The sequence below is a fragment of the Sarcophilus harrisii genome, chromosome 4 (assembly GCF_902635505.1).
Source record: "Sarcophilus harrisii chromosome 4, mSarHar1.11, whole genome shotgun sequence".
In the NCBI taxonomy this organism is placed as follows: domain Eukaryota; kingdom Metazoa; phylum Chordata; class Mammalia; order Dasyuromorphia; family Dasyuridae; genus Sarcophilus; species Sarcophilus harrisii.
Window position 1 is genome coordinate 342,490,274 of NC_045429.1, and position 288,358 is coordinate 342,778,631.

The 288,358-nt window shown below is 33.3% G+C and overlaps 1 pseudogene; it reads left to right on the forward strand.

Annotated features, from left to right (window-relative positions):
• The first annotated feature begins 110,183 nt into the window (after window positions 1-110,183).
• Window positions 110,184-239,336, forward strand: LOC100926306 (annotated as a pseudogene).
• Window positions 239,337-288,358: the final 49,022 nt, after the last annotated feature.

Consider the following 288,358-nt stretch of genomic DNA (forward strand, 5'->3'; position numbering starts at 1 on the left):
TTTACACACTTACACATTTTAGATAAAACTCAAAGAATTATTGAAATGCAAATTATTATTATTATTATTATGATTACTACATTTTTTTTCCTGTGAGGGTAGGCATAATGGAAGGAGAGAGAAGAGGAGACCTGGGATTTCATTCAAATAAAGAACCACGAGTGAAAAAATTCTCTCTACAAAGTCAGATTAGGACTTGTTCTATAGGTCTACTAATCATAGAAAGTTTCTTGGGGTTAGCAAGATACTAAATGACTTAGTCAATATCACATTGTCAATACATGACTGAGACAAGGTATAATGTCTTTATGACATCAAGCATGGTTATCCATCCAATACTACATTTAGTCTTAATTTTGTTCTTTTTTTTCTATTATTAAAACTGCTATTCAATACTTCATCCAGATGTATGGAGACTCATTACTCAAAAATTCAGTCATATGGATCATCTGTGTGGGACCAAATCTACATACCAGATAGATTAAATGGAAGTATTGAAATCATAATAATGTAATCAATACACACACACACACATGCATAAATGCACACAATCGACAATCATAATCTGGATGAAAATAAGGATATCAGGATAGTTCTACTGAGGACTGCTTCAACAAGAAAAATAATCTGGTACCTTTCTTTTACTTTTAGTAAGAATCTTAGTAATACCCACTAAACCTATAGTTTCAGATGCATCGTATCCCACAGCAAACTATAAAAATTTAGGAACTTGTAAAAGATTAATAAGAATATAGTTTTATTTTCTTCACTGAAGGTTTTTAACTTAGTGGATTTTTCCTGCACAAGATACCTACACAGTAGGATATAAAGGCAGGAAGAAGAGACATAAGTAAATGACAAAATGGGCCTTCATAAAACTATATATCTTTGGCTATGTTAGAATGTGTAATTATCATAACTCACAAAAACAAATAGAGAAAAATAAAGAAAATGAAGCTCAGTCTCTCAGAACATATAACTTCTGGAATTTAAGAAATACCCTGATCATTTTAGAAAATTTTGAGATACCAGATAGGAGTTTAATGTTTTAGGCAAAAGACTATATTTTCTTATTCAGGAAGTTTTTAATCATCAAAATGTATTATGCTAACAACTTTTTAAATGTCAAATGTTGAGTATATAAATAGTTGAAGTTTCTAAAACACTGACTAATGCCCCATAACTTTTACCCAATATTACATTGTGCTCATATAGACAAATTTCTATATACCTTAAAATATTTGAATAGATACTGTAACCTTGATTCAATTGTATTCTTAGATTTTGCTCCATGAGATTACATTAGACATGATACTTATTTTTAATGGGATTTTTATTATTATAGTATCTCCAACACATGGTATCCAAGTAAGAATTATATAATATTGAATTCTATGATATAAAAAGCTCGTTATATGGCAGATACAAATGAGCATTTGCTCATAGAATGAAAATTTCTGCTTTATTCCCCTTCTCACTTAAAATTTTATTTTTTCCAGTTACATGTAAAGGCCACTTTCAAAATTCACTTTTATAAGATTTTGATTTTCAATCACCCCTCCTTTTCTCACTGCCTGCCTCCTTCCCAAGATAATGAATTATACATGTATAATCATATTAAACAGATTTCCACATTAGCCATATTGTGAAAGAATAATCAGAACAAAAGGAAAAAAAAATAAGAAAGAAAAATCAGCATTCAGACTCCATACTTTTTTCTCTGGATATAGATGAAATTTTATATCATGAGTTTTTTGGAATTATTTTCAATCACTGTATTGCTGAGAAGAGTTAGATCTATTAAAGTTGATCCTCATACAATGCTGCTATTATTGTTTTGTTGTGCTCATTTCACTCAGGATCAGTTGAAGTAAATCTTTCCAGGTTTTTCTGAGATCTGTCTAAACATCACTTCTTATACAACTATAGTATTTCAGTACATTTATATACCACATTTTATGTAGCCATTCCCCAAATGATGGGCATCCCTTAATTTCCAATTCTATGGCATCTCCCCCCCCCAAAAGAAGCTGCAATAAAATTTTTTGTACATTAGATATTTTTCCAATTTTAATTATCTCATTAATATATAGACTTGTTACTTCTGGTTCAAAGAGTATGCAGAGTTTTATAGCCCTTTGAGCACAGTTTGAAATTGCTCTTCCTAATGCTTGGATCATTTAAAAACTCAACCAACAATACAATTTCCCTATATCTTCATCATTTACATTTTCCTTTTGTTTTGTACTTCAAAGTTATTTTAATTTGCATTTCTATAATTAGGCATGATTTGGAACATCTTTTCATATGCCAATACAAAAATAGTTTAATTTCTTCATTTGAAAATTACCTGTTTATGATTATTAGACAAAAATTTCTGGGGAAAAGCAAAAAAAAAAAAGAAAAGAAAAGAAAGAAAGATTAGGAAAATATGTCAAATATTTACTTAGATAAACAAGACTCCTGGAAAAAAGATCTAGGAGAGATAACTTCAGGATCATTGGACTACCGAAAAACTATGATGAAAAAAAGGGCCTAGATACTATTTTACAGGAAATCATCAAAGAGAACTGCCCAGAAGTAATGGAACTGGAAGGTAAAATAGGCATTTAAAAAATCCATTGAAAACCTTCTGAAAAAGACCCTAAAACAAAGACTCTGGAGAATATTGTGGTCAAACTTCAGAATTTTCAGACTAAAGAAAAAAATTCTACAAGCAGCCAGGAAAAAACAGTTCAAATACCAAGGTGCCACAATAAGGGTCACACAAGATCTGGCTGCCTCAACATTAAAGGATCGAAGGGCCTGAAATCTGACATTTTGAAAAGCAAAAAAACTTGGAATGCAGCCAAGAATAAACTACCCAGCTAAGCTGAGCATTTTTTTTTCCATGGAAGAAGATGGACTTTTAATGAAACAGAGGAATTCCATTTGTTTCTAAGGAAAAAACCAGAACTAAACAAAAAAAATGATCTCCAACAACAGGACTCAAGAGAAGTAGAAAAATGTGAAAGGAACTTTTGAGAAGTGTATTTCTGTTGTGGACATACATAAAAACCACATGTATAATTTGATTTTACTTATATAACATAAAAAAGGGAAGTAGAAATGGAAAGGGGATAGTGTCAGAAAAAGGGAAAAAGGGAGATGAAAAGAGGGAAAGTTCATGCGACGATGAGGCAAAGGAAAGCAATCATATCTGAAGGAACTTAGAGATGGGGAGGAACATTGTTTAAATCCTACTCTCATCAGAGTTGGCTCAAACAGGAAATAATTGAGACATTTGTATAACAGAGAATCTTCTCTCACCTTGTTAAAAAGTGGGAGAGGAAAAGGGAAAAAGGCAGGGTACAAGAAAGGGGAAGGGATTCAAAGGGAGGAGAGAGGGATACTGAAGAGGGAGAGCTGCGTGACACAAGTGTGACCAATAAGTTTAATACTAGGGAAGGGGGGAAGGATGGCAAGAAAAAGAAAAACAATCTGGGGATATTAGGATGGCAGGAAATACAGAATTAGTAATTTTAACTGGAAATGGGAATGGGATGAACTCTCCCATAAAAAGGAGGCAGATAGCAGACTGGATCAAAAGTCAAAACACTACAATATGTTGTTTTCAGGAAACACATTTAAAACAGGGAGATACATACAGAATAAAGGTAAAAAGCTGAGCAGAATCTATTATGCTTCAGGTGAAGTCAAAAAAGCAGGGAAAGCCATCCTTATCTCACATCAAGCAAAAGCAAAAATTGATCTAATTAAAAGAGATAAGGAAGGAAACTATATCTTGCTAAAGGGTACTATAGACAATGAAGCAATATCAGTATTAAACATATACGCACCAAGTGGTATAGCATCTAACTTCCTAAAAGAGAAGTTAAGAGAGTTGCGAGAAGAAATAGACAGCAAAATTATAATAGTGGGAGATCTTAATCTTGCACTCTCAGATTTAGATAAATCAAATCACAAAACAAATAAGAAACAAATTAAAGAGGTAAATAGAATATTAGAAAAATTAGGTATGAGAGATCTCTGGAGAAAACTGAATGGTGACAGAAAGGAGTATTCTTTCTTCTCAGCAGTCCATGGAACCAACACAAAAATTGACCATATATTAAGACATAAAGACCTCAAAATTAAATGCAGGAAGGCAGAAATAGTAAATGTTTTCTTTGCAGATCACAATGCAATAAAAACTGCATTCAACAAAAAGGTAGGGGGACATAGGCCAAAAAGTAATTGGAAACTAAATAATCTCATCTTAAAGAATGATTGGGTGAAACAGCAAATAATAGATACAATTAATAATTTCACTCAAGATAATGACAATGCTGAGACATCATACCAAAATTTGTGGGATGCAGCCAAAGCGGTAATAAGGGGAAATTTTATATCCTTAGAGGCTTACTTGAATAAAATAGAGAAAGAAAAGATTAATGAATTGGGCTTGCAATGTAAAAAGCTAGAAAAAGACCAAATTAAAAGCCCCCAATCAATTACTAAACTTGAAATTCTAAAATTAGGAGAAACTAATAATATTGAAAGTAAAAAAAAAAAAAAAAAAAAAAAAAAAAAAAAAAAAAAAAAAAAAAAAAAACTATTGAACTAATAAATAAAACTAAGAGTTGGTTTTATGAAAAAACCAATAAAATTGATAAACATTTGATAAATCTGATTAGAAAAAGGAGAGAGGAAAATCAAATTAGTACTCTTAAAAATGAAAAGGGAGAACTTTCCAGCAATAAAGAGGAAATTAAAGAAATATTAAGGGGTTACTTTGCCCAACTTTGTGCCAATAAATTTGATAACCTAAGCAAAATGTTTGACTACCTCCAGAAATATAGGCTTCCCAGATTATCAAAGGAGGAAGTAAATTGCTTAAATAGTCCCATTTCAGAAAAAGAAATAGAACAAATTATTAATCAACTCCCTAAAAAAAAATCCCCAGGACCAGATGGATTTACATGTGAATTCTACCAAACAATCAAAGAACAATTAACCCCAATGCTTTATAAACTATTTGAAAAAATAGGGAATGAAGGAGTCCTACCAAATTCTTTTTATGATTACAGACATGGTACTGATACCTAAACCAGATAGGTTGAAAACAAAGAAAGAAAATTATAGACCAATCACCATAATGAATATTTATGCTGAAATCTTAAATAAGATATTAGCAAAAAGACTACAGAAAATCATCCCCAGGATAATATACCATGATCAAGTAGGATTTATACCAGGAATATAGGGCTGGTTCAATATTAGGAAAATTATCAATATAATTGGCCATATTAATAAACAAATGAACAAAAACCATATGATCATTTCAATAGATGCAGAAAAAGCATTTGATAAAATTCAACATCAATTCCTATTAAAAACACTTGAGAGTATAGGAATAAATGGACTTTTCCTTAAAATAATCAGTAGCACCTATTTAAAACCAGCAATAAGCATCATATGTAATGGGGATAAACTGCAACCATTCCCAGTAAGATCAGGAGTGAAACAAGGTTTCCCACTATCACCGTTACTATTTAATATTGTATTAGAAAGGCTAGCTTTAGCAATAAGAGTTGAGAAAGAGATTAAAGGAATAAGAATAGGCAATGAGAAAACCAAATTATCACTCTTTGCTGATGATATGATGGTATACTTAGAGAACCCCAGAGATTCTACTAAAAAGTTAGTAGAAACAATCCACACCTTTAGCAAAGTTGCAGGATACAAAATAAACCCACATAAGTCATAAGCACTCTTATATATCACTAAGAAAACCCAACAGTTAGAGTTACAAAGAGAAATCCCATTTAAAGTAACTACTGATTGTATAAAATATTTAGGAAGCTATCTGCCAAGGGAAAATCAGAAACTTTATGAGCAAAACTACAAAACACTTTCCACACAAATTAAATCTGATCTAACCAACTGGAAAATATTAAATGCTCTTAGATTGGGCAAACAAATATAATAAAGATGACAATACTATCTAAACTAATCTATTTATTTAGTGCTATACCAATCAAATTCCCAAAAAACTATTTTGATGACCTAGAAAAAATAACAACAAAGTTCATATGGAAAAACAAAAGGTCAAGAATTTCAAGGGAATTAGTGAAAAAAAAAAATGAAATGAAGGTGGCCTAGCTGTATCAGATCTAAAATTATATTATAAAGCAGCAGTTACTAAAACCATCTGGTATTGGCTAAGAAATAGACTAGTTGATCAATGGAATAGGTTAGGTTCAAAGGACAAAACAGCCAATAACTTTAATAATCTAGTGTTTGACAAACCCAGAGACCCCAGTTTTTGGGATAAGAATGCATTATTTGACAAAAATTGCTGGGAAAATTGGAAATTAATATGGCAGAAACTAGGCATTGACCCACACTTAACACTGTCACCAAGATAAGGTCAAAATGGATTCATGACCTAGGCATAAAGAAGGAGATTATAAATAAATTAGAAGAGCATAGGATAGTTTACCTCTCAGACCTGTGGAAGAGGAAGGAATTTATGACCAAAGAAGAACTAGAGATCATTATTGATCACAAAATAGAAAATTTTGATTATATCAAATTGAAAAGTTTTTGTACAAACAAAATTAATGCAGACAAGATTAGAAGGGAAACAATAAACTAGGAAAACATTTTTACAGTTAAAGGTTCTGATAAAGGCCTCATTTCTAAAATATACAGAGAATTGACTCTAATTTATAAGAAATCAAGCCATTCTCCAATTGATAAATTGTTAAAGGATATGAACAGAAAATTCTCAGATGAAGAAATTGAAACTATTTCTAGCCATATAAAAATATGCTCCATGTCATTATTAATCAAAGAAATGCAAATTAAGACAATTCTGAGAAACCACTACACATCTATTAGATTGGCTAGAATGACAGGGAAAGATAATATGGAATTTTGGAGTAGATGTGGGAAAACAGGGACACTGATACATTGTTGGTGGAATTGTGAACACATCCAGCCATTCTGGAGAGCAATTTGGAACTATGCTCAAAAAGTTATCAAACTGTGCATACCCTTTCATCCAGCAGTGTTTCTACTGGGCTTATACCTCAAAGAGATACTAAAGAAGGGAAAGGGACCTGTCTGTGCCAAAATGTTTGTGGCAGCCCTGTTTGTAGTGTCTAGAAGCTGGAAAATGAATGGATGTCCATCAAATGGAGAATGGTTGAATAAATTGTGGTACATGAATGTTATGGAATATTATTATTCTGTAAGAAATGACCAGCAGGATGAATACAGAGAGGATTGGTGAGACTTACATGAACTTATGCTAAGTGAAATGAGCAGGACCAGGAGGTCATTATATACCTCAACAACAATATTGTATGAGAATGTATTCTGATGGAAGTGGATTTCTTTGACAAAGAGAAGATCTAACTCAGTTTCAATTGATCATGGATGGACAGAAGCAGCTACACCCAAAGAAAGAACACTGGGAAATGAATGTAAACTGCTTGCATTTTTGTTTTTCTTCCCGGGTTATTTATCCCTTCTGAATCCAATTCTCCCTGAGCAACAAGAGAACTGTTTGGTTCTGCACACATATATTGTATCTAGGTTATACTGTAACCTATTTACCATGTATAGGACTGCTTGCCATCTGGGGGAGGGGGTGAAGGGAAGGAGGGGAAAAACCGGAACAGAAGTGAGTGCAAGGGATGATGTTGTAAAAAATTACCTTGGCATGAGTTCTGTCAATAAAAAGTTATTTAAAAAAATAATAAAATTAAAAGAAAAAAAAAAGAATACAGGGTATTCTTCAATTGATAAATGGTCAAAGGATATGAAGAGGCAATTAGAGGAAGAAATTAAAACCATTTCTAGTCATATGAAAAAATTATCTAATCTATTATTGATCAGAGAATTTCAAATTAAGACAATGCTGAGGCACCATTATACACCTCTTGAATTGGCTAAGATGATAGGAAAAAATAATGACAAATGGAATTTGGAGGGTATGTGGAAAAACTGGGGCATTAATACATTGTCGGTGGAGTTATCAAGTTATCCAACCATTCTGGAGAGTATCATGGAACTATGTCGAAAGGGCTATCAAAGTATCCATAACCTTTGCTCTATCAGTGTATCCCAAAGAAATTATTAAAACAAGGGAAAAGGATCCACCTGTGCAAAAATGATTGTGGCAGTCCTTTTTTAATGTCAAGGAACTGGAAACTGAATGGATGCCCAAAAGTTGGAAAATGGATGAATAAGTTATGGTATAGGAATGTTATAGAATATTATTGTTCTTTAAGAAATTATCAACAGGATGATTTCAAAAAGACCTGGAGACAGAAGAACTGATGCTAAGTGAATTAAGTAGAACCAAGAGAGAATTGTACACAGCAACAACAAGATTATATGACGATCACTACTGATGAATGCATTGTTTAATATCCACTTCTAAGTCATCGTTCTAGAGCACAGAGGAGCACTTGTCCGAATAGTACAAGTCCCAGAGAAATAGTATAGATAGTATAGATTTTTGTCCCATGGGATTGGAGACCTGACAAGCAATAGCACTTGTGAACTGAAGACAGCAGAAACCCTGAGAAGCAGTATCACTTACAACTTTAAAGATTCAGGGGCCCTTTCTGGGTAAGGACCAGAATTCAGATTAAAAGAGTAGTGACCAATTCTTTTCCCCAAATCACAATAATTTGGAAGCACTGAAACCATCTAAACTCCCAAGTTTGAAAATAGCAAAAAAAAAAAAAAAAAAAAAAAGCTCATATTTTAATTTTACATTCAATTTAAGAAAAGGATTAGAAACAGGAAAAAATGAAACTACAAAAAATCTACAATGTTAACAGGGAAGATCCAGACACCAAACTTAGAAGACAATAAAACAACGATGTCAAGACAGCTACAAGTAGAACAAAGCAAAATAAAATATTGTAATGATTGTTGAGATTAAATAATAGTCTTAGAGATAAAAAAGGAAAAACAATTGACAATGATGGAAGAAAATTATGAAAAGTTATTAACAACTTAATAAAAGAAGCACAAGGGAGAAGGAACTGGCAAACCACTCCAGTATCTTTGCCAACAAAAGCCCAAATGGGGTTATATAGTATTAGGCATGATTAAAAATGACTGAACAATAATAAAAAAGAAACACAAAAGGATTGAAAATAACATCTACAAACATAATGTATCAAATGGAAAATAATATGGAAAAGTTCACTAAGGAAAATAATACCTTAAAGATTAGAATTGGCCAAGTGGAAGGGCATGACTCCATGAGACATCAAGAAGCAATGAACGATGTCAAAAGATTGAAAAATTTGAAGAAAATATGAAAATTCTCATGGGAATAATCGACCTAAAATAGGTCAAGGTAAAGTAATTCTAGAACAATTGGACTTCCTGACCTTTGATTAAGTAAAGAACAAAGTTATCGCATTTTCAAAAATATTTTTAAAACATTAAAACAATATCTGAGAACCAGAGGATGGAATAAAATTTAAAAGAATTTACCAATAACTTCCTATAAGAGAGCTCATTTTTTTTTTTAGTTTCAGGAATATTATAGTCAAATTCCAGAGCTCTCAATTCAGAGAGAAAATACTTTAAATAGCTAGAAAGAAAGAATACAAATATTGTGTAGGCACAGTCAAAATCAGACAAGATTTAGCATCTACAATGTTAAAATGGAGAGTTTGGAATAGGACATTTCAGATGACAAAAAAATGGTAGTATTATTCACACAAAAACATTACTTACCTAGCCTAACTGAGCATATTCCTTTGAGTATTTTTCAGACATTTCTGATCAAAAGAATATAACTGAATAGAAAAAAATAATAGAAATAATAGAAAAATAGAAAAAATAAATTAAACAACAACAAAAATTGTCCATAGGGCAAAAAAACTTCACAAACAAATGAGTAAAAATAGATATAAGGGCACATTTTTTCAAATCCTAATGCAATAAAAAGATATATACAATAAAGGACCCCTGAAATGTATATTAAAAATTAATGCTAATGTAAAGATTGAGTTCATTAAGTAATAAATCATAGCAAAAATCAATAATTTATTTTAAGAGGTAGCAACAAGGAGAGCATTCTAAAATTTGTAAAATGCAATTAAAGTAGGAAAGGTTATATTTCTAAACCCTTGCATGTTTAAACATGGAAAAAGCAGATCATTGGGTTGAGCATGTTATTTAAAAAATAGTAAAAAAGCACATTTAAGATACCCTATTAAATACCAAAACAAAAATCCTGAAAGTCAAAGGAGAGATTAATAAATTTTTTTTAAATTTGAGTTAATAAAACTAGGAACTAGTTTATGGGAGAAAATTAAAGAGTCAAATAGATAAACCATTTGGCTAATTTGATTAAAAAAAAAAGAAATTGTAAAACTCAACTGCCAATATTTAAACTGAAAAGAGTGAGTTCATCACCAATGAAGATTAAATTAAAGTAACTATTTGGAGCTGCTTTGCCCAATTATGTGCAAGTAAAACTATCAAAGAGAAAGGGATGAATATTTACAAAAATAAAAAAATGCTTATATTAATTGACAAAGAAAAATAATACTTAAAATTATCTTTGAAAAATAATTGAACAGAAGGCAGAACCAAGACAGCAGAGTAAAGGCAGGACCTTTGTTAAACGCTTTCCTAAACTGCTCCATATTCCTTTAAATAATGACTCTGCACAAATTTTAGAACATCAGAACATCCAAAAAGTCCAAAAAGAATAGAACAATTTCCAGCAGAAGGCAACTTAGACACCAAGGTGGGAGTCCAGCATGCAGTCCCAGACCCAGATCTAGCTCCATCCAGGGCCTGACCTCTGAATCAATGGCAGTACTGGTGACTTCCAGAAATTTTAGCCCAGAGACATTAAAGAGAAGCTAGAAAGTCAGAAGAAAAGATATGTGAAACCAAAATAGGAATCCAACATGCAATCCCACTGCAGACGCAGACATGGCCCCTGCTCTTGCCCAACCCCACCTTTAGTGAGGTGGGACCTCGGAAGCAGCAGCAGTGCAGGAAGTTTCTGGACCTCTCAGCCCAGAGACACCAGATAGAACTCAGAAGATTTGTGGCAATAAGATGTGAATCTGGTGTGGAGTCTTAGCACAGCCCTGGTCAACTCACTAAATCTTACAGCTACAATGTAGTGGGAACATAAGTAACAGCTCTAGGGCAGAAAAGAGTGCTTGAAGTCTGAAAACAGTTACACAAAACCCCTGAAGCTTGGGACAATGGACTCTCTCTCTATCCTGGAAGCAGTACCCTACTTTAAAAAAAAAGAGTTAAAAACAGAGTAATAGAAAAGCAATAGAAAAAAAATGACCACTGAAAGTTATTATGATGACAAGGAGGATCAAATCATAAATTCAGAAGATGACAACAAAATCAAAGCTCCTACATCCAAATACTCCAAGAAAAATAAGGCCATGGCAGAACTTGAAGGGGACTTTGAAAACCAAGTAAGAGAGAGAAAGAGAAAATTAGAGAAAGAATTGTGAGAGGTATCAAAGGAAAAACAAAATGATAATTGGAGGGAAAAAAGCAAAATTGGCAAATTGGGAAAGGAGGCACAAAAACTCAGAGGAAAATAATTGAATTGACCAAATGGAAGCTAATAATTTTATGAGAAATCAAGATACAATAAACCAAAAACCAAAAAAAAAAATAAAAATAGAAAAAAAGGGAAATATCTCATTGGAAAACAACTGACCTAGAAAGTAGATCCAGAAGAAATAATTTAACAATTATTGGTCTAACTAAGTCATCATCAAAAAAGAACAAGGACATCCTCTTGCAAGAAATTTTCAATGAAAACTGAACAAAGGGTAAAATAGAAATTGAAAGGATCCCACAGATCACCTTTTTAAAGACATCTCAAAATAAAAACTCTCAGGAATATTATTACCTAATTCTGGAACTCTAACATTACAGAGAAAATATTGTAACCATGAAGAACGAAACAATTCTAATATAGTAGAGCCACAGTTAGGACAACACAAGATTTAGAAGCTACTACATTAAAAGACCAGAGGGCTTAGAATATGATGTTCTGGAGAGCAATAGAGCTATAATTACAACCAAGAATCATCTACCCTGAAAAACTGAGTATAATTCTTCAAAGGAAAAGGTGGTCATTCAATGAAACAGAGGGTTTTCAAACATTCATGATGAAAAGACCAAAGCTGAATGGAAAATTTGATTTTAAATGCAGGATTCTGGATAAAAATAAAAATGAGGAGGTAATCAGGAAAGTGATATAAGGGATTTAATAAGGTTTATCTATTTACATCCCTACATGGGAGGATGATACTTGCAATTCATTAGAATGTTATCATCATTATGGCAGAAAGAATATATATAGACAGAGGGCATAGATGTGAATTGAATATGAAGGGATAATATATTTTTTTAATTATGAAATTAAGGAGTAAGAGAGGAATATACTAGGAGAAAAGGAAAAGGAAAAGTGGAATAGCACAAATTATCTGCCATAAAAAAGAGGCAAGAAAAATTTTTACAGTGGAAGGGAAGAGGGGGGGAAAGATCTAAATAACAAAAAGATCAAAGAAAAGGGAAAAGAATGTATAACAATAATATTTATAACAGCTCTTTTAGTGGTGGCAAAGAATTGGGAGTTAAGAGAATGTTCATCAATTGGGAAATGATTGAATAATTTATGGAATAAAATTGTGCAATAAGAATTAGCTAGTGTGCTTTACCAGAATATGGTTGGATAAATTAGCTCAAAATAACTACTTTAATTTAATTTTCATTCATGATACAATCACTCTTTTCACTTGGAACATTAGTAATTTGGTTCTTTCTTTTGAAAGAATCTTTTTTTTTTTTCAGGAAAATAAAATGCTTACATGAAATGTTGCAAGTTGAATAAAGCATAACCAAAAGTTCATGATACACAGTAGCAACACTTTTTTTTCTTTTTTCTAAATTTTATTTATTTTCTTCAGGACTTAAGAAATAAAACATGGATTCCCTTAACATAGCAAAATAAGTGGAAAATATGATACTTGTGTATGAAACAGCAAATCTGTTTTGTACAATTTGCTATTCCATTTACATGTATGATAATGATATATAATTTCCTTTTGCTTTTTTTTTCTTTTTCTTCTCCCAGAAATAGTCACCATTACATATAATTATGTTTAGCTATGCCATTCATATCATGATTTTCCCTCTCACAGATCTGATATATCACTGTTCTACATTAAAAATTAAAACAGAATTTTGGGGAACTTTTCAGAAGTTGCAGATGATATGCAAAGTACAGAAAATTATGTAGAAAAGATTTAAAACTTAGAAAGGTATTCAATATATGTATAGTATTATTTAATATCAACATATTTTATCTTTTAATACTGCAAATATCCCATAAGGGGAAAAGGGAAAATTCAGACTTCATCTCCAGTATGAAGGGAAAAAAAAGATATTTGCCTAAATTTTCCAAATTTCAGAAGATAATGGAGAGCAGACAAGTGTCTGTGTGACCTTCACCAAGCTTCCCTCAAATCAATAGCATATTACACCTCTGGACTGGTTTTGGTGTGACAGAACCCATAAATATTTGGAGTACAACTCGTTTCCAGAAGAAGATACTTTGGAAGAACTTCAGAAAAGGTCTGTTTTAATTGGACAAGGGGAGGGGCTGCTGAGTCCAGACAGGGACTGCAGGGAGCCCAGGACAGGAAGTCATGTCATTCTGTGTCCATGTGCTGGGGAATCTATTGTGAGACTCTGGCTACTCTGTCCTGGTTCAAGCTTGTGGTTAAGCAGATTTTCTGTAAGACACCCAAAAGCAAATACAAAAGGCAAATTGTGAACCACTGAGTCCTGGAAGTATGGCTGCACTTACCCAAGGCCCTAAGTCAGTCAGCAGTACTTCCCCAGGGCAGACTAAACTTGGTGTCACCCTTTTGCCTTAAAAGCAGACTTCAGACTTTTAAAGAAATGAGCAAAAAAGGGACAGCTAGGTGGTGCAATAGATAGCAAATGAACCCTGAAGTCAGGAGGTCCTGAGTTCAAATCTGGCCTCAGACACTTAATGATTCCTAGCTGTAGAACCCTAGGTAATTCACTTAACCCTTATTGCCTTAGCATAAAAAAGGAAAAAAAAATGAGCAGAAAAGCAAAAAGAACTCTGACATAGACAGTTTTGTGGAGAAAAGGAAGAACAGACCTCAAATCCTGAGGATCCTAAAGGCAAATCAACACCAGATGAAGCCCCAAAGGGTGATGTGGGTTGGTCTCCATTTCATAAGGCTCTCCTGGAAGAATTCAAAAAGGATGCTAAAAAAAAGAATTGGAAGAAAATTGGATAAAGGAAATAAAATCTTTGCAAATGTGTATGGAAAAGGATGGAAAAGAAAAACCAGAAATTATCTGAAGAAAACTCCTCAAAAATACACTTCATGGAATAGAAAAAGCATATAAGTCCTTACAAAATAGATATGAAAAAGAACTGACCTAGAAAAAAGATATAAAAGAGACAATCTAAGAATTATTAGACTTCCTGAAAACCATGATGAAAGAAAAAAAGCGTAGACATCGCCTTTTAGGAAATTGTCAAGCAAAACTGCTCAGATGCCCTAGAACAGAGGGTAAATATCCATTGAAAGAATTCATCAATCACCTCCTGAAAGAAACCCTGAAAGGAAAACTCTAAGGGACATTATAGCTAAATTTCAGAATTATCAAATCAGGGGGGAAATATCACAAGCAGCCAGAAGGAAACATTTCAGATCTCAAGGGTCACCACCAGGATTATCTAGGACCTAGCACCTTCCACTTTAAAAGATCGAAGTGCATGGAATCTGATATTCTGAAAGGCAAAGCAACTTGGGATTGCAGCCAAGAATCAATTATCCAACAAAAGTGAGCATCACCTACAGGGGAAAAGATGGACATTCAGTGAAACAAGTGAATTTCATCTATTTCTGATGAAAAGATCAAAGCTAAATAGAAATTTTGATCTTCAAATACAAAACTCAAGAGAAGCATAAAAGGTAAAAAGGAAAGAAAGAATAACTTTCTTCTAAAAGTTAAAAAGATTTTATCCCTATATGGGAAGATGTTATGTTTAACTTTTTAGATCTGTGTCTCTGTTATAGATATATTATGGGGTGCAGTTATAATTTGACTTTATTGTGATGATTTAAAAAAGAAATTAAGGAGGAATTGTAGAGGGCTGCAGATAGTCAGGGAACTCAGTGGAAGGTATAAGACCCTTTAGCCCAGAGGAAACCTGCTAACAATATCTGGTTTGGCTCCCCCTTTCCCTTGTTGTTCACACCTTTTCCTAAGAAGTCAAGGAGAGCTTGACCACTTGTGTTTTACTTGAAGCAAGGATACTTACAGCAGGGTGTTAACTCAGTGTGATTGATGAGATGATGGTTCTCTAGTTTACATACACTTAGTACTTCCTATGGTGATATAACGGTTCTACAGTTGACACATGCTCAGTATGTTGTAATGATGTGATTATACTAAGGTATATTAGGGCTGAGAGAACTTGAAATAAGCAGACTCAAAAGAGACTCGAGTAAGTGTACTGGAGTTTGAGCTCAGACTCCAAACTCCAGAGAAAGCTAGCCCAGACATTACATTTTGGCACCCATCATGGGACACCAAAATGTAATGTCCAGGCTAGCTTTCTTTAGGCTCTGAAGACCAGTCAAAGTCTTAGTCTTAGTGGAAGAGTGAAGGAGGCAGGAGAGCCACAAAGGATGGTCAAAAATAGAGTCTCAAGTCTTCTCTTGTGTCTGTGGCTGAGAGGCTTTTTCCCAGTTCTCCCAGCCCTTAAATACTTCACCACAGAAATTGAGGATATTAGAACCATTACATCACCATCACATTAAGTATATATTTAAAGAACCATTAGCTCACACTGAGTAGGTGCTTAACTATAAGCACCATGCTGTCCTTGATTAAAGTATATGTTTTCAGAGTTCCAAACCTGTACAAGGAATGGTGATTCTAGTGAAAGAAGAGGAAAATGGAGTTAAAATGGGGTGAATTATATTTCATGAGGTAGCAAAAAGACCTATTTCAATTGGGGGCAAAAGGAGAGAGATGAGTATTGTGTGACTCTTACTCTCATCAGATTTGGCTCAAAAAGATAATATCAGACATATTTAGCTTCACAAAGAAGTTTATTTCCCCCTATAGAGAAGTAGGAATGGAAGGGGAAAAGGAAAGGGGAAGCTAATAGAAGTGGAAAGAGAAGTAGAAGGGAAAAGATATAAAAAGGATGGGCTGCAAAAGGGGAGGGCTGTTTGAGGGAGGGGGTGATCATTGACAAAATACTGGGGAGGAGGGAAAAGGGGGAAAAGGAAGAGAAAAATATAATTGGGGCAAACAAGATGGCAGGAAATACAGAGTTATAATAATTTTATCTATGAATGTGAATGGGATGAACTCTCTCATAAAATGAGTTACAACAGATTTGATTAAAATCCAGAATCATACAATTTGTTGTTTATAAGAAACTCATTTAAAGCAGAGTGGTACATTTGGATTAAAGTTAGAAGTCTGGAGTAAAATCTATTATGCTTCAGCTGAGGTTTAAAAAAATCAAGGGTAAAAATCCTATCTCAGATCAAAGACAAGCAAAAATAGATCTAATTAAAAGAGATAAGGCAGGACACAACATCTCACTAAAGGGTGCCATAGATAACCAAGTAATATCAATAGTAACCATATATCCACCAAGTGGTATAGCATCTAAATTCCTAGAGGAGAAGTTAAGGGAGCTACAAGAAGAATAATATAGCAAAACTATACTAGTGGGGGATCTCAACCTTGCTCTCTAAGAACAACATAAATTGAACCATAAAATAAGGAAGAAAGAAGTTAAAGAGTTAAATAGAATTTTAGAAAAGTCATTGATGATAGATCTTTGGAGAAAATTGAATGAAGACAAAAAGGAATATATTTTTTTCTTGGCGTTCATGGAACCTACCCATAAATTGACCATATATTAAGGCATAAAGACCTCAAAATCAAATGTAGAAAGACAGAATAGTAAATTCATTTTTTCCAGAGCATGATACAATAAAAATTGCATGCAATAAAAGGTCAGGGGAAAATTAACCAAAAATTCATTGGAAACTAAATAATCTAATCCTGAAAAATGAGTTGGTGAAACAACAAATCATAGACACAACCAATAATTCCATCCAAGAATATGAAAGCAATGAGACAACATACCAAAATTTGTGGGATGCAGCCAAAGCAGTCATTAGGGGAATTTCTGAATTCTTAATTGCACAAAATAGAGAAAGAGAAGAATTGGACTTCCAACTAGAAAACTAAAAAAAAAGCTAGAAAAAGACCCTACAACTAAATACCAAATTTGAAATTCTGAAAATAAAAGGGGAGATTAATAAAACTGAAAGTAAGAAAACTACAGAATTAATAAATAAAAATGAGTTAGTTTTATGAAAAAAATCAACAAAATAGATAAACCTTTAGTTAATTTGATTAGAAAAATGAAAGAAGAAAATAAAATTGTTAGTCTAAAAAATGAAAATAGAAAACTTTCTACCAATGAAGAGGAATTTAGAGCAATAATTAGAAGTTACTTTGCCCAACTTTATGTCAACAAATATGATAATGTAAGTGAAATGGAGAAATACCTACAAAATATAGATTGCCCAGGTTAACAGAAGATAAAATAACTTACTTAAACAAACATATTTTAGAAAAATAAATAGAACAAACTATTAATCAACTTGCTAAGAAAAAATCTCCAGGACCAGAAGGATTTACACCTGTGAATTCTCCCAGACATTTAAAGAACAATTAATTCCAATACTATGTAAACTATTTTTAAAAAATTAAAAAAGAAATCCAACCAAGTTTCTTTTATGACACACATATGGTGCGGTTCCTAAACCAGGTAGGGTGAAAACAGAGAAAGAAATTTATAGACCAATTTTCCTAATGAAGATAGATGCAAAAATCTTAAAATATTAGCAAAGAGATTACAAAAAGTCATCCTCAGGAAAATATAGCATAACCAAGTAGGATTTACACCAGGAATGCAGGTGGTTCAATAATAGGAAAACTATTAGCATACTTGACCATTTCAATAATCAAACTATCAAAAACCTTACGATTGTCGCAATAAATGCCCCCAAAGCATTTGATAATCTAAATTTTCCAGATTTCAGAGGTGCTTACCCATAAACCCCAGTTACATGAAGGGGATTAACCCTCCTCTCCACAATACACATATATACATGTATATGTTTGTATGTGGTATGTGTGTGTATGTGTGTGTGTGTGTAAAACCATTCTATACCTACTTCTCTTTATTTTTTCTCTGGATGTAGATAGTCTTCCTTCATGTGTAATTTGTAATTAATTTGCATATTTATAATATCCAGAATCACTTTGTTACCGGAAGTTGTTCTTTAAAACATTTTTTGTTGCTGTATACAACAGCTTTTTTGTTCTTCTCATTTCACTCTTCATTTTTTTTAATGTAATGATAATCAACTGTGAAAAACTTGGCTACTCTGACCATTATAATGATCTGAGAAAATTCCAAAGGAATTCTCCAGAGAGAAAAAAAAAATATTCCTGAAGAATTCTGAGTGCAGATTGAAGCTTATTTTTTCACATTTTTATGTATCTTGATCTTTATTTTGGGAGGGAATATGGCTGTTATAGAAATATATTTTGCTTCATGTATAATCATTATTTTATTGATTTATCTGATTTCAATTATTATCTTCATTATGTACTGCAAACCTATCATTTTATTTTATCGCAATTATACATCACAATTTTTTCAACCATTCCTCAACAACAAACAGGCATCCCTGCAATTTTCAGTTCATCAACCTGCCCAGTGCCTTTTATACTATCAGTCATGAGGTCTTGATCCTTTCAAGCCATTCTCCAATTGATAAACAGTTAAAGAATATGAATAGACAATTTTCAGAATGACAAAATTAAGACCATCTATAGTCATATAAAAATACTCTAAATCATAATTGATCAGAGAAATGCAAATTAAGACAACTTTTAGGTGCCACTACATACCTCTCAGATCATCTAAGATGGCAGGAAAAGATAATGACGAATGTTGGAAGGGATGTGGGAAAACTAGGACACTAATGCATTGTAGATGAGGTATGAACTGATTCGACCATTCTGGAGAGCAATTTGGAACTATGCCCAAAGGGCTATAAAACTGTGCAAACCCTTTGATTTGGTATGTCTCTTCTGGACCTGTATCCCAAGGAGATAATAGAAAAGGGAAAATGGATCTAAGTGTGCAAAGATGTTTGTAACATCCCTTTTTATAGTAGCAAGAAACTGGAAACTGAGTGGCTGCCTATCAGTTGGAGAATGGCCAAGTAAGTTATTTCATATGAATGTTATGGAATATTATTGTTCTATGAGAAATGATGAGCAGGATGATTTCAGAGAGGCCTGAGAGACTTATGTGAACTAATGCTAAGTGAAATGATCAAGACTAGGAGATCATTGTACACAGAAACGGCAAGATTATGTGATGACCAACTGTGATGGACTTGGCTCTTTTCAGCAATGAGGGAGTTCAGGTCAATTCCAATAGACTTGTTTTGGAGAGAGTTATCTGCACCCAATGAGAGGACTGTGAGGACTGAATGTGGATCACAAAATATGTTCACTTTTTGTTGTTGTTTTGTGCTTGCATTTTTTTCTTTCTCATTTTTTTTTGGATCTGATTTTTCTTGTGCAGCATGATAAATGGGGAAATATGTGCAGAAGAATTGCATATGTTTAACATATTGGATTACTTGCTGTCTAAGGGAGGAAGTGGGGGAAAGGAAGAAAAAAATATTGGAACACGGTGTTTTGCAAAGGATAATGTTGAAAATTGTCTATGCCTATGTTTTGAAAATAAATAGCTTTAAATAAAAAAAAAGAATCATGATACTTAATGTTGGATATGGACCTCTGTTCTGCTCCTGGCATTTCTTCTGAAGTTGTTGGAAAGTAAACACAAAGTTGGCTGTTCTTTGGCTCTTTCAGAAGCCACATTGGCTTTCAGTCATCTTGCTTATGAAGAATCAACAAATTAAGGAGGACTCTATCAAGAATCTTGTCAACAGTGACCAAGAGAAACACCTCTCCTGTGATCATAATTGGAAAAAAAAAAACGTTGTTTTTTTTTCTTTGTTGAGGTGGACAATAGAGTCATCTTTGATTTCCTGGGAGGGTAATCTCTTCTTGCCATATACCCCAGAAAATTTCACTCACTTTCTGCATGAGAAGTAAATTTCTTGACCTTTAGACTCTGCTATAATAGAATCAGTGTCAGGTACTTTGCAACTTAAGAAGAGTCTATTGGCATTAAACATTTGCAAAGCATTCAAACTCTATTGAAGAGAGTGCAACTCCGATGGAGTAGCCACATACCATGAATGCCAAATATATGTTCTAAAAGACTATTCTATGGAGAAACCCTATAAGGCTGATGAAGGTGAGAAGAAACAGATAAGATTTCTTTAAGCCTTTAAAGGTTTCACTGAAGGAATTTATTGATTATGAAATTATGAATATTAATTGGGAGACATGGGAGATGTTGGTACAGGACTCCAGAGAATCACAATAGTACAAAAGAAAGATCAGATGCACAAATATAGGGACATTTTCCCCCAAATATTTAAATGGACTTATTGTTCCCCACTGTGGTGGAGGTTTTGGAGATCATATTGGACTGATCAGTCATAACTGAAGATTTTGAACTTTGAATCCAATATCACGATATTGTTCCTTATTCAATATCAGGACATTGTTCCTTAACCAATATAAATGGCAATCAACAAGATGATTGTTATTTGATGAGTTATCAATTCACTGAAAGAAAACAGCCTAGATAAAGCAGTTAACTGAGCAAGTATCAATGCATTCTTCTCCTTCTTAACATTACTTCATATCATTTTCTATGAGTATTGTATTTATTTATCCATATATGTGATGCATCTTTCAAGTGCAACATAATCTCCTTGAGGGTAAGATTTTTGGGGGATTTTTTGTTTGTTTTTGTATCTCTAGTGCTTACCACAATGTATTAGAAAAATAACCACTTTATAAACACTTGAATTTAATCAAATTGAAAACCTACCTTACAAAATTTTGCTAATATAATTTTCCCAACAAAGAGAATCCAAGTATGTTTATTGCCAGAATAGTGTGTGGTTGAGACATTTTGCTGAGATCATTTAAAATAAAGACTGGAGTTCTTTATGTTTTCAAGATACTGAGAATTACTGCTAACATTCCTGAAGCAGGCATTGGTCAGTAAAACCTAGAGGTGAGTTCCCTTAAGTATGGAAACAGCTGATGCAACTTTAAAATGCTAACTTCTCAGCAGGGCCAACTATTTAATTGAATCTAAAATCAATTTTCAATTAGTGGTGGTTTAGCATTTCATATTAGCTGTTAAAATTGTAAATAAGGTAAAGAGGAAAGCATATGAGTTAGTAATTGCTTTTTTCCTAAATCAAAAGCACAATAGCAGCTGAGAATTAGAGACAAGGGCCCCTAAAATGATAGAAATGTCCTGCAAAAGCTACTTGGTCATGGGTAGGTTCAGTTTGAAAATGACAGGTGTTTTAGTTTCATGAAGAGTATGCACACATGGAGACATATACATATGCACATACACACATACATTCCAGTGTTATGGTGAGGCTATGGTCAATATAAAATAAAAATCTGAACCTGACAAATTTTCTAGGGAGGCAAGTACAAGGAATGCGAAAGGATATTACTTAACAACCACAATATGTGAAAGTGGGCTTTTCCTCATGGGATTTTTCTTTTGTTTAGTTAACCTTAGTCTTGACTAGCTGTTGTTAAGAGTACAAAAGGTTTCTATGTCTAGGTCTTTGTTTAGAAAGTTAACTACAATCTTTCAACCTTTTGCCATTACAGCATCCCTTTTTATTACTCCCACAAATCTGACATTTATAAAACAATTTGTGTTTTGCTGAACACTTTGTATACTTCAGCATATCATTTGAAGCACAGCAAATTTTTAAGATAAGGAATGCAAACTTTGTTACTCCTATTTTCAAATAAAGAAACTGAGGAACAGTTATATTAATTAATTTGCCCAAGATAAAAAAAATCATAAATGCCATAGTTGATATTTAAACCCATGATTTTTGACTCCACATCCAGAATTATATCTATTGATACATAGAAATATGATTACCTGTATGTGTTTGGAAATAAGCCACAACCCCATGTGTTATGGGCCAGAACTCTTGTACTTGAAACAAGGATTCTTACAAGGTATTAAATCAATGGAATTGATAATACAATGGTTATCTAGTTTAGCATGGTGATTAATAGTTCTCTAATTCAGTACATGTACTTAGTACTTAATATAGTTCTACAAGCTTCACACTTATGATGTGTAATTATAACAGAGCATATATGCTGCTACAGACTCAGAGACAGATTCATTAACTCCATCTCACACCACTGTGGTGGATGGCCTCCTGCACTTCTCTACTGAAATCAACACTCTGGAAGGCCTCAAAGAAAGCTGGCCAGGGCCCCAGGCAAGGAGACAATAAAGAATTTAACATCTGGCTATTCTTATGATGATTACTGAAATGAAGACTGGTCCAGAGACCTCCAGAAAACCAATTGGAACATTATACTCATGGCCCTGAAACATAATAAAATGCAGAATTTCCTTTTGAGAGATAAGAACATAAACAAAGTCATTATCTTTTTTCCCCCTTATTTTTCTGAACACTTTTTCTTATTCTTCTCTGTTATTTAATTGTCTATATCATGTGCCTTAAGTAACTGTAACCCAAAGCTCTATCTAGGGCTCTCCTTTCCTCTATAATATATTGTTTTATTTGGTGGATTCATTAATTTCCTTGGATTTAATAAGATGTGTTAGCACCTGTTTACTCTCTGTTGTTTTCAATTTTCTGGGAAAAAAATAATGTCTTTTAAGGTTATTCTGAATATTTAAGTTTATGCTGAATTATTAAACATTTTAATTTAATTTTAAATTTAATTTAATTTAATATTAAAGGTTATTCTGAATTATTAACATTTTCTTCATCATGTTCTTAAATATAGGCAATGAATAAAATACTTAATCAAGTCATAATTTTTAGCCTTTGCTTATTTCCAAGATATAAATATTAAGATGAAAACTTGGCAATGAGGTTTCAGGAGACAAAATACTTCTGCATAGTCCTATTTAATTATTATTTCTGTACAAATGACTCCAAGATCTATATATTCAACTATTTATATTTAAGCATTTTTCATGATCTCTCACATAAAGTAGTAGAAAGAACACTTTATGAAGTCAGAGAACTTAATCTTATCTCTAAATTATTACCATGTGACCTTAGGTAAGTCAAGTCAATTTCCTGAGGTTTAGTTTGTTCATCATCAAAAAGGAGTTCCACTAATCTTCCATCTCTCATCCTGTATCACCAACATCCTACTGAATATTTTGAACTAGACATTCTCTAGGAATTTCAAATGACTTGTGTCAAATAACGACTAATTAGCTGCTCCAATAAGTAAAGATCTATTTGTAATTATTTGTGTACTCATTGTTTCCTTCAGTAAAATGCAAATTTCTTGATATCAGGTGATGTTTTGCTTTTGTTTCCACAATATCTGGCACATAGCAGGTGCTTAATAAATGTGCTGATTGATTCCTAAGATAAGAATATAGAATTTAATTCTCTGTAGAAAATTAATAACTAGAACAATATATGTTGTACAATAAGTAGGCTCAACAAATATTTGTTGAATTAGTGAATGAATAAATGAATGAAAAATCTAGGTTTTTGTCTGGAAGAATTGTAATATATTATTATTTATTTATAAGATGGCTTAGGTAAAGCAAGTACATTGATGCAGAGTTTATTATTCTATAATTTGGGCTCTTTGAGTTATTGTGAAAAAGGAAAAAAAAACTAATAAAGAATAAAAAAAAGCATCATTTGATATCCAAATTTCTGGTCATTAGCCTGATAGGTTATAATGGCTTTCACATGATAGACACAATTAATTCCCTAATGTTTTTACAGATTAGTAAAATCTGACAGATTTTGTTATCCATGGACAAAGCTTTTGAGAATCTGTATTTATTTCATGTCACTATATGGCATTAGAGAAAGGTTTTAATAGAGAATTAGTATTTTAACAAAAATGTATAATATAAATATCAATTATGTATTTTGCCTTAGACAATGAAGTTTTTCAGTGTTCTTAGATTTCTTTAGTAAACATATTTAGCCATGTTTAATAACCACAGTCTCAAAAATACTCATTTATGGACTCATGTAGAGGAATCTCAAGAGAGAAGTCATTATATAAAGTGAAATTATAGCTTCTTCCTTGGTAGCATATGCAAATGTGATTATAAAGTAATGATACTTGTCCCACAAGCTATTCGAAAAAGCTTTTATAACTTCATAGTAACATCTATCATATATCCATAATAAGTATGACACATAAGATATGTTTCTAAGAAATGCAATGGATGTGTAAAGGAACTTTGCAGTTTTGTTTTTGTTTTTGTTTTTGTTTTTAGCAAAGTCACTTCTTTCCCTTTCTTCCTTCTGTTTAATTGCCTAACATATAAAAGTAATTCCCAACACATGAAATTTTCACCAACAACTCCTAAGTTTTTTTTTTTTTTTGGAAAACATTTCCAGCATTCTTGATCACTGAATCATTTAAAATAAATACTTTCATTTTCTAGTTAAAGACAATATGGATGAGAACCATAAAATAAAAACCCAGGGAGCACCCACAAACATTCCTTGTTTAGTATAATTCATTGTATTAAGGACAAACATCAAACTATTTCAATGCTTCCAGAAAAAAGGAGTGGAGAAACAAAATGACACAGTCATTAGGAAACATTAACAAATTATTTTGAATGTTAATAATATTATGGACTGCTTGTAGACAGGATTAAAGCTATTGTTCTTATTATTTTGTTTTTCATTTTTAATATTGATGCCTATACTTAAGCAAGTGAAGGATGTCTTTATGTATACACAATTTAGATTGTTTTGAAATCTATTTAGTGCTTCTCTACAGTCTTGAGCTCATCCGATGATGACTCAAGTATTCAGCTTAATTTTGCTATGCAGGCAAATTCTCTCTCTCTCTCTTAAATATTGTTGTGGGTTTTTTTTTGCAAATATATGCAAAGACAGTTTTCAACATTTACTTTTCACTAACCTTATGTTTCAATTTTTTCTCCCTCTCTCCCCTCCTTCCCTGCCCTTAGACAGCAAGCAATTTGATATAGTTTAAATATGTAAAACTTTTCTAAACATATTTCCATATAAGAAAAATCAGATCAAAAAGGAAAAAACTGAGAAAGAAAAAAGTTAAAAAAACACAAAAAAGATCAAAGTACTATGCTTTGACCCACATTCAGTCTCTATAGTTGTTGCTCTGGATACAGATGGCTCTTTCTTTCTTTTTTTTTTTTTTTAATTTAATAGCCTTTTATTTACAGGTTATATGTATGGGTAACTTTACAGCATTGACAATTGCCAAACCTCTTGTTCCAATTTTTCACTTCTTTCCCCCCACCCTCTCCCCCAGATGGCAGGATGACCAGTAGATGTTAAATATATTAAAATATAAATTAGATACACAATAAGTATACATGACCAAACCGTTATTTTGCTGTACAAAAAGAATCAGACTCTGAAATATTGTACAATTAACCTGTGAAGGAAATCAAAAATGCAGGTGGGCAAAAACATAGGGGTTGGAAATTCAATGTAATGGTTTTTAGTCATCTCCCAGAGTTCTTTCGCTAGACATAGTTGGTTCAGTTCATTACTGCTCCACTGGAAATGATTTGGTTGATCTCATTGCTGAGGATGGCCAAGTCCATCAGAATTGGTCATCATATAGTATTGTTGTTGAAGTATATAATGATCTCTTGGACCTGCCTATTTCACTTAGCATCAGTTCGTGTAAGTCTCTCCAGGCCTTTCTGAAATCATTCTGTTGGTCATTTCTTACAGAACAATAATATTCCATAATATTCATATACCACAATTTATTCAACCATTCTCCAACTGATGGGCATCCACTCAGTTTCCAGTTTCTAGCTACTACAAAGAGGGCTACCACAAACATTCGTGCACATACAGGTCCCTTTCCCTTCTTTATGATCTCTTTGGGATATAAGCCCAGTAGAAACACTGCTGGATTAAAGAATATGCAGTTTGATAACTTTTTGAGCATAGTTCCAAACTACTCTCCAGAATGGTTGGATTCGTTCACAACTCCACCAACAATGCATCAATGTCCCAGTTTTCCCGCATCCCCTCCAACAATCATCATTATTTTTTCCTGTCATCTTAGCCAATCTGACAGGTGTGTAGTGGTATCTCAGAGTTGTCTTAATTTGCATTTCTCTGATTAATAATGACTTGGAGCATCTTTTCATATGGCTAGAAATAGTTTCAATTTCTTCATCTGAGAATTGTCTGTTCATATCCTGTGACCATTTATCAATTGGAGAATGGCTTGATTTTTTATAAATTAGAGTCAATTCTCTATATATTTTGGAAATGAGGCCTTTATCAGAACCTTTGACTGTAAAAATATTTTCCCAGTTTATTGCTTCCCTTCTAATCTTGTCTGCATTGGTTTTGTTTGTACAAAAACTTTTCAGTTTGTTATAGTCGAAATTTTCTATTTTGTGATCAGTAATGATCTCTAGTTCTTCTTTGGTCATAAATTCCTTCCTCTTCCACAGCTCTGAGAGGTAAACTATCCTGTGTTTCTCTAATTTATTTATAATCTCATTCTTTATGCCTAGGTCATGTACCCATTTTGACCTTATCTTTGTGTATGGTGTTAAGTGTGGATCAATGCAATGCCTAGTTTCTGCCACATTAGTTTCCAATTTTCCCAGTACTTTTTGTCAAACAGTAAATTCTTATTCCAAAAGCTGGGGTGTTTGGGTTTGTCAAACACTAGGTTGCTATAATTGTTGACTGTTTTGTCCCTTGAACCTAACCTATTCCACTGATCAACTAATCTATTCCTTAGCCAATACCAAATGGTTTTGGTAACTGCTGCTCTATAATATAATTTTAGATCTGGTACAGCTAAGCCACCTTCATTTGATTTTTTTTTTCATTAATTCCCTTGAAATTCTTGACCTTTTGTTTTTCCATGTGAATTTTGTTGCTATTTTTTCTAGGTCATTAAAATAGTTTTTTGGGAGTCTGATTGGTATAGCGCTAAACAAATAGATTAGTTTAGGTAGCACTGTCATCTTTATTATATTTGCTCACCCAATCCAAGAGCATTTAATATTTTTACAATTGGTTAGATCAGACTTAATTTGTGTGAAAAGTGGTTTGTAATTTTGCTCATAAAGTTTCTTATTTTCCCTTGGTAGATAGATTCCTAAATATTTCGTACTATCAGTAGCTACTTTAAATGGAATTTCTCTTTGTAACTCTGACTGTTGGATTTTGTTAGTGATATATAAGAATGCTGATGACTTATGTGGGTTTATTTTATAACCAGCAATTTTGCTAAAGTTGTAGATTATTTCTAATAACTTTTTAGTAGAATCTCTGGGTTTTTCTAAGTATACCATCATATCATCGGCAAAAAGTGATAATTTGGTTTCCTCATTGCCTATTCTTATTCATTTAATCTCTTTCTCAGCTCTTATTGCCAAAGCTAGCATTTCTAATACAATATTAAATAGTAATGGTGATAGTGGGCAACCTTGTTTCACTCCTGATCTTATTGGGAATGATTGCAGTTTGTCCCCATTACATATGATGCTTACTGATGGTTTTAAATAGATGCTGCTGATTATTTTAAGGAAAATTCCATTTATTCCTATACTCTCAAGTGTTTTTAATAGGAATGGATGTTGGATTTTATCAAATGCTTTTTCTGCATCTATTGAGATGATCATATGGTTTTTGTTAAATTTGGTTATTAATATGGCCAATTATATTGATAGTTTTCCTAATATTGAACCAGCCCTGCATTCCTGGTATAAATCCTACTTGATCATAGTGTATTATCCTGGGGATGATTTGCAGATGGCTCTTTCAATCACAAGTCTATAGGAATTGTATTGAATCACCTTATTGTTGAAAGGAGCCAAATTGCAGGCCAAGTTTCAACTGAATATCAGTGGCATAAAAGTGTTATATATATATTGCTAGTCCTTAAACTTAACATTAAATATTTGATAAATACTTGAGAGGCAGCTAAATTTACTTTGCTGTTCAAAAACATATTTTTATGCCTTCCTTTCTCTGAATTTTTGACAAATTATATCCTACCTACAATCTCCTCTTTTTGCTCCTCAATTTATCTAATCCTTACCCAGTTCAAGCTCTTTCTTTTCTGTAATGCCTTTCCTAACCATGTTAGTCCTTTATGTTCTCCCTTTTTGGAAACCTTAGGACACATTACCAGTCAGTTGTTGTTTTTTAAAATATTTTTGTAATTTAAGTTGTCTTTATAAAAGATATATATATTATCTCTGCAGCAAATCTCCAAAGTTTCTATAATCAGAGATCAAGTCTATGTTCAAGCTCAGTGTCTTCTTTATACATCATTGGCATTGAAATACTTCTTGATCACTGAAAAGAACATTTATATATTTATTCAATATAATTATACTTTACATATAAAATAAACAATTAAATCTTATATTTTATAGGCATTCTAAAATCACCAGTACTTAAATATATTGAATGTAGTTTTCAATAAACACAAGGTTGTCAAGCTGTTAGCTTATGGACTCATCTTTTGGAAAAAATATTATTAAGAAAAGTGTACAGAAGACCTGCAAAAATTTTATTTAGACCAACAATTAACATTCTTACCAATATAATCTGCAAATGGATATATGGCCTGGACACAAAAGTTCAAACCATAAATAAATTAGATGAACTATGAAACAAAAAGAAATCACCTTTCCAAACTATAGATAGGAGAAGCATTGATAATCAAGACAGTTTTGATTATGTAACTAGAAATGTTATTTTTTTGTTTTCAAACAAAACCAATGCAATTAAGATTAGAACAAAAGGAGTTGACAGAACAAAGTAGCCAAAAACTCTTTGAAAAACATTCCATTTTTAAGATTTACAATGAAATTCATTTATTGAAATTAATGAAAATAAAAGTCATTTGCTAAAAGGCAAATGGTCAAATGATATGATAGGTATTTGTAAAAGGAAGCAACCCATGGTATACATAATCATATGAAAAGTGTTCTAAATTGTTAATAGAAAAATGCAAATTCAAACAACTCTGAGGTGTCATCTCACACAACATATTTCCAAATTTGAAAAAAAAAATTTAACTAATCAGCAGGTAATTATTTCATAGAAATTGGGAAGATTTTTATGAACTGATTCAGAATGATATGAAGAGAACTAGAAAAAGAATTACTATAATAACAATAACATTATAAAAACTACTAATTTTGACAAACCTAAGGATTTGGCAAACCAATTATCCACAAGGATTTCAGATAAGCATGGCATTGAATGATACCCACTTCCTGACAATCAGGTCAGAGATAATATGTAGCATAAATCATGGCCAAAATAAAATTTTCTTTTGTTTGACTTTGCTTATTCTTTACTAGGGTTTTGTTTTCTCATCATCAATTCCAACGACATGAGATGGAGGAACTCAGAGGGAAAAAAAGAATAGATATTTAAGAATTGAAAAAAATTTAAAAATAGCTGCTTACATGCAGCAACTGAGTTCTATTAAAATATTTACTTCCCTCCCATTTTTTAATCCACTGTAATCAAGAGAGACTGGAGTGCATGATTTATTTCTCTAAGATTTCAAGTCTCAATTCAGCTATCACCTCCTATGTGAAGACATTTTTTGATGTCACTGGTTTAAAACTTTATCCATCTTCAAATTATCTTATATTTATGTATCTATATTTTTATTAAGTAGTTGAATGAAAATTCCTTGACAGAAGTATCTATTTTTCTTTTTTGTCTTTGTAACTGTAATCCCCCCCCAAAAAATGTCTTTTGCATGGTAGCATCTTAATATATATTTGTTGAATTCAATTTTTGTTAATATTGGCCCAGATCTGATCACATTATATAGAATTCTCCATTTGAGCTTGTTTACTTGGTTCCACAGTGTTGTTAGAAGTGTGATGTCACATGATTATTTCCTTGTTTTCTTCTTGGATATTGTTCTGAAGGCACAAAATGCAGATGTGTGACTTTCTATTCAGAAATTAAAGTGAGGGCTTTTATATTATCTCTTCTGTCCCTGTCCTCAGTTCTCTATTGTATTCAATCTCATAGAAGCTCCCTTTCAAAGGCCAATTGTCAGATGCTTGAACTAGCCATAAACTTCATAAAAAATGTGATTTTGAGTGAGCAACAAGAACCCAGGACAGGATATTTTTACTTATTGCGAAGGTGACATCACTTATATTAGGAGAGATAAAGTAACAAAGATTCAGGACAAAGCAAATTCAGAGCATGTCAAGAAATGGACCTTGCAGAGAAAGGACAGAAGCATTCGATATATTCCCATAAACATATTCTGGAAGACAAAGCCATATGGCTCCAGCTGAAACTAAGAATTATCTGGGGACTTAAAGCAACAAACCTATCTCTGCTTGATTGCTTGGATGTTTTAGGTGAAAACAGACTTCCCCTGTGTAATTATGGTTGTGCAGCAATCTCAGACATCTCTACTCTCTGCTATATCAACAACTCACTGGATGACTGCCCAGGAAGAATAAGGAGATTCATTGAAAAATAACTGTTTCTCTTAAGAATGTGAGAGTGCTTTGTTTTTAAATAATAACAAAAAAGACAAGGACCCATCTGTCAAAAGACATTGAATTTTCTTTTCTTTTTTTCAAATAAGTGAGTATGAAGAACTTGCAAAATTCTGTTCTTCAAATTTAGCTCTATTGGCAAAAACAATCATATCTTTTTATATTTAGTTGAGGCAAATTTTTAATATTCCATATTATATTAATGTAGAACATATATTTTCTCCATAGGTACAGCATGGGGGGAAAACATTACAACATCAAAGCCTTATAGATTAGTTCCTGTTGATGACTGATTTTCTGGATCTTTAAGCTTCAGAAAAAAATGAGAGGAAATCTAGTTATAATTGATTAGTTTCAGAGAAATGTGATACAGACAATTTGTAAAATCTTTGATATGCAAAAGCACATATTTGAAGGTGATCTCAGAAACTATAATTAAAAGTACATTTTTAGTTTATAAACCTACAGAATTATACATTTCCCCCATGAATAGCCAGGCTGTCAGACTAAGGCATAATTAAAGGACATGTGTTGTCAGATAAAATATAGTTTAACAGCAACAAAAATATTAATATTATACCCATTTTACTTCCATGAAATGACACAAATCAATTGATTGTTATATTTTCTACTAGCTCAAAACTTTATAATTCTTCCCTTAGGAATTACCTAGTACAATACTTTAAAGTTTATTTTTATTTTGTTTTGTTTTAATAGTGTGGACTGATATACCCTCCCCATCTAAGTACATAATATATTTAATATACAAATAGAAAGACTGCACCTACAATTTCTTTTTTATAGCAAGTTCCCAGATGATGGCACTTAATCTACCAATTTTATTATGCAGCTACTTTTGAACTTATGTTCTTTGAAGAGTACCTAGAGAATTAAAAGACTAAATTACTTGTTCAACTTACAAATTATATATATATATATATATATATATATATATATATGATGAATTTGAACTTAATAAGTAACCATTGTTAGCTTTATATCAACTGTCACACTATATATAACATACACACATCCATACATATATGTATATATATATATATATATGTATATATATTACACACATATTAAATTCACAGTATGTGATATATCACATATATCTAATTTATAATGTTGATATGTAGTATATAATAATTAATATAGTACAGGTTATGTACTATATAATCACATGGGACATTATATGTATTATATTGATATAAAACATACTATTTGTGGTATTATATTATATATAAATATAATATAAATATACAAATTCTATCTCTATTGTATGAATAAAAAAGGTGATCAACAAATTGGGCATGCAATTAAAATATAGCAAAACAAATTAAAATCTCCAAATGGAACAATATTTAAATCCTGAAAATCAAAGCCAAGATTAACAAAATGAAAAATAAAATAATAGTAATAATAATAATAATAATAAATAACCCCAAAGCTGGTTTTATTAACAACAATCAAAATACATAAAGCATTGGTAAATTTGATTTTTAAAAAAAGGAAGAAGAAAACCAACTTAGCAGTGTTAAAGAAGCAAAGTCAATGCACCCCAATGAAGATTAAATTAAAATAACTATTAGATATTTTATCTTATTGTATATTATTTGAACAATCCATTAATTAGTTCCAAATTAGTTCTAACATCAATAAAATATTATTATACTCATTTTACTTCAATGAAAGCAATTAATTAATTCCAAGATTGAATGAATTACAAATAATACCAAACATTAAAAAGCTAAAAATCACACTGTATAAACTATTTGAAAAGAACAATAAAGAAATCCAATCAAATTCATTCCATAACACAATTATATTTTGGATATCTAAATCAGGGAAAGCAAAAACAAAGAAAGCTAAATATGAAACAATTTCTCTAAGAATATACTGAAACAACAGTTTTTTTTTTAAATATTACCCAGAAGACTAAAATCACAAAAAATCATACATTATAAACAATGGGATTCATACAAAAATACAGAGCTGGTTAAATATTTAAAACAAACAAATATAAAATTTAACCATAATTGCCTATATCAATAATAAAATCAACAACATCAACAATATCAAAAGATTATATCAATAGATACAAAAGCAGGTTTTTTCCTAAAATAGAATAATTGCTATTAAAAAAAACACCCTGGAAATTATAGAAACAAATGGAATTTTCCTTAAAATGATGAGTTTCTGTTGTTGAGTTGTTTTTATCTGCATCTGACTATGATCTCAAAGCTATTCAGTAAATGGTCATATTAACTTAATATTTGACAAACCCAAAGAGCCAAGCATGAGGCCAAGAAATCACTATTCAAGAAAAGTTTCTGGGAAATCTGGAGAGTAGTCTAGAAGAATTAGACATATATCCATATGTCATAATGTATGCTAAGATAAGGTTAAAATGTATATGTGTTTTAGAAACAAAAGGTAATTATAATAAGAAAATTAGGAAAACATGGGTATTCTGGGAAGATAGCAGAGTATACCAGAAAATTCCAAGCTCTTTAGATTTCCCCCACAAACAAAATGAAATTGTGCCTCAGGGTATACAGAGACTAGTGAAAAACAAATAAGACATAGGGAAGAACAGGGATCCTTCCGGACAACCTGAGAAGACCCTAATAAAGACCCAGGACCACATTTAACTGGTATAAAGTGTAAACACCTCTATGGTAAAACCACTGAAATAGCAAGTAGGGGATCTTAAGGGTTGGTTAGCTTCAGCCTGAACCACAGGAACTCTTACCTTTGAGACAGATAGGAAGTTGGAGTTCTAAGACCAGGAAAGCTAAGAGATTTTCAGCTGATGAGGAACATCAGACTAATCTGTACTCCAATGTTGTTGCCCAGCTAATTAGAAGTCAATATAGTAGTTAGTGCAGAAGCAAAGGGGCAGGGACACTATTGGCTGTGGCCACTTCAAAAGAGTAGAGATTTTGGATTTATGTTCCAGGTCAGAGAGGAGAGCTGAAGTGAAGCTACAGGCACCATTTCTCTTGTACTACCCCAGTATTGGAGGTAATTACACAAATAGTTCTCATTTTGAAAAAGAAACAAGCAAAGAAGAAAGAATCCAATCATAGAAACTTATTATGGCAATAAGGAAGACTGGGGCTCATCTTCAGAGGAAGTCGGAAAAAAAAATACATAGAAACTAACCAGAAAAAAATACATAGAACGCAAAAAAATACTTAAAAATCAAATGAGAGAGAATGAAGAAAAACAAAACAAAACAAAAACAAAAACAAAGAAAACAAACAAAGAGAACTATTCTGGCTCCTCAAAACAAACAAACAAACAAACAAACAACAACAACAACAACAACAAAAACAAAACAAGAAGACTTCTGCATTGCATAACTCCTGCACAAAAACTAACAATGTATTAGGGCTTAAAAACTCACAATCAAATGCAGAAATGATGAAATAGTAAATGTTTCCTTTTCAGATCATGATAATTTAAAAATTACATTAAAGAAAGGGCCAGGGATAGATAAAGACCAATGGAAAATTACATAATCAAATTCTAAAGAATGAGTGGGCAAAACAACAAATCGCACAAACAACTCAAATTTCATCCAAGAGAATGACAATATTGAGAAAACACATCAAAGCCTATGGGATGCAGCCAAAGCAGTTTTTAGGAGAAGTTTTATATTTGTAAGTAGCTACATGAATAAAATAGAGAAAGAAGACATCGATGAATTGATCATGCAATTAAAAAGCTATAAAGAAAAGAATAAATTAAAAACCCCTCATAAGATATGAAATTAGCAATTCCAAAACTGAAAAGAGAGATTAATAAGCTAGAAACAAATAATTACCAAGAGAAGATATCCTCAAAATTCACCTGAAAAGGTCTGTTTTTGCTGGAGGGTGGGGATGGTTAGATCAGGCACAGACTCACAGACATGGTACTGATACCTAAACCAGGTAGGCTGAAAACAGAGAAAGAAAATTATAGACCAATCTCCCTAAAGAATATTGATGCTAAAATCTTAAATAAGATATTAGCAAAAAGACTACAGAAAATCATCTCCAGGATAATACACTATGATCAAGTAGGATTTATACCAGGAATGCAGGGCTGGTTCAATATTAAGAAAACTATCAATATAATTGGCCATGTTAATAACCAAATTAACAAAAACCATATGATCATCTCAATAGATGCAGAAAAAGCATTTGATAAAATCCAACATCCATTCCTATTAAAAACACTTGAGAGTATAGGAATAAATGGACTTTCCTTAAAATAACAGCAGCACTATTTAAAACCCTTAACATCATATGAATGGAAAACCAACCATTCCCAATAAGATCTGGGTGAAAAATTTGCCCAAATCCTGTTATATTTAATATTTATTAAAAATGCTAGCTTTAGAAAAAATGAGAAAAGTTAGTCAAGAATTTAAGGAATTAATGAAAAAAAATCAAATGAAGGTGGCTTAGCTGGACCAGATCTAAAATTATATTATGACAGCAGTTACCAAAGCATTTGGATTTAAGGAATGATTAGCACGTGGTAGATTAGGTTCAAGGGGATAAAACAGGCCAAATATACAACCTGTCTTTGACAAACCCAAAGATCCCAGCTTTTGGGATAAGAACTTTGTTTGATAAAAATTGCTGGGAAAATTGGAAATAATATGGCAGAAACTAGGCATTGATCCATATTAACCCTACAAAGATAAGGTCAAAATGGGTTCATGACCTGGAAAAGAATGAAATTTTAATAAATTGAGGAACACAGGATAGTTTACCCCTCAGACCTTGGAAGGGAAGGAATTTATGACCAAAGAAGAACTAGAGATCATTACGTCACAAAATAGAAAATTTTCGTTATCAAACTGAAAAGTTTTTTGAAAAACAAAACTAATGCAGACAAGATTAGAAGGAAGAAAAACTGGGAAAATATTTTCAGTCAAAGGTTCTGATAAAAGGCCTATTTCCAAAAATATGGTTAACCTAATTTAAAAATAAGCTATTCTCAATTGAAAATGGTCAAAGGATTGAAAGACAATTCTGATGAAGAAATTGAAACTATTTCTGTCATATGAAAAGATGCTCCAAGTCATTATTAATCAAGAAATGCAAATTAAGACAACTCAAGAACCACTAACACCTGTCAGAGGCTAAGATGAAGGAAAAATAATTGATTGTTGGAGGATGGGGAAAACTGGGAATTGATGCTTTTGGTGGAGTTTGAACGAATAACCATTTTGGGAGTAGTTTGGAACTATGCTCAAAAAGTTATCAAACGGTAAACCCTTTGATCCAAAAGGTTACTAGTGGGATTATATCCCAAAGAGATTATGGAGGAAAGGGACCTGATCGAATGTTTTGGCAGCCCTTTTTTGAGTGGCTAGAAACTGGAAACAATGGATGTCCATCAGTTGGAGAATGTCTGAATAAATTGTGGTATATAATATTGGGTTTACTGTTCTGTGAAATGACCACAGGAAATTTCAGAAAGGCCGGAGCTTACACAACTGATGCCGAGTGGGAAAAGGAGGACCAGGAGATCATTATATACTTAAAACAATACTAGATGATGATAGTTCGATGGAAGGCCATCCTCACAACAAGATCAACCAAACTTTCCAATGGAGCAGTAATGAACAACCAGCTATCCCAGAAAAAGAACCTGGAGATGACAAAACCATTACATTAATTCCCAATCCCTATATTTATAACCTCATTTTGATTTTTCACAAGCTAATTGTCTTTTGAGTCTGATTCTTTTTGTACAGCAAAATAACGTTTTGATCATGTATACTTGTTGTGTATCTAATTTATATTTTAATATATTTAACATCTACTGGTCATCCTGCCATCTAGGGGAGGGGGTTGGGGGGGTAAGAGATGAAAAATTGGAACAAGAGGTTTGGCAGTTGTTAATGCTGTAAAGTTACCCATGCATATATCCTGTAAATAAAAGGCTATTAAATAAAAAAAAAAAAAAAAAAAAAAAAAAAGATCAGGCACAGACTGAAGGCAGGAAGTGACAGCACAGCAGACAGAATAAGGCAGGTAGCTCACAGCTGAGCAGACAGCTGGGGAGTGGGGCAAGATCTCAGCTGTTTCTGTGACGAAATCTTTAACATAGTGTTGGCTACTTTCCCCTGGCAGCAAGTCAGTAGACCAAGAAGCTAAAAACACAAGGGGTGAAGACTATAACCCGGAAAAACTAGAAGCCCTTGGGACCTGACCACACCCACCAACAGTGTCTTAGCATCCTCTCAGATTCTCAGAGCACAGACATAGTGTAGCCATGGCAGTCCTGTTAGTGTCTCGCTGCTGCCCCCTGCAGTTTGTAGAGGAATCTCGATAATACCATCCAGCACCACCAAAAAAGCAGACTGCATTTGGTTTTTTTGCTAGTTTGCTTCTTTGATTCTTCTCTGACAAAATGAGCAAAAAATTTAAATGGACCCTAACTATTGATAGCTTCTATATGGATAGAGAGCAGACTTTAAACCCTGAGGAGACTAAAAAGAGACTGTTTCCCCAAAAGGGGATAGGATCTGGTCCTCAATACATTAGACTCTCATAGAAGAAATTAAAAGGGCTCTCACAAGAGAGCTAAAAGAAAAATGGGAAAAGGAAAGGGAAGCTTGGCAAAAGAGTCTGGACTTAAAGATAGAATGGATAAAGAAATGATGTCCTTGAAAAACAGAATTTGTGAACTGGAAAAAGAAAATGGCTGTCTACAAAATAAAATTGGTGAAATAGAAAATAATTCCATAGAACAAAACAACTCATTTAAAAACTCAATTGGAAACAGAAAAAGATATTAAAAAGTGAATGAAGAAAATAATTCATTAAAAATCAGAATCAAACAAATGGAATTAAGTGACTTGAGAAGACACCAAGAGTCAGTCAAGCAAAACCAAAAAAAAAAGTCAAATACAGTCTTGGGAAAACAGCAGACCTGGAAAATAGATCTAGGAGAGACAACGTGAGAATTATTGGATTCCCAGAAAAATATGATGAAAAAAAGAGCCTGGACATGATTTTCCAGGAAATTGTCAAAGAGAACTGTCCAGAAGTTATAGAAACAGAGGGTAAAATAGAAATTGAAAGAATTCATTGATCACCTACTGAAAGGGACCCTAAAATCAAAACACCAAGAAATATTAGTGGCCAAATTCCAGAACTATCATATGAAGGAAAAAATGCTGCAAGCTGCTAGAAAAAATCAGTTCGAATATAGTGGAGCCACAATAAAGATTACCCAGGACCTAGCAGCATCCACATTAAAGGATTGAAGAGCCTGGAATCTGCTATTCTGAAAGGCTAAGGAACTTGGTATGCAGCCAAAACTAACACACCCAGCCAAAATGAGCATCTTTGTTTCAGGGAAGAAGATGGACATTCAACAAAATAAGTGAATTTCATCTAGTTTTGATGAAAAAAAAAAAACAGAACTAAATGAAAAGTTTGATCTACAAATATAGAACTCAAGACAAACCTAAAAAAGGTAAAAAGAAATCTTGGGAACTATATTTCTGCTATAAAGATATATAAAGAACACACGTATGCTTTGTTTTAGAAACTAGATGTAGAAAGCAAATTGTACCTGGAAAAGGGTAAAGTGGGGGTACTACATCTCACAAAGAGGCAAAGAAAACCTATTATATCTGAGAAAAAGAAGGGAGTGTGATGAACATAGTGTGTATTTTACCACCATCAGAATTGGTTTAAAGAGAAAAATATTAGACATATTCAATTTATGTTGAAACTTCTAAAAACAGAAGGAGTAAGCTAAGCGGAAGGGAATACAGAAATTGTGAGGAAAAGGCGTAAGATAGGGGGAGAAACTCTAAGGTGAGGGAGGGATACTAAAAGGGAGAGCTGTGAGAAGCAAGTGGTGCTCATAAGTTTAATACTGAGGAGGGGGATAAGGGGGAAGAAAAGGAGTAAAGTATAAGCAGGGGTTAACAAGATGGCATGTAATACAGAATTAGTTATTTTAACCATAAATGTGAATGGGGTAAACTCCCCCATACAGAGGAAGTAGTTAGCAGACTGGATTAAAAGCCAGAATCCTACAATATGTTGTTTACAGGAAACACACCTGAAACAGGGCAATACATACAGAATAAAGGTAAAAGGTTGGAGCAGAATCTACTATGCTTCAGATGAAGTAAAAAAAAAAAAAAAGCAAGGGTAGGCATACTCAGATCAAACAAAATCAAAAATTGATTTAATTAAAAGAGATAAGAAAGGACACTATATCTTGCTAAAGGTTAACATGCATAATGAAGCAATATCAATATTAAACATATATTCACCAAGTGGTGTAGCATTTAAATTCTTAAAAGAGAAATTAAGAGAGTGGCAAGAAGAAATAGACAGTAAAACTATAATAGTGGGAGATCTCAAACTTGCACTATCAGAATTAGATAAATCAAACCACAAAATAAATAAGAAAGAAGTTTAAAGGGTAAATAGAATACTAGAAAAGTTAGATATGATAGAACTTTGGAGAAAACTAAATGGAGATAGAAAGGAATACATTTTATTCTCAGCAGTTCATGGTACCTATACAAAAATTGACCATATATTAGGACATAAAAACCTCAAACTCAAATGCAATAAGGCAGAAATAGTAAATTTGTCCTTTTCAGACCACGTTGCAATGAAAATTACATTCAATAAAAAGCCAGGGGAAAATAGACCAAAAAATAATTGGAAACTAAATAATCTCATACTAAACAATGATTGGGTGAAACAACAAATCATTGACATAATTAATAACTTCACCCAAGAAAATGACAATAATGAGACATCATACCAAAATGTGTGGATGCAGTAAAGCAATAATAAAGGGAAATTTCATATCTCTAGAGACCTACTTGCATAAAACGGAGAAAGAGAAGTTTAGTGAATTGGGCTGGCAACTAAAAATGCTGGAAAAGGAACAAATTAAATCCCCCAGTCAAACATTAAACTTGAAATTCTAAAAATTAAAGGAGAGATCAATAAAATTGAAAGTAAAAAAAAAAAAACCTATTGAATTAATTAATAAAACTAAGAGCTGGTTCTATGAAAAAACCAACAAAATAGACAACCCCTTAGTGAATCTGATCAAAAAAAGGAAAGAGGAAAATCAAATTGTTAGTCTTAAAAATGAAAAGGGAGAACTCGCCACTAATGAAGAGGAATAATAAGGAGTTACTTTGCCCAAGTTTATGCCAATAAATTCGACAACTTAAATGAAATGGAAGAATACCTTCAAAAATATACGTTGCCCAGATTAACAGAGGAAGAGGTAAATAGTCTAAACAGTCCCATTTTAGAAAAAGAAATAAAACAAGCTATTAATCACCTCCCTAAGAAAAAAATCCCCAGAACCAGATGGATTTGCATGTGAATTCTACCAAAAATTTAAAGAACAGTTAGCCCCAATGCTATATAAACTATTTGAAAAAATAGGGAATGAAGGAGTCCTAACAAACTCCATTTACGATACACACATGGTACTGATACCTAAACCAGGTAGGCTGAAAACAGAGAAAGAATATTATAGACCGATTTCCCTAATGAATATTGATGCTAAAATCTTACAAGATATTAGCAAAAAGACTACAGAAAATCATTCCCAGGATAATAATACCATGACCAAGTAGGATTTATACTAGGAATGCAGGGCTGGTTCAATATTAAGAAAACTATTAGTATAATTGACTATATTAATAACCAAAATAACAAAAATCATATGATCATCTCAATAGATGTAGAAAAAGCATTTGATAAAATCTAACATTCATTCCTATTAAAGACATTTGAGAGTATAGTAATAAATGGTCTTTTCCTTAAAATAATCAGTAGTATCTATTTAAAACCATCAGTAAGCATTATATGTAATGGGGATAAATTGAAACCATTCCCAATAAGATCAAGAGTAAAACAAGGTTGCCCGTTATCACCATTACTATTCAATATTGTATTAGAAATGCTAGCTTTGGCAATAAGAGCTGAGAAAGAAATTAAAGGAATTAGAGTAGGTAATGAGAAAACCAAATTATCACTCTTTGCTAATGATATGATGGTATACTTAAAGAACACCAGAGATTCTACTAAAAAGCTATTAGAATAATCCACACCTTTAGCAAAGTTGCAGGATACAAAATAAACCCACATAAGTCATCAGAATTCTTATATATCACTAATAAAATCCAACAGTTAGTTACAAAGAGAAATTCCATTTAAAGAAACTCCTGACAGTGTCAAATATTTAGGAATCTCTCTGCCAAGGGAAAATCAGAAACTATATAAGCAAAACTGCAAAACTCAGCAAAACCATTTGTTATTGGCTAAGAAGCAGATTAATTGATTAGTGGCATAGGTTAGGGTCACAAGACAAAATAGTCAATAACTATATCAATGTACTGTTTGATAAACCCAAAGATCCCATTATTTGGGATAAGAATTCATTATTTGACAAAAACGGCTTGGAAAACTGGAAATGAGTATGGCAGAAATTAGGCATGGACCCACACTTAACACCATATACCAAGATAAGATCAAAATGGGTCCATGATTTAGGCATAAAGAACAAGATTATAGAAAATAGCATTTACTTCTATTCTCACAGAGTAACATTGACTTAGTTCCTTCTTGTAGAAATTTTTATCTCGGGGGGGCGGAGCCAAGATGGCGGAGAAGACACACGCGACTTTCTAAGCTCTTCTCTTACCCTCTTTATCAATATTATATCGAGCCTCAAAAATAGTCTTGACTGCTACAATTCGTAAAGATAAGAGAACAACTCACTGGCCGAAGAAAATCTGCAGTCTTGCCAAAAAGGTTGGTTCGGGGCCAGGGGAGATCGCCCAGACTGGAGAGAAATTAGGTCTGAGGAGAGTCTCAAACTGAGGGTGAAGGCACAGATCTCAGCACAGCAAGCAGCCCCAACCCGCAGTACGGGCTTTCCTTGGGGCAGTGTGATCCTGCACGGCAGAGGACGCAGCCGGTTAGCCTCCAATCTGCAAAGTGGGGAGCCTGGCTTGGCCATAGAGCTTTCCAGGGCCGATTTGCATGAGGCAGAGACACTGGGCAGAGTTTGTGGCTGTCTGCATCCTGTGGTCAGCTGTAAACTCACAGTCCCACAGAGGCTCTGGCCTGGGGCGGTGACACTCTCACCACTTAGTCTCAGCCTAGGGCAACTGATAATCCACTCAGCCCTACTAAGCAGTTTGATAGCTAGGCCAGTGCTGAATCCACTTCCTGTTGGGGAAGGAAAACTCTCACCAGAGCACTCCCATACCTGGGAGCCGGAAACCTGTTTACATCTTTCCCTGCTCTGCAGAGGAGCTGAACCCCCTTGCCTAGGAGACCTACCCTAAAGGCTTTAAAACATGAATAAAAGATGAAAAGAACAATCGACAGCTTCTATGCAGAAAAGAGCAGGTCAGCAAACCTGAAGAGACCTCAAACAGCAAAAATGCATCAGACTGTCCTCCTTTACATAATGCTCTTATAGAAGAGACCATTAAAAGTCTCCAAAAGAAGTTAGAAGATAAATGGGGAAAGGAAAGAAGCCTAAAGAGCAACAACTTCCTGAAATATGAATTGGAAAAGTTAAAAATTCCAGGAAGTGCAGGTAAACAAAATTGAATTGGAAAAATAAAAAATCTCAGGAAAGTAAGAATTGTGAATTGGAAAAATAAAGAATCTACTAGAAAGTAGGATTTGTGATTCTGGAAAAGACAAAGAACCTGCAAGAAAGTAGGATCCGTGAATTGCAAAAGACAAAGAACACGCAAGAAAGTAGGATCTGTGAATTGGAAAAGAAAATAATCTACTAAAAAAATTAGTGAAATGGAAAAAATTCACAGACCAAAACAATACATTCAAAACTCAATTGGACATATCAGAAAGAAGTAAAAAAGCTATTGAAGAAAATAATTCTTTAAAAATTAGAACTGAACAAATGAAACTAATGATTCATTGAGACAGCAAGAATCAGTCAGCAAAACAAAAAATGACAAACTGGAAAACCACGAATTTTCTACTTGCAAAAACGACACACTTGGAAAATAGATCTAGGAGAGATAATCTGAGGATTATGGACTTTCTGAAAACATGATGAAAAAAGCGCCTAGATACTTTCTACAAGAAATCATCAAAGAGAACTGCCAGATGTAATAGAATCAGAAGGTAAATAGGCATTGAAAGAATCTATCGAACACCTTCTGAAAGAAACCCTAAAATAAAAACCCAAGGAAATTGTGCAAAATTTCAGAACTATCAGATTAAGGAAAAATTTTACAAGCAGCCAAAAAAACCATTTAAATACCGAGGTGCCACAATAGGATCACCAAGATCTGGCTGCTCTACATTAAAGGAAAGAAGGGCCTGGAATATGATATCTCGAAGGCACAAGAACTGAGATGCAGCCAAGAATAAACTACCCACAAGCTGAGCATTTTCTTTCAGGGAAGAAGATGGACATTTAATGAAACAAATGAATTCCATTTGTTTCTGAAGAAAAACAGAACTAAACAAAAATTTGATCTCAAGAATAGAACTCAAGAGATGCAGAAAAGGCAAAAATAACTCTTGAGAATTGTATTTCAGTGTGGATATACAAAAGAATACATGTATAATTTGATTGTACTGATATAACATAGAAAAGGAAGTAGATATGGAAAGGGATGATGGCAGAATAAGGTGGGAAGGAGGGATAAAAAGAGGGAAACCACATCCCACAAAGAGGCCAGAAACTTATCATATCTGAGGGAATTTAGAGAGGTGAGGAACATTGTGTGAATCTTACTCTCATCAGAGTTGGCTCAAAGAAAAAATAATTGACATTCATTTTAGAAAATTCTCCTCGCCTCATTAAAATGGGAGAGGAAAAGGAAAAGAAAAAGAGTAATAAGGGAAGGAAGGGGAAAGACTCAAAGGGTGAGGGAGGGATTATAAAGAGGATAAGTATCGTGATACAAGAGGGGTACATAAGTTTAAAAGGGGAAAGAGGGTTGGGGAGGCAAGAATAAATAAAGCACAATCTGGGGGTTATTAGGATGGCAGGAAATACAGATTTAGTAATTCTAACCGTAAATGTAAATGGATGAACTCCCCATAAAGAGGAGGCAGATAGCAGACTGGATCAAAAGTCAGAACCCTACAACATGTTGTTTACAAGAAACACATTTAAAGCAGGAATGCATATAGAGTAAAAGCTAAAAGGCTGGAGCAAAATCTATATGCTTCAGTGAAGTCAAAAAGCAGGGGAGCCATCCTTATCTCAGATCAAGCAAAAGTAAAATTGATCTAATTAAAAGAGATATGAAGGTAACTACATCCTGCTAAAGGGTAGCATAAACAACGAAGCAATATCAATATTAAACATATATGCACCAAGTGGTATGGCACTCAACTTCCTAAAGGAGAAGTTAAGAGAGATGCAAGAAGAAATAGACAGTAAAACTGTAATAGTAGGAGATCTCAACCTTGCACTCTCAGAATCAGACAAATCAAACCACAAAACAAATAAGAAAGAAATTAAAGAAGTAAATAGAATATTAGAAAAATTAGGTATGTTGGATCTTTGGAGAAAATTGAATGGAGATAGAAGGGAATATACTTACTTCTCAGCAGTTCATGGGACCTATTCAAAAATTGACCATATATTAGGACATAAGGACCTCAAAATTAAATGCAAGAAAGCAGAAATAGTAAATGCTTTCTTTTCAGATCATGATGCAATAAAAACTACATTCAACAAAAAGTTAGGGGGAAATAGACCAAAAGTAATTGGAAACTAAACAATCTCATCTTAAAAAATGATTGGTGAAGTAGCAAATTATAGATACAATTAATAATTTCACTCAAGATAATGACAATGATGAGACATCATACCAAAATTTGTGGGATGCAGCCAAAGCGGTAATAAGAGGGAATTTTATATCCTTAGAGGCTTACTTGAATAAAACAGAGAAAGAAAAGATTAATGAATTGGGCTTGCAACTAAAAAACTAAAAAGACCAAATTAAAACCCCAATCAAATACTAAATTGGAAATTCTAAAATTAAAAGGAGAAATTAAAAATATTGAAAGTAAAAAACTATTGAACTAATTAATAAAACTAAGAGTTGGTTCTATGAAAAAGCCAATAAAATAGATAAGCCTTTTGGTAAATCTGATTAGAAAAGGAGGGAGGAAAATGAAATTAGTAGTCTTAAAAATGAAAGGGAGAACTTTCCACCAAATGAAGAGGAATTTAGAGAAATAATAGGAGTTATTTGCTCAACTTTATGCCAATAAATTTGATAACCTAAGTGAAATGGATGACTACCTCCAAAAAATACAGACTTCCCAGACTAACAGAGGAAGAAGTAAATTGTTTGAAGCCCATTTCAGAAAAGAAATGGAACAGGCAATTAAACAACTCCTAAGAAAAATCCCCAGGACCAGATTGATTTACATGTGAATTTTACCAAACATTTAAAGAACAATTGGCTAATGCTATATAAATTATTTGATAAAATAGGGAATGAAGGAGTCCTACCAAATTCCTTCTATGACACAGACATGGTACTGATACCTAAACCAGGTAGGCTGAAAACAGAGAAAGAAAATTATAGACCAATCTCCCTAATGAATATTGATGCTAAAATCTTAAATAAGATATTAGCAAAACTACAGAAAATCATCTCCAATATAATACACTATGATCAAGTAGGATTTATACCAGGAATGCAGGGCTGGTTCAATATTAGGAAAACTATCAATATAATTGGCCATGTTAACAACCAAATTTACAAAAACCATATGATCATCTCAATAGATGCAGAAAAAGCATTTGATAAAATCCAACATCCATTCCTATTAAAAACACTTGAGAGTATAGGAATAAATGGACTTTTCCTTAAAATAATCAGCAGCATCTATTTAAAACCATCAGTAAGCATCATATGTAATGGAGACAAACTTCAACCATTCCCAATAAGATCTGGAGTGAAACAAGGTTGCCCACTATCACCGTTACTATTTAATATTGTATTAGAAACGCTAGGTATAGCAATAAGAGCTGAGAAAGAGATTAAAGGAATAAGAATAGGCAATGAGGAAGCCAAATTATCACTCTTTGCCGATGACATGATGGTATACTTAGAGAATCCCAGAGATTCTGCTAAAAAGTTATTAGAAATAATCCACACCTTTAGCAAAGTTGCTGGTTATAAAATAAACCCACATAAGTCATCAGCATTCTTATATATCACTAACAAAATCCAACAGTCAGAGTTACAAAGAGAAATTCCATTTAAAGTAACTACTGATAATATAAAATATTTAGGAATCTATCTGCCAAGGGAAATTCAGAAACTTTATGAGCAAAATTACAGACCACTTTTCACACAAATTAAGTCTGATCTAACCAATTGGAAAAATATTAAATGCTCTTGGATAGGGCGAGCAAATATAATAAAGATGACAATATTACCTAAACTAATCTATTTATTTAGCCAATCATACTCCCAAAAAAACTATTTTAATGACCTAGAAAAAATAACAACAAAGTTCATATGGAAAAACAAAAGTTCAAGAATTTCAAGGGAATTAATGAAAAAAAAAATCAAATGATAGTGGCTTAGCTGTACCAGATCTAAAATTATATTATAGAGCAGCAGTTACCAAAACTATTTGGTATTGGCTAAGGAATAGATTAGTTGATCAGTGGAATAGATTGGGTCTCAAGGGATAAAACAGTCAACAAATATAGCAACTAGTCTTTGACAAACCCAAAGATCCCAGCTTTTGGGATAAGAACTTACTGTTTGATAAAATTGCTGGGAAAATTGAAACTTATATGGCAGAACTAGGCATTGATCCATACTTAACGCCAGTACACCAAGATAAGGTCAAAATGGGTTCATGACCTAGCATAAAGAATGAAATTATTAATAAATTAGAGGAACACAGGATAGTTTACCTCTCAGACCTGATGGAAGGGAAGGTCTTTATGACCAAAGAGAACTAGTGATCATTACTGATCACAAAATAGAAAAATTTCGATTATACCAAACTGAAAAGCTTTTTGTACAAACAAAACTAATGCAGACAAGATTAGAAGGGAAGCAATAAACTGGGAAAATATTTTTACAGTCAAAGGTTCTGATAAAGGCCTCATTTCCAAAATATATAGAGAATTAACTCTAATTTATAAAAATCAAGCCATTCTCCAATTGAAAAATGGTCAAGGATATGAACAGACAATTCTCAGATGAAGAAATTGAAACTATTTCTAGTCATATGAAAAGATGCTCCAAGTCATATTAATCAGAGAAATGCAAATTAAGACAACTCTAAGATAATTACTACACACCTGTCAGATTGGCTAAGATGACAGGAAAAATAATGATGATTGTTGGAGGGGATGTGGGAAAACTGGGACATTGATTCATTGTTGGTGGAGTTGTGAACGAATCAACCATTTTGGAGAGTAGTTTGGAACTATGCTCAAAGTTATCAAACTGTGCATACCCTTTGATCCAGCAGTGTTACTACTGGGATTATATCCCAAAGAGATTATAAAGAAGGAAAGGGACCTGTATGTGCACGAATGTTTGTGGCAGCCCTTTTGTAGTGGCTAGAAACTTGAAACTGAATGGATGTCCATCAGTTGAGAATGGCTGAATAAATTGTGATAGAAAATTATGGAATATTACTGTTCTGTAAGAAATGACCAACAGGATGATTTCAGAAAGGCCTGAGAGACTTACATGAACTGATGCTGAGTGAAATGAGCAGGACCAGGAGATCATTATATACTTCAACAACAATACTAGAATGATGACCAGTTCTGATGGATCAGGCCATCCCTCAGCAACGAGATCAACCAAATCATTTCTAATGGAGCAGTAATGAACTGAACTAGCTATGCCCAGAAAAAGAAATCTGGGAGATGACTAAAACCATTACATTGAATTCCCTAATCCTATACTTATGCACACCTGCATTTTTGATTTCCTTCACAAGCTAATTGTACAATAATTCAGAGTCTGATTCTTTTTGTACAGCAAAATAATGTTTTGGTCATGTATACTTATTGTGTATCTAAGTTATATTTTAATATATTTAACATCTAGTGGTCATCCTGCCATTTAGGGGAGGGGGTGTGGGGGGGTAAGAGGTGAAAAATTGGAACAAGAGGTTTGGCAATTGTTAATGCTGTAAAGTTACCCATGTATATATCCTGTAAATAAAAGGCTATTAAATAAAAAAAAATTAAAAAAAAAAAAAAAGAAATTTTATCTTGTATCAAATGCTAAGGCTGAATAGTATGTGACCCTGAAAGAATTATTCCAGAAATTGAGACTGTTTTGGGGCTGGACATTGTAGCTGTTTTAGGAGGGGATATGCAATTTCAATGATTTCATTCAGATATGAATTCATGGATGAAAATAGATAATGTTCATAGAATAACTCAGATTCATATTTTGTTATAAGCTTTTCAAAATATTTTATAAATATTCACTGATTATCTCCTAATCACAACCCTCCAAGGTAGATATTATTGTTATCATTATTTTATAACTAAAGAAATTTGAGACATGCACAAATGACTTGACTGGGACACACATCTAAAGCTGTGTTTAAATTCAGAACTTCCTGATTTCAGGCCCAGTACTCTATCCACAGCACGACTTTTGCTGGGCGATTTAAAGATGAATAAATGATAAATTATGGCCAAATGGAGTTTCCTAACTTAAAGCAGTGATAAACACTGCTAACAATGTAATAAACAGTATCACTATGTTAGTGAAAAATAATATCTCTAGCAATATTTGCCTCAGCAGAAAAAAAGCCCATTGCTTGTCAACTGATGATGCAGTATTAGATAGTGATGGACAGGTAGCTATTTACCAGCACAACTTTAAGATCTCTGACACTGATGGAATTTTCACCAGAATTTAATGCTTTACTGGATCAGTGCCATAGCTAGCTTCTCCTTGAGGTTTATTATCACTTTACAACCCTCAGCTGACCACACTACCTTTTTTGTTTTTTACTCACCTCCTTCAGAGCCTTTCAGAGTATAAGAAAATCATCTTATAATTATTTTACGTGTGTTTTTATTTCATTTCTCCACTGATATTGTGAACTTTCTGAGTGTAAATATCCTTTCTTTTCAGTGTAATATCCTGTTGCCTTATATTGTATTATATCATATCTTGTCAAATATTCTGTTTCATTGTTTATATCATGTTTTGTCATATTATATTATATCATATTTTACCATATTATTTTATTATATTTCATTAAAATATTCTGTACAATTTATATTATACTCTATTATATCATGTCATATTTTTTACATTGCATCATATCATTTCATGATCTGATATAACATTTTACCATGAGAACACCAAACAATTATTCACATCTTCTTCCCTTAAAAGAAATTACTTAAATTATTGCTTGTTTGTACTAGAAGCAAAACTTCAAAATTTATGTTAATTGGTGTATAGGAACTGTAGTAGATATCATCTTTTTCTGGTAGTGCAGGCTGATTAGTGGCCAATATGGCTTTATAGATACCTCCTTCAAGACAGCCCCAAATAAGTATTTTTAAAATTCGTTGATGATATATACAGTTTATTTAGAAACAAATTGTTGAACATTTATTAAACACCAAACTATATAACAGACACTGACATAGGTAGGAGGTATCATAGATAAAAATTTAAAAGTCCCTACCCTTCAGAATGTATAACCTATGGGAAAAATGCAGTTTATACAGATTAAATTAATTCAGAGTTATTGCAAGAGACTGACAACTTGACTGAGATCAAAAGAGAATCCATAAAGCATGTAGCAGTTAAGCTAAATCAAGTAAGATAAGCATTCTAATAGGCAAAGGTGAGAAATTGAGATCATTCTGGTCTTGTAAAGAGGTATAAAAATTAGAATTGAATTGTATCTTTCCAGGAACAGTAAGCCTAAGTGTTTGACTTGAACATAATATATGGTGAACAATGTGAAATAAGTCTGGAAATATAGACTGGAGGTATATCGTGAAAGTCCTTAAGTGGTCCAGATCAAATGGAATGAATGAAACCTGTCACAAGAATAACATGAATCCACTAAAATAGCTTCATTTAAACATTAGTAAGACACCTCTGGGGATGTGCCTTCTTATAAAGCAACCTTCAAAGTGAATCATATGGGACAGAGCTTAATAAAAGAAAAATCCCCCCAAAACTGATTGTATAAAAGTGATATATATTGTCTGATTTTTTTTCTAGTGCATTAACTTTCCTTTTTGCTATTGCTTTGAGAATGGCGAGTTCTTAAGTGCTTGCTGCCATAATTCTTCAATAGCAAAAAGGAATATCAATCAATTAATACTTAACAACTTCATAAATTATGTATGATGGAATGAGCTTACTGTTAGATGGAAAACATGGAGACTAATAGGTCTGAATAGGGAATGCCCTAAAAAATCCACACACCTTAAATCTTACCATACTGCCAGAGTTGGGAGGAGGGGGGAAATGGGTACAGCCATTCCCAACCATTTTAAGGTCTTTAAAAAATGTTGACTAGTCATATGTGTGGAAAGCCTATAATAGCAAATATAATTAAAATTTCTTTAAGTATTATTATTTTATGACTGACTCCTTAATCAGAATTTCTCTTTGGAGCTCAAGAAGGTTGTTAGATAAATTCCAGAACAGTCTTAAAGAGTTTCTACATCTTATTCAATTCTTGAATTATCTTTAATAACTTTTGCTGTTGAGATCTTTTTATAGTTTATTCATGCGTTTTTCACGTTTAGATTAAATTCACTCTACAAATTATTGCTAATTATTCCTCGAAACAGTCTAGAAGTAGTTGGATTGAAAAGCAAACATAATACACAGTAGGCAAAACTATAATTAGTAATAAAAAAAAAAAGCTTGAAAGGGCTTAGATCTGTAGTTTGATAAGGATACAGATCTAAAAGTTTGTATACAAATTCAAGTTTACATGTGTTTTGAATATTTACCTCAAATATGACAAACTAGTAGGTTTTTTTGGCTTTTTAAAATAAATGTTGGTTATTTCTGTTCCTCCTCTTAGTCAAAAAGGTTTTTAAATTATTTGGACATGATAGACTCTAATATAATTTAGAATCCAGAGGTAGGGTAAATACAAACAAGAAAAAATGCAAAGAAATAAATTGCCTTATAATTTACTTTTTTCTAGAATTCATCTTCAACAATTTAACCTTATTTGAAAAAAAATCTCTAAAACTATTCATCAATGGAAAGCGATATGAAATAACTAGATTGAGCATGAAACTTTAAAAAAGCAACATATCAAAAAAGCTCAAAGATCAAAATAGAAACTTAAAATAAAAGAGATAAACAAAATAGAAAACAAAAATTTAACTTAAAAACTAAAACTTGGAATTCTGAAAAAATATTAAATAAATCATTAGCTAGCTAATTGATTTTTTAAAAAAACAAAATCAAATCATCAATATAAAATGGAGAAATAAATAACAAATAAAATAAATCATTAGAAATTATTTTATTTTAAGTAATATATGCATATTGCTTAAATATATTAATATATACATACATATTCCCAACAAGTTGATGATGTTAAATAAATAAATAGGCATGTAAATATGAAGTATCTATACTAACAGAATAAGAAATATATCATGAAAATAACACAATGATAGAAAAGCTAATAGAATTCTCAAACAATAAACTCCAAGCCCAGACAACTTTTTAAGAGAAATGTATCAAATATTCAAAAAATTATCTCTGATATCACAGAATTTATTAGAAAATAGAAGCTAAAACTATTCTACTAAAATTCATTCATGAAATAAATATGGTCCTGATAATAGAGTAATACATAATAGAGTAATATTACTCATATTGTCACTATATATTAAAATAAATAGCAAAAATTCTAAAGCAATATCTCAAGGATTATACACTAAATTCAGGTTGGATTTTTTATATTGAATGTAATATTAAGAATAGTAAAGAATTTGAGGAAATTACAATAACATTAATAATAAAATCCTATTTGAGATGTTAAGCATCCTCCTTCTTTTCAGAATAATTCCCACTGTCATTAGTATTGTTAAGATCATTGTTGCCACTCACATGGAAAATAATCCTATCTTCTAATTTGGCATTTGAATTGCCGAATGCAGTCTACCTCTTCTCAAATTTGTATGTCACACCAATGCCACAATAACTTCTTAATGAACAAGCTTAGCGATATCATAGGATCCCAGTTGCATAAATTTAGAACTGGAAGAGATCTCAGTGGCAATATAGTACAGCAATTTAATTTACAGATAAAAAAAAATGAAGCTCAAAGAATTTAAATGAGTTTTCCAAAGCCACAAAGGTAGCAAGTAGCAGATCTATGATAAAGATAGTAGGCTATATAACTTACAATTCTTTCTTGGGGCTGTTAAGTAGTGCAATAGATAAAGTGCTGAGTCTAGAGTCAGGAAGATTCATTGTCTTGTATTAAATACTTATCATTTATCTGACCATGGATAATTCATTTAATCTTGTTTGTCTCAATTCTTCAACTATAAAATGAAGTGGAAAAGAAATGGCAAATTCCAGTATCTTTGCCAAGAAAACTTCAAATGGAATTATGAAGAGTCAGGCATAAATTAAAAATGACTGAATAACAATAGAAAACACAATCTCTTCCACTTCTACATTTTGATATTCAGATGCATTTATTATTGTATGTACCTAAACTTCTCCATCTTATCTACCATCACAACTATCTTCCTTTTTATCTCTCCTTTGGATACTGCTTTCCTCCATTAATTTTATTTATTTATTTGTTTTTTATTTGTGTGTGTGTATGTGTATGTATGTGTATATGTATATATATCCCTAGCACTTAGTAAAGTGACTGGTACAGAGTAAGAACTTAATAATCATCTATCTATCTATCCTAAGAGCAGAAGCTCAAGAATAGGTTGATTTTAGACTTTAATGGCTTATTCCATTTATATTTCTGAAAGGTGTGCTTTCCATAATTCCTTTGTTAGATAATAGATGTTATTGTTCCTCTTCAGAAGATTTATTTCTTCCTTGTGTTCAAAAATAAGTTTCTCTTTGGAAATTCTACAATCTTTACATTTATACATTCAGCTATCTCTGAAACTATAATACTTTGCAAATGTTTCTGAGGAATTATTTTAAATAGTCATTCTTCTACATGGACAACAGAAATGAAAAGAAGATTTCCACTAGAGGCCTTTCCATTGAAGAATCATGGGGTAAATATTAAGCTCAGTTTTAAAAAGCTTTGAAAGCTATGGAAGGTTTTGCTAAGATGTAAAAAAGCTAGAACCACAGGCCTAGTAATGAACAAAGCCTGTGTTCCCAATACCAACTTAGCTAAGTTCACATAAGATCATAAGGTTGCTTACAGGGCATTAGCTTATTTTTTACTTCAACAACTTGAAAATATCATCAGCTTTATAGACTTTTCCATTACCCCCTCCTCTTCCAACTCCCTATACTTCAGTTTCTTTTGATGTATTGCCTTCCACCATTAAAAATATAGGCTCATTCAAGCAAGGATTAAGTTTCTTTCTGCTTTAATTGGTATCCCTAGAGCTTAGTATATTATGTGGAAAAAAAATAAATACGTATCATTTGCTTACATGCCTAGTATAGTAATGCTTTATTATATTGATAAGAAAATAATAATTATTATGCTTAGTTATTATCATACTCTTTAAATCTAACTTTATGTTACGATAATGTATTTAAACCCAGAATGTTGCCCTGATCTCAGTAACTCTCCAGGAAGTACACTACAAGAAATGGGGTTCTCCCAGGTATCAAGATATTGTTGTGTTGGGTCCCCTTGCCCAGATTGGGGATCACCCAAGCTTATGTTTTGGGTTTCCTTGTATTTTGGCTTCAGTCATTGTTTGTTTATATTTCCTGATAACCATCTAGATCAAGTTGTTCTCTCAGCAAAACTGCTTAACTACATACTTGTGGTCCATGTGTGAATACTTTTGCCTAACTCCTATATAATGTAAATTTTCAAAGTCTGGATAATAGGGAACTACATATTTTTTCCAGCTCACTCTTCTCTATCAAGCCACCTTATAAATTTATTTCCCAAACGATTTTAGATTTTACGATTTGTTCTCATGAATGGCATGACTGCATTGAAAATAATTTGGGATATGCCTTGGTGGAGGGGAGATTTATGCTAATAAAATTATAGAATTTTGACAGCTTATAGCAGCAAAAGAAATGAAAGCACAAAGGGTCATATTATCTGTCTAACCTTAACAAAACTGTAGCAAAGCTCATTCTCTACCTCATGACTTTATGGTTAGAGTTTAAGCTAATTAACTATAATATTTTCTTCAATTTAACAATATCTATTTCATCATTCTTTTCTTTTGACTGTCTAGTAAGGGTAGTTATCAGAGATGTTCCTAAGAGACTTATATAACAAGGGCATTCAATAGAGCATGCTCAGGTTTAGCCTTACTAGTTTCAGTTGAATGCATGGGAAGATCAGAGTATGTTTCTAGCCATGCATGACTAATTACTGAGAGATTTGAAACTGTGATAAGATGAAGGATATTTTGAATAACTGCTGAGTTAGAGGAGCTGATAATTCAGTGAATACACAAAATGTACTGGTCCATCCTTCTGATCACCTCTTCTTTCTAGCTGCAAGATCCTAGGGCATCATTTTTCAGTTATATTGAAAAGATATGTAGGAGAGAGAAGGTTAGCCCCACCTGAAACCAACAAAACTGAGTTCAAATCCTTTCCCTAGCTGTGTGATCCTGGGCAAATTACTTTACTAGGTCTACCTTAGTTTCACCCAGTGTAAACTTGGATAATTAAAACAGCAGCTAACTCACAAAACTGCTATGAGGATCAAATCAAATAGGATTGGTAAAATGCTTAGCATTTAGAAATGCACATAGTTTAATAAACTGTTATTCTTTCCCCTCCCAATGACCACAGCCTGGCTTTCATGAGGCTGTGAGCACACAATAACTAAAGTACATTCTTTCCTGCCTTGGAGAGCTTGAGTCTGAGGGTCCTTCTTTGATTTTTCCTTTCCTGAGTAGCTGATGAAACAGCAAACTTGAAAAGGATGTATGCAGAAGGTGATCCTTTAAATTCAAAAAGATTCAGAGGACTCAACTGCAGCCACAGGGGTGTCCACTGAAGACCAGTTGGTTGCAGGAGCAGTAGATGCACGAATGATTAAATGTGGAAGTGGCTTAGTATGAAATTCAGAGGAAGGGCGAGTTTTGCACAAAGCTGAGATAAAATGGAAAATGCTTAATCAATAATCCGGCAAACTGCTTCATGATCTAATGAATGAAGACTTATCCTTCCAGCAGATTATGCCAGTATTTGGTTTACACTAAATTCTGTTTTGTTGAAAAACAGACACTTGTGCAATGCATATATTTAACTTTTCTTTTGTATAAAGGAATAAATTATCTGTCCTATAACTGATCCATTATTATGGTCTTACACCTCATATTGTTCATTAAAACACCAAAAAACTTTCCCTTGTTGCCCTTTCATAGAGGTTCTAGACATGAGGCATTAACAAAATTATTCTCTAGGTTAGTGGATTAGGGGACTTTTATCTAATAAATGTCAAAAAAAAAAAAAAAAGGGAAACTTCTCCTCCTAATTAAGGGTGAGACCTCAAGACTGAACCAGGTCAGGCATGATGCCGTATCCCAACATCTGTGGGCCTAAAAATGATTCGTGTTTGCTAGATCAATATTCATAAAAGAGACCACAACATAACATTTACACTCTTTCTATTATTGTTTGCTTGCATTTTTGTTTTTCTTCTCAAGTTATTTTTACCTTCTTTCTAAATCCGATTTTTCTTGTGTAGCAAGACAACTGTATAAATATGTATACATATATTGTATTTAACATATTTAGCATGTATGGGATTCCTGCCATCTATAGGAGGGAGTGGAGGGAAGGAGGAGAAAAGTTGGAACAGAGGATTTTGCAAAGGTCAGTGTTGAAAAATTACCCCTGCGTATCTTTTGTCAATAAAAAAAAAACTACAATAAGAAAAAAAAAAAATCACCTACCAAAGTAGGTAAGACTGAAAGCAAAAAAAAAAAAAATCATAAGAGTACTCTGACATTGATAAAGAAGTGCAAGTCAGTCTAGGCAAAGTGATCCACTCCCTGTAGAGGAAGGAAGAGTACCCATAGACAGAAATAGTTAAAGTGACTGATGGATCTATAAGAGTAACTTTTGAATAGCAGAAGACCTTTACTAACCCCTGTATACATTCTTATGGATTACACTTATTGTTATTATATTCAAGGGTGCTTGGAATCCATTGATCTTAAACACTCATGTGTGTTTACATGTATACATGTGTGTATATATGTACACATGTATGAATATATTTAGCCATGCTCATGTGTGCACATATGCACTATTGATGAGTATGTGTTGCATTTTCTGTGTATATGAATGCATTACACTGTGTTTGTATATATGGTGCATACATAATGTATGCATATATGTGTGTATCAGTATATACCTATTATGTATGTGTGTGCATGTGTGTATGCATGAGGAGGGTGTCTTCTTCATATTGATTATAGAAACAATGTAAACCTTAAGGTTTAGGTGCAATTCAAGTCAGCCTACAGAACCAGCAGATGTGAGCAGCTCCTGGACATATTATTTATGTAAAGGCATATTCCAAAACAGGATTAAAAAATGAGGATTTAAGTGACTGTGTCATAGACACACATGTTGTAGATGTATGATTTGTTTTAATATCATGATTCTAGAATAATAGATTTAGAGCTGAGAGGTATCTTAAAATTGAAATTCAATATCTTCATCTTATGAGAAAACAGAGGCTTGGAGAAGGTGGGTTACTTGTCTAAAGTCTCAAAGAAAGTCATAAATAGAACAATTTTCTTGTGAGTTAGGAAGTGGTTGTCTTTAAATCCAAAGTTACTGCTATAATTTGAAATCTGAGAGTAAAGAACAAAGCTTTACAGATTGAAAGCAGTGTATTGGTCAGAACTCCTGTAGGAAGACTTGTAGAATGAGAAAAATTGGGTTCAAATCCCAATTTTGCTAATGACTAGTTGAATGACCTTTGACAAGTGCCTGTGTATTTATTTTCTTCTCTGTATCGTTAGTTTCCACTTGTAGCTATAAGGAAGATCAAAGAGGGCAAAGTATGGAAGGATTATAGGTTTCTAGAAGATTTTCCTCCCATTAATTATGACTTTCTTAACATCACACAGATAGTAGAGGTAAGATGCAAATCCAGGTTTTTGCACATGATATCAAAAGCATAACTCTTTCTATTATGCCACAGTGAATCTTGGTAAATCTTAAATCACTATGTTAAATTAAGGTATTATTAGTCCTCATTCTTTCAGAAGGAGATCCATAGGTTTGCTGTGGGCAGATGAGATCAATAAAATATGATCTGAACTTCTTCCCCCTTTATGGCTTTCTGGCATTCAATAATCTCCACAGCTAAATTCTTTTCTTTTGCATACAATTTTCCAGGTCTGAAACCTTTGGGTGACTCTTAATTAAAAGTATTGAAAAAGACATTCGATATCAAGCCATATAATTTATTGTTAACCAAATTACAGTTAAATCCAACCCTGCCCTATTATTGATGAAATTCAAGGAAGAAATTACTACATGCTGGGGGTTGGAGGGAGGAGAGGAGGAGAGAAACATAGACAACAACAGCAACAAAAATAATGCCAGGAGAATCAATAGAAAAATTCTAAGCTATATATGCTCAAGAAATACAATATGATTTATGCAATAGCATGTAGGAAGCAAACATCTACTTAAAGTTGGCTTGTCACACTATAAATTATTTTCCTAAACAATGTTAGCAGTATTGACTATTTTCAACTTGAGCCTACTCTAGGAAAAAAATTAGGCTAAAGCACTGAGATTCCCCGAATATATTTCCTGCCTTTTATTCTTATCCAGCCTGCACTATGGATCTTCTCCACATTTTTTTCTCCCATTCCATAGAAAATTCACAGTACTGCAAAAGTACTCCACCCCCAGATTCCTTTTCACAATGGAAATACCCTTGACCCCTTTGGACTCTCTTTTTAATTAGCTAGCTCCTCTGGGAATCTCCATTTTAAGATACAGCTTCAAACCAACTATTTCTTCATTTTTCCACTACGAAGGCTGAATTGTTGAACCATCTCTACAGTCCCTTTCCTACCATCCTATTGCTCTGGACACTTTCACCCCTCACTCTTTTTTCTAGTATATTTTATTTTCTCCCATTAGAATGTAAATTACTTGAGGTCAGGAATCATCTTTCTACCTACCTGACTTTATGCATCCAGTGCTTACTTCAATGGCTGACATATAGTAAGTGTTTAAGTAATTCTTAATGACTGATTGACTTCACCAAATTCTTAACCAGAGAAGCCAAAAACTAGTAGTTTTATATTGCTATTGCAGTAGCCCTAAGGGAGATAGGGGCAGCTTTACTTACTAAAAATTAACTTTTGTAGAAGACTTAATTTTTGTCCTTTTATTTGATCATCACAACAACTCTGTGATGTAGATACAATAGAAACTAACATCATTTTACAGGTGAGAAAATGGACAATTAGAAAATTTACTAATCAGTCACATAATAACAAGTAAATATCAAATATAAATTTTGAAAGCAGTGTTTTTGAATCCAATGCATTTTGTATTATATTTCACTGCTTATCAGTTTATCAACTTTTTAAGTATCATTTGCACAATCGGAAGGAAAGGCCTCACAGGGAAAATCACAGGACCTTTGAAATACAAATGTATTCAGGGAGTATCTTTCCCTTACCTTGTTAATGAATACTAATGTCCTCGATGTAAATAAAGCATAAAATCACAAATTTAATGTAATCTAAATAAAATTTCATGTATTGTTGACTTGATATATGTTTTCATTCATTTTATGGGCAGTTATTAAGTACCATGCTAGTACTGAGGGACATGCACAGGTTAATAGGTTTCCAACTGAGGAACTTTCTGTCTAGTGGGAATGATCAAATACATCAATTTAGTTCAATTCAAATATGCAGCCAGGTGCTGGAGTGAATAGTCCTGAGGCTGTAGTTAGAAAATCTTAGTACAATCCTATATCAGGCCCTTACTGCATAGCCTTAGGTAAAATTATTTCATTTCTTCATGACTCAATTTATTAATCTGTAAAATGAGACAGTCAGACTTAATGGCCTGTAAGGATCTTTTTTGGAAATCTAAATCTATGATGTTATGAATTTGAATCAATAAATATTTTATAAATATTTTAATTGTGTATATATATATATATGTGTGTGTGTATATGTATACACACTTATACATATATATATATATATATATATATATATATATATATATACATTAGGTGATGCTAGGTATAAGGCAACAAGATTGATGATGATGATGATGATGATGATGGCAACGATGATGATGCTGTTTCTGGTCTCATGGAACTTCAGCCTAAGAAGTAGCTAATTTAAAATGAAATAGGGATGCTAAGCTTTCAAAAATATTAGTATTTCTGTTGTCACTGCCATCTAGGATCTAAGACTTTGAGCAAACACCTATATCAAATGAAATTCAGTAAGAATATAATACTGATTCCAAAAATGGTGCTATTAATATTTAGAGGAAGGAGAGATAATTAATTTCTCATGAAGAAGATCAAGAGTGGCTTCTTCGAAGAGATTCTATTTGAGCTTGTTCAAAAATGATGGGTAGGAATTTAGCATTTCAGGAATTATCTGGAGGAGAAGAGTGAGAGAATAAGACATATTGAGAATAGCAGAAACAATGTAGCTGGTGCTACAATGGATAGCACTCTGGCCCCTGGATTCAGAAGGAATTGCATTCCAATCTGGCCTCAGATACTTACTAGCTGTGTGAACCTGGGAAAGCTGAGAGACATTGAGAGATAGAGAGAGAGAGACAGACAGACAAAATATATTAGCTAGCTTGTATGCAGATGCCATTATATGTACTTATTTGTTCCATCCACATTCACTCCTTTGCTTAGTAAATAAGCTTGGTTGTTTAGTGAATATAATGCTGAACTTAGAATTAAGAAAATGTAAGGACAAATCCTGCTGCAGATACTTATTTTTCTATATGACCTTGAACATTTTATTCAATCTTTCTGGGGTTCAGTTTCCTCATTTATAAAATAAAGGAATTAAAATTTATGGCCTCTAAGATAACGTTGCAGTTTTTAAATTATAATCTTATAAACAAATGTTAGACTAACTTTGGTAAACAGTCTAACATCTCCATAGAAACTACTTGCCTTTTTATAGGATTCTGAGATTACTTCATAAACATCTCACTTGATTCTCAAGACCACCCACCCCATAATAGCTATTATTATATCCATTTTTACAGATTAAAAAAAAGTTAAAAAGAAGTTGAAAACTTGATGTGTTGCTCAGGATTATTCAATTAGTAAATATCTAATACAGAATTTAAAGTCTCTTATTTTCAAGTATACTAATCTGTCAAATAAACCATACTGGCTTTCACTTAGGCTTAGTCAAAAGTATAAGAAGTATGACCATTTTATAGATAAGCACACTGAGATATTAAGAACTTAAGTGAATTGTCCATGACCACATAGCTAACAGATGTCAGGAAAAACTTTTTCTTGATTTGAAAACATGTAGTCAATCCACTGCATCATCCTACTTGATTGGTGGGAAATTACCTTCATCATGAATATAATTATACTGCACACAATGAGGAAAATAGCCAAATATTCATAACCGTTTTTTTGGGGAAGATGATATAGGATTGAGTAACTCTGAAGAATATAGCATGCAGTTGCATCTACTAACCTCAATTTACAAGTTAGATCCCCAAGACACACACAAGGTTCACATTCCTCTAAGTGTGTATTCACCTTAGTGGTCAATCAGAGAACACTACTCATTCAAAAGAAATATATTTAATATTAATAAAAATAGCAAAATATCCTCCACATTCTAAAACTGGGATATATTCCCCAATAAATGCATATATCATATGACTGGGAAGAATAAACATAAGTAAGAAGCACTATATACAGAGTAGACAAGTGCAAGACTAGTTATGTTAAGAACACAGATTTGTTTAATGTTTAATGGTAGCTCTGGAGGGCCTCAAGATCAGTCAGAGTCAGGATCAGTCAAAGTCCTTGCTCTTTAGGAGAAGTAAAGGAGGCAGGCAAGCTGCCACATGGCTCATCAAAGATGGATTCTGGACTCTGGAGTCTAGAGCCTGAAATCTTCCCTGCTGAGCAAACTTTCGGCAAAGACTCTGACTCTCTCCCTCAGCCCTCCAATCCTCACCTATGATTACCTCATCACAACACATTCAGGAAGCACCAATCTTGAAGAGAGCCATCATATCACCCTATCATCTAAGTATATGTTTATAGAACCATTATCTCACATTGAGTAGGTATTTAGCCTTAAGTACTCTGCTGTCTTAGATTCAAGTACACCTTTTCGGAGTTCCATCCCTCTGCAGGGGTCCTCAATTTTTTTTAAATAGGGGACCAGTTCACTGTCCCTTGGAGGGCTGAACTATAGTAAAAACAAAAACTTTGTTTTGTGGGCCTTTAAATAAAGAAATTTTATAGCCCTGGGTGAGGGGGATAAACATCCTCAGCTGCTGCATCTGGCCCACAGGCCGTAGTTTGAGAACCCCTGGTCAGGTTTGGTGTATGCTGTGTGGTACCACATCTCTGTATATGGAACTAAAAAGCTACTGAAATCTTTTCATTTTGTGTTCATCTGCTCTCATCAGACCTGCTTCTTTCTGGTCCTCTAGAATCTCCCTGACTTGGGAGTTTCAGGGGAAGAGCCAAGATGACAGAGTGAAACTGCTTGAACTCTCTCAGTTTTCCTCAAAAAAAAAAACACATGAAGACAAGTCTCTGAACAGTGTCTAATAGAATGAAAATATTGGTTGGAAGGACCTCAATAAAGGCCAATCTCACTGAAGTGAAAGGGATGCTCAGCCCATCTGAGATGGTGTCCAGGAAAGTAAGAAGATGTTAATCACAGCAGATCTGCAACTGAGAGACTCAATTCTGGCTCAGTAGCAAAGCAGACCAGAGAGTCAGCCTACAGTCCCAAAACAAAAGGCAAGTTGCCAGCTTGGGAAATCAGGATGTTGCCTGGAAAGAGCATGCTGTGAGCAAGACACCAATTACAAGAGACCCTATGCTCAAAGCTAAGGATCAAAGTAGCACAAGAAGTTTGAGACAGTGTTCCCTGTACCCTAAGAGCATTCAAATTCTTAAAGAAGTTAAGACAGTTATAGGAAGAATTAGAAAGCAAAATTATACTAATGAGGGACTTCAACTTCCCCCTCTCCGGAATGGATAAGTCTAATCACAAAAAAAATGAAGAAACAAGGTAGGTTATTAAAATCTTAGAAAACTTTATGATTGAATAGGAGAAGAAAGGAATATATTTTTTTTCTTAGCAGTACCTGGTACCTACACAAAAAATGACAGCATATTAGGACATAAAAACCTTATATCAAATGCAGAAAGGCAGAAATAGTAAATACTTCCTTTTCATATTACAATGAAATAAAGATTACATTCAATAAAGGATGAGGAAAGATAACTAAAAATTAAGTGGAAATTAACCTAATTCTAAAGAATGAGTGGATAAAACAACAAATCATAGAAACAATCAATTTCATCCAAGAGAATGGCAATAATGACACAACATATCAAAACTTTTGGAATGCCATTAAATTGGTTCTTAGAAGAAATTTTATATCTCTAAATACTTACATAAATAAAATAAAGAAAAGAGAAAGGAACTAGGCATGCAACCACAAAAGATAGAAAAAGAACAAATTAAAAACCCTAAGTTAAATATCAAACTAGAAATTCTAAAAGATAAAGGAGAAAATTAAATTGAAAGTAAGAAAACGACTGAACTAATTAATAAAACTACTAGTTGGTTTTATGAAAAAAAATGTACATATGAGTCCTTTCTTCATGCCTTCAACTTGTGTTAGTTATATGGTTAGTAGTGGTATTGCTGGGACAAAGAGTGTTTGTGCCTTAGTGACTTTTGGGGTATATTTTCATATTACTTCCCACATTGATTGAACTAATTCACAGTTCTATCAATAGTCAGTCAACATTTTTTTTCAACAAACACTTTTTAAGGAGTTATTATATACCAGTGTGCCAAGCACTGGGGAATCAAAGAAAAGCAAAAGACTTTTTCCTTTGAAGGAATTCTCAATCTCATGGGGGAATCAGTGTGAAAATAATTATGTACAAATAAGAGAAAGACAGGATATATTAAAGTTAAGCAGAAGAAGCAAAACACTAACATTAAGGGAGATCCAGAAAGGCTTCTTCTAGAAGATGAGATTTTTGGCTGGGACTTTGATGGAACTGATGGAGGTCAGAAGGCAAGGATGATGAGGGATAGGATGCTATAAATGGTAGGTGAACAGCAAAATGAACATAGTGAGGAGAGGGAGTATCACATACATTGAAGAGCAAGAATGTTAATATTAGGTCACAGTGATGTGAAGCTTAGTAAGATATAAAAAGATTTGGAAAGGTAGGTAGGAGGAGGTGATGTGAGGAAAACTGAAAAAAAAATTTTAGTATAAACTTGGCAATAAAAATGCCAAATTAAAAACTAAATGATATGAAACTCGTTATAACCAGATTAACCACTAGGTAAATTTATTGTAACCCATAAAACAGAAATGCAATGTGGTTCAGATTTCTGAGCAGCTTCTTTATACAGTGACTGGAGGGTTGGAGGATAAAGGACATAATATATTTTTTCATCAATTGTATTTTAAGATAGGAGACAAATATGAAGCTATTCATTCACCTAGCCTGGTGCTTACAAAGAGATATGTATGGTGGCAAGGAATTGTAATCTGAGCAGATAAACAACACACATTTCTATTTTACTTTAAGATTTATAAAGTACTTTATATTATTTATTTTGTCTTCACAACCACACACACACACACACACACACACACACACATACACACATATATATATATATATATATATATATATATAGCTAAGTGTCACAGTAATGAAGCTTTGGACTTGGGATCAGGAAGAACTGAATTTAAGTCAGAACTCAGCTACTTACTAGCTGATTCTGAGTGAGTCACAATTGTTTCCTGGCTCAGTTTCCTCATGTGTAAAGTGGGGATAATAATAAAACCTACCTCAAAGTGATGTTCTGAAGATAGAATATTTATAAAGTGTTTTTCAAAATTCAAAGTACTACAGAAATGCTACCTACTACTACCACTCTGTAAGAAAAGTATTACTACTATCCATTTTATGTATGAGGAAACTGAACCTGAATGAGAATAAATAACTTGACCAGGATCACAGGGCTAATACATATCCCAAGTATGATTATAATGTGGGGAGGACACCACTGAAGTGTTGACGCCACAAAAGAAATTGCAATCACTGAACTAGTCATGACAGGAGAAGAGATTCTGGTTCTTTGTGATTAGAGAAGGAAAGTGGGTCAACAAGGAAAGTTAACCCTAATAAGGGAACTGGGTCACATGGTGATGTAGACAAATAGAGGAAAATATAGTAAGGCACAAGACTGTCTGTTACCATGAAGAATTAATACCTTTCTCCCTCAGATAGTATCTTGGAAAAAAAGCCCCTTTGCCCTATGTTTGTTATCTCCCTAGAAACGTCCCATATATGTACTGATTTGAATGACTTGGATCAAGTAACTTAATAAATGATTTGCAAGCTTTTAAAGCTCTAAAATTAACATTTACTTCAGTCTGGTCTGTCTTGGATTATCTAATTCTACAAATCCTTTTATGGAAAGCATAGCCCAATAATAAATATTAAATAGAAAAGTGAAGGTAGGCCATTTTCAAAGGGAGTAATACATTGAATAAGGTTCATGCCACAATCTAGAGACCATTCAAATATAAAAATAAGAAAAACTGCCTGTCATGATTGCATATAAAATTTGATGTCTCTAGCCAGAATCTTTTTACAAAGTTGAAATTTCTGGCTTCTGCCACTGCTGCTAAAAGGGAAGAATTGTGATGATGTAGCATTTCCTGCCATCTGTTCCTTCAAAGAGTTGAAATATCTTGAAAGAAAAAGTGCACATATATTTGTGTCTATAATTATGATTATGAATGGAATAGATTCTAGTTTTTCTGAAAAATGTCCATTTCCTCAAAGAGTAAATATTGTGGACACTTGACTCTATTTCCCTTGCAAATTAATTACGTATGTTCAATATTTCCTTCAAATTGCACAAACAGGTTAACACCCAATTATCTATCCTTGTAATTGAATGACTCTGATGGCAAACTTCAGATCTCTATTGATTTCCCATCTTATTTAAATAATAGCCCTTCTGGCCAATCTCAAGGAAATAGCTGCCTTCGGACCTATAGACCAATTTTAAAATAAGCTTATTTTGATAGAATTTTGGCATAAGCAAATTTTCCAGCATTTGCAGCCTCTTATGTTTTCCTATCAGGCCATACAGATACTTCATATTTTTCCTCTCTTCTTCTGATGAAAGAGAGTTAAGCTCATATCATCATACCATGTGGAAGGGACAGAGAAATACAATAGCATTTCTGCCATCAAATTGCTACTAGCAAAGGTATATAATAAGTTATCCAGCTATCCAGACTTGATAAAGTTTTAGAAATGATTATTGTGGTGATATAGTTGATATAAATTCCTTCCCTCCAATAACTTTGTTATTCTCTCCTTCCCTTCTTCCCCATCTCTCTCTCTTTCTTTCTCTCTGGCTATCTGTCACTCTCTTTGTTTTCTTATCTTCATCCAAATTCTTTCAACAATCTTAACATCCTATCCTTTTAAAATAACATCATTCCAGGGCACCCAGTGGTATTTAAGCAACTGAGATCCCTCTCAGTTGATCAAGGACGTTTTTTGCTGCTAGTCTAAAGACAATAACTGACGGATTCCATTAAGAAATATTCTCAATTGGTTAAGCTCTGTGGGCATAATATCTTGACACTTTAGATGATGCTGGCATGAATCTTTTGAATGATATGTAAAATAAACATGATTAATATTTTTGGAGGAAGGATGAATGCCATGAATAACTGTGAAAACAGCAAATATCTACTGAATGAGGTATCATTTGAACTGAACTTTGCAAAGGAATATTAGGAACATTATCTTCAAAGACACAAAGATGATATGTAAAAATTAGGACATAAACACTTTTAAGCAGAAATTGTTTCAGTTGGATCTTTGTATCCTTAGTTTCTAGCACAATGCCTAACAGATATTAGAACCTTAATAAATAATAACTGATGTACATGACAAGAAAGAACTTCACAAAGACAAGGAATTGAAAATCTCTTTATAACAATGTTACTGATGAAGTTTGCAAAATTCATTCATACTCGACACATGCTTGTTTTCTTGTTTTTGTCTAGTTTTGTTTTTTTCAAAGTTGGGGAGCATTTCACCAAAGTGGGAATCTAAATATCATTCTGTTAAAACTAATTGAAATACCAAGCTATATGATTCTGGAGAATTACTTAACCCTTTTATTGCCTCAAGGGAAAAAAGAATTGATTGGAATAAAGAAATAGTCCTTATCAAGTATAATATATATGGAGCAGAAACCAAAGGGCTCCAGTAGTTTCAGAAACTCAGATATTATAAAAAGCAATATAATAGAAAATATAGTTAAAATGAAATAAAGAGGACTTTCGGCCAAGATGGTGGAGAGGAGGCACAAAGCTGTGTAAGCTCTGCGTTTTCTCCCAGAATCCATCTCATTACAAGCCTCTGAATTAATGCCTGACTGAAAAAAAAGCCACAAATAGTTACCAAGAGAAGATATCCTTGAGATTGGACAGGAAAGGTCTGTTTTTGCTCAAGGGCAGGGACAGTTTTAGATGGGGCACAGGCTGAGGGCAGGTAGCAGTAGCAAGAGTTCGGCAGGTAGGCACCTCACAGCCGAGCAGGCTGGAGGGGGGTGGAGTGTGATCTCAGCCATCTCTGCTGGGAGAGCTTTGCTATAGGATTGGATATTTTGCCTTGGCAGCAAGTCAGTAGCCCAGCAGAGAAGCTAAAAACACCTGGGGTGAAGAATACAACCCCAATTGGCTGGAGTTTCTCCGGACCTGGCCACCCCTCTCCCACAGCATCAGAGTATTCTCAGAGTCTCGGAGCGCAGGTGCAGCACAGTCCTGCTAGTGCCTCGCTGCTGCCCCCGCAGTCTGTAGAGGAAGCTCCGTAACACCACCCAGCCCCTTCTCCAAAAAAAGCAGATTCCATTTGGGTTTTTTTTTCTTTTTTTCTTTGCTAGTTTGTCTCTGATTCTTCTCTGACAAAATTAGCAAAAAAATGAAAAAGACCTTAACGACTGACAGCTTTTATATGGACAGAAAGCAGACTCTAAACCCTGAGGAGACTAAAAACAGAGTGTCTCCAGGTGAATCCTCACAGGAGGAGATCATCTGTTCCTCAGCACAGATGAATCTCATAGAAGAAATTTTAAAAGCTCTCACAAGAGAGCTAGAAGAAAAATGGGAAAAGGAGAGGGAGGCTTGGCTTGGAGTCTGGAGAAGTCATCCAACTCACTTAAAGACAGAATGGATAAAAAAAATCAAATCCTTGAAAAATAGGATTAGTGAACTGGAAACAGAAAATAGCTCTCTAAAAAATAAAATTGGCAAAATGGAAAAAAATTCCATAGAACAAAACAACAGAATTGGACAATTAGAAAAAGATATAAAAAAAGTGAGTGAAGAAAACACTTCACTGAAAATCCGAATTGAACAAATGGATTGAATGACTCGAGGAGACAACAAGAATCAGTCAAGCAAAACCAAAAAAATCAAACAATGGAGAAAAATGTGAAATACCTTCTTGGGAAAACAACAGACCTGGAAAATAGGTCTAGGTGAGACAATCTGAGAATTATTGGACTTCCAGAAAAATATGATGAAAAAAGAGCCTGGACACTATCTGCCAGGAAGTTATCAAAGAGAACTGCCCAGAAGTCATAGAAACAGAGGGTAAAATAGACATTGAAAGAATTCATCGATCATCTAATGAAAGGGATCCTAAAATCAAAACACCAAGAAATATAGTAGCCAAATGCCAGAACCCTCAAATGAAGAAAAAAAATAATCCAAGTGGCTAGAAAAACCCAATTCAAATATAGAGTAGCCACAATAAGGATCACCCAGGATCTCATAGCATCCACATTAAAAGATCGAAGGGCCTGGAATATGATATTCTGAAGGCTAAGGAACTCGGTATGCAACCAAAAATAACTAAATGAGCATCTTTTTCCAGGGAAGAAGATGGTCATTCAACAAAATAAGCGGATTTTCACCTATTTTTGATGAAAAAACCAGAACTTAACAAAAAGTTTGATCTACAAATATAGAATTCAAGAGAAATCTAAAAAGGTAAAAAGAAATCTTGGGAACTATATTTGTGCTGTAAAGGTATATAAAGAATACATGTATAGCTTCTTCTAGAAACTAGAAGTGGAAAGGATATTGCACCCAAAAAAGGGTAAAGTGGGGGTACTACATCTCACGAAGAGGCAAAGGAAACCTATTAAATCTGAGAGAAAGAATGGAGGGGGATTAATATAGTGGGTATCTTACTGCCATCAGAATTGGCTTTAAGAGAAAAAATTGTAGACATATTCAATTTATGGTGAAACTTCTCCCACCTCATTGAAAAGTGAGAAGGGAAAAGTAAAAAGGAAAGGAATAAGCTAAGCAGAAGGGAATATGGAAACTGTGAGGGAAAGGAGTAAGATAGGGGGAGGAACTCTAAGGTGAGGTGGGAGGGATACTAAAAAGGGAGGGCTGTGAGAAACAAGTGGTGCTCACAAGTTTAATACTGGGAAGTTGGAAAAGGAGGAAAGAAGGGAGAAAAGCATAAACAGGGGTTAACAAGATGGCAAGTAATACAGAATTGGTAATTTTAACCATAAATGTGAATAGGGTAAACTCCCCCATAAAGAGGAAGGGTTAGCAGAATGGATTAAAAGCTAGAATCCTACAATATGTTGTTTACAGGAAACACACCTGAAACAGGGAGATACATGCAGAGTAAAGGTAAAAGGTTGGAGCAAAATCTACTTTGCTTCAGCTGAAGTCAAAAAAGCAGGGGTAGTCATCCTGATCTCAGATCAAGCAAAAGCAAAAATTAATCTAATTAAGAGAGATAAGGAAGGGCACTATATCTTGCTAAAGGGTAGCATAGATAATGAAGCATTATCAATATTAAACATATATGCACAAAATGATGTAGCATCTAAATTCTTAAAAGGGAAATTAAGAGAGCTGAAAGAAGAAATAGACAGCAAAACTATAATAGTGGGAGATCTCAACCTTGTACTCTCAGAATTAGATAAATCAAACCACAAAATAAATAAGAAAGAAGTAAAAGAGGTAAATAGAATACTAGAAAAGTTAGATATGATAGATCTCTGGAGAAAATGAAATGGAGATGGAAAGGAATATACTTTCTTTTCAGCAGTTCATGGAACCTATACAAAAATAGACCATATATTAGGACATAAAAACCTCAAACTCAAATGCAGTAAGGCAGAAATAGTAAATGCATTCTTTTTAGACCACGATGCAATAAAAATTACATTCAACAAAAAGCCAAGGGAAAGTAGACCAAAAAATAATTGGAAACTAAATAATCTCACACTAAAGAATGATTGGGTGAAACAGCAAATCATAGACATAATTAATAACTTAACCCAAGAAAATGACAACAATGAGACATCATACCAAAATGTGTGGGATGCAGCCGAAGCGGTAATAAAGGGAAATTTCATGTCTCTAGAGACCTACTTGCATAAAATAGAGAAAGAGAAGCTCAATGAATTGGGCTTGAAACTAAAAATGCTAGAAAAGGAAGAAATTAAAAACCCCCAGTCAAACAATAAACTTGAAATTCTAAAAATAAAAGGAGAGATCAATAAAATTGAAAGTAAAAAAACTATTGAATTGATTAATAAAACTAAGAGTTGGTTCTATGAAAAAACCAACAAAATAGACAAACCCTTAATAAATCTGATTAAAAAAAGGAAAGAGGAAAATCAAATCATTAGTCTTAAAAATGAAAAGGGAGAACTCACCACAAACGAAGAGAAAATTAGAGCAATAATTAAGAATTACTTTGCCCAAATTTATAGCAACAAATTTGAGAACTTAAATGAAATGGAAGAATACCTTGAAAAATATAGCTTGCCCAGATTAACAGAGGAAGAAGTAAATATCCTTAACAATCCCATCTTAGAAAAAGAAATGGAACAAGCTATTAACCAACTCCCTAAGAAAAAATCCCCAGGACCAGATGGATTTACATGTGAATTCTACCAAACATTTAAAGAACAATTAACTCCAATGCTATATAAACTATTTGAAAAAGCAGGGATTGAAGGAGTCCTACCAAACTCTTTTTACGACACAGACATGGTACTGATACCCAAACCAGGTAGCTGAAACAGAGAAAGAAAATTATAGACCAATCTCCCTAATGAATATTGATGCTAAAATCTTAAACAAAATATTATCAAAAAGATTACAGAAAATCATCTCCAGGGTAATACACCATGACCAAGTAGGATTTATACTAGGAATGCAGGGCTGGTTCAATGTTAGGAAAACTATTAGCATAATTGACTATATCAATAACCAAACTAACAAAAACCACATGATCATCTTAATAGATGTAGAAAAAACATTTGATAAAATCCAACATCCATTCCTAATAAAAAACACTTGAGAGTATAGGAATAAATGGACTTTTTCTTAAAATAGTCAGGAGCATATATTTAAAACCATCAGTAAGCATCATATGCAATGGGGAAAAATTGGAACCTTTCCCAGTAAGATCTGGAATGAAGCAAGGTTGCCCACTGTCACCATTATTATTCAATACTGTATTAGAAACACTAGCCTCCGCAATAAGAGTCGAGAAAGAGATTAAAGGTATTAAAGTAGGCAATGAGGAAATCAAACTATTACTCTTTGCAGATGATATGATGGTATACTTAGAGAACCCCAGAGATTCTACTAAAAAGCTATTAGAAATATTTCATAACTTTAGTAAAGTTGTAGGATATAAAATAAATCCCTATAAATCCTCAGCATTTTTATACATCACCAACAAAATCCAATAGCAAGAGATACAAAGAGAAATTCCATTCAAAATAACTGTTGACAGCAGAAAATATTTGGGAATCTATCTACCAAAGAAAAGTCAGGAATTATATGAGCAAAATTACAAAAAACTTTCCACACAAATAAAGTCAGACTTAAATAATTGGAAAAATATTAAGTGATTTTGGATAGGCCGAGCAAATATAGATAATACTCCCTAAACTAATCTATTTATTTAGTACTATACCAATCAGACTTCCAAGAAAATATTTTAATGATCTAGAAAAAATAACAACAAAGTTCATATGGAATAATAAAAGGTCGAGAATCTCAAGGGAATTAATGAAAAAAAAATCAAATGAAAGTGGTCTAGCTGTACCTGATCTAAAACTATATTATAAAGCAGCAGTCACCAAAACCATTTGGTATTGGCTAAGAAATAGATTAGTTGATCCGTAGAACAGGTTAGGTTCACAAGACAGAATAGTCAACCATAGCAATCTAGTGTTTGACAAACCCAAAGATTCTAACTTTTGGGATAAGAATTCATTATTTGACAAAAAATGCTGGGATAACTGGAAATTAATATGGCAGAAATTAGGCATGGACCCACACTTAACACTGTATACCAAGATAAGATCAAAATGAGTCCATGATTTAGGCATAAATAACAAGATTATAAATAAATTAGAGGAACATAGGATAGTTTATCTTTCAGACCTGTGGAGAAGGAAGAAATTTGTGACCAAAGATGAACTAGAGACGATTATTGATCACAAAATAGAAAATTTTGATTACATCAAATTAAAAAGCTTCTGTACAAACAAAACTAATGCAAACAAGATTAGAAGGGAAGCAACAAACTGGGAAAACATCTTCACAGTTAAAGGTTCTGATAAAGGCCTCATTTCCAAAATATATAGAGAAATGACTCTAATTTATAAGAAACCAAGACATTCTCCAATTGATAAATGGTCAAAGGATATGAACAGACAATTTTCAGGTGATGAAATTGAAACTATTACTACTCATATGAAAGAATGTTCCAAATCATTATTAATCAGAGAAATGCAAATTAAGACAACTCTGAGATACCACTACACACCTGTCAGATTGGCTAAGATGACAGGAAAAAATAATGATGATTGTTGGAGGGGATGTGAGAAAACTGGGACACTGATGCATTGTTGGGGGAGTTGTGAATGTATCCAACCATTCTGGAGAGTAATCTGGAATTATGCCCCAAAAGTTATCAAACTGTGCATACCCTTTGACCCAGCAGTGGTACTACTGGGCTTATACCCCAAGGAGATACCAAAGAAGGGAAAGGGATGTGTATGTGCCCAAATGTTTGTGGCAGCCCTTTTTGTAGTGGCTAGAAACTGGAAAATGAATGAATGCCCATCAATTAGAGAATGGTTGGGTAAATTGTGGTATATGAATGTTATGGAATATTATTGTTCTGTAAGAAATGACCAGCAGGATGAATACAGAGAGGCTTGGAGAGACTTACATGAACTGATGCTAAGTGAAATGAGCAGAAGCAGGAGATCATTATATACTTTAACAACGATACTGTATGAAGATGTATTCTGATGGAAGTGGATTTCTTCAACAAAGAGATCTGACTCAGTTTCAATTGATCAATGATGGACAGAAGCATCTACACCCAAAGAAAGAACACTGGGAAATGAATGTAAACTGTTTGCATTTTTGTTTTTCTTCCCAGGTTATTTTTATCTTCTGAATCCAATTCTCCCTGTGCTACAAGAGAACTATTTGGTTCTGCACACATATATTGTATCTAAGATGTACTATGACATATTCAACATATATAGGTCTGCTTGCCATCTAGGGGAGGGGGTGGAGGGACAGAAGGGAAAAATCAAAACAGAAATGAGTGCAAGGGATAATGTTGTAAAAAATTATCCTGGCATGGGTTCTGTCAATAAAATGTTATTATAATTAAAAAAGACATTAAAAAATGAAATAAAGAATGAAAAGGTGCTCCAAGTCATTATTAATCAGAGAAATGAAAATTAAGACAACTTTGAGATACCACTACACACCTGTCAGATTGACTAGAATAACAGGGAAAGATAATATGGAATGTTGGAGGGGATGTGGGAAAACTGGGACACTGAGTCTTTGTTTGGTGGAATTGTGAATATATCCAGCCATTCTGAAGAGCAGTTTTGAACTATGCTCAAAAAGTTATCAAACTGTGTATACCTTTTCATCCAGCAGTGTTACTACTGGATTTATATCCCAAAGAGATTTTAAAGAAGGGAAAGGGGCCTGTATGTGCAAGAATGTTTGTGGCAGCCCTGTTTGTAGTGGCCAGAAACTGGAAAATGAGTGGATGCCCATCAATTGGATAATGGCTGAATAAATTGTGGTATATGGATATTATGGAATATTATTGTTTGGTAAGAAATGACCAACAGGATGAATACAGAGAGGCTTGGAGAGACTTACATGAACTGATGCTGAGTGAAATGAGCAGGACCAGAAGATCATTATATACTTCAACAATACTTTATAATGATCAATTCTCATGGACCTGGCCATCTTCAACAATGGGACCAAATCACTTCCAATAGAGCAGTAATGAATTGAACCAGCTACACTCAGTGAAAGAACTCTGGGAGATGATTATGAACCACTACATAGAATTCCCAATCCCTCTATTTTTGTCCATCTGCATTTTTGATTTCCTTCACAGCTACTATTTCAAAGTCCAATTCTTTTTGTACAGCAAAATAACTATATGGATATGAATACATATATTGTATTTAACTTATGCTTTAACATATTTAACATGTGTTGGTCAACCTGCCATCTGAGGGAGGGTTTGGGGGGAAGGAGGGGAAAAATTGGAACAAAAGGCTTTGCAATTGTCAATGCTGAAAAATTACCCATGCATATATCTTGTAAATAAAAAGCTATAATAAGAAAAAGAAATATTTCCATTAAAAATGAAATAAAGAGAAATATCTTTTAATCATTCTTTGCTAATATGTAACTGTGATAGAATATTGCAAACAAATGGATTTCAGATTATTACAAATTGGAATTCCAGTTTAGTAACAGAATAATCTTAAAGATTAAAAAAGAGAACACTACTTCTTTGGGCTTTGATGTCCTCACCTGCAAAATGAAGAGTTTAGACTAGGTGATCTCTTAGGTCCCTTGAATCTTTGATATTTTATGAGTGCCATTAAAACTCTGCATTCTCACTTTGATCAAGGAAGAGAAGAGCTTTTTATGCCTCAGAGAGAACAGCTCCAGACAGTGGTTTCCCAGAATTGCTCTGGTCTGAGGACTGTTTATGGCAGTCACACCAAACCAATCATCCAGGGAGACAGTCAAAGTAATAACTCAATCGTGATCATGTGAAAAGTCTTGGGTTTTGAGTTAATAATGTCCTTTTAGCAAGGCCCTTAAATCTTTTTAAAGAGATGTTCCTGTTGACATCACTACAGAGATCAATCCATCATCTGTATCTGTACAGCCCAGAATCTGTTGGTTGAATGAATGATTCAAGTTTAGCAATACCATTAGTCACCTTTTTCACCAGGCCAGTTCACCATACTATTATTCACCTATAGAAACTGTTGGAGTCTTATTGGTCATTTGTAAACAACACAACTGCTATTAGTTAAATAATTCAGGACCCAAAAGCATACTGTTAAAAAGTGATCTTTTATTTCTTCTTGAATTATCTAGGTTGTTTGTTGACATAATGTGAATTCAATGAAATTCATTGTTCCTTCCACTGGCATCCAGTAAAGTCACTTATTTTTTTGGTGAGGTAGTTGGGATTAAATAACTTTCCTTGGGTCACACACACAACATGAAATGTCTGAGGCCAGATTTGAACCCAGGTCCTCCTGACTCCAATTTCAATGCTCTATCCCTTCAGTCATCTAGCTGTTACAAGTCCATCTTTTACCCATTTGTTGACATCTTAAAAAAACATCTTAGTCAATTCTAATGATGATGGCTATGGCATTTTAATTTTGGTGTGGGGTAAGGCAGAAATGTATGGAAGAATCTTGATTATCTCATGAAATCAGTGCTTACATTCATATTGACTAAAATCTGCATTAATTTCTAACTAGGAGGTTGGTTGAAGTCTAGCATTGGTTTTCAAAAGTTAGAAGATGGCATCCAATCAAATTCTAGTCATTTCAATGCAATACAATTCAATTTAACAAGAATTCATGAAGCACTTTTCGTGTACAAAATTATATGAGGGATACAAGAAAGCAAAAGACCTAACATTTACTTATTTGCCATATTCAAGTATTCCCTTTTCTAGGTTCAATGTCTGGGTTCCTTCAAAGTCAATGTCTGTGTTCAAATCTTCATATGACTTGATTTTAATTATCTTTATCTAGAATTTACCTGATGATCAAAGTTCTTCATTAAGATATTTAATTTGACATGTAGAAAATGAATTTGAGTGTAAGTATTTAAGATAAAAAGACTAGATAGTAGGTCTATTAATAACCCAAATAAAAATATAACAGTGACCTGTAACAGAATGGTAGCAGTAGGTAGGTAAATCTGTAGAAAACAAATGGAAAATCTATTTTCCATGTTTATACATATGTATGTGTATATATATATATATATATATATATATATATATATATGTATGTATATACACATTTATATATGAGGTAAAATGACTGAATGGATTTAGTAATTGAAAAAAGGGAAGAGTAATGATAAGTTTGATATTATTAGCATAAGTGAATATGCATATAATATTTCTTTTAACAGAATAGGGAAATCAAGAGGAGGTTTTGTAGAAAAAAAGTTATAATTTTATACCTGTGCAATATTGGATATTATTCAATATAAATACTTAGAGATACAGTCATATAAAACAGGAAATATGTAGTGAGTATTTAGTTGAAAATGAGGATCTGGAATTTAAAAGAGTTCAAGATAGAAGCTATATGCTTGGAAATCATCAGTGTGAGTAAAGAGGGTAGCTTCCAGGCAGTAAGTGATAAATGGGTAAGATTCATTGAGTACAGAATTTATTTAAAAAATTTGTCAGCAAAAGGGAAGTTATAGATGGGATGATAGCTTGATGGGATGCCAGGATTAAATAAATAATTTTTTCCTTTCTTCCCTTCCTTCTTTCCTTCCTTCCATCCTTTCTTCTTCCCCTCCTTCTTTCTTTTCTTCCTTTTGTCCTTCTCTTCCTTCTTTCACTAGAGTCCAGAGTATATTTGTAGATAATGAAGAAACCACAGAAGAAAAGACTGAAGATGCATACAAGAGGGAGAATAATTCATTCATGAAATTTGGCAGGTAGTAAGATATAAATGGGATCAAAGTTTCCAATGAAGGCGTATCCATTGGTCAAAAACAATTTACTTCATCCTTTGGGGAAAAGAATAGAGAAAAATATCTGTGAGGAAGTTGGAGAACAGTTATGAAATTTGGAGGACGGGGCACTGAGATAGTATATATGTCAAATAAAGTAGGAGGCTGTGTCATCAACACAGAGTGAGGGCTTGGAAATGGGACATTGAAGAGGAAAAAAAACAGAGTTTCCAGCTGTTTCTGAGAAGGCAATAGAGAACTGATAAAATATAAATAAAGGGACTGCTGAGCTGCAATGATAGCCCAGTAATCCTTTTATGTATGAATTTTTATTGGATCTAATCTCCATAGTTTGCTTTCTTTTTTAAGTTTCTTTTTATAATGTCTTTTATTTTTGTATCACATTCTTTCTAAATATACCTCTCCTCCCTCTCTCCTTTTCTGGGAGCCATCCATTCAAATAAAGGCTAAAATTTAAAAAAGAAAGAAATAATTCAGCAATATATACAATATATCATAGCATTTAAAATATAATATATGCAATATTCCACACCCATAAATTGACACCATTGCAAATTAAAAAGGCAGGTGGTTTTTTTCAAGTTCCTTTCTAGGATCAAGTTTGTTCATTATAACCACATTCCTGTCAGTTGTTTTTATTATTATTATGTTTTGTGTTTATTGTTGTACTATTTTAAATGATTTCATTCTGTTTCAGTTCATGTAAATCTTCCTGGGACACATACATACACATACACACACAAACACACACACACACACACACACACACACACACACACGTCTGTTTCTAAATCCAAGAAGTCTAAGGTGCTTACCCTCTTCTCTCCACTAACATAGATCCTTTACAGGAATAATGTTTGGTCTTATAAAAGTTTTGTTACCCTATGGGGCCTATTCATTGTCCCATTTTCTAGCTCTTTTCTGTGACACTTGAGCCCATGAATTTACTTAAAACTTAGGTTTCCTTAATGACTAAGATCTTTTCAAAATAGGAGAAAATTCAAAGCTTTAACTTCATTCTTATAAAATGTCAGTTACACAGAAACCATCAAAGTAGGTGATAGTGAATAAACCCATATATGCAAGCTGATAAGAAACAGAAATCAGAGCACTGATTTCACAGAGTGAATTACAATCAGAGTGATTACAATATTGCAGACAATATACAGGGTAAATGATTTCTCCTACTGAGAACAAAATATTTCATCTTAAAAAAGATGTAGTCTAGGTCTCACCTAAGAAGTAATTTTCTGAAATTTTCAGTGTAAAAAGGTGGAAATAGGAACGTGTTCAAGTTGCCTGCTTCTCCACATCATCTTCCTTTCAATGTATATTTCTTTCTCTAGGAATTTCTTTTTTGAAAGAGTCCAGAATCTAATGTATCCTCTTTTAAAGATGGAAGGCTGCAGAAGTATTCCTTATCTCTTATGTTCTCAGAAACTAACTGTCATGGAGATAAAAAATATGAAGTAATCATTCGCTTCACTTATGTAATACTTAAGCTTGAGCACAAAGTTACATTTATTAATTCATTTGATTACCCATCTTTCTATTATCTGCTTATCTAATATGAATAATAAAAATAGCTAGTATTTATATTGTTTTGTAACTTGCAAAATATTTTACAAATGTTATCTCATTTTATCCTCACAAAAATACTTATAAATTAAGTACTATTATTATCTTTATTTTATAGATATGGAAATTAAAATTGAAAGGTATTAAACTGTTCATGCTGGGTCACATAGCTATTAAGTGACCAAAGTATAATATGAGCTTATGACTTCCTGACTCCAAGTCTAACATGCTATCCATATTACTTATGAAGCCTATAGAGCTGCCTGTAGTATTAATGAATTAATTTTTAAGGTTAAAATAGAAATTTATTTTTACCTTTCTGAATTTTCAAGATAATTATCCCAAATCTCTACTTTGCATTAGACATGGAGATAGCCTTTTTTGTTGCTCTTGGTATATTTCCTGTATTCAATAAACTATGTAATAATAGGACAAAATGAATATGAATATGACTCAGAATGTTTAGTCATTTACTCCTTGAACTATATTGCTGTTATTGTACACAACATTCTCTTGATTCTGCTCATTTTACTCATTAAGATATGGTTTTAGCTCTTGAAAGAATTCCATGATGAGTAGAGTATTTAGAAATGGAAGGCTTGCTCAGCTACAACTGTATAAGATATCCCACTTATTACCTCCTCTCTCATGAGTGAGGCTGGAGGAAATGTTGGCTTTAACACACTCATGAAATCTTCTCAGTTAATTTTCAAGGATGAAAGATTGTAGATTTTTGTAAAGAGCTCTGTAGTCTCTTAAGCTATTAGTGCTAGATCTTCTACTAACTTTTAACTGCCCCTGGTAAGCAGCCCATTTCATGTTCCTTTTAATACTAATATAAAGGCAAATTTTGTTTGTTTTACTGATGCTGAAAAGCTTTTTAATGTCTTCAGAAAGTACCACAAAATGCATTATAATAGATGGCTTAAATTATAAAGAATTTCCCAGGAAGGGAGAATATTCACAAATCTCTGGCAGTGACAGGAGAACTGGGTTAATCATCACTTTGGATTAATTATTGTTATATGATAGTGGTAATCCAGAATTGCTATGACTTCTTTTTCTCCCTAAATTTTTCTTTCTAACTTCTGACATCAACTGAGCTGCCTTGTTTGTGTTAGAATATGCAATGATTGAAAAGGAAGGGGAGATTTCATGTATTTTAGGAGTTGAACTAAGAGATTTGACATAACATAATATTATAGAAATTCAGATAGGATGTTTTATAATCCAAATAGCTTCTTAATATTTTAAGATATAATTATAGGAATATGTTAAATGGGCAACCATAAAGCAAGAAAGAAATGAAAAAGAAAAACCTAATGAAGCACAGGATGGGAAGGGATATGGTGATATTTTTGTAAATGTAAGTTTACAATTTAGTTACTTTGTGTGGCCAACTTCTAAAAGACAGAGGTCATGTTTCCATGAGCCACTCCATATCACAGCATTCCAAGCGGGGCCTAAACAAATAATAGCTGAAGATGATGCTATTTGTGCAAGATACTTGTGCATTACCTGAAAAAAATATTCCTCAACCTTAACTTGACCACTTCACCTCTCTCAGCTTCAGTGTTCTCACTGGTAAAATAGGTGTGAGAATCACTTTCTTATCTGCCTTACAGGAATGCTATGAAAAGCAATGAGCAAATGAATTTGAAAGGACTAAAATTTTATTTAATATTTCATTTTCAAAATTACTTGTAAAATAATTTTAACATTTTTTCAAATTTTGAGTTCTAAATTCTCTCCTTTCCCCTTCCACCTTATTGAGAAGGCAAGCAATTTGACATAGTTTATACTAATGTGTATTTTTGAAAAATACATTTCCATGAAAGTTATTTTGTGAAAGAAAACAAAAACAACAACAAGAAGCAAAAAGAAATTAAGAAAGCAAAGAAAAATTATTTTTTACCTTCATTCATTCAGAGTCCATTGGAAATGAATAGTACCTTTCATCATAAGTTCTCCAGAACTGTCTTGCATCATTGTAATGCTGAGAATAGCTAAATTAGTTATAGTAGATCATCATATAATATTGCTCGTACTATGTACAATCTTCACCCAGTTCTGCTCATGTCACTTTGCATCAGTTCATACAAGCCTTTCCAGGTTTTTTGTTTGTTTGTTTCTTTTGTTTAGTTTTGTTTTCTGAGAGTATCTTGGTCATTATTTCTTAAAGGATAATTATATTGTCACATCATATAAAACTTATTTAGCCATTCTCCAGTTGATGCTTCCCCCCAATTTCCAAAACTTTGCCAATACTAAAAGAATTGCTATAAATATTTTTGTACACATAGATCCTTTTTTTGAAAAAAAAAAAAAAGTCTTTTGAATATAGAAATAGTAGTGGCATTATTTGATCAAAGGATATTCATGTTTTTATAACCCTTTGGGCATAATTCTAAATTGCTTTCCAATATGGTAGTCAGTATACAAATTATACTGTATCCACATTATATACAGAGTACAATTAATACAGTATACAGAATCAGTGTTCAACTTGACCAGAAGTACATTAGTGTTTTAATTGCCCCACATCTTTGACAACACTTGTCATTTTCCTTTTCTGTCATATTAGACAATTTTACATGTGTGAGGTAGTAGCTAAAACTTGTTCTAATTTACATTTCTCTCATCAATAGTGATTTAGAACATTGTTTTTCATTTAGCTTTGTCTGAAAACTGCCTTTTCGTATCTTTTGACCATTCATCAATTGAGGAATGACTCTTATTCCTATACATTTGATTCAGTTTTCTATATGTTTGGCAAGTGAAATCTTTATTAAAAACACTATAAATTTTTTCACAGTAATAATTATCAACTAAGTATTGTCAAAATCCTATTTCCCCCTTTATTCCCTTCCCATCTCTCGGTCTCTTTGATCTTCGTCTATCTGTGTGTATGTTTGTGTGTGTGTTTGTGTGTGTGTGTGTGAAAGAGAGAGAGAGAGAGAGAGAGAGAGAGAGAGAGAGAGAGGGAGGGAGGAAGGAGGAAGGAGGAAGGAAGAGAGAAAAGAGATCTTTAATCTGATCTATCTCAAAAGTGTTTTATTTCTGACTTTAAATTTCCCCCAATTCTGCCCTCTTTTATCAAATCTCACTCTGTACTTTTATCTTATTCCCTTCTCTTCCTACTTTACTGTATGGTAAAATAGATTTCTATACCCAGTTGAATGTGTCTATTATTCCCTCTTTGAATGAATTCCATTGAGAGTAAGGCTCATATGCTCCTCTTGCCAGTTCCGCTATTTTCCCTTTTTTGTAAAAATCTCTTTCAGTCCTGATGTCAGATAATTAGTCCTATTCTATATTTTCCTTATCCCTTTTTCCAATAAATTATCTTTTCTCATCCCTAAATTTAATATTATTTTTAGATAATCATACAATTACATTTAACATACACCTCTATTTTCTGTCTATGTACAATCATTCTGATTGCCCTTATGCAATGAAAAAGTTTTAGGGAGTTATAAATATCATTTTCCCCATGCATCAAAATAATTTGTTTAACCATATAAAATCTCTTATGATTTCTCTCTCCTGTTTATATTTTTATGCTTCTTTTACATTTTGTATTTGAAAATCAAATTTTCTATTCAGATCTCTTTGCCAAAAGTTCTTGAAAATCCTTTATTTCATCAAATAATCATTTTACCTTTAAAGAATTACACTCAGTTTTGCTGGGTGGGTGATTTTTAGTTGTAATCCTAGCTCTTCTGCCCTTTGGAATAACAATGTCAAGCCCATCTGATCCTTTAGAAGCAACCAAATCTTGTGTAATTCTGAGTGTGGCTCTATGATATTCTTGGAGTACTTTTTCTTTGACTTAGGAGATCTGGAATTTGGCTATAATATTCCTAAGAATTTTTCTTCTGGGATCTTAAGAGGTGATTGATAGAATCTTTCCATTTCAATTTTACCTTCTGATTATAGAATATCAGGGTAGTTTTCCTTCATAATTCTTTTTTAAATGATACCTAGGTGTTTTTTAGATTTTTTATCATGACTTTCAGGTATTCCAATAATTCTTTTTTTTTATTTTATTTTTTTTTATTTAATAGCCTTTTATTTACAGGATATATACATGGATAACTTTACAGCATTAACAATTGCCAAACCTCTTGTTCCAATTTTTCACCTCTTATCCCCCCACCCCCTCCCCTAGATGGCAGGATGACCAGTAGATGTTAAATACATTAAAATATAAATTAGATACACAATAAGTATACCTAACCAAAACGTTATTTTGCTGTAGAAAAAGAATCAGACTCTGAAATATTGTACAATTAGCTTGTGAAGGAAATCAAAAATGCAGGTGGGCATAAATATAGGGATTGAATTCAATGTAATGGTTTTAGTCATCTCCCAGAGTTCTTTCTGGGCATAGCTAGTTCAGTTCATTACTGCTCCATTGGAAATGATTTGGTTGATCTCGTTGCTGAGGATGGCCTGATCCATCAGAACTGGTCATCATATAATATTGTTGTTGAAGTATATAATGATCTCCTGGTCCTGCTCATTTCACTCAGCATTAGTTCATGTAAGTCTCTCCAGGCCTTTCTGAAAGTATCCTGTTGGTCATTTCTTACAGAACAGTAATATTCCATAATTTTCATATACCACAATTTATTCAGCCATTCTCAACTGATGGACATCCATTCAGTTTCAGTTTTTAGCCACTACAAAAGGGCTGCCACAAACATTCGTGCACATACAGGTCCCTTTCCCTTCTTTATAATCTCTTTGGGATATAGTCCCAGTAGTAACACTGCTGGATCAAAGGGTATGCACAGTTTGATAACTTTTTGAGCATAGTTCCAAACTACTCTCCAAAATGGTTAGATTCGTTCACAACTCCACCAACAATGCATCAATGTCCCAGTTTTCCACATCCCTCAACAATCATCATTATTTTTTCCTGTCATCTTAGAATCTGACAGGTGTGTAGTGTATCTTAGAGTTGTCTTAATTTGCACTTCTCTGATTAATAATGACTTGGAGCATCTTTTCATATGACTAGAAATAGTTTCAATTTCTTCATCTGAGAATTGTCTGTTCTTATCACTTTGACCATTTTCAATTGGAGAATGGCGATTTTTATAAATTAGAGTTAATTCTCTATATATTTTGGAAATGAGGCCTTTATCAGAACCTTGACTGCAAACTATTTTCCAGTTTATTACTTCCTTCTAATCTTGTCTGCATTAGTTTGTTTGTACAAAAACTTTTCAGTTTTATAATCGAATTTTCGATTTTGTGATCAGTAATGATCTCTAGTTCTGCTTGGTCATAAAGACCTTCCCTTCCACAGGTCTGAGAGGTAAACTATCCTATGTTCCTCTAATTTATTAATAATTTCATTCTTTATGCCTAGGTCATGAACCCATTTTGACCTTATCTTGGTGTACGGCGATTAAGTATGGATCAATGCCTAGTTTCTGCCATATTAGTTTCCAATTTTCCCAGCAATTTTTATCAAACAGTAAGTTCTTATCCCAAAAGCTGGGATCTTTGGGTTTGTCAAAGACTAGGTTGCTATATTTGTTGACTGTTTTATCCCTTGAACCTAATCTATTCCACTGATCAACTCATCTATTCCTTAGCCAATAACAAATAGTTTTGGTAACTGCTGCTCTATAATATAATTTTAGATCTGGTACAGCTAAGCCATTATCATCTGATTTTTTTTTTCATTAATTCCCTTGAAATTCTTGACCTTTTGTTTTTCCATATGAACTTTGTTGTTATTTTTTCTTGGTCATTAAAATAGTTTTTGGAGTCTGATTGGTATAGCGCTAAATAAATAGATTAGTTTAGGTAATATTGTCATCTTTATTATATTTGCTCGCCCTATCCAAGAGCATTTAATATTTTCAATTGGTTAGATCAGACTTAATTTGTGTGAAAAGTGGTCTGTAATTTTGCTCATAAAGTTTCTGATTTTCCCTTGGCAGATAGATTCCTAAATATTTTATATTATCAGTAGTTACTTTAAATGGAATTTCTCTTTTAACTCTGACTGTTGGATTTTGTTAGTGATATATAAGAATGCTGATGACTTATGTGGGTTTATTTTATAACCAGCAACTTTGCTAAAGTTGTGGATTATTTCTAATAATTTTTTAGCAGAATCTCTAGGGTTCTCTAAGTATACCATCATGTCATCGGCAAAGAGTGATAATTTGGTTTCCTCATTTGCCTATTCTTATTCCTTTAATCTCTTTCTCAGCTCTTATTGCTATAGCTAGCGTTTCTAATACAATATTAAATAGTAACGGTGATAGTGGGCAACCTTGTTTCCTCAGATCTTATTGGGAATGGTTGCAGTTTGTCTCATTACATATGATGCTTACTGATGGTTTTAAATAGATGCTGCTGATTATTTAAGGAATAGTCCTTTTATTCCTATACTCTCAAGTGTTTTAATAGGAATGGATGTTGGATTTTATCAAATGCTTTTTCTGCATCTATGAGATGATCATATGGTTTTATTAATTTGGTTATTAACATGGCCAATTATATTGATAGTTTTCCTAATATTAGACCAGCCCTGCATTCCTGGTATAAATCCTACTTGATCATAGTGTATTATCTTGGAGATGATTTTCTGTAGTCTTTTTGCTAATATCTTATTTAAGATTTTAGCATCAATATTCATTAGGAGATTGGTCTATAATTTTCTTTCTCTGTTTCAGCCTACCTGGTTTAGGTATCAGTACCATGTCTGTGTCATAGAAGGAATTTGGTGGACTCCTTCATTCCTATTTTATCAAATAATTTATATAGCATTGGGCCAATTGTTCTTTAAATGTTTGGTAAAATTCACATGTAAATCCATCTGGTCCTGGGATTTTTCTTAGGGAGTGTTTAATTGCCTGTTCTATTTCTTTTTCTGAAATGGGACTATTCAAGCAATTTACTTCCTCCTCTGTTAGTCTGGGAAGTCTGTATTTTTGGAGGTAGTCATCCATTTCACTTAGGTTATCAAATTTATTGGCATAAAGTTGAGCAAAATAACTCCTTATTATTTTTCTAATTTCCTCTTCATTGGTGGAAAGTTCTCCCTTTTCATTTTTAAGACTACTAATTTCATTTTCCTCCTCCTTTTCTAATCAGATTTAGCAGAGGCTTATCTATTTTATTGGCTTTTCATAGAACCAACTCTTAGTTTTATTAATTAGTTCAATAGTTTTTACTTTCAATATTTTAATTTCTCCTTTTAATTTTAGAATTTCCAATTTAGTATTTGATTGGGGGTTTTTAATTTGGTCTTTTTTAGTTTTTTTAGTTGCAAGCCCAATTCATTAAACTTTTCTTTCTCTGTTTTATTCAAGTAAGCCTCTAAGGGTATAAAATTCCCTCTTATTACCGCTTTGGCTGCATCCCACAAATTTTGGTATGATGTCTCATCATTGTCATTATCTTGAGTGAAATTATTAATTGTATCTATAATTTGCTGCTTCACCCAATCATTCTTTAAGATGAGATTGTTTAATTTCCAATTACTTTTTGGTCTATTTACCCCTAACTTTTTGTTGAATGTAGTTTTTATTGCATCATGATCGGAAAAGAAAGCATTTACTATTTCTGCTTTCTTGCATATAATTTTGAGGTCTTTATGTCCTAATATATGGTCAATTTTTGAACAGGTTCCATGAACTGCTGAAAAGAAAGTATATTCCCTTCTATCTCCTTCAATTTTCTCCAAGATCAACATACCTAATTTTTCTAATATTCTATTTACTTCTTTAATTTCTTTCTTATTTGTTTTGTGGTTTGGTTGTCTAATTCTAGATGCAAGGTTGAGATCTCCTACTATTACAGTTTTGTTGTCTATTTCTTCTTGGAACTCTCTTAACTTCTCCTTTAGGAAGTTGGATGCCATACCACTTGGTGCATATATGTTTAATATTGATATTGCTTCGTTGTTTATGCTACCCTTTAGCAGGATGTAGTTTCCTTCCTTATCTCTTTTAATTAGATCAATTTTTACTTTTGCTTGATCTGAGATAAGGATGGCTACCTCTTTTTGACTTCACCTGAAGCATAATAGATTTTACTCCAGCCTTTTACCTTTACTCTATATGTATCTCCCTGCTTTAAATGTGTTTCTTGTAAACAACATATTGTAGGGTTCTGACTTTTGATCCAGTTTGCTATCTGACTCCTCTTTAGGGGGGAGTTCATCCCATTCACATTTACGGTTAGAATTACTAAATCTGTGTTCCTCCATCTAATAACCCCAGATTGTGCTTTACTTATTCTTGCCTCCCCAACCCTCTTTCCCCTTTTCAAACTTATGTACCCCTCTTATATCACGATACTTATCCTCTTTATAATCCCTCCCTCCCCCTTTGAGTCTTTCCCCTTCTTTCCTTATTACTCTTTTTCTTTTCCCTTTTCCTCTCCCCCGTTTTTAATGAGGCAAGAGATTTTCTCTAAAACAAATGTCAATTATTTTCTTTGAGCCAACTCTGATGGGAGTAAGATTCACACAATGTTCCTCCCCTCTCTAAATTCCCTCAGATATGATAAGTTTCCTTAGCCTCTTTGTGGGATGTGGTTTCCCTCTTTTTATCCCTCCTTCCACCTTATTCTGCCATCATCCCTTTTCCATATCTACTTCCCTTTTTTATGTTATATCAGTACAATCAAATTATACATGTATTCTTTTGGTATATCCACAACAGAAATACAATTCTCAAGAGTTGTTTTTACCTTTTCTGCATCTCTTGATTTCTATGCTTGGAGATCAAATTTTTGTTTAGTTCTGGTTTTTCTTCAGAAACAAATGGAAATTCATTTGTTTCATTAAATGTCATCTTCTTCCCTGGAAGAAAATGCTCAAGCTTAGCTGGTAGTTTATTCTTAGCTGCATCTCAAGTTCTTGTGCCTTTCGGAATATCATATTCCAGGCCCTTCTTTCCTTTAATGTAAGAGACAGCCAGATCTTGGGTGATCCTTATTGTGGCACCTCGGTATTTAAATGGTTTTGGCTGCTTGTAAATTTTTCCTTAATCTGATAGTTTTGAAGTTTTGCCACAATATTCCTTGGGGTTTTATTTTAGGGTTTCTTTCAGAAGGTGTTCGATAGAATTCTTTCAATGCCTATTTACCTTCTGATTCTATTACATCTGGGCAATTCTCTTTGATGATTTCTTGTAAAATAGTATCTAGGCTCTTTTTTCATCATAGTTTTCAGAAAGTCCAATAATCCTCAGATTATCTCTCTAGATCTATTTTCAAGTCTGTCGTTTTGCAAGTAGATAATTCATGGTTTTCAGTTTGTCATTTTTGTTTTGGTTGACTGATTCTTGCTGTCTCAATGAATCATTAGTTTCTATTTGTTCAGTTCTAATTTTTAAAATTATTTTCTTCATTAGCTTTTTACTTCTTTCTGTATATGTCAATTGAGTTTTTGAATGTATTGTTTTGGTCTGTGGAATTTTTTCCATTTCACTAATTTTTTTTTAGTGATTATTTTCTTTTTCAATTCACAGATCCTACTTTCTTACGTGTTCTTTGTCTTTTCCAATTCATGGATCCTACTTTCTTGCAGGTTCTTTGTCTTTTCAATTCACAAATCCTACTTTCTAAGTAGATTCTTTATTTTTCAATTCACAATTCTTACTTTCCTGAGATTTTTTTTACTTTTTCAATTCATAATTTGTTTCCCTGCACTTCCTGGGAATTTTTAACTTTTCAATTCGTATTTCAGGAAGTTGTTGCTCTCTTGTAGCTTCTCTTTCCTTTCCCCATTTATCTTCTAACTCTCTTTTGAGACTTTTAATGGTCTCTTCTAGAGAGCATCATGTAAAGGAGGACAGTCTGATGCATTTTGCTGTTTGAGGTCTCTTCAGGTTTGCTGACCTGCTCTTTTCTGCATAGAAGCTGTCGAGTCGTTCTTTTCATCTTTTATTCATGTTTAAAGCCTTTAGGGTAGGTCTCCTAGGCAAAGGGGTTACCAGCTTCCTCTGCAGAGCAGGGAAGATGTAAACGGATTTCCGGCTCCGAGTATGGGAGTGCTCTGAGTGAGAGTTTTCCCTTCCCCCAACCGGAAGTGGGTTCAGCACTGGCCGAGCTATCAAACTGCTTAGTAGGGCTGAATGGGTTAGCGATTGCCCTCGGCTAGAGACTAAGGGGTGAAAGTGTCACTGCCCCAGGCCGGAGCCTCTCGTGGGACTGTGAGTATTAGCAGCTGACCACAGACCACAGACCGCAGACCGCAGACCGCCCGGAACTCTGCTCCAGTGTCTCTGCCCAATGCAAATTGGCCCTGGAAAAGCTCTATGGCCCCAAGCCGAGCTCCCCACTTTGCAGATTGGAGGCTAACCCGGGCTGCGTCCTCCTGCCGTGCAGGATCACAACTGCCCCAAGGAAAAGCCCCGTACTGCAGATTGGGGCTGTGCGCTTGTGCTGAGATCTGTGCCTTCACCCTCGGTTTGAGACTCTCCTCAGAACCTAAATTCTCTCCCAGTCTGCGCCGATCTCCCCCCTGGCCCCGGAACCAACCTTTTTTGGTGAGACTGCAGATTTTCTTCTGCCGGTGAGTTGTTCTACTTCTTATCTTTACGAATTGTAGCAGTCAAGACTATTTTTGAGGCTCGATATAATATTGATAAAGAGGGTAAGAGAAGAGCTTAGAAAGTCGCGTGTGTCTTCTCCGCCATCTTGGCTCTGCCCCTCTACTCCAATAATTCTTAAGTTATCTCTTCTGTATGTTTTCCAAGTCAATTATTTCTTTCAAAGAGGTATTTCACAGTCTTCAATATTGTTTCTTGTCTCTTGGTGTCTTGTAAAGTCATTAATTTTCACTTGCTCAATTCTAACTTTTAAGGAATATTTTCTTCATTGACAATTTTACCTTTTATTGATTTGTATAATTCTACTTTTTAAGAAGTTCTCTTCAATGAATTTTTGTATATCTTTTCCTATTTGGTTAAATTTGCTTTTCAAGTCACTTTATTATTCATTAACTTTTTGCACCTCTTTTATCATTTGCTCTATTCTGTTGTTGTTGCTTGTTTATTTAATTTAAAAAAACTATCTCTATATACTTACATACATCCACACACACACACACACACATCCATACACACACCCACACACATACACACATACACACACCACACACACACATATATATATATATATATATATATATATATATAGAGAGAGAGAGAGAGAGAGAGAGAGAGAGAGAGAAACATCTAAAACAATATTAAAGTGGCTGACATATAATGTAGATTTCTCTCTTGATTGAATCTTTTAAGTTTGACCTTGTCTAAGATCAGTGATTACTAGCCCTACATTTTTTGTAACAAATTCTACTCTTGGTCATTTTTATTTTGTTTGAGTACATCTTTTATTTCCTATATCTGCTAACTCTTCTACTTTAATTCTACTCTTTAACTTATCTTGCTAATATTTAAACTTCTCCTACTTATGCATCTCTCTCTTATCTTCTCCTTCTACCCTTTTCCTCCTCCTTTATCCCACTCCCAATATTCTAAACAGATTTCTATATCCCATCTTATCTCTATTCCCTTGCTCCTTATTTCTTTATAGATTTTGGAAGATGCCATATCTTGCATGGTACACACACACACACACACACACACACACCACATATATGAGTAGGCTTTCAGGGCTACTAGCTCTTCTCCTTCATCCATTGCCTCTGTGTAAGAAACTCTGCTCCTCATTCATATAGTATATTTACTAATTTAATCTTTTCCTAAATGGCTTTGCTTTTTAGCACTGTCCTAACCTTTCTTTTGAACTACTCAATTACTAATGTCAGTCTTAGATATATGGTTTACATTTCCACATATAAAACATAAAAAGTTTGTCCTTATTGAGTCCTTAGAAATTAGTCTTTGTTATTGGCCTTAATAAGTTAAATTTTCTCTGAAGTTCAAGTTTGTTTGAGACATTTTTTTTTAAATCTCAGAGTTTATTGAATGTCCATTTTTTTCCTGAAGTATTATACTTCATTTTGCTGGTTGTAATATTTTTGACTAGAGGCCTAGTTGTTTTGATTATCAATCTGTAATATTCTAGGGCTTGATTTTTTTATTATAGTTGCTGATAAATCCTAAGTCTAGTTCTAGCTCAAGAATACTTGAACTGTTTTTTTTGTTTCTTTGCTTTTTGCAAAAATTTTCTTTTTCATTCAGATTCAAAATTTAGCAGTGATGTTCCTATGTGTTTTCCTGGCAGGATCTCTTTGAGAGGAAAATCAGTAAATTGTTTCTATCTCTATGTTACCTTCTTGTTCTATCATTTTAGTACAATTTTTTATTTCTTTTATTATGTTATTAAGGTTCTTTTTTTAACATTCAGGTTGTCCAATAATTTTTATGTTTTCTCTTCTTGATCTGCTCTCCAGATCTCTTTCTTATATGATGTTTCACATTCTCTTCCATTTTTCATTCTTTATATTTTGTTTTGTTATTTCTTGATCTCTTATAGTTTCACTGGTTTCCCCTTACCATTTTCTAATTTTTAAAGGATCATGTTCTTCTTTAAGACTCTGGATCTCTTTTTATAATTGGTTGACTTTTCATAATCATTTTGTTGGATGGTTCTTATTTCTTTTTTCCCCTCAATTTCTCTCATTTGATTTTTAAAGTCTTTTTAAGTTCTTCTATCCATCCTTTTTAACGACAGGACCAAACAAGTTAAACCTAGGTCATGGAGTGTTTCTTCAAGGACTCTCTAATTGTCCAATCAATCCCCCTGTTTTGCCCCATCTCTTGTTTGTTTTCATTGGTCTACCAACAACCTAGAGGCACAATTTTGTTTTATTTGTGGGGGAAATCTGGTGAGTTTGGAATTTTCTGATCTGTTCTTCTATTTTTCCAGAATTCTCCCTTTTCTGTTTTTTTAAGGGTGTTATTACCTTTAGTATTTTTATGTGTTCCTCCTTTACCAAATTGTTAACTTATTTTTTCATGATTTTCTTTCATTACTCTTATTTCTCTTCCAAAATTTTCATCTAACTTGATAATGTAAAATACTCTTGGAATTATCCCATGGGTTGAGACCATCTTTTTCTGAAATGCAGGAATTTTGACTTTGTTTACTTTTTCTGAGTACATTTTTATCTTCCTAATGTCCTTCGTAATTTTCTGTTGTTAGAAGTGCTGTTGTTGCTATTGTTGTTTGCTCATTTCCCAGGCTCTTTCTTGATTTTTGACTCTATACTAGCGTGGGACTCTGCTTTCTAATGGAGGGTACACTGTCCCAAGCTTCAGTTTTTGTGCAGCTGGTTTCAAAGCCAATTCTGAGGACCTGTAAGTTTTTAGCTCTTCCAAAGTGGTATGATCTAGGGAGAGGTATCTTTACTCCTTTCCTGTCCTGTGCTCTGATTCGTGGGCAACCACAAGCACTCTTTTCAACCCTGGCACTGTGATCAGAGTCCTTGTTCTCCTGTAGCCACAAGTTCTGCTGTGCTAGTGTTCCTTCTTCCTCTGGTATTATGACCCAGGACTGTGACACAGATCTAAGTATAGACAATACTACGGAGTCCTGTCCCTCATGCCACAAAAGGATCCCTGTAAATTTCCTTTTGACCCATTGTCTGATCTCCTTACTACCTGTAGACTTAGAGGGCTGGAAACTACCATGTCATAGATTTAGCAGTCTAAAAGTCTGCTCTTGGTTTGCTGAGGTACTGGATAGACAAAGGTAGACTGTCTCTCCCCCTGGTGCAACAGACCTTTTTTGTTTCTAATTTGTCTTGCACTAGAAAATTGTTTCATTCCATCATTTGTGGGTTCTGGTGCTTTAGAATTTTTCAGAATCATTTTTCTAAAGTATTGGGAGAGTTTTGAAGGAGAGGAGTGTCCTGCCTTTAACATTTTTGCTCTGCCTCTTCTGAAAGGAGTTTTATAATTAAATAATTGTTTTATAAATGTGAAGCATAATTAATAATAGGCCTATTGATATTTAATTATAATATTTAATAATATGATATTTTAACTAAACACTTAGTCCTAATTATATTTAAACATTTAAGTACATTTTCCTTTGGGAGGATTGTTTGCTATGCTTAGTACATAAAGGACTATTCAGAATGTTCTTCTACGTCAAATAATAAACATAAGTCATTTATTATATAGAATTTTAAGAACAGAGTTAATAGATTCTAATATCTGCTGTTTTTCATCTCCCACAAACATGTAAAACTCTCACACATTTGACCTATAATAAAGTGAAAGGATTTTATTTTTTTCTTCCTCATTTAACTTGATTTATTTTGCTTTTAAATCACAGTTTTATTTAAAACTTCTTGCTTTGTGACCCTAGGCAAGTCACTTAACCCCAATTGCCTCAGTAAAAAAAAAAAAAAAAACAAATAAATAAATTAAATAAAAATAAAGTAAATAAAAATTATAGTTTGTTTTTCATTTTATACCCATTCCCTTTCCTATTCAATAAGTTTTTTTTTTTAGTAACAAGGATTGAATTTTTAAAAAAATAAGTAAAAGCAAACAATAAAACAAATACATTTGATAGGATATGTGCTATTCCATACCCCCAGGATTTAACTTCTGCAGTAAGTGGATAAGAAACTGTCCTCTGGCAAACTCTCCTCAGGCCCAAAGCTTGTTCATTATAAATAGAAAATTTTGGGGAGGGACAATTTTGTTCTTTTGTATTGTACTTTTGTGTATTATTGTCTTGGTTCTACTTACTTTATTCTGCACCAGCACATATAAACCTTTATATGCTTCTCTGAATTCTTTATATTGTTGTTATTTTTCATAGCGTGGCATAATGGATAGAGTACTCCTGAGTTCAAATATGGTCTCAGACATTTATGAGGTATGTGATCTTGTGCAAGTCACTTGTCCCTGTTTGCCCCAGTCTTCTCATCTGTCAAATGGTCTGGATACAGAAAAGACAAACCATTTCAGTATTTTTGTTAACAAAATTTAAAGGGTTCATGAAGAGTCAGACATGACTAAGAAACAACAAATATATTGCTTTCACAATTTTATGGAAAATAACAGATTTGCTTTAATTTTCATTATTTTCATGTAACTATTTATTTGGAACAATCTTTGATATAATTTTAACAGATTAAAATTTTCCTTTCAAGAAATGTTTGTTCATAGACTTCCAGCATTTATGCATTAAGGAATATGTTTTGTCACAGATATATTAATTCTTCATATATCTTAGGTAACAGATGCAAAGTGATATTTAAAGCTAAGATTTTTCTCCATTATATTTCTCTTTTTGTCTTAGCTTTTTCAGTTCCTTAAACTGAAATTATCTATTTTATCTTTTATTATTTCCTCTAATTTTGCCAAGTAAAATCAACAGTAATTTATTAAGCATTTACCAAAAGGCAGGCACTATGATGAGTTCTGGAGATCACAAATACAATAAAAAAGTGCCCTCACTGAACTTAATAGTAATGGAGAAAAATAATTGATAAAAGGGAACTGAAATGGAATGAGAAATGGTTATGATGGTGAACTTTGGAGAATGAAAAAATGGTTTCTCTGGATTATTCCTCAAAATGGACTTTCTGGAGGAAAATTTCCATACATAGAACAGGGCACCAAGTATATAAAGAGAAGTCTAAATGAATGAAAGCCTAGAGAATGAAAGAATATTAATCACTTGCTTAATTAAAAATTTCCCCCAAGTTCCCCTTCTCTCAAAATATAGATTTGAAATATATCTTCATTCATTTTTCTACATTTTAAATGACATTATCTTTTATAATTAAGTCCTGGAACCATTTGGAACTTATTGTAAGAGAGAGAGAGAGAGAGAGAGAGAGAGAGAAAATATATATATATATATATATATATATATATGTTGCTATGTTGCTTATTTCTTTGTATTATTGTATTATTTTCTTTAATTTTTTTGGAGGGGGGTAATGGAGGTAGGAGGTTGCCAAACTGATTTTCATATTTCTTGGGAGCTTTTAGAAGCAACGTTCTGCAATAGAAAGATTAGCTCCAGAGCTCAAGGTTTAAATCCTACTTCTGAAAATGACCACTTCTGTAGCTTGGGCAAATTATTATGTAACCTTGAGTCAGTTCATGATGAAAACATTAGAATTTATGTTGTTTTTGAGTGTTCTTCCAACTTAAAACTATGAACTTTTCATGTACAGAGAAAGAAACTGATATACTGAGCAGGAAAACAATTTGCCCAAGATCAAACACCTAAGTTCCATAGCCAGATAGCCCACACCTTTTTCCTTTTGGGCCCATGGTTCTTTCCACTATGATATGACACCTTTCTTAATATTTAAATCTATGAAAGCTAAATATAAGACTAGGGCAGTTCTAAGTTTTTCTGAAGTTAATTTTCTGCCAAGGCAAAGAGATTGGGGGATATAATCTCAGGAGGCTAATTAGAGTACCCCCAGAATTTTTATATACCTTCTTAGTCTTTGAAGCTGTCTTACCTGAAGATTGTACTTTGTGCAATTCTGTGGAGAGAAGATTATTCAAGCAAACCAAGCTAATTTCATGGTATCAATTTGGAAATTGCTGTAAAATTCCATTTTGATTTTTTTCTTCAGTAATAATCTAACAGGCCAGATCATGTGTTCCAACTGATTTCCACTAGCAGGTGTCTACTTTCCACTATGAAGACAATGTAAAAATGAGACTGGAAGGGGCACCCTACATAAATAGGATTTTAAAGCATTGCATTAAATACTGCCAAAGAAAATCACTTTTTGCATGTTCATAACAGTGTAAAGATAGAATAATAGCAGAAAGAATAAAGTGCAGAGAAAATAGCCAGTTATCTCACCTAGAACATTATTATTTGAATTCATAAAGAATAAAATTAACTTGATGATGAATTAACTGATAAATTCATTTTTGATTAATGCTTCAATATAGAATTAAAATGAAGGGACATTCCTATGAGAGAATCTATTTCTTGAGAAAATTTACTAGAATAGTGCAAATATATACTTGTTTGCTTTGACAAGACCTATTTTTTCTGTGTCACTACATAGGGAAGAATCATTGAGAGAACATGATCTTCTTAAAAAATAGTATTTTATTTGTCCAAATATATGCAAATATAGTTTATGTAAATTTATGTAAAACTTTGTATTCTAAATTTTTCTCCCTCCATCCCTTATCTCCCCTCTTCCTAAGACAGTGAGCAATCTGATATAAGTTAAATATATACAATCCTTTTAAACACATTTCCATAATTGTCAGGTTGTGCAAGAAAAATCATACAAGAAAGAAAGAAAAAAACACAATAAAGGGAAAAAAAGAAACAAAGAAAAAGGCGTAAATATTATGCTTCAATTCACATTCAGTCTCCATGCCTTTCTCTCTAGATATGATCTGGCATTTTCCATTCCATTCTATTGGAATTGCCTGGAATTGCGTTGCTGAGAAGAGCTAAGTCTATCACAGTTGATCATTGTAAAATCTTGTTGTTATTGTGTACAATGTTCTAATCAATGGGTATGCACAGTTTTATAGCCCTTTGGGAGTAATAACATGATGAAGCTGCAAAGAATTTTTGTTTGGGATTTTTAACCTTGTTTTTTGTTGTTGTTGTTGTTGTTGTTGTTGTTCAGTCAGTTTTAGTTATGCCCATCTCTTTATGATCTTATTTGGGGTTTTACTAAAGTGACTTTCCATTCCCTTCTCCAGATCATTTGATAGATCTGAAAAAAGAAATTGAGGCAAACAGATTGAGTGATTTTTGCAAGGTCACACAGCTCACTGTGCCATCTATCTACTATAAAAAAGGATAGAAACCACAAAAAAAAGTAAAATTTTGACAAATGAAGAAACTGAGGCACACAGAGTAAAAGGACTTGTTTAGAGTCACAGAGCCATTAAGTGCCTGAGGCAAAATTTGAACTTCAGTCTTCTTGATTTTAGGACCAGAATACTATCCACTGTGCCACCTACCTGCCTGTATACTTTGAGGTACTTAGCTATTTCAAAACTCTCATAGTTTGTAATTGGTACATGGAACAATATGGAGTTGAAAGGATTCCTTCTACCCATCTTTAATCACCACCTTGCAGTCATCATGTAACATGGTAAATGAATGGATAAAAAAAGAAATATTTTGATCATTGCCTTTAGACGTCTTCCTTATCTTTATGTTTGAAGTGACATCAGTTTTTGTCAGTGCTTGAAAATGTTGCCTTCATAACTATTCACAGTTTTTAGTTAAAACACATGCATATATTTGGGTTGTGGAAGCTGGCCAACTTGATCTAAGTCTGTATTTTATTCTTCTTCAGGTTTGGATATGGAAAAGGGGAATTCCTGTATAGTAAGTACGCTCTGGCCCCTGTTTCAGTATATAGAGTGCTGGCCCAGGAGACAAGAAGACCCAAGTTCAAACCTAACCTCAGATACTTTCTAGCTATGTGAACTTGGGCAAGTCACCCAACTTTAGTCTACATCAGTTTTCTCACCTTTAAAATGGGGATAATAGTAAATACTTCATAAAGTAGACCATAACACATTGATACTGATCAGAGTTTTCTTGGCAAAAAATACTGTAGTAGTTTGCTTTTTCTTTTTCAGAGGATTAATGCTAACCCAGGTTAAGTGACTTGCCTAGGGTCATTTACTAGTAAGTGTGTGAGACCCGTTTTGAATTCAGGTCTTCCTGACCTCAGACACAGTGTGATTATCACCTGAGTTTTCTAGCTTCTTCTATCCATCTCACACAGTAGACATTTAAGAAATGCTTATTACCTTCTCATTCTTTGCCCTCCTCATTACCCTAGACACAGGGTACTCTACATCTGTTCTTTAGGATACTTTCAGTACACTTGAGGAGTTTAGGATATTTCTTTTCTAATGCTTTCATCTCTATACCTGCCCAACTGTATTTTCCTCACTATTAGCCACCAGTGAGCAATTCACATCCTAGTTTCACTTAACATCAACTTGTATTTGCAGTAATAACTACTTAGAAAATTAGGGAAAAAATACAAATACCTCCTTTCATACCTCCTATTCTACCTAGTCATACACCTCCACCTAGCATATACTTCCTCTATCCCATTTTGGGGGAGTGGGTTTAGAATTATCATAATTTCTACATAGCATTGATCACACTAAGTATATATTCAAAAGTAGGGTCAATATTGCATGAGTTTTTTAGCAGCTACCGCTACTTGGGCTCTATTTCTCTTAGCATCAAGGTTGAGCTGACCACAAAACTTGATAGTAACTTAAATCTGGTTCTCTTGGACTCCTTAAGGCTAGTTTTCCTAATCTCTTGAAATTCATCAGGTCAGAGATTTCAGATTAATTTCATTTACTTAATAGAAAAGAACAAAAGTCAAAACCTAGATTTATAATCATGGGACCAAAATCAAACTAAGAGTGAGACCTAAAACCCTGGAAGAGGTCTGAGGCAAAGTATGACTTTTTGAATGTACTGCCACCCATTCTGATTCTGCTATTGCAGCCAAAGAGATGGGAAGCTACCAGAACATAAAACTAGTTAGAGACTGTCTACACGTTCCAAATTCTCTCTAAGTCACTTTCATGTTACAACATTGTGACTCTCCCTTAAGCAGGTTCCTTAGGTTCTTACATAGTAGTAAATGCACACAAGGAACTCTGCACATGTGACAATCCTCTGTTAACTGTTATAATGAATCCAAATGAAGCTATATCACTGCATTGGATTTAGCATTGGAAAATTAATATAATCCAGACTAGTTATCTAATCCAATTCTAATTTTACATAAGGGAATACAAAGTGACTATTTCACCCAAAATTCAAACATGAATCAATGGAAGAGCCAGAACTAAAATCAAAATATGCTAACTTCTGTTTTAGAATGCAACAAAAGACCCAACTGTCTTTAAATTAGCTTCACAACTGACCAGTTTCAATATAATCAGTATAATCTTCCAAATGCTTTAAATACATTTTGACTAGAATAGGGAACTGTTACCTGATAGTAGACACAATAAACTTCTTAAGTCATTTCCTTTATGAAACTATTATTTTCTTCCTGTCACAAATCAGAAAAGCAGGAATTAGAACTAGGTCATGGATCAAGTTAAGTTTTGATGAGATCAAGACAATTCTATTCCATACATGGATGATAGGCCTAAATTTCCAAGAGTCAGCATGAAGATGCTATGAGACTGAATACTTTGGAGTAATGCCAAAAGATTATAACTTGTTTCTGAAAGGAAGTGCTGGTGGTGGGGAGGGGGATAAAAACAAAAATATCAATGCCTCTTGTCACCACCTACACCATTTTCCTTTCATGTCATACTTCACTGAGTGTTTTGCCAATTCATTTCTCTTTCTGATTAGATCTTTATACACACATAAAAATCAAAACGTGTAAAAGGTTTTCTTTTTTTCAGAATGGAGAGAGACTTCAGAAGGGGACAGAGGAGACTTCTCTGATCATGACTTGGGGGCAAAACAGTAAAGATCTTCATTATAATGTATTTATTTATTTATAATATTCATACTGTTTCAAATGTTTCAATATACCGTCAGAAAAATTGATTGATAATTATTAAAATTGCATTTTCAAAGGAGCAGAAGGTTCATATGTGCTGGCTGTTTTTAGTTCATTATAATGAATGATAAATTTTTGGAATTTCAAGGTTTGAGATTTTGAATAATCAATCATGACGAATAGATGTCTTTCCATAAAGAAAAAAATTCCTTTAAATATTCTTGTGGAATTTTATTGCTTACTATTATACAATATGTAGCTTGCTGCTAAATATGATAGCTCAAAAACAATACAAATATGAAACTAATAAAGGAGAACCCTTTTGTATTTGATTAATTCCCAGCCAATTATCTTAATGAAATTATACGGGTTAATGATATAACCCTTAATGTAAATCAAGAGTTCCTTGATGTACACATCTGAAGTATATCAATGTTTTCCTATCTTGACATTTTGCTAATTGGTATCAGAGGTCAGAGCTATCTCCTCAGAAGGACAGATTTTTGCTGTCCCTTCTATAGTTTATGAGAGACAGTTATGAAATAGCTCGCCCTTTTCCAATTTCTTTTTTCATGATTTCTTCTCCTTGGTGTTTCAAACTAAAGGACATAAAAGGAGGCAAAAAAGAGGAGGTTTCTCCCTCTATTAATTCCACACAATATAAAACCGTGACGTTCAGGTAAGGATGAGTGTTGATTGAGTCATCTGATCAAATTACTCCCATTCCATTTACAGTAACTGTCCCCTGATACCTTTGTCACATCAAAACATATTTTGGTGAATCAATCAGAGGTGTGAACAAGAAAACCACAGTACTTCAACTGCTTGAATTGCTTGAGAGAATTTTCATGCCCTTCCAACTTTTTATTAAATCAGGAAGCCTGTTTAGAATAACAGATTCGAGTATCTAGAAATATAGTGATATAAATCTCTAACATGATCCTAAGAAGGATTTTTTAACAGAAGATAGCAAAAAAGTTCTCACCCTCTGATCAAAGAAGAATTTTTTTTTTTTGAAAATCAGAAGATTAAAGTATTTGGAACTATCATCACAATCCTAGCTATTTCCCAAGACAATATCATCTTTATCTTGACTGTGTAGAATAGATCAGAAGTAATAAGGAAAGGAAAATTCAAGACTTATAAATTTCCTAGCAACAAAGCTACTCCATACCTAAAGGAAATATGTTAATATTCCATAAAAGGGAGAAGAGCACTTCTAATAGCTTGAAGCTAGGAATTTCTCTTTTGTCAAATGTGATGATTAACCTTAAGCCTTTTTTTTTCCTTCTGGTGCATACTTATGGAAGAGTATATCAATGATTTTTGGTAGAATTTTTTGTACCAAATATTCTTATTATAATTTCTTAATAAAATATGCCTATTTAAAAGCTAATTAAATCTGGCTGACTGATTTATTACAACTGCTAATAAAGAGGGAAGCACACTGATAGGAACCTTGTGAATTACCTATAGAAAAAAAATGCACTCAGATACTTTTGATTATACTTAAAACCCAGAGAGGAGCTCAGGGAATCCAAATTACCACTGCTAGTAGGGATTGGAACAGTAAATTCAGAATCTTTGTTACACAAGTTAAGCCTGCTCCCTCTTCTAAGTCTTAAGAATAATCCTGATTTTGAGAATTGCTAAATTCTAGAATTCCAAAGACTTTGAAAGTTTCCAAACTTGGGTTTCTTTGTAAATACAAAGAAGTTTTATTTTTTTAAACAGCATATTTCTTTTTTTCTCCTCTTGTCCAATATATTATTTTCCCCGATTATATATTAACATTCTTTAAAAAAAACTTTGAACTCCAAATTATCGCCTTCATCCCCCCTCCATTTATTGAGATGGGAAACAATTTGACATAGGTTACACATGTTCAGTCATGCAAAACTTATTTCCATGTTAGTCATGTTGTGAAAGAAAACATATACACAGAAAACAAACAAGAAAACATTTAAAAGTAAGGAAAAATATACTTTGATTTGCATTAAGACTCCAACAGTTCTTTTACTGGAGATGGATAGCATTTTTCATTACAAGTCCTTCAGAATTGTATAGATTGTGTAGATCATTGTATTGCTGATAATAGCCATCATTCCCATTTAAATATCATATAATATGGCTGTTATGGCTTACAATATTCTCCTGGTTCTGCTCATTTCATTTTTCATCAGTTCATGTAAGTATTTCCAGATTTTTCTAAGAGCATTCTGTTTGTCATTTCTTATAGAAAAATAGTATTTCATAATAATCATATACAATTTCTTTAGTCATTCCCCAGTTGACATACAACCCCATTTTTCTCATTTTTACCACCACTAAAACAGCTGCTGTAAGTATTTTTGTATATATAGACCATCTTCCCTTTTGTTTTTTATATCTTTAGAATGCAGAATTATTGTTTCATTAACATAAACAAAATTATTGTTTCATATAACTATGTTATGCATAGTTATAGATCTTTGGGCATAAATTGCTCCATAGAGCAGTTGAATCAATATACTATTTCACCAACAATGCATTAATGTTTTAATTTTCCCAAATCTTCAAGATTTGTCTTATTCATTTTTTGTCATCTTAGACAATTTGATAGATGTGATATGATAGCTCAGCGTTGTTTTAATTTATATTTCTCTAAAGCAATAGTGGCTAAGAACATTCTTTTATATGACTATATATCTTTGATTTCTTCTTTGGGAAACTACCTTGTCATATCCATTGACTATCAATTGTGGAATGATTGTTTTTTGTATATTATGAAATATGATTATGAAATGAGTTCTTTGTGAGAGAAACTTACTATAATTTTTTCACATATATTATTTCTGAGTATTTTCCTTCATCCTTTTTCCCACCTGTTTATTGAATTCTCCTTTGACTCTCTCCCTCCTAAAAAGTGTCTCATTTTTACACCCCCCCCCCAAATCGGTCCTCTTTTCTGTCAGCTCTGTTCCTTTCCCTGACTCCCTTTCCCTCCTACTTTCTTTTATGGTAAAATAAATTTCTATATACACTGACTATGTATGTTTTTCCCTTTTGAAACAATTATGATAAGGGTAAGATTCTTGTTCTCCTCCTCAACTTCCCCATCTTCCCCTCCATTGTAAAATATTTTTCAGTGTTCCTTTATGTCAGATAATTTGGACAAAGCTACACCTTTTTCCCCCTTCCTCCAGTTCACTTTTCTTTCTCACCCCATAATTTTGTTTTTGCCAGATAATTACCTCTCAGATTCAATTCACATATGTGCTTTCTGTCTGGACTTTAAGCATAATCAAAAGTGTCTGAGTGCATCTTTTTCTACAGGTAATTCACAAGGTTCCTGTCAGTACACTTCCCTCTTTATTAGCAGTTATAATTAGTCAGCCAGATTTAATTAGCCTTTAAAAAGGCATATTTTATTAAAAAATTATAAGAAGAATATTTGGTACAAAAAATCCTACCAAAAACCATTGACATACTCTTCCATAAGTATGTACCAGAAGAAAAAAGGCTTAAAGTTAATCACCACATTTGACAAAAAAGAAATTCCTAGTTTCAAGCTATTGGAAGTGCTCTTCTCCCTTTTATGGAATATTAACATATTTCCTTTAGGTATGGAGTAGCTTTGTTGCTAGGAAATTTTTAAGTCTTGAATTTTCCTTTCCTCATTACTTCTGATCTATTCTCCACACTCAAGATAAAGATGATATTGTCTTGGAAAACAGCTAGCATTGTGATGATAATTCCAAATACTTTCATTTTCTGATTTTCAAAAAAAAAAAAAAAAATCCTTCTTTGATCAGAGGGTGAGAACATTTTTGCTATCCTCTGTTAAAAAAAAAATCCTTCTTAGGATCATGTTAGAGACTTCTATCACTAGGTTTCTAGATATTTGAATCTGTGTACAATGTTTTCATTGTTCTGTTCATTCCACATTGCATCAGTTCATACAAATCTTTGCCCGATTTGTTTTTTTCTGAAATCTGCCTTTTAGTTTTTTTTTTAATTGCACAATAGTATTCTACTACATTAATCACATACCACAACTTATACAGCCATCCTCCAATTGATGAACATCTCCTTAATTTCCAATATTTTGCCACTATAGAAAAGGACTACTATAAATATTTTTGCCCATGTATGTTCTTTCCCCCCTCTTATGATGTCTTTGGGATACAGACCTATTTCAGATTTTTTTGCAGTAAAATCCTAAAAGCCTGACAATACACTGAATGTTCATATTTATTTATCTCAGAATTATGTTTAACTTTGCTGAGTATGATGTTTTGGCTGCAGCTTCAGTTCTTATGCTCTGTGATATATGATCTTCCAAGATGTGTATTTTCTTAATGTAGCCACTGCTAGAGCTTGTATAATTCTATTTGTTGCCCTACCATATTTAAGTTGTATTTCCTGTTCATCCTTTTTTTCCTGCTGACTTGGGAATTTTTTAATTTGGCTATCATGTGCCAGAACATTTTCATCATAGGATCTCTTCCAGGTGTGATTATGAATTTTTTTTTCTATTTCTACTTTCCCTTTTTGTTCCCAATTTTGTTTAAATATTTCTTGTGTTATCATATTGAAATTCTTTTTTTTTTACTCTAGATTTTGGGTGATCCAATTAGTGTTATGTTTCCTCTTCTTGATCTCTTCTCCAGATCTGTTATTTTTTTTTCTTATGGGATATCTCACATTCTCTTCTATTTTTTCGTTCTTTATATTGTTCTATTATTTCTTTGCCTCTTATGATTTTGCTGGCTTTCCTTTACTCAATCCTAGTTTTTGAGAAGATCTCTTCCTTAATTTTCTCCACCTCCTTTTCCAGTTGTTTGACTTTCTTTTCACAAACTTCTTGTTTTTCTTGAATTGTTCTTATTTTTTAATTGTTCTTCAATTTTTTCATTTGATTTTTAGTCTTTTTGAGTTCTATTAATTATTTTTGGGCAGGTGACAATTTCATATTATTCCTTCTCTGAAAATGTACCCTGGTCTTCCCTATTCCTATAATAACTTTCTATGATAAGTTCTTTTTCCTTTCTTTGCTTATTAAAAAAAAATCACAGATTATTTGGTGTAATCATATATAATTCTGGGGTATGGGTACTGGTGCCTCTGATTTCAGGTTGTCTTTTAATTCTACCCCTCTGACCGAGAACCTGATACCAAAAAATCTACCCTCCTGTAAATGCCATGAGCATCAGTGTCCCACCTCACTGTTTCTGCATTCACCAGGACTATGAGGGTTCTTTCTTGCCCAGGGATGAATCTCAGCAGCACAGTGTAGCTTGGCAAACCTTATCAGCTATTGTTCCCTCAGTCTTCCCAGACTAAGAAATCTGACCCTTCACACTTTTTGGGAGGCGAAAGTTCTTGTGACTATTGTTGAGGCTACCTTTCAACTCAGCTAGCCCCAGTGCATGTCACTTGATGTTTTATTGGAGCTAGCCTAGAGGTATGTACACTTTATAAGGATCCAAATTCAGTCCTGATCCTGGTGTTTTTCTTTTAGACCTTCTCTAATTATCTCAGGAAGAACACTGTTCTATCTCAACTCTTGCTTATTTTTACAGTTCTATATTTACCATATTTTATCTTGTTTGTGGGAGAAATATGGAGAGCTTATAAATTTTCTGACCTACTGTGCCGTTTTCCCCATAATCATATCCCAGAAATAGTTGTTAAAGAATTAGTTTCTTCAGGGAACTTTTGTACTTCCTTTTCCATTTGATCAATTCTACTTTTCAAGGTATTTTCTTCATTGGATTTCCGTGTCCCTTTTACCATTTGGCTCATTCTTTTTTTTAAGGTGTTATTTTCTTCAATATTTTTATGCTTCCTTTTCCAAGCTGTTGACTGTTTTTTTTTTATGATATTCTTACATCATTCTCATTTATCTTCCTGATTTCCCCCTCTATCTCTCTTATTTGATTTTTGAAATCTTTTTTACGGTTTTCTATGGCCAGAGATAAGATTTTCTTTGAGGCTTTGGATGGAACAGCTTTTACTTCTTTGACTTCTGGGTTTGTGCTTTGATCTTTTGTGTCACCATAGTAATAATCTAAAGTCAGGATCTCTTTCTGATGTATGCTCATTTTTTCCAGCCTATTTCTTGACTTTTTTTGTTTTGCTAAAGTGGGATCCTAGAGTGGAGGCAGCACTGTTTTAGGTTTCAAGTTTTGTGTAGTTGTTTTAAAGATAATTCTGAGGACATATAAATTTTTGGTTCTTCCAAAGTAACATGATCTAGGGAGTAATGTGCCTGATTATCTGTGCTTTTGTCTATGAGTGACCAAAAGCACTCTTTTCCACCCTGAAACTATAATCAATATCCCAGCTCCCCTGTAGCCACAAGCTCAGATATGCTAGTGCTGGTTCTCATCCTGTGACTGAGACTTCAGACTGCAACCCAGATCCAATTATGGACAATACAATAGAGTCCTGTCCCTATTGCCAGCAAATGGATTCTTGTAATCTCCTTTTGACAAGTATCTGACTCTCTGACTCTCTTACTATCTACAGACTGAAAAATACTGAAACACCATTGCTCCTACTGAGTCAGTAGCTCCTGAGATTTACTGCTGGTTTGCTGGGATGCAGCCTGTACTGGACCAAACTTCACTCTCAACTCTATGCAATAGACTTTTCCTGCCAATTTTTTTTTTTTTGGCTGAACAAGTTTTCTTGGGCTGGAAAACTGTTTTACTCCATCCTTTTGTGGGTTCTGCTGCTTCAGAATGTGATTTCAGGCATTATTTAAAGGAGTTTCCCATACCCCAGTGGGGATTTGAGGAGAGTTAGATGAGTCTCAGCCTTTGCTGCAATCTTGGCTCTGTCCCAGTAGGTTTCTTATAAAGGAAAAGGATCCTCCACAGAGATTTCACATTTAACTTAAGGGCTAGACCTTAAATTTGGTCCTTGCCATGATACTACTAAGAGTAGGTAAATGACATACTGAATAATGTGCCAGGTCTGGAGTTAGGAAGACCTGAGTACAAATTCTCAAATACTTATAAACTGCATGATTATGAGCAAGTCAATTAGCCCTATTTGTCTCACTTTCCTCATCTGTAAAATGAACTGGAAAAGGAAATAGCAAATCACTCCAGCATCTCTCATAAGAAAATCTCCATTGGGGTCAACAACATGATACTATTAAGACTTTCTGTAATGTTTTAGTTGTGAGGCAAATGGAAAAGAGCTACTCACAATACCATAAAGTAATTTTACCTATTAGAATACAAACTTTTAACTTTGAGTCCATGGATCCCTTAAAGGAACTGCAGATAAATTTCAAGGGGCACTTGCACCTGGATAGGAAAAAAGCCTTAATAAATTGTTTTCCTTTGTAATACTAGGCATTTTATTTTATGGCTCTAAAAACATTATTCTAAGAAAAAGCCATAGACTATACCAGGCTGACAAAGGTTTCCATGACAAACCCCAAAATTTGAATCCCCTTTTTTAGGAAGAATGCAATTGGCTATTCAAATAATGTACATTCTATTTTAGTTTATCAATACATTCTTGGAAAACCAGAATTTTCTGTGGTGGAGGGGATTTTCAGATATCTGATATTATACCCTGAATGTAACATAATTTAGTATATGTGAGAATTAAAAATCCTGACCCCTTCTTTTGTCAGAGGAAAGATAAAAGCAATATATAAACTTTATTCAAATTTCAAAAAATTGTCCAAATTTTGTTAAAGGGTAAAAAGAACTGAAACAACAAATTGAAAAAACAACATTCTTTATTGTTGTCCTTATAATGCCAGTGGAATGGAAGCATATCCCCCGACACTTGAGCCATTATTGCTATGCTAATTCTATTTGAAAACATGGACTAAATATAGAAAAATTGTAATTTAATTTTGTTTGTTTGTTTTGCTGAGGCAATGGGAGTTAAGTGACTTGACCAGAGTCACACAGCTAGGAAGTGTTAAGTGTCTGAGATCAGATTTGAATTCAGGTGCTCCTGACTTCAAGGCTGGTGCTCTATATACTGCACCACCCGGCTGCCCCTCTAGTTTTTAAAATACTCACAATAGTGAGATGGAAGGTGTCCTTTCAATTGTTGTCTTTTCAATAAGAAAAAATAATGATTGCAGTCATCAATGTGGCTACATGGTTTTCCATGACCATCTTTTTAATACTGGTTCCACTGGAGAAGCTTAACCTTGAAAGCCTGTTTGATCAGAACCTTAAATCTCAGTTAGAGCAGCCCCTACATCAATTACTTTGTGGAGAGGCCTTGGACTCAAAGTGGATACATTTACTTTCCATCCTTGTGTTGAAGTCTTGGAAACTTCTAATACTTTAAAGTGAAACTAATTACTAGAAAACAGTGTTTAATCTCTCCTATTTGACTAGACCCTGCCACTCTCAAATTAAAGGGCTATTTAATTGATTACCCATTTAAGGACTGAAGTGGCTGGTTACAGCAATTCAAGTGGTGTGTTACCATTTATTGCTGCAGACCTTGGGGCTGTCTTACAATGTCCCATTTTACCCCAGATTTAGGGATTAGTATTGCTATAACACAAGAGTTGCCACCAACTTGGTGACATTGATTTTTTTCTTCCTTAGACTCCTACTATACCTGTGTCAGGTAGTTTTAGAGTTGTATTTATTGCTTATCTTCTTACTATATAAAGATTTCAGTAGACTTTCATCTGCCACTGACTATATTTTCTTTTGACCATTCACAATTACTGTTTTGAGAAAAAGCATAATGACAATATTGAAAAGAATGAACAGTAAGACTATCACTTGGTAGCTTCATCAAAACTAGAGGCATAGAAAGTAAGAAATGGTTTTGTCAGTGTAAGTTTCAGCACCTACCCACCAAACTGAATAACATATTTTGAAATATGTTGGTGAAAAGCCTGCCATGCAAAAAACCATTGTGCCTTGATCTAGTGTTGATACTAATCTAGGCTTTGGAGGATACATAATTAGAATTTTAATGCCTTAGGCAGAAGCATAAAAAGTACCACCAAATGACCCTTATAAAAGCCTCAGAACAAAACAAAGCTAGGAGGTCAACAATAAAGAAATGAATTGGGCAGGGCTAACTAGTAAGAAGCTTAACAGGACACAGATGCAAGGAAAGGAAGTACCATCTGGTCAGTTACTATTTTAACTAATTATTCTTGCTAATTAGATAAGCTTAGATTTTTATGCCTGCTATAGGAGTATGAGTGTCAGTGCCATATAAATTTTAGCACCACTGAGGCAGAGCCCTGATTTCCATATCTTTTGTAAAGCTCTTGTGACTTCCTCTTCCCAAGCTGTTATTTCCTTAATAAAGTGAGAATATTTATATCTTGTCATATTGGTGATGTAAAAGGGACTGGGAAAAGGCCATTTAGCCCACACCTAGAAGAGACCTTAGAGATGTTCTAGTCTTAGGACTCTTAACCTGTGGTCTATGAGCTTGTGATAGGTTTTGTTTGTTTGTATTTGCATAATTATTTTTCAGTATAATTATTGCACTGTGTAATACTACATTTTTTTTATTTTATGCATTTAAAAACAGTCTTCTGAGATGAGTTCTAAAGGCTTTTCTAGACCAAGAAAATGTTCTGTGAAATACAAAAAAGGAACTTTTATTCTAGTCCAACTACCTTTTTTTTTTACAGATGAAGAAAATGAAACTGAGAAATTAAGTAATTAAGAGAGATTGATTAAGATTAAGATCATAAAGAGAGTAAAGTGTTCCCAGCTTCCTGGACTTTAAATCAAATAAATGCCCTTTTACCTGTTCTGACACGTCCATAATATACCTTTTGCATATTCCATGGAGTGTGGAGATATAGGATATAGATATAAAAGATATAGATAGTCTTAAACCATTCTATTACTATTGCTCCTCTTCTTCCACCTTCAACAAATACCTATTAACTAAAGATTTCATTATTTACTCCAGTCCATGCAGTTTACTCAAATTGACATATCTCAATTTCAGTAAATAGCTTCCATAAGAGGTTCTCAACTCACACAGAAAAAAAAAAAAAAAAAAAAAAAAAAACCCAACAAACTCAAAAGAAAATTTTAAGAAAGAGAAACTCATCTAACTTAAATCAAGCACATTATATCCTGATGGGTAGATTAGGTTCTTCCCCACAACTCTTAAAGACCAAGCTTGGCCAGAATAAGAGAAAAAAAAAATTGAACATACACAAATCCCTCCCACCCAAAGAAACAAATAAAACCTAGGTATGGGTGACTCTATCCCCAGGTGATATTAGCAAAGATGACCAGTCTTCTTCTGTAAATTGGGACTAATAAAATAGAAAACCTGTTCTAAAGTTTAAAAACTTGAATTGATAAATGAAAAGAATATTAAATCTCAGCTAACAGAAGCCATTGAAATAATTGCTTCTCACAATAGTAATATATTTTTCCAAAGTGTTTTATGAATACTACCTCATTTGATCTTCACAATGACCCTTGGAATTAGATATTATTTTATGCCCCATTTACAGATAAAACAAATGAGGCAGTCAGAGATTAAGTGACTTGTATAGGATCACACATCTAACAAGTATTAAACACAGGATTTGACTTCAGGAGTAGCATGAAATTCATTTTTCTTCCTAGCCACCTTATTAAGAGCTAAATTAACAATAGCAGGTCTAATTTTGCCTCTTCTTCCAAGATATATTGACAAGATTGGTTATCTTTACTTGTAAAACTTTTTGTGAACATATCAATATCTATTTCACAGGCTCCCGTTTGAGATAAGGATCTATTCCTAGCATTAGTAGAAATCTGAAAATCCCATCAAGGGTTAAATATTAAGGACATAGTAAAAATGAAAGCCATTAAAATTTGTTTTGTCTTAGATCTTGCCTAACAGAAGAGAAAAGTTGAAGAGAAATGCCAGCCCATCCTTTGAATGGTAAAATTGCCATAACTGGTAATACAACTGGGAAGCCAGTGGAATTAGATGGCATTGCATTTTCATGGAGGTTTTAAAACAATTGAAATGGTAGCTTGTGCTACATTAAAGAAAAAAGGATGACATAAAAAAGGTGAACACAAAATTAAAGAATGTGTTTGGAGTGTTGGAGCTAAAAACTGAGAGCCAGAAGAGACTGCTCCTCTTCAGAAAGCATGTGATGACATTGCTGAGCTGCATGAAGAGACCGATTTTTTTTTTGTCCCTATCTTTCTAGCATTGTCCCTTCCTCCATCCCACAATCTCCCCTCCCCATTCCTTTCTGTTATTTTTCTCTTCCTAGTTCACTCCTTTTCAGGATCCAAACAGCCCCAAGCATAAACAAATTTATTTACTGGGTAAATGAAATAGAAGAACAGTTGAACTACATTTCTATAAGAGAAAGAAGAAGGTAGTTCCAAAGAGGGATATTTCTTACATACCCACCTCTGACTTCCCAATTCTAAATGACTTACCTGGAAGTGTCTTCTTCCACCTCATGTTTTAATAGATTTTTCTAACCTCTTTAATTACTTCAGCTCCTCAATATTAAAGAGTCAGCAGTAGAAGCTAGAAAGTTTTACTTCTCATAAGTATATCCATATAGAATAACCTTTCCCATCTTCACTGTTGTTCAAGAACCATTTGTTCAACCACTTTAGATTGTCAACAAGAGGACCATGATGGGTGTTTGGACTGATGCTACTAGGCTTTATGGGTATCTCCAAATGCCACCTGTTCCAGAATCCTTTCCAAAAGCAAGAACCATGAATGTTTTGGGAAGCCCGGACAGTGGACGCAGCTGCAAAGCTAGTGGGGACAGGTATTGCAGCCAAGACTAATAGCAATGACAATGTGAGGTCCTGATGCTAGAGATGGTTCCAATAGATGATGGCTGCTCCCTGCCTAATTCTTCATGTCCCATTGGGTGATATGGAAGCTGGCAATGTATATTGAAGTTCTAATCACTTGATATTATAATAACACCATGGTGTTAACTTCTGACATATGCCATATATTTGCTATTATTTTGTCTATTAGGTTGGACTAGCTGCCAAGCTAAGTTGGAAAATTCTTTCCAATATTTCCAACAAAGTGATTGTTTTCATCCTAATTCAATAAGATCCACTTACTGTGCCAGTGGTGACTTTGGACTTCAGGGTTTGGATTTATAAGACTCACCATTTTTAGAAAACAAGATCTGCTGGTAGACATGCTTACATTAGCAATTTAAAGGTTTATAAATTTGTCCTGGGTACTTGGAATTTATACTCATTATTATATGTTATCCTTGCCCTCAAGCCATCTTCAAATCTGAGGACAAAGGTAGGGACTGGAACTGTTATGTCACTGAAATTCTTAGGTGAAGAAATGTGTTCTATTTATGTAACAAGGTAATTTCTCTTTAATTTATACTCCTAAACAGTATAATATATATCACTTAGAAGTTATGCAGTATGCCCAGGGTCACACAGTTTGCAAGTTTTACAGTCAGGAATTGAATTCAGATCTTCATGGTAACAAGCCAATGTTTCTCTATCCACTACACTATAGCTACTTTTAATAGAAATTTTAAAAGAAATGATAATATGTTATCCATATATTTTATCTTTATGTATCTGTCTACATCTATATCTAACTAGGTATGTATATATATGGACAGACAGAGAGAGGAGAGAGAGAGAGAGAGAGAGAGAGAGAGAGAGAGAGAGAGATTTACTTCTAGCTGTAGACTATAGATGATTAGGTAGAATTGGGTTTGGATTATTTAAAATAATTTTTTACAAGAAATGTCTGAAGAGTATTATAAACAAAAACTAAATTCAAAAATCTTTTCCTTTTTAGAAAAAGCTTCCAAAAAAACCAATAAGAATTGGTTTGAATGTTATTTACATGGAGTCCTATGAATATAATATGTTTTAATATTTGATATCATTTCAACCTTACACAGCAAGGAAGGAAATGCAGCTCTTATCCCACTTTTGCAAACAGGGAAATTGTTTTAATGATGTTAAATGAATTCTTAAAGTTCATTAGCTACCCAAGATATCATTGTACAATACATTTGTTTTTGGTTTTTATATTTTAATTTTTTTTAATTTGCATTTTGAAAATATGTTTTATTTGCTTTAATCTGCCAATAGCTGCCCTTTCAGAATACTGAAATGTCGATCATCTCTATCGGGAACATCACCTCTCTACCCATTTTCAAGATTATCAAGACATAACAAAATGACTCTCAGGGCTTGTCTAATTGGACTCTGTATGATGCATAATAATGCTGCAGTTTAGAGAAGACACATATATCATCTCTGTATATCTTACATAAACAATTTATCCTTATTAAGTCCTTTATAATTATTTATTACACTTACCTTTTTATGGTTCTCTTCACTTTTGTGTTTGAACTTCAAATTTTCTGTGTCACTGGTCTTTCCATCAGAAAAGCTTGATAGCCATCTATATCATTGAAGACTTTTTTTTTTAACCATTGCTGGGTAAGTTATTCTTAGCTGTAACCCAATAAATATCTTTTGCTTCCTAGAATATCATATTCCATGTTTACCACTCCTTTATAGTTATGGCCACTAAATTATATATGATCTTTTTTGTGCCTCCTTAGTACTTGAAATATTTCTTTTTGACTGCAGTATTTTTTTTTTTTTGACTTGGGAACTTTGGATTTTGAATGTGATGTTTCAGGGTGTTTTCCTTTGGGAAATTTGCACAGTAATGACTAGCAAATTCTTTCTATTTCTACTTTACTGACTAGTTTTGAAAGTTTTGTACGATTTTCTTTTAAGAATTCTTAAAATTGGAGCAGCTAGGTGGCAGAGTGGATAGAGTACCAGCCCTGAAGTCAGAAGTTCAAATCTGATCTTAGACATTTAACGCTTCTTAGCTGTGTGAACCTGGGCAAATCATTTAACCCCAACTGCCTCAGCAAATATATATATATATATATATATATATATATATATATATATATATATATATATACATAAGCTTTTTTAAATGATATAATTTTTAGATAGTCCAATGAATCTTACATTTTCCCCCTTCTTGAGCTATCTCCTCATTCAATTTTTTCTTCAAAAATACTTTAGATTTTTTCTTTAATTTCTTCTTTTAATTTTATTTTAATGTTTTCTGTTGCCTCTTGGAGCATTTGTCTTCTTTTTGATTCCTTCTAATTTTCAGGGAATTTATTACTTAGGGAATCAAATGAAAAGCTTTCAAGATTCTTGAATTAAGCTATTAATTTGCTTTCCAATTCTTCCATATCTCATTTCTTTTCCAGTTTTTCATCAACTGTTCTAATTGTAAATACATACACATATGTGTATATATACATAAGTACATATATAGGTATATATTTGAAACTTTTAAACCCTTGCTTTCTGTCTTCTAGAAATTCTTGGTGACTTTGTGACCAAGTTGTTTTCTTCTCTGAGGCTTTGCTTGTAGATATTTGGAATTATTTTTCCTTTTAGGTTTGTTTCTTGAGCTTTCTTCCCCCTATAAATCTGTGAGTGGTTAAAGTCAAACAGAGCAAGTTAGAGGCAAAATAGTTTAAAAATCAAAAATATCTTTTCTGTTTTTCTTTTTTTCTAAATTCTTTCTGTTTAATTTCAAAGTGAGGGAAACAACTTTCAAACAAGGGCACATGTGCTAAGGCTCTGCCCCTAGTTGGAAGGGGAACCCACTGTACTATATAGCTAAGTATTTATGCCAATATTTATGACAGTGGCAACATAGTAAACTATAGTACTGACAATGAAAGACATCAGCAACAATTTGACAAGTTTAATTCATAGCAGGCCTTTAGGACTAGAAATGGGGTATAGGAGGTATACAGACAAGAGTATAAGCTCAGAGAACACCATATGCTAGTTAAAGAAATTCTGAGATTTTGCCATGACTGATAACACAAGAGGATGAGTCTAAAAGAGTGTTGTTCTGTCAAGCTTAGGGCATAGTCTGCTTGCAGGGTCTTAGCTCTAGAGAATAAGGGATTTTCTAATGTGGTGAGGTACTTCTTTTTGGTGATTCTTCCAGCCCATTCTTTACTGACATGATATGAGATTAGGTATGGGTTTTTTAGGCTGTCTTGGAGAAAGGTCTGGGATATACTTGTTACTTTCTTGGGAGTAATGCATATGTTTTGTTCTAGGATCTCAGTGACAGACTGAGAATATTTACAAGCTTCCAATGTTACCAAATAGTTTGAATCAGTCAAAGTCTGATTGCTCAACCCTTACTCTGAACTCGGCAAGTTTCTGACTGCTATTGACCTCTATCCCTATTGTCCAGATAGAAAGTTCTATTGGTTCTGAGAGGCAAAATTGCAGGGCCCCCTTGTGACTTCAATGCTTACCCTAGTTATTCCTTTGCAAGCTAGGCTAAATGCTAGACATGAAGCCCTGATATGCACTGAATATCTGAGCCACATCATTACTCCTACTGTTAGATCCTGAACTTTCTCTTTTCTCAGTATACTATCTTAGGTCTCCCTGCCTGGGAATGCCACCTCTATGTGAAAGTTCTCAGACTTCTCTATATTTGTGACCCAGAAGCAATTATTGAGTGGCAAAGCTGCTGTATATATACTTACCCATTTTGAATACCTTGGTATCATTCTGATGATGTCCCATAGTGGGTCTTACATTATTGTACAACCTCTTCCTTTGGAGTAGAGTTGATTCCCTTACAAGTCCTTAACCTGACCCATTTCAGAATGCGGCTACAGTCAACTCAACTTGAAACAATATGAAAACTCAAAGGAGATGTCAGAATCCTAGTGTTAACTCAATGGAATTGATACAATGCTTATTGGTTTGCACCTTAGAGCCAATCCTTACAAGGTGATAAGTTGCTAATACTGATAGACAATAAGGCTTGTGTTCACACCTTTGGAGAGCTCTTATAAACAAGAAGTATTTAAGTACTCATTGGAGTTCACACTTTTCCAAGATTTCAGGGTTTAATATGAGATATCTGAATTCACACCTCCCTTGAAGCTCTTAGGGCCAGAGAGCATGCGGGGAGATATCCCACAATCCCATTCTCGGAGAAGCAGCATAAATACAGCTCCAGTGAGCCACTCGAGAGTTTTTCCTTGGGAACATTTCCAGGGGTGGAGATTCAGCACTTTAGGAGATTAAGAGCCAGAAGCCCTCTCTGGGAGGCAAGAGAGATTCATTTCATCTTCCACCTTGGTGTTGGCTGGAGCCTGAAGAAAGCAGAGGCAGAAGCAAGGGACAAGCTGCAAGAGCTCTTGGAACTAAGCAGAGAGATAGGCCTTTGAGCTAACTAGGCTATATTGAAGGACACAATAAAAGATCTGAACTTTTATCAGCTGGCTGTGATTTGGGGTGATTATTTACTTGTAACTGAAAGTAAAGCTGCCTCCAGAAAACCTCCTTGAGAAATCTTCTCCCAGAGAAAACCATCTTATTATTATTTTAAAGAAGAAAAAACACAACACTTACCCATTTTGAATACCTTGATATCATTCTGATGATATCCCATAGTGGGTCTTACATTATTGTACAACCTCTACCTTTGGAGTAGAGTTGATTCCCTTATAAGTCCTTAGCCTGACCCATTTCCAGTTTCTACAGATCTTATCTATCTCCCAGTGATGACTGGGTGAGATAAATGAGTTATTATGACTGTTTTTCTGATTTCCCCATTAGGATTCAGTCTGTCACATTTTTAATATCTATTTAGAGTTTTTTTTTTTAATTTGGTTGGTTTTTGTTTCTTTTGTTTTGCTTTTTTTGGAAAATAACTTGCTGAACTGTTTTGTTTTTAAAACCACTCTATAATCTTTGTTCAACGACTTCCTCCCATACCTACCCCCTGCCAATGATTTTGAATGAGCCATTCAAATAATTAAATTCCGGCTTAGCTCATAGTGTTGCTTGTGTTCACACATGTATAGAATAGGAATGTAAATGTTTGGTCTCTAACTCTTGAGTGAAATCAATCAGTTAAAGCTATGTGAAAACAGCACCTGCAACAAACAAAACAAAACTACAACTTGCTGACTTTATATCTATGGAGCAGATCCAAATGAGCCATCCTATAAAAATAGAGAGTAGGTGCTTAGCATGTTTTTGCTCTACCAAATTGGATCTGGAATTAATTCTCATTTTCTTCCTAACATTTACAGATACTTCTAAATTTGAAATTATTTCTCCTATACAGGAATGAAAGCCATCACAGTTCTTGCTGCCTCAGCATTGTATTTTTTTTTTTCTATTTTTGAGAAGCTGTCTAGCTGTGTATAATATTAGATTTTCCACTTTCTGGGTGAAAGGATAGGAATGCAATACATAGGGAGAAAGGTACAAGAGTCCAAAGATTTAATAGAAACCCCTCTTAGGGAATCATGTGTCTGTATTTTAATGACAGATATTAGGTTATATATGTTAATGTAAAAGATTAGAGTTAAAGCAAGTGAGAATCCCGGACTCCACTCAGAGATTGAATTTCCACAGATCTGCTAATAAGCTTGCTGTCTCCTTTGAATGTATGCTCTCCACAATGTCCAATTTGAGTCTTTCTGTAAGTTCTGAATTGGGGGCTTACTCTCCTATGTTTCTAAGACTTTAAACTACTATAATTTTGACTGAGTTCCAATTCCCCAATGTTTATGGAGGAAAGCAAGGGTTGGAATTAGAGCTAGAAGAAATTTGAGATATCATGTAGTCCAGAATTTCATGACTTCTTAATAAGTAGTAGTTTCAGGCTTTTAACCTAGGTCTAAGATTCCAGATGCAATATCCTTTTTTCTATACTATTCCAACATATCAATAAATCCATCATCTCTCTGATAATATGAGGTCTAAGCTCCAGTGATGCAGCACATTATTCATGTATGCCTTTATATATATTTTCCCATAAAATTGTTACAGGAAGCCCAAATATTTTGTTGGGGAACCTTTTTTTAAAGTTTTCTTCAAATGACTAGGTTATACTGCCTATCTTTTTCTCTAACTACACAGGTGGGCCATTTTTCTACTTATACACTTTTTACAAAGGCATTCATTTGCTTTCATAGCATTTCTTTTTTTAAATTGAAGCCTTTTATTTGCAAAACATGCATGGATAATTTTTCCATGTTGATCTTGCATAGCCTTCTGTTCCAAATTTTCCCCTTCTTTCCCCTACCCGCTCCCTTAAAATGGCAAGTAGTATGTTAAAATATATGTTAAATCAAATATATGTAAACATATTTGTACAATTATCTTCCTGCAAAAAAGATCAGATTAAAAAGAAAAGAAAATGAGTAAAAAAACAAAATGGAAGTGAACAACAGAAAGAGTGAGAATGTTAGTATTCATACTCAGTTCCTGCAGGCCTTTCTGTGGGTGTAGATAGCTTTTTTTCATCAAAAGATCATTGAATTAGCCTTAATCATATTATTAATAATAACTGGTATTATACAACAATAATATTTCACAATATTCATGTACCACAATTTACCCAACCATTCTCCAATTGATAGACATCCATTCAATTTCCAGTTTCTAGCCACTACAAAAAAGGCTGCCACAAACATAGAGGTCCCTTTCCCTTCTTTAGTATTTCTTTAGGAGATAAGCCCAGTAATAACATTGCTGGATCAAAGGGTATGCACAGTTTGATAACTTTTGGGGCATAATTCCATATTGCTCTCCAGAATGATTGGATTCATTCACAACTCCACCAGCAATGCATCAGTGTCCCAGTTTTCCTGCATCCCTTCCAACGTTATTTTTTCCCTGTCTTTTTAACCAATCTGACAGGTATGTAATGGTATCTCAGAGTTGTCTTAATTTGCATTTCTCTGATCAATAGTGATTTGGAATACCCTTTCATATGAGTGGAAATAGTTTCATCATCTGAAAATTGTCTTTTCATATCCTTTGACCATTTATCAATTGGAAAATGGTTTGATTTCTTATAAATTAGAGTCAATTCTCTATATATTTTGGAAATGAGGCCTTTATCAGAACCCTTAACTGTAAAAATGTTTTTCCAGTTCATTGCTTCCCTTCTAATCTTGTTTGCATTAGTTTTGTTTGTAGAAAAGCTTTTTAACTTAATATAATTAAAATTTTCTATTTTGTGATCAATAGTGATCTTTAGTTCTTCTTTGGTCACAAATCCCTTCCTCCTCCATAAGGTGAGAAGTAAACTATCTTATGTTCCTCTAATTTATTCATAATTTCTTTCCTTATGCCTAAATCATGAACTAATTTTGATCTTATCTTGGTGTACAGTATTAAGTGTGAGTCCATGCCTACTTTCTGCCATAATAATTTCCAGTTTTCCCAGTAGCTTTTGTCAAATAGTGAATTTTTATCCCCAAAGTTGGGATCTTTGGGTTTCTCAAAAACTAGATTGCTATAGTCATTAACTATTTTGTCTTGTGAAGCTAACCTATTCCACTGATCAACTAGACTATTTCTTAGCCAATACTAAATGGTTTTGGTGACTACTGCTTTATAATATAGTTTTAGATCGGGTACAGCTAAATCACCTTCATTTGATTGTTTTTTTCATTAGTTCCCTTTAAATTCTTGACCTTTTGTTATTCCATATGAATTTTGTTGTTATTTTTTCTAAGTCATTAAAATAGTTTCTGGGGAGTCTGATTGGTATAGTACTAAATAAATAGATTAGTTTAGGTACTATTGTCAATTTTAGTATATTCACTCAGTCTATCACAGAGCCCTTAATATTTTTCCAAGTGTTTAAATCTAACTTTATTTGTGGGGAAAGTGTTTTGTAGTTTTGCTCATATAATTCCTGACTTTCCTTTGGCAGAAAGATTCCCAAATATTTTAGGCTATCAACAGTTATTTTAAATGGAATTTTTCTTTGTATCTCTTGCTGCTGGATTTTGTTAGTGATATGTAAAAATGTTGAGGATTTATGTGGGTTTATTTTGTATCCTGAAACTTTGATAAAGTTGTGGATTTTTTCTAATAGCTTTTTAGTAGAATCTCTGGGGTTCTCTAAGTATATCCTCATATCATCTGCAAAGAGGGATAATTTGGTTTCCTCATTACATACTCTAATTCCTTTAATCTGTTTCTCATCGCTTATTGCCAAAGTCAGCATTTCTAATACAATATTGAATAGTAATGGTGATAGTGGGCAACCTTGTTCCACTCCTGATTTTATTGGGAATGGATCCAATTTATCCCCATTACATATGCTTACTGATGGTTTTTAATAAATGCTCCTGATTATTTTAAGGAAAAAACCCATTTATTCCTAGTGTTTTTATTCTCAAGTGTTCTTATTAGAAATGGATGTTGGATTTTATCAAATGCTTTTTCTGCATATATTGAGATGATCATATTTTTTTAAATTTGGTTATTGATGTAGTCAATTATGCTAATAGTTTTCCTAATATTGAAATAGCCCTGCATTCCTGGGATAAATCCTACTTGATCATGGTGAATTATTCTGGGGATGGTTTTCCTGGGGAGGATACCCTGGGGGTAGTATTTTACTAATATTTTATTTAAGATTTTTGCATCAATGTTCATTAGGGACCAATTTGGTCTATCATTTTCTTTCTCTGTTTTCAACCTACCTGGTTTAGGTATATACCATGTCTATGTCATGAAAGAATTTGGTAGGACTCCTTAAATCTCAGTTTTTTCAAATAGTTTTCAAATAGTTTCAAATAGTTTCAAATAGTTTCAAATAGTTCAATAGTTCAAATAGTTTCAAATACTTCAAATAGAAGTAGTTTTCAAATAGTTTCAAATAGTAACTCCAACTCCAGCATTGGAGTTAATTGTTCTTTAAATGTTTGGTAGAATTCACATGTAAATCCATCTGGTCCTGGGGATTCTTTCTTAGGGAGTTTATCAATAGCTTGTTATATTTCTTTTTTTAAAAATGGGACTATTTAACCAATTTACTTTTTCCTCTGTTAATCTGGGCAAGCTATATTTTTGAAGGTATTCTTCCATTTCATTTAAGTTATAAAATTTATTGGCATAAAGCTGGGCAATGTAATTCCTAATTATTGCTCTAATTTCCTCTTCATTAGTGGTGAGTTCTCTCTTTTTCATTTTTAAGACTAACAATTTAATTTTCCTCTTTCCTTTTTTTAATTAAATTTACTAAGGGTTTGCCTATTTTGTTTTTATTTTTTTCATAAAACCAACTCTTAATTTTATTAATTAATTCAATAGTTTTTTTTTTACTTTCAATTTTATTGATCTCTCCTTTTATTTTTAGAATTTCAAATTTAGTGTTTGAATGGGGGTTTTTAATTTGTTCCTTTTTTAGCTTTTTTGTTCACAAGCCCAATTCATTGAACTTCTCTTTCTCTATTTTATGCAAGTAGGCCTATAGAAATATAAAATTTCTCATTATTACCACTTTGGCTGCATCCCACACATTTTGGTGTTACATCTCATTATTGTCATTTTCTTGAGTGAAAATATTAATTTTGTCTATGATTTGATGTTTCACCCAATCCATTCTTAGGATCAGATTATTTAGTTTCCAATTATTTTTGGTCTATTTTCCCCTGGATTTTTATTGAATTTTATAGAATGTAATTTTCATTGCATTGTGGTCTGAAATGGATGCATTTACTATTTCTGCCTTTCTGCATTTAGTTTGAGGTTTTTATGTCCTAATATATGGTCTGTTTTTGTATAGGTTCCATGAACTGCTGAGAAGAAAGTGTACTCCTTTCTGACTCCATTAAGTTTAGTTTTTGCTAAAGATCTATCATATCTAACTTTTCTAGTATTCTATTTCCTTCTACCTGTCCCCACCCATGAGCAAAAACTGACCTTTTTGGTGAATTTCAATGATACCTTCTGTTGGTAATGTATCTGTGGATTTTTTCAGTCAAGCACTAATTCCAAGGCCTTGTCATAAAAAAAAAAAGTATTCTGAGGGCAAGAAAGAACTTAGATAGATATCTGCGTCCTCTCTGCCATCTTGGCAGAAGTCCAAGTAGACCAATTTAGTCATAATTGACATTTTTTTTTTGGTATTAGCTCAGCCTACCCTTTAGCAAGTGGTATTTTTCCAATTGTTTAGATCTAAATTTTCATGAGAAATATTTTATAATTGTGTTGATAAAATTTGGGGGTTTATCTTGACAGGTAGATCTGCAAATGTTTTATTTTGTCTACAGAAATTTTAAATGATATTTCTTTTTCTATCTCTTGCTGATGAGTTTTGTTAGTAACATATAGAAACACTGGTGATTTCTGTGGAATTACTATATATCCTGAAACTTTGGTAAAGTTGTGAAATGTTTCCAATAGGTTTTTGAATGATTTTCTCCTATTCTCTAAGCACATAATCATATCTGGAAACAGTGATAGTTTTATTTCCTCATTGCCTTTTTAATTCCTTTAATTCTTTTTTTCTTTTCTAATTGCTAAAGCTAATATTTCTAATACAATATTGGATAATAGTAGTGATAATGGGCATCCTTGTTTCACTCCAATTTTATCAGGAATATGTATAGCTTCTCTCCATTACAAATAATGTTTGCTGTAGGTTTTAGATAGCTACTGCTTATTATAATAAGAAAAGTTCCCTTTATCCCTATACTCCTAATGTCTTTAATAGAAATGAGTGCTGTGTTTTGTCAAAGGGTTTTTCATTTTCTATTGAAATTATGACATGATTTCTATTGCTTTTTATTAATATGGTCAATTATGGTAAGAGTTTTCCTGATATTGAACCTGCCTTGCATTCTTGACATAAATCCCATTTGTGTCATAGAGTCCTATCTGCTGATAAGATGATGTAATCTCTTTGCTAATATTTTATTTAAAATTTTTGCATAAATATTTATTAGAGAGATTGGTTTATAATTTTCTTTCTCTGTTTTGAATCTTCCTGGTTTTGATATCATTACCATATTTGTGCCATAGAAGGAATTTGACAGTATCCATTTACCTATTTTTCCAAATAGTTTACATAGTATTAGAGTCACTTATTCTTCAAATCTTTTGTAGAATTCACTTGTAAATCCATCTGGCCCTGAAGATTTTTTCGTAGGAAGATCATTAATAATTTATTCAATTTCTTTTTCTGAAATTTGAATATTTAAGTAATTTATTTCTTCTTCTGTTAACCTGAGCAATTTATAATTTTGTAAATACCCATCCACTTCTATTAGATTATGAGACTTGCTACCATAGAGTTGGGGGAAATAGTTCCTAGTTGTTACTTTAATTTTTTGCCATTGGAGGTAAGTTCACTCTTTTCATTCTTGATGGTGCTTGATTTGGCTTTTTTCTTGCCTTTTTCTGATCAAATTAAACAAAAGTTTATTCATTTTGTTGTTTTGATTTTTTTTAAGAAAATCAACTCTTAATTTTATTTATTAATTCAATAGTTGTCTTAGTTTCTATTTTATTAATCTCTCCTTTGAGTTTCAGAATTTTTAATTTGATATTTAATTGGGGTTTTTTAATTTGTTTCATTCCCAGCTTTTTTATTTGCATGCCTAATTAACTGACCTCTTATTTCTCTATTTTATTCATGTAGCTATTTAGAAATATAAAATTTCCCCTAAAAACTGCTTTGTCTGCATCCCATAAGTTTTGGTATATTGGCTCATTATTGTCCTCTTGGATGAAATTGTGAGTTGTTTCTGTGATTTTTTTTTTGTTTGATTCATTCATTCTTTAGAATTAGATTATTTAATTTCCAATGGGTTTTTAGTCTATTTCCCTGGCCTTTTATTGAATATGATTTTTATTGCATTGTGCTCTGAAAAGGGAGCCTTTACTATTTCTTCTTTTTTACATTTGATTGCCAGGTTTTTATGCCCTAATATGTGGTCAATATTTGTGTTGTCGCCATGTCCTGCCCAGAAAAAAGTGTATTCCTTTCTATCCCTATTCATTTTTGTACAGAGGTCTATCATACCTAGGTTTTCTAGGATCCTATTAAGTTCCCTAGTTTCTTTCTTGTTTATTTTGTAGTTAGATTTTTCTGATTCTGAGAGGGGAAGGAAGAAGTTCCCCACTAGAATACTCTTTCTGTCTATTTCTTCCTATAACTGGCTTAAATTTTTCTCTAGGAGTTTGCCTGCTCTATCACCAGGTGCATACACATTTAGTATTATTACTATTTCATTATTATCAAGATGTACTTTCCTTCCTTATCTTTTTAATAAGATCTATTTTAACTTTTCCTTTATCTGAGATCACAATTGCTATTCCTGCTTTTTTTTTTACTTCACCTGAAGCATAATAAATTCTATACCAGCCTTTTACCTTAATTCTTTATGTGTCTCCCTGTGTCAAATGTGTTTCTTGTAAACAACATACTGTAGGATTCTGTTTTTTAATTCAGTCTACTATATGCTTTAATTTTCTGGGACACTTTATTTCATTCACATTCATAATTATAATTATCTATTCTGTATTTCTCTCCATCCTATTTTCTTCCCTGTCTCTACTTTTGTTCTCTTTCCACCCTGTCCTCAGTACTGTATTTTTTAACTCACTCTACCCACTACCTTATCGGCTTTCACCCCTCTCCCTTCTCTTATGTTTTTAGCCACTGCAACAATAACAACCTTACCTCCCATTATCCCTCTCCCTTCTCTTAGTAATATTTTTTTAATAATCCACTCCACCCAGTAATCTCTCTTCTATCACCCCTTTTCCCTTCTTTTACTTTTTCCCATTTCTGTATCTTTCTATCCTGCCTCTCCCTTTTCTTTTTATTCTCCTCCTACTTCTTTATAGCATTAAATAAATTTCTATAACTAATTTAATGGTTAAATTATTCCCTCTTAGAGCTAAAACAATGCTCATTCCCCTCCCTTCTTTATCTAAATTTTAGTAGATCTTTTGCACCTCTTCATATGAAATAATTTTCCTATTATACCTCCCCTTTCCTCTTTTTCCTACAGTAAAAGTACAAACTTTTTCCTACTCCTTAATGTCTTTTTCTTTGATGTCATCACATCAGTGTCCATTCATAACTTTACCCCTCCTTTGTCTAACCCAGTGACAGATACAACTCTCAAGGGCTATAAATATTGTCTTCCCATCTAGGGATGTAAGCGGTTTAATCTTTAAATAATATATATTTTCCCATATTTACTTTTCTATGCTTCTCTTTAGTACTGTGATTGTAGATTAAATTTTCTGTTTAGTTGTGTTTTTTTTTTCCCCAATAAAAAACGAAAGTCTCTTACTTCATTGAAGTCCTATTGCTTCCCCTGAAAGATGATGCTGAATCTTCCTGGGTAGTTAATTATTGGTTGTAATTCCAGCTCCTTTGCCTTCCAGAAAAATATATTCCAGGCCCTCTGATGCTTTATTGTAGAAGCTGCCAGATCCTGGGTGATCCTGACTGTTGCTCCTTGATTTTTGAATTGATTTGGTCTGGGAGCTTGCAGTATTTTTTCCTTGAGGTTGTAACATTGGAGTTCCACAACAATGTTCCTTGGGGTTCTCCTTGTGGGATCTCTTTCCAAAGTTGCTGGATGGATTCTTTCAGTCAGTATCCTCCCTTCTGTTTCTAGGATATTGGATATTTACCTTAATGATCTTTTGTAGAATGCTATCCAGGCTCTCCTTTTTGATCATGGCCTTCAGGGGAGGCCAATAATTTTTAAAATTGTCTCTTTTAGTTCTATTTTCCAGTTCAGCTATTTTTCCAATCAGGTATTTCACTTTTTCTTCCATTTTTTCATTCTGTTAATTTGTTTCACTGATTCTTACTGTCTCACAAAGTCATTAGCCTCCATTTGCCTGTTCTAGTTTTTAATGTGAGATTTTCTTCAGTTAGCTTTTGTAGCTCTTTTTTCATTTGGCTAATTCTACTGTTTAAGAATCTGTAATTGTAAGGAACTGAATAAAGTTAAATTGCTTATATTTCAGTAAGAGAGGCGAATACATGTTAATGCCTAAGAACTTATCACTAGTAAGGTAATTAGGAATCTCCATAGACAGAGGGCATAAATTTGAGTTGATTATATTGGAATAATCTCCCCCCCCAAAAAAAAAAGGATGAGGAAGAGAGATATACTAGGAGGAAGAAGAATATAGAATAAGGAAAATTTTCTCACATAAGAGAACACAAGGAAAAGATCTTTCATTCAGGAAGGGAAAATATACAGTAGGGTAGCAGGAAATTGTTGAACCTCTCATTAGAATTGATTCAAATATGGAAGACTTTCTATCTATCCATCCATTTATCTATCTAGCATCTACACATACACACACACACATACACACACACACACACACACACACACACACACACACATCTATCTTTCCCAATTGAGAAATTGGACGAGAAGGGAATAAAATATATGAGGGAGAGGGATTACAATGAGGGAAGCTGTGGTCAAAAGTAAAACAAACATTTGAAGCTGGATAGGATAAAAAGAAAGAAAGATAAACAGAAGAAAATAGTATGTAGGAAAATGAACATTTAATAAGCATAACTGTGAAATTGAATGAGACAAATTCACCTGTAAAATGAAGGCTAATGGCAGAATGGATTAGGAACCAGAATTCAACAATATGTTATTTATAAGAAACATATTTGATTCAGAAAGACATACACAGAGTTCAAATAAAGTATTGGAGCAGAATTTATTATTCTCCAGCTGAAGTTAAAAAAATCAGTGGTAATAATTATGATCTCAGCAAATGAAAAAAAAAAGAAAATATATATCATTAAAAGTGATAATTAGAGAAACTGTATTTTGCTTAAAGACACTATGAATAATGAAGTAGTATCAAAAAAAAAACTTTACAAGTTTCTCTGATAAAGCCCTCATTTCTCAAATATGTAAAAAACTGAGTAAAATTTATAAAAATGAAAATCATTCTCCAATTGATAAAGGGGTGAAAAATGCAATCTTTAGAAGAAGAAATAAAAGTTATCCTTAGTCATACTTTTACAAAGGAATTCCAAATCACTGTATATTAATGAAATGTAAATTAAAAGAATCTCAAGGCATCACCTCCTACCTATTAGAAATGACAAATGTTGGAAGGGATGAGGGTAATTAGTAATTAACTAATAAACTTTGGTGGAGTTATGAACTAGTTCAACCATTAAGAACAATATTAAACTATGCCTAAATGTTATAAAACTGTTCATGTTCTCTGATTCAACAATTCCACTACCCCAACAATTTGAGAGGGAAAGGAAAAACATTTATTTGGAAAACATATTTATGGCAACTGTTTTTGTGTTGGCAAAGACTTGAAAGTGAAGAGTTGCTTATCAAATGGGCAATGGGTAAAACAGTTGTGGCATATGTTTGTAATTTAATACTATTAAAAAATGACAAGGTGGTGATTTCAGGGGGAAAAAAACTCCCCCCAAAAAAACTTGAAAGAATTTTCAGGAGCCAAGATGGCAGACTAAGCATTAATTCACCATAATTCTTCCACTTTCACTACCAAACAACTATAAAATACCACCCCAAAACAAATTCTGGAGCAACAGAAAACCAGAAAAAAAAAATGGAGTAAAACACTCTCTTAGTGAAAAAAATTTGGAAAATTGGCAAGAAAGAGCTGGTTCACTTGGGTAAAAGGGGAACATAACCCAGAACTGGAAGTGTCCCAGCAAACCAGCAGCAAGCACCACCTTAGCAAACCTGCAAAAAATTCTAATTCCCAGTTCAGTGGATCAGGCAAACATTAACGCTAAGACCTTCCACATGACTCAGAATAGCCAGGGAAATGAGCAGACTCCATCCCAGAGAATTACCATGTGTTTTAGTATAGCCCAGGACAAACAGACTATATATTGGGACTAGATCAACATGTTCTTAAATGTAGTCCCAGGAAAAAGCAGGAAAAAAAAAATCACTCACCACAGAACATGCAAGACTTCAAAAGGAGGAGCTTGGTTCAGCTCCAGATGAACTTACAGATCCTTATGGCTTCCAGAAGCATCAAGAACTTTTACCCTGATCTCCTTAGTGCAACACCAGACATGAGAATTCCTTGTGGGACTTACGGGAAGATCAATGCAACACTAAGTAAACAGCCAGAGTCTACAACCTTTGGCAGAAGAAACCTGAGATAGTGCCACTTTCACTCCAGGATCAGAGATCAAATTAAAAAAAAAAAAAAAAAAAGAAAAGACCAAAAAATAGATGAGCTAACAACAACAAATAATCTCACCATAGAAAGTTATTATGATGACAGGGAATATCAAGACATAAACATAAAACATAAAAAGAGGACAAAAGTGTCAAAACATCTATTGGCAGAACCACAAAGAAAAGTGGGAAGGGATCTTAAGTCCAGAAAGAAATCATAAGGAGCTCAAAAAGGAGCTTAAAATCATATAAAAAAGAAGAAAAACTGGGAAAAGAAATAAAAAAATGATGCAAGAGAAGTAGGAAAAAAGTGTCAACAATTTAAAAAAGGAAAACAATTACTTAAAAAGTAGAAGTGGTCAAATAGAAAAGGAGATGTAAAATTCCAAGGAAGAAAACAATTCCTTAAAAAAGTACAGTATGTCAAATACAAAAGGAAGTACAAAAGCTAACTGAGAAAAATAACCATATAAAAGTTAGAACTGCCTGAGTGAAAGTTAGCTACTTTGGGCAACTAGGTGGCACAGTGCACCAGCCCTGAAGTCAGGAGGACTTGAGTTCAAATCTGGTCTCAGATGTGTGACTCTGGACAAGTCACTTAACCCCAATTGCCTCAGCAAAAAACAAAAGAAAGAAAGAAAGAAAGAAAAAGGAAAATTAGTTATTCTATGAAATATAAAGAATGAATCAAACAAATTGAAAAGAACAAAAAAAAGATTAAAAATATAAAATACTGCATTGGAAAAACAACAGACTTGGACAATAAATTTCAAAAAGACAATGTCCGAATCATTTGATTATCTGAAAGCCTTAATCAAAAGGAGAACCTGGACAATATCTTTCAAGAAATTATCAAGGAAGAACCAGCAGACAAAATATTCATTGAAAGAATTCACTGATCATCTCAAATAAGAAATCCCCAAATTAAAACACCAAGGAATTTTAAAGCCAAACTACAGAACTATCAGGTAAAAGGAAAAAAAAATATTTCATGCAGCCAGGATTATACAAGACTTAACAACTATAACATTAAGGGATCAGAGATCATGGGACATTATATTCCATAAAGCAAAGGATCTAAGAATATCACCAAGAATCACCTGCCCATGGAAATTAAACATAATAATTCAAGGAAAAAAAATAGTTAACTCACTGGAATAGAAAGATTTCAAGCTTCCATAAGGAGAATACCAGAATTGAATAAAAAATTTGATCTCTACTATTAAGACCTGAGAAAAGTCTAAAAAGGAACAAAGGAAAAAAGAAAACAAGTGACTAAATGGATCAGAAATACTTTCATTCTTGCATGGAAAAATGATACTTGTAATTCTTTTTGAAAAATGTATTACTAGCAAGGAACTTAAAATTGAATGGATGCCCATCATTTGGGAAATAGCTAAATAAGTTTTATGAATGTAATGTGAATAAGTATATGAATGTAATGGAATCTTATTGTTCTATAAGAAATGATAAGCAGGATGATTTCAGAAAAACCTGGAAAGACTTATATGAACTGATGCTGAATGAAGTGAGCAGAAGCAGGAGAACTCTATATACAGTAAAAGCAAGATGATCTGATGATCAACTGTGATGGGCTTGGCTTTTGTCAGGAATGTGATATTTCTAGAAATTCCAATCGACTTGGTATAAAAAATGCCATCTACATCCAGAGCTATAATTATGTAGACCGAATGTGGATCAAGCATAACATTTTCATTTTTTTGGCTTGATTTTGTTTCTTTGCTTTTTTCCTTTTCATGATTTTTTTTCTGATTTTGCTCTTCTTTTTCTTGCACAATATAAGAAATATGGAAATATATTTAAAAACATTGCACATATTTAACCTAAAAATATTTTACTAATATTACAGTTTGAGGGAAGACAAGCATATATACATATATATGTGTGTATATATACACACATTATATATATATATATATATATATATATATATATATAAAGAGAGAGAGAGAGAGAGTGTGTGTGTAGGGCCACATGGTGAATTTGACATAAACAAATTAAGGGATTAGAAAAAGTAGTACACTGCAGAAGAAACAGAGAGGTAGAATGAGATAAACTATTTCACAAGAAGAGGCAAGAAAAACCTAGGATAAAGAGGTCATAAAGAAGGGAAAGGGACTTGTATGTGCATGAATGTTTGTGGCAGCCCTCTTTGTAGTGGCTAGAAACTGGAAACTGAGTGGATGCCCATCAGTTGGAGAATGACTGAATAAATTGTGGTATATGAATATTATGGAATAGTATTGTTCTGTAAGAAATGACCAACAGGATGATTTCAGAAAGGCCTGGAGAGACTTACATGAACTGATGCTGAGTGAAATGAGCAGGACCAGGAGATCATTATATACTTCAACAACAATACTATATGATGACCAGTTCTGATGGACCAGGCCATCCTCAGCAACGAGATCAACCAAATCATTTCTAATGGAGCACTAATGAACTGAACTAGCTATGCCCAGAAAAAGAACTCTGGGAGATGACTAAAAACCATTACATTGAATTCCCAATCCCTATATTTATGCACACCTGCATTTTTGATTTCCTTCACAAGCTAATTGTACAATATTTCAGAGTCTGATTCTTTTTGTACAGCAAAATAATGGTTTGGTCATGTATACTTATTGTGTATCTAACTTATATTTTAATATATTTAACATCTACTGGTCATCCTGCCATCTGGGGGAGAGGGTGGGGATAAGAGGTGAAAAATTGGAACAAGAGGTTTGGCAATTGTTAATGCTGTAAAGTTACCCGTACATATAACCTGTAAATAAAAGGCTATAAAAAAAAAGAAAAGAAAAACCTATGATAGTGGAGGGAAAGATGAGGGGGTGGGTGAAAGGCATTGTTTGAATATTAGCACTGTCTCAAAGAGGGAATAATATACACAAACAGTTAAATAGAGAAATCTATCTTACCTAACAGAAGTAGGAAGGGAGGAAATTAAGTAAAGGGGAAGGGGTTGAAAGAAGAGAGGTCAGATTGGGGAGACAATAGAAAAAAGCAAAATACTGTCAACGAGGAAAGAGGTGAAAAGAGTTAGATGGAAAATAGGAGGTAGAAGGAAAAATAACATGGAAGGGTTTATACAATAAGCAATCATAACTGTAAATCTGAATAAGTTGAACTCTCCCATGAAACTGAAGTAACAGAGTGGATCAAAAACCAGAATCCCAAAATATATTGTTTACAAGAAATATGCTTGAAGTAGAGAGAAAAATACAAGTAAAGGTAAGGAGCTGGAACAGAATCTCTTATGTTTCACCTGAAGTTAAAAAAAAAATCAGAGGTAGGGGCAGCTAGTTGGCATAGTACATACAGTACCAGCCTTGAAGTCAGGAGGTCTTGAGTTCAAATGTGACCTCAGACACTTAACACCTCCTAGCTGTGTGACTCTAGGCAAGTCACTTAAGCTCAATTACCTCAGAGGGGGAAAAAAAACAAAAAACAAAAAAACAGGAGTAGCAATACTGATCTCAGATAAAGCAAAAGCAAAACCCAGACCTAATTAAAGGATTTAAGAAAGAAGTATGCCATAATCAAAGGTACCATAAATAATGAAGAAATATCAGTGCTAAGTATATATATATCAAGTGGTATATCATTCAAATTCTTAAAGGATAAATAAGTTACAGGTTCAGCAACAAGCAAGAGATAGAGAGCATCACAAAACATAAAATAGATAATTTGACTATAAAATTGAAAAGCTAGTATTTATGAGATTTTGATTTGTAAAACATTTCCTATATATTATCCATATAATTCATATGTTGATTCTCACAAAAAAAAAGCAAATAATGGAACTTACTGGCATATTCTTGACTGATGAATAATTGAATTGATGGATAACTGGATTTATCCTTGTAAACTAATTTGTAAAGGAGATTCTTGTATCAGATAAGGAATTAATCTAAATTATCTTTACAGGAATCCTAGCAGCTCCCACTTGGAAAAATAACTGCATAAACATGTTTTCCATTGATGTATGTAGACAATGAAAAAATTTGTGATTGAAAATGATGTTTATGCCATGAAGATATGTTGGGTCAAGAAAGATCTTAAGGTATATGTAAACTTTATTTTCTAGAATGACCTCACTATGGGGAGTTTTAGCTAAGTGAATGACCATGACTAGTACTCTATCAGAGTATGATGACATCACCTGTTAATTCTTTTTGTGAATGTTTCCTATCTGCTAATTTCCTGATTTTGTTCTAAGTAGAGGCTGCTCCTTGAATTTGGTCCTATTTCTCCTGAGTCACGTTATGTTTTCTCATTTTCCTATTTATCTCTATTATCTTCATGGATTTCCAACTTTGATTTGAGGACTGTTTAGAAGGTTACTATTTTGAATTGTAGAATGGGCATATGAACTGTTTTCTTTTCCCCTCTTCTTCTGAGATAGATTGATTCTTCTCCAATCTATTAATACACTGATTTCTAAATCTAACCTTTAATGTATATTGCAAACAAACTTCTCCTTCCCCAAGTGGATACAGGCATATCTCAGAAGGATTGAAATCTGTACAATTAACTTCTCCATATGTAATAGTGTCCTGGGGGAAAAAAAATAGCTCCTGAGGCATAAGTCTAAGTAACATTGATTTGCAAAATGTGGTCTTTGTCTCTCTGGTATCAAGCATAGTAATTTATGCACTTAAAGTAGATACTTAAAAATGTGTTGGCTATCCTCTTTTTAAAAAAAAAATAAGATCATGTTATGGAAATGCTTATTTTATTCCACTGATTAAAAATTAAATAAGTAAAAATTAAAAAGAAAATCATATGGATACAATTATCTATAGAGGAAGCAATGTGGAACCATGAGTCAGGAGACAAATTTTAGTTTTTCTGTGTCACTGTCTAATTGTGTATGAAACATGATCTCTTTACACCTCTAACTTTTTTTTGGTTAAAGTGAGAGGACTGGAGCAAATATTCTCCAAGATTTCTTTTAAATCTAGAATTCTCTGTCTCTGAAACTAATTTTTATCATGAAGGAATAACTCTTTTTACTATGGGAGTATACATGAGAATGAAAATTAAAACAGAAAGTTAGTGAATACATGGAATGAGAAGTAAAGCCAGGTGGTTCTGTCAGCTGGTTCAGGCTTTCTTTTATGCCAGACAATTTTGGAGACAAATGATTCTCTCTTACTGCATTTCTAACTGCCAACTATACAAAATCTTGCTGGCATCGCAAAATCAATATGAAAGGCATGTGGTATAATAAGAGAAAATACTGGCTTTGATACTAGGATATCTGAATTCTGTTTCTTTGTTTGAGGTTAACTAACTTTATCATCTCCAGGAAGTCACTCCAAGATTCCCTCCACCTCTGAAATTTTGTGATCCAAAACAAAACTTTTCATTTTCTTGCCTCATCTCCCTACCAACCATTTGTTAAAGATGTCACTCTTCTCTCAGGCAGGCACCCATCATAGAGACTCAAAAGTCATCTTTGTCAGCCTTCTCTTCCTTACCCCCCAAATCTAATCAATAAGCATTGTCTAGTGATTCCATTTTGCAGCATTTCTTAGCTCAACTATTCCATTCTTACTTTTTCTTTTCTATGATTGCTCATTAAACCTCTTTCTGTCTACTGCAATAGTCTCAACTTTTCTTTGGTCTTCAGTTTCTTAATTATTTTCATCTATTCAACATAAAATAAAATAAAAACTGTAAGAGTAATTTTCTTGAATAACTACTATAATTATATCATGTCCTATATCCAAAATCTTCATTGACTCTTAATCAGATAAAAATTTCTTAACTTAACATTCAAACTATTCCACAATATCGACTTAAGATACTTTTCTATAATAATTGTTCATTTACATATTTACTTACTTAATTTTTTTTAACATCCCAGAAATGTCTTAACCACAGATTTAATTTATTACTTCCCTACACAATGAATTCCAGTGTTTCAAACAGACAATTCTATTGTCTATAAGATTGAATATAATCTTTCTTAATCCCACCAGAAAGTACCTTTACATATTTACTTTACATTATTCTTTTACTGAATTCTCTGATCCAGCCTAACTGATTTTCTTTCTCTTCTTCATACATGACAGTCCATTTCTCATCTGTCTTTGGCCTGACTAAATTGTTTCCTAACCTCCAATACTTTCAATAACTTGTCTCTTTCAAAACTCATTTCCTGTGATATCTTCCACATGAAGCCTTTCCTGATTGCAACAGCGGCTAGGGTCTCCTCCCAATATCTTGCATTTATTTTGTATGTGTGTTTTGTTATAAGGATCAGGATTTGATTTATGTCACCACCACCACCCACCCCACTTATACACACAGACACACACACACAGTAAGGCCTCCAGAACATGACTGGCTATATATAGTTTTAAGGATTACAGCTGTGCTCCTACCAGGAATGGGGAACTTTTTTTTTTGTGCTGAGGGCTATTTAGACATATTTAATATCATTTGTGGGCCATACAAAAATGTCAACTTCTAGAATTCAAGTAGTGGAAAATTGTTGTACCTAGCTTTCAGCTATATGTGCAAAAGTTTTCATGTTCACTGATGGGATGTTCCTTACCCATGCAGAGGAAGTTGGATTTTTGTAATGCTTTTGATTGATTAGCCTTTTTACTATGCTTCTTTCAATACAAACTACTAGTAACTAAAATTAGTATAATTATATAGGATAGCATTCCTTCCTTTCCTAGTTTTATAATTTATATAATATTGCAAGTAATTGTTCTTTGAAGATTTAGTAGGATTGGATTGTAAATCCATCTGGTCCCTGGTTTCTCTTCCCATTGGAAAGTATGGCTTGTTCAATTTCTTTTTCTCTGAAAATGGATCATTTAACCTTTTTATTTCTTTTTCTGTGAGTCTGGAGAGTTTATATTTTTGTTAATATTTATCCATATCATTTAAGTTTCAACTTTATTGGCATATACTTGGCAAATTATTCTCTATTTCCTTCATTTCTTTCTCATATAATGTGAATTCTTTTCATTTTGTCTCAAAAAATAGCTAAGGAAAATATATATAGAATTGAGTAAAATTTATAAGAAACCAAGCCATTCTCCAACTGATAAACTGTCAAAGGATATGAATAGATAATTTTCAGATGACGAAATTAAAACCATTTCTAGTCATATGAAAAAATTCTCTAAATAATTATTGATCAGAGAAATGCAAATTAAGACAACTCTGAGGTACTATTATACATCTCTCAGATTGGTGAAGATGACTGGAAAAGATAATGATAAATATTGGAGGGGATGGGAAAATTGGGGCACTAAAACATTGTTGGTAAAGTTGTGAACTGATCTAATCATTCTTGAGAGCAATATAAAACTATGCCCAAAGGGCTATCAAACCAAAGGGCATATCCTTTGTTCCAGTAGTGTCTCTACTGGGTCTATATTCCAAAGAGATCATAAAAAAGGAAGAGGACACACATGTGGCAAAAAAGTTTGTAACAGCCCTTTTTGCAGTGGCAAAGAACTGGAAATTGAGTAGATACTCATCAGTTGGGGAATGGCTGAATAAGTTATGATATATGAATGTTATGAAATATGATTCTTCTATAAGAAATGATGAGCAGGAAAGGCCTGGAAAAGATTTACATGAACTGATGTTGAGTGAAATGAGTAGAGCAAAGAGAACATTGTACACAGCAACAAAAGATTATGCAATGATCAATTCTGATGGACCTGGCTCTTTTCAGCAATGAGGTGATTCAACCCAGTTTCAATAGACTTATGATAGAGAGAGTTGTCTGCATCCAGTTAGAAGACTGTGGGGACTGAATGTGGATCACAATACAGTGCTGTTTGCTTCATTTTTATTTTCTTTCTTGTTTTTTTTTTTCACTTTTTGATCAGATTTTTCTTGTGTGGCATTGATAATTATGGAAATATGCATAGAAGAATTGCACATGTTTAACATATATTGGATTACTTGATATTTGGGTAGGAAGTGATGGGAAGGGAGGAAGAAAAAATTGGAGACATAATGTTTTGCAAGATTGAATACTGAACTATGCATATATTTTGAAAATAAAAAAGGCTAAAAATGAATAAAAATAGCTAATTACCCTTATTCTTTTAAAAATTAATTTTATAATCTTTATTCTGATTAAACTCTTCTTTCACTTTCCTAATTTCCATTATGGTGTTTATTTAAAATTTTGGTTTATTATTTATCTTTGTTTACTTTTATTTTAACATGCATGCCCATTTCCTTGATTTCTAATTTCTTGGGTTAATGCAAGTGTGTAGAAATATAAGCTTTCTACTCAAATATGCCTTGTCTGCATCCCAAAAAATCTGGTAAGTTATCTCATTGTTGTCATTGTTTTTAAAGAAATTATCTACTGCATATATATATGTACTTTTCAACATTTATTTTTGTAATATTCTGATTTTCTTGTCTTCCTTTCCCTCCTCCCCAAAACAGCAGGCAGTCTGATAAGGATCATACATGTACAATCACATTAAGCATATTTCCACATTAGTCATGTTGTAAAAGAAGATTCAGAACACAAAAAAACTATGAGAAAGAAAAAAAAAAAGAAATGAAAATAGTATGAATCTATCTACATTAAGACTCCACAGTTTTTCCTCTGTATGTGGACAGAATTTTCCATTATGAATTCTTTGGATTTGTCTTGGATTATTTCATTGCTGGAAAGAGCTGCCTATTGTACACCATTGCACAATGTTGCTGTTACTGTGTACAATGTTCTGCTTCCACATAATTTACTCAATATCAGTTCATTTAAGTCTTTTCAGGATTTTCTGAAATCCGCCTTTTTTGGCTTTTTATATTTAAAAAACATGCATAGATAGTTTTTTTTTAATAATTATAACTTTTTATTGACAGTATATATGCCTGGGTAATTTTTCACAAAATTATCCCTTGCAGGCACTGCTATTCTGACTTTTCCCTTCTCTCCCTCCACCCCCTTCCCTAGAGGGCAAGCAGTTCTATACATGTTAAATATGTTATAGTATATTCTAGATACAGTATATGTGTGCAGAACCAAACAGTTCTCTTTTTGCATAGGAAGAATTGGAGTCAGAAGGTAAAAATAACCTGGGAAGAACAACAAAAATGCAAACAGTTTACACTCATTTCCCAGTGTTCCTTTTCTATATGTACCTAATTCTGTCCATCATTGATTAATTGGAACTCAATTAGTTCTTCTCTTTGTCGAAGATATCCAATTCCATCAGAATACGTCCTCATGCAATATTGTTATTGAAGTATATAATGATCTCATGGTTCTGCTCATTTCACTCAGAATCAGTTCATGTAAGTCTCTCCAAGCCTCTTTGTAATCATCCTGCTGGTCATTTCTTATAGAACAATAATATTCCATAACACTCATATACCACAATGTACCCAACCATTCCCCAATTGATGGGCATTCATTCATTTTCCAGTTTCTAGACACTACAAAAAGGGCTGCCACGAACATTTTGGCACATACAGGTCCTTTTCCCTTCCTTAGTATTTCTTTGGGATATAAACCCAGTAGTAGTACTGCTGGATCAAACGGTATGCACAGTTTGATAACTTTTTGGGCATAATTCCAGATTGCTCTTCGGAATGATTGGATTCATTCACAACTCCACCAACAATGCATCAATGTCCCAGTTTTCCCACATCCCCTCCAATATTCATCATTATTTTTTCCTGTCATCTTTGCCAATCTGAGACATGTGTAGTGGTATCTCAGAGTTGTCTTAATTTGCATTTCTCTGATCAATAGTGATTTGGAACACTCTTTCATGAGTGGAAATAGTATCAATTTCATCATCTGAAAATTGTCTGTTCATTTCCTTTGACCATTTATCAATTGGAGAATGGCTTGATTTCTTATAAATTAGAGTCAATTCTCTATATATTTTGGAAATGAGGACTTTAGCAGAAACTTTAACTGTGAAGATGTTTTCCCACTTTGTTGCTTCCCTTCTAATCTTGTTTGCATTAGTTTTGTTTGTACAAAGGCTTTTTAATTTGATGGAATCAAAATTTTCTATTTTGTGATCAAAAATGATCTCTAGCTCTTCTTTATTGACAAATCCTTTCCTTGTCCACAATTCTAAGAGGTAAACTATCCTATGTTCCTCTAATTTATTTATGATTTTGTTCTTTATGCCTAAATCATGGATCCATTGTGATCTTATCTTGGTATATGTTGTTAAGTGTGAGTCCATGCTTAATGACTGCCAAACTAATTTCCAGTTTTCACAACAATTTTTGTCAAATAATGAATTCTTATCCCCAAAGTTGGGATGTTTGGGTTTGTCAAACACTAGATTGCTATAGTTATTGACTATTTTGTCTTGTGAACCTAACCTATTCCACTGATCAGCCAATCTTTTTCTTAGTTAATACCAAATACTTTTGGTGACTGCTGCTTTATAATATAGTTTTAGATCAGGTACAGCTAGGCCATCTTCATTTGATTTTTTTTTCATTAATTCCCTTGAAATTCTCGACCTTTTGTTCTTCCATATGAATTTTGTTATTATTTTTTCTAGGTCATTAAAATAGTTTCTTGGAAGTCAGGTTATTATAGCACTAAACAAATACATTAGTTTAGGTAGTATTGTCATCTTTATTATATTTACTTGGTCTATCCAAGAGTACTTAATATTTTTACAATTATTTAAATCTGACTTTATTTGTGCGGAAAGTGTTTTGTAATTTTGCTCATATAATTCCTGACTTTCCTTTGGTAGATAGATTCCCAAATATTTTATGCTATGAATGGAATTTCTCTTTGTATCTCTTGCTGTTGGATTTTGTTAGTGATGTATAAAAATGCTGAGGATTTATGTGGATTTATTTTGTATCCTGAAACTTTGCTAAAGTTGTAGATTTTTTCTAATAGCTTTTTAGTAGAATCTCTGGGGTTCTCTAAGTATCTCATCATATCATCTGCAAAAAGTGATAATTTGGTTTCTTCATTATGTACTCTAATTCCTTTAATCTGTTTCTCAACTCTTATTGTCAAAGTCAGTATTTCTAATACATATTGAATAGTAATGGTGATAGTGGGCAACCTTGTTCCACTCCTGATTTTATTGGGAATGGTTCCAGTTTATCCTCATTACATATGCTTACTGATGGTTTTAAATAGATGGTCCTGACTATTTTAAGGGAAAGTCCATTTATTCCTATTCTCTCAAAATTTTTATTAGGAATGGATGTTGGATTTTATCAAATGCTTTTTCTGCATCTATTGAGATGATCATATGGTTTTTGTTAATCTGGTTATTGATATAGTCAATTATGTTAATAGTTTTCCTAACATTGAACCAGCCCTGCATTCCTGGTATAAATCCTACTTGGTTATGGTATATTATCCTAGGGATGATTTTCTGTAATATTTTTGCTAATATTTTTTTTAAGATTTTAGCATCAATATAAATTAGGGAGATTGGTCTATAATTTTCTTTCTCTGTTTTCAATCTATCTGGTTTAGGTATCAGTACATTGTCTGTGTCATTGAGAGAAAATACGCAGCTGTGTGCCTCCTCTCCGCCATCTTGGCCAGAAGTCCTCAGTACCAAATGGTTTTGATGACTGTTTCTCATAAGCATCAGCATCAGCATCAAAAGCAGTACTCCTCACTAAGGCCACCTTCACTTGTATTTTTTTTTTCATTAATTCCCTAGAAATTCTTGACCTTTTGTTCCACCAGTTGAACTTTGTTATTTCTTTTCTAACTTTATAAAATAATTTCTTGCAGTGTGATTGATATGGCACTGAATAAGTAGATTAATTTAGATAGAATTGTTACATTAGCTCAGACCTACTCATGAGCCCTTGATATTTTTCCTATTGATTAGATCTGACTTTATTTGTGTGGAAAATGTCTTGTAACCATGTTCATATAGTTCCTGACTTTGTCTTGGCAGATAGACCCCTAACATTTTATAATATCTATGGTAAATTTAAATGAAATTTTTCATTTTTCTTTGTATCTTTTGTTGCTGGTCTTTGTTGGTAACATATAGAAATGCTGATGATTTCTATGGATTTATTTTGTATATTGCCTTTTTTGTTTCAACTTAAGCATAATAGATTCTGCTCCAGTCTTTTACCTTTTCTCTGTATGTATCACTCTGCTTTAAATGTGTTGCCTGTAAACAAAATATTGTAGGATTCTGGCTTTTAATCCAGTCTGCTATCTGCTTCTCCTTTAAGGGAGAGTTTTTTTTACAGAACTAAATAAAATAATAATAAAGTTATCTGGAAGAACAAACTATCAAGAATTTCAAGGAATTAATGAAAAAAATGTAAATAAAGGTGACCTACCTATACCAGATATAAAACTATATTATAAAGCAGTGATCATAAAAACCATTTGGTACTGTCTAAGAAATAGAATAGTCAATCAGTGAAATACATTAGTTTCATAGGGCAAAATAGTCAATGACTATAATAATCTAGTTTTTGAGAAACCCAAAGACTTCAGCTTCTGGGAGAAGAACGCACTATTTGATAAAAACTGCTGGGAAAATTGGAAATTATTATGCCAGAAACTAGGAATTGACCCACATCTAACATCCTATAGCAAGTTAAGGACGAAATGGCTTCATGATTTAGACTTAAAAAGTGATACTATAAGCAAATTAGAATAATAAAATATATTCTACTTCTTAGATTTGTGAAGAAGGAAGGAATTTGTGGCCAAAGAAGAACTAGAGTACATTACAGAATGCAAAATGGATAATTTTGATTATATTAAGTTAAAAACATACAAACAAAACCAATTCAGACAAGATTAGTAAAGAGGAAATAAACTGAGTGGGGCGGGATTATGTTCAATGGTCTTGATAAAGGGCTCATTTCTAAAATGTATAGAAAATTATTTCAAATGTATAAGAATGTCAGACATTGGGGGTGGAGCCAAGATGGAGGAGAAGGCACATGCGACTTTCTAAGCTCTTCTCTTACCCTCTTTATCAATATGATATCGAGCCTTAAAAAGAGTCTTGACTGCTACAATTCATAAAGATAAGAAGTATAACAACTCACCAGCCCAAGAAAATCTGCAGTCTCGCCAAAAAAGGTTTGTACCAGGGCTAGGGGGGAGATCAGCATAGACTGGGAGAGAAATTAGGTTCCGAGGAGAGCCCCAAACCGAAAGTGAAAGTACAGATCTCAGCACAAGCTCACTGCCACAACCCACATTACGGGGCTTTTCCTTGGGGCAGTTGTGAACCTGCATGGCAGGAGGTCACAGCCCAGGTTGGCCTCTAATCTGCTCAGTGTGGGGCTCGGCTTGGGGCCATAGAGCCTGCACAGGGCTGATTTGTCGGGCAGAGAAGTTGGGGCAGAGACATTGGAGCAGAGACTCTCCAGCAGAATTCCTGTAGAATCTGTGGTTTGTGGTCAGCTGCTAATACCCACAGCCCAACAAGAGGCTCTGGCCTGGGGCAGTGACACTTTCACCCCTTAGCCTCTAATCTAGGGCAATCGCTAACCCACACAGCCCAACTGGGCACTTTGATAGCTTGGCCAATGCTGAATCCACCTCCTGTTTGGGGAAGGGAAAACTCTCACTCAGAGCACTCCCATACCTCGGAGCCAGAAACTGGTTTATATCTCCCCTATTCTGCAGAGGAAGCTGGTAACCCCCATGCATAGGAGGCAAACCCTAAAGGCTTGAAAACGTGAATAAAAAGATGAAAAGAACCATCCACAGCTTCTGTGCAGAAAAAGAGCAGGTCAGCAAACCTGAAGAGAAAGCAAATAGCAAACATGCACCAGACTGTCCTCTTTTACATGATGCTCTCATAAAAGAGACTATTAAAAATCTCAAAAGAGAGTTAGAAGATAAATGGGGAAAGGACTGAGAAGCCTTACAAGAGAGCAACAACTTCCTGAAATACGAATTGGAAAAAGTAAAAAAATCTCAGGAAAGTAAGAATTGTGAATTGGAAAAAATAAAGAATTTACTAGAAAGTAGGATTTGTGAATTGGAAAAGACAAATCACTCGCAAGAACGTAGAATCTGTGAATTGGAAAAAGAAAATAATTCACTAAAAAAAAATTAGTGAAATAGAAAATAATTCCACAGACCAAAAAAAATACATTTAAAAATTCAATTGGACATATACAGAAAGAAGTAAAAAAAAAGCTAATGAAGAACATAATTCTTTAAAAATTAGAACTGAACAAATAGAAACTAACGATTCATTGAGACACCAAGAATCAGTCAAGCAAAAACAAAAAAAAATGACAAACTGGAAAAAACCATGAATTATCTACTTGCAAAAATGACAGACTTGGAAAATAGATCTAGGAGAGATAATCTGAGGATTATTGGACTTACTGAAAACTATGATGAAAAAAAGAGCCTAGATACTATTTTACAAGAAATCATCAAAGAGAACTGCCCAGATGTAATAGAATCAGAAGGTAAAATAGGCATTGAAAGAATTCATCGAACACCTTCCGAAAGAAACCCTAAAATATAAACCCCAAGGAATATTGTGGCCAAATTTCAGAACTATCAGATTAAGGAAAAAATTTTACAAGCAGCCAAAAAAAAAAAAAAAAAACCAATTTAAAGACCAAGGTGCCACAATAAAGATCACCCAAGATCTGGCTGCCTCCACATTAAAGGACTGAAGGGCCTGGAATCTGATATTCTGAAAGGCAAAAGAACTTGGGATGCAGCCAAGAATAAACTACCCGGCTAAGCTGAGCATTTGCTTCCAGGGAAGATGGACATTTAATGAAACAAATGAATTCCATTTGTTTCTAAGGAAAAAACCAGAACTAAACAAAAAATTTGATCTCCAACCATAGAACTCAAGAGATACAGAAAAGGTAAAAATAACTCTTGAGAAATGTATTTCTGTTATGGATATACAAAAAGAACACATGTATAATTTGATTTTACTAATATAACATAAAAAAGGGAAGTAAATATGGAAAAGGGATGATGGCAGAATAAGGTGGGAAGGAGGGATAAAAAGAGGGAAACCATATCCCATGAAGAGGCAAAGGAAACTTATATCTGAGGGAATTTAGAGAGGGGGAGGAACACTGTGTGAATCTTACTCTCATCAGAGTTGGCTCAAAGAAAAAATAATTGACATTTGTTTTGGAGAAAATTCTTTCTCACCTCATTGAAAACGGGGGAGAGGTAAAGGGAAAATAAAAAGAGTAATAAGGGAAGGAAGGGGAAAACATTCAAAGGTGGGGAGGGAGAGATTCTAAAGAGGGTAATCATCATGATACAAGTGGGGTACATAAGTTCAAAAAGGAGAAAGAGGGTTGGGGGAGGCAAGAAAAAGTAAAGCATAATCTGGGGTTATTAGGATGGCAGCAAATACAGATTTAGTAATTCTAACCAGAAATGTGAATGGGATGAACTCCCTCATAAAGAGGAGACAGATAGCAGACTGGATCAAAAGTCAGAACCCTACAATATATTGTTTACAAGAAACACATTTAAAGCAGGGAGATACATATAGAGTAAAGGTAAAAGGCTGGAGCAAAATCTATTATATTTCAGGTGAAGTCAAAAAAGCAGGGGTAGCCATCCTTATCTCAGATCAAGCAAAAGCAAAAATTGATCTAATTAAAAGAGATAAGGAAGGAAATTACATCCTGCTAAAGGGTAGCATAAACAACGAAGCAATATCAATATTAAACATATATGCACCATTGGTATGGCATCCAACTTCCTAAAGGAGAAGCTAAGAGAGTTGCAAGAAGAAATAGACAACAAAACTGTAATAGTAGGAGATCTCAACCTTGCACTCTCAGAATTAGACAAATCAAACCACAAAACAAATAGAAAGAAATTAAAAGTAAATAGAATATTAGAAAAATTAGGTATTTAGATCGTTGGAGAAAATTGAATGGAGATAGAAAAGAATATACTTTCTTCTCAGCAGTTCATGGAACCTATTCAAAAATTGACCATATATTGGGACATAAAGACCTCAAAATTAAATGCAAGAAAGCAGAAATAGTAAATGCTTTCTTTTCAGATCATGATACAATAAAAACTACATTCCAACAAAAGTTAAGGGAAATAAACCAAAAGTAATTGGAAACTGAACAATCTCATCTTAAAAGAATGATTGGGTGAAGCAAATTATAGATACAATTAATAATTTCCTCAAGATAATGACAATGATGAGACGTCATACAAAATTTGGTGGGATGCAGCCAAAGCGGTAATAAGGGAATTTTATTCCTTAGAAACACTTGAATAAAACAGAGAAAGAAAAAGATTAATGAATTGGGCTTGCAACTAAAAAAACTAAAAAGACCAAATTAGAAACCCCCAATCAAATACTAAATTGGAAATTTAAAATTAAAAGGAGAAATTAAAAATATTGAAAGTAAAAAAACTATTGAACTAATTAATACAACTAAGAGTTGGTTCTATGAAAAAGCCAATAAAATAGATAAGACTTTGGTAAATCTGATTAGAAAAGGAGGGAGAAAAAGAAATTAGTAGTCTTAAAATGAAAAGGGAGAACTTTCCAACAATGAAGAAGAAATTAGAGAAATAATGAGTTATTTTGCTCAACTTTATGCCAATAAATTTGATAACCTAAGTGAAATGGATGACTACCTCCAAAAATATAGACTTCCCAGACTAACAGAGGAGGAATTAAATTGCTTGAATAGTTCCATTTCAAGAAAAGAAATGAACAGGCAATTAAACAACTCCTAAGAAAAATCCCAGGACCAGATGGATTTACATGAATTTTACCAAACATTTAAAGAACAATTGGCCCCAATGCTATATAAATTACTTGATAAAATAGGGAATGAAGGATCCTAAAATTCTTCTATGACCGAACATGGTCCTGATACCTAAACCAGGTAGGTTGAAAACGGGAAAGAAAATTATAGACCAATCTCCCTAATGAATATTGATGCTAAAATCTTAAATAAGATATTAGCAAAAGACTACACAAAATCATCCCAGGATAATACACTATGATCAAGTAGGTTTATACCAGGAATGGGACTGGTTCAATATTAGGAAAACTATCAATATAATTGGCCATATTAATAATCAAATTAGCAAATACCATATGATCATCTCATTAGAAGCAGAAATAGCATTTGACAAAATCAACATCCATTCCTATTAAAAACACTTAGAGTATAGGAATAAATGGACTTTTCCTTAAAATAATCAGCAGCATCTATTTAAAACCATCAGTAAGCATCATATGTAATGGGGACAAACTGCAACCAATTCCCAATAAGATCTGAGTGAACAAGGTTGCCCACTATCACCGTTACTATTTAATATTGGATTAGAAATGCTAGCTTTGGCAATAAGAGCTGAGAAGAGATTAAAGGAATAAGAATGAAATGAGGAAACCAAATTATACTCTTTGCCAACGATATGATGTTATCTAGAGAACCCCAGGAGATTCTACTCAAATGTTATTAGAAATAATCACAACTTTAGCAAAGTTGCTGGTTATAAAATAAACCACATAAGTCATCCACATTCTTATATATCACTAACAAAATCCAACAGTCAGAGTTACAAAGAGAAATTCCATTTAAAGTAACTACTGATAATATAAAATATTTAGGAATCTATCTGCCAAGGGAAAATCAGAAACTTTATGAGCAAAATTACAGAACACTTTTCATACAAATCAAGTCTGATCTATCCAATTGGAAAAATATTAAATGCTCTTGGATAGGTCGAGCAAATATAATAAAGATGACAATATTACCTAAACTAATCTATTTATTTAACGCTATACCAATCAGACTCCCAAAAAAGCATTTTAATGACCTAGAAAAAATAACAACAAAATTCATATGGTAAAACAAAAGGTCAAGAATTTCAAGGGAATTAATGAAAAAAAAAAAATCAAATGAAGGTGGCTTAGCTGTACCAGATCTAAAATTATATTATAGAGCAGCAGTTACCAAAACCATTTCGTATTGGCTAAGGAATAGATTAGTTGATCAGTGGAATAGGTTAGGTTCAAGGAGCAAAACAGTCAACAACTATAGCAACCTAGTCTTTGACAAACCCAAATACCCCAGCTTTTAGGATAAAAACTTACTGTTTGACAAAAATTGCTGGGAAAATTGGAAACTAATATGGCAGAAACTAGGCATTGATCCATACTTAACACCGTACACCAAGATAAGGTCAAAATGGGTTCATGACCTAGGCATAAAGAATGAAATTATTAGTAAATTATAGGAACACAGGATAGTTTACCTCTCAGACCTGTGGAAGGGGAAGGTCTTTATGACCAAAGCAGAAATAGAGATCATTACTGATCACAAAATAGAAAATTTCGATTATACCAAACTGAAAAGTTTTTGTACAAACAAAACTAATGCAGACAAGATTAGAAGGGAAGCAATAAACTGGGAAAATATTTTTACAGTCAAAGGTTCTGATAAAGGCCTCATTTCCAAAATATATAGAGAATTAACTCTAATTTATAAAAAATCAAGCCATTCTCCAATTGAAAAATGGTCAAAGGATATGAACAGACAATTCTCAGATGAAGAAATTGAAACTATTTCTAGTCATATGAAAAGATGCTCCAAGTCATTATTAATCAGAGAAATGCAAATTAAGACAACTCTAAGATACCACTACACACCTGTCAGATTGGCTAAGATGAAAGGAAAAAATAATGATGATTGTTGGAGGTGATGTGGGAAAACTGGGACATTGATGCATTGTTGGTGGAGTTGTGAACGAATCCAACCATTCTGGAGAGTAGTTTGGAACTATGCTCAAAAAGTTATCAAACTGTGCATACCCTTTGATACAGAAGTGTTACTGCTGGGCTTATATCCCAAAGAGATTATAAAGAAGGGAAAGGGACCTGAATGTGCACGAATGTTTGTGGCAGCCCTTTTTGTAGTGGCTAGAAACTGGAAACTGAGTGGATGATCATCAGTTGGAGAATGGCTGAATAAACTGTGGTATATGAATATTATGGAATATTATTGTTCTATAAAAAATGACCAACAGGATGATTTCAGAAAGGTCTGGAGAGACTTACACGAACTGATGCTGAGTGAAATGAGCAGGACCAGGAGATCATTATATACTTCAACAACAATATTATATGATGACCAGTTCTGATGGACCTGGCCATCCTCAGCAATGAGATCAACCAAATCATTTCCAATGGAGAAGTAATGAACTGAACCAGCTACGCCCAGAGAAAGAAATATGGGTGATGAGTAAAAACCATTACATTGAATTCCCAATCCCTATATTTATGCCCACCTGCATTTTTGATTTCCTTCACAAGCTAATTGTACAATATTTCAGAGTCTGATTCTTTTTGTACAGCAAAATAACGGTTTCGTCATGTATACTTATTGTGTATCTAATTTATATTTTAGTATATTTAACATCTACTGGTCATCCTGCCATCTGGGGGAGAGGGTGGGGGGTAAGAGGTGAAAAATTGGAACAAGAGGTTTGGCGATTGTTAATGCTGTTAAGTTACCCACGCATATAATCTGTAAATAAAAAGCTATTAAATAAAAAAAAAAGAATGTCAGATATTTTACAATTAACAAATGATCAAAATTGTGAAAAGAGAATTTTAGATGAATAAATTAAAACCATTTCTACTCATATGAAAAATTGTTTCAGATTACTATTCATAAAAGAAATGCAGATTAAGACAACTTCGAACTATCACTATATACTTCTCAAATTGGATAAGATAAATGGAAAAGATAGTGATGAATGTTGGAGGGGATGTGGGAAACTGGGACACCAATACAATATTGGTGGTGTGTGAAATGATCCAATCATTCTGGAAATCAATATGGAACTATCCCCAAAACTATTCATATGTTTTAATTCAGCTGTGTTTCTACTGGGCCTATATCCTAAAGAGATCATAAAAAAAGGGGAAAGCATCCACATGTGCAAAAATGTTGTAGCAGCCTTTCATGTAGTGAGAAGGAATTATAAGCTGAGTGGATGCCCTTCAGGTGGAGAATGGCTGAATAAGTCATGGTATATGAATATTGTGAAATATTATTGTCCTATAAGAAATGATCACCAGGAAGATTTCAGAAGGATTGGAGAGACTTAGATAAACAGATACTAAGTGAAATGAGTAGAATTAGAAGAACATTGTATACAGCAACAACAACATTAGATGATAAATTCTGATGGATTTATCTCTTTTCAACAGTAAGGTGATTCAGGCAAGTTCCAATGGTCTTTTGCTGGAAAGAGACATTTGCACTCAGAGAGAGAACTGTAGAAACTGACTGTCAAACACAACATAGAATTTTCACATTTTCTATTGTTGTTTGCTTGCATTTTTGTTTCTCATTTTTTCTCTTTTTGATTTGAATTTTCTTGTGCAGAATAATTGTGAAAAATGTATAGAAGAATTGCACATGTTTAATATTGGATTACTTGCTATCTAGGTGATGGGGTGGGGGAAAAAGAGGGAGAAAAAAATTGGAACACAAAGTTTTGCAAGACTGAATGTTGAAAATTATCTTTGCATATATTTTGAAAACAAAAAGCTTTACAAAATGAAGGAAAAAAAGAAAATCCTCTGTTTTATTAAATGTTAATTTTCCTGTGTAGTAATTTGCTTATTTTTGCTGGATAAATTATGCTTGATTGTAATCTTAATTTTCTGTTTTGTTTTGTTTTGCTTGATTGATTGGTTGGTTTTTTGCCTTCCAAAATATTGGATTCTAAGTCTTCTACTCCTTTATGTAATAGCTACGGAATCTTGTGTGGTCCTTAATGTAACTTTCAAGTATTTCTCCTAATAATTTTCATTGAAAAATATGCATTTTCAAGGCTTTGTTTGTATTTGTTTGTATTCAAGTAATATTCTTTGAAGTTGGTGTGTTTAGCTTTTTTACCACTACAGTAGTTTTTATGGTCAGATTCCTTATAATTATTTATGCATTTTTCCCACCTATTGTTCGACTTTGGACTTTATATTCTATTCATCTCGGGGGGTAAAATGGATTTTACTCAAACATTTTTTAATGTCTTTTGTTGCTTTCATAGCTTATTGTGGACTTGTAAGTTTTAGTTGCTTTCAATATAGTGTGATCTGGGGAGAGAGTTAATCACTGCCTTCCAAGTTTCTACTCCAATCCTTATCCAACTGGAATCCCACAGGAAGCTGTGATGAGACCCTGAGCCAGAAGTGATTAAAGAGAAGCAGAGCTGCTAAATTGTACCAGATCCATCTTTCATTGTTAGTACAGAAGTTTATTGAGAAATTTTTCTGAATTAGTGGAACTAGCCCCACTCCATGGGCATACACTGTTTCCTTTCTGCTGCTACCACAATCTAATATGTTTCTACTATGGCACTGTCCTAGCCAGCCTGCATCCCAATGTCCCTCTTTCTGTCTTCTTAAGCAGTTGTAGGCTGGAGAAATTATTCATTCTGACATTTAATTGGATTTTCCACTCAAAAATTAGGTTTGACACATTTAATTTTTTTATTTTTTTATCAATAGAATGTTGTGGAAGCTTAGCAAAAAAAAATATCTTCAATCTACCATTTTCATTCTCTTCAACATTTAACTTTTCTAAAATGATACTCAAATTAATAACTTATTTCCTCTTCACAGTTTCTTTAGATTTCTCTAATACTGAAGGAGTTATATTTATGTCCCTTATTTTTATAGTTTTACTATCTCTTTTTCCTTATAATTCATTTTGCTTTTTCCTTTAATTATTTTGATGCTGACATTCAATGCATATACATTAAGTATTTGAATGAATCTATTTATAGTTCATTTCAATATGTTTCTATTTATATGTTTTAGTGGAATTTATTTTATAATCACTACTTGATCATTTAGTTCAGCTAAAGCATAATAGACTTTACCCCATCCTCTTAATTATAACTCTTAAGAGTATTTTTATGTTACAATTGTATACCTTGTAAACACTCTGCTTTCTAATTGGTTATCTTCCTTTTAGCAATCAAAATTATTTTCATTAATTTGTTATATCATTCATCCTATAGTTATATATTTCTCTCTTGTTGTGTCCTGCCTCTTCTTTACAAAGAAGAGGCTAGTGAGAGATTAGAGTGCGCAACACCACTTTTCTATGTATGTTACAATCAGAATCAGTTCCCCATTTGTTTTTTTTTCCTTATCCATATTTCACTACAGACACTTATTGGATTGAGAGAATAGGCAAGATACTAAAATTCTAGATGCATTGTTCCTTCATTTCTAAAATTAAGGAGATGGATTTCATTTATTCTTAAGTACTTTCAATTTGTAAATCTTTGATTTTATGAACGTTTTATCTTTGAGGCATAAAGGAGTCATTTTGTTATTCTCAAACTTATTGTCCTCATGTAAAAGAAAAAATCTGTAGTGGATGACTTCTAATATCCTGTCCAGATTTAAACTATATCACTATGACCATGCTTTTTTATTATAAAAAGGGAGTGAAGTTTTCCTATAAACTTCATTGTCCCAGGAAACTAAGACTTGGATCATTGGTATGCCTTCCTTCTAACCTAAGAACCAAAGGATACATAGGATGAATCACTAATTCTTCTCTCTGGTTGGACACTTAGACAACAAGCATTTATTATTTGCTGAACACTGTGATAATTCTTTAAATATAATTACAAGCAGAACAAAAAAAAACACTACTTGCCTCCCTTAAGGAGTTTATATTCTAATTAAGAAATATAATACATAAAAGGAAGTTGGAAAGCAACTGAAAGAGAAGAAATACTCCTCCAAGAAATATTAGATAAATATCAGAAATCCAGTACAGAAAGAAATGAAGCCATTGCTAGCTAAGGTATCCTCCTAAAATGGAAATAGAGTCAGGGGATCCAGCCAATTAGATGAATACTACTGATTCTATCATATCCTAAATGAAGACAATGAAGCTGCAGCCTATCAAATCAGTGATGTAGTTTTGCTAAATGTAATTTTTATGCAGCTGTTAAGTGTATTTTTGGTTAAATTTTATGTAATCTATTTCATTCCAATCCCAAAACACTAGACTTGTTTGACTTAGGCTTAGTTTATAGCATCTGAGAAAAGTTGAATTGATTAGACAGAATCACTTCCTTTGGGAAAGAGAAATGTAGAGGTCATCATGATCCCTAGTACCAAAGTGCTAGACCATGAAGCCTTCTTGATTTGGGTCATGCTTCTGGAAGAATTGACTATATGTTTATCAACTCGATCTCTTATTCATCAACTAAGAGCAGAAAGAAAACTACTGGCCATTTCCCAATTAGAGATAAGCATGAATATACTCAGTGACTGTAAGAACTGTGGTCTGCTCACTTCTCAAACATAGAGGGAATTGAGTAAAACATTTAAAAAAAAAAAAAAGAACCATATCGATGACCAGTTCTGATGGGCCTGGCCATCTTCAGCAATGAGATCAACCAAATCATTTACAATGGAGCAGTAATGAACTGAACCAGCTATGCCCAGAGAAAGAACTCTGGGTTATGACTAAAAACCATTACATTGAATTCCCAATCCCTATATTTATGCCCACCTGCATTTTTGATTTCCTTCACAAGCTAATTGTACAATATTTCAGAGTCTGATTCTTTTTGTACAGCAAAATAACGGTTTGGTCATGTATACTTATTGTGTATCTAATTTATATTTTAATATATTTAACATCTATTGGTCATCCTGCCATCTGGGGGAGGGTGTGGGAGGTAAGAGATGAAAAATTGGAACAAGAGGTTTGGCAATTGTTAATGCTGTAAAGTTACCCATGCATATAACCTGTAAATAAAAGGCTATTAAATAAAAAAAAATAAAAAAGAACCATATCCCAATTGATAAATGATCAAAAGATACGATCTATGTCCAAAGAGCTATAAATTCATGCATTTTTTTGATCTTACAATACCATTACTAGGCATGAATTAAAAAGAGATATAAAGTAAAAGAAAAGAATAAAATAAAATAAAAATAAAATAAATAAATAAATTATTTTACAAAAGTATTTGTAGTAGTTCTCTTCTCAGGGCAAAAAATCAGAAATTGCAGAGATACCTATCGCTTGAGAAATGGCTGAATAAATTATGGTATGTGATTATGATGGAATGTTATTATTCTATGGGAAATGATGATCAAGATGTTCTTAGAAAAACATGGAAAATATTCTGTGAACTCAAGCAAAGTAAAATGTACTGTGTGCAAAGTACTGACAATGTTATGGGATGATAAGCTGTAAATGACTTTGCTATTCTCAGCAATACAATGATGCACAACTACTCTGAAGGATTTATGATGAAAAATCCTCACCATAACCAGAGAAGAAACTGATTGTGTCTGAGTACAGATTGAAGCACTTTGCTTCTATTCCTATTTTATATTTTCTTTTTTTTTTAACTTTATTTTTCTTGAGGGTTTTTTTTTTTTTTTAAGATGGGAGAGCTAAATTTCTTTCACAACAAGACTTTAATGGAAATGTTTTGCATAACTTTACATGTGGTTTCTTAATGGAGGTTTGAGATAAGGATAAGGAAAAGAATCTGGAACTCAGATTTTTTAAAACAATTAAAAAATATTTTAATGTAACCGGGAAAATGTTAAATAAGTTTTTAAAAAGAGAAAGAACTGTGGCCTGAAGATGATAAATGCTATAAAATATTTGTATAATTTTGTGTGAAAGCATACTTCAGACATTTTAGCCTTGCTAATGACTAAAACTTTGGGATTATCTAAGAACTCTACCTAATGAAATATTTGGGACTTCACCTGTGGCACTTAGCAGACTACTAGAAATTGTGAATGTGATTTTCCTTGAGACTCTGGCTTATGACACTGGTGCAAACACTTGAAAAAGTAATAATCCTTAGAATAAGTTACAGCTCAAACCCTGCCCAGCAGTAGTAGAGTTTGCAGTAACTGTGGGGCCCAGAGGAATGGAAACTACCAAAGTCAGAGATGTGGGAAGTCCCAGTGTAGTCCTTTCATCACAATAATCTGAAACTGAAAGATCTTTCCAAATTGGTGGCAGTACAAAATTCAGTAATCAATGGACAACGTATTCTCCAAAAAGGCTCTTGAGCTCTTAAGGGTTACCTTTATTTCTGATCGCAATCATTTATTGTCTTCAGAGAGGCAGAGGCCACCAAAGATGTAATTATATGGTTTCTCTAGGGTGGAAGGAGGACCAGGGAAAACTGAACATGGGTATGTTTCTGAACTGATCTTGGTACTGGAATAATGACCTTGGACTGAATAAAAGAGGGTAATGACCCTTTATCTATCTTACTATAGATGACCCTGACATAGAATAAGAATTAATGACTATGCTAGAAGTGTTGTAACTCCTGCTTTTTTCTTGATATTCAAGGTATAGTTTCTGTTGATTAAAATTGCTTTGTATTATGATGCCCACTTTGAACTAAAAAGCCTTTATATACTGAATAACATGGAAGAAATCATTAAGGTTTGAGACTTTTTGAAGGAAGAGAAGCCTGATATTTTGGTTCTTCACTCTTCTCCTTATTATACCATTCCTTTGGGATCTACATTGTTGCCTCTTTTAATTTTTTCTAACTTTCTAATTTTGTTTTTATTTTTCCTATTTTGTACTTTGTGTGGCATATTTCTTTTTGATGAAGCTTTATTCACTAATAAGCCTAAATCCATACAAGTGATAGAACTTCTTCTAGAATACAAGTGTCATATTTAAATCTGGGCCACAACAATCCTCTTTGTAGTGGCCAGAAACTGGAAACTGAGTGGAAGCCCATCAATTGGAGAATGGCTGAATAAATTTGTGATATATGAATATTATGGAATATTATTGTTCTGTAAGAAATGACCAGCAGGATGATTTCAGAAAGGCTTGGAGAGACTTACATGAACTGATGCTGAGTGAAATGAGCAGGACCAGAAGATCATTATGTACTTCAACAACAATACTCTATGATGATCAATTCTGATGGACGTGGCCCTCTTCAACAATGAAGATGAACCAAATCAGTTCCAATAGAGCAGTAATGAACTGAACCAGCTACGCCCAGCGAAAGAACTCTGGGAGATGACTATGAACCATTACATAGAATTCCCAATCCCTCTATTTTTGTCTGCCTGCATTTTTGATTTCCTTCACAGGCTAATTGTACACTATTTCAAAGTCCAACTCTTTTTATACAGCAAATTAACTGTTTGGACATGTATACATATATTGTATTTAACTTATACTTTAACATATTTAACATATATTGGTCAATGTGCCCTCTGGGATAAGGGGTGGGAAGGAGGGAAAAAGTTGGAACAAAAGGATTTGCAACCATCAATGTTAAAAAATTACCTATGTATATATCTTGTAAATAAAAAGCTATAATAAAAAAGAATATAATAAAAGAAAGAAAAGAAAAAAGCTTTAATAAAAAATAAAAATAAAATATCTGGGCCACAAGCAGCCCACAAAATTCTTGAGGTGGTTCCAAACAAGATGAAAATAAATTGGTAAATATTGAACAAATAAATAAAAATATAATACAACATAGCTAATGTTGATTTGTGATTTTCTAAGATAACATGATGTCATATGGATCTATATCTCTATGAGTTTGACCTTACTGCCTTAGGAGACCTTTAAGACCTTAACACCATGAGTTAGACTGTGGCAGGGGTACTATATTCAAAACTACTTCTCAGATAGAGCAGAATAGTTTTTTTTTTCCTTTAAAAATATAGTGAAAATGTTACTGAAATTAAATTGTCCTATGAGACTCAGTCTTGGGCCAGCACAGGAGTCACAGGCTTAACATATTTTAATTTTTACGCCAAAATAGCCAGCACATACAGAGGAGCTAAACCCAACTCTAATTCAATCAAAACTAAATTTTCTGGATTTACTTTCCATGTTATAACTAAATAAATTACCTTTTTCTCACCTATCTTGATTCATGGTAAATTTACTTTTTCTATAATATCCATATCCCATAGATTCATCCAATTGCTTATGAAGACTGATTGATTAGATCTTCACCTAATCAAAACCTTTGGCACCTTTTCCTTGTCCTAAGAGCAATGAAAAAAGCTTGTTAATGAATAAACTATCATATTCTGAAGCAAAACATCACAAATGTACTATCCATTTATCTATTGATTTTGACAAATATGAGTTGTTTGATGCAAAAGGCCAGATGAAAACTTGTCATATGCATAACATTTTGGTTGTATTCAACATCAATCTTTCCAACATATACTTTGAAAGAAAGTAATTATTAATTCAGATGCCAATGTGCCCTTGACACATAAACCAGAAGCCATTAAAACATAAACCAGGCACCACTAAAAATATTTCTAAGATATATAAACTTTGAAAATCTTGTCTTGATGACTTTGAGATGATATGCTTCCTGTGATTCAATGGCTGAGAGTCACAGAATACTGCAGTATCTGAATAATTAAAAGCTGAGGGTCAAGCAAAGGGCAATGGAGAGTTCCATGATGAGTGTGAGTGTCAGTAATACATTGCTGATGAAAAATTATGCAGAAGTGATGTAAAGAATGTCAGGAAAGAGATGAATGACCAGAAAAGACTAACAAAAAGATAGACCTCTCACAAAACCAGACTGAAGGATAAGTGATATGCAACTTTCATAAAATAATAAATGTAGCGTGGAAAGGAACCTTAGTAGTTACCAACTACAACTACATCATTTTACACAAATGGAGATTGAGGCTCAGAGTGAATGGTGACTTGCCCAGGATCTCATAGCTAATTAGTGTCTGAGGCAGGATTCAGATCCTGGGATTCCTAAAATTTTATACAAAATATGAATATGATTCTAAGACTCTTTCTGTGACATTATCCTACATTAATGACCCCACTGGTAATCATATGTTGTTGCCATGAAATCTTAAGAAAGCTTTCTAATATATTGGATGTATTGGGGGGGGGGGGGTTGCTGAAGTCAGTTTGTACCAATTTATGACAACAGATTTCAGTGTTTTCATTTTCAGTGTTAGAATTCCTCACCTCAGAAATCAACAAATGCTACAAATCAGGGCTTGATTTATGTTCCTGCTGATTTTTAGACTTCAGAAAATTATGGAGAAAGAGTCAATAATATAGATTAAACTTTAAAGTGTGATGTGTATGCAACGTTTCTCAGAGGTCTGGTTCTACTAGCACATCTTTGGATGAACCCCATATGGACAAATTGAAGGCAGGACATGAATATGACCCATATAAAATTAGAGATTTTAGGGTATTCTAACATTTACTGCTGAAAAAAAGCCTATGCCTTCTGAGGAGAAGATGTATCCTAAAGATATGGAAATTGAAGGCAGAGAAAGGCAACAGAATTCACCCTGTTTGGGTTTCTATTTCTGAACCTAATTTAGAAGTAAAAATATATCTTGAATGGCTTTAAATAATTCTAAGAATTTGAGTTGAAACCATCTGTAAACTGATCACTATAGCTATCTATAATGGGTATTATAATCCCTTAACACACACACACACATACACACACACACACACACACACACACACACACACATCTTGAATATCAAGGTTATTGCAGGCTCTGCTCATTTTAACTTTAGCTGCCAGCATTGCAAATGCTACCCAGATTAGAAAAAGCAAGCTGTGCTCTTTTTTCATTTCTTAGATCATAAATTTGAATTCAATTAACTTTTAATATAGAAGAAGAAATAAATTCTCTTTTTATGTCTTGTGTGTTTCCATGGACTCTTGATATTGTGAAAATAAGAAATAGATAAGTAGAAATATTTGCCTTGTGCATAGTAGGTACTTTAAAAATAGTTCTTGAACTGAGTGGGAGGAAATAAATGGGCAAACTAACAAAGTTAGATTAACTCTAGAAACAAATACTTGGATGTTTAACATATACCCTATCCAAGGTTAATGCCTTCCACACCCTCAATTTAGTTCCCCATTAGTCTATCAAAGATAATGTTAATTTGGTAATAATTGGGGAAAATAATTCTATGAAAGCCCTATCCACTATTACTAATTAAGGCATTCTAAATATATATATATATATATATATATATATATATATATATATATATATATATATCAAACTACTTGTTAGTTCCTGAACATTGAATTCTATCTCTCATTTCAGTAGTTTTGCACAAATGGAGCCCAGTGCTTGGAATAGACTCCCTTGTCACTTTCATCCTTTAGAATACCTATCTGTTTTTAATAGCCTATTTCTTAGGATATCTGTCATGTGGACTTTTTTCCCCCTGATCCTTTCAATTGTTAGGTTCTTAAATAATCTTGTATATTTACCTGTGGACATATTGGTTTCCTACATAAAATATAATCTTTTTGAGACAAAAGATGTCTTTCATTTTGTCTTTGAATTCAATGGTTTGTAAGTGGTATGGTAGGCACTGTTGAACTTGGAGTAAGAAAGACAAGTTTACAACATAGATAGACAGATAGATAGATATAAATCTGGAACAAAAGACAGACAGAAAGCAGAAAGAAAGAAAGATAGGAAGGAAAGAAGGAAGGAAGGGAGGAAGGAAGGAAGGAAGGAAGGAAGGGAGGGAGGGAGGAGGGAGGGAAGAAGGGAGGAGAAAGGAAGGAAGGAAGGAAGGAAGGAAGGAAGGAAGGAAGGAAGGAAGGAAGGAAAGGAAAAAGGAAAGAAGGAAGGAAGGAAGGAAGGAAGGAAGGAAGGAAGGAAGGAAGGAAGGAAGGAAGGAAAGGAAGGAAGGGAAGGAAGGAAGGAAGGAAGGAAGGAAGGAAGGAAGGAAGGAAGGAAGGAAAGAAAGAAAGAAAGAAAGAGAGGGAAAAAGAAGGAAGGAGGGGAAGGAGAAAGTGAGAGAGGAAGGGAGGGAAGGAGGAAGAAAAGAAAAGGAAAAGACATAATTATATATTATATATAACATATGTTAATATATAATGTATATATACTTATAGTACAACATACATAATTATATTTATATACAAAATTATATATATTATAGCTGTTGCATCAAGCAAATACTTAGGCAATATTTTCTGGATCTGGTTGGATGAAACTTACTTGCTGGCGAAATAAACAAAAGAAAAGCTTTCACATATCTGCAGCCAAGGGAAAAGATTGACTTCAGTCAAGATTATACATTGCAAGCCATGCTAGATGGATGATTCTGATGTCAGAATATTTTAAGTGACAAGAGTCAAGAAAAATCTCTCTTTGATGTGAATGTTTGTTGTTTTTGTTTGTTTATCTTTGGCTGGGAGCTATGAAGTCTGCTATCTCTAAAACTCCATATCTTGTATTAAGGAATCATCGTAATGCCATCAGAAATCAAAGAAGCTCATGAGGGCTCGGCTCAAACCTCCTGCTTTCAATTTCTCTAGAACCTATGCTGGAATCTAAGCTTCCCAGTTAATTAAAACTATTTTAATTGAAGTAGCATTGTTTGGTCAATAGGGGAAATCAGGACAGTCTTCTAAATGATCACACATGAGGAGTTTCTTAATAAAGAATAGATATTGCTGACTGACAAAATCCATAATGATCTGAGCAGAGATTGCCATTTTTTTGTCTCTTTCTTTTTTCAGAACTGGGAAACAGGTGCAAAATTCCCATCTAAGATCATTCCCACCTTCTCTGGCTCCTGCTCACTGTCTGTGTGGGAAAGTTTTCCAGTTTTTCATAAAGTGAAATATGCCTGGTGAACCCACCATCATCCATACGGGAGCACAATCACTGTCTTTGAAATGGAATAAGCAAAGAAAGCAGATTTCATTCTGTTAGGAAAATATCCCTATAATGTCTTATATAAGTGAAAACAAACCAAGGAGCTAAAATGATCACTACTATTGAGAAATGAGACATGAATGTATTTGGCTTATCAAACAAGAAATATCCTTGTATTATTAGCAACGAAGAAAATAAGCATTTATTAAACTCCTAGGGCAGTTAGGTGATATAGTGCAGATGTGTAACCCTGGACAAATCACTTGACCCTGTTTGCCTTAGTTACCTCATCTGTAAAAATGAACTAGAGTAAGAAATGGCAAAATCACTCTAGTATTTTTGCCAACAAAATCTGAAAAGAAGTCACAAAGAGTCAGATATGGCTGAAGTGACTGAACAGCAACAAAAGCATCTGCTATTGGCCAGATCCTTTATAAACATTATCTTCTTTAATATTAACATTTATATAATTCACATCCTTTGCCAGGCACTGTGCTACTGTTTTATAATTATCATGTCCTTTGATCCTTTCATCAACCTTAAGAAGTAGATGCTATTATTATTCCCATTTTACAGTTAAGGAAGCTGAGGCAGAAAGAGATCGAATAATTTGCTTAGGGTTACATACCTAAGAAATTTCTGAGCCTAGTTTTGAACTCAGGTCTTCCTGATTATAAGCTTAGGTATCTATCCATTGGCCATCTATCTGTCATAATCACTACAGATAAAAAAACTCATGATGATAGATCTACTCAGATCTGTCCTTGATATTGTTGCTATTATTACTGTTGTTATTGCCATTTATTTTATTACTAATATATTGTGTATACTTGCCCATTTCTTTCAATTTTGGGAAACAAGAAAAAATCATGGAAAGTTCACTGGAATGGGAATCAAAAGATTTGGATTTTCCAATCGATTTTACCAATCAATAAGAGATGGTATAGTATAACAGTAGATATAGGGAGCTGGGTGGTACAGTAAATAGAGTGCCGGCCTAGACTCAGGAAGATTCATCTTGCTGAATTCAAATCTGACCTCAGACACTTAGTAACTATGTGACTCTGAGCAAGTTATACACTATATTTGACTTGCCTTCCATATCTATAAAATGACTAGAAAAGAAAGTGGCAAACAACCCCAATATATTTGCCAAAAAAAATCCCCAAATGAGGGCTCACAAAGAATTGAAAACAGTTAAAATGACTGAACAAAAGCGTTAGATAAAGAACTGCTGTCAAAGTTATGAACAACATCTAGACACAGAGGTGCTAGATTCAAGATGGCAGAGAATAGATAGGTCTTTGTCTAAACTCTTCCTGGCTTCCCCCCACTAGATCAAGCCTCTGAACTGATTTTGGAGTGACAGAACCAACAAATATTTGGAGTGTAACCAATTTCCAGTAAAAGATATTTTGGAAGAACTTCAGGACAGGTCTGTTTCAATCAAGCAAGAGGAGGCAGGGAAAACTAGATCTTGCTAAAGAGTAACATAGATGATGAAGTAATATCAGTGCTAAAACACATATGTATCAACTGGTTATAGCATCCCAAGTTCCTAGAGAAGTTGAGAGCTGCAAAAAGAAATAGATGGCAAAACTATTCTATTCAGGGATCTCATCCTTGCTCTATCAGAAGTAGATAAATCAAACCAAAAAATAAACAAGAAAAAAGATAAAGAGCAAAGTAGAATCTTAGAAAAGTTAGGTTGATAGAGCTTTGAAGAAAACTGACCGACAGGAATATATTTTTTTTCTCAGTGGTATATGTAACCAACACAAAAAGTGACCAAGTATTAGGGCATAAAAACCACAAAATCAAATGCAGAAAGGCAAAAATAGTAAATGCATCTTTTTCAGATAAATATACAATAAAAATTACATTCAAGAAAGGGCCATGAAAAATAGTCAAAAATTAATTGAAAGCTAAATAATTTAAACCTAAAGAATGAGTGGACAAAAGAACAAATCATAGACAAAATTGATAATTTCATCCAAGAGAATGACAACGATGAGATAATATGCTAAATTTATGGGATATAGCCAAAGCAATTCTTAGAAGTTGATTTTTTTTTCATCTCTAGATGCTTATTTATATAAAATAGAAAAAGAGAAGCTCAATGAATTGGCATGCAACTAAAAAAGCTAGAAAAAGAAAAAAATATTAAAAGCACCCAATTAAATACCAAATTTGAAATTCTAAAAATAAAAGAGATTAATAAAATTGAAAGTAAGAAAACTATTGAATGGATAAAGAAAACTAAGAGTTTGTTTCATGAAAAAAAAAATAGATAAAGTTAACTTGACTAGAAAAAGGAAAGAAGAAAATCAAATGATTAGTATCAAAGATAAAAAGGGTGAATTTCCATGAAAGAAGAACAAATTAGAGCTATGATCTGCATGCCAATAAATCTGATAGACTTCCCAAATTAACAGAAAAGAAAATAAATTACTTAGATAGTCCCATTTTAGAAAAAGAAATTGAACAAACTATTTATCAGCCCTCTAAGAAATAATCTCCAGGACCAGATGAATTAACATGTGAATTCTACCAAATATTTATAGAATAATTAATTCCAATAATATACAAATTATTTGGGAAAATAGAAAAAGAAGGCATCCTATCAAACTATTTTTTCAATATTGTATTAGAAACATTAACTTTAGCAATAAGGAAAGAAAAAGAAACTAAAGGAATTAAAGTAGATAATGAGTAAACCAAATTATCACTCTTTGTAGATGATCTAATGGTATATTTAGAGAACCCCAGAGAATCAGGGAAAAACTACGAGAAACAATTCAGAACTTTAACAAAATTGCAGGAAACAAAATAAATCCATAGAAATCATCAGCAATTCTATATGGCACCAACAAAATTCAGCAGCAAAAGATACAAGGAGAAATTTCATTTAAAATTATTATAGATAATAGTAAAAAAAAAAAAAAATTGGGGAGCCTACATGCCAAGACAGTCAGAAACAGAATGAACACAATTACAAAACACTTTCCATTCAAATAAAGACAGATATTATTAATTGAAAGAAGTGTTCATGGGTAGGCTAAACTGTTGTAATAAAAATCATAATACTGCCTAAATTAATCTACTTATTCAGTGGCATACCAAATTCTCAAGAAATTATTTTGCAGAGCTAGAAAAAATAATAGCAAAGTTCATCTGGAAGAACAAAAGGTCAAGAATTTCAAGGGAATTAATGAAAAAAATGTAAATGAAGGTGGGCCTAGCTATACTAGGCCTAAAACTATATTGTAAAGCAGTGGTCATCAAAAAACCATTTGGTACTAGCTTAGAAATAGATAGTTGATCAAGGAATAGGTTAGAGTCACAAAACACAATAGTCAATTATTATAGTAATCCAGTGTTGATAAACCCAAAGATTACAGCTTCTTGGAGAAGAACTATTTGACAAAAATTGCTGGCAAAATTGGAAATTAGTAGGGTAGAAACTAGCCAATGACCCACACCTAATACCCTATACCAAGATAAGGTAGAAATGGGTTCATGATTTGACATAAAAAGTGATACTATAAGAAAATTAGCAGAACAAAGAATAGTCTATCTCTCAGATCTGTGGAGAAGGAAGAAAGAAATTTGTGGCCAGAGAAGAATTATTCTACATTATGAAATGCAAAATGAATAATTTTGGTTATATTAAGTTAAAAATTTTTGAACAAACAAAATCAATTCAGAGAAGATTAGAAGGAAAGCAATAAACTGGGGGGGAAATTATTTCCATGGTTTCTCATAAAGGCCTCATTTCTAAATTATATAGAGTATGGACTTAAATTTGTAAGAATACAAGCCATTCTCCAGTTGATAAATAGTCAGAGGAAACTATTTGCATCTGAACATGCAATTTTCAGATGAAAAACTTAAATACATTTCTAGTCATATGAAAAAATGTTCTAAATCACTATTGATCAGAAAAATGCAAATTAAGACAATGCTGAGGTACTACTACATAACTCTCAAATTGGCTAAAATGACAGAAAAAGATAAAAATACATGTTGGAAGAAATGTAGGAAACCTAGTAGATTAATACATTGTTGATGGAGTTTTGAACTGATCCAACCATGCTGAAGAGCAATATGGAATTCTGCCCAAAGGGTTATCAAATTATTCATACTCTATGATCCAGCAGTGTCTCTACTGAGTCTATATCCTAAAAAGATCTTAAAAAGGGAAAAAAGACCCACATGCGCAAACAATGTTTATAGCAGCTGTTTTTTTAGTGGCAAGGAACTGAAAACTGAGAGGATGTCCATCAGTTGAAGGATGGCTAAATATGTTATAGTATATAAATGTTATGGAATATTATGGTAATAAAAGAAACTATCAGCAGGATGATTTTTGAAAGGCCTGGAGAGACTTACATGAACTGACACTAAGTGAAGTACATAGAACCATGAGTACACAGCAACTGTACACAGCATTGTACACAGAAACAAGATTATGTGATATGTCCTGCCCCATCTCTCAGTAACTATCTTTCTGACCTTAGGCAATATCTTTCTTTCTCTTAGCCTCAGTATTTCCTTTTTAAAATGAAAGACCAGAACCTCAAGGGTTTTTAACCTAGATTCCATGAACTTTAAAATAACTTTGTTTTTAATAAAATCTTCTGTATTTTATTTTATGAACTTCAAAATATTCTGAGAAAGGGTTCATAGACTTTTACTAGATTGTCAGAGAAGTCCAAGACACAGAGAAGTTTGAAAAACCCTTGGTTGATGATCTCTAAGGAAGGCTTTTTCTAAGTTGACATTTTAGGATTCTCCCATGTAGCTTAACAGCTTATTCTATTTTAGGCCCATGCAGACTCACATTTGTAAGGGTTATATTGATCTGGACACTTTGATAGTGACATTGACAGTGAGTTTAAAAAAGAGATTTGGACAATCATCTTTGACACAACAAGGATAACATATACAAAAGTTCCCAAAGCTTTTAATCACTGGAACAAGGGTTTCCACTTTTCCTATTGACATTGTATGTTCAAATTGTACTTAAGAGGTGGAACTGACAGGTACATACAAAAGATCGATTAGCTCTTTTAAGAACTTGAAAATGCTGAGATTGAAAAATATTGAACTTTTACATAGGTCTGGGGGAAAAAAACAAAATCTCTTTATTATATGTCAATATCTCCCTATTTATGAACAAATAAGGTTGCTTAGTTAAATGGAATTCTTTTGAGCTATAATTATATTATCAGCAAAAATAAATAAGACATTTCTTTTTTAAATAGGGAAGCATGATTTAATTCTACTCATTTTCTCAAAGTCTATTTCACAGTTTCTCTCTGCCCTTCTTTGTGATAGCAGTTTGCAAAATTTTTCAAACTGAAACAAATATGAACTTTTTGTGTGACTAAGCAGAAATAATATCCTATCTTTATGTTCACTCCCTACCCTTATTTCCTATTCTTCCCCAACTTCACTTTATTTTATCTAATTCTTGATTATGATGGGATGACCCTAACTGTTAAAATTGTTTTCCTTGAATTAATTTCTTCTAGTCCAAAAATGGTATGTCTTAGATAACTTTTAACTATTTAATAGATTGAACAAGTTAGACCACAAAGCTTTGAAAAGGTTTATGATTAATTTTCTTGTAAGACAAAAAAAAAAGATTATAAATAAATCTCAGGAAATTCTAGCTTGCTTGCTTTGTTTTTGTATGTTTCCTCTGACTTATGCTCATCCCTGCCTAATAGCTCCCCAAATGATAGGGGCTCAAATTACAAAGTAATTATGTAATACTTTACTGAATCTGAAGATTCATAGAATACTCTTTGAACATGCAAACCACATGCTTCTGAGCTCTGTTTTCAGATAGTGTAATTAAGGAGAGAATACACAAATATAGATGAAAATAACATGGTGCTTGTTTAAAAAAATGTTCAAGGCTGTAAATCTTAGATTAGAGACTAGACAAAAATGAAGGATTATAAATAACAACATAGCTTGGGGAAGAAATGCTATTGTATTCATTTGATATCTTGCCCCAAATTTCTCTCCCCTAGCCCAATGTCTATATTGCCTTGGCTGCTGTGCTAATATTTTCATAAAAATACCATACATCTAAAATAAACTGACTTTAATTCCACTTCATAGTTAAATCATTTATATGGTTTAGTAATTTGTGCATGTCACATCTACATTTTTTCCATTATTCTTTCCACTCTAATGTTATACTGTTTCGATGTTGCATGCAATGTAGTATGCTAAGTACCAGGGCAAGAACAAGCTTCAAAATTGCAATTACCTCATTTATTCCCTATTAGGGAAGGTGAAACATATATTCAATTAAATATAATATAAATTAGAAAATTCCTAAAATATATAAGGAATACATTAAAGTGCCATGTGATCATACTAGGGAGAGAGCATCTTTAGTTTGGAGCCAAGAGGAAGTAGAACTTAAATTGTTGTTGTTTTTATTAATGACTGGGAACACACCCAGATGCTTTCCAAGAGTCCCTGTTCTCACCTCAGATCTGAATAACTTTATTAAAAAATCACTTCAAATTTCAATTTATATCCAAGGCACTTTTTTTCCCTCAAAAACAATGGTATTGTTTCTCTATCATATTAATAATATGATAAAGCCTTTCTGAGCTACTGAAATCATATAGGTCACTAGACAAGAAAGAACAAGAAAAAATCAATTGTTTATGTTTATGTTTTGCTAAACTAGCAACAATGAACTAGTTGGGTAGGGAAAGGATACAGTGGTACAGTGGATAGACTGTTGGGTCTGATTAGGAAGATTCATATCCTGGAGTTTAAATTTGGTCTCAAATACTTACTAGATATGTGATCCTGAGCAATTCAATTAAACTTGTTAGTGCTATGTAGGACATTGTGTGTGTGTGTGTGTGTGTGTGTGTGTGTGTTTCTGTTGTTTTGTTTCATTGCATAAAAGAGTGGTACACTTTGTCAAAGACATTTTTTGTCATCAATTGATATAATCAGATTGAATCCCTTATATAAATCCAATTCAACCATAGTGGCTTCTTAGTTATTCAGTAATCTTTTTAGTAGGGTTATATTTAATTTCTAAAAATTTTAATTTAATTTAGTTTAATTTAATTTGTTCTATATTTTCCCTAATCTTCCCTGGTTTAAATAAGTAGATCTATATTTTTCTTATAAAAAGAGGTTGTTAAAATGATTTGTTTTTCATTTTTTGAAATTCTTTTGTATATTATCAGTATTATTTCTTTAAAATTTGATAGACTTCTCTCATAAATCTCTCTGGAATAGAGTTTTTCAATAAGTGGTAGCTATTTTTTTGAAATGTAATTTCCTTTTCTGAAATTGGATTGTTCACTATCTTCACTAATATTCTATTGATTTGGCTCTGTTGTAATAATTCGTATACTCCTCTATTTTACATTATAAATTTTGATGGAACATAACATCATATAATAACTTCTGGTAATAATTTTTATTTATTTTTTCTTAGCATTTCAGGATTTTCATTTCTAAATTTGTTAATTTGACTTTCCAACCTATTATTTGTAATAACAGTGTCAAAAAAAGATGAAGGTCAAACTTTGCCTACAGCATAAACACTGATCTGGAAAGAGTGGGGAGGGCTATTTTATCTCATCCCTCTATTAGAATTCAATAAATGGGCTTCTGATTTTCTTTTGGTATGAACCATTTTTTTTCTTTTTAGTTCCATGCATAGGCAGTGAAAACACTGGACCAGAGCTGCTTTTGATCTTGGAAGTAAGATTCTAAGACTAATGTTACTGCCAGGCCACAATTAGAGGGCTGGGAAGCCAGATTGACTGGGACATGAACTTTGAACTTGTTGGGACTATGTTGTATAGGAAGGTGCATGGGTGGGGATAATTATGCCCCTAGGTATTAGGGGGATGTTTGTTTGTCATTTTCTCACATACTGAAAGCACTGGGGAATGTGTTTGCTATGTCAAATATCCATTATATTTTTAAAATGGTGGTAGGTGAAAAACCACATAACTGAAGAAGTGCAAATGTGGTGACTTTCAAAATGAGAAAGAGAATAGAGTTTGCAAACTCTAAAACCAGGGAGCTTGACTTTGATTCTGGGAAAAAAATTTAAAGTAGATTCTTAAATTGATAGCAAATCCCTAAGAAGAAAGTGACTACACAGAACTAGTATTACTTCATCAAATACAAATCATATTTCCTTAGTTTCACAAACACCTTAGTCTCATTTTTTAAACTAAATTTGTAGATCAAAAGAATTCTATAAAGTTTACTGGAATTTTAATACATTTGATGAAATACCTCTAATTTTTAGAGAAAAATGGAGAAATATGATCTAGGCAATAATGTAATTATATACATTTGGAATTGGTGAAAGACTGGATTCAAAGAGTAACAATTAAATTGTTCAATGTTAACTTAGCAGTAAGTCTTTAGTAGGATGCTCCAGCCATTTGTGCTTGACCCTATGCTATTTGACAGTCTTAATAATGACTTGTTTAAAGACATGTTTTTCATATTTTCAGATAACACAGAGCTCAGAGAAATAAATAATTATTGTTGTTATTATTATTATTAATTATAGAACAAAAATAGATAAAAGGAAGTTGACATCCAAGATAAGTAAAACATGGATAAGAGAGTACTTATTTGCTTTGATGAATTCAAGGGACTTAATTCATATGACTTATATATTAATAAGCTAGATAGGAAAGACAGCATCCAAAAAGACCGTGACAGGCTAGAGAATTGCATTGAATCTAATAAAAAAGATAGTTTGTAGTGATCATTACAAAATCTTAAACTTGGTTTGAATTTCACAAGTATAAGATATGGGAGGCTTGGCTATAGAGCAGTTTGTCTAGGGAATATCCAGAAATACTAGTAGAATACAAACTCAATATGAATCATCAGTGACAGAACATCATATGTATGTATGTGTATACACGTACACATGCATGTATAACATGTGGTATACACATATAATGCACATATGTTCTATTGTGTGCATGCATACACCTCCATATGTTGGTTGTATATCTATCTATATACATGTGTGTTTATATACCCACATATACATACACATATAGATGTGTGTATTATATGTGTATATACTTTTATTGTATACATATACACAAACACATAGCATAGCCGTGGTATGTAACATTATGACTATTAAAAACTATAAAATGAAAATAGCTAAAATAAAATTGATACCTAAGACTGTGACATATAAATACAAATGTATGTATGTGTGTGTATTTTGGTACCACCCTCAAAACAGAAATCAAGAGTGTGCTCAATATTGGGAAATAAGTAAATTAATTATATAGGAATGCAATGGAATATTATTATAGCAGAAGAAATTATAAAATTGATAGTTTCAAAGGAAATTGGGAAGACCTTTATGATCTGATGCTAAGAAGTGAATTGAACTTATGAAAGATTGTGGTGTTTTTCTTCTTTAAAATATAAAAGTTCTCTCTGGGAGAGCAGGTTTCTTGGGGAGGTTTTCTGGAGGCAGCCTTTTCTTCTTTAAAATAATGATGGTTCTCTCTGGGAGAGCGGGTTTCTTGGAGAGGTTTTCTGGAGGCAGCATTAGTTTCAGTTACAAGTAAATAATCACCTAAAATGCAGCCAGCTAATAAAATGCAAATATTTATTTTCTCCTTCCAATTCTTGTCTCTTTCCTTGGGCCCGGTTAGCTCAGAAGCCTACCTCCCTGCTTAGTTCCAAGAGCACTTGCAGATTGTCCCTTGCTTCTACCTCTGCTCTCTCTCCTTGGTTCTAAGAGCTCTTGCAGCTTTGTCCTTTGCCTCTGCTTTCTTCAGCCTCCAGATGGAATGAATCTCTCTTGCCTCCGAGAGAGGGCTTCTGGTTCTCAATCTCCCAGAGTGCTGAATCTGGTTGTGCCTCCAAGGGCTTCTCCTCAAATGAACTGACACTCCCTTCTCCAATTTATTCAGCTGAACTCTTCTCTCAGTGTTTTCAACTCAACTCCCTGAGAGAGCCTCTGTCTATTTCTTATATAGGATCTCTTCTGAGAAAGAGGGATTATGGGTTTCTCCCAGAGTGCTCTCTGGCCCTGAGAGTTTCAAGGGAGGTGTGAATTCGGATATCTCATACTAAACCCTGAAATCTCTCAAACATGTGAACTCCAGTGAGTACAGGTGTGAACACAAGCATTGTTTCTCAGTTCCACTTAGTACCTTGTTGCAAGTTGAGTTAACACTAGGATTCCAACAGAAGATAATATGTAATAACATTTGTAAAGAAAAACAAATTTAATAAAGTTTAAAACATTAGAAAAAATGTATAACTAAAGAAAACTTTAGAAACACATTTAATACAATGATACAGCAGAGAACTGAAGTTAAATTACATCACTTACCTCCTTCTAAAAAGGTGGTAGACTTAAAATTTAGAATGTGAAAAGGATATGTAGACATGGTGGCTTATATGAGAATAACTTGTTTTGTTTTGTTTTTCTCTCCCCACCCCATTCCCACTTGATGTATATTTTCTGTGAAATATTTTTGTTTGTTGATTTGTTTTGTTCTTCATTTTCAACTGGAAGAAAAAAAATGGAATGAAGAGAAATAGATTTTTTTCCCTGAGGTTTGTTTTGGCAAGAAATAATATTGTCTCACTAGCCATTAAAATAGACTCTAAAACAGTGGAATTTCAAGGAATTATTAAAGTTATCCCTTCCACATTGTAACTTTTCCTATTGCATTTTCAATATATCACAGGTCCACATAAGAAATTAAATGAAAATTTTTGAAACTTTGGAAAAGTTGCAGACAATACACAAAGACCAGGAAGCAACACAGAACCTTTGAAAAATTACTTAAATTAAAAAAAAAGGATGCTGTAAATACCCAATAAAAGAAAAAGAAAAACAAAACAAAACAAAACAAAACAAATAAGACTTCTCTGATGCAAAGGGAGAACTAAGAAATTTTACACAGTTTTTCAGATTGTGAAGGCACCACCTTAATGCTTGCAAAGTTGAAGGAACAGCGATATCACATAACAACTAAAGGACTGAACTTGCAATAATGAAGATCTGGATTCAAAATTTGTTCCTCACTTTTACAAGCTATTTGTCATTAACAAATATGAGCATGAGTTTCTCATCTTAGTTGAAATGCAACTAAGAATATCTGAAACATCTATCTGATAGGAATATTATGATGTTCAAATGATGTATCATTTAGTACTTGGAAATGTTTAAGGCTTGATATAAATATCATCTGTTGGTAAAAGGATAAAAGTGCTCATTGAGAAATTAAACAACTAACTTCACCATTAACTCCAGAAATGTTTTGTAGCCCTAAACACTTCACAAACAACTTACTTTTCATTTATAACATCTTAGTATAAAAATTATTATAGAAATACTGCTATGGTGATTTAGAGGTAGAAAAAAAAAGAGAAAATAAACAATTAAACCAATGTGACAAGGCTACTCAGTAGTGGAACTGGATGCTAAATGACTTCTGATCTACCTTATAGATTCATTATGTCCTGATGGATAGATAACTTGCTTAAGGAAAGATAACTTGGAGAAATGATTCCAGTTGTCCCTTTCAGTAGTAGGATTCATTAATTGGTAAAGATTTGTGAACAAACAGTGCACAAACTCCTTCACTTCAAGCAATGTAATTAATCTATTAATCAAAATATATTTTTAAGCATCTCCTCTGTACCAGACATTGTTCTGTATTCTGGAGATGGAAAAACCAAAATGTAATGATTCTTTTCCTCAGAAAGGTTACATTAATTGGAGGGAGACAACACAAAATCCTATGTATGCAAAATATAATCAAAATACATACAAAGTCATTTTTGGGAGAAGGGCAATATGAGCAGAAAGGGTCATGAAAATCTCATGAAAAGGTACTTGAGCTAAACTTTGACAGAAACTAAGGGTTGAAAGGAAAGGTGAGGAACACATTTTAAACTTAGGGGAATAACTTGCCTGTTTAAAAGTACAGAATTGGGTTTTGGGTGAGGGACAGAAAGGAGGACAGGCTTAATAAAAGGACAAGGAGTATGTGAAGGCAAATCATGTATACCATAATTAGAAAGGCAAATTTGTTAAAGACTTAAAATATCAAAAGTAGAAGTTTATACTTGATCCAAGATATTATCAGGAGGCTCCATAATTGTCTTATATCATTTACATGTTCCTCTACTATAAAAGAAATAATCTTTGGTTAGATGAGGAGTTTTTAATCCTAACTCAAACTTGAATGGAAAATAAAATTTCATCTTTATTTTTACAATCTTCTAACTGAAATTTAGCATTTCATTTGATTCAGTTTTTTTTAAACCATTACTCTAAGAAGACTTCATCAGACTGTGAAAGGGATTCATAGGACAAATAAAAGATCAATAATACTTGGATTAGATGATTTAGGTTTGGGTGAGCATATTCTTTGTTGTATATGTATGCTTATGAGTGTTGAGAGAGAGTGGGTAGAACAAGAGGAAAAAGAAGGAAGAGAAGAGAAGGAGGAAGGGGAGAAGGGAAATAGTATAACATCTACTTTATCTTATTCATATGTAAAAATTCAGTAAAGGATAAATCACTCCAAAGCCCATTACTGTGTACCTAAGTTTGATTTCTCCTTAAACAGGTACAGCAAAGGAGTACTAATAAGCCCTACATTCAATACATATTTTATGACATTTAGTTATAATGTATATTATTCATTGTGAAAAAAATTATTAAACTTTGATAGCTAATTTTATGCCATTTTTGCATGTTACAAATACATTAAATCACTAGCATGTACAGAACCTTTCTATCAACATTCATTTATTGTTAATGCTTTTCTAAACACTTAGAGAATAGCAGTAACCATGACAAACTGTAAATCATTTATGAGCTTTCCCACCATTGTCCATTTATCAAGTGCAACATTTATAGCAAAACACCATAAAACATTTTCTTAAAATCAAAGCTATATCTACTGCAAGAGTCCACTCTACTACTTGAAAAACAGAGGATTTTGTTTGCATGTGTTTACGTTATTATAGCCAGCTCTCATTAATTTAAAAGCTAAGCTATTTGAGTATGGATTATTTAGGCCCTTAGTGTCATTATTTCCCATTTCTTTTTTTTTTTTTAACAGATGATTGTCATCATGATAAGTGATCATAAGAATAGCAATTTAGAGCTGAAAGGAGTCTTCAAGGTCATTGACTTCAAACTTCTCATTATATAGAAGAGGAAATAGGCTTAGGAAGATTAAATAATCTGCTCTTTTCCACTCAAATCAAAAATGTTTGTTTTCTTACATCACAGATTTAAAGTTGGAAGGGCTAACATCTAAAAGACAAAAGGCTTTCCAGGAAGCTCCACTGACTTTGCCCATTATCACTCAAGAATAAATTATCATTGAACTACCTCCACATATCTACCAGATTGGCTAATATGATAGAAAAGGGAAATGGCAAATGTTGGAGGGGATATGGGAAAATTAAAACATTAATGTACCATTGATGAAGTTGTATAATGATTCAACCATTCTGGAAAGAAATTTGTAATTATGCCTAAAGGGCCATAAAACCATGCATGCTCTTTGGCTAAGCTACTATTACTAGAATACAAAAATGGAAAGGATCTATATGTTATACAAAAACATTTATAGCAGCTTTTTTCAAGGTAACAAAGAAAAGATGTCTATCAATTGGGAAAGGCTGAGAAAGTTGTTTTAAGTGATTGTGTTGAAATACTATTGTGCAATAAGAAATAATGAGTAGGATGCTCTCAGAAAACCTAGAAAGATTTACATGAACTGATGCAATGTGAAATGAACATTATAACAGTGTTTTAAGGTTCGCAAAGTATTTATATTTACTATCTCATTTTAGCTTACCACTCCCAATTACACCACTACTACTGTGTCATGAAACAGAAGATAGAGGAAATGAAATTCAAATTTGTCCAATTTTTTCTGATCATCAGAAGACTTAAAAAAAAAAAAACTTAAAGTGCTATATAAATCCAAATATTTATTATTGTTGTTGTTATTATTATGTCAGTGGAAATGGGGAATTAAATATTGGCTGATTTTATATGTATTTATGTGAGAGTTATCTCTAGATTTTCTTTTTCTATTCAATTGCTAACTCACTCTCTTGATTGTGTATGCCAGATGTAAATGAGGACTCAAAAGATAGCATACATAGAAGGTCTGCTTTTGCCATGATTGTTCAATACAGGAGGCTCCCTAAGAACAACTAGATGTGGATTTATGTTTTCACGTAAGACAGGAATTTGTTTGGTCCAATTCTTTCCAAAACTTAATCCATCCTTTATTAGTGATTTATAAAAGTGACTTTTTTTAATGAATAGCTGCATTGAAATTCTAACCATGTGAACATTCATAACACTCAATCTCTCAATGAATAACAAGCATGTATTAAAGACCTACTATGTCCTGGACACTATACTAACCATTGGTATACAAGAACAAAAATAAAATAGTACCCACTTTTAAGAGATTTGGATTCTATCTAGGCATTAATGCCAAAGGGAGATGATAAGTTATGTGTTCTTTAACCATAAGTGAGAAGTAGCTCCATCTGCCACCTGCTACAATGATGAAAATAATAATAATAATAACCTCAAAATTCATTGACTGACATTTACCAATTTTTCCTACTTATATTAATGTCTGCATTAAAATTTTATCAGAGATTTCATAGAAATCCCAGATAACTATCTTTGATGCTGAAAGGCAGCTGGAATCAAAGTAGAATTAGAAGCTTTGTTCTAAACTATCATCAACAGAGAATAACTTTAATAAATTTCATTCCCACCATACAAACAAAGCAGAAGTATAAAATCCTGAGAATAAAAATGCATGCAGAGTTGTAGTCCAGCTTGCAGTTCAAAGTTAATTTTTAAATGTCTTAAGAAGAAGCTGCAAGGTCAGCTACTAGATTACCTCTGCTAATGTCATAGAGAAAAAGCATAATTGAAAAAGCATCTTAGAACTACAGCCTCTCTGCTTTCCATTCATAACACAGGAACAATATTCCCCTGATTTCTAGCACTTCATCTGAATCAGTGCCACTCTTAACTCCATTACCTTGTTAGAGTAATTCAATATCCCTCGCAGACTTCTCATATGACACAAGTATAGCTCTTGGACACATGATTTTTATCCTTTCCATTATCTGCATTTCTGCTACTGTTATCCATGACAAGTAAAGTAGAGGTAAGAATCTCTCACATAAATGAATGCAAAGAGAGTGAACGTTAGAGTAAAAACAACACCAACAAGAATAAATAATGACAACTTGTCAATAACTCTATGCAACATCAATGATGTTCTACAGTCTTCAGGATCAAAGTACTTTATGCATAAATTTCCTGGACTGACTCTGGGAACTGACTTTGTGTCAGCTTGCTTTTATAAATTTCAGCTGTTTGGTGATATTTGATCTTAGAATTCATAGGAGTTTGATACACATGGCAAAAACCGATAAACAGTAGTAGCCTGAGTAGTGGAATGATGGGTCTGGATTAGTCACTAGGATTCTCATCCACCCATGTAAGTCTTCACACATTTGGGGTAGACATCCCTTAACTTACCAACAGATTTGAGGCTTATTGGTTACTCTCAACCTGGTTTCCACATCTTCCAAGATGATTTGCCAGGATGTAATTACTGCAAGTGCTGCAGACTCTTGGAAACAAAATTGAGAGTTGGGTGAAGGTAGATGCCAAAGGTGAATAAGCAGTCCTGAAAAGGGACCCTTCCAATCCTCCCTGAACACCTCAGGAATGGCAGATGAGAACCATGTGCTGCCATGAAGATGACTGAAGCAAGTATTGTGGAGTACTTAGATCTTGATCTGACATTGAAGATGCCAGTCATTTGCCAGGCCATTACCAATCATTTTGATTTTTGTCCTACCACTCTGGATTTTAATGACTCTGGAGGAGAGAGAGAGGATAATGGCTGCACAATTCTGCCTCACTTTGATACAGTTCCTACATAAGTCAAGGCATCACCTTATGATGACATTGGTCCTCTTCAAAAATGATGGATGAACAATAACACACTAAGATAAAGAAAAGTAAATAGGGAAAATTTGTGGTAAAATTAGCCAAATTAAGTCAATTTTTACCTTGAAAAAATACTGCATATGTTAGAGAGAGAGAGATATAGATATATGTTATATTTAAAATATCAGTGAGTGACAAAAGATGGGAATAATGAATGTTGGAAGGATTGAAAGAAGACGGAAATGCTATTAAATGCAGGAATAGTGGATTTTAATTTACTACAGTCATTTTGGAAGACAACTTGGAATTATGTAAATTAAGTGACTATAGTGTCCAAATTCTTTGATCTAGAGGTTCATATACTCTAAGGAGTTAATTCATAAGAACGAAGATCTCATAAACACTAAAATATTACTGATACCACTTTTTTGCAGTAATAGCAGCAAAGATTTGAGTTCGAAACAGATACCCGCTGAGTTGTTAGTGGTTTCGATTGCATCTGACTCTTCATGACCCTATTTGGGTGTTCTTGATTAATTAGCCATTTCCTTCTCCGGTTCATTTCATAGATGAGAAAACTGAGGCAAATAGGATTGAATGAATTGCCTAGGGCCATAGATTTTATAAGTATCTGAGGCCAGACATGAACTCAAAATGAGTCTTGATTGTTTTGATTTCTTTTGTTCTTCTTTGCCTTGAAAAATATTCAGGATAGTTCTCTGAGAGTGGTAGGTACAGAATTACAGGGAAAATATAAGTGATGTAAAAGCAAAATATATCAATATAAATTTATTTTAAAACTTAATGGGAAAACATGTTGCTGGCACTGTAATGTTCCCAAAGCACCTCCATCTTCAACAAATCATGCTTCACACATAATAGTTTCTTAATAAAAACTTTTTCATAGATTTATTCAGTCAGTGTAGATGATCAGAGTTTGAGAAACTCTGGATCATTGTTTTAAAATTTCATGGTACATTTGCAATGAATTTATTAAATTTCTTATAAACATTTCTCTTCTCACCATTTTCAAAGCACAGACTTTGTACTTTTGTGCACTTATTGCATACAGCTTTCTTATTACATTTGTTAATTTTTATCTTTTTACCCTATTGAACTAGATGCTCTCTCAGAGTGGTGAGTGTGTTAAGGACACAAAAATTTTACCCACCAGCAAAAAGAGGGAAAACTAGTCCTCTTTGGCATCCAATATTCCATTCCATTCTTTGTTCTACTTATCTTGGACTCAGACTTCTGAGGTCCCTTGAGAAAGAAAGAGCAGTTAAGGCAGTGGCTATAGAAACTATGACTGTCAGAGAAGACAGAGCCAGCAGCAGGACCAGTTAGTCAATTAATAACAATTTATATGTGCCAGGCACTATGCTAAGCACTGGGGATACAAAAATAGGCAAAAGACAATCCCTCCCTTCAATAATCTCACAATTTAATGGGACAGACAAGAAGTGAATATGTACAAAGGAAATGTAATCAAGACAAATAGGAAATAATTAAATGAGGAAAGATACTAGGATTACCAGGGGTTGAGAAAGGCCTCCTTAAAAAGATAGCATTTTAGTTGGGAATTGAACAACTGGGAAAATGGTTGAGACCACTAGAACTAAAGATGCATGTCTTCATGTAGAATTGCTCAATTTCCTTTCCAAATTATCATATACATAGTAAATGATGTGATCAACACATGTTGTCTGTCAGTTCTATGAATTCAAGGACTAAAAAAGGCAATCTTGGAAATGGTTAGTACGTAAATTAATTAGAGATGATATAATTATTATTTTAACAAGATTCTATTTAATTCCCTATAATGGCTTTGGTTGGACCTACTAGTCATTCATTGTTCCTTATTTCTTAGCACTAATATTGATGTGCTGCTGTAAGAAACAAAATATCTTACCAAGGACTCTATTGACTTGCTGATAAATCCAGGAAAATATTTTATTTTATGTTCTTGTAACAACAGGTATCTAAACTAGTAAGCATGCCTTTGAAGCACAAAATCATAGTCTTTTATTACTTATCCCAAAACACAAATCCTTCCCAGTGTGCCCCATTAGGTGGTTACTTTAAAAGTACTTCAAAACTTAATTCCTCTATGTGATTCTCCATCTCTAATTATATCTTCCCTCATCTTCCCTCCACTTGTGAGTCTGAGTCCCCATCCCTGATTAAATCATATAATGTATTTTTTATTCCAGTTTATGGCTTATTTCCATAACTTTTTGATTCCCCTTGTTCCAAGACACCTTGCCTTTACATTCCATTTCTTAAGTTTCAATTTCATTTTTTTCTGATTTAAGTTTTATTTTTCTGCATTTAATTTATTTCACAACTATGTGGAAACTAAAACCTCATCCAATCCTCACACTGCTAATCAATGCAGTTATTTATGAAGGATACTGCAGTCTTTAGGAAGACCATTCTGCCTATGGAATAAAAACTGAGGAGGCCACTTAGCTAATGGCACCAAAACAGTGCCATATGTTGGATGTTGCATAATACTGCACTCCCTTGCTGAAAAACCATTATATTGACACACTTTCTTCTGTACATTTAAAGTAGTACTCAAATCACATGACTGAAGGACAAAAATCAAAGAAGTGATAAAAGTAATAAAATGAAATGGAAAAAATGTCACTTTGAAAAGATAAAACTTACATTTTGAATAAGATTATAAATGTAAATAATAAAATAGCCATAAATGTAAAATAAAAAAACACATTTCCATATCACTTTAAGATTAATAAAGTACTTCTGAAATAAAAACTCTAAAGTAAGTGGTATACTATTATTTTTATTTAATTGATGAGGAAACTGAGGCTTAGAAAGGAAAAGTGAAATATCACAGGCTTTGGAACTGGAATGAAGAGTTCTTTTAATTCCATGATCTCATTTATGAGAAACACATAAGAAAAATGAGTCCAATTAAATTTATATGACTTACTCTACATCACATATTAGTCAGGTGAGATCCTAAGTCAGTTTTCCTGGCTCCAAATCCAAGGTTCTTTCTACCACAACCTGTTGCCTTTCAGTCTCTCATATCTCCTCCAGTACTCTCTCTCTATATAAACTTCATGCTTCGTATCCATGTATATGGTCCACTTTTCATTGGGTCCCTCCATTTGTTTTGCTTTCTGTACTAGCCACAGAACAAATAAAACACTTCGGTAGTTGAAGTCTATGTTGTTCACAATAGAGTGGATGAATAAGCAGTTGGGATTTTATAAGAATGACTCAATCATATATACATTAAACTCTTCCTCACACTGATCCTGTTTAGGTCAAAGCAGGTTTCTGACCCTATTTTGGTTTCCTAAATCGTGGTTGCATGGGAAAAAGGTCTTCAGTCAACAAAATATTTATTGAATGTTTGCTATATTCTAGAACCTGTGTCAAACTGAAAGAATATAAATATTAAAAATGAAATAGTCATTACTCTCAAGGAGTTTATATTCTTACTATGAAAACAAAAAGTGAATATATAACTGTATCCATATATATGAACATATTCATATATTCACAAATGTGTAATGCATATATATATGCACACATTTACATTTATAATATTTTTGCTTTAAAATATATGTATGTCTATACATATAAATACATTTTCTACAATAAGAAAGAAATCAATTTATGGTAGTAATTATTTCATTCTTTGTATTTATGCCCACTTACATATATAAATTATTTAACTAGCTATATTGAATTAATACATTGAATTATTATGAGAGCCATAAAGAGAGAGAGTAAAGAAGGTTAACTGAAGGCAATTCTCCATCTCTTTTGGAGATGGAGCCTCCAGGAAGGCAAAAGAGGGAGCATTTAAGATCAGATCAGATTTGCATAAAAGGAGAGAAAGAGAAAGAGTGATTTTTATAGTCAGAGCTTTCAATTTGAGTACAAAGACAGAAATGGAAAGAAGAGAATATTGTTTTGAAGTTAGGTAGTTTGTTTGGGGGAAGGAGGAGGAAGAGGAAAAGGAGAAGAAAGAGAAAGAGAAGGAGGAGGAGGAAGAAGAGGAAGATGAGTCATAGTGGTAATAATCATAGTAATACTAATAATAATAGCTTGTATCATATAGCACTAAATTTGCAGAATACTTTATATAAATGTTCTCTTTTGATAAGGACAGAATAATAGGTTTCCCTAAACTATATTAAATCCTGAATGCTAGTCTGAGGAAACATAAACCTTGTACAATTATATAATTAAATATGGGTAATTCATTACAATACAATGGTTGATAGTCTCCTCTCAACATTTAGGAGCTAAAAAATTCTTTGACACCTCTGAAAATCATTACAGGATCCTGGGGAAATTAAAAAGGTTTAATAGCTAGCGAATTGGGATTTAGGAGAAGCAGATATTGGCTTTGATACAAAAAAGTCCTAGATTCACAGACTAGTAGAGTTTGGAGGATCCTTAGAGATTATCTAATGCAACCTTTTTATTTTAGAGTTGTGGTCACCTAAAGCTGATAGAGGTCAAAGGTATCTATCTCTGGTCTCTGAGTTAGTTAATCAGGTCGTTTTGTTAAAAAAATTAAACATAAAAATCATTGCTGGATTGTCAAAATCTACTCCAGAGGGCTTTAAAAAAGTAAAGTTTCTTTTCAGATTCCATACTTAATAGTTTTTCTTTCTTTTTCTCTAAAGTAAAAATGGAAGATTTTTTTAAAAATTAATTTCTTAATAGAGCCTCAGAAAATCAGAGTACTCATTAGTTGGATTGTATATCATTTTAAGCACCTGAAAAACTAAACCATATTTTTCATTTTAAAATGTTATAAGCCTTCAGTTGTCAAACATTTATTTATTTCATCCTAAGGTGTTTTAAATAACTGTCTCATATTAGTATAGCCATTTATGCTCTTTCAAAACCATTTTGAGATGCATTAGCTAGGTAGTAAATTGATAAAAGTGTTAGGCTCCAGTCAGGAAGAACTGAGATAAAATCTATCCTTAGACACATAATAACTCTGTGACTGAGCAAGGCATTTAACTTTTGTTTGCCACAGTTTCCTTGTCTGTTAAAATAGGGATAATAATAAAACCTAAATGCTGCTTTGAGGTTAAAATGAAATAATATTTGGAAAGTGACTGACACATAGTAGGCACAATATGAAGTATTAATATTATTAATGTTCTATCTCTACAAGAGCCCCATGGGAGGGGTGGGAGAGGCATTATAATATAGAATCTTGGTGTCAGAAGGAACTTTAGAGTACATTCATTCCAAAGACCTCTCAAACTGTAAATGCAAGACCCTTGACAAAGTAGAATTCCTATTTGTTCTTAACGACTTCCAGTGATAGATACTCCATTCCTTTTCAAGAAAAGACTATTTTATTTATCTTTATTTGGGACAGAATTAGACCTTATCAACACCGTTAGAAAGAAAGGGAAGAGAAGGGTTTAATGGTTTACTCAAATTCAATTTAATGACAGAATTAGAATTAGAAAGTGCCCTATCGCTCCCCCTCACCCCCACCCCCCCAGCCACATACACCTGATTTATGGAATGACAGGATTTGTAAGAGGTGGGGGTAGGGAAGGGGAATTACCGAATTCTTGTCTTGTCCTGTTGTGACAGCATTCTCTGACTCAGTGATATCAGAGGTCATCAGTCTGTAGATTTTAGTCACAAGCGAAGATCAGTTCAACAATTCCACAAAGCAAGGGGCTCCCAGTGCCTGTCCAATTTCATGTCCTTGTCAAACTTCAGAGGGAAGGCAATTTCATCTTGTGGAATGACTCATCTGCATTTTAAAGTAACCCAAGATCTGTAGAGCCAGTCACTTTGGCAGACATTCACTGTAAGAACCATGACTTAGGTGATCATCCCGTCTATCTTCAGCTGAATCTACATTCTTATGATCCCTCCAGTCTTAGCAATGACATTAGCTGCAATTGATTCAGCCAGATATCACAAAATTAATTTTCATGCAAAATGTGCTTTTCCCATGATTTTATTTTTTCTTCCTTTCTCTTATAACCAGCTTTTTGAGGTGAAAAAATGTTGGAAATAAAAGAGGGTTGATTATTATTATTTTTTTTTTATTATTTTCTCCTTTCTACACTATTAGTGTTCAGTAGTGTATGACTCTTTGTGATCTCACTTGGGATTTTCTTGGAAAAGATACTGGAATGGTTGACCATTTCCTGCTCCAGCTCATTTTATGGATGAAGAAACTGAGGGTAAATAGTTAAATGACTTGCTCAGAGGCACAAAATAAATATCTGAGGCTGGATTTGAATTCAAATCTTCAGGACTACAAGCCCAGCACTCTGTGTACTATGGCGCCACCCAGCCGCACTCTGCTAGTGTCCAGTATAATGCAACTGGAGACGAGAGCCTTAACAATGATCCTACTAATGGGGGTCCTTCCTGCTCATAATATCAGGGCTCTGTATTATCCAGTATCAATTGAATCCTGGTACTAATTCTCAATTTGTAGTTCACAAAATTTAACACTGGGTGAAATCTTAGAAATTTTACACATCATCAACTGACTTTCAGAGGGAAAATGACTGCCAAAGATGACACAGATTAGTACATTAAAGAACTAAAAAGCAAACCCAGGTAAATCCATAACCAAACCAATTCTCTTGAAACGTGCAAAGTTTTTAATATTATAAAGTTGTACATGAATCTTATTTATTAATGTTAACATTATTACTTCTTATTGCCTATTCATTTTTTAAGGAATACTACTGTTTTCTTCTAATCTCAAACCTCTCACTTTAATAAATGCTTATAGCCTGATTGATTAGAATCATTTCATTGAAAAAGAAAATAACATTATAATTTGGTTGTGATTCCTTTTTGGCAATTCATGATACTTTTTTATATATTCCATTGGGGTTAAACAGGTCTCTTTTCTTGAATACCTAATTTAATTTCCTTTCATTGGTCACAGATGACCTTGTACTGACATCCCTGTGAACCTTATTAATCTGGTTAATTAACAGGGAATCCTTTCCTCCTACCTCTGCTTTAACTTTTAGAAGTTTGACTTTCTAGTGATTTGGAATAGTATCTGAATGACTATAGGAAACAGGTAGTAAAATCTGGAAGGAGTGCAGAATCCTGGAACATAGTCTTACATGCAACTGTTTTTTAATTAAATACTTCACTCATCTTTATGCCAGTATGGAACAGTTACAACATGTGAACAGAAGGACTAAAGAGTGCTTCAAAGGATGATGAAGATTTTTCTGGCAAGGAAACAGCACAGTGAAAAAAAAAAAAAATGTCTTATTGGATATGGTATCCAGTTAATGATGTTTGGCTTCTGTCACCAAAATTACACATCTGACATTAATCACTACTATTGTTATTCAGCATTCCCCAAACATGAAATCCCTTTAGCATTTCTAAATAGATAGCAATGCATACATTAATTTTTAATTTGCTCTTGGCCAATCTCCCTACCACATTAAATAAGCAGAAGTCTTTTACCCTAGTGGATCACTGAGGTGTTTTCAATGGTATTAATCCAGTGATCAGCTCTACTGCTTAACACTAATAGAATGAAACTCTTTTGAGCTCATCCCTTATCTCTAATCATCAAATTATAAATCATGAATTTGAAAGGATCTCAAAACTGTTCCTCCCCTCCGCCAGGCTAATATCCTTCTTTTCCATATGAGAAAAGAGACATGGGGAAATGAAATGACTTGCTTGATATCTCTTGATTGGTAATGATCAAGTGTTAATTTTACATTTATATTTATTGCTTATGCATGTTTATATTTCAAAATTTCTACTTACTTTTCCTCTGTGTAATAGAAATTCTTGGGATTTTTCTATTCTGTCATGGATTTTTTTTTCCTCTATAAGGTTACAATTGGCTTTGCAGAATAAGCTATTTTCAGTTGTAAGGCCCAGTCTTTTGCCTTTTTGAAATATTATACTCTAAGAGTTTTGTATGAGTCTGCTGCTTCTTTGGGACTTGAACTGCTTCTATCTGTATTTTGAGGGAAAAAATGTTTTTTTTCATTTTATATAGATCAGTATTTTAGAAATTACTGGGTCTTTCCCTTTTTTGTTTCTCATGATAGGTAGATGATTTCTATCTTCACTTTGCCCCATGGATCTATACAATTTATAATTTTTGAAATGAAGAGCACTTTTTTAAATTATTGTTTTCAGGATGAATATTAAATCACAAATATTTTCCTTAATTTTATTTTAGGTGAATTGTTCAGGTATCTTAATTCTTAAATATTCTTCAATTGTTTTAAACTTTTAAGATTTGTTCTAATATATCTTGCTGAGTCATGGTGTCATTGATTTCTTTTTGGTCTATCTATATTACAAAATCCATTACTTTGCAAGGTTTTATCATTTTACTCATCTATTTATTGTTATTTATTGCTCTTTCAATTCTTTTCTCTAGAGTTTTAATTTCCTGTTTTTACTGTTTTAAATTTCTTGTTTCTTTTTCTAAGTATTCATATAGTCCTGGTGAAGAAAAAAGTGACATTTTTTCCTTTGAGTCACTTACTTGCAGTTCTTACAGAGTTAATCTCTACTCTTTCTGGTGAGTGGGGAATATCAAGTTATACAGTAATTTTAGATACCATTAAGTGTTTTATTTCATTGATTATTTACTCCAACTCTTGTTGAATTTAACTTTATGCTATGGCAGGCTCCATACCAAGCTATACTTTTTGGTGGGGCATTGTTATTGAATAAGAAAATTCCAGAAATCTCTGAATTTCTGGGTTCTTAGGCCCTTCTGGTCTAAGCAACATTATGCTGATTTTTTTTTTCTTTTTTTCTTTACTTATTTATTTATTTGCTTGTTTATTTATTTATTTTACTGTTCTCCAGAGATTTCAAAGTCCAAAGCCTCTGTTCTATATACATTAGATTTGAGATTTTTGTCCCACATTTTTGGAATCTGAATAAGATACCTTGCATATTGTTTATCACGCTCATAAATATGCATTCAACACAAATTTACTCTCTATATGTCCAATCCAACTTCTTTTCCTATCTTTTGTTTTATTTACTGCCATTCTATAATATTATCTCCTTAAGCACATTTGGGGCTGATGTATTAGTATCTATGAGTAATGATTTCAATTTTCTTATTGTAAAATTTAATCCATTTTAATTATGTTACTATTGTTAAATTGGTGATTTTTTTTGATGTATAGACCTGTAAAATTAATATATAAAGGACATACATCTAATCTGACAACTTATAATGTGATACCCCCTATATCTCTACATAATTTTTATGAAATGTTTAAAAGTCTTCTCTTCTACTGAATCTCTGATTATTTTTTTTATTATTATTATTTTGATGCTTAGGCTAAGCTTTTCAGTATGTTATTTGGGGATGCCACTTTATGTTCTTTGCTCTTCAGAGTGCCATATTCTAATTTTTCTTTTGAATTCTGGTTTGTGCAATAATCCAATTTTATTTTCCTTAGAATCTGTAAAATTTTTCTTCACTGAAAGGTGAAATATTTGTTTTTTGACAATGTAGTTTTGAAGTTTGACTCAAGTGCTTCTTAGTCAGTTAAATTTGGGATTTCTATCCAATAGTAGGTTCTTGGTTTCTTCTACTTATATTTTGGCACCTGTTTTGAAATATAGTATCCAGTATATTTTGATAATTTTTTAAAAATCTGTAATATTTAATTTACCTCTTCATATTATATTCAAGTGGAATATTTTATTTTATAGCATTTTTATATGTTCTTCCTATCGTGCAACCATTCAAAAAAAGTATTTAAAATTTTTTTTTTTCCATTCTGTCTTTTAATGTTTGTGTTCCAATTCTTTGATGACCAATTTTTAAAAAAGAATATAGTTCTAGAATAGCTGAATTTTATTCTAAATAGTCTTTAATTGATAAGATTTGTTTATTTTAAAAGTGATTTTCTGAACATCTGAGGTTTTTGAAGAAATCTACTATTGTTTGAAATTTGAATAATTTTTCTAACATATTTGCCATACTTAGTTGATTTTGCTCTGTTTTATTTGTTGCAAAATACTTTTTCAGTGTAAGGTATCTTAAACACCATTTGGTCAAATAACCTCATTTTAAAGAGGTAAAAAATACAATCCAGAGAGAGGACGAAATTTTTCAGAGGTCACACAGTCAGAACATATCAAAGACAAGTCTATTTCTTTTATTCAAAATATTTGTTCCTTTCAGTCAAGAATTATCTGTTTTTATCAATTACTTTTTTTTTTCTCTTTGTCCTTAGTGAACCTGCTTCTGATTGATAATTATTTTCCATCTAAAAACCTAGTACTATTGTGGCTGCTTTCAAGCACATCTATTCTCTTTTCTTTCAGACATGAAGGGTAGAGTGTTAAGGTGATCAGTTGGAAAAACTACTGTAAGAATCTACTTTTCCAATCTTATTTTTGGGGGTGCACTATCTTCTCTTGGCTAATTCCTAAGGTTTAAACATGAAAAGGTCAGAGGATCATGAGTCAAGCATTTCTGAAAAAGATTTTCTGAGAGAGTTTTGTACTTGTTTTTTCTCTATCTTTCTTTTCCTTTGTTCTTGTTTATCTATCTTCTCCTGTTTTGTTAAATCATTGCATTCATCACTATAAGTCTCCTCCCTATTCTAACATCTTGTGCCTAAGTCACAGCTGCCCTCTTGCATTGATCTCAAGTTTTGGTACTTATCTGATCCTGATGGGTCTCATCTCATTTTTTCTTGCAGAACTTCCAAGAGGCTAATTATGAAAGTAACTGTCTGAAATAGACACAACCATGGGGTGTTGGAGGAACACAGAATTTCTAATGATTATTATAAGAATTGTGGGAGTGGCAGAAAACATGAGTTTGAAATAACTCAAAAATTAATTTGTAATGAGTTAATGAGTTAGTATTCATTTATCTTTATTAGTTCAATTACTGTGTGACAGATTTTTCCACCTTTCTATTTTCTTTCATCATCTAGTTTTCTAAATTTGGAAGCTCTCAACATGCATTTATTTTATGTGCAATGTGAGAGCAGACACTTCAGTACTCCTCATTATGTGATCTTTCTAGGATTAATGCCTGTTGAATAATAACCATATTTAAATTAAAATTCTAAAAGTTTTAGACTTTTAAAAATGATAGTAAAGTAATCAGCTACTAGTTTGTAAAAAAAGAATATTTTAGATAGACTCATATTACTTACTTTTGTTCAGGGATAATGTATTTTTGTCCCAGCATAAATTCTGTACGATTCATCTTCTTGAATCAAGAAACAAACAACACAGCATTTTTTTAAAAAAGTAAAAAAAACCCACAGTAACAATAACAAAATTCAGAAAGTATTATTAGTTGAACACTAGGCTAAAAAAATTTCTTTTTTTTTTCCTTGCAAAGATGTTGTTCTGTACAGCCCTAAATTATAGCTGGGGATGTGTTGGGGCAGCTAAAATCAGTACATAAGACTTGAAAGTTAAATGTTCCTTGTGATCATTTATACCTCAAATATTGGCAAACACTACAAATCAAAATTTGACTTTTTTTGATTGTCCAGATGAGACAATAATGGAGAAAATATTTTTTTATCCTATGTGTATGTGTTTGCACACACATGGTGTGTGTGTGTGAATACATATATAAATATATGGACATACATGTGTGTATATTTATATGTGTGCATGTGTGTGTACACACACTACATTCTATACCTATTTGGATATTTATGATAGTCCAAATGACTTAGTCACTCAAAGTTGTTCTTAAAACAATATTACTGTTTCTGTATATCACATTTACTTGCTTCTGTCATTTTGCTCTATATTATTCTGTTTTTCTAAGATCATCAAGCTCCTCATTTCTTCTGTTTTATTTTTATTTTCATCTATTACATGTAAAATATCTTTATATACATTTACATTCATTTTTTACATATGTCGATGTGTCATTTTGGAAAAGAAAAATCAGAATAAAAGGGAAAAACCACAAGGAAAAAAAAAAAAAGAGGTGAAAATTGTATGGCTTGATCTATTTTCAGTCTCCATAGTTCTTTCTCTGGATGCAGATGGTGTTTTCCATCCAAAGTTTATTGGGATTGTCTTGGATCACTGAACCACTGAGAAGGACCAAGTCTTTCATAGTTGATTTTCACAGAATTCTGCTGTTGCTATGTACAATGTTTTCCAAGTTCTGTTTGCTTCATGCATCATGACTTCATTATATTATGTAAATTTTTCCTGTCATTTTAGCCAATCTGAGACGTCTAAAGTGGTACCTCAGAGTTGTTTTAATTTGCATTTCTATGATCAATAATGATTTAGAGCATTTTTTTTTCATATGATTATTGATGGTTTTAATTCCTTCATCTGGAAATTGTCTATTCATATCTTTTGACCATTAATCAATTGGGAATGGCTTGTGTTTTTATAAATTTGAGTAAGCCTATCATTTCTTTTATTATAGTAGTATTCCACCACAATTATATACCACAACTTATTTAAGCATTTCCCAATTAGATTGGTGTCTCTGAAATTTCCAATTCTTTGTCACCACAAAGAAAACTTATAAATACTTTAGAATATCGTTTATTTTCCTTTTTCCCTAATTATTTTGGGATATGAACCATAGCAATGGAATTTCTGGGTCAAAAGGCATGAAAAAATGCTCTCAAGCATTTTTGATTAGAAACATGGATATAAACACAATCTTAAGATATTATTTTATACCTATCAGATTGGCTAAAATGATTGAAGGAGAAAGTGACAAATATTGAAGGAGTTCTAGAAAAATGGAGAAACTAATTTCCTATTGATAGAACTAAACTAATAAATCAATTGAGAGAACAATCTGGAATTATGTCCAAAGAGAAAATCTTAATAATTTTAAGAAAATATTAATAATTGTAGATTAAATTTAAAAGTATTTTTGAGTACATTTTTTTTTATTAAAAATGTTGTTAAACATTTATCAGGACATAGTTATAGTACTTTAATTTTGAGCAACTGAAACCTTTTAGATAAGACATTGATGATCAATAATGTATTCATAGTTAAGAAGGTAGAATAATGAGGAGACTGGACACCATATGGAAGGATAAAGTAAAGGACTTGGGAAGGGGTGAGGGTGGAGGAAGACATGTTCTTGAAGGGACCTAGTCAAAAGAGACCTATTATTGGTATTAGCCCTGGAAGTAATCTCAGAGACCATCATACCCAAGTCTTTAATTTTACAATTGAAAAAATAGATCTCAGAAGATTAAGTACTTTTCTCACAGTTACATAGATAGTATCATAATTGGGTTATGAATACAGATATTCTAACTTGAAATCCAAGTGTTCTTATTACTGTGGTACTTGTTTCTGAGTATTTAAAGGACTTTCATATGAAAAGAGGAATTATACTTGCTCTTCTCCCCAAAAGACGGAACAAAGTAAAAGTTTCCTAGAAATATATTATGTTTGATGTAAGAAAAAACTTCTCAACAATTAGAACTATCCAAAAATGCCTTTTGAAATAAGTTTCCTGCCACAGAAGCTCTTTAAGCTGACATAGGGTGACTGCTTCTTGGAAATGTTGTAGAAAGCACTGCTCTTCACTTGTAGGTTGGACTAGTTAACTTCTGAGGTTCCTCCAAATTTGAGGCTATATAATTTGGTGATACATTTCCAGAAGTTGTCAAGTCTTCTTGTTTAGTCTTTAGGTTTCTTCAAAAGCTTATTTTATTCACAATGAATGTTTCCCATTAGTAAGTTCTCACCACATTTCTGGGTCATAAAAGTGGCTTTAAGATAAGAGGAAAACACCTAGGCTCATTAGGTTTTATGTATCTTTAAGTCAGTGTGAGTAAATTACATAATCTTCACAAGCTCACTACAATTACCATTGCCTAACCCAATGTATTGAACCTAGTAATAATTAAGCCACTACTAGGTAAATGAAGGGATATCTTGAGAGTGTCCTTGTTTCATTTTTTCTGACCATGTTGTGAGAGTTTGCCATTGTGAGTTTCCATAAAATAATTTTTTTGGCAAGCGTACATTTGGCACTTAAAAAAATGTGGCCATCCCAATAGAATTGTGCTCTCTGCAGCAGAGTTGGAGTATTTGGCAGTTTAATTCAAGAAAGGACTACAGGGAGTACCAGCCCTGAAGTCAGGAGGACCTGAATTCAATTTGACCTCAGACACTTAACATATCTAGCTGTGTGACCCTGGGCAAGTAGCTTAATCCCAATTGCCTCAGGGAAAAAAAAAAAAGAAAGAAAGAAAGAAACAAAAGAAAGAAAGAAAGGACTGTAGGGTCTGGTGTCTTATCCTACCAGTGATCTTCAGACTCTTGCAAAGACAATTCAAATAGAAGTTTCAGTTTCCTGGAATGGCATTGACATACTGTCCAGATTTCTCAAGCATACAACACTGAGATTAGCACAGTGGGTCTATAGACTTTCAGTTTGGTAGTCAGCCTAATACCTCTCCCATACTTTCCTTTGAAATCTCTCAAACACTGAACTAGCTCTGGCAATTGTGTGTCAATCTCATTATTAATGTGGACATTCCTGGAAAGTATACATACTGCCAAGGTAAGAAATCTTATCCACAGTATTCAAAATTTCACCATTTACTGTAATGATTGTTACACCTGTGAATAATATGGTGCTGGCTGACAGAGGACCTGTATTTTCTTGGTGTTAGGCCAAATTAGCAAAAGTAGCAGAAAATTGATCCATACTTTATTGCATCTCTGCTTTGTGGCTTCACTGAATGGATTGGATCACATGAGAGACATGAAGGACAGCAACCACCAGGTGAATGAATGACTCATATTCATAAGATATCTATTCTTTCGTTATGTTTAGATTTAGAGAACATTAGGCCAAAGCAACTTTCTTTGTAATCTTTGTAATTCTGTGAGAATTTTTTTTAATTTTTTCTTGTCAGAGTTAAGGAGAAAAGGGAAAAAAATATATCATAATGCATTCGCCAGGCACTGATGCAAAGAAATGTGCTGAAGTATTCCCACCTTATATAAGAGAGCCCCAGATTTAGAGATTTGGCATGAAAGACATCCAAAATAAAAAATAGAAAAGAATTAAAGCTAAGGCTTATGACAATAAGAATTTCTGTTTTGTATTCTACAAGTTCTCTTCTGGACTAGTACCAACAATTACTTTCCAAGTTTCTGTGTAATGGTCATCATAACAAGAAAGGAAAGAAGGGAGCTCTAGATGATCATGTATTTTCACTTATTCAATAGATCCATGATCTCATTAATTTGGGTACCCATCAATTGTTGTTCAGTTGTTTTATGTCACATCTAACACTTTGTGAAATCCTAGCATTCTGTTCAATGAGCCACCTAGCTACACTAAAAACAAAAACAAAAAACAAACAAACCACTATTTCTCCAAAAAATCTATAAAATCTATAATCCAGTCATGTATACCTTTTCTTTCTTTCCTCTCTCTCTCTCTTTCTCTCTCTCTCTCTCTCTCTCTCTCTCTCTCTCTCTCTATGAGGCAATTGGGGTTAAGTGACTTACCCAGAGTCACACAATTAGAAGTATGAAATGTTAAGTGTCTGAGGTTAGTGGTTTTGAATTCAAGTCCTCCTGACTTCAGAGCCAGTGCTTTGTCCACTATGCCATCTAGCTTCCCCATGTTTCCGTGATATTATTTGGAGTTTTATTGGCAAAGATATATCAGTGTGGTTTAGCAATTTTTTTTTCTCCAGCTCATTTTATAGATGGGAAAATTAAGGCCAACAGGGTTAATTAACTTGCCCAGGGTCACACAGAGATTAAGTACCTCAGTCTAGATTTGAATCAGGTGACTCCAATCCTGATATTTTATTCACTGTACCATCTAGCTGCCCTATCTCTTTTGCCTATGCAGACTATAATCCATTCATGATATTTCATCTCTACAATTCTAAGTCCTTCCCTTCATTTTCATATAAAATCCCTATGCCCTCCACAGAGGCAAACAAACTGGAGGACTCTCTCTGATTCCTTTAAGATGCTATAGCTACCTTGGTCTGCTTAATAACAGATTAATAAGCTATAAGGGGGCATGTGAGGATAATAATTTTCTAGGAAATACATAATTATCTCTTCACAGATCCCCCAAGTCCTATGACATCAACAGATCTCTTTCAATTAAACAAATGGAGGAAAAAAAGGCTAGAAATATTATACAATTAGATATCATATCACAAAGACATTGTTCCTATGTCTCAAAATACCATGTTAAAAATGACAAAGCTGTAAGAACAGAATAGAATGGGACGGACCAGAAATATTGTACAGCATAACACAACACAGCAAAGCATAGTAATCCTTGTATTAGAGTCTTAGTGGAAAGTTGAACAAAACAATTTAGTTGCTAGAAAAGGAAAAGGAAAGGAAGGGAAAAGGAGGAATAAAGTAAAAGAAAAAAGAAAGCAAAGGAGGGGAGGGGAGGAAAGAGAAGGGGAGAAGAGTAGAGGGAAGGAGAGGGGAGGAAAGGGTGGGTAAGGAAGGAATAGTATTAGTATTATAATCTACTTCTAGGTCTTGTTTAACTGCTGTTAGACACTGCTGAACAAAGGCATCAGATCAGCTGTGCTTCCTGCTCTTATCAATTTACTCTAAATCATACACAAATGTCTCAATTTCATTTCACCTTTTTACTCTGCTTTAGAAAACTAGCCTGACTGGTTGATTGGAGTACAGATAACACAGATGTCCAGTTTCATTCAGTTGTTAAAGAATTCTGCATTTCCTACAGTCTTAAATGAAATAACTTAGTTGAGTGCTTGAAAAACTCACTTGGGATATTAAATCTCCCAGGGGAAAAAATGTTTATAACATCTTTAATGCCACCAATTGACGGTCTCTTTTCTGCTTATCTCCAGATAGATATGAAAATCTTCTACTGTCGATTTTGATAAGATGGTTACTAAAATTTCACCTTGTATCAGAATCTGCACTGTAATAAAGTTATTTACACTGAAACAATAGCAGATTAATAGAACTATATAATATTAGAGTTATAAGGGAATTTAAAGACCATTTGGTCAAATCTACTCATTTTAAAGTGGTTAAAAACTGAAACTCAGAGACAAGAAGAAATTCAATGAAGGTTACACACTTAGATGGTATCAATGGCAGGTCTAGAATTCATGATTTCTACTCTAGTGGTCATTTCACCATCATTTTTAGTCTCTACTCCTCAGGAAGTCAGATCAAATAAGTCATCTGTTTGAGTTGGTCTTCCCTGTTTCATGCTCTTAGATTATTATTTTGTGAGTTGGTATCATTAAATTTTATTTGGAAATAGCCTTTAGGGTCAATGGGTTCAATACCTTTATTTAACAGATAAATATAAATAAATGCCAGGGAAGTTTAATAATTTACCCTAAAGTCAAATATAAGAAATGAAAAGCTAATAATGAAACTCAAATACTTTCATTCCATCTTCAGGATTTTTCCTATATTTTTATATGGCAAGCATAGATATCCCAATATCAATAACACTAGATTCCAATATGATTTCCAGTGAGAGATAATTTAACTGAGTTCTAAAAATAGATATTATTCAATTCTAAAGGATGGCAATGGCTAAGCACATGTAGAAATCATTCTAAACATCTGTTGGGTAGATGATGTCATTTTTCTAAACTTCCAGAAGGGTACTCTATGGTATTGCATATACAGACTAGAAGATTTGCCTCTTTTTCCATGTGAGCAGTTGAAAGTAGATTTTATTATACAAATAAAGGCATGGGAAAAATGTATTACTACTATGTGCTAATTCCTGAACTAAATAGTGTAAAAGTGGTTAGTAAATAAGATAGTCCTTACTATCAAAGAGCTCATATTCCAATTGGGGGAGACCATATACCTATTAGGGTTAAGCTTTTGGATTGAAGGAACAATCCTGTTTAATGTCAAGTCATATGACCACAGGTCATATTAAAATGCAAAATTATAATTAATTGATTATTGATATTGATATTGATATCCAGTAATATTGGTTGAGAAAGTTTTATGACAGGGAAGATAGTAAGACCAGTGGTCTTCCATCTTGCTGGAAGGATTATAGTTAATGAGTCCTTTCTCATGAAAGTGGTTTGAAGGGCCATATACATTCTGCAACCAGGGAGCTTGAAAGGGTTCAGATCCTCAACTGTTTGGAAGGGGTTAGTGCTTCAGAGGCTCAGACTGGAGAAGATAGTCCAGTCTCCCTCTTGTATGGGATAGGGATGAAAAAAATGAAGAAAAAAAAAGGAAGGATTATTTGCAAGAAAGTTGAGGGGGGAGTAATAACTTTGCTGGATCTGAGCAGGAGGTTATTTTTTGTCCCTCATTCTCAAAGAGGACCATTACTTGCAATTGAATTGAATGTAAGTAAAGTAGGACTGAATAAAGTCATCAGTTTCATTATCTTCTCCAGAGTCATCTGGATCCAGTGGCAAGATATAGATCAGAACAACTGAAGGTGCCCAAAGGGCCTTTTTTTAAGCTAAGGTCTTAAAACAGATTTCAGTTTGACTGAATGATTAAGGTTAGGTAAGAAATGAGACAGAGAATGCCCTCTTTCATCTAGTCCAAAAAAATCAATTAATCAATCTGGAATGGGAAGAGCTTAAGGGTTTTCTAGCCAAAAAAAGAAAAAAAAAAGAAAGAAAAATGAAAATAATATTTCCAGTCATTCTGAGCCATCAGAGCCCAAACAATAATGACATGAAACAGAGTCTGGAACCTATTTCGGACCAATCAATGAGAGTCAGAGTGATTTGAATTTAATGCAAGATATTTAAGAAAGAAATAAATAACTTGTGAGTTTTAAATGATCAACATTTACATTCTTTTGAGCAAAGCATCCACAGGCAAATGAAGAGTTAGAGACTGGAGTAGAAGGAAGACTGATGACTTCTTAGATATCCTCTCTTATTGCACAAGAAGACATGTTGCTTTCAAAATAAAAAGTGGAAGATGACTGCTTAATGTGTTATGTCAAAACAGGATAATTCTGTGTTATGTAATGGCACTGTTCATTTTATTTATACATTCACTTCCTTGATTGAATATGAAAGTAAGATTTCTATTCAAACTAAGATATAGTGGAAATGTGTCCTGAACTTGCATCAGGGTTACTAGGTTATAAGCCCTGGCTCTGTTATTTGCTACCTGTTCAGCCTCAGATATAATAATTTAACCTCTATTGTTTTCTCTTTACTTCCCTCTAATATTTTGGAAGTAGTTTAGGAAATGTGTAAAGTCCTTTCCAAGTCTTAGTGATATGACCTACAAATCATCCTGTGTATATATCTATGACTACGTATGTATTTTCCTTCAGCTAATCCATTTAGTCTTATGATAGCAAATGTTTTAAGTGCTTATGATTTTATTTTTCCATTTATAGAACTAAATCTTGGCAGACAAGTGGCACAGTGCTAGGCCTGGAATCAGGAAGATTCATGTTGCTTAGTTCAAATGTAAGTACAGATACTTACTAGCTATGTGACCCTGGGCAAGTCACCTAACTTTGTCTGCCTCAATTTCCTCATTATAAAATTAGTTGAAAAAGGAAATAACAAGTCACTCAGTAGCTGTTCCCAAAAACAAACAAACAAATAAACAAAAAAATTCTAAAAGGGATCACAAAGATTCAGACACAAGTGAAAATGATTCAACATCAACAACAGAACTGGATCTCTAGACCTTAGTACTACCAGATAGAGAGTTCTGGGAAGAAAATTGATGAAATTTTCTTGTTTCCTTCCATATCATATTCTTTTGGATGTTTTTCTGATTCTCAAATTTTTAATAATAAAATTATGAAGATATGAATAAATATCATTGTAATGAAGAGAAAATACATTTTCTAAAGAGATGGATGTAGGTGTAAAAAGACTTGGAACTAGTTTAAGGGCCAGATCAAAAGAATGGACATTTAATAGCCCCATGTCAATATGTAGGGAAGTCTTCAGTGCAGCATCTTAGCATTTATTCTTTTGCTTTTCAACAATATACATAAGATGCTCATCAAAAGATAGGATGACTTGAGACTTGCAGCGATAGCTAATACATTGAGCTCTCATATCATCCCCATCACAAAAAATTCTTCAAAAGATTAGGGAAAATAATAAAAATAAAGATTACATTTAATAAGAATCCACATAAAATTCTGTATCCTTGTAAATTGAGTGTAATGAAGACATAGCTATACAATAGTTTATCTGAAAAGGATCTGGGGATTTGGGCAACTGCAAAACCATGTGTCAACTGTGTAACCTGTTAATCTAAAACTAAACAAAAACAAAAACAAACCAAAAATATAACATACTTTTTAAGAACATGTTAAGGAAGGCATAGTGTCCTCAAGAAAAGAAGTAATAATACTGTAATATACCTTCTCTTAGTTAGATCAGAAGAATCAAGTTCAGTAAGAGATACCACAGTTTATAAATGATATAGACCAGAGCTTCTTCAATTTTTTTCACTTGTGACCCCTTTCTGCCCAAGAAATTTTTATGTGATTTTGGGCACATAAGTTAATAAAATAGATAAAACTTACTGACATTAAATCTTAATTTTTCAACTCCATGTTCAGTTATGTGACTCCATATGGGGTTGTGAACCACCATTTAAGAAGCTTTGATGTAGACAGCGAGGGAGAATGTTCAGAAGAGAATGATCGATCACCCAAAAACTTGCCTAGATAAAATGTGTTTTGAAGATCAGTTGGAAAAAATGGAGATGAGAAGATTTAGAATAGAGATAATCTAATTTATCTTATTCTGATTTTTCCTAAAGGATATAATTAGGACCAATGGGTAGAATTTGTGAGGCATATTTATCATCAATCTAAGAAAAACTAGGTGACACAATGGATAGAATGGAGATACTAATTTATCTGTGTGACTTTGTAGAAGTACAGTAGTACATTTAACACTGTTTGCCTTAGTTTCTCATCTATCAAATGAACTGGATAAGGAAATGGGGTGGCAAAGAGTTGGACATGACTGAAATGATTGAACAACAAAAGAAAAATATCCCAAGACCTAAGTAAAAGTTTATTTTTTTCATGGGAAGATGTCATGGAAAGTTGTAGGTTTTCTCACATCTGAAATCAAAAAGTAAAGGATAGACCAGAATATGAGGATATCAAAGAACAATTTTTTATTCAATTCAGATATAAATTGTTATTAAAGACTTTTGAGTTCAATTCCATGTTTCAAATTCTGTGTTTCTGTGTGCCCTGGTAATATTTTTATACCTAGCAAGAAAATAACTTATAATTGAAGTGTAAATGTGCGTGATCTTTATCTCAGCATCCTAAGCAATTAAATTGTGTTACCCCCAAACTCCATTAATTACCAAATAATTCAACTCGACTCACAAAATTAAATTTTAATGATATCTCAAAATTAAAACAATACCTGTCCAAAATTGTTCCTACAATAAAATTGATGAGTCATCATCAAAGCTCTTCTTAAAAAACTCAAATGAATCAGAACTCATTATCTCCCAAAGATGAACATTCCATTTGGGGTTAGATTTAATTTCCCAGCAGTTTATCATAACATTAAATGCAAAATCTATATCTTTGTATCTTCCAACTTTTTGCTCCTTATTCTGTCCTCTGGGATAAGTTTAATCCCTTTCCCATATGATAGCCCTTCAAATACTTGAAAAAAAAAAATCAATCATGTCCTTTCTAAGTAATCCCTTCCCCTGAATAAGCACTCCACTTTTCTTCCACCAGTGCTTATATGACAAGGTTTCTAGTCTGATGACTATTTTTGTCACCCTTTTACTGATTTGCTGTACCTTGTCAATATCCTTTAGAAAATGTAATGCCCAGAAATGAACATAATGCTCCAGATACAGTGTAACAAGAGTACAATGTGGTGACATGATAAACAAATGCTGAGTAAGATAACAATAGCTTGCTCTGCAGTGAATTTAATGGATAAAATAATAGGATCTTAACTTTAGATTTAGATTTTAGACTGTTCTCCCATTATAGGTAAGAAAATTGAGACTCAAAGAGAGGATCTGATTTGCTTAAAGTCATCCATTTGGCAATAGCAAAGGCAGAATCTGAATCTACATCTTCTCTTTCTCAGTCATGCATTATTTCCACTACAGAATGTCTCCTTTTGCATAAGGGGAAAAAAGAAAATCCTTCATCTGAATGTTGACAGAGGCAATAAAGATGAGATACACATTGGAATACAAGACCCTTGAATCACCCTGAGCCTCCACGCCCATTATGAATATTTTTCACAGTCAGGAAGGTAAAAGTGAATGCATGATGGAAAATTGACTACACCAAAACCTCCATTCCTGGATTTCTCTAGGGTTCTTTACACTGTTTCTTTATGATAGGCTAATGTGAAAGTAGTACAAGCATTATTTTCCAGTTCCTTAATCATACATACCATTATAGACAGCCATAAAAGCTGTTCCACTGTTCACGATATACCATGTTTTAAAACTTAATGGCAACAAGAGTGAAGCTTGGAAGTTCAGCTTTTGCCAAGTTATCCTCTAGAATCCCTGAAGGGAAAGTAAACAATGAATAGCCCATAAAAAAGAGAGGTTTATATCTTACATCAGTGTGATACAAACATCCCACAGCTGAGTCTTCACTAAGAAGTCATCTTCCTGAAAGGTATTCAGAATGTTCCCCGGGTTGGCAGTGGATCTTGAGAGCATAATTTCAGTGCAGTTTCTCACCAGCCTGCCAGACTTTAGATACCTGATATATAAACCTTTGAAAAGAATAAAACCTTGAGAGTTGTGTAGCAAACTTTTCTTAGCTCCTCGAGGTTGGACACTAATGTGTAAAGAATGGGGAGGTTCAGTAAGGACAAACAAGAATTAGTTTGAGTCAATGTATTCAATAGTTAGTTATTAAGTACCTACTTAATGGGTACTTAAAGCATTGTTCTGGATACTATTTGAGAGACAGGGTACTTTAGTTGTGCCAGAATGGCATAGGAAACCCATGGTATAAAAATATTTCTCCATTGATAAATAACATCAACTTACCTGTCACTTACAGTCTTAGGAAATTTCTTGGGGACACAAACTGGTCATATTGTCAATATGTGCTTGAGGAAGCAATTGAACCCAGGTTTTCCTTACTCTAAGGTCTGGACCTCCAACCCATGCTGTCTAAATGGAGCTAGGGGACATATAAAGACAAATAAAACACAGCCTTTGTTCATAGGAGCTTATATTTTTGATCTCTAAAAATTTTGGAATACTCACTGCCTCCTAGCATGAGAACTAAATGATAGCAAGTACTTTAAGATGCATTTTTTAAATTAGTTGATTTGAAGGATAATAGTTGTAAAATCTACACCTATTTGGGTCATTCTATATGATTTTTTTTTCTGTCTACAAGATGTCAAACACTCACAGAAGCATAGGATATTAAATATAAAATTTACCTGAGAAATGTCCCTTCTTCCAACACCCTCTTTATATAGAGGAGGAATATGAGACCTAAAAAGGGGAACTTTGAAGGTTAGGTTTGGAGCAAACTGAAGGCTCAAACATATCTTTCTGATTCCCAATTCTTTTATATAAGACTTCCTGAACAAGTGAAAAATCAGTCAACCATCCATACAGGGGCCTTATAGCAGCATAAAATAATTTTCATAATGTAATTCCTCTTTCGAATCACTTTCAAAGCATTTCCCAGGGGAGAAAGAAAACCTGTGAAAGATATCCCTACTTGTAACATAGCAACCTAACATAAATCATAAGCATATACCCAGATGGTTTGAGCAATGGGTTGGGGAATGTTTGTGATAGTTTCATTATTAGCTACATGGAAAACACTTGTATGATATTGAGATGATATGTAGCTGGGTGACTCAAGTTTTTCCTTTTTCTTTGATTGGGGAACACTGTAGAAATCTTTATCATTTTCATGATTTTCTTTTGCTGGTCTTTTTTCTCTTCTGAACTTCCCTTGTGCATTAATGTTTTAATGCAGGTTTCTGAGCATGAGATATGTTGGCAGAGTGGCTGAATCTATTTTCAGAAGCTGAATGAAAGAAATGTGAGGTATTCTGAGTCAAAGAGATGGCTCCCAAAGAAAGACAGTATTATGGCCTATACACTTGGTGATCTTCAAAGGTACTTGCATGAGAACATTCATTTTTCACTGAATTATCTTCTAAAATCCAGAAAGGAACAAAAAGAATCAGTAAAGGGAAAAAAAAAGTATTTTCCTCAAACTATAGAACTTTCTTTTCTTTTGATAATATCAGAATTAATCTTTCTGGAATTACTTCACTTTTCACCACACCCTAATTAGGAAATTAATTTCTTTTAAGTATCATACTGACTCCCAGTTGATGCATTCAGGAAATAAGCCAAGCAACCATTTCCCTTTCTCTTTCAGGCTCCTCTACTCCTTTTCAGATTAAAAATAAAAAATTAAGATAAATAGCCATTTATTATGTCCTTCACTGTATTCTTCTCCTTCTGTAGAAGGGATATTCATATCCTTCATAGAATTCACCTCTCATAATTTATAGGCTCCGTGGTGATCATTCCAATATATACAATGTGGTATTGAACTCTTATCAGACTTCCAGTCCTATATTTCCTCTTGCTCATTCTTCTTTTGAATGCTTCCTTGCCTTCATTAATATCTCAAATTCCACATTTTCAGAACAATGGACATACTCTCACATCTTCCCAATTTTTGTCAATGTCACCACCATTCTATTGGTATGTTGGATGATAATCATTATCTCCTATAGTTCATATAGTTCCAACCCCAAGCTTCATATTGAGAACTATTAAAGTTAGCCTTAAGTTTCTAGATCCTGGGATATGTTCAATTCAGAAAATATTACTGTTTTGAAATAATAAAATATTTAACCAGAAACCTCATTGCAACATGAGAATAGATTTAGCTTTAATGCTCATTAGAATAGTCTAAGGAAAACAAAGAAAGTAGCTTTTTCAAGAATCACACTTAAGTAATAGGAAAACATGGCAGAGTCCTTGACATAGGCAACAAGGTTGTATTTTTCACTAATGTAATGCTATGCAGATTGTCTCTGCAACTCTACTATAAATCTAAGTTTTTTCTCCTTGTTCTATGAGATTTTTAGCAACATTGCAAGATTCTTATTTCTTTTTAAAAGATATTATTATTGCAGCCTCAGAAATGCCTTGATCAAATTGTATATGCCAGTTTTTCCTTAACTTACCAAAACTTTGACACAGTGTCCTTTTGCTGGATCCAACAGTTTCTGCAAATTAAATCTTAGAAACTTGAATCAAGATAACTTTGAGGAACAATGCTGTTTTCTTTCTATCTGAACCAAGGCTGATTTGTAATTGCAACTAATATTTTTAGAGTTCTTTATAATTGTCAAAGTACTTGTAGATGTTATCTAATTCTTCATAATTCTGTGAAGTAGGCAGGAGAATTAATTTTCCTATTTTATTTTATTACCATATTATTTTTACCCATTTTAAAGATAAGAAAACTAAGGCCCAAAGATTTTCCTCATTTTACACTGCTAGTAAATAGCAGAAGTGAATTTGAGCCCAGGTTTTTTTTTTTTATTCTAAATGTAACTCTTTACATCACAACCTTATTTTTCTTTTTAAATTATCTTTCATATTGATCCATTTCTTCTTTTTACCCACTGCTAAGACTCCAGACAAGGTTCTCATCACCTCATCTAAATTATCACAAAAGCAATAGCAAGTACTCATGGGTAGGCTGAGCTAATATAATAAAAAGGAGAATACTATCTGAATTAATCTATTTATAATCTATTCAATGTCATACCAATCAGACTGCCCAGAAATTACTTTATAGAGCTAGAAAAATAATAATAAAATTTACCTGGAAGAAAAGGTCAAAAAATTCAAGGAAATTAACTTTAAAAATGCAAATGAAGAAACCTAGCTATAGTAGACTTAAAACTATACTATAAAGTGGTAATCATTAAAACCATTTAGAAGAGGCTAAGAAATAGAATAGTGGATCAGCAGAATAAATGAAGTTCACAAGACCCAACAGTCAATGACTGTAGTAATCTAGTATTTGATAAACCCAAAGATTCCAGCTTCTGGAATAAGAATTCACTATTTGACAAAAATTGCTGGGAAAACTAGAAAATAGTATGGCAGAAATTAGGTATTGACCAACATCTCACACCCTATACCAAGATAAAGTCAAAAGGGTCTTGATTTAAATATAAAAGGTGATACTATAAGTAAGTCAGGAAAATAAGGGATAGTCTATCTCTCAGATTTGGAAAAAAGAAGGAATTCATGGCCAAAGGAGAACTAGAGAAATGAAATACAAAATGGATAATTTTGATTACGTTAAATTAAAAAAAAAGTGTACAAACAAAACCAATATAGCCAAGATTAGAAGGTAAGTATCAACCTGGAGAAAAATCTTTACAAATGTCTTTTTTTTCCTGATAAAGGCCTCATTTCTAAAATATATGAAGAATTGACTTAAATTTATAAGAATGCAAGCCATTCCTCAAGTGGCAAAGGATAGAGAAAGATAATTTTCAGATGAAGAAATTAAAACCATTTCTAGTCATATGAAAAAATGCTCTAAATCACTAATGGTTAAATACAAATTAATTTACTCTAGGATACCACTTTATTCCTCTCAGATTGACTAAGATGACAGGAAGATAATGATAAATGTTGGAGGGGATTGGGAAAACTGGGACACTACTGCATTGTTAGAGTTATAAACTGATACAATCATTCTGGAGAGCAATTAAAGAGGGAAAAGGAGCCACATATGCAAAAATGATTTTAACAGCCTTTTTTGTAATGGCAAGGAATTGGAAAATGAGTAGATGCCAATTTCAAGAAAAGCCTTGAGAGACTTTTATGAATTGATGCTAAGTGAAGTGGGTAGAAACAAGAGAACATTGTACACAGTAAGAAGAAGATTATGTGATCATCAAAAGTGATGGACTTGGCTCTTTTCAACAATGAGGTGATTCAATGCAATTCCAATAGACTTTGTAATGGAAAGAGCTATTTGTGAGTAGAGAGAAGACTATGGAGACTAAATGTGGACCAAAACATAGTATCTTTACTTTCTGTTGTTGGTTTTTTGTTTGCTTGTTTTTTCCTTTCTTGATTTTTTTTTCCCTTTTGATACTTTTTTCTTGCATAGCATAATGAATATGGAAATATGATTAGAAGAATCGCACAAGTTTAATGTATATTGGATTTCTTGCTATCTATGATAGGAGATAGGGAGAAGAGAGAGGAAAAAATTTGGAACACAAATCTTTGCAAAGGTGAATGTTGAAAAGTATTTTTGCATGTATTTGAAAAAATAAATACATATTAAAATAGGCTTCGGAAAACTCCAACCTAAACATTTTTTTCAATGACACCCTATTTCCTATCATATGAAAATACGAAATGAGATAATTTTTATAAAGTTAATACATCTCCTGTTACATAAGTGCTTAATAATTGTTTGTGCCTCTCCTCATCCCATGTAAAGAGTCTGCTTCTTTAATTAAAATAAAACAACAACAACAACAACAACAATAATAATTACAAAAACAACATTATTGTGATGACGATGTATTTTAAAATCAGCCGGAGTCAGGAATTCAGGTTAAGGGAAAATCTTTGATCTTTATTCTTTGTGGAGGTGAAAGGGGATGGTGATAGCGATGTGAGCACCTGCAACACAAATCCAGTCAGCAGTCTCTCTCTGCCTCTCTTCCTGCCCCTCTGCCTTCACCCACCAAAATCATACCTACGTCATTTCCTATACAACATATCAGGACTTGCACAAAGAGTGGTGGGGTCATTCTTTCTCCAAGCATATATTTTAATAGAGTATGATCCAGTTACTATTTAGCCTTACGTGCTTGGGACCTCAGTGCATCAACTTGAGCTTCAGCCCATTACATATTATGACCCAGAGAAGGTATGTGATTTGCCTAGATTTTTAGTTAATTAACTTTGAGAATTCAAGTTTTAAAATCTGGTCCCTGATACTTCTATATACAGATCAAGTATAACTTTCTCCATTAAGCTTCCTCTGATTTTTCTACTCTCTGTATGCAGCTATATTTTGTTTTGACTCCAAGAAACAAGATCCTCTCCCATAATAAAGTTATTACTTCAGCTTTGGACACCCAGACACCTTCCCATCATTCTCAGCCTCTCTCCCTTCTGATCAGAGGGCTGAAGGCTAGAGTAATGAATTCCTCCCAAAGTTTTCCCTTATGCAGGACTGAAATTGAAATTCCACCTGACACCACCCACCGTCTGCAGCTTTTCTTGGTTTCAATTCCATGCAATATGATTCTAGAAATCCCTTGTTGACCCCTCTTTTTGTGTATTGTCATCACTCAGATTATAAAATCCTTAAAGACAGACACAAATGTCTTTCTTTTTCTAATTTGTATCATAGTATTTAGCACAATGCCTGGCACATAACAGGAACTTTATTAATATTTATTAAATTGAAGTGAATATCTCTATAGCTCAATGATCTGATAAAATCATAACATCTTACTCTTGGAAAGAATCTTGTAAGTCAACTAGTTTCAATTCTAATTCAGGGCAACAACTCCTTTTTACAATGTCTCTGACAGATGACCGATCAACTATTTTGTATTGTTTTGTTTTGTTTTTAATGCATCCATGACAGGAAGCTCACTATCAACAGGGTACCTATCCATTGATAGACAGATCTACTATTAGAGAATTATTTTCTTTACCGTGCTGAAATCTGCCTGAGTCATCATTTCTGTCCATCAGTGAAGCTTAAGATTCTGGAACTTGGAATTTTCTTTGACATGACAGATTTTCAAATATTATATGACAGCTATTATATCTCTCCTAAATATTATAATTTTTCAACTATTTTTATGTAGTATGATGTCCAGTCTTTCACCAGACTGTTTGTCCTTCTCTAGTTGCCTTAGTTTATTAATGTTCTACTCAAAATATGTTATATAGAGTTGACTATAATATTCTATATAGAGTATATTCACCACACAGTGAAATGGTTCTATTAATTCCCATAATCAATATATATTACTTTAATGAATGCATATATTAATAAAACTTATATACATTAAATAGACACAGATGGAGACAAAGATATAAATACTAATTGTGTCTTATGGATATAAGGCACATGATTTATAGGCTATATGGGCAAAAGTTGTAGAACATTATAAATTAGTATGAAGACAGCTATAGAAAAGAAGATCCATGCTTCTTCAGTGGATCAATTTGAGTATTAGAAAGAGAATTCAAAAATATTATCTATTATTAGAACTCTGCAAGAGTTCTACAAATGAGTATGAATGAGTACAAATGAGTACTACTCATTTGTAGTACTATATAATAATTAAACTTATATCTTTTCATACAGGAGACATTATAGAAACTGAAAAGAGGTTGGTCCTAAGAAGAGAGGACCTAGAATTTTTGGAAAAGAAAAGATAAAATGTGTATTGTGATAAAATTTCAGTACATAATAGGGGGGTATATGCTTGTAGAGGGACTAATCTTCCCGGGAAACAGATAGAGGGAAATTAATCACACTATCATTACATTCCATACATACTCCAACAGAGAGACAGTGTACTGTAGTAAATAAAAAGCTGGAATTGGATTCAAGAAGAGCTGATTTACATTATACTTTTGACGGTTACAGCTATGTTCATCTTTCTGAGCCTCAGTTTCTTTATCTGAAAATGGAAATAAGAATATCTTTAGAACTTGCCACTGGATTTGTTTGCAAAGTCAAAGGAGGTAATGTATTGAAAACAATACCTCATATATATTCTGGTATACAGACATAACAGTAAGACTACCACTGTCAATTGCCAAAAGCTATGCCTCTCAATCAATATAGCACAAATTCATATTATTTTTTTTTGTTACAACCCAATCCTGACACATTGAATTTTTAGTCTACCCAAACCCTCAGAACAACTGTTGCCTAATGATGCTTTCTTCATATTATATTTCTGAAACTTATTTTTGTACCCAACTATGAGACTTTCCATTTATCTCTATTGGATTTCATTCTGTTAGGTGTGGCACTAGCATTCTAGCCTATCAGGATCCTTTTGAATCCTGACTGTGTGAAATTTTGAACTGGGAACCTTCCAAGCTTTGTATAATATGTGAATTTGGCAAGCACACTCTCTATGACTTTATTCAAGTCAATGATCAAAAATTTTCTTTTCTTTTTTTTTTTTTAAAGATTAAATAGTAAAAATCCCAGCACAGATCCTTGTGACTTTCCATTGGAATCATGAGATATTGGCCTTGAACTCTTTGAATCTAAGTATCCAACGAGCTCTGAATCCTTTGATCATATTATTTGATTTATTTTTTATTTTATCTTTTTGAAGAGAAAATTACCATTTTTAATTGTTTGCTATTTACTCAGAGAAAAAGATGATACAACTGAGTAAAATTCTGTCTTAAAGGATCTCCTCCAACTAGATTTGTCTCTCCTAGAGGCCAAATGACACAAGATCATATTATTTTTTAAGCATTATTTCCCTAACATTCGTACAATAGTACTATGAGCTACCTTATTTAAAAAAAAATGTAAAACTTTTTTAAAGACATGGTATTATCGAATTGTCTGGGGACACTGAGAGGTTAAATAACTTGTCCATTAGTTACTCACTCAGTTTGTCAGAGGAAGGGCTTTAAACTCAAGTCTTAGGTATAAAATCAGATTTCTAACATTTATGCAATGCTATCCCTTGAATTACAATAGATGCTTCATTAGCATTTGTCAAATAAGTAAATAAATATTATTCTCTTTCTGAATGTAACTCAATTAAGTTTTCTTTGTGTGTGTGTGTGTGAGAGAGAGAGAGAGAGAGAGAGAGAGAGACAGAGAGAGAGAGAAACAGAGAAACAGACAGAGAGAGAGAGGAAGGGAGAGAGAACTTAAGGGTTTCCCCTCTCTAGATTTATAGTAGTTTGAGAGAAGAAAAAAAAAAAAAATATATATATATATATATATATATATATATATATATATTCTTCCCCCTATATCTTGAATGTCTTTGTCTTTACTATTTAATAATGAGTATATCATGCGTGCTTCAGAGTTCCTTTCTGGGAATTAGAAATCTTGGGATTCTCAAACATGTTTCTGTATTGAAGGCTTTACAACAAATGATAAATTTAATACCTTACCTGTAGAGGAGACAAGATGAATCACAGTACAATATGATCTTTTCATTACAATATTCATAGGATTCCTCCCTTCTCCTCTAACATTGTTGCTGTGCACCATATACAAAGTGCAGAAACCCAGACTGTCCTTTTCCAAGATCAGTGTGAATTAATAAATTCTGTGGGCTGATGACAGATTTACTCATACTGTTTGTCCATATTGAGTTTATTCAGAGCTGTTCCTCTCAGAATGGACACTTTATATTAAAAGTATGTATTCATTCCATTCCGGACAAATCCCAGATGCAATCTTTTTAAGGTTGGTAAATAATTCTTTAGACTAACAGCAGCATGAGACTAGACCATTTTTTCCCATGGGATATTGAGCTATTTTGAAGGCCAGAAAAGTCCCATGTTGGAGCCAATCATGAGTATAATGAGAACATTTCATATCTGTAACTTTAAAAAAAAAGCACTCTATATTTCTTTTAATGAATGTTAGAGATAGAAAAAAGCAAAAAAGCTTAGAAATTATTTAGTGCAAATCCCTCATTTTTACAGAAGAGATAATTGACTGCCAGCGAAAGAGAGTGGCTAATCTAATACTACATATATCATAAGAGACTGAGTTAGGACCAGAAAAGGATTGTTATTTGCTCAAGGTCACAAAAGTAGTAAACTCCAAAGCTACGACTTGAACCCTAATTCTTCCATTTAACTTACCCATTATATTCAAATAACTATACTGGTAGAATGCCTTCACACATACACACATGCAATCTGGAATCTAATAAGTACATTTAATATATATATATATATATATATATATATATATATAATCTGGTAAATAAAGTACAGATAGATAAATGATGAATAGAACAAAATCTGGTAAATTTAGCATACATACATATGTGTGTGCACATATATATGCGCATATACACATACCCACATTTAGTTCTAGGGTCTCTTTCTCAGTGATGAAGTATTTGGATAGATGAAATCTGAGTTGATGTTCGGGATAAGGTTTTTGAGACTAATGTTTTCACTTCTTTCTCTAGGATTTTTTCTTTTTCTTTTCTTCTTTTCTATTTTTGTATGGACCATGTCTTAAACCCAAATCACTCTGGCTATCATTGATTGACCAACAATAGGTCTGGAAGAGAGTGAGGTTAAGGACTTTTCACAATCCTTTCTCACTTAAATCTAATTAATTTTTATATCATGGCATCACTTCTCTAATGTCATGGTCCTCTTTGAGAATGAAGGACGAACAACAACAAGGAAAGGAAAAGTCTGAGAATATGAAAGAAATTTTAAAAAGTTATTAGGTGGCACACAAGAAATTCTAGGCACAGACAGCAGCTTTATAAGAATTAAAAGAAGAATAAAGAAAAAAAATTAAGAGATCTTATCTGGTTGCTTCTTATAAAAATCACTTTAATTGGTTTATTTAATTATGTTTTGACACACATTACACTCCCTTCCCCCCCTGCCAAAAAAAAAATATTCTCCCCCCCCAATTCCAATGCATTCCTATTAAAAAAAAAATTAGGGAAGTCAGTATAATTGGTAATACCAACCCTGTTTCACTTTTGCAGTTTATCATTTAACAAAAAAGTTGTATATACATTTATACTTTTGCACTAATATTATCCATTGTATTTGATCTGAATTTTGTTGCCTATTAGTGTTGAATTCATTTAACTTGTCAGTTACTGTGAATCTTGTGTTCTTGTTTTTCTTCTATTGTTTTCAAAAAGCACAAGTTCATGAAAGTTTTCCATATTCTCCTGAATTCTTCATATTTTTGTTTCTTCTGATTCATAAATATTCATGATATTCATACACTATAATTTGTTCAATTATTCACCAATTCATGGGCACAGAATTTATTTCCAGCTTTTTTGCTATTACTAATAATGATGATGATATCATTTCTGTCAATGAACTTCTTTAGCCATAGAGCTGGTAGTAGAGCAAGTTCAAAAATATGTACAATTGCATAACTTTTCTTTTAGTTGTAATGTCAAATTATTTTTCAGAATATTTTCACTAATTCCATTCACTCCCATGAGGGGATTGCAGTTACCGTTATTTCACAACTCCTCCAAAAATGATTTTTTGCATCTTTTATAATCCCTGCTAATTTTGTGGTTAGTAAAAGAAACTTCAGGGTTCTTTGATTTTGCATTTCTCTAATCTTTCTTGATTTTGGATATTTTAAATATTGTTACTGATAGTTTTCAGTTCCTCATTTGAAACTGTTCACTGATACTAACCCTTTAACTGGTGATGAATTATTTATTCTCAAAGTTTTATTTATTTTATTCTTTTCTTTATCAACTTCTTTTAGATTTTGAATATCAGACTACTGGCATAGGAATTTTATACAATGGTATTCTTATAAACCATATAATTTTTTATAACATAGATACATTGATTTTTTGTGATTGTCCTTTCAAAAACAGACATATATTTGTATAGATATATAGATATAGATAGGTATACATACATATAGTATAACTTCTTTTTTATAATCACTTCTTTTCTGGGTCTGATTAGACTTTCTCTTCCTATTGAAAGGTGTGTGGTATATAACTTTTCATTCACCTTAATTTTTCATGGCGTACCTTGGGTGCATATGTGTGTGTGTGTGTGTGTGTGTGTGTGTTTGTGTAGAAGATACAATCTATTCCTTCATTCAGTCAACAGGTATTTATTAAGCATTTGCTCTGCCATATAGCATGCATGGTGATAGGCAATAGAGATACAAATATTAAAAACCTTTTCTGCCTTTAAGGAACTTAAATCCTTCTGTGAGACATCATACTTAGTAGATGCCATTTGAAAATTTATTAATTAGAGGCTAGCAATGGCTAAAGCACAGGCCCTAAAGTCAGGAGGACCTGAGATCAAATCCAGCCTCAGACACTTATTGTGTGACCCTAAGCAAGTCACTTAACCCCAATTGCCTTCAAAAAAAAAAAAGAAAAGAAAGAAAAAAAAGGAAAGTTTATTAATTGATTGGGTTGAAAGATTGTGCACAGATTAGCTAGTTTTTTATAGATAGATATATACACAAAAAAGTATCAGATACTTCAATGAAAAATGGGAAGATCAGGAAAGATCCTTGGTATGAGATGAATGAAGATAATTTTAAAGAAATCTAAGGTTACTAAGAGATAACTGTGAGGAGAGAATGCATTCTAGGCCTATGCAAATGCATAAAGACTAGAACTATAACATCATTTATGGGGAACTAGAGACAGGCCAACTTGCTTGCAGTGTTAATTGAAAGAAGAGAATAGGAAATCACTATGTAAAACTTGCAGCTAGAACTTGAAATGGGAGGGGAGAAGTATTTATTTTATCCTAGAGGGACTAGGAAATCACTGGAGCACCTTGAACTAGAGCTAATATTATAGGAATATTAATTTGGCTGCTGTGTAAAGAATGAGCGAAAAGATCAGAGAAAAAGAGATGGATGGGGTGGCTACTGTAATAGTAATATAGGTGAGAGGTGGTAATATTCTCTTAGAATGATGGCCATAAATGTATAGAGAAGGAGACACATGTGAGACATTATATGAACAATTGACAAGATTTAGCAGCTGATTGGATAGGGATGGAGAGAAAGAATGAAAGTTTTCATTATTTGTTTCCTCCCTTCCTTCTTCTATGCCCCCAAGACCATATTTTGGGAGCTTTTCATGAAAAATTACACTCACAAAAATAGCCAAATTTTTGTGGGATCTTCAGTTCAAAAGCTGCCCCAGTCCTTTGTATTGACTTTTATGGGTTGGAGGAGGAGCTATGGGAGGGAGGGAGAGAGGTGCCCTAGTGTGATACTCAAAGGTTGTTAATTGCCCTCAGTATAGTTCTGACAGAACATGACCCTTTTAAGCTCAGTGCAGGCCCAGAATTGTAGGCTCTGGTATGCATGGCCCTGAATGAACAGCATTTGGTGCTTTGGGTCAACTTGATCTGCAAATTCAGAGTACATATTGGGCCACATCAACAGCCTTGACATTATATAGCACACAGGCTTTGAAAGTACCCAGAACCCATAAGTATTTAGTGTAAACCCATTTTTTCATTAACCTGCATTCCAATTTTCCCATATCTTCTCTTTTTGAGTTTTGATCAGGTAGTATTAAAAATAACAGCTTTATAAGATAACATAGGATCTGTTAAGACAAAACATTATTTGTCATTATTTCTCTTGATATTCCTAACACTTTGCACTTCTATATAGTACTGATAATCTTTTTTATTTTTGTTTTTTTGGCCAGGCAATTGGAGTTAAGTGACTTGCTCAGGGTCACAGGTCTCAGGTCCTCCTGAGTTCAAGGCCGATGCTCTAACCACTTCACCATGTAGCTGCCACAATCATTTTTAATGGTGACAAAATTAGTTTAGTAGAGGGGACCATCTTTACATTTCTGTTATAAATATAACTTACTTATATTGAATAATGATAGATTGGGGATTCATGGAGCATCTCAAAAAGGTTGGAATTTCAGACCGGCATCCCAAAGTGTCTCAAAATAATTTGAAGGCTCAGATCCATCTCCAAGTCAAGGAGCAGAATTTATTATAATTGTAATGCCAATTAAAGCAGACTACGTTCCAAAAGAAGTTAGCAAAGAACCAGGAGCAAGAAAGAAAAATTTATGGGAAATGTTAGAGAAGCCAGGTATTGATGTCACTGATGTGCTAATGATTTAGAGGTATAGTTGAGGAGTAGTCTGGTTCTAACCTTGTGTGCATATGCAGTACGCATAGTTTTCTAAGCAGAGTTTACAGGAAATCTTTTGGAGCTGTGCTTTTAGGTCTGAAATTTCACTAGGTCAAGTGGCAGGCACTCAATTTTGTTCTGCACCTGTGTCAATTTTAAGCACCTCATTATTATTGTTCATTAGTCTTAGAAACACTGTTATTACAGATTAACAGGCTGTTATCTGACAATATTTGTGGCCTTAGCATGTTGGATATGTAAACTGGGGTAGGATAGCCTAGAGAAAGAAATATATCATTTCTAAGTACAATACTCCCAAGGACAGGTGACTTTAGGTGGTTCCTAGGCCTTTCCTAGAATCTGCACCATATCAGTAAATATATTTCTATAGTCTCTTTTTTAAATTTAAAGTGTGGGCATCAATATCCATTAATGATATCTGTATATATCTGTATATAGCTCCCTTTCTTTCTCTTTTTCTCTCCATCTCTCTCTCTCTCTCTCTCTCTCTCTCTCTCTCTCTCTCTCTTTCTCTCTCTCTCTGATTTATACTTTCTTGATTAAGTATCAGAACTAATTTTTTCTTATTCAAGAAGTTTAGTGACAATTTAAGTAAAACAAGAAATTTTTAAATGTTTGATAGAATTCACTCTGGCCCAGGAAACTTCTTCCCTCTCCCACCCCTATCCCTTTTGGTAAACCATTTCATACTTATCTTATTCCTCTTACAGACATGAGGCTGTTGAGTTATTTAAAATACTGTTATTGAGTTATTTAAAATACTGAAAGGTATCTATTTTCTTTAAACTCTACATTTTACTGACTTGTACTTTTTTTGTAATAAGAGAAGAAGCACAGCATAAAAGATTAAGGAGTGGTAACCAAGAATTTCTGAATTCATTCTGGGTTCAAATCCCTCCTTTGATACCATTGCATAATGGTAAAGAAACTGATAAGGAACTAGAAAGGTAGGAAGGGAAGATGTAATAAGACACTAAAAACCGAAGACAAATTTTTATATTTGATAATGAAAGTCATAGATAACCACTGAATATGAATGATCAGTCAAAAGGTATGAGATAATCAGACATGCTAAAGGAAGAACATTTGAAAACTGAGCAGAGCTGGATCTGTAGTTAGATACTCTGGATCTATATACTTCCACACACATATACGTACCTACATATATATACATGTGTGTGTTACATACTTTATGTGGCTCCATGCTAGATACTTAGGACTTCAATTGACTATCAGCAAAAGGAAGGGAGTTAAATCAGATAATCCCAAAGCAAATAGCCCTTCCATGAAACCATTAAATTCTTTTATCTCTACATGCTTTCCTTCTTTTCTACTCTTTTCCTGTAAGATGGCCATTAATGAGATTTGCCCATAAATGTAATCTTTTTTCAGTAACCGTCATAGAAACTGAGTCTTCTAAGAAGTAAAAAAACTTAGTCTGCAGTTTTATTCAGACTAGTTATAGCTATAATTCAGCATGCCTCCTGATTTCTACATTTTTTTTGCTTGAATTATTTTCATCAGTGGTGTCCTATTAATATAAAATGAATTTAATTATTTCTTTTTTTTTTTGCTTTACAATACCCAAGATATTTTCATCTTATCCCTCTTCATGATCTTTGATTATAAATGTTCTATCTTTGTTCTCTCCACAAACTTAACTCAACATAATATTTCTATAAGATAAGATATTGCCACATATGATTACAGCTTTATCTCCTCAGTTTCTTCATGAAATATAAACTTATTTTAATTTTTAAAGTTTTTTTTTTAAATTAATGTTTATATTAAATACCCTTCTCATCTCTTCTGGAATGAATTGAATCTTTTTTCATGTTGAAAAAAGTAGTTTTGTTTTTTTTTTCCCATTTATTTCCTTTATATATTTCCTTTTTTTGTTTTTTTTTTTCCATTTCGTTCATCATATCTGACCTTTAAAAAATTTGTATACCCTAACCCCTCCTATTTTTCCAATTCCTATCTTTTTCACTTACACTCCTCCTCCTCCCTTCTGCCCAATCATCATGTATTCTGTTTTCCAGTGACTCTGGCCCTCTCTTGTCCTTGTGCAAACCCCTCCATTTCCTGACTGACAAAGTTCTAAAGAATTTCCCAAAAGAAAATTTCAGTTATTGTTCCTTACCTGGAAAGACTTACATGAAGTGATGCTAAATAAATTGAGCTAAATGAAGATACATCTCTAAGAAGATTGAACTTATTGTTTCTTTTTAAGTTGTAGTGCTGCAGTGTCGAATAAATGAGAACTTTGCCTTTTATTCCCTTTTATTCTCCATGAAATTTTTATTTTCCTTTCTACTCCCACATCCAGTTAGAAATTATTTATTTTCTCTCTTTCTTACCTGGAGGCGTTTGGGGTAAAATTTGTAGTAATATATATAGTCAGTCATGTTAAATAAATACCCACAATAGCAATGTCTAAAAAGATCTATATCTTTCCAGGATCTATATCTTTTCAGGAGGAAGATAACATGTTTTGTCATAAGTTTTACAGAATTAATGTTGGTTATTATATTTATAACACAATTGTTAGCATGTAAATTACTTATTGGCTCCATTTAATTTAGTCTATGTAAGTATATTCAAATCTTCCTAGGTTTCTTTGAAACCATTCCTCATATAATTTGTTATGGCATAATAATATTGCATTATGTTTTGATGCCATAATTTTTCCACTCTTTTTCTCAACTGATGATGATCCTTAGTTCCCAATTCTTTTCCACCACAACAAAAGCTATTACAAATGTTGTTTAGCATATGACTCCTTTCCTCTTTCTTTGATTTCTTTGACATATGATAGAAATAGAATAGAAAAATTATTAAGCAAGAAAAGAACTTGGATATAAACAGCTAATGTAGTAGTAGGGAACATCAAGACATAGACTCAGAAAAAGATAATATGAGAACAGCTACAATTAAAGTGTCAAAGAAAAATGCTATTTGGATTCAGGTACAAAAAAATTCTTAGAGGAATTTTTAAAAAGAGATAAAAGTGCTAAAGGAAAAATATGGGAAAAGAAATGAGTGATATAAGAAAATTATAAAAAAGAGAATAGCAATTTGGTAAAAGAGTCACCAAAAATACTGAGAAAAATGATTCCTTTAAAAAATAGAATTGGCCAAAGGGAGGCAGAAAATTTACTGACGAAAAGAACTATTTAAAGAACAGAATTCATCATATGGAAAAAAGTGGTAGGAAATTTCTACTGAAGAAAATAATACCGTAAAAATTAGAATTGCAAAAATGTAAGCTAATGAATTCATGATTTATTAAAAAAAGAATAAAATAAGCAAATAACAGAAAAAAATTTGACCATAAAACATTACTATGGTGATAAGGCAGATCAAAATACAAACTCAAAGGATAACAATATCAAAGTTCTTACATTCAAAAGCTCCCAAAAAAATATGAACTGATCTCAGGCCATGGAGTAGCTTAAAAAGAATTTTGAAAATCAAATGAAAGAGGTAGAGGAAAAACTGGAAAGAGAAATGAAAGAGTGATGCAAGAAAATCATGAAAAATAGGTAAACAGCTTTATAAAGGAGCAAATACTGAAGAACAACATCTTAAAGCAAATAAGTAAGTCAAATGTTAAAGAAATACAAAAAGTCAATGAGGAGAATGCCTTAAAAATTAGAATTGGCCAAATGGAAAAGAAGATACAGCAGCTCACTGAAAAAACTAATTTCTATCCTCATCAATTGGGGAATGACTAAATAAACTGTGATATTTGAATGTAATAGAATACTATCATTTTATAATATATGATAAGCAGGTTGATTTCAGAAAAGCCTAAAAAGACTCACATGAATTGATGCTGAGTGAAGTAAGCAGAACCAAGAGAACATTGTACACAGTAACAGTAAGATTGGGCAATTAACAACTGGGACAGACAGTTCTTCTTGGCAATATAATGATCTAAGAAAATTCCAGTAGATATGTAATAAAAAATGAGAACTATATCCAGGGGAAGAAAGTATGGAGACTGAATGAGAATTGAAGCATACTATTTTCACCTTTTTTGTTTGTTAGTTTGTTTCTTTTCCATGGTTTTTATCTTTTGTCTTGCTTTTTCTTTCATGACATGACTAAAATGGAAATATATTTTAAATGACCGTACATGTGTAACCTATGCTATCTGGTAGGGGAGGTAAGGGAGAGAAAAAGAAAAAATAATTAAAACTCAAAATCTTACAAAAGTGAATCTTTAAAACTATTTTTACATATAATAGAAAGAAATAAAATACTATTAAGTAAATTAAAATTCCTTAAAAATTAGAATTGAGCATATGAAAGTTTATGTATGACTTTACAAGAAATAAAGAAGCAAAAAAACAAAATCAAAAGAATGGGGGGGGGGAGACAATGTGGAAAATCTTATTGAAAAAAGAACTGACCTAGAAATTATTGGACTATCTGAAAGCCAATATCAAAAAAGAAAAACAAAAAACAAAAAAGCAGCCTCATATCATTTTTTTAAAAAAATGAATAAAAACTTCCCCGATATTTTAGAACAGAAGATAAAACAGAAAATGAAAAAATCCACTGATCACTTCCTGAAAGAGATCCCAAAATGAAAACTCCTGGAAATATTATAAGTCAAATTCTAGAGCTCACAGATCAAGGAAAAAAATTTGCAAACATCCAGAAAGAAACAATTCAAGCACCATGGATTGACAGTTCAAATAACACAAACTTAGCAGAATTGGCTCAAAGAGTAAAAAATGTACATACACATTCAATGATCGACCAAGCCTAGAAATCTGTCCTTCCCAAAGGAAAGTAGAAGGAGAAAAAGATAAGAGAAAGGGAGGGAAGAATGATAGAAGAGAGGACTGATTGGGAGAGGGAGTCAGAAGCAAAACACTTCTGAGTGTTTTTTGTTGTTGTTTGTTTTTTGAGGAGGGACAATGTGGAAAGAAAGAAAGGATAGAATAAGTAGAGTTAGGGGAGGATAAAATTACCAATCATAACTGCAAAAAAAATTGTAGCAAATTTCTCTGATAAAGGCCTCTTTTCTCAAACATATAGAGAACTAAGTCAATTTTATAAAAACTAAGAGTGGTTACCTTTTATTTTTCTTTAGGATTTTTGTTTTTGTTTTGTTTTTTGGTCTATGTTTTCTTTCACAACTTGACTATTATAAAAATTGTTTGCCTGACTACACATGTATAAAATTATGTCAAATTGTTTGGTTTCTCAGTGGGTGTGTGAGATGTGGAAAGGAAAGAAGGGAAACAATCTGCAACCCAAAGCTTAAAAACAAATGTTAAATATTGTTTTTATCTATAATTAGGGGGAAATTTAATACTAAATAAATGACAAAATATGAGAAAATGATAGATATAATTTCCAGGAACCTTATTATCATTAGGGCAGTAGAAAGAGCCTGTGTTAAGATACTCTCCAAAAATAAAAAATTGAAGGAGTGATTAAAAAAAAAAAGATATACTAGGAGAAGGGAAAAGGGAGAGGTAAAATAAAGAGGGAAATTCTCAAAAGAGGTATACAAGAGCTTTTGTAGTGAAGGGGCAATGGGAGGAGTGGGCAATGTTTGAATCTCACTTTTGTTGGTATTAGTTCAAAAAGGGAAGAATACACACACAAACACACACAGTGATATAAAAAATATCTTACTCAAATGGAAAATAGGAGAGGAAGGAGATAAGAGAGAGGGGTTGGGAAGAAGGTGGGACTTGGCATTATAAAGGAAATCATCGATTAAGGAAACTAGAAATTAGAAGTAAAGTAAACTTTTGAGGAGGAGCATAATAAAAAGAGAGAAGGATAAAGAAAAGAAAATAGAATGGAGAAAAATGTACAGTTAGTAATCATAAATCTACATGTGAATGAGATGAGCTCATCCATAAAACAGAGTTAACAAAAGAGATTAGAAACTCAGAATCTAACAATAGTTGGTGTTTAGAAGAGACACACTTAAAACAGAGCCACAGAGAGTTAAACAAACAAAAAGCCAATAATTGGAGAAGACTCTATTATGCTTCAGATGAAATAAAAAAGGCAGTCTTAGCAATCATGATCTCAGACAAAGCAAAAATAAAAATTAAACTGATTAAAAAAGATAATCAGGGAAACTGCATTTTACTAAAATGTACTATAGATTAGGTTTCATAAACTTTTTTCCTCTTGCAGGTAGTTAAGTATAAAAATACGTTTTCAAATTAAACATTTACTGATAATACATCATAAAGAAATTTATTTTTAAAAAATTCCTTGGTATACATATAATGTTATATCATTTGTTAAAGATAAAAGGAAATTTGCATACTAATGAAATAGATTTGCTCATTTATTTTTATGTAAAGAATTAAATCTTAATGGATATTTGGTATTTCTTATTGATGCCAACTTTTTTGTGACTCCCACATTATTACACAATCGCATATGGAGTTATGACCTACAGTTTAAAAAGCTTTTCTATAGATAGTGAAATCATATTAAAAATTTTACAAGTTTTTCTGATAAAAATTTCATTTTTCAAATATATATGAAATCAAGTCATAATTATAAAAATAAGAGCCATTCCCCAATTGAAAAATGGTAAAGATATGAACAGGAAGTTTTCAGAAGAAATCAAAGTTATCTATAGTCATGTGAAAAAATGCTCTGAATCATTTCTAATTAGAGAAAGGAAAATTAAAACAATTCTGAGATACTACCTTTCACCTATCAGAAATGAAGAATGCTAGAGGGAAAATCAATATACTAATAAACAATTGGTGGTTTCAACATTTCTGGAAAGAATTTGGTGCTGTACTCAAAGGGCTATAAAATTTTACATACTCTTTGACCAAGTAATACCACTATTAGGTCTATAACCCAAAGACATAAAAGAAAAAGGTAAAGGACTTATATGTACAAAAATATTTAGAGCAGTTTTTTATAATGGTAATGATTTGGAAATTTTAAAGATGACCATCAATTGGAGGGCAGGTTGTGGCATATGATTGTGATTAAATGAAATTGTGCTATAAAAAATGATAAGGTTGATAATTTCAGGGAAAAAAATAATACATGGCAAGCTCTATATGAATTGATGCAAAGTGAAGTAAAAAGAATGAAGAGACTACACACAGAAAAAGCAATGTTGTAATGATGATCAATTATGAAAAAAATGGCTACTATGATCAACTCAATGATCTAAGACAATTTCAAATGATTCATGATAAAAAAAAAATGCTCCAGAGAAAAAACCTGATGAATTCTGGATAAATATTAAAGTATAATTTTTTTACTTTAATTTTCTTTTTTTGGTGATATGATTAAATGACTTCATATGTATAATTAATATAATTTTATTTGCCTTGTCAGTGAGCAAGTAAAAATTTAAAAGAAAAAGAATATTAAAAATAAAGACAAATAAATTAATAGACCATTCAAAAATATTGCTGAATGGTATTAAATAGCAAAGTACAACAAAATGGAAATGCATTTAACCTTTGTTATAATTTTATGAGTCTCTTTCAATAGCAGAGATGATTATCTTATAACAATACCATATGGTCTTTATCTTCAGGTCTTAAAATTCAAGTTCACATATGTCATTTTCAAAACTACAAGATTTAGAAGTAGGTAGCTAATTATTGATCAGGAAAATTGTCTATTACAGTGGGCAGGAAAGAAAACAAACATTTTTTTCTGAGACTTAAAAATAAAGTATAATAGAGCTTAAAAATGTAAATTCCTGCTTTTCACAAAGTAGTTCCAGGCTAAAGGTATCTTTATGGCTCTCAATTATGATAATTTTGATTTTATTACTTTAAATCCAGAGTTAACTTTATTATAATCAGGAAGCACTTGAAGTTGATTTATTTCATTTTAAGAATTTGTACTCATCTTCAAATCTTTGAAAATAAATGCACTTCTTTGTAACTAGGTATTTAGCTTTAGCATTACAGAAAAGGGAAGAGAATCATCTACCAAAATGATATTCTACTTTGCCAATTCTACAAACAATTTCCCTAGAGAGACAAGCCCAGAAGATTGCAGACCTACTCATGATTCACCTTTCTAGAACATTTTCCCCTAAACTATAGGTATAATTCTATGTTTCTGGGATCTATGAATATATTATTGTGAAAAAGAATTTTTAAAAGTTTCTACCAAGATACTCTGAGTCTTCTATCTTAAGTTTCATTTTGATAAAGACTCCAAAAAATATAGTGTAGGAGTCCTCAATACACCCTGAACATTCCTTAATTTTTCTATGCATTTTTTGAGTGGAAGGTAATTCTTTAAATTGAAGAGACTTATTTAAAAGTCAGTAAAACTAAAGTATGATCGTTTTGATACTACCCACTTGAAGAAAAAAATAGGTATCCTTAACTAATAGAGGTATAGTAATATGTGGAATAAATCAAAGGAAAGGAGTCTATATGACTACAGACAGGAAGTAATATGAAACTGAATCTGTTTTACTAACAAGAACAGGAAGGATGCTAGGTAAATGAAAGAATGCTTTGAAATATTTGGCTAGCTCTCAAATGAGAAAACAACAACAAAAAATTAGACTAAGTGGATGATTAATAATATAACTTTCAAGGATATGAATCATGCTTCCCCTTCCTGAAATACTTATTTACCAATGAGAATAAGAGTTGGGTAGAGAAGGACAAAACACAGAGAGACACAAATAAGTGTGTGTGTGTGTGTGTGTGTGTGTGTGTGTGTATAAACACATATATCTGTATATATATAATATATGTATGTGTATTTATAATGTTTATATATGTATACACACATATACATAAATTAAATAGATACTGCAGTTATTTTACTGATAAGCAATATAAGAGTTTAAGGAGGTTGTCTTTGGCCATGAAGTAGTAATACCAGTTAGGTATAGGATTTGAAACTAGGTCTTCCTCATTTCAAAAAAAAAAAAAAAGATCAACAACAATGGATAATAAAATGAGAAAATAAGTACCTAACCGAATATCTACCTATTTTCTGTAATTGTACCATTTCTTCTTATGTCTATCTCCCACTGACAGTGTTAATATAGGTGATAGAATTACGTTTACCTTTTAAAAAGTATATATTTATTGGGCCAATAATTCTATTGCTTAATTATTTGACTACAAATAGTATGGGGCAGCTAGGTGTTACACAGAGTGTACTTACTCATTACAGAGCCTGGAGTAATGAAGCATCATTTTCCTGAGTTCAAATCTGACCTCAAATACTTTTGCTAGCTGTGTGATCCTGGGTAAGTCACTTAACTATCTTTGCCTCTGTTTTCTAATCTATAAAATGAGCCAGAAAAGGAAATGGCAAAGCACCCCAGTATCTTTGTTAAGAAAACCCCAAAATAAGGTCTTGAAGATTGGAAATGACTAAAAAATGACTGAATGCAAATATGGTATAGCCATGTAGCCATGAATTAGTTGATGTATTTAAAAATGAAAACTAGGGTAGGTAATAGAGAATGCTGACAGTGTAGCATGGTTCTAACAGCTTAGAATGGATCTGAGGATCTAAGAAGAGAAACAGAAAAGTTTAGGGAAACAAAAACAATTTGTTTTTGTTTGTTTTTTTAAATATGAAAGAAGGGCGATCTTTAATATCCGTTTGGATTATATCATGCCATGACAAATACTAAAATTAACTCCTAATAGTTTCTGTTTGTAAAAGAAAAAGATGGAGCTACATCTAAAACCATCATTGGGTTAACAGGTGATATAGACAAAAGTTAAGGATTGAAGTGATCCTGACTGATCAAGTCCAGGGTTGTAGAAAAGGGTAAAGAGGAGTACCAGATATATGAATATTATGGAATATTATTGTTCTGTAAGAAATGACCAGCAGGATGAATACAGAGAGACTTGTAGGGACTTACATGAACTCATGCTGAGTGAAATGAGCAGGACCAGGAAATCATTATATACTTCAACAACAATACTATATGATGATAAATTCTGATGGACGTGGATCTCTTCAACAATGAGATGAACCAAATCAGTTCCAATGGAAGAGTAATGAATTAAACCAGCTATACCCAGAGGAAGAACTCGGGGAGATGACTATGAACCACTACATAGAATTCCCAATCCCTCTATTTTTGTCTGCCTGCATTTTTTATTTCCTTCACAGGCTAATTGTACACTATTTCAAAGTCCGATTCTTTTTGCACAGCAAAATAACTGTATGGACATGTATACATATAGTGTATTTAATTTATACTTTTAACATATTTAACATTTATTGGTCTACCTGCCAGCTGGGAGAGAGGGTGGGGGGAAGGAGGGGAAAAATTGGAACAAAAGGTTTTGCAATTGTTAATGCTGAAAAATTACCTATGCATATATCTTGTAAATAAAAAGCTATAATAAAAAATATTTATTGATTGATTAATTGAAACTGTTATTCTTCTTGTTTGTCCTTTGTTCTCAAAATGAATTGCTTTAACATGAGAGGTCTGTGCAGAGTCACTAACCATACTTGGAAGATAAAGATCAGGTCAAATAGAGAGGCTTTGGATACAGGAAGAGACTTAGGCCTTTTTCAACAAAATCTTGAATCTGTTTCAGTTTGACTGAGGCAATGCCCAATAAGGATTTAAGAAAATGGTCTCTCTTGTCTAATCAAAAAGGGAAAAAAAAACTGGAAGGAAAAGATTCTTATGATTTTTGGCCCAAACAGAAAGAACTGTTATTTACATTCACTCTGAGTCAATTACGATTCAAACAATGACCAAGTATGGCTTGGGACCCATTGTTGGTCAATGTAAGACAATCAGAGTGATTGAGTTTAAAACCTAGTCCTAGTGATAAACTCTAAGGTAACTTGCTCAGGTTTCAAGATCAACATTTATACTCTTTTGGGCAAAGTATGCACATCTGAGGGCACTTGGGAAGGCAAGGGAAAGGAAAGAAAAAGGAGAGGAATGAAGTAGAAGGCAGTAGAAGGGAGAGAAAAGGCAAAAGGGAAGAGAAGTGGGGTGATATCACCAAAATGGCCCATTTTAGTACAGTTTTCAGTGGGGTACTTATTAATACACATATAAATTGTTGTTTCTCATTTGTTCTCTAAAAGGACCATTACCTTAAGGTATTAATGCCAAGTGAGCTAGATTTAAGCAAGGGTAAGCTCTGCAAAGTCACCAGCCTTACTTTCTCCTTTGGATTCATCTCCTTTGAATACTACATTCAATCTGGTGGCAAGATAAATAGAGCAGGATGACTGGAAATGGGGACTCTAGGCAATTAAGTGGCACAGTATATAGAGTCTGATCCCTGGAATCAGGAGGACCTGGGGTCAAATGGCACCTCAAACACTTAGTAGCTGTGTGACCCTGGACAAATCATTTAATACTGATTATCTTCAAGATTGAAATTGAGGGAATCAGCAAAAGTGAAATTTAGCTATTATGTAACTGTATTAAAGAAGTAGCCTACAAAAACCAGGATGGAACTATGCTTTGATTTTCCTGCTCTCCTCCCTTTAGTGTAGCTAGCACTCTATCTATGACCAATCGCCATTCTATTAAATCTATTAGACCTAGTATAAAAGACAAAATGTGTGAAAGTATAGGTCTCAATTTGGCCCTAAATTTTAGGAAAGACCTTGAAAGCATCAGGAAAACTATTTGGAAAGGAAAAAAAGACCACCATTTACAAGCAATCAGGAATGCAATGGAGAAAAATGATTGGCATAATGAAAGTAGAACAAAATCATTTTTTCCTAACCAACTTCTCCCTAATTTCTTATCTTTATACCTGGCACATTAAAGTTCTGTTTCTATAGTTTCTGTATATATTTAAGGTTCACAAAATGCCTTACAATATTTCAAATCACACCAAGATCAATTAATGAATGAGAGAGGGAACCTTGTTCTACTAAAACTTTTATTTTTTAATCAGTGATTAATAGGTAATCTCAGTCTGTCAAATAAGAATATGGCAAGATTGCTAACTAATTAGAACTCTTCACAATTGAATATTTCATCATCTGAGATAGTGAATCTTTCTTTCACTTCTCTCTTATTTGAAGACCCTTAAATTTGTTTTGAGTCTATTTAATTGAAAAGCATGCTTGATTTCTAGTTTAAAGGAAAAATTGGTATGTGGGTATTATTGGTTGTTATACACTAATATGCATTATTTCCAAGGATTAAAAAAAAGCTTAAGGGTATAAGATTTCACTGAAGTAATTGTGTATATACACAAAAATATACATTTTTTCTAAAGGGAAATGTTGTGAATAATTTACTTTGGAACCTGTGAAGTTCTGTGTGGCTCAGTTGATCTTGAAGTCAAAGCATTTCTGATGAAAAAGCAGAGTATTCAATTTTCCAAATGCCACCATAAAAATATCTGATTATTAAAGGCATGAATTAGGGGAGGAGAGAGTGTATTCTACAGTAAAAAAAAACAAAAAACAAAAAAAAAAACAAAACTACTCTTTCTTTAGGATATCTGGATTTAGAGCTGGAAAAAAAAATTTGAGATACTTTAATTCATTCTCTTCCTCTCATTATATAAGGAGAAAAATAAGGGCCAACTAAGTTAAATTACCTAAGGCATTGAAAGAAGCATAGTCAGGTTTCAAAGTAAGCCTGAAGAAGCCAGGCAGTATATAAACTCTCCCTAGAGACAAATAGTTAAATTTTTAGTGTGAATTTTTACAGCTTAGAAATCAGCAAATACAAAAAAAATCAAGGCTTTATTTATTGTTTTGTTGATTGTCTAGACTTTAAAAAGTGCTGGAGAAAATACTAATGATGCAGATTAAATTTAAAAGTATGCCATGTTTACCAGAGAATCAGCTATTAAATATTTACCAGCATACCAGTGACTGAAACCCTTTGTCTGATCAGCTTCCAGTTTTCAAGAAAATAGAAATCATAGACTGAGCTTTTGAATCTTTTTGATTAACTATCTGTGGTAAGTCTGAGAGTCCCTATTTGAGAATGGAAGAAAAGATATCTACCATCCAATTTCAAAATATATTTTTCCTGTAATACTTTACGCATGAACATGTTGAAAAATTCTAAGAGTTAATTAAAGAGCAGAAAGTATACTTTATGTTTCCAGTATATGAATCCTCTGATGGGTTACATTTAATAGTATGATGGGCAAATTTTTACAGAAATTTACAAAGCAACTCCCCATCAGAGTTTTGAAAACAGCTTAGCATACTGTGAGTGATAATATGAAAATCCATGATACTGTTGAACAAAGAGGAGCCCCAGTCCTTTTCTCATTGTATATTTATATTTATGGTTCTCTGGAGTATATACTACTTTCCCCCCATTTTATATTACCCTATCTTTAGTATCATTATTTCAGAACAAGAAAATAAACTACACCCAATTGTCTAATATAAAGCCATATTTTTATGGAAGCTGTCATTTGGCTAAAAGTTCCACAAAAGTAAAGCTTAAGTGAATGTTCTGTGAACTCTAAGTGCATACATATATATAAGTAAATGTAGGTGTATACATCCATGCACATCCATGCATACATACACAAATAACACTTATCAGCGAGATCATCTGTTCTACTTCATCTAAAGTGAGACTTTCAGATAAATTTATTTTATTTATTTGCATGTATTTGAAACAACTGATATACTCAGTTTTCAATTATGATCATGTCTTTGAGCATAAATCTAACATAAATAAACTCCTTCCTGACTATTCTATTACCAAATACCATAACTTCAATATGTGGTACTCAGACCAAAATGAGAATGGAATATGTAACCAGGGCAGATGTCCACAGCAAAATAAAAGGAGAATCTTTAAAATGAGTAAGTGTTAAGGGCACATCCATACTTCCCCAGTAAGAGCAATTCAATTTATAATTATTACATTTTTCTACCAGTGTTTGTGTTGATTTAATGCCCAATCTATTATAGTTGCTTTGGGATACTTATGGGCTTTCAGAGAAGAAGCATTTTGGAAGTGGAATTACATATAATAGACTTTTATTTCAACTCAAGTAACTCAAAGAAAAGATGTTTATGGAATATTTTGGGGCATCTGCACAGATGAAGAGAGAGTTAGGGGATCATAGTCACAAAAAAGTCAGTAATACAGCTTGATCTCTAAAAAAGAAAGTTTCATTTATGACTTACTATCAAGGCAGGGATAAAGGGTGGAAGATAAAGGAGGTAGAGACATGGTTGGGTGATCTTCACTTTGAGAATATTGTATTTTAATAAGTAAGAAGGACATTCACACAGGATTGATCTATTAATTTTCCCACCTCTGATACCTGGGTTGACAAATTCCAGTGGTACACTGAACGTTCTAATTTGAAAGATTTTAAATTTGGAAAGTGGAAGTTTCAAAATGAAACAGGGTATACAAGGGTAGATCAGAAAGCAAATGTACTACAAGAGACAATATAATGGATAAAGTATTGATCTGCTATCGAGAATATCTGAGTTCACATCCCTTCTCTGATATGGACTCATTTGAATCTGTAAAAATCACTTGAGTTCTCTGAGTCTCACTCTCATCATCATTAAAATGGGATTTTTTTAAGAGGATCAAATGAATCATATATGTGAACCACTATCTTGGCCATTTATTAGGATGGCCAGGCCAAAGCAAGGACAATAAGAGAATCAAAGGGACTGATTATGGTGAATGTAAGAAGTTACTTTCCTGACAATTTACCAGGTTATACCAAGCTCCTGTATCTGAATTATACTAAGCAACTCAGTTGTATCACACAGGATTGATCTATTAATTTTCCTACCTCTGATATCTGGGTTGACAAATTCCAATGGTGCACTGAACTTTATAGCTTGGAAGATTTTAAATATGGAAGGTGGAAGTTTCAAAATGAAACAGGGTAGACAAGGTTAGATCAGAAAGACAGGACTCATGAAACCATAGCTTTATTTGAACTACTATACTGTCTGAAAATTTCCAAAGATGGCAAGCACCATGAAGGTGGAACTAGGTCATTCATAGAAACATAGCTCTAGAAATGGAAATGTCTCAAAATCCATGTAGTTCAACCTTAACAAGTAAAGAAACTGAAACTTTGTAAGTTAAATGATACAACAGTTAAAGCATTGGGGTTGAAGTCAAAAAGACATGAGATTAAATTTTTCTCCAAATACCAGAATTGTGATCCTGGGTTATTCACTGAAGTTCTCGCTGCCTTAATTAACTTACCTGTTAAATGGGAATAATTGCTTCTTCTACTCAGGAGTGTTATAAGAATAAAATCAAATATTTTCTTGTTTTCCAAATTTTGAAAAAATATATAAATGATAATAATTATTATAATTGAGGACCTAGGTTATACAGTGAATAGAGTACTCATTCTGGAGTCAGAAGCACTCACTGAGTTCAAATTTGAACTCGGACACTTACTATCTGTGTGATCATGGATGAATAACTTAATCCTGTTTACATCAGTTTCCTCATCTTTAAAATGTACTAAAGAATGAAATGGCAAGCCACTACAGGATCTTTGCCAAGCAAACCCTAAATAAGATCATGAAGAATCTACCCATGACTGAAAAATACCAAAAACAAAAATTGTCATTATATGATGATATGATTATATGACTTGCTGAAAGTTAGATAATTAGCAGGTTCTAGAAGTGAAACTTGAGCCCAAGTTCCTTGACTCCAGAATCATTGCTTTTACCACTCTATCATTTTTTATGAAATTAACCTAGTGGACAGTACAAAGGAATGGCTTTTTATCAGCAAATTTTGTTGTAGATTTGCTAATTATCTCCCTTTGAAAATTTCCTTTAGAGGGAAATGTACCTTAGCTAAAAAAAGATTGAAATAATGATCAAGAAATCATTGGGATAAATATTTTGGGAGTTTCAAACACTTGTCTTCCTGTGTTTAAATCTGGCTTCAGATACTTACTCATTATGAAACCCTAGGCAAGTCATTTAACTCTGTTTACCTCAGTCTCTTCAACAGTCAAATGAGCTGGTGAAGAAAATGACAAATCACTCCATCTTTTGCTCAAAGAAATCCCAAATGGGGTCACAGATAATCAGACATGAGTAAAACAGTTTTAAAACAAAATCAATATTTTGTCAAGTGATAATAGTGAAATCATTAAAAATAAAAACACAAAAATGAAACAAAGGTTACAAATGATAACATTGTTATAAAAATTACAAAGTTGAAATGGGCATAAAATACTTTTCTCCATAATATTTTAAAAATTTATTTTTTATGTTTAATTTTTAAATTTTATTTTTTGATTATTTTAATTACACATGAAGTTAGTTTTCAACATTTATTTTCGTAAGATTTTGAGGTTCAGTTTTTTTCTACTTTCTTTCCTTAGCTCTCCCCTCTGTAAGACTATAAGCAATCTTATATAGGTTATACACATACAATCATTTTAAAAATATTTATTTGTTATGTTGTAAAAGAAAAATCAGAACAAAAGAGACAAATGACAAGAAGAAAAAGCAAAAACAAATAAACAAACAAAAAGATGAAAATAGCATGTTTTGGTTCTCATTCAGTCTCCATAGTTCCCTCTGTGGATGCTGATGGCATTTTGCATCCCACATCTATTAGAATTGTCTTGGATCATTGTATTACTGAGAATAGTTAAGTCTTCATAGTTGATCAGTATAATCTCGCTGCTATTGCTCATTTCACTCAGCATCATCAGCTCATATAAGTCTTTTCAGTTTTTCTGAAATCAGCCTGCTCAACATTTCTTATAAAACAGTAACATTCCATTATATTCACATACCATAACTTATTTAGCCATTCCTCAATTGATGGAAATCCATTCAACTTCCAATTCCTTGCCTTTACAAAAAGAGCTGCTACAAACATTTTTGTACATGTAGGTCCTTTCCCCTGTTTTATTTTACCTTTGGGATATAGACCTAATAGTGACAAAACTGAAACAAAGGGTATGCAAAGTTTTATAACCCTTTGGGAACAGTTCTAAATTTCTCTCCAAACTATCTGGATCAGATCTCAACTCTATCAACAATGTATTATTTTTTTTGGTTTTCCCACAACCCCTCCAACATGGATAACATTTATATGGTGCTTCATGAATGGCACATAGTTAGCCCAAAGTCTGGCACATAATAAATGCTTAATAAATGTCTATTGGGTTAACTTGATTTATGTCATTTGCTCTTGGTAACAAACTTGGAGGGTAGGTTCTATTATTATCCCGATTTTACAGATGAGGAAATTAAGACTATGAAAGATTGACTTTCCCAGGAATACATGATTACTTAAGAGCATGGAGCAGGATTTGATCATGGGTTCTCCTAACTCCAAATCCAATATGCAGAAATGTCACACTGGGAAGGGATAACAGAAATGCAATGATAATAACAACAATGGCTTGTAATTTAAAAGGATTGATTGTCAAAAAAGAAAACTAAGCCTCTTTCTGGAGGTAGAAAGAGAAAACAAGGATCAATGTGGTGGCTCCTCTAGGCTTGGTTCTGAATCACCATCATATACTTAATTTTGTTGAAGTGACATGATTCCCCTCATAATAGCATTTTCTTTTATATATATAAAAGCTTACATTCTATGGCATATATACATGTATCTATATATGTCATAGAATGTAAGATTTTTGAGGGCAGGGATTATTATACGTTGTCTTTGTATCTCCAGGATTGGCATATAGTAGGAACTTAATAAATGCTGGTTGTCCAAATAATTGAACAACTTTCACAAAAGTGGTCAAGTATTTGATACTGATCAAGCTACAGAAGAGAGGGTATAAGTACACAGAATACTTTTCTGCTTCCCTCCTCCCCCCAACTACTCACCAACCCACCTGTCTGGTCCCTGGGTACATTATACTGTAAATTCCTTGGGAGCAGAGACTAATTTTTTTACCTTTATATTATCAGAAATGAATACAGTTCTCACACATAATAGCTTTTTAAAAATACTAGCTTGACTGACAGATTGAATATTTTATTGCCTTTCAAGGGAATCCTCGATTAACCAATGCTCAATATTTCTAATTAATTATCTTTAATAAAAAAGGGGATAATTTTGTATTTCTGCTCTATCTAATCTTAGGAAATTGTTTTATCTCTTTTCTTAGTCACATATTATTATTAGCCTTTGAAAGTCAATAGAATCTGGAATCTTTAGAGATGGATTGTTTGGTTGGTTGTTGTCCTTTAATCTCCAAGATGACCAAAATGACATCATTATATTGGGAGAATCAGACACAAATGAAATAACTCAATTAGACATAAAAAGAATTTTAGGGATAAACTACTTTAACAAACCCATTTTATAAACATAGAAATTGTGGTCCTGAGATATGAAATCATTATAGAGAAAATGGAACCCTAGGATTAAAACCATGATTATTTGATTTATTTAGTTAAATTAGTTCTTTTACCACTTGACCAGCCCACCTCATTTTCCATCTGGGTAATATGAAATGATACCCTCATAAATGATTTTGCCATCACTATAATTCTGTTCTTGATTGTTGCAAGATAGAATTATACTACATTATTAGAGCCCCAAAATAATACTGCCTTGGTTGTGGATGGAGTATACAATAAGCAAAAGCTTTGTCTATGCTCTCTCTGTTACAACTGAGTTTCCCAAGGAGAATGACACTAATTGCCAATTTCATTTGTCTTTAGCAATTCTATTTCCTTTAGTATATCCTTAGGAACCTTAACTCAGCCTCAGACAGTGTCTGTGAGGCAAATTAACATCAATATTAAAGAAGTATCTTCATGAGTAGAGATTTCCATTGTTGGGTTTTGCTTGATAACCACAAAAATGTTTAAATTTTTTGCTGTCATTGATTTTTCTCTTATTTTTCTAATGTTGCCCCTCAATTTCTTTTTATTTGTGCAGGTTACTGGAATCTGATCTCTGGCAAGCCTTAGGAGAGACACTTTCTAATGATCAAATGTTTTGAATATATGGTTTCCATAAGTGAAACCATTTACTGCTAAAACAATGTGGAAGAGTGAAGAGTCTCAGTGGAGGTTCTCACTGATATTCTCTCTGCACTTTCTTGACTGCAGATTTTTCTCTTCTTGATCTACTCTGCTTCCTTTTGGTCATCTTTGATTATGTTTTCCTGGATAGACTTCAGGAAGGTGAGCTGTGACTTCTAAACTCTGCATCTCATCCTATAGACTCAATTTAGCAATCCTTAGTTGATAAGTGACCGCCTCTCCTTTTCAGACTGGTGCATGAGGTCACTCAGCTATTGTCAGCTCTCCAAGATCCGCATGAACAATTTGTGGGGAAGAAAATACAGTCTAATTTCCAAAGATCTTTCAGATTTTTAAGAAAATGTACATAGTTTGAAATTAGCTCTGCATCAGAAAACAATTGTGTACAGCTCTGTATGCTTATGTACATCTGAGGTCTCCCTAACATTCCCTTTTCTGCAGGTTGTTTGTATCTATGTGCAAATAAATGGGACAATAAATATATTCTGGCAAAAATATATTAGTTCTTCATTTCTGCAGGACTTAGAACTATCATGTTTTAGGGAATTGTAAGCATATTCCCAGTGGCAAGGGAAACTTTTGCTAGATGAGTTATTGTGGTCCTCTCCATTTCAGAGATTTTTTTCCTACTCTTGGACAAGCAGAAACAGAATAGTTTGAGAGATCTTAACAGGAGAGGAATTGGAAGCTACCAAAACTGGTCACACTTTGCTTCTACAAAAATGTTTGAATTTTCAAATATTCTTTTTGTCCTTGAAATTTTATTTTAGAGGTTAAAGAAAAAAGTAGATGGCAGGCTAATTGCCATCCCTGAAATCTCACAGTAGGCAAAAACCAAGAGTCGAGATGTGAATCCCAAGCTTTGGGCTGAGAGCACTAAGAGTTAACCTCAGAACTATGCTGATGGCTGTTTGATTGAAGAATGCAGTACAGGAAAGGTGTATACTCTAGGGGAATAGACTTTATAGGAATTTGAATAGGGCAGTTGAAGAACATGTAACAGTCAAATTTTTCCAGTTTTTAGAAAAAAATATTGTCAAGTCAGAGGCAGCTTGAAGTAGTTGGAGAGGAAATCTTAAAACTAAGATAAGCTTACTTACACTTGCTGGATGTGTGACCATTGTCAAGTCACTTAATACAGCAACGATCAGACACTATCTGGGTGACCTTATGCAAGTTATTTAATCTTTGTCTGAGAAGCAAAAAAAAAAGGAAGGCAGGAAGAGGAGGAACGATGAATAGAGAAAGGATAGAAGGAAGGGAAGGAGGAAGAGAAGAATGAGGAAATAAGCAAGAAGGAAGAGAGGGAGAAATGGAGGGAGAAGTCAAATGGAATGAAAGAAGGAAGAAAGAAAAGAAAGGGAGGAAGAAAGGAAAGAAGAAAATGAAGGAGGGAGAAAGGAAAGAAGGGAGGAAGGTTCTTAAGTGCCTACTATATGCCAGGCAGTATGCTAAGTGTTTTACAAATAGTATTTCATTTGCTCTTCATGAAAATCCTAGGAAGTAGGTGCCATTATTAATTCCATTTTTACAGATTGAGGAAAATGAAGTCCAAATAGATTAAGGGAAATAATAGCCAGAAAATGTTTGAGTCTAAATTTGAACTTTTTTTTCTGACTCTGAGTCAATCTTTTTTCCACTATGTCTCTTAGATGCCTCAGTTTTCTTATCTATCGTTACCTATCTTTCAGCTTGTTGGGAAAATCAAACTTGATGATATATATATATATTACTTTGCAAACCTTAATGTGTTATACAAATGTTAGATTATTATTATTTACATAATATTTTATTATATAATATAAATATGTGCATATTTATAAATAAATAAAAATTTAAAAAATATAAATGAATATAATATATAAATATTATATAAAATATATATAATACAAATTGCACAGAAGTGGCTGCCCTATACTGGTAAAGTTTCCTCACCCTGAAAATTTTTATATCAATGAACCACTGGACTACAGATGCAGTTTCTATCCCTTTCTATGGCTAAATTGCTTCAGAGTGGCTAAGGTGTTCAGGAATTTTTAAATACTTTAAATGCAATGGGACACAATGCCAGTATGTTATATTTATATAAATAATGACTTAGGAGCACAGGATTAAGGCTGGAAAGGAACTTAGAGGTTATTAGTCTGAATGCTTCATTTTACAGATTAAAAAAAAAATAGAAAATGTCAAATGTGAAAGCACCTGTCCATGATCACACAGCTAGTAAGTAGCTGTGCTGAGAATAGAACTAATGCCTCCTGACTCTAACTCTGGTAATTTATTTAATCTTTATACCACAATGTCTCCTTGTGTTCTGTTACAACTACCCCAAACTTTTGATCAGCTAAAATGTTAGAATCTTCTTGCTAGAGAAATAATTATATTTGAAAATAAGGCAGAAGTAATTGTATTATTCTATTTTTTTCATGGCATGTTAAGTGAAAAGCTATAAAATATTCACAGCTGAAGTCCTGATCTTATTCTATAAAAAAAATTAAATTGGTAGAAGCTCAAGTAAATTGATATTCAATTTTTCTCAATTCTCTAGTAGAATCTAATTATTCTGCCCATGTGAAATCCAATGGAATTAATACTATGTGGCTCCTTATGTTATGTTTATGATATATATTTTATAAATGTAGTAATGTACAATAAATGTACACATATATATGTATATGCACATGCTGTTTGTGCATGTATACACACACAAATACATATATATATATATATATTATATATATATATATACACACACACACACATATATATATATAAACCACAGACCATTAGAATAATAGGTTAAGTCGAGAGTTTAGAATATCAATTAGGAAATCAATTAATTGAAACCATGTTATACTTTTGATGCCAGAATTAATCACTTATCATAAATGATATGCTCCACTTTAATTAAAGCTATTAGCTGCTATTCGTAATTTTTTTTAAAATTTCCTAAAATTATATTTTCACAGCGAAAGCCCATAGTTATCCTACATTTTCCTACACTGACTCATAGAAACATTTCTTAAGCTAAGAATAACATTTCCATATGGTATATAATAATACGTTAATATGTCCACAATTCCATCAATATTATTCCCTCTGTCCAGATCCAGATATCAAAGACTAACCATGTCTTCTCAGTCTATGAGCTTTGTTTACATATTTTCATATTTTGACCTCAGAGAATCCATTAATTGAGTTGGGAGCCTTCCCCTAATTCTCTTAATGTGTCATAGATGTCAGTGGACCACAAAACCTATTCCTTTGCTTTCTCTCCTCTTGCATTAAAGAGAACATTCTTTTGTACTGCCTGTCCTCTGTGGCTGGAATACTTCATCTCTTTGCCTCATCCTCCTGGCTTCCTTCAAGTTTCAGGTCAAATCCCATATTTCAGAAGATGAGAAAGCTAAGTAATATAGTGGGCAGAGCACAAAACTTGTGCAACAAGACAAACCAATATGTTTGCCAAGAAAATCTCAACTAGGGTCATGGAGAATTGGAAACAATGGAAAATAACTCAACATTGAAAAGTATTATTATTTCTGGTCCCTGTGTCCCCCATTAATGCCTTCTTTTTGAGATTAGCTATACATTTGAGATTAGTATGTATATATACATACTTATTTGCAGGTTATTTTCTCTTTAGAATGTGAGATACTTGAGAGCAAGAACTATATTTTTGCTTTTTTTTGTAATACTAATACCTAGTACAATGAATCCCTTATAGCAAGTGCTTAATAAATGCTTGTTGAATAAATGCAATCAGAAGCTGGACCTCCTCCTTTCCAAGCTATATTTCTCTCTGGAAAGATCTTTTCCACTACTTCTTTTGCATAATCCTTGATTGAAAATATGTGGGAGGCTAAGCTACCACTTTCCCTTGGTCTTTTGGATTTACCCTTAATTTGAATTCTTCAGAGATTTAAGTATTCCATAAATAGAACCATAATGTGTGAATCTGCTTTTGCCCATTGCAGATATGGAAAGCACAGTTTTCTATTTCACTTTAGAAATGGAGCAGTTGAGAATCTTACCAGTCTTGCTTGACTTCCTCTAAACAAACTGTCTAAAATGCCCATATTGCAATTTCATTCAAATACACAATGTTTTTCATTGTTCAGTATCATTTTTGCAGAGGTTTCATGCTTTCTCTGATATGTTTTCTATTTCAAAATCTATGGGGCTCTTTCATTGGTTTTGTATGGAATGCTCAGCTGGTCTATGCTTTTTGGTGGCTGAAAAAATAATAAAAACTCATCGTTAGCCATAATGCTGCTGTGTGGTTTTTGGGAGCCTAATGCAATGGTGAAAAACTGAAAGGAGAAAGTACAGAACAATGAGGACTCCCAGCTCAGTTCAGATAGCATCAAGATTTTTGGCCATTTCTTAACATGAGATGTCAATTTGTCCTATTCACACTTGGAGGTATAAGTGAGCTAACCCAGACTTTACAATTCTTGATGACAAAAGTTTCTTAGTCTTAATGATTTTTCTACAGGACTGCTCCTTCTTACTTGCTTTCTGATCATCCATGTTCTTATATATTTCTACTCTCCAGAATTTGTATTACAACCTATATATAATAGTTGTATATGGAGGTATTTTTTTGTTACTTATGAGACTATGCAGCTTAATTATTTTTGTTTGTTTGATTCAGCGCTTATATCATTGACGGATAAAAGAAAATATCTAAATAGTTGATATGAACTACAAATTTAAAAAAGAAAAAAGTGACTCACACTGACAATGTACCTTGGACCTGACATTTTTTTCCTTCAGGAAAATTGATACAGTGGGGAAAAAAAACTTAAAATGTATGTCAAATCTAATCTCTGATGTTTATTGACTGAATAACTTTGGGCAGATTATGTAACTTTTTTTTCCTAAGGCAATTGGGATTAAGTGACTTGCCCAGGGTCATATAGCTAGAAAGTGTTTAGGTGTCTGAATTCAGATTTGAACTCAGATCCTCCTGACTTCAGGGCTGGTGCTCTGTTGTGCCAAAGTTCCCTTTTTAATGTTGTGACCCAGTTTCTCCAATTGTCCTATTTAGTTATTCTGCCTCAGGTTATAACCTTTCCCTTTTAATGTTTGAGATAAAGGTTTTATGGACATTCATTCTTAATGTTTGACAAGATAAAGGTTTATCCATTTTAAATGTCATTAGAATATCAGTAACCTCCCTCCATTAGATTATCCCCACCTAGGTACCTCCATTATGTCATTGTTCTTGTTATTCTATAAAAAAGCTTGCTGTCCCAATACTCAGGTCTAGACTCTTTGAGATGATAGTCTCGTCTAGCCCTGGGATCAACCATGGATCCATTGGTTCCAGTATTTCTCTCCATTTAATAAACTATTGAATTGGTCTCTAATCTCTTGCCTTGCTCAGTTTCTTTGGCATTACACTATCCACTGCACCACCTAGCTGCCTTGTATGTCATTTTCTTTGACACTATTTTCCTCATTCATAAAATGAGAGATATGGACAAACTGACTTCTGAAATTTCTTCTGAGTCTTCCTTACTCCATACCTAGCACTCCAGCCACTGAGCCACCTAGCTACCTTTTGTGGCACATAAAAGGTGCTTAATAAATGCTTTTGGCTGCCTGACTAATTATAAGCAGTGTCTTCTTTAAAAAAAAAAATCCATATAACACTTTCTTCTCTCTCTCTCTCTCTCTCTCTCTCTTTCTCTCTCTCTCTCTCTCTTTCTCTCTCTCTCTCTCTTTTTCTCTCTCCCTCTCTCTTAATTATTTATTTGTTTGTTTATTTTTTTATTGCTGAGGTGATTGCGATGAAGTGACTTGCCCAAGGTCACATAGCTAGTAAGTGTTAAGTGCCTAAGTCCAAACTTGAACTCAGGTCCTCCTGACTCCAGGAACAGGTGTTCTATCCACTGTCTAGGTGCTCCCTCATATCATTTTCTATGGACTTCTTCTGCACTTATAACTTGTGTTACATTTCATTTATATATTTGTTATCCTTATTTAAGCTCCTTAAGAAAGTAAATATGTGCCTGTATATTCTTTCCTACCTGCCACCTATGATTCTAAAATGTACTTTTAAAATCATATTTATTTTGTAAACTTTTTTTAAACAAAGATTCAACCAGATGATCCCTTCTAGTTCTACTGCTCTCTAATTCAAAATAAAATTATGGAAATGGTAAAACAATAAAAGCAGGTTTCATTTTGTTAGTACAGGTTTTTCCTGGGTTCCTTTACTTCATTATTCCCCCAAAAATCTGCATCAGTATTGTCATCTGTGTATAGATACAGAAAACCATTTCTTAGGATATGTATGTATATATATATATATATATATATATATATATATATATATATATACTAATCATCTAGGATTTTTTGTAGATCTCAAATTTTCACCAAAAACTTATTAATTCGACAACATAATCAGTTGCCTAATTTAAGCTAGTTCATAGAAGTAAAAATTTACAGTAAGTAAACTGAAAGAAAGATCCTTAAAAATCACCTGTCTAAATCCATTTTACAGATATAAAACTGAGGCCTAGAAGAGGGATGACACTGTTCTAAGAATGCATTGGTATAAGCAAAACCTAAGTCCCTGACTCCAAGTCTGGCATTTGTTTTTCACTACATCAATGTATGTTTTTAAACTCCAATCATGGAAATCCTTTATCAATTTTCATCAGTTTTTGTTTTTGTTTTTTTAACTTTGGGATTTTGAGGAAATGTTTAGTGCTTTTTATAGATTTTGTCCCAACTAAGCATTTTTGTGTCATGTTAATAGTGCTTTACAATTGAGATTTAGAGGATTTTATAGTTAGCCTTAAAACATTTTCAGAATTAAATTATAGTCAAAACTATTATTTATCAAATATACACATATATCTCACAATAAGGGGCCATAGTGGAAAGAACACTGACTTTGGAATCTGAGACCCAAGTGAACATGGCCCGATTTTACTGGCCTATTTTCTTAACTATAAAAAGAGGTGGTTGACCAAATGACATTTATTGTCCTTATACATCTATATTTGTGATCTTACAACTCCAAATGTTAGCCTATCTTAGCAAACATCTTTGTCTTTTAAAAAAATAATTTTTCATATAAATGTGTATATGTATGTATATATATGTATGTGTGTATATATATATATTCACACACATTTATATATAGATACATATGCACTATGTATATATGTATATTTTTCCATTTTTCTTCTATATTCACTGAATTCATTGATTGAGATATCTGATGATGTGGTTGGTCACCAATGGATATACATGACATTAATATAAAATGCTAAGGACTGATTCTAACAACAAGTTAAAATAGTTATCTTTGAGCTCTAGCTTTAGACTATTTTCATTTGATTTTCCATAAACTCTTGATATTTTTCTTCCTTGGAAGATAAAAACATAGAGGTCACAGAATTAGTGCTGGAAAAGACCCTAGAGATCATGTACTTCATCTATTATATAATGGTTTAAGAAACTGAGATGAAGGGATTAAGTGATTCAGCCAAGATTACATAGATACAAAGTAGTAAAAACCAAAGGTGGATGAGCATCCTAGAAAAGGGCTTGGCAAGTCCTCAGACCAGAGGTCCTAGATCTTACCTAAATATGGAAATTTAAGAATCATTTGCATAGAAATAGGGATTGATGAAGGAGAAAGAGAAACAGAGAAGGAGAGGCAGAGACAGACAGAGGCAGAAAAAAAAAAGAGACACACACAGAGGAAGAAGAAAGAAGGAGGAAGAGAAAGAAGAGGAGGAAGAAGAAGAAAAAAAGGAAGAGAAAGAAGATTAAAGGCAGAGGAAAATGGGGGAAAGAGAGTGCACAATGGAAGTTGAGAGACCTGGATCATTAACACATTTGAGTTATTAGAATGTATGGTACCACCCTTTGCTGACATTGTTTCTGTCAATCCATGAAGTCCATCATAATAACACTTTTACCTTTTGTACACAAATAGCAGAGGACAGAGAAATGGATAAAATTTGAAATCCTATTCATATAACTTAGTCCACAATGTCCATAATGGATTGTTCTTCTGATAAGGCATTGCTACGGCAGAGAATGATGAGAAGTAAACTTTAAATCTTAGTCTGTGTGTGTCTCTGTGTGTGTGTGTGTATACATACATGTATATCTTTATATATGTATATATGTATGTGTGTATGTATGTTTATGTGTGTATGCATTTATGTACACATACACACAGTGTGACCATGAGTGAATGAATAGTTTATTCTTTCAGTGATTCAAGCAATTCTCTAAGACTTATGTGCAGATGTTTACTGATATATATCAGTGGAAGAAGGGTCCACATTATGAGAACTAAAGTCCAGGCCCGCTCCCCTATAAAATAAAGAAAAAAAAGGAGGGAAGGGGTATGACTACTCATACATTGTTGATTCATAGATATAGAACTGGAGGTTCTTTAGCCTTAAGCCTTAAGAGGCCAAAAAGTTCAAATCCTTTATTTTACAGATGAAGAAAGCAAGACACAAGCTGACTAAGTTAAACTTACCTTGGCTAATTTAATTGTCTAAGGTGATATTGAAGTCCAAGTCTTGCTGCTTGTAGCCTGGTTCAATAGCACAGGTAGAAGGCTACTTTCTAATCTATGTCTATATCTATACATATTTATGTCTATATAGATATAAATATATAGAGACATATACACCTACATATATGTATATCAGTATATATATATATATATATATATATATATATATATACACACACACATGTATATACACACACGTATGTGTATATATATATGTGTGTGTGTTTGTACATATATTTATATGTAATTCCTAGGAACAGCACAATATGATAACTAATTAAGGTTAATGGGTCCCAGGAAGAAAGAATCTTATTGTTTAACTCATTGAATGCATTAGGGAGATATGTTGGGTTAGTGGCGGTTATAGGAAAGGCTCCAATCTTTGTTTTAATAAAAGCAGTGACATACTCAGGTAAAACCAGGAGTTTTCATCATAGATTTATGAACAGCTGTGATTATGCTCTCTTCTTATATGTGAGTAGTCCTGACAGCTTATGACAACCACGACTTCCATTACAACTTGTGCTCCACATTGAAAATTATAGCACCTTTCACTCCTCCTATAAATTATTTTCTGCCTTTGACCTCTTTGCATTTTAAAAATGATCACCAAGGAGAAGTGTGTGCTTTTCTTTCTCCTTGTAGACAAATTATTACAAGGACATAAGGACATAGAAAGTTATAGGACAATGGAGTGGCTAAAGATTAGTCTTGAGAATGGAAAGCCCTTGATTTGACCTTGGCTTATGACTACTAGCTATGTGTGCCTGGTAAAGTCACATAACAAGTCATTGTCCTAGAACGTCCTAAGGGCAGAAGTCACAGATGAGTTACTGATTCCAGGTAGTGAAGAGGATTTCCCCATCAGGAATACTTTATACTGATAAAATCACTGGTCTGCCCACAAAGATAGAGATTGAGAGATCTGTCAATATCTACATCACATCTATATCCATAAAAAGATGTAGGCTATCTACCTATTGATCTATCTATTCAAGATGCTACATACATATAATATTTATCTGTATGCAATGCAATGAAATAAAACATAACGTCTTATTATACATATATGACATATTATGGATAATATAATATGATATTATTCTATGATATATTACACATTATACACAAACTCTATCATATTATATTGCATTGTATTATACTATATTGTGTCATGTTCTGCCATATATCATGCCATACTATGCCATATCAAACCCATACCATAGTATAGTATACTGTAGTGTACTATGCTATTCAGTATTATACTACATTATTATTATATTGTACTACATTATACTATTATTATATTATAATATATCACAGATTATACATGTGATGTGGTTTGATGATGTATTATATTATTAACTAATATTATATAATCAAAATGTAATAATTATGTGTTATATAATTTAACATTGTATAAGATATACTAATTATATAAATAATGTTATTACATTATGACTCGATCATTGTATTATATAGTATTTGTTTTATATATTCCATCGTTCTATTTTTATTTTATACTATACTATGATATATTATAATGTAGCTATTTTAATATAATTTACAGATCAACTTGTATATATCTGTAAGCCTATCAGTAATTGGGTTCTAGGGTTCTAGCATATTTTTGTATGCAATCTAGACTTTAAAAGATATGAAATGAAATTTCACATAGGTGAAGGTATGGAAAATTTCAGATAGAAGCCAACCAGAGCCAAAGCTTTCTGTCAGCCATCCTCTGGGCTACCCATTCTTCCCTGTGTGGGACCCCCAGCTAGACTGTGTTGGGATATAACTGGTTTCCTTCTGTATGATTTGGCAGCTACAGGGGCATACCTGCACATATTTATACATTTTACTCCAACCAGCTTGCTCTTCCCCTTGGATTGCTTAGGACTGATCCCATGGCTTGTAGGAATGCCTTACCATTGTAAAACTGAAAAGAAGAGACTTCTTATTGTGTCTGGATTCACCTTCGTTGTAGGAAGTGGTCTGGGCCCTACCCTGGATTTATGCATGACTGCTAATCCAAACATTGTTCCCATCTCCTAGGCTGGAACTGCAATTGTCTTCAGCTGTTTTACCTTGAGTTCAGTTCTTGCAAGGCATCATGGCTATGTCTTCCTAGGGGGCATCTTGATTTCTGCCATGAGCCTTATTTTTGTCTCTTCTTTGGGGAACCTCTTATTTGGATTTCATTTGCTCTTTCAGGTGAATCTGTATTTGGGACTGGCAGTTATTTGTGGCTTTATCCTTTTTGATACTCAGCTCATAATAAAAAAAGTATGAGAATGGAGATAAGGATATATCTGACACGGTGTTGACCTCTTCTTGGATTTTGCCGTCTTCTTATGGGGATTTTTGATGATCCTGGCAATGAATGAAAAGAACAAGATGAAATAAAAGGAACAAACACCATCCAGCCTTTCTATCTTTTGGCTTCTATCCCTCAACCCCCTTATTTTTTCAATGTACACATTACAGGGGGCATGTTCCATGTTAATGAAAAACATCAGAAAAGATTTTGCACTTTGTATTTTTATCTAAGATAGTTGTTTCAATAAAAAAAAAAAGTGATTAACACCTTCCTCTTTGTAATTTCCCTCTATGTTCCCTGGGGTTCTTTATCAATGCCTTTCCTTCCCTATATAGACCCTTGTCTTTTTCCCTTCTTAAAGTCATTATATCCTGATAGTAATGATGAAAATGGAACCAAAGCAAAAGCAATGGATTCTAGGAATCAAGTCTTCCTAGTTGTACTTACCAGGCAGATTTAAAGTTTTTTGGGGGGCGGGAGGAGGTATTTCGTTTTGCTTTATTTTTATTTTTTTTTTACTTTCTAACGCCCTTTTCTTCTCCTTTGGCTTCATTTTCATTTGATTACTTATTATGGATGTAAATATAGAATTATAGGGAAGGGTATATCTTAGTGGATTGATCAGAGGCATTAGAACTAAGGTTACTTGTAGGCAGTTTGGTATTAGGAGAGTGGATAATATGCATTTAGGATTAGGAAAGCCAGAATTCAAATCCTACTTCAAACCTTTGCTATCAATGTGACCTTAAATAGATCACTTAACCTCATTCAATCTCAATTTTCTCTTGTATTAAAAAAAAGCAATAATATTAACATTCAGAGTACTGTATGAGGTTCAAATGAGACAGTTATATGGAAAGCACCTTATACACCTTAAAGGACTATATAAATACTAGTGATGATGATGATGATGATCTCAATTCAACAAGGTGAAAGACAAATAACACAGCACATAGAAAGTGCTTACTGGAGAGCAATTTGGAACTATGCTCAAAGTTATCAAACTGTGCATACCCTTTGATCCAGCAGTGTTACTACTGGGCTTATATCCCAAAGAAGTACTAAAGAAGGGAAAGGGACCTGTATGTGCCAAAATGTTTGTGGCAGCCCTCTTTGTAGTGGCTAGAAGCTGGAAAATGAATGGATGTCCATCAATTGGAGAATGGTTGGGTAAATTGTGGTATATGAATGTAATGGAATATTATTATTCTGTAAGAAATGACCAGCAGGATGAATACAGAAAGGCTTGGAGAGACTTACATGAACTGATGCTAAGTGAAATGAGCAGAACCAAGAGATCATTATATACCTCAACAACGATACTGTATGAAGATGTATTCTGATGGAAGTGGATTTCTTTGACAAAGAGAAGATCTAGCTCAGTTTCAATTGATCAAGGATGGACAGAAGCAGCTACATCCAGAGAAAGAACACTGGGAAAGGAATGCAAACTGTTTGCATTTTTGTTTTTCTTCCCGGGTTATTTATACCTTCTGAATCCAATTCTCCCTGTGCAACAAGAGAACTGTTCAGTTCTGCACACATATATTGTATCTATGATATACTGTGATATATTTAACATGTATAGGACTGCTTGCCATCTGGGGGAGGGGGTGAAGGGAGGGAGGGGAAAAATCGGAACAGAAGCGAGTGCAAGGGATAATGTAAAAAATTACCCAGGCATGGGTTCTGTCAATAAAAAGTTATTTAAAAAAAAAAAAAAAAAGAAAGTGCTTACTGAATCCTTGTTAACTTGCCTATTAAGTTGTAGCAGCAGCAGCATACATAATGAAAATGCAGTGCTACCATATGTAGGTAGCTGGAGAGGGAGTGTCCAGTGTCCCCAGAAAGTATGACCTAGCTGGACCTTCTCAGGCAAGAGAATAAATAGGCCCTAAAAGAAAAATATGCATTATAGTGAGTAGGTAATTGGGCAGCTTGACATTGAAGGGTGAGAGGAAACTAAAAGATGAAGTCTAAAGATGGTGGTTGCTATGGGAAGCAAACGGGTCTATTTGCCATACACTGAGAAACATTTACCTGTCCTGCACTCCACAGATATGGACAACATTGGGCAAAGCCCAGTACTGTTCAGGAATCTAGCTAGAGGCTTCATTAATAAATGGAAATTTCCAAAAGTTCCATAAATATAGTTATTTTGTTATCCAGTCCCATAATAATGTGAACAACTTTCCAAAGCACCTGCCAACAATCTAGAGTCCGAGAACATGGGTTTAAATCCCATTTTAGATGCTTCCTAGTCATGTAATCTTGGGTAAGTCACTCTACATATTGAGCCTATTTCCTCATTTTTAAGATGGAGGCTTGTTACTAACATTATCTCAAGTTCTTTCTAGTACTAAACTTATTATTGTAATCTTTGTGAGTTTGCCTCTAGGTTGATACTATCAGTTTACTGCTGGCCTGGAATATATACTATTTTGTCTCATCACTCCAATTTCCCCTTGTCCAACCCTGCTTCAAGGAATTATATTGCTTTGACATAATAGATTTAAAGCTAAATACTCATCTAGTATAAGCCCTTTGATTGTGAAAAAGTTCCAATATAATAGATGTATGGGATAAACATTGCAGAAGGCTGAAATTCTATATGATTGATTTAAACAAGGCGTTAACTCATTGGAATTGATAAGACAATGGTTATCTAGTTTAGCATGGTGATTAATAGTTCTCTAGTTCAGTATAATTGAATTAATCTTACAACAAATAACGATTTCCTAGTGATATAATGGTTGGCTTATACTCAGCATGATGAATGGATTTAATTGTAATAGAGTATTTAAGAAGGTCAGAGTCAGACCTAGAGGGGACTGGAACAGACTCTGAGAAGATAAAGGACTGGAGGCTGGAGCACAACCTCCCAGACTCAGGGAGACTTTAAGACCATGGTGGTGGCCTGCCTGTCTCCCCCACAGAAACCAAGACACATTCTAGAGGACCTTGGGAAAGCTGGTCTGGGCCCCAGGCAAGGAAACAGACTGTGAAGGAGATAATAAAGAATTTGGACTTTATCCCTGGCTATTCTCATGAATATTCATTATTCAGCTGAAATGAAGGCTGTTTCAAAGACCTCCAGAAAACTAACCAGAACATTACAAAACATAATACTTATAATACATAGAGTAAATGTAATGTTAATTGTGTGACTCAAATTTCCTTATTTAGTGGATGATTGTTGAGATATGGGTTTTACTACAGTATCTAAAACATCTTGGAGAAAGAATATAAAGGAGATAGAGAAATGGTGATCCCTATAAAGTACTGCTTGTATTGTTAACATGTTAGGCTAACCTTGAACTGTGGGGTAAAGGGAACATAGTTATGCCAAGGAAAGGGGGATATAATGGTGAGAAGACCCTTGATATGTGTCAGCCAGGCCTTGTTAAGGAATGTGGGCTAGGTTAGAACAGTCACATATAGTAATGTTGAGTTTGGAAAGGGACCCCAAAAGTTTTGGGTTGCAGACCATTGTCGAGAGGTATCTCAAAAGAATTTGCAGGCTTAAACTCATAGCCAAGACAAGGGGCATTAATCCCTGAGGTACAGAGAAACACTGCTGAAAGAAGCTGCCCAGTCCCCTGCTTCTATATCAAAAAATCAGTGCCCTGGGGAAAAGCTCCTTGTTCTAGTTACAGCTCTACCAATCATTGATCTAGCTTTTTGCCTTGAAGGTCTCTGGATATCTGGACTAGACTGTTTCTTCTATTCAGTCACAAATAGAACAATTCCTGTAATTATAGTGATTGTTTATCTCTGATTTAAACAAAAAAGAAAAAGAAAAGAAAAAGTCTCCCAAATCAAACTTTACTTATTATGATTTCTAAATAGAATAAAGAATTTCTTTCTTTCTTTATTTTCCTCTTTAAAAGCAGTGCCAATACTGACAAAGGTAAAAAAAAATAAATACTTTTCAAGGAAAAGCCCTAACAGTAAATCTGTTAATACAGTAATCACTGTAATTATCACTTCTTTTTCTAGTTTCTTGGCTTTCAACTCAGGCTGTTTTCTACAACTCTATAATGTCAAGAAAAAGTAGTCTTGATTTTTGTGTAATACACATATTTGAATTCTAAATAGCGAAGTTATGAAAGGGAATAGAGAAAGAAAAGAAGGTGGGAGAGATAGACAAAAACAGACAGTGAGGGAAACAGCTAGAATGAGAATTGAGAACTTTTAATAATAGGAGTAATAAAACAAACAAAAATCAAAAAATGACAATAACAATAATAAAAACAACTCTCCTGAAAAATCAGGAGATTTTTGGTCTCTGATGCTGGCAGGCAGTAATGAGGATTTTAGTGGTTTTAGTTTCCTTTCTCTGATTTCTCTAAGATTTACAGAGGTCAACATATAAAGAAAATCATAATAAAATTCACATGGAAGAACAAAAGAATAATTTTAAAAGATTTTTTTAATGGAAATGAAGGACGATTATTACTAAATCTCCAAGTAGGCTATAAAAAAGGTAATTATCAAAGCTATTTGGTACTATTAAAAGTAGACAAATTGATCATTGAAATTCCATTGTGTTTGTTGAGTCCACTTCTCCAGCAGGTTTTATCCTAAAGATAATTACCTTGAGTCAGCTGCTGCTCTTGATTCTGTTTTTGGATTTCTTTTTCCTTTACCTTAGGGCTCCACTTTCCATAACTGCATGGAGGATCGCTTATATTAGTTTGATTTTAGGTGAGATATTAATGAATGTTATCAGATGTGAATGCTCTCCTCAACCAAAAACCCTGCAGTTTTTGCAACTCAAAGCATTTGCTCAAAAACCCTTTAATATTTTTTAAAAGGAGCCAAAATACATAATTTGAGCTAAAATAAAAAAAACAAAAAACTCATTTTAAAAATTATTTTTAAATATGTTTGTGAGGAATTGACTGAATGAAGATGTTCTCATGGTAATATAGCCTTAAACAATACTTTAATTGTGACTTGAGACTTTATAATAACAAATGGAGCTATAGCTAAAAAGCTGCAGGTGTTAGATAGTCTTAAATGAACATTCCCCTCCAGCTTTCCCACCACCTCTTAATTAGCATTTAAGTACTTCTTTTCAAGGTGATGATGGTTTTGGATTCTCTTAAATGTTTATTACTTGTATTCTTTTGCTTCTGGCTAGATTTCAGTGATTAGAATGTAAGCCTGGACTCCCCCCAAACAATGGGAGAAAAGGCCAGGTAAGCTAGGGGATTGGGCTTTTGTGCTTAGGGTATTTAATCTTGTGTTTTGAAGTTTTTACTTGGCACTCCTTTCTCTGACAAACATCTTGTCAGGGGAGATGTCCTTTCTGGGAGATCTTAATAACCCCTTTTTGCTTTTTCTTACTCTGAGTCTCTGTTTTTGTGAACTTATTGTCCCACACATGTTGATACAAAAATGTGTAACAACACCAGCTGTTGTAAAAACCAATCATTTCATAAGTCCATTCTAGGTAAAGTGAACAGTCTCTTCCTTCTCAAAATCATTTTAATGTGGTTGATGTAGTAAATGATGTGTTTGTAAGTACCAGAAGATGTGATTTAGGAGCTTACTGAATGTTGAAGTTTGGTCATATGAAGAATTCATAATAGCCCTTCTCTTTGGCAAAAAGGTAGGTTTTTGTAGGAGAAGAAATTACAGATAAAATAAAGAGAAATGTAATGCCGGAGAAACTGAGGCAGGAGAGAGATTAGAGAGTTTTCAATATTTTATTAATTGGAGAGTATAATTGACTGGACAGGACTCTCGTCTCAAATTATCCAGGCAGATAGAGATAAAAATGTACTGGGACCAAGGAAACCATGTTGGTCCCAGGGCTGGAGGAGACTGTCATCTCAAAGAATCCAGTGCTGAATGGGCGTATCTTAAGCTCTTAAATTCCCTCTAGAGACAAAGAAAGGTAAGAAGCCCAGGAAAACTTCTGTCAGGATGGGGGGAGACCATAAATCCTAAAAGCCCAGAGACAGGATGTCTGAATACCCAGAGATAAAGATGTCAGTGAGGTCTTGAGGGATATTGTAAATTCTTGAGGACAGGAAAAAGTCAGGAATTCTGCTCTCTTGCTTATCTTGCTAACAATTTATAACCTTAGAGTAAACGGTTCCCAATCTTAATGGACCAGAGTGGGATTTTACGACTAAAGGAATAGTTAGGGAGACTGAGATAAGGGAAACTTGCACAGGGAAATCGAGTCAGAACAGTTAAAGAGAACTGTGGCATAACAGATACAATAGAGAGTTGGGAGAGCAGAAAAAGTGTTTTAATAATTAATGAACGAGATGAGGTGAGATCTTTCAAGACAGTTGTGAAAATCGAGTAAGGCTTCATCTACTTCAGAGTTTGAGTAGGCCTGAAGGACTTAGAGCGTTTAGTCAAGGGCATACCTACACCCCTTCCTACTATCCTCCCATGACATCAGTGTCTCCCCATTTCAGTCAAGTTCAATTTCTTGGGTAGTTCCCGAGTTTAGAATGTAAGATCCTCAGCCAATAAGGATGAGGGTCAGTGGTGGGAAGGAGTATTTGCATTAGGGTTTTAAAGCATTGAACCTCCCCACCAACCTCCACCCCTCCATGGTGCTTCCTCCCTTTGGTTATCTACTCGATAGGTGGGACGCCCTTCTTGTGAGAATGTATAACAAACTTTGCTTTGCTTCTAGAGATCTCTCCAGCTATTTTATTAAATGGTGATCCCTCACAATTCCTGAATCACACATTAATGATGGGAAAGACAGCAGTGGACTTTACAATTAATCAGGAGAAAGGAAAGAATTTGGGGCACATTCTTAGCTCACAGGCTAAGTCTTAAGAAGGATTTATCACCTTCAAAAAAGAGTTAGTTAGTTATGAGGAGAAGGCAGACACCTCAAGGCAGGTTGTCAAAGCTGACTGACCCAAAAAAGCTCAGCAAAGAGGGGGTGGGCCATAAGCATATTTATAGGAGAAATTTAATCTCAGGGACATGACTTGAATTTCTTGGCTGGACACAACAAGGGGGGTGTGGGGTGGGGAGGCCTCCACAGAGGGTGCACCTCAGGGGTTGACATAACTTGGATTTTTTTTGTTGGATACAGCAATAGGGCTATAAGGCTAAACTGATCCCCATCGGTGCTCTTCCCTATTTGTCTCAGAGCAATACTTCAGTCTTTCTCTGCCAAGTACACCCAGCCATCCAGGACTTCTTCAATTTAATTTAAAATACTAAAACAAACCTACTACCTAATTTCCAAACTTCAACCTTTTACCACCGTTACAAAAAGTAATTCATTTGTACTTTGTGATTCATTTCACCCAAAAGTACCCTCAATTTCCAGCAACTATTTGTTCTGAGTTCCCCCTCTCCTCTTTGTACTCTCTTGCCTCCCTCTTTCTTCCTTCTTTTCTCTCTTCCTTTTCCTTTTCCTCTTTCTTCCCTCTCTACTTCCTTTTCCTCTCTCCTCCCACTTTATACCTTCATTTTTCTTCTTTCCTCCAACTCCCCCACCAGCAAAAGCCAAAGCTTGAATTCTGCTTCTACAACTTTCAATGGAAGCCAGGAAAATCGTGCAAAAAATCTAGTAAGTCTAAGGACTGCTCTGAAAATCTTAACTCTGCCTCTGGGAAAATCACTTTATTTCTTCATCTTTTGCAAAAATTTGGGGGTGTAACTAAATGACTTCTGATCCATTTAGCTTTTAATATGTGGATTTTGTTAGTAACCCTACTAAAAATGTTTAACCTTCAGTTTCCTAATATGTAAAATAGGAATATTAAAATTTGTACTGTCTTTTTGTAATAGAAATGATCTACTAATGTGAAAACGTCATAGAATTGTGACTTTTTTTGTCATTTCCTACAAAAGGAAACAAATGAGTCATAAATTACCTGGATGAAGCAAAGGAAGTCATTCAAATAGCTACACCTTCCCCATTAACCCATTCTCACTTAAAAATTTAACTGATACCTCCTAATCCTAGTACCTCTAATTGTTATATAAAATATACTTTGCTTCTTTATCAGGGCAGAATTTTAATTTTCTGATTATGTGAGCCCCAAAACTAAGTGCCTGTATTCATTTCCATAGTTAAATTGTACAGGGAAAGAATACGTTATTTGGGTGACAGAACAAAATAATTAAGGAGAAATTTAAAAAGCAAAGCAAGAAACTAACTAGTATGAACCTTAGTTATGCTTCACAGGACATCTTCATGGTTGACTGAGGCTTTAGCAAATCATACAGATATCTTTGTATTCCACCCCTCCCAAAGGGTCAGGACCTTGCTCGTTTTGTATTACTATGATTCAGCCCAGGTTCTGAGTCCTCTCTGACACTGGCTTACTGAAACCACATTAAAGTTTCTCAATGTTTTAGACCAACTTTACTGGGTAAACTTTACATATAGTAATATTTTTGTAGTTGCTTGGAGCACAAATCCTTTTGATGCCATGAAGATATTCTGACATTGATCCCTTTTGCAACGGAACAGACACTTCATTTGGGCTTGAAAGGACTTGGTTTCAACTCCTCCTTCCAATGCCTGTTTGGCATTATGTACTTGGGTCTCAGTCTCCTCATTAATAAGATATAGATGACCTCATATACATAATATGTAATCTTATATAATTATACTCCACATATCTCTATAATTGGAGGTATCTCTAATATTTCTCTATAGTTATAATTCAAGATATCTCCACTATATTGTATATGCACATATAAATCAAATTTAATATACACATACATATATATGTATACACATATATTCATATATATGTTTATATGTACATATGTATAATACATATGTAAACATGTTATATTCGAAGAGCATAGTTTTAGATTGTTAGAGAATAATAGAATGGGAGAACATAATTTTAGATTTTTAGAATAGTAAAATTGTGGTTGGAGAGACATGAAACATTCACACAGGACATTTATCAAAGGACAAAGATTTGCCATTTATTACATGATATAGCTCACAGGCTCAACCAAATATGACTAAGTAAGAATAGAATCATAAAAGATTAAGCAATGTGCTTCCTGAGTTGGTGAACTTTTAAAGACACAGGGGAGAGAGGAAGAGCAAGGGCAGAGTCTAGAAAGCAAGGGAAGGAGTTAAGGAAGAGTTGGAAAGGAGTTAGGAAGAAGCCAGTGAGGGGCCAAGAAAGGGCCTAGTCAAGATCTAGTGATTTAAATACACAATAAGAAAGCAGTAGTAGAGTAGGTTTTTAGATATGCTGCTAACAAGACAGTTAGTAGAACAGGATGGATGGTTTATATTTCTGACAAGGGAGGCCTTATGGGGTGATTAGAAACCTGGTTCCATACACATTTGAGGTTTTCTTTGCAAGGATACAGGAATGGTTTGGCATTTCCTTCTGTTTATTTTTCCGAGGAGAAAATAAAGGGAAACTAGGTTAAATGACTTGTTCAGGGTCACATAGTAAGTATCTGAGGAGATTTGCATTCAGTATGAGTCTTCTTGACTGTAGACCCAGAGCTTTGTCCACTGAACTACCTTGCTATCCCAAGTCTCTTCCTATGAAACAGAGATCATTAGAATGCTGTTGTCACAGGTGGATGATATAAAATTCATAATCTATCAGTAAGTTCTTGGAAAGACCATCAAGGGTAATTATTTTTCCTTACACTTAAATAATCACTAAATCTCCCATGAAGACCAAATGCTTTTGTCTTTCCCATAACTTTTCTTCAGCCAAAAGAAGATACTTAACCCTTTTTTTGTTTTATGGCCCACTTTGGTAGTTTGATGAAGCCTATCTCCCGAAAATAATTTATAAATGTGTAAAATAAAATATACACAATTAAAGAAAATTGGCTATATTGAAATACAATTATCAAGATACTTTTTAAAACACACCCAAGTTCTCAGAACCTAGTTGAACAACTCCAAGAGGCCTAAGGGCCCTTCAGTACCTCTCCTGGATACAACCTAACTTGAATACCTTTTCAAAATGTATTCCTCTCTTTTAACATTTCTAACTTTTCTCCATATTCCATTCTAGGACAGTAGGATATTCACGTCAAGTCATGTATGTGCACCTGCATGCAGACACATATTCACATATACACAGGACCTGAAACTGTGGCTAATAACTTATACACAATAAGGAAAACTCTCTCCACTTCTTTTGGAAGTGAAGATTGCCTCTGCAGTGCCCTTTTCTTTCCCAACCTAAGACTTAAAAGATTCCTCTTGGGAGAATTGCTCAGGAATAGGTGTAATATTTGTAGAATGAGGATAATAACAGCACCTATCTCCAAGGGTTCCTGTGAGGATAAAATGAGACAATATTTATAAACTTCCTTCCAAACCTAAGAATTGAAATAAATCCTACATATCATCACCATCATCATTATAGTTTTATAGTTTCTATTTGTAGTGGAAGCAATAGTGCAAATTAAAGGTGGTTTCATAAATATTAAGTAAAAGTTTCTCTTCAGCATTCCATTCAGATGTCCCAGTTCCACATTTGAAAATAGTAATCAAGTTTTCTCTATCTTGTCTACATAAAGAATGGATTCTAGCTTTATATGAAATTACTTTTCAGCAGAGCTGTTTGAGAAGATCATTTTGATAAACCACTCTGTTTTCTCTTTGTCCCTTCCAAACATGGGATAATGTGCTATAAAATAAATTAAAATATATATATATATATATATATATATATTAGTATATGCTTTAAGCTACTGGAAGATAAATTCTTCTCTGGAAAACAGTGGTCTTGAGGTTATAGGTTTAATGGTAACATGTATAAAGGGGCAACTGTAGAGCCAAATTAGCAACTAGGTGGCACAGGGGTTAGAGCACTGAATTTTCAATCAGGAAGACTCATCTTCATTTCAAATCCAATCTCAGACACTTTACTAGCTGTGGAACTATGTGAATATCACTTAAACCTGTTTTTCTCAGTTTCCTCATCTGTAAAATATCCTGCAGAAGGAAATGACAAACCATTTCAGTATCTTTGCAAAGAAATCCCCAAATGAAGTCAGGAAAAGTCAGATATAATGGCCCAATTAAAAAAAAAATTATGCTACTTTCACATCAGAAATCTCATTTGATCCTTACATTACAACATTGAGTTTGTAGCATTTCCCGCATTTTACAGAGATGATAAGATCACAAATTTAGAGCCAAGATCTTTAGAAGTCATTTAACTCAATCTTCTCCTATTATTGATAAGAAAGCTGAAACTCAAGGTTAAATGGTTTGTCTAAAATCATGTTAAGTACAAGTTAGAATCCAAACCCAAATATTTTCATTACCATTTAATATTAGTATTGAGGTTGAGAAGGGGGAACCCCAAAAGTTTCGGGTCCCAAAATGGTGTTGTGAGAATTTGCAGGCTTGGACCCATCTTCTAATCAAAGGGAAAAGCTTTATTGCAATAGTAATACCATTACAAAGTGAGCTGAATTCTAAGGGAATTCAGCAGAGGAACAAAAGGAAGGAGATATATTTATCCAGCTTTCAATCATTTATATGCTAATTCTATGGCTCATAGGTAGTAAGGAATTTGGTTCTCATTGACCAGATTATTACTGTCCAGATTTATGGGTCAGCAATGAATTGAGGAGTGGTTTTATTCACTATTGTCTCAAGAGTTTGGTCTATGGGAGTTTCCTGAAGCAAGAAGCTATCTGACTAATGAGTGATCAGAATCAGACAGAATAGACTTGGGAGTTTCCTGAGGCAGAAAATCTAGAATCACTTACTTATTGCTAGAACAGAAGGCCCCCTAAAATCAGGGGACCACAAAATCATATTACATCACTAGTAAAAGACCATATATCCAAAGACTAAATTTTAAATTCCAAGTCCATCATTTCACATTGCTGAAATTTCCAGTTGATGCATTATTATAGAAAACATCTGAATTCTTGATTTAAATAAATAAGCACAGGAATTGTCTTCACCACTCAGTTTACAGCCTTTCCTCCTCTCTCAGTAATCTTTATAGTTCCCAGATCAGATCTGCATGAATTTCATTTGCAAAACAATTGAAGTAATGGAGGATTTCTTTGCCTTTCTATGAAGAGTGAATGTCTCTATTCATCCTCTAAGACAGATTTAAAAACAAAACAATACAGAACCTTGGAAACTTCCAATGTCACTGTATCAATTGCAGAAATTACAATGAAATAAATGCTCAACTCGGCATCTGACTTACTCCATTTACATTTAGCAGAGATAACATTCAAATATGAAAACAAGTAATACAAAGAATAATACAGGTTATAATAGAGATGGTATGATTTGCAGTCTTGGTTGCATAAAACTGGAAAGGTCAGAATCATGAAAGATGGTCTGCTTTCCTAAGATAGAGATGCTAAGAAAAAAAGTTCCATTTTTAAAATACTACACTTAGACAATCAAAAAGGAAAAGAATTTTCATATTGAAGAAGCAGGAGCTACTCTTCAACAAATCTAGTCATTTCTTCCTTTCAATAGTACCCCTTTTTTGTACCCAAGAAAATAAAACCTTTAGAGAATGTGACTGTCTTTCCTAATGTATGTCCTGGAGCTTACTGGTGAGATGGAAGTATTCAATGTGTATATATATGTTCAACAGCTGCCTGTTTGGAGGAAAAAACAAACCATGACATTTAAGTTTAATCTGCATTATTTATTAATATTTTTACTTTTACTTTCTTAAATCTAAACAATTAATAAAAGAATAATTTAAGACGACTTATAGCATTTGCTGATTTCTGAGGCGTAAATGCTATCAATGAAAATATTAAGCCTAGGATACAGTCCCAGAATTTTCAGACTTATCCTGACTCTTTTAAGTGTCTTTTGTACTTTGAAAGGAGAATTCCACCCAAGCCATGAGATCAAGTGAGTACTTCTCTCAAGAAACCTCAGTCAACAAGGTAATTTTGCTGAAATATATCCTTGTCTATTTTTAAGCTTTCTCTGGTGTAGTGAGCAAACTCATCTCCTTTAGCATCCTTACTGCCTTCAGACATTTTTCCCATGAATTCATTTGGTTCATTCTAATCCAGCAAATCCATTACCCTACAGCCAATTGACCTGATTGTTGGTGATAACATTGCTGATAACATTCCACACCTAATCCTGATGAATGCTTAACATTATTTTACTGCCATGATCCCTTCAGTAATCAAAATGACTCTGATCTTACTATCTTCTGGGCCATTTCTATGACCCCTAATAACAAACTCAGTCCTCAATACCATGCAAGCCTATTCTTTCTTCTAGGACCAACTACCTACAAATAATGAAAGAAAGAGAAAACCAACACTGCTCTGAACTACTTCATCCAATTATGTTTACTCTAGAGTTCAAGGTAGCATAAAATGACATTTTTTCTTATTTCTAGAAATGCATATTGCATTGGGAGACGCTAACATTCTTCATGAAATTAATAACATATTTCAATTCAATTCAAAGCCATAAATATTTATCTAACTGCCAATGTATAAAGAACTGGCATACCAAAAAATAAAAATAAAAAATAAATTGTTCCCTCATCTCATGAATCTTGTAATATGTTTAGTGATATAACATATAACTAAAGGGCATGGATATAAAGTTAGAAGGGATTTCAGAAGTCATCCAGCCCAAACTCATTATTTTGTAGTTGAGGAAACTGAGATTCTGTGAGATTAACAAATTTGCTTAAAGTCTCAAGTATTGGAGGCAGTATTTGAGCCCCTTACTTTACTTCCTCTTACTTTAAAACTATTATTCTTTCAATATGTAATCAGATAATTATAAAGATAATTGTATTATCAAATGAATGGTTTAGAAATGATTCCAAGTCCTCTGGTTTCTGTTACTCTTGAGTTTCCAGGTATCAACACTTAGGGAACTTGAATCTGCAACAACCCCATAATTCAGGACAAATATGAATCTATAGGGATGGGTCTCTTTCTGAAGGGAGGCAAGTACTTATTGCTTACTTCAGGAAGTAATCTTATGAGCCTTTCTCTGCCAACCCCACCTACTGACCCAGGACCTTATCACAAGCACATGTAAAATCTTCTCTGAAATCATCTAATTTCCTTATTCTGTTCAATTCTGTTTTTTCTTACTTTCTCTTATCTATAAAATTTTTTGCCTCAATCTGCTGGGTTGCTTATCTCTCTTAAGGAGGAGGTATGCAGGGTGCATCTCTCCTTGCCCAAATAAATGCTCCTTCTTGTTTTGAAGGTGTTTTGAACCTGAAATCTTTCAGAGATGACATCAGAATGTATACTCTGACATTTTTGGTGTGCTCCAACAGAACTAAGCTTTGTAAGAAAACAGATTCAAGAAGCAGAGATGAGGAGGAAGCACATTGGGGATAGGTGCAGAGATTATCTATCAAATGATATGTCTCATATATAGAAAATAAGAAACAGACCTATTTCACAGCAAGAGAAAGTATGGAAAGAGAACATTTGGGGGGAGGAAAAGTAATTGGAGGAAAGAGCAACAATCAGGAAGAATGAGGAGGGAAAAAAAATTAGGATATAGGATCCTTTATGAACCCATTTTGGAATTTTCTTGGCAAAGATACTAGAGTGGTTTGTCTTTTTCTTTGTCAAACTTCTTTTTATTTCTTGAACAGATGAAGAACTAAAACTGAGTCAAGTAACTTGACAAGGCTCACACAGCTAATAAGTATGTGAGGACAGATTTGAATTCATGAAAATGAGTCTTCCTGACTCCAAGCTCTATATTCTCTCTATCAGCTTCCCTAATAAATTCCAGAAAGAAGCTAATGATATTACAAAATGAAGATAAGGAGGAAGAGTTTTCTAGCCATTGGGAAATACCATGAAAAAACAATGAAGAAGATAATGGAAATGTCCTCTTTAAAGAGTAGGAGGGAAGATAGCTTCATGACAATTTCAATACATGTCAGCCAAATGTTATCAAAATAGTTGGATAAAGTTATAGTTTCATATTTCAACTGCATATTAAAGGAATGTCATTTCAGGTAGAAAAAGCATCAATTTCTTTTAACTAGCTTAAAGGTAAACCGTTTAACCTTATTTTGATCTCATTATTTCGAAGTCACATTTTCTATTCATCTCTACTCTTTTAATCAGGAATGCTTGAAATTTCTCTATATTATTGAATATTCATTCCTTCCTCCCTTCTCTCCACCCCTCTCTCCTAGGATTATACTGAGTTTTGCTAGATAAGTGATTCTTAGTTCTAATCCTAGTTTTCACCCTCTGGAATATCATATTTCAAATCTTCCTATCCATTAATGTAGAAGCTGTTAAATCTTGTGTTATTTTGACTGTGGCTCCCTGATATTTGAATTGTTTCTTTTTGGTTGCTCCCTTGACTTGGGAACTCTGGAATTTGGTTTAATATTTATTTGCTGAGGCAATTGGGGTTAAGTGACTTGCCCAGAGTCACACAGCTAGAAAGTGTTACATGTCTAAGGTCAAATTTGAACTCAGGTCCTCCTGACTTCAGGACTGGTGCTCTATCCACTGTGACACTTAGCTGTCCCTAGGTTAATATTTAAGATTTCATTTGAGGGTCTCTTTCAGGAGATTGTGAATTCTTTCCATTTATATTTTACTCTCTAATTCAGGAGTCCTCAGCTGAGGGCGTTTATCCCCCTCACCCAGGGCTATGAAGTTTCTTTATTTAAAGGCCCACAAAACAAAGTTTTTGTTTTTACTATAATCAGGCCCTCCAACAGTCTGAGGGACAGTGAACTGGCCCCCTATTTTAAAATTTGAGGACCCCTGCTCTAATTCCAAAATACCAGGGCACTATTCCTTGATAATTTATTGAACAATGATATCTAGGATATTTTTTTGATCATGGCTTTTGGTATTTTGGGTAACTCAATAACTATTAAATTATATCTCTTGGCTTTTCCAAGTCAGTTATTTTTCCCAATGAGAATTTTCCCCTTTTCTTCTTAATTTTTTCCCATTCTTTTAATTTGTTTTATTGTTTTTTTTCATATTCCATGGATTCATTCTCTTCTACTTGCCCAATTTTACTTTTTATAGAATTATTTTCCTCAGAGAATTTTTGTACATTTTTTTTCTTATTTGTCCAATCCTATTTTTTAAGGAGTTCTTATCAGTGGATTTTTGTGCCTCTTTTACCATTTGGTTTATATTTTTTAAGTGTTATTTTCTTCAGTATTTTTGTGTGTGTAGCTACTTTAACAAACTGTTGGCTATATACTCATTTCCCAACCCCCAATTTTTCCTCTGTCTCTTTTATCTGATTTAAATACACATAAATGCATACATATATATATATATATATATATATATATATATATATATATATACACACACACATATAAATATGTATGTGTATATGTAGATAGATAGAGAAATAGATAGAGATGACTGGGGTGAACCCTGACACTGTGTCCCATTTAATTTGTATAAGAAGAGAGATTTGGGGTCTCAAGCTCTCCTCTGGGAAAAGCATATCTCTCCCAGACAAAGCCCTCTTAAGCGGTTTCATTCAATTGGAAATCTTGGTGGGGACCAGTTGTACTCTCTATTGAGTTGAACATTAGCCTGGGACCACTTCCAGTCCCAGTTAAGTGGTCTCATTCAGTTGGAGATCTCGGCCCCATAGTCCTATTGAGTGGCTTAAAACTCCAAGATAAGTATTCTTTTTTCAAATGGAATCTAGGCCTGGGGGCATTGACAACATTGAAGGATTCTCATTCAATTTTGAATGAAAGCCCTATCTTCAGACCACTAATAAAAGACAACTCTGAACTGGAAATCTCTGCAGAAGTCTGAAACAGGAATTTGCTTTGCCAAGGAAGCTCTCTTCTTGGCACAGCTGCCTTCCAGGACTTTTGCCCAATGTGAAGATATTCTTTTCTCAGAATTTTGCCATTTTCCCTGACAGGATCTTGCCACTAAGAAATCTGTCTTCCTAGCAAAGCTGGCTTCTCAGTGCCATAAAAATCCCTTTTGCCATTTAGATTTTGGGTTTGTGAATTCTTTTGCATTGGACCTGCATCTCCGATCAGAGAGGATTCCTTACTTCAATTCTCAGACCTTGTAACTACCACTATCTGATAGACAGACAGATTCCAAGTCTCTTTCATGGACTGAGGCCAATTTACATATTTCTTTGAGGTGCTGGCTGTATCATTTTTGATTTTGTTTTCTTCTGAATTTGTGTTCTGATCTTATCACTCTATCATAGTAAGTTTCTTTGGCTAACTTTTTTTTAAATCATTTGTTCATTTTCCTAGCTTACATCTTGACTTTTTAACTTTATGTTAAAGTTGGGCTCTGTTCCTGAATTGAAGGGGATCCTTCAAGGTTTTTCATGCTGTTGATTTCAGAACTAGTTCTGCAGATATGTAGATTTTTGTTTCTTCCAAGATGATATGATCTAAGGAAAACTGTGTTTACTACTCTTTAGGTCTGTGCTCTGGTCTATGAGAAGCCACAAACACTCTTTTCTGACTTGGAGCTCTGATCACAGTCCTCATTAAACTGAGACTGTGACCCTAGTCTACAATTTGGACCAGCAAAAGGAGATATTTCTGTAATCTCCTTCTGATCTGTTGTCTGAGCCTTAAGGTCTCTGGGCTGGGAACCCTGCAAGCCACTGCTGCCAGTTTAGTTGTTCCCAAGGCCTGCTATTGACTTGCCCCTAGCTGCCTGTGATGGGCTGCACTTCTGTGTTGACCTTCTAAGGTATCTTAGGGTAAAAAATAGTTTTACCCTATTCTTTTATAGATTCTACCACTTAGAATTCACTTCATGATATTGTTTTAAAGTCATTTGGGAAGGGCAGCTAGGTAGTGCAGTGGCTAGAATACCAGCCCTGGAGTTAGGAGGACTTGAGTTCAAATGTGACTTCACACATTTGACACAAATCTAATCGCTCCCCTCCCTCCACACTCTCCACATATTTAGGAGAACTAATGAGAATCCCTGCTTTTTCCCTGCCATCTTGCCTCTGCCATTATGATGCAATTTTAAGCATAGGTATCTCAATAATTCATATCCTCTTGGGGAAAATTTTTTATTAGATTTCATTTTTTTAATCACCATAAACAATTTATTGCTTATTGGTTCTTAGTCTTTGGGAATAAGAAATATCCACCATTTAGAAATGACTGTTAAAAAATATTGAATTCTCATTGAATGTTGAGAAACATGTCAATATTAATGATTTATGATTAGCTCAAGTCTCATCTGAAATTGCTAAGTGAAAAGACTCTACTAAAATTTTAACTGGAATCTAGGTAATATAGTGGATGGAGTGCTGAGCTTAAAATTAAAGGGAAGAAAAAGCAAACTAATCTTCATGAATTAAAACCTCAATTACTTACTATCTGTGAGACTCTTAGAAAGGCACTTAACCCTGTTTGCCTCAGCTTCCTCATTTGTAAAATGATCTGGAGAAGGAAATAGTAAATCATTCTATTACCTTTTCCAAGAAAACTTCAAATGAAGATACAACCAAGAGACTGTAAAACAACAAATCTTTTAAAATTTTTTTTCAATATTATTTAATTTTTCCAAATACATGCAAAGTTAGTTTTCAGCATTTACCTTTGCAAAACCTTGTGTTTTCAATTTTTTTCCCTCTCTTCCCTCCTCTCTTTCCTCCAAATAGCAAGCAATTTGATGTAGATTAAACATATGCAATTTTTCTAAACATATTTTCTTATTCAACATGCTGCAAAAATCAGATTAAAAAGGAGAAAAACAAGCAAAAAATACTTTGATCAATATTCAGTCACCATAGTTTTCTCTCTGGATTTGGACAGCACTTGCCATCACACTTCTATTGGAATTGCATTGAATCACCTCAAAACAACAACAAATCTTAACAGAGCCCATCTTTCTTCTTAACTTCTCTACTTCTGTTGAAGGCACTGTGAGAAATACTGAAAAGTTAGGCTTCCACAGAATGTTGTAAGCTTCAAGGTGATATAAAATACAACTTGGAACTACCACTGATAGATGAGTTTTCAGAATGTGAGAAATTAAGGAAGGTTCCATTTCCACAAAACAATTAAGTTTCAGTCTCTCAGAAACTTTGAGCAAACAAGGAATTGGGGACTCAGAAAGCAGAAGTAGACTCAATCAAAAAGAGTGTTGTGGTTTTGAGAAAACCACAAGCTTGAGATAATAGTTGATCCAGCTCAAACTGGTGGAAGTCAATAACCTAATTTGACCAAATTACTTTTGTGCTTTCTTGAGAAGCTAAATGAATATTAAACAACACAACCCTTAGGAGGAGTTTTCCACCATTTTTTAACATGGGATGTATGACAAATGAGGGGGAACATATTTATATATATTTCGAGGTAAACATACAGTGGACATATCAGAAAGATTATAACCTGGAAAGGAATGGATCACTCTGGTCTCTGAAGGGAGGGACTGCCCAGAGCTAACAAATATAAAGCTTCTACTTCTGTCTTCTGTACTCAGCACTCCCTCTTCCTGAAGACAAGCAACTTTTGGCCAGAAATAATAAGATTCTTCTTAAATAAGTTTTCCTTTATATCTGATTTTCAGTGTCAAGTTATTTCTAACAGCACCCTTCCCATCTCCTAGTTTCACAATTTCAGAATTATCCATGACTCCCATTTTTACTCAAATCATATGTAATTAGTTGCCATGTTTTGATCTACCTCTACAGCATCATTTACATCTGATGTATTCTCTCTATTCATACATTAATAACTCAAACCCGTAACTCTTCTAACTGAGATTTTTGTAACAACATTCTAATTCATCTCTCTAGCTTTGGTATCCCACAACCCTTCTCTTTCCTCCAAACAATTGTCAAAGTGATTTTCCTAGGGTACAATGGACTGCTTTACTCCCTACTCAATAATTATCCTTGGCACTTTATTGTCTTGGGATAAAACAAGAATCTCTCTGTTTACCTTTATAACTTGGACTCAGCTTATCTTTTCAAAACAGTACTTTCTTTCCTTTTCTCTGAGAGTTAGTCAAATTTTGAGTACTTTATGTCCCATCTAGGCACCTTTGCATTAGCCATCTTCCACAGAGTACTTGAAATGCTGTCTCTCCTTCTTTTCCTATATAGAATCCTTCAAGATTAAACTCAAACACTATCTTAAAAAACAAAACAAAACATTTTTTGATCCTCTCACATGGTAATGATTTTCCTTATCTAAGCTACCTTCTTTTTGTAAATTATTTCTATATGAAATACTTTTTATTTATTCAGTATATACTTATGAAGGATGGAATATCTTATTCACCAGTTTCCCATTAAGGTTAGGCTGAATTATTATTAAAGATTTAGTTGACTCAGAGGACTAAGAGCTCACTATTCAACATATAAAACAATGCTAAAGATAATATTTTAAACAGTTCCTATATCTTTTATGCTAAAGATTGTATTTCACAAAAGTTTCTATTGTTCATTATGATATAAGTGGAATTGTATACAAATTTAATTGTTCTGAAAATTTTATTTTTAAAGTGGTATAAAATAATTACATTATCCTGATTGTATAAATATCTGCCCTGGAACCAAATTTCCTTAGTAGCCTGTTGCAGAATATCTACATGCAGGTACAATGATATTTCTTTGCTTACAATAAAAGTCAATCTTACTTTTGAAAAGATTGTCTAATTTTTATTATCCAATACTTCCTCATTATTTCCTTATTATTTGAGGACAGAAGCAGCCAGGAAGTCCTGAGTGGGAGGGGACAGATTTTTGGAGATTTGATTGAAGGAAGTTTATTTGGTGGAGCACAATTCACTATACTGGAGTCAAGGGAGCTTCAAGAAATTGAGTAAAATCAGGTGGGGTTCTTGATATGTTTATCCCTGTAGAGTATCTTAATCCTGATATGGCTAAATAAATCTTTTAAGTGTTGAATAACTAAAAAATGTTTTATTTGATTCTAATATCGAACCTAAACTAAAGAAGAACTGATCTGAATCTGGCCCAGACAATATAACATATAGGATGGATAGCTAACCTCAAAGTTATAAGACCTGGGATTCAAATAGAGTCTCTGACACATATTGTCTATGTGATACTAAGCAACTAATTTGACCTCTTAGTGATAATTTTTTTTTAAGATTATGAAATGCATAGAAGTTGCTTATCTGTATTAGTGATGGGAGTTTCCTCTCAGGTAGGAGTTGTCTGCAACAGTGTACTAAGGAAATTTGGTTCCAGAGCAGATATTTATACAATCAGGATGATGTAATTATTTTATACCACTTTAAAAATAGCACATGCAAAACAATTAAATGTGTAATACAATTCCACTTATACCATGAAGAACAATAGAAACTTGTATGGAATACAATCTTTAGCATAAAAGATACAGGAACTGTCTAAAATATTATCTATGACACTCTTTTGTATGTGATTTCCTTATACCAATGAAATCACAGGTACAATTGCATTTTTTTAACATATTTATATATGTCCCCATTAAAGTATATTTGAGAGTGGCCAGTTTATTTTTTTATTTGTATACAGAGGTATTTGTCACAGTGCTTGTTTCATAGTCATAATTTAATAACTGCTATTTGATTGATTACTTGGCGATCCACTCTGAAGGTGCCCACAGAAACTATGATGAGAAATGAAATATGATGGCCCACATGGTGGTGTATTATCATTTCCATGGAATTGTTCTTACTATTTTGCTCTTAGGTTTCTATTACCAGAGATCTCTTAGGACTTTATGTTCATTCATTCATTGTGATTCCCTTTACCTCCAAGATATTACCAAGATGTCGCAGCTGACTGAACTGAAGCAATGGCACTTAGTTACACAGAGAGTCAATGTTGAGCTGGAAAAAACATTCTTAATGTTTTACTGGACAGTTCTTAGATTCAACTTTTAGGATAGCATTCTAATTTCTGACCTTTATCAAAGCTTTCCAAGTTTATAGTTTATTGCCTCAAGGATCTGAAGAATATATTTATAATTTTAAATACATGTCCCGGGTCCATAAACTGATTAGAAATATTATTATAGCTAGACTTTAAAATGACACTATATTTAAGAAGTTAGTGGGGGGAGAGATGGAATAAGAGAAGGGAGAAGCTGATGGGTGATTATTTCTTTGTTTTTATATTAACTTTAATTTTATTCTGAGTTTAACCAAGACCAAATAGAATGAGCTCTTGCATATAAAAGTAAAACTGAAAAGAATATATAAACTATTTTTCCTTTTAAGTCTATGATAAAAACAAATTGCAACTTTTAAAACTTGTCTTGTTTATTTGACTTTCTCTCTGACTTTACTTATTTACTTATGTTCGTTTCCTTTCTTTTAAAAAAAAAATTGCAATAATGATCTTTTATCCCTTATTATTTGTTCTTTCTTTTTTTCTTAAATGAAATTAAATAGAAGCAAATGATATTTGTATAAAACAATGTCATAAGTGGGAGATAAATTTCTAGATAACTGATGTTTGAAATATGAGTAAACATGGTGTCTTAATAAAGACCTAAGTCTAAAGACAGTGAAATCACATGAATTGAGGGACATAAGGTATTCAGCAAACTTTAAATCACTATATAAATGCTAATATTCTTATTAAGTCGTATTAAGTCATCAGGCCTCCATTCTGGTGATGACTTCATTGCTTAAGTCTTCTACTGCATTATTGTTGAGGTTCAAGTAACATTTCTAAAGAAATACAGGGTGTATTGTTAAAAAAAAATCTGGGAGAGAAAGTATAGACATACCCTTGTATTGGCCTTTTTTTTATTACTTTACTACTCTAGATAAGAATAAAAATAAGAATAGATTGAGAGAATACTGGGAAATTTATTTAAATGGATGAAGTGATATAAGCAGAACCAGAGAAAAATGTCTACAATAATCATAACATTTTAAAAAATAAACAACTTTAAAAGACTAAGGATTCTGATTACTAAAATGACTGATGATAAAGTATGCTGCCTTCTGACAAAGGGGATAGACTCAAAATATAGCATGAAACATTTTTAAAAAATAGAGAATACAGGAATTTGTCATTCTTGACTATTTATAATTGTTACCAAAGTTATTCTTTTTAATTTCTTTTTCAATGAAGTGATGGATGGGAGAGAAAATAAATGTTTGAGCTTATATATATATATATATATATATATATATATATATAAAGAAAATTGTTAAAAGCTACTATAAAGAATGGAAATAAGAGAATAATTGCTTAGAGCAGCACTTTGTATGATTAGGAGCCAAGTTTCTCTGATCCTAGTCACTCAAAAGATTAAGTTTAAGAAGTAGGATATTAGATTAAAAACCTAGGTTCCAGTGGATACAAGATCAGGACAAGAAAGACAGACAGAAACATTGGGATCTGCTGTCATGGGAGAAAAAAGGCACAGGCCATAATAAGTACAGGTTGTGCTGCTGCTGCTGCTTCTTATTTCTCTTTTCTTCTTTATTCTTCTTTCTCCTTTCTTCTTTTTTTTCTTTTCTTCTTTCTCCTTCTTTTTTTCTTTTGCCCTCTCCATTTCCAAATGATGTAGTCACAAGGGGAAGATTCTGGGAAAATGACAGAAGAGGTTGGTAAATTTAAAACTCTCCCAATTTCCCTTACATATAGAACAAATTTGCCCCTCAGGGTGCATATAGACTATTGAAAAATCAAGAAGACTTGGGGCAGAACAGCCTAGATACAGCCTGAGAAGATATGAATAAAGATCCTTGGCCAGGATTAACCTGTTTGAAGTGCCAACACCTCTAGGCTAGCTCCTGCAGAAACATCAAGTAGGGATCCTTTAAACTAGCTGGATAAAGCTAGTGCCTCAACAGGAATCACAGACATTTCACCTCCCAGACTGTTTGTCAAGTGGGAGTCTGAGTCCTGGAAGACAGAGTGCACCTGGGCTGATTGGGAATATCAGGCCCAGCTGTGCTGTGGGAAGAGGCCCCGGGCAAAAAGGAACCAGCAGTAGTGAATGTAGAAGCAGCGGGGCAGAGACACTGCTGGTTGTGGGCACTTGTAGGAAGGTAGAGTTTTTGCTTTACAATTCCTGGTTAGAATGGAGAGCCAGAGGGAAACTTGAAGCATCATTCCCCCCATCTCCCAATTAGAGATGCTTACACTAACACCTCTTAATAAAACGATGAACCAGCAAAGAAAAAAGAACCACATCATTAAAACATATTATGGGAACAGCGAAGACCAGGATTCATCCTCGGAGGACTACACTTTAGTAAAAAAAGTCTTCTACCCCAAAGAGTAACATAAAATGGCTTCTCAACCAAAGAGAATTTATAGAAGAACTCAAAAAAGAATTAAAAAATCACTGAGAGACATTGAGGAAAAATTAAAGGAAAAATTAAAACCATGCAAGAAAAACAATTAGAAAAGGAAGTACAGAGTTTCAGAATTGAAAATAACTCTGAAAATTAGAATCAGGCAAGAGGGACCACTTGAAGCTATGAGAGATCAAGAAATAACAAAACATTTCAAGAATGAAAAAATAGAACAGAATGTGAAACATCTTCTAAGAAAAACAACAGCTCTGGAGAACAGATCAAGAAGATAAAATATAAAAATTATTGGACTGCCAGAAAGTCGTGACCAAAAAAAGAACATTGACACAATAATGCAGGAAATAATCCTAGAAAATTGTCCTTGAGTGATAGAACATGAGGGGCAAATTGAAATAGAAAAAAATCTACTGACTACCACCATCTCAAAGACATCCTTTGTGGAAAATATATAGGTATAATATTGCCAGATTTCAAAACTTTCAGATCAAAGAGAAAATTTGGTAATAAACAAGAAAAAACAATTCAAATATGCTGGAGTTACAATTAAAACTATACAAGAATTATCAGCTGCTACTATAAAAGACTACAGGTCTTAGAATCATATCTATAGGCAAATGAAAGAATTAGGCCTGCAGCCAAAAAGATCATATTCAATGAAATTATCTAAATTTTCAATGAGAAAAACAAAAAGCAAAAACAAAAAATGGACAATCAATAAACTTGCAAATTATCAGGACTTTCTGTTAACCAAACCTGAACTTAACAGAAAATTTAACATATAAGAGCCAACATCAAAGAGCAATTTAAAAAAAACTCAACATGGACAAACTGTTTAAACATAGACAAATTGTTTATGTTTTTTTTTTTTTTTCCACATGAGAAATGTATACGTTATGTTTAGATTTACATCAACAATAGGCTAAGCTCAAAGGAAAGATAGGCCAAGTAAAAATAAAAAAAAATAGTAATCATGTTATACAAATAAGGTACAGAGAAAGAAAAGAAACAAAAGTATTAGAGAGGGGAGAAGGGCTTATAATTTTGAAAATTCTGAGTTCAATAGGCAACACTACAAATATACCATGAATGGTATAGTACCCTCCACAATCTATAAAGAAACAAGAGGAGAGGGTTAGGTGGATGGGAAAGCAAAGAATGATGGAAGAAGACAAGGGAGGGATTCCTAGATGGGGGGAGGTTAAGTAAAAGTAAGCCAAGTTATAAAAAATTTAATGAAAGAGTCAGCAGGGATAGGAAAGATGTGTATATGGGGTATGTGTATGTGTGAATTTGTGTGTGTGTATATATAACTACATATCTATACATAAATATATCCTTCTTAACTAATGTGCTTGGGGGTGGGGGTATGAAAGGGAGATATGTGTCTATGTATGTATGTATGTATATGTATATATCTACATATGTATATATAAATATATTTTTTTCTTAACTATAGCCTACTTGGAAGTGGTTGGGGGGTATGAAAGGAGGAAAAAATAATAAAGTAAATAAGGTGCATAAAGAACAAAAGAACAGTTTACAAGGAAGTAAAGAAAAGATGTACACTCATGAATATAATTTCTTCTACACATGCATATATATATATACATATGTGTGTGTATATATATATATATATATATATATATATATAGTTCTTAAATTGGTACTTATTGTCATATATTTTGTATCCTCATTCAAAATAAGGCTTCTGCTGGGCACATGATAATGTTCTCTTTTGGTTTGTTTCATTTTGTTTTGTATTGCTTTTCTCTTTTTCTTTTTGCTTATTCTATTTCTTCATATAAAATAAATTTAGGGAAAAAAACAAATGATATAGTCATGAAATAAGGCTTGCGAAAGCAAAAATGAGATGCAGATATGGTGAAGAATAATAATAAGGCATTATTATTAACAATAACAATAAGGTATTCTCAATGCCAAAAAGTACCTTTATTAATGTGTAAAGGTCTTGAACAAAATCCACTTATGATTTTCTGCCATTCTTTGGCAAGGTGCGATTTTTATACACAGAAGGAGGGGGAAGAGAACAGGAGAATTGTTTTGATAAACAGTTGGGGAGATATTTTTTTTGAAGTATAAGATCAGGGAGGAGTGGGGAAGGTTGCCTAAAGGATAAGATCAAAGAAGAGTAGTAGGAGATCATGGATATTTGAAGGACAAAGTGAGGAGGAATTTGAAAAAAAAAAAAAAAAGTTGGGAAATTTAGGAAAAATAAAGTTTGGAAAACAAAATCAGGAGAAATTTGGAAAAAAACAAAGTCAAGAGAGAGTTGGGGGAATGATTTTAGATTAGATTAAGGAATTTTGGTCTTAGATAGAGAGCAAACCAGCTTAAGTTCTCATTACATTATGTGGTCCCTCTCTACCCTTGGGTTGTCAAGCCTTTACATATTGCAGGGTCTCAACTGGTAGAAACCATACTATTGGGGTACAATCCATTCTAAGGGGATGGGTGGGTGAAAGTATTACAAAGGCACTATGCCTAGTACATAACTTAGTGTGTGTTTGGGAACTTACTCAAACTGACCAGTACTTGGTCTTGTGGAGTCCCTATTGGGTTGAAAGCAATAACAAGGATATAGCAACCAGTTACAAGCTATATATAGCAAGACATAACAAGGACACAGGGTCCAGAACCCAACTTCACTGTTTCTACAACATGACCTTGGGTGTCTAGGCAGTCACTCAAGGGTGTTTGAATGGCACACAAGCCCTGGGACCCAGGCCCAAAATTAGAATTGCTTCTAAGTGTGGTGCAAATCTTTAATGACGGATGTAATGATGCTTTGCAACTACTCCTCTCTTTGTTTAATTTCTATAATTATCTTTTGGTGGGTCTTTGCAGGAATCCACTGAAGAGTCTGGCCATCACCTCACAATGCATGGCAGGGATCTGAGATCCAAGAATGTCTGGCAGCCACTCCCAGACAGTCCTTATGTAAGTAACTCATTATAATTATTAAACCATTCTTATAGTCTTACTACAGCTCCCTGTCTCTTTCTTTGCTACAATTGATCTGCCCCTTGGTTGGGGAGCTGGGGGAGCTTGCCCCTTGGTTGAAGGAAAGCTCAAAGTCCCTTTGGTTAGGGATTTCTGGCCCCTACATATGTAGGTGCACTGTCCTAAGCAATGTAATTTTTGGTCATATATTTTTAAAGATATCTTGAGATTTGGAGGCAAGACTTTTTTTTTTTAATTTTTAAAATTTCCTATTCAATTATTTTATTATTTTCCATTCAAAGAATTAGGGCAATTTCTTCATTATCCTGGGCAGCTCTCATAAATTTATGACTTCTTATATATAGCCCTGAAGGGGGAAATAGATTTTTTTAAAAGTCCATTGTGATTCAAATGTAGCTACTTGAGTATAATTTAAACCCAAACCACTCAGGTTTTCTTTGAATGTCCTACAATAGGCTCCAGACCAAATCTTTATTCATTGTTTGGGTTTTGCTGGCAGAATGAATGCAAATAATCTTTGTCATTTTGATTTGGCCTGAAATTCTGAAATTCTTCCCCTCCCAGACTGACACTCTTGTAAAGGCTAACTAGAACTTCTTTTGCTTCAATTCTCTCCTAACCTGTAGTCTTTGAATGTGCACTGCTTTAGACAAACTGATATTTGGAAAAGGCCTTAATTTAAAAAGACCAGGAAAATTCATTGTACCCTGAACCAACCCCAGTCCTGATGAATTAAGGAAAGAATGAGATCGATTACTTTGAACAACCCTATCTCTCTTGAATCCAGTTCATTTGCAAATTAAGACATTATTATCATCAATTGCAAGATGGCAAGTAAAACAGAAAATTGCCAAAATTCCCCATATTCTTCTTCAAACTACTATAAAATAGTGTCCATAAATAAATCCTGAAACAACTGAACCAGCAAAAAGGAGGGTGAAAACAATCTTTTATCCCAAGAAATTTGGAAATTTGGTAAGAGCCGTCTGTTTCACTTGGATAAAGGGAAAGCAGAGTCCAGGACAGGAAACATAACAGCAAGCCAGCAGCAAGCCTACCCTCAACAAACTAGTGGTGGGGGGGGGGGGGGTGTTCTGAGCCCAGTGCAGTGGTGCAGGCAAAAACCAACACTAAAAACCAATAGGGGCCTCAAATTCCAGCTCCAAAACCTTCCATTTGGTTCAGTGTGGTCCAAGGAGAATACAGAAATACCCCACCAGCTTCAGCCCGTGCTAGATACCATCCCATCTTAGTATCAGGTAAGATGCCAGACTCTTATGGTCTCTAGCAGTGCCAGCCATCCCTAGGCCACTTAATTAGTGCAGCATCAGACACAAGGGTCCCCCTCCATGGCCCTCAGGGCAACATCAATGCAGCACCAGCAGGTAAACAGCCAGTACCTGCAGCCCATAGTCAAGAAGCCTGTACCTCTTCCACCCCAGGAACAGAGTTCAATTTCAAAGAAGGAAAAAGGTAAAAAAAAAAAAAAAGAGCAAAACAACAACAAAAAAGAATCTGAACATTGAAAGTTATTATAACAGGGAAGATCAAGACACAAACTTAGAAAAGGACAACAATGTCAAAATACCTATGGGCAAAATCTGAAAGTAAAACAGGTCTCAAGAGGAAAAAGAACTCATGGAAAAGCTCAAAGTGGAGCTTAAAAATCATATTAGAAAAGTAGAAGAAAAATAAAGTGAGAGTAATATAAAAGAATTATGAAAAAAATAGTTTACAGCTTAGAAAAAGAAAACATACTTAAAAAGTAGAATTGGACAGTTTCCCAAATGATAAATGATCAAAAGCTATGAACAACTTTCAGATGAAGTAATCAAATTTATCTATAGCTATATGCAAAAACAAAATGTTCCAATTCACTATTGATTGGAGAAATGTAAATTGAAAGAATTCTGAGCTACTACTTGATACTTTTTAGATTGATTAATAGAACAGAAAAAGGAAATAACAAATAGTGGAGGGGTTATGGAGAAATGAAGCATTAATGCATTTTTGGTGAAATTGTGAACGTATTCAATCATTCTATAAAGCATTTTCGAACTAGGCCCAAAGAGCTATAAAATCATGCCTACCTACCTTTTGACCTAAAAGTACCAAGGTCTATACCCAAAAGATATTTTAAAAAGAGCAAAGAACCTATATGTATAAAAATATTTATAATAGATCTTTACTGTTGTCAAAGAATTGGAAATTGAGGGGATGGGGAATGATTGAACAAACTGTGTTATGTGATTATCATGGAATACTATTCTGCTATAGAATCAGGTTGGGTTCTTTTTAGGAAACCATTTCCTATTGATCTGTGATCCCTTTCAGATTCTCAGCCCCTCCTGGCTGAGGCATATCCTCCCCAGACAAAGTTGTCTTTCCTGGATGCCAGAGCCTTTGATTCACAAGTCCTGGTCAAAAAGCATCCCTTTGAATGACAATAGAAGATCCCAGCCCTCACTGGATCTGAGGCAACTTAGATTCTCCCAGCCCCCACTGATTCTGATCTGCTCAGGTTGTTCCAGCTCCCATTCTGACTTGCTTGGGCCTCCCAGCTCGACTTTCCAACCCTCACTAAAATACCCAATATAATAAGCATCCATCAATTAAAGTCTTTGTAGATGGACCTCGGTGGTTTATTCAGCTGCCAGGACTTTCTGTTGACTGAGAACTGCATTCTCAGTGCAAAACACTTTATTTTCCATAGATCTGCCACTATAGAAGTCAGTCTCTGGGTAAACTGATTTCTATCTAACAATAAACTTTAATTTTGCAACTAATAATTGGGAATGAGTGAATTCTTTCACTCCTAGAACCTGTGGCCAATTTAATGGGGATTCTTAATAACTCTCTTATAGCCACTAACCTCTAGACCACCAGGAATCTAGATCACTCTAAACCTCATCACTATAAAAAGTGATGAACAGGAGGCTCTCAAAAACAAACAAACCTTGAAAGACTCCCATAAGCAGATATAAAATAAAGTATACTGTGTACAAAGTAACAACAAAAATGTTATCTATATAAAGAAAGAACTGATGGTATCTGAATACAAATTGAAACATACATTTTTATTACTTTATTTTTCGAGTTTCTTTTTTTGCAAAGGGGGAATCCTTTTTTTTTTTTTTTTTAATCAGGACTATCATAAAAACCTTTTTTGTGAGTACACATGTATAATCTATATCAAATTGCCTTCTCAATAATGGTAGGAAGGAGGAAGGGACAGAATTTGAAAAATGTTAAAAACAAATGTTAAAAATCATTTTTACATATAATTGAGGAAAAATAAAACAACAAATAAATTTTTAAAAGAGGGGAACTTTTCTACTTTTAGAATTAGCTAAATGCAAAAGGTGATACAAAATTCCACTGAAGAAAACAATAACTTGTAAAACTCTTTAAAAAGTAAAATTGAATAAATGGAATAGGAAGTACAAAAACTAACTGCAAAAAACAACTCTTTAAAAGTTAGAATTAAGCAAATGGAAACTATTATGAGACATCAAAAATTAGTCAACTAAATTCAAAACAATGGGAAAGAACAGAGGAAAATGTAAATTACCTCACTAGAAAAACAATTGACTTGGAAAATAGATTTAAAAGAAACAGTTTCAGAATTCTGGACTAGTTGAAAGGCATAATTAAAAGGAGTTGCTGGACAGCATCTTTCAACAAATTATCAAGGAAAATGGCCCTGATATTTTGGAATCGAAGAGCACAATAGTCGTTCAAAGAACCCACTAACTACCTTAGGAACAAGATCCCTGAATAAAATCTCCAAGGAACATTATAGCCAAATTTCAAAATTAACATTTAAGGGAAAACATTACTGCAAGTGGCCAGAAAGAATTAATTCAAATATTGGGGAGCCACAATTGAGATTACACACAATTTAGCAGTTTAACAAAAAAGTCATGCATCATGATATGCCAGAAGGCAAAAGAGCTAGTACTACAACCTAGAATCATCTATCTAATGAAATTAAACATAATAGTTTGGGGTAGGGGGAGAAGGAGAGAAGGTCATTTAATGAAATAAAAGGATTTCAGTCTTTCATAAGGAGAAGAACAGAAATGAACAACAACAGCAACAACAAAATGATCTCTAAAATCAAGAGCCAAGAGAAGGCTAAAAAGGTTAAAAAAGGAAAAGAAAAGAAGAGATTCAATGAAGTTGAACAACTTACACATCTTCATGAGATAATGATACTTGTAATTCTTAAAAATTATATCACTAATAATGCAGCTAGAATGAGTATACATAAACAGAAGGTACAAGTATGAGGTGAATTTTAGGGAATTACATAAAAACAATTAAGGGATGAGAAAGAGGTGTACACTGGAAACAGAAGGATGGAGAGGTAAAATAAGATAAATTATTTCAAAATATTGAAAAGCCTGGATGCTCAGCTTCAACATAAATGTAAATCTGTTCTCCTTTTCAAGTAATCAACAATAAACAAATTATTTCATGAAAAACATGAAGAAGTTTGAAAAATTTATGATACTAGAGGGATAAATGGGAGGGTAGGTAATGGGCATTGCTTGAATCTTACTATTATCAGTATTGATCCAAAGAGAAAATAATATACACAGTTGTTTCATTATAGAAATCTATTTTACCTGATAGGAAAGTAGAAGGGAAGAAAATTTAAGTAAATTGGGGGATGGGAGACTGATAGAAGAGAAGACAGCTAGGAAAGGTGATAGAAAGCAGCAAAATACTGTCAAGGAGGAAAAAGGTAAAAGGAAAGAGAGGACAAACAGAAGGAAAAATAGGATGGAGGGAAATACTTAGTAATCATACTGTGAATATAAACAGGATATACTCTCCCATAGAATGGAAGTGGATATCTGAATAGATTAAAAACCAGAATATGTTGTTTATATGAAACACATGAAACAAAGAGACACACAGATAAAGGGAAGGGACTGAAGCAGAATCTAGATTATGCTTAAATTGAAGTTAAAAAGGAAAAAAAAAAAGGCATGGATAACAATCCTGATCTCAGACAAAGCAAAAACAACAAATAAACTTAATTAAAAGAGAAAAGGAAGGAAACTACACTATACTAAAAGTTACCATAGACAATGAAGTAATATGAATACTAAATAAATATACACCAAGTGCTGTGGCATCCAAATTGTTAAAGGAGAAATTAAATAAGTTGCAGGTTCATGACAAAACAAGAGATAGAGATCATTATGAAATATAAAATGGATGGTTAAATTAAAAGGTATTTACACAAAGAAAATCAATTCAAACAGTATTAGAAGGAAAACAAATCTAAGAAATAATCTTTTAAGCAAGTTTCACTGATAAAGGCCTCATTTCTCAAATATATAGGGAACTCAGTCCAATTTATAAAATTATAAGCCAAATGGCTTATTGATAAATGGTCAAAGAATATGAACAGGCAGTATTCAGAAGAAGAAATCAAAGCTATCTCTAGGCATATGAAGAAGTGTCCTAAATCACTTTTGATTAGAGAAATGCAAATTAAAACAACTCTGACGTACTACCACACACCTATCAGATTGACTAGCAGAACAGAAAAAGAAAATCATAATTACTGGAGAGGATCTGGAGAAGTTGGAACCCCAGTGCATTGCTAATGGAGTTGTGAAGTGATCAAATCATTCTGGAGGACAATTTGGAACTATGTCCAAAAGGCAGAAAAACATGAAAAGACATAAACTGATGAAAAGTGAAATGAGGAAATATATTATAAATAGTTTTGTAACATTGTATGATGATTAATTATGAATGAAGCAGCTCTTCTCAGCAACATTATGACCTAAAATGAGTACAAAGGATTCACACAGGAAAATGTGTGAATTGCACATCCAGAGAAAGATATAATGGACTCTGCTGCTTTTTAATTTTTTCAAAATTATTTTTATTTTTTAAAAATATTTATTTTTTCTAGTTACAGGTAAAAACTTTTTTTATGTCTGTATATTCATTTTTATGAATCATATTGGAAGAAAAGCATCAGAACAAAAGAGAAGAACCATAAGAGAGAGAAAAAAAAAAAAAAAAAACAGAAGAAAAAGAAAAAAAAATGAACACAGCATGTATTGATTTACATAGTTTCCATAATTCTCTCTTTGGATGCAGGTGGTATTTTTCATTCAAAGTTTATAGGGATTGCCTGGCATGACTGAACTGCTGAGAAGAACCAAGTTTGTCATAATTGATGGTCCCACAATATTACTGTTGCTGTGTACAATGTTTTCCTCATTCTGCTTGTTTCTCTCAGTATCAGTCCATATAAGCTTTACAAGCCTTTCTAAATTTGGCCTGCTTATCATTTTTATAGAATGATAATGTTCCATTATTTTCACATACCCTTCTTCAGCCATTACCCATTTGATGAGCATCCACTCATTTTTCAATTTTTTTTATCATCCACAAAAGAGCTGCTACAAACATTTTTGCACATGTGGATCCTTTTTCCTCTTTTATGATTTCTTTGGGATACAGATCCAGTAGAGACACTGATGGATCAAAGGGTATGCAGTTTTATAGCTTTGGGCATAATTTCAAATTGTTCTCCAGACCTAAAAGACTCTGAATACAGATTGTAACATATTTTTTTCACTTACTCTATGTTCCCTCGCACTTTTTTTCATAATTGTGACTATTATGAAAAATATGTTTTACATGATAACACTTGTATAACCTGAGAGACAAGAAAAAAATTGGAATTCAAAATGTTCAAAAATTGAATGTTAAAAATTATCTTGCAAAATTGCCAAAAAATTAAAATACTATTAAAACAGAAATCACCCTCTAGATATTATTGACTCTCTTTAAGAATTAAGGATGAATAATAACATGTTTGTTTAGGATGAGGGAAGAATAATGATATAAGGTAGTATAAACCAGCTGAAAGCTTTATTTACTGATAATTCTTGCTAATTATTTAGTTGTTTGTATTTACTAAAAAAATACAAATGATTTCATCTATCCAAAACTTTAACACAGACACACACACACACACACACACACACACACACAAAGAATGAATTACCCTTCTCTGGTCATGGCAATATCTATGTTTTCTAACATCAAGATTTTGTTCTTATTCTCTTTTCTAACTTCCTTATAAGAGGTAAGATTTCAGAAAGAACAATGTACTTTAACCCTCTTATCTCTGGATGAGTTTGCTACTGATAAGGATTAGAAAGGTGTTCTTCTAAGGGAACTGTCTGTATAAAGTACCTACTATGTCTTTTATATATAACTACTTAAATGGAGAATCAACATTCAGAATGGACACTCAGGTTAAGCAATTCTAATTCATAGAGTATGACTGAAGAATATGTAACTAAAGTTTCAGTTCTAAGTTGAAATTAGTTATAAACCATTAACTATATGATTTCAGAATGGTATTTGTTGAATAATTTTTACATAGGATATACTGGCATATTCAGCAGTGAATAGAAAGTGGTCATGATGATTCCCCTTTTCCTCTCTTTCTTAAACATTGTTTAGTTCAAAGTCTTGTAAAAAGCAAATATTCTGATAACAGGTTGTAGATGCTGGATAATTGTGTGATTGATACAGTAAAGTTATATCATTCTTGCATGCCATTTTCTTCCTGCTATCATATAGCATTCTCCTACTGTGATAATGACATCTTTTAGTATATTATTGATGGCAGTAGGCATCAAGAACGTTTACTTTTTCTCCAACATTAGACAGCAAACTTTGGTCTTAAAGAATAATTGTATTTCTGCAAAAATGAAAAATTTGTTAAAGTAATTTTACTCATATGAACTCTACTATCATCAATCAATACACTCCCTGGAACTCATAATGCTTCTGTCCTTTAGCAGTGTGTCATAGAGAGAAAAGAAATAGAGATGTAAACTACTATCATTTGCTCTCTCAATTCTCTTCCTCCTTTTTTTAGGAGGCAATTAAAAAGCCTGGATGCTCAGCTTCAACATAAATGTAAATCTGTTCTCCTTTTCAACTAATCAAGAATAGTTACTAGCTGAGGATAGGCTTTACAAGAAAGCAAAAGAGAGAAAAGTAATGTATTTATCTGTGGACTGAGGGAATATCTTTGGAATGGAATAGTTCATTTAAAAAGAAAGGCACCAAAGCAAAAGGTAAAGAAAAAAAAAAGAAGTATTTGAGATAAATCTGCTTTTATTGCTTTTATTAAACCTGATTGTGATGAGAGAAGCAATACAGTGTACTAGAGAAAATACTGTATCTTGTCAGAAAATCTGCCTCCAAGTCTAGACTCCAGTTATAACAAGCTACAGACATATCATTTAACTTGGATTCTATCTTTCCATTCTGTGCAACTAGTATAACTACTCATCTTTGAATTACTTACCTTACCAGGTTTGAACCTGATAATGTTCCATAAATATGAGTTATTATTTGTGTCTTAAGATCTACCTCAACATTTTTGTAACAAATGTAAAAACTTATGCAACTTATTCATTCATTAGGAAAAAAAATAAAATGAATTATTAGCAACATTTATAATTATAGTAAGGTCATACTATTATCATATTTCAAAATTTTGGTAGATCTGAGATGAATTAATATAAATATTGAAATCATTAGCATACCAACTTATTGACACCTCTCAGAACATTAATTATTGTCATTAAGTCGAGGGAATGCATTGTAAAGCAAATTAAAGTTTTGCATTGAACAGTTCTTTGAATTTTTGTTGAAATTTACATCTATTTCTCATTTTTTACCTAATATATCAAATGATTGCCACACTTATAAGTGCAGTACTTTGAACATATAACTTTGTCAAAAAGCATTTGTTAATTTCTTTATTGGTGGTATAAATTAGAGAGCAAAAAAAACAGTACATGAAAATACAATTAACCAATTGATTAATTTTATTTCTTTTTACTTATCTCTGCACAAAGCTACTGATTTGCATAAGATTCTTAAGACAATTGTAACTGCAATGTATATTTCCAGTTACATTTGAATTTAACAGTTCTTGAATTTTTATTAAAAAGAAAGGATTAGATAATACTCATATTTTCTGAAACATCTAACAACAAATCCTTGAGAACAGAAGTATAAACAAATTCATAATTTATGCATTTCTAATTGGCCTTCCTTGTTGAACATTTTAACTGTCCACTTCTGTTTTATTTTGTAACAATTGCATGTTTGTTATTTTTCTGAGAAATTGTCATGATACTACCTACATATTACATACTATTTTTTTTATCAGAATTTCCATTAATGTCAGTGGAAATTTTATGCATGAAACCAGCATTAAATGTGGTCCCACCAAGCAGAAGATTTATTTACACCCTTTCTCATTTTATAAATTGATGTGTGGTAAATGGAAAGCATAGACAATATGATGCTGCTGAATGTCAAAAATCTAGGCAGAGTCTCATTTTTCATGGGATGAAGGAAATTTTTAGTTCTGTTTTAGAAATTATGTTCATATCAAATAAATTTTATACTTGTCTAGTTATCCCCATTTGAATAATAGATGTACTCTCCACTATTCAAATTTTATGTTCCTCTCTTGCAAAGTATATCAGAGATTTCTTGCCTTCCTTGTTTTATTAGTTTTTTTTTTAATTAAGCATTTTGACTTTATATTTTCCCACACAAACAGAGCATTAACTAAGATGTAAAAATTAGGGCTTTCTTCTTTGTAGAATTATAGGGCATTGATAAGATTGAGAAGATACTAGTGGATCACATAGGTTATCCAGGAGTTGTTTCTTTGTCTCACCATGTGACCAGAATATCTTAGTTTCTATTCATATGTTTCTTTGGCGATATTACTTATTATAATTCCAATTTATAATTCCCTGTCTTTGATGTGTTAGAGGTTATTCATCCTTGTTTTTTTTTTTAACTTCTCCATAGTATCCTGAATGTTTTTCATTTTCTGTTATGTAGAGAATATATAGTTTTATGACTTACAGTCATAAATTGACACTTGAACAATAGTATTTATCATATCATCATCATCACTATCATTATATTTACCAAAACTCTGCTTCAAGGAGAAGCTTGGGTTCATCAAAATAACTTTGCAATTTCCCAAATGCAACCTAACCCAATTCCTTGTTGCTATTGTAAGCTGAAACATGAACACTACAGAACCCAAGCTCCTCTTTCCATTTGGAAAGAACACCAGAGGGAGACCATGCCTATAAAAGTTGAGTGATTTTTATAAAGTAGGTGTAGAAATAATCACATGAGACAGATAGCCTAGTGCCCAAAAGCTCAATTTGGGTAAAGTAGGAAGTGGTTTTTATAATTTCATAACAAAAGGAAATAGGAAATGGGAAAGGGGGATGAGAAATGGCCTGATCTAGAGATAGAATGGAGTATATTGTAGATGGATGGATCCAGGCACAAGGAATGAAAAGTTCCAGGAAGAGGGGCATTGCCTTTTTAGTCCATTAAAAAGTAAATAAGACAAGGAGAGGAACAACAAGAGTCAGAGATTAGCTAATACCTCAGGTGATGTTCAAGTTTGGTTTGGGCTAAACTAATTTCAGAATCAATGGTTTACTCTTGGCCACTGCAGAGAGTTGGTGATTCGATAAGCCATTCCGTATCCTGATTAGTCAAGTTAGTCCCATACTGTTCCCCTTGGATAATTGGGGAGCTCAAGCAAAGTAGTTAGCATATTCATTTTCACACTATCTTTAATACTAGCTGACATATGGGCCCATTTACATGTCTTCCTAAGTGTTGCCTTCTTCAGTCTTACTAAGTTAATTATATAGCATGTGAATTTAAGTATATGAATGAAATATCTGAATTGTCCACAAGGTGGTGATGCATTTGATTCACTATTTCAGGTCCTGTCTATTTCTAATGGCATCTATAAAACATATCACTTTTCTGGATGGTAGCAGTATTTCCATTATCCCCCAGAGCATTTTTAACCTGTAAATGCCTGGGGAACTTTTTCACCAGCAAGACAAGAAGTGTTGCTAAAGTAGCGTGTTGAATTGTTCCCTTGCTGACTCAGTTCCAGTTTAATATAGGAGATGAAATTCAATGTTGTTCAAAATATCAAAAGATGAAATCTATCTTCACTTACCTCAGGACTCAGACTCATATCTTATAGATATAACACTCTTTAGTTACTTTCCAATGTATACATAACATCACTTAGGCTTTAGCAGCATGGGAATAAATATAAAAGAAATTTACCAACTTATTTTTTTTTCTTTTTCTTGTCCCTTAATTCACCAATTTTCTTTGTGAAGAGGAAATGCCTTTCATTCACAATGCACATAATTTATGGAAAAAGTGGAAAAGAATATTTATTCTCTACTTCAGTATTATGACTGAAATAAGAAGATTGAGAAGACAGAAGAATTTCCACTAGGCATGTCAGGATTATTGACAGAAAATAAACAAACAAAAACTTCCTAACATTTACCTGATAAATGAAATTAATAAATGGCAGGAATGGAATGGTCACTCTGGATTTTTTTTATCACACAGTTCCCTGGTTCCTTCTCTGATCATGGAATGCAAATTATTATTTCAAGCTTTATCTCCTGTGCTTCTTTCTCAAGAAAAAAATCCAAATTACCAGGGCAAGTGAAAGAAGATGAAAAGGAAAAAAAGAGGGAATAGGAAGCTGGTGTAGATTTTGCAATCGAAACTAATCTAGTCACTGAGTGTGTATGTCTACCAAAAGGAGTAAATTACCGGATCATGACAATGAGATTGCCAATTGCAGGAAAACCTCACACCATTATCATCATTGCCTATGCTACTACTCTGTCAAATCCTGATGAGGGCAAAGAAAAAAAAAATATGAAGACCTGGAGACTTTTATTATCAATATGCCAAGAGAGGACAAATTTATAATTCTGGGACTCTCTAATTCTAGAATAGGCTCATATTACCAGACATAAAGAGCCTTTGGGAGGAATGGAGTTAGAAATAGAAACAGCAATGATCACTTACTACAGAAGACTTGTGCATCTCATGATCTTCTCATTATCAACACTGTCTTCTACTTACATAAGTGAAATAAAACCTCATGGATACACCCTTGTAGAAAATTAGTATTTAATAGATTTTGTAATTTAATCTGACTAATGTGTAACTCTATTTAATATGATTGTAATGTATAACTTATATCAGATTGCTTGCAGTCTTGGAAAAGGGGACGGAGAAGAAGAGGAGAAACAAATGGAAATCAAAATCTTAGAAAGGTAAATGTTGAAAACTATCTTTAAATGAAATAAAATATTTAAAAGGACCATGTGATTATAAGGACAAGAGACAAGATGTGAGAGTGATGAAGGCAATGTATGGTGCAGGAGTGCTGGATTGATCATAGACTTATCCTCTAAAAGCTAAAGACTTTCATTCAACAAATGGCATCCCAAGGCAAAAGGACTACCCAAAGAATTAATTTCAACAGATTAGAGCACTTCTCTGAGCAGGAACAATTTGTTGCCAACTTGGAGGGAAAGCTGAGCCAACACACAGTTGGCAACAGTGGAGCTGAAAAGGAGCATCCAGTTTTTAGAGATTTAGTGTACCATATTGTTTTTGCTTATCTGAACCAGAACAATTAAAAACATCAAGACTACTTTGATAATAATGATGATTAAATTCAGAAGATGCTAAATGAAAAATGAAAACTCCACAGAATGTACAAGCAGAGTAGTTCATCCATCTCTAAGAAGGCTGCATTTAATTCCATCAAAAGTAAAGTACAATTGAAGCTTAAAGAGGTGAAGGATGCTGATAGTAATAATTCAAATTACTTTTATGATGCACTAAAGGTTATTTATGGGCCAAAGACCTATGATACATTTCAACTATACAGTGCTGATGAAGCTGTATTGATTAATGATAAGAAAATGATCCTAGAGAGATGGGTTGAATACTTCCATGGTGTTTTCAACAGACCATCATCAATCAATGCTGAAGCCATAGACCATCTACCTCAAGTTCCAATCAGTCCCTTCCTAGATGAATTTCCAACTGATGAAGAGATTTTGAATACCATTAAGCTTCTTTCATGTAGCAAAGCACAAGATGCTGATTGTATTTCAATTAAGGTTTTCAATGTAGTGAGGAGAGTCCTTGCTCATACAAAAGCTGACTGAAAATTTTCTGAGTTATATGGTAAGAGGAGGTTATGCCCCAGTAGTTCAAGGATTACTCCATTTTCCATCTCTGTAAAGGTAAAGGAAATACCTATAATAATCACAGGAGAGTCTTTCTCTCAGTTATTGCTGGCAAGTTTCTTGCCAGATTCCTGCTTAATTGACTGATCCTTCTTCTGGAAGATAGTCATATATCTGAGAATCAATGTGGCTTCAGAAGGGACCAAAGAATAATTGGTTTAGTATTTGTTGCTTGACAAATCCAGGAGAAATTCCAGGAGCAGAACAGAGTTCTATATACAACATTTGTAGATGTTTTCAAGGCTTTTGATACTGTCCATCAAATGGGTTTATGGAAAATTATGTCAAAATTTGGTTGCCCAGAAAAGTTCATCAGCACTGTATGTCATTTTTACAATAGTATGCTTGTTTGGGTTCTAGATAATGGACAATGCTGTTGAACATTTTTGGGCACTAAAGGAGTAAAACAAAACTGTGCTTGCTCCCATTTTCTTAGCATGATCTTTTCAACTTTATTGCCAAATGTCTTTAATGAAGATGAGCATGGCCTCAAGGTCAGCTACTACATTAATGGTAAATTTTTCAACTTGAAAAGGGTACAAGTCAAGATTAAAATAGAAGTGTTGGTATATTTTTTTTTTGAGATAATTGTTCACTCAATGCAGTCTTTGAAGCTGAGATGCAACAAAATAAAGATGAATTTGCTGCTTACAATACTTTTGGCCTAATAATTAATATCAAGAAAAGAGAGGTATTCCATCAACCAGCAGCATGTCATCCACATGTGGAAATACTGATTACAGCAAATGGAGACATTTTGAATGCTGTGAGTAAGCTCACTTACTTTGGCAGCATACTTTTCAAGGACGTCCACATTGATACACACACATTTCCAGAGCTAGCTAAGTGTCTGGGCTTTGCATAAGGAAAGCGTGGGAGAAAGTGGGAGAAAAGAGATATTAGGCTGACTAACAGAGTGAACATCTATAGAGCCATTGTGCTTGCCTTATTGTATGTCTGTGAAACCTTTACAATATACCAGTGCCATGCCAGGAAACTAAGTCACTTCCATATCAATTATCTTACAAAGATTCCAAAGATCACTTGGAAGCATAAAACATCAGACACTTAGGTTCTTTCTTGAACTAAAATACCAAGCATGAAACCCCACTGCAGAGATTGCAGCTGCACTGGACTAGCCACATTGTTTGAATGCTAAATATATGCTTGCAAAATGATTCTTTTACAGAGTACTCATACAGGACAAGCTCTCATTTGGTCATCAGAAAAAGTGATACAAGGACACTTTTTTTTTTTCTGATGCAATTGGGGTCTAGGGTCACATAGCTAGGAAGTGTTATATGTTTTGAGACCAGATTTGAACTCAGGTCCTCCTGACTTCAGGGCTCTATCTACTATGCCACCTAGCCACTCCCTATGAGGACATTCTTAAGGTCTCTCTTAAGAACTTTAGAATTGGCTGCATGACATAGGAGAAACAGGACCATCCAGCATGACATGTCTTCATAAAGAGAAGGTGCTGTTTTATGAGCAGTGGACAATGGACAAGGGACAATGCTCTTGCATATTCTTAGGCATTAAAGTACCTCAAAAGAAAGCAAGATGCACAAAGAGAATCCACCCAAATGTTCATATGAACTATTTGTGCCTGATCTATAGTAGAGTATTCTGAGCTTATTTTGGTGTGAAGAGTCACAATCAGACACACTGTAATTTGACTCTAACATAATGATGTCATTTTACCCCTTTCTGAGAACAAAGGATAACAACCAATCAACCATCCCAGCCAAGTCATATTTTAGACTACAGCAGACTTCCTCTAAATGAAAGTTTATGATCTGGTTAGAATGAATTAAAGCAAACAATTTGTGTGTGTGTGTGTGTGTGTGTGTGTGTGTGTGTATACACACACACACATATATAATATAAACAAATAGGAAGAATATACTAATATAGCTTTCTGAATCCCAACACAGAGTGCACATTGTTCCATAATTACCACAGGCATATGTTATAAACACTTCCTCAGATCTGAAGGACTACCATTCCATAGCTGAATTTATAAGATTCACTTTTGTCCCTGTCCCAATGTGACACAACAAAACAAAATTAGCCTTAGTTCATTTGGTCTATCCCCTTTCTTGTTTCTTTGATGAAGGACTATGTATGCAATTTAAATAATTAAACGATATAATTCCCAAGTCTCAGGCAGAATGAACAAGGTATTAGACAGTTGGCAATTGGGTTCAGGAAAGGATGGTGAGACTATAGTAAATCAGAGAGGGGTGTATTTTTGGACAAATGACTCAATGGAATATGTCCTGAATCACTGAACTATTTATTTTACTTACACAATACCACAGGATTGTTGAACCATAGAATATCACAGCTGGTAGGGATTTTAAAACTTATCTATTCCAACCTACTCATTCTATCAAGAAGGTAACTGAGGGTCAGACAGATGACGTGAACTGCTGAGGTTGTCACAGTTATTAAAGCTGCTGCTTGTACTGACTCTATTTCTGGGGCTTAGTTCCAAAACACCACAGATATCTCTACATGTAAAGGCTTGTCCAATAGACTGGATTCCAACTTCAAACTCTCCTGCTGATTACTAGGAAATCATAATAGTAGTTGTGAAATCCTGTTTCTGAAAAATAGAGGAATGACCTATCATGCTCCTTCCTTCCTTCCTTCCTTCCTTCCTTCCTTCCTTCCTTCCTTCCTTCCTTCCTTTCTTCCTTCATCCCATCATCCCTTTATCCTTTCTCCCTTTCCTTTCTCCTGTGTTTTTTTTCCTCCCCCTTCCTTTTTTTCTTGAATAGTTCTTACTTTAATTAATATGGGGACATAATTTGAAGGTGGAGAGGCAACAGAAGGAAAGTGATAAGACAATGGGTTAATCTAAGTTTTTCATTCTTTTAACACAGAAGCTGGCAAGTCTTGTGTGATCTTGACTATTGTTCCACAATATTTGTATTATTTCTGGCTGCTTGCAATATTTTCTCCTTAAAATTAGACTCCAGAATTTGGCCACAATGTTCATTTTGTTGTTGTTTTCTTGGTTTTTTAAAAAAATACTTTTTAATAATAATAGCTTTTTATATTTTTAAAATACGTGCAAAGATATTTTTCAGCATTCACTCCTACAAAATCCTGTGTTCTGAATTTTTCTCCTACATCCTCCATTTCCCCCTCCCTTAGACAGCAAGTAATGCAATACAGTTAAACTTGTGCAATTTTTCTAACATATTCCGCATTTATCATGCACAAGAAAAATCAGATAAAAAGAGGAAAAAATAAGAAAGAAAAAAACAAGCAAGCTAACAACAACAATTACAATGGTAAAAATACTATATTGTGATTCACATTCAGTCCTCATAATATTTTCTCTGGATAAAGATGGCTCTCTCCATCCCAAGTGTATTGGAATTATCTTGAATCACCTCGTTCAAAAGAGCCAAATCCATCACACTTGATTATCACATAATCATGCTGCTGTGTACAGTATTTTCTTGGTTATACTCATTTCACTTAGCATCAGTTCATGTAAGTCTCTCCAGGCCTTTCTGAAATCAGACTGATGATCATTTCTTATAGAATAATGGTATTCTGTTACATTCATGTTACATACATACATACCATAACTTATTCAGCCATTCCTCAACTGATGGGCATCCACTCAATTTCCAGTTCTTTGCCACTAAAAAAAGGGGTCCTACAAGCATTTTTTTCACATATGGATCTTTTTCTCTTTTTTTCATGATGTCTTTGGGACAAAAACCCATTAGAGACAGACCCATTAGAGACACTACTAGATCAAAGGATATGCAATTTTATAATCCTTGGGACATAGTACCAAATTGCTCTCCAGAATGGTTGATTCAGTTCACAACTTCAAGAAGGATCCTAGTTCTTCCACATCCCCTCCACCATTTATAATTATCTTTTCCTGTTATCTTAGTCAACCTGAGAGGTGTGAAATGGTACCTCAAAGTTGTCTTAATTTGCATTTCTCTGATGAATAGTGATTTAGAGCCTTTTTTTCTTATAACTAGAAATTGGCAATAATGTTCTTAGGAATTTTTAGGTTGAGAGCTGTCTCAAAAGGTAATGCATTCTTATGTATTTTTTTTTTTTTACACTTCTATGAATTGTGCTGGGCTTAGATACAATTAACATTTTTCTTTGGGAGGCTTTGCTGAATGTTGTTTACATTGTTGCTTCTTCTGAGTTTTGGTCTTTTTGATCTTTCCTACCATCAAAGCTTTTTATGGTCAAACTTTGTAATTGTTGTTTTTGCTAATTTTTCCACCTAGTTCTTGGTTTTGAACTTAGGGTAGAGAGGCACTATATTAAACTTCAGGGTTCTTTTGTTTTCCTATTTTCAGAGCTAGCTCTGGAGGTTGGCAAGTTCTTGATGCTTCTAAGGTGGTGTGATCTAGGAAGAAGTGTGGTGGTCACTGCTAGGGATCTGCACCCCTGAAGCCGCAAATACTAGTTCTCTTCTTGGCCCTAAAGCTATAATCAGTCCTTCAGATTTCCTATAGCCACAAATGTTCCTCTTGACCCTAGAATTGTGACCAGGTCTCCTGTTGTCCTGCAGCTACATACGTTAGCTCTTCTCTTTTCCATGGAATTGACCCCTGTCCCTGTTCCCTTGTGACTGACCACAAGCAGTCTTTTCTCTCCTGGAATTGCAGCCCAGAACAGCATATAGGCAATAGAGCTGCCCGGCAGTTCTACATGCAGCTCTAATCTCTTTCTAACCATTTGCCCAATTGCCTTACCATTTCTAGTTTAACATAATAGATCCCAAAGCTGCTGCTGCCCTGTCACAGCTGCCTCCAAGGCTGCTACATGTGCTTCAGTCAGACTCTGATACTGCTTATAGATCTCTATTGTTGAGTTCCTAAGTTTCCTTAAGTTGGAAAATGCCTCTCTCTGATCTTTTGTTAACTCTTGTCACTTTAAAATTTCATTTGAGGAGTTATTTTAAAGTTTCTTGAAGAGAAATATTGGGAGAGTTCAGCGGATTGCTACCTATATTTTGCCATCTTGGCTCCTCCATTATAGTACCTTCATTTTAAAGGGAAACACATTGAATATCATGACCCTGATAAATCAAATTGACTTATTTCATGTCTCATAAGTAGTTGTAGCAAAGCTTGGATTTCAGCGGTTTTCTGACTCAAAATACTGTGCTGTTTTTACTCTATGCTGCATGAATCATCAGATCTGGATATGACTATAGAAGATGGCACAAGGGATTCTGATAATCACTGGGGAAACATCTACAAATACTAGAATATATGCTATTATGCACACGTTTCTTTTTTTATGTGACAAAAGAATGATTTATTTGAACAATCTATGATAAAATTATATAAAATAACTCATTTTCTTAAAGACATCTACAATATCACCTGGGAATCAAATTTACAGATACTGCTTCCAATCCAGACAAAATAAATTACCACTCAGTGGAAAAGTGAAAGGGGAATGAACAAACCAAACTGGAAAGAAAGGGCACACATGTTTCTTGATCACCTGTAAGCAATTGTTATTTTTTTCAGTCATTTTTCAATCATGTCTGACTCTTCATGACCCTTTTTGGGGTTTTTTCTACAAAGATACTGGAGTGATTTTCCATTTCCATTTTACAGATGAAGAACTGAAGCAAACTGGGTCAAGTGATTTGCCCAGGGTCACACAGGTATTATGTGTCTAGGGCTGAATTTGAACACAGGAAGATGAATCTCCTTGACTCCAGGCCTGCTACTCTATCCACTATACCACACAGCTGACCTTGTAGCAATTAGCAGAGACTTGGAATAAGGAGAGTCTGGGTGTGGCCTAAGATGTGGCTGCTAGTGAAAGGAAGCATTCCATCTCTATTTTCTAATTTTAACTAATTCACTCTTTTGCTTATATCTACTTTCTCAGAAGGAATACAAATGTTGCTAATGCTTTTTAAATTGTGTGCACTCTGGGGCTCTGAAGCTAGAAGTAGCTTTATACATGGTCTTAGCTAGAAAATTCCTTGGAAATGATTTATTCTGGAATCACACCTTGAATGGCTAAAGCAGAATACTGTCCCAGAGATCACACAATTTTAAAGGACATTAGCAACTTTTATATTATTTTTAAGAAAGTGGACATGACCAAAGAATGAATAAGTTAAAAACAAGAATATACCAAATGGTATGTTTCCTTTCACTAGGAGCCACATCTTAGATGAGCTTCTCCCTTACCCAGACTCTCCCTATTCCATGGTAGCTCCCTCAATAACATTTGGGTAGACTTAGGGTTCTGGTTATAGGCGTCATTGTGCTGAGATCTTTCTCCCATTTACTCCTCACAGAGTGAGGAACTAAAATGTTTCTTTTCCCTCCCACCTCACCTTTAGGAGAAAATCTTGAGGTTCTGAAGTGTCACTCCAATTTCTCACTATCTCTAATGAATAAATTATCTATTTATGTATCTATGTATCTATCTCCACATATATATATATTTGCTTGCTTGCTTGAGGTGAGGTGCTTGAAGTATTAGTGGTATTGATTGTTGTTTTGATCTTATCCAGTCTTGCCACTTTTTTTTCAACCAGGAAGGAGTCTCTTAAATATGAACTGACTCATCCAAAATACAGCTATTGCATTTATTATTTTCTGAGAAAATCCAATATATTTTTAAAATTATAAATTATTCTAGTTTTAAGTTCTTATTAATTTTTTATTTTGTTTTATTAGTCAAACAGAGAGATAGACAAGTAGACAGACACACAGACAGACACAAAGACAAAGATAGAGAGAGACACAGAGAGACAAAGTCAGAGACACAGAGACAGGGAGACAGAGAGAGACAGAAAGAGAGAGAGAGGAAGAGAAACAGAATGAGAGAGACACACATAAACATGGCAAGGGGGAGAGAGAGAGAGAGAGAGAGAGAGAGAGAGAGAGAGAGAGACACGATGAGGAAGGAGGGAAAAGCTCGCAAAACCACAAGCCTGTTACAAATTATGCTGGAATTATGACTATGGTAGCCTCCAGCTTATCCTGGTCTTGAATAGTAAAGTATCAATCAGGGAGGTTTTATTATCCTACAAACTGTATACATAAGTGTCCAGGGAATGAGACCTGAGGGAGTGATTGGAAAAGGTTGGGTTTGTAAAATGAAGGCTTCTTACAGGAATTTAGACCTGGAATAGAAATTAGCTTCTTGCTCTTTCCTAAATTATACAGTATTATCTATGCCAAACATCAGTATAATGCCATGGAAAGAGGAAAGAGGGGTGGATTTAGAGTCAAAGGAACTTAATTCAGATCACCTATCTGCCACTTACAATCTGTACGACTTTGGATGAATTACCTAATGCCACTTGGGCACTATATTACTGAAGAATTCCTTGAACAGTATTTTTGCCTATTGCTTATCAATATCTACTTGAATATCTTCTAAAACTGAAAGCTTACTACATGCCAGGTCAGTTTATTTTATTTTGAAAGCAGCATGATACAATGAAAAAGATGTTGCTGTTTTAATTCAGTTCTTCTCTTTCATATTTCCTGTGTGATCATGGGTAAATCATGTAATTTCTCTAGTCTTCAGTTTCCTTATCTGTAAAATAAGGGTATTCAGTTAAATGACCTTTAGAAATCCTTCTAACTTTAAATCCATGATTTAATGATCCAATGACCAAAGCACATATCCAAATCACTTGTTCTGTTCATTTTATAGTCAGACTGATTGATGATTTTCAATGTCCTGGTTTCTAATGTTTACTCTCCATTTTCTCAGGCTCTATAATATCGTAGAATGAGTACCACATTTGTAATCTAATAAACTCTTGGGTTTAAATCCCAGATCTTCTACTTAACAACTGTGTCATATTAGGTAAGTCAGTTCAATGCTATATAAGACCTGGTTTTTCTCATCTATAAAACGAGTGGGTTAAGCTAAATAACCTACAAAGTACCTTGTAGCTCAAAAGATGATCTTAAAATTATTCGTATTTATCTCTCTGTGCATTGCATGCCTTAGTATAATGTCAGTCCCTGGAAAGTAGAGGCTATTTTTAATTTATTTGTCTCCATATCATCAATGTATATTATGGTGTGTTGCACATAGTAGGCACTCAATAAATATTTGCTGAGCTGAATTAAATATTTTCCCCAGAACAATGAAATATTTTTTTATGTATTCAGGCTTACTCAGCCAATATATGTAAGGGCTGATCTAGATTGCAAGTAATATTTTTCCCAGCTCTCAAATTAAGTATTGTCAGAGGTAGCATTTGGACCCCGATTTTCTTTACTTCAAGGGCACCTCTCTAACTCCATATTCCATGCTATGTCTTTGATGACAGCTAACATATACACAGTAATTTGAAATTTAAAGTACTCTACATTTATTATCATATATAATTGCAATATTCCTATGAGATCAGTACTTCATAAATAATGGAGTTTTACAGTTGAAAAAAGATAGATGTATAAATTTGGTAAATGATTTGTCCATGGTCACACAGTTAATGAGTATCAGAGACAAGATTTGAATCTATGACTCCTGGTTCTATAGTAAGCTGTATCCATTATGCTACATGGATTTGTGTTTCTTTCCCTTTATTTAAACTTACTTTTGTCATACTTATTGCATGATCAGAATTAATAAGGAATCCAAAGAAGTTTATTGACTATTTAAGGTCCCTACTTGTTTATACAGCATTTCCAGAACTTAGGCTCCCCCCTTCCCCTGCATGTGTTCCTTGCCACAAAGTACCATCCATGACTCTAAGCCACCCAATTCTGTCAAAGGACTTTACCATTGGTATTCACTTCATCATCAGTCTTTTCTCTATTTTTACC